This window comes from Microcaecilia unicolor, unplaced genomic scaffold (assembly GCF_901765095.1).
Source record: "Microcaecilia unicolor unplaced genomic scaffold, aMicUni1.1, whole genome shotgun sequence".
NCBI lineage: Eukaryota > Metazoa > Chordata > Amphibia > Gymnophiona > Siphonopidae > Microcaecilia > Microcaecilia unicolor.
This window is the reverse complement of record NW_021963668.1, coordinates 447,719-728,081: the sequence shown is the minus strand read 5'-3', so window position 1 is coordinate 728,081 and position 280,363 is coordinate 447,719. Positions and strand designations below refer to the sequence as shown.

General features: G+C 42.8%; 1 protein-coding gene across 2 annotated transcripts; it reads right to left on the bottom strand.

Moving 5' to 3' along the window:
• Positions 1–50,402: 50,402 nt before the first annotated feature.
• Positions 50,403–278,037, bottom strand: LOC115459553 (coiled-coil domain-containing protein 93-like). Of its 2 annotated transcripts, none has more exons than XM_030189365.1 (23): positions 277,953–278,037; positions 269,568–269,681; positions 267,621–267,715; positions 258,412–258,523; positions 254,545–254,643; positions 249,519–249,575; positions 240,361–240,461; positions 221,316–221,352; positions 216,382–216,471; positions 213,384–213,434; positions 207,617–207,703; positions 162,592–162,708; positions 144,856–144,918; positions 130,625–130,698; positions 125,593–125,674; positions 114,428–114,499; positions 106,196–106,267; positions 102,093–102,201; positions 97,057–97,139; positions 88,348–88,385; positions 85,417–85,501; positions 56,591–56,704; positions 50,403–50,744 (listed from the first exon to the last, which is right to left on the bottom strand). In XM_030189365.1, exons 1-23 carry the CDS (start codon positions 277,962–277,964, stop codon positions 50,697–50,699), a joined length of 1,812 nt encoding a protein of 603 aa, XP_030045225.1. In that variant the 5' UTR covers positions 277,965–278,037; the 3' UTR covers positions 50,403–50,696. The 2 variants fall into 2 exon arrangements, with proteins under 2 accessions (XP_030045225.1, XP_030045226.1); XM_030189366.1 differs by having other exon boundaries at positions 240,370–240,461.
• Positions 278,038–280,363: the final 2,326 nt, after the last annotated feature.

Sequence of the window (280,363 nt, the reverse complement as noted above, 5' to 3'; positions counted from 1 at the left end):
TGTATGCCTTGTTGAAGAGATGTGTTTTCATAGATTTGCGAAAGCTGGTTAAGTTGTTCGTGGTTTTTAGGTCCATGGGTAGTGCGTTCCATATCTGTGTGCTTTTGTACGCAAAGGTAGTAGCGTCTGCCTGTTTGTATTTAATTCCTTTACAGCTGGGGAAGTTCAAATGGAGGAACTTGCAATATATAGATATATAGATAGATATATATCTGTGAGAAGAGAATAAAACTCATATATCTCCCACAATTCTTCAATAATCTAAGTATCGCTTTATGAGCCACAAGTCCACAATGTACGAACTAAACCTTGTACACAAAAAAAATGTGAACGTGTAAAGAAATTACTTAGGGGGTCTTTTACTAAGGCATGCTAGCGTGCCTTAGTAAAAGAACCCCCTCAGTGTGTCACCATCATTTTCGAAAGAGAAGGACGCCTATCTTTCGACAAAAATCGGAAGATGGGCGTCCTTCTCACAGGGTCGTCCAAATCGGTATAATCGAAAGCCGATTTTGGACATCCCCAACTGCTTTCCATCACAGGGATGGCCAATGTTCAAAGGGGCGTATCGGAGGCGTAGCGAAGGCGGGACTTGGGCGTGCCTAATACATGGACGTCCTCGGCCCATAATGGAAAAAAAAAGGGTGTCCCTGACGAGCACTTGAACGACTTTACCTGGTCCTGTTTTATTTACGACCAAGGCACAAAAAGGTGACCGAAATGACCAGATGACCACCGGAGAGAATTGAGGATGACCTCCCCTTATTTCCACAGTGGTCAATAACCCCCTCCCACCCTCAAAAAACATCTTTAAAAATATGTCCTGCCAGCCTCTATGCCAGCCTCAGATGTCACACTCAGGTCTATCACAGCAGTATTCAGGTCCCTGGAGCAGTTTTAGTGGGTGCAGTGCACTTCAGGCAGGCAGAACCAGGCCCATCCCCCTCCCTACCTGTTACGTTTGTGGAGGAAACAGCGAGCCCTCCAAAACCCACCAGAAACCCACTGTACCCATATCTAGCTGCCCCCCTTCACCTGTAAGGGCTATGGTAGTGGTGTACAGTTGTGGGTAGTGGGTTTTAGGGGGGGTTTGGGAGGCTCAGCACACAAGGTAAGGGAGCTATGTTCCTGGGAGCATTTTATGAAGTCCACTGCAGTGCCCCCCTAGGGTGCCCAGTTGGTGTCCTGGCATGTCAGGGGGACCAGTGCACTACCAAGGGCTTGCATTTGGTCATTTCTGAGATGGGCGTCCTTGGTTTCCATTATCACCGAAAATCAGAAACGACCAAGTCTAGGGACAACCATCTCTAAGGACTACCTAAATTTCAAGATTTGGGCGTCCCCGACCGTATTATTGAAACGAAAGATGGACATCCATTTTGTTTTGATAATACAGGTTTCCCCGCCCCTCCATCGGGATGTTTTGCGAGGACGTCCTCAACAAAACTTGGGCATCCCTTTCGATTATGCCCCTCCATATGCGCAAGAAGTGTGTCATGAATGTGGAACAGAGCTGTGAGCTACTTCCCCTAATAATGGTGACAGTGTTCACACATCACCGTGACTTCTTATGTGAACAAATAATAAAGAATAAAATGTGTACATACTATTAATGTGGATATTTGTGTCCATAAAACAATACAACATGTAAAACTATTTGCCCAGTAACAAAATCACTCAAATGTATAGTTAATTTTCAAATTGTTCTATAACGTGTTTTGCCGTTATTTGAATAGACTGCAGCTCTACGAGGTGCCCCGTTTTGTTTTCCTTCATCAGGGGCTGTAAGTGCAGCCAAAAACGTATGCAGTAACATCTCGCCATCAATTTTTCATTGTGAGTCCAGGGTGACTACGCTTACAGTTCCTGGTGAAGGAAAACGAAACGGGGCATCTCGTACAGCTGCAGTCTTTTCAAATAACGACAAAACTAAGTTACAGAACAATTTGGTGGAGGAGTGGCCTAGTGGTTAGGGTGGTGGACTTTGGTCCTGGGGAACTGAGGAACTGAGGTAGATTCCCACTTCAAGCACAGGCAGCTCCTTGTGACTCTGGGCAAGTCACTTAACCCTCCATTGCCCCATGTAAGCCGCATTGAGTCTGCCATGAGTGGGAAAGCGCAGGGTACAAATGTAACAAAAATAAAATAGATACTATTGGAGATTCTAGATGGAATGTTGCTACTATTGGAGATTCTACATGGAATGTTGCTATTCCACTAGCAACATTCCATGTAGAAGCCTGCGCGGCCACATTGGTGATCTGCAAGGGCCGACTTCTACATGGAATGTTGGAATAGCAACATTCCATGTAGAATCTCAAATAGTACCAACAGTGGAGGAGTGGCCTAGTGGTTAGGGTGGTGGACTTTGGTCCTGGGAACTGAGTTCAATTCCCACTTCAGGCACAGGCAGCTCCTTGTGACTCTGGGCAAGTCACTTAACCCTCCATTGCCCCATGTAAGCTGCATTGAGCCTGCCATGAGTGGGAAAAGCGCAGGGTACAAATGTAATAAAATAAAAAAATGTGTGAACACTGTCACCATTATTAGTGGAAGTAGCTCACAGCTCTGTTCCGCATTCATAACACACTTGTTGCGTGTATGGTGAAACACTGAGTAATTTCTTTACACATTTATATTTGTTGTTGTGTACATTGTTTCGTAGGTACATTGTGGACTTGTGACTCATAAAGCAAAACTTAGATTATTGAAGAGTCGTTGGAGATATATGATCTCAAGAAACAGGGGCACATGTCCAATAATATGCATAACTGTGAAGTGACACTCGTAAGTTTTCAAATAATTTTATACCACTTTGGGTGGACTTTTAATTTGGAAGTGTAGTTTCAGTGCCTGAACTAAATGGGATGAACTCCAGGCTCCGCCCCTTCTGCCTCGCATCACCTTATGCCTGGAACAGACTTCCCGAGCCCATACACCATGCGCCCTCCCTGCCCATCTTCAAGTCCTTACTCAAAGCCCATCTCTTCTCCCTTGCCTTTGGCGCCTAACCACCTTCCCCATTCATGTTACCTACACTGACTACATAGTTTGTAACCTTTAGATTGTAAGCTCTCCTGAGCAGGGACTGTCCTTCCCCATGTTAAAACTTGTACAGCGCTGCGTAACCCTGGCAGCGCTATAGAAATGCTAAGTAGTAGTAGTAGTATGAACAGAGCATTCAGGGTCATCTTAACCAGTAGGCAGACTAACTAATTTATTTATTTATTTATTAAGATTTATTCACTGCCTTTTCGAAGAAATTCACCCAAGGTGGTGTGCAAGAGCAATCTGGATGTAGACAATATCAACCAGGGGCGTAGCCACGGGCAGGCCTGGACGGGCCCAGGCCCAGCCACTTTCCCTCCAGGCCCGCCCATCCAACATCCTGCTGCTGTCGCTGCCTTTTCTCCCGTGGCTTCGCCGGGTCCGGGAAGCAACGTTCAGCAGCGTTGCCTGCCTGCTTTTTAAAATAATTTGTCTCCCCAGGCTCCGCTGCATTTAGTTCTTCGCCCGTCGCAAAGCGCTGCCATTCGCACAGGCAGCTCCGCTCCCCTTTATCGTGTCCATCTGGCCCTACGTATCCACTACAGGAAGTGGATCAGAGAGGGCCGGATGGACGCGGCAAAGGGGAGCGGAGCTGCCTGTGCGAACGGCAGCGCTTTGCGACAGGCGAAGAAGTAAATGCAAAGGAGCCTGGGGAGACGACTTATTTTAAAAAGCAGGCAGGCACACAGGCAACGCTGCTGAACGCTGCTTCCCGCCACGCTGGTGACTGGCGCAGGGATGAGACTTCTCAAGCCTTGGGGGCCTCCAGAAGATTCTTCAGCTGGCTGGGCCTGGAGATCCCCACCAGCCCAGGTATTTATCTTTACGGGAGGGGGATGGACAGAGAGGAAATATGTGGGTCATGCCCACCCAGTCCACCCCCAGGCCCACCCAAAAATTGAGGTCTGGCTATGCTACTGATATCAACAGAAAAAATATTCAAACACAGTACATATTATGGCATAGTATGCTACTTATAGTGTCAACACAATATTATTATTATTAGGATTTATATAGCGCTACCAAACGCACCCAGCGCTGAACACCTGATACAAAGAGACAGTCCCTGCTCAAAAGAGCTTACAATCTAAATAATACAGACAGACAAGACAGTTACAGGTGAAGGAAGTAATGGGTGAGAAGGAAGGGACAAGGGGAGGGCAATTGAGTAGTGGCTAGGAGCCAAAAGCAGCAGTGAAAAGGTTTGTTTTCAGCATAGATTTGAAAACAGGTAGAGATGGAGCTAGACGTATAGGTCCAGGAAGTCTATTCCAGGCATAAGGTGCTGCGAGAGAAAAGGAGCAAATCCTGGAGTTAGCAGTGGAGGAGAAGGGGGACGACAAGAGAGATTTGTCCAGTGAGCAGAGTTCACGGGGAGGAATGTAGGGAGAGATGAGAGTGGAGAGGTAATGGGGGGCTGCAGAGTGGATGCATTTAAAGATCAGTACGAGAAGTTTAAACTGAATGTGGAAGCGGACAGGGAGCCAGTGAAGTGACTTGAGGAGTGGGCTAGTCTGGATATAACGATTCTGGCGGAAAATAAGTCGTGCCGCAGAATTTTGGACAGATTGGAGAGGAGAGAGATATACAATAGAAAATCTTAATAGACAGCATAGGGTGGAGATATAGACAGATACATTAGAGTAACAGGAATTAGAGAATAAGGAGAATAACTAAAAGAAAGTTGCATGTGGAGTCAGAAAGGTGCATGAAAATGATATCAGCTAGGGTAGAGTGGATAAGCAAGTCTTGCTACAGTACTGTATTTGGAACAAACTCCCTGAGCCCATACGCCACGCCCCCTCCCTACCCATCTTCAAATCATTGCTCAAAGCCCACCTCTTCAATGTCACTTTCGGCACCTAATCACAACACCTCTACTCAGGTATTTGCAGTCGGTGTTTGTCTTTGTGTAGGTAGGACTAGCAAGTTAGTTGCTTTTTGCATTAAAGGCTTGGGAGCAGAGCCAAGCTTTCACCTACTTCCTGAACTAGAGATAGTCTTGTGTTGAGTGAAGCCTTCCAACAAGTGCATTCCAGAGCATGGGGACTACTTCCAATAAGACTTGTTGGCTGATGTCTCATTGAGTGATGTCCTTTGGAGAGAGTGTGGTTAAGGATACTCCTTGGAAAGACTTTAACGACTTTGGAGCTGTGTAGAAGCACAACCTATTTTTGAAGTATTCTGGCCCATTTCATTGTGGGTCTTGAAGGTTGTCAAGGGTGGCATCATCAGGGGGCAGCAAAGAGTAGGGTTATCATATGGCTCCAGAAAAAGGAGGACAGATTGAGCCAGTCTGGGTTTTACTTCCAGCCAGTGGCGTACCAAGGGGGGGCGGTGGTGGCGGTCCGCCCCGCGTGCACGCCGCTGGGGGGGGGTGCCGTGCGCCTGTCGGCTCTTCGTTTTCATGCTCCTTTTGCCCCGGAACAGGTTACTTCCTGTTCCGGGGCAGAGGGAGCATGAAAACGAAGAGCCAGCAGGCGCGTGGCACCCTCCCCCAGCGGCGTGCACCCTGGGGGGTTCTTTCGCCGGGGGATCGGGGGTTCTTTCGCCGGGGGGGCGTTGCGCTGTTCCGGGGGGGCGCTGCACCTGGGGGGGGGCGGGGCACATCAGCGATCCGCCCCGGGTGTCAGCCCCCCTAGGAACGTCACTGCTTCCAGCCATATGGTAACCCTAGCAAAGAGCAGCTGCAGTCCTAACACCATAGTCAAAAAACCATCAGAATGTACTTTTACTAACAGAAAGGGAGGGCAATTTCTAAATAACTCATTTACTTGGTCAAATAGCTTTTGGAAATTTCTCTCATTAAGTATATACTGTGTACTTGGTCCCTTAGGAAAAGGAGGAGTTAGTGGTTTGGGCAGACTGGGTGGGCCCTTTATCTGCCGTCATATTTCTCTATTTCAGTGTCAAAATATACATTTTTACAAGTTCATTCTAGGAGGGTGGTGTTGGGGTGATCATAATTTTTCAGTTTAATTATCAAATTCTCTTGGGGAGCTAGGTGCTCAAAAGTAAATTGAAGACACAAAGCTGGAAGTTTGTCTAGGGCACCTAATAACCTTGCATCAACCAGTGGCGTAGCCAGAGGTGCCCACCCATTTAGGGCTCAGGCCCACCCAACAGTAGCACACACTTAGTGGTAGCTGGTGGGGATCCCAAGCTCGGCCAGCTGAAGACTTCCCCCTTATGGTAACGAAAACGCTACTCTCCATGATACTGGCACCTGAGCATGCTCGTTTTTCAGCACATGCCTGCTGCAGACTGCCAAGATGGAAAGAAGCGTTTTCCCGCCAGCTGAGATTTTTTTGGTGGTGGTTGGGGGGTGGGGGTGGGGGAAGAAAACTTTGTGCCCACCCACTTCTTGCCTAGGCCCACCCAAAATCTGTTGTCTGGATACGCCCCTGGCATCAACCCTGAAGGAGTCACACCCTTACCTTAAGAGCAGTATTTGGGTTTCTGCAGAACCATGGCTGAAACAGCAAACAAGAGAAAATTAGTGCGGGGCCTGTGAACTGGCAGCAATCCAATTCATTGCACCGGTTTCCTTGGTAACGGAAGGCTCCTGCTGGAGGAAGGAACAGGGCTGTAGCAGGTTCTATCAACTCTGGCCTGCCAGCAGCCCCATGCAGATATTTTCTCTGGGTTTTTTTTTCCTCCTATACTGCTGCTGCTGAGACTACAGCCTGAAAAGCCTCTCCATACTGGTTCATGAGATAGCTTTTGATAGGCAGGCAGTAACAGAAAAGATAGAAAGCAGTTGATAGCCAGCAGGACAGAGAGAAGGTATGTTGCTAGGGAGAGTGAAAGGAAATTGTTTTTAGATAGAGAGAGAGCTGGTGCTAGGTGGGGGTGATTGGAAGAAAGAGGGGAATTGTTTCTGAACAGGTAATCAATAGAAACAAAATAAAACATGGAAAAGAAAATAAGACGATACCTTTTTTATTGGCCATAACTTAATACATTTCTTGATTAGCTTTCGAAGGTTGCCCTTCCGATCTGACGAAGAAGGGCAACCTTTGAAAGCTAATCAAGAAATGTATTAAGTTATGTCCAATAAAAAAGGTATTATCTTATTTTCTTTTCCATGTTTTATTTTGTTTGATTTCTATAGATTCTACATGGAATGTTGCTATTCCACTAGCAACATTCCATATAGAAGTCGGCCCTTGCGGATCACCAACGTGGCCGCGCAGGCTTCTGCTTCTGTGAGTCTGACGTCCTGCACGTGCGTGCAGGACGTCAGACTCACAGAAACAGAAGCCTGCGCAGCCTTCTACATGGAATGTTGCTAGTGGAATAGCAACATTCCATGTAGAATCTCCAATAGTAGCAACATTCCATGTAGAATCTCCAATGGTATCTATTTTACTGTCATAGTAATGCTTGAATGTTTTCACTTATATACACTGTCAGTTAGCACATTTGCTTATTTCCGATCTGAGGAAGAAGGGCAACCTTCGAAAGCTAATCAAGAAATGTATTAAGTTATGTCCAATAAAAAAGGTATCATCTTATTTTCTTTTCCATGTTTTATTTTGTTTTGTTTCTATTGATTACCTTTAAAAGTGGACTAACAGCTACCCCACCTCTCTACTTCGTGAACAATGGGAGAGAGAAGGGGCTGTTTTAAGGGCAGGGGCAGATAAGAGAAAGAAAACTTGGTGGGCATAGGGAGAGAGAAAGGGGAGATGCTGCTGCACAGGAGTATGTTGGACAGACGTAGGAAGGGCTGCTGCAGGATGAGAGTAAAGGAATTCTGTTGGACCAGCACTGTGATGCTTCTGAACACAGGCTGAAAAGAGACAGAAACAGAAAATTACACCAGATAAAGACTTGGGGGGGGGGAGGGGAATTCTATACATGGCGCATAAAATTTGGCCGGAAAACATTTTCGGCTAAGCATATTCTTTAAACCGTGCCTAGATTTAGGCACGGTATTGGGCAGAAATCATAGCACCTAAATCTACACACCTCCATTTACACCAATAAAAACATGGTGTAAATCCCGGCGTGTGGATATAGGCGCAGAGGGCCATACTGTATAACAGTGCACATAAAATTTGGAATGCCCACGAAACGCCCATTTCCCCACCCATAACCACGCCCCTTTTGCCTGTGCACATTAGAAGATTGACGCACTGTGTTACAGAATATGCATAGCGAGTTGTGTGCGTTAATTAACGTGGCACCTGCTGTTTAAAAGGTTTTACCTCCTGCTCGGCCGCCAACACTGAAGTCCAGCAAGTACAGACGCCGCTTCAGACAGGCTGTGGCTTCACTTCTGTTTCTGCGGTTCCTGTGGTCCCGCCCTTCTGCAAACAAGAAATGAGGGCGGGACCAGAGGAACAGCTGAAACAAGCGGTGTCTGTACTTGCTGCACTTCAGTGTTGCCGGACGAGCAGGAGGTAAAACTTTTTAAACAGCAGCTGCCATGTAGGAAGGGCTAGGGCAACCGCACATGTGCTCCTTGCTGTTGGAGGCCACAGAGACAGAGGGAGGGAGGTGCTGGCCGGCGGAAATGGGAGGAGAGGGGGTGTGGACATCGGAGGAGAGGGAGGGCCTGGATAGAGGGGGGTCCTGAGATGAGGGGGGTTCTGAGACGAGGGGGGATCCTGAGATGAGAGAGAGGGGGCAGGGGGGTCCTGAGATGACAGGGGGTTCTGAGATGAGGGGGGAGGGGGAGAGGAGGGGGGTCGGGAAGGGGGGAGGAGGAGGAGGGGGGAGGGAGAAGGGGTGGAGGGGGAGGGGGTGAGGGGGGAGTAGGAGGGGGTGATGAGAGGGGGAGGAGGGGGTGATGAGGAAGGGTGGGGAAAGAGGAGGGGGAGGGGGCCCTGGAACTTTGCTAGCGTCCGTTTCCTTTCTGTTGGAAATGGGCCTCTTTTACTAGTAATATTTATTGAAATACCGACTTTATCCAAGGCAGAATATACAAAAAAAATACATAACACAAACAGAGGCTACTCCTCCATTCAAGAAAATTGAAGTCATGCAGTAATGGAATCAGCAGCAACAGCAGCTGAGAAAGCAACATATCATTGACCCTGCCAGGGCATCAAGTTTGTGCTCTCTCAAACTCCCCCAAGTACCCCCCATCCATACCCATTCCCAGTCTAACTCTTCCTGTATCCTTACTAGCCTCTCTAAAAGCCCTCTTCATCCTTACCTGTTGCTGTTTCTCTCAAACCCATCTTGTCTTCACATTTGTTCTTCAGGCCAGCTTAATCATTAGGTAGACTAGGTGACCACCTAGAGCAACAATGTCTAGGGGTGGCAAAGAGCAGTTGTGGTCAAAACAACACACTAGACTGGGACAGCTGCACAGTCCCAAGGAACTATCAGCATATTCTTTTACCCTCAAGGATGGCGAACAATTTTTAAATTAACCATTTATCTGTGTAAGTGGGTTTTAGAAGTTGCCCTCATCATGTACACACACACACACACACACTGTGGATTTGGAAAACTTAGGGTTCATATCTTTGGTCTGAAAAATAGTAGAAAATGAGGGCCTAATCAATATGAACCGATTGTTTTTGGAAGATTGAGAGGTCCCAGGAAGGAGAATAGGACCTAATGCACCAGATGCATATCTAAAGATAAGCATGGCTATTGAAAGCTGATTTCTCTCCTAAAGTTCCCAAACTCCAAAATAACACATAACATGTTTATGTTATTCAACAAGACATTACTGTTGTTTCAAAAGTTGAGAAAATATGTATTAGACACGTTTTGAAGTCCTGAGAAAACCATCTCTATCCTACCTATCAGAGTCAAATTTCTTTTGTATTCTTGTTGACCTACTGAATTCTTTGATTAGAACTGATCGTTAGCTGACCCTCTGATGTAATTTGTTTTTAGCTTATATAAACTGTATGCTCCCTTTGTCAAACAAGAAGTTCATGGAAGACAACTGACATTTGGTTGCTGGTGGTCTATCTTAAGAACCTTCTTGCTAACAATTCATTTTTCTGAATAAAAGGAAACCAAAAACGACCACCTTGCTGTGAAGTGTTAAATCTATCAGCCAGAATCAACAGTTTGTGACCGAGATGTGATCATTAATTTTCCTAGCTGGGAAAAGGCTTTGCATTGAGATTTTTCCTACACAAGATCTGTTTTTCTTTTTGTTTTTTTTTTCTGCTCGGGAATTGTCTCATTGTAAATGCTGAGTCCCAGTTGTAATTTAGAGGCCCTTTTACTAAGCCGCGTAGGCGCCCTACACACGCCTAACACATGCCAATTTGGAGTGACTGCCCAGCTACTGCGTGGCCCAGGCGGTAATTTCATTTTTGACACGCGGTCGCCACGTGCGCCAGAAAATATATTTGAGATTCCACTCCACATATTATGGGAAATCAGAAAAGTAAGTCTGAGATCTTACTTTCAGGGCCAGCAGATTACATGAGTGTTAATTATGTAAATATTTGGATAAATGGAATAGTTTACTAGAAATAATTCTGCTTTGTGCTTTGCATAAGATGGATCTTTCAGACATGAAATACTGGTACATTTAAGAGATGTTTTGGAACAAAAAAAATTGCCTCAGATCAGTGGACCTTCTAGTATTTTAAATGGTATGCGGAATGTTTAAAATGTGATAAAGCACGTGCTTTATCAGGTTTGAAAAATACAATGGAGAAAAGGTTGATGAAGTTAAAGGTGAAATATAAAGCTGATTATTTTGAAAAAAGATGCACTTCTTTGTAGCCGGTACTTCGTCCCACTGCCCCACCTCCAGATTATCAGGCAGAAGATAACATAGATGAAGATATTGTAGATCTTTTTCTGTCATGCAGAAGGTGGATCAGTGGCAGAAATCCTGATGCATTTCTATCTGATTCAGAGACAACATAGAGAAAAAAAATCATTTGATTTTCCAGCTACAGGGGACAATCCAGACTGTGTGACAAGGGAAAACATGATGGAACATTAAGTGGAGTGGGCTCAGCCTAAATCTATAGAGGCTGGAGCAGAATTAGAAAGGATGCATAATTTTTTTTTTGTTACATTTGTACCTTGCGCTTTCCCACTCATGGCAGGCTCAATGTGGCTTACATGGGGCAATGGAGGGTTAAGTGACTTGCCCAGAGTCACAAGGAGTTGTCTGTGCCTGAAGTGGGAATTGAACTCAGTTCCTCAGGACCAAAGTCCACCACCCTAACCACTAGGCCACTCCTCACTTTGGAGTCCTAATCCCTGTGAGTTCCTGTATCCTGTAAGTCCTGCCGTCTGCCTGCACCTAGGGGCTCAACCCCTAGGGAACGGCGGCCAAGTGCAGGTGAAGGATGCATAATGATTTGCCTCTTAATGAGTTGCAAAAAAATATATAGAATAACCAATGAAACTCATGAAACAGAAGTAAAGAGTTTGCTCAAGATTTGATGACATGGGCTGATCATAAAAGTTTTGACACTGATGAGAAATTAGAAAGAGATGATAAAAAGTTGCCTTAGCCTAAGTTACATGCCTTGCATCAAAGCAAATACAGACTTAGGCACACTAGTGCTGGTAGGCAGGTCTCAGAGTCTGAGACAGAGAGGGTTACAGCTTATCCATTATGATTGTTGCCTGGGAAACAAGATAAGTTGGTGAAACTCCCAGTGCTTTGGAATGTCTCTGAGATCAGAGCCATAGCCAAAGATTTTCCTGATATTGAGGAACATCCAGTAAAGTGTCAGAAAGAACTGTGTAGTGTATTTGATGGTTATAATCCCATTCACACTGGTGTCAGCCATCTCTTGAGAGCTCTTCTGCCTGATACCAAATTGAGTAAACTCCTCAAGGAAGCTAAATGGTATATAAAGGATCCAAATATTGATTACACAGAGGATGACAGCCTAGAGACAAATTTGAGGCCAAATGTAATGATATAGGAACTAAAGTTACAGAAATATATAAAACAAAGGCTGACTAGAGTAGAATTAATGCATGCCAACAGAAACCTGGGGAAGATCCCCTCTAAGTATTGGGACCAATTGGCAAATGAATTTAAGGAATATTCTGGAATTGACAATGCTTTAGAAAATGCTGTGCCAGGTGTCAGCGCAGTATTTGTTAATGGGCTCCTGTCCCCTGTACAGTCATTGCTGAAAACCATTCATGTTGAATGGAGTACAGAAACACCTGAGACACTTGCCTTTGTAAATTACTTGATCAGGAAGCAGAGAAGGGCTCCAAACTAGCAAAAGAACAAGAACAACCATTAAACCTGTAATTGTGATCTTTCCAGAGCTCAAATAATTGAAGAGGAAGAGGCAGAGGACAAGGGCCCAGAAACAACAATGGCGTACCAAGAGGCCCGTATGTGGCCAAATGGGACATTGGAAAACGTTTTGCCCTGAAAAGATTCCATGAGGATCCCCTGATTCTGAAGCTGAACAATCCCTGTATATCCATGATGTCCAACATCGTGACTGACTAAATAAATAGAGGAAACTCCAGCACTGAAAAACCCAAGGAGACTTTTCATGGCGCATTGCCACCTGAGACCCTCTATCTTTTCATACCCCTTGATGCAGATCGTTCATTTGACACCATAGTGAATGGGCCACTAACTCAGTGGCTGATTGATGCTGGAGCCACTCACTCTGCTCTTAAATGTTCTGAATTTCTCAGTTTCTCTGTCAGGGGAAATGGTCCAAGCTGAAGGACTATCAGGTAACCCAGTACCTCATGCTTTATCTGAACCCTAGCTCATACAAGTGGGTTCTTCATATCAAGAAAATACCTTGCTTATGAGCCTTACCCTTCCAAAGACCTTTTGTGTCACCTGGGCTGCACCATTTACTGTACTTCAGATGGCATGTTCCTTCAAGTTCCAGAGCAACACTTACAGGATGTTGAAGAAATACTATTTATGTCTCTCAAGGAACCAGCACATACTGACGGTATTGATCCAGAATTGGAAACTCATCTTCTCGCAGTCCTACAGGCCTTGTGGGCATCTAGCCCAAATGAAGTGGGGCGGTTTCAGACTGAACCTGTAAAAGTCATCCTGGACCCTTCCAATCTGGTGCCCAAGATTCCTCAGTATACCCTGAACCCTGAAGTTGAGGAGGGTATAAAACAAGTGATTCAGGAACTACTGGACCAAGGAGTCATCTGTCCTACAAATTCTCCTTATAACACCCCTAGGGCTGTCATTGTCTCCTCCCAGTTGTTCCTAATCCAGCTACAATTCTTTCATTTTACTCTCATAGATCTCAGTAGTGCCTGTTTTAGTGTGCCTTTGGTCCCTGAGAGCCAGCCACTTTTTAATTTTACATTTAGGGGCCAACAATACACCTGGACTACCTTGAGTCAGGGATATACTGAAAGTCCCTCTTACTTTTCTCAAGCTTTAAAAAAGACCTTAGAACCCTTGAAATTTGAGGGAGGATCCAACTTGGTCCACTATGTTGACGATCTCCTGGTATGCTCATCCACTAAGAAGGCTTGTATAAAAGACTCTGTGCTATTGCTTAATCATCTATTTAGCATAGGCCTAAAATCCAAACAGAAGAAACTCTAGTTCTGCCAACCCAAAGTTATGTATTTGGGATTTTTACTCGGTCAAAGTAGCTGAGAATTGCTACTCACCACCAGTCGTGCTATTTGAACTTTACCATGGCCTACTACTGAAAAACAACTTAGGAAGTTGCTTGGGATAGCAAACTACTGCAGACAATAAGTGGAATGGAATGGGTAGACGTGAATCGCTTGTTTACTCTTTCCAAAAATACTAGGACTAGGGGGCACGCAATGAAGCTACAAAGTAGTACATTTAAAACAAATCAGAGAAAATATTTCTTCACTCGGCATGCAATTAAACTCTGGACTTCGTTGCCAGAGAATGTAGTAAAAGCAGTTAGCGTAGTGGAGTTTAAAAAAGGTTTGGATAGCTTCCTAAAAGAAAAGTCCATAAGCCATTATTAAAAGAGACTTGGGGAAAATCCATTGCTTATTTCAAGGATAAGCAACATAAAATATATTGTACTGTTTTGGGATCTTGCCAGGTACTTGTAACCTGGACTGGCCACTGTTGGAAACAGGATGCTGGGCTTGATGGACCTTTGGTCTGTCCCAGTATGGCAATACTTATGTTCTTATGATCATGGACTATGTCATCATTACCAAACCTCTTCAGGATCTGCTTTCTGGTGAAGTTCTAGAACCCTTGTCCTGGGGACAGGAGCAAGAGCAAGCTTTAACACAATTCAAGCAAGCCTTGTCTACTGCCCCCGCGTTGGGCTTACTAGATTACATAATTCTATTCACCCTGTTTTGCCATGAACAGAATTTCATTGTCTCCAGAGTTCGTACTCCGCCACATGAAGGGAAGCCTAGGCCAATTGCTAACTACAGTGCTGCACTTGATTCTGTTGCCAAAGGATATCTGCCTTGTTTAAAAGCTTTGGTCATAGCTGCTCTTTTATTGTCATTGTCAGAGAATATAGTGCTGCAGTCACCTCTCATTTTCAAGGTTCCACATACTATAAAAGCACTCCTTAATCATGTTAAGACTCAACATTTTTCCATGGCCAGACAGACTCAGAATTTATTTTTTAGTTACATTTGTACCCCGCGCTTTCCCACTCATGTCAGGCTCAATGCGGCAGGCAATGGAGGGTTAAGTGACTTGCCCAGAGTCACAAGGAGCTGCCTGTGCCGGGAATCGAACTCAGTTCCTCAGTTCCCCAGGACCAAAGTCCACCACCCTAACCACTAGGCAACTTCTCCATCCTCAACAACATGTAGTTCAGCAGTGTACCACCCTGCAACCTAACTTCCTCTCCCTGATGAAGGGGAGCCTCATGACTGTCCAACTTGTTGAAATAAATAGCAAACCTTGCCCAAACTTGCAAGAGACTCCTTTGCACAATCCAGACTTTGAGTTCTTTATGGATGGCTCTTGCCTCAGAGACACCCAAGGACAATTAAGGGCTAGATATGCTGTTTGTACCATTTCAGACATAGTAGAAAGTGATCCTTTACCTGATGTTCATAGTGCCCAAATTGCTGAACTTGTTGCCTTAACCTGTGCCTGTGAAATTGCTACTGATAGTTCTGTTACCATACATACTGATAATCACTATGCATATAGGGTTACACAGAACTTTGGGAAAATAGGGGTTTCATAATATCTTCATAGAAAGCCATTCATAATGCCCCTTATGTAAAGCCTTGTTGAAATCTATTATGTATCCAAAAGAAAATTGTTATTGTTAAATGAGAGGGCCATTCTAAAGTCCACACTTAAGTATCTCGAGGGAATTCTTTTGCTGACCATGCTGCTAGAGCAGCTACTTTAGAGGGACATCATACTCTTGTCTTCCATGTACCTAGTGTTGCCGTCTCCTTTCCCTCACTTACATCATCTAAGCCGAAGTGGAGGCGTCACCATTGGAAATTGATTCTTGGAGACAGGCTGGATGCATTTTGCATTCTGATGGGCTTTAGAAGACCCACACTGGCCATATGGTTCTTCCTGATTACCTGCTCCCGCATGTTGCCTCTGTGTACCATGGCCAGGTACATGATGGCAGAGGAGGGATGATTCATACATTTTCCCAAGATTGGTAGAACCCCAAATTTGTCAAAATTGCAGAGGAAGTATGTGCTACTTGCCTGGTCTGTAAGTAGCATAATGTAGGTAAACATGTAAAGACCAGCCAAGGACAAAAGCCTGCCCCATCAGGACCTTTTCTGAATCTGCAGATAGATTTTATCCAGCTTCCCAAATGTCAGGGCTTTGAGTATTGTCTAATAATTGCGTGCTTATTCTCAGGATGGGTTGAAGTGTTTCCTTGTGGCCAAGATGCTAATTCAGCATTTTATTCCTTTCTGGAGAGTTCCTATTTGGCTTTCCATTGGTAACGGTACTACCTTCGTTTCACAGATAGTACAACAGGAAGTGAAAGCCTTGGGTATAAAATATCAGTTCCACACCCCTTATCACCCTCAGAGTTCAGGGAAAATGGAAAGAACAAATGGAATACTGAAAACAAAGATTGCTAAAATACAGTAGGAAACAAGATTAAATTGGGTTCAGATTTTGCCATTAGCTCTTATGAGTATGAAATACACCTAATAAGAAGACAGGATTGGCACCTCATGAGATACTACTACTACTACTTAACATTTCTAGAGCGCTACTAGGGTTACGCAGCGCTGTACAATTTAACAAAGAGAGACAGTCCCTGCTCAAAGAGCTTACAATCTAATAGACAAGTGAACAGTCGGTCCGATAGGGGCAGTCAAATTGGGGCAGTCTGGATTCACTGAACGGTAAGGCTTAGGTGCCGAACGCAGCATTGAAGAGGTGGGCTTTAAGCAAAGACTTGAAGACGGGCAGGGAGGGGGCTTGGCGTAAGGGCTCAGGAAGGTTGTTCCAAGCATAGGGTGAGGCGAGGCAGAATGAGCGGAGCCTGGAGTTGGCGATGGTGGAGAAGGGTACCGAGAGGAGGGATTTATCCTGTGAACGGAGGTTACGGGCGGGAACATAAGGGGAGATGAGGGTAGAAAGATAGTGAGGGGCAGCAGACTGAGTGCATTTGTAGGTAAGAAGGAGAAGCTTGAATTGAATGCGGTATCTGATCGGAAGCCAGTGAAGTGACTTGAGGAGAGGGGTGATATGAGTATATCGGTTCTGGCGGAATATGAGACGTGCAGCAGAGTTCTGAACAGATTGAAGGGGGGATAGATGGCTAAGTGGGAGGCTGGTGAGGAGTAAGTTGCAGTAGTCCAGGCGAGAGGTAATGAGAGCGTGGACGAGAGTTCGGGTGGTGTGTTCAGAGAGGAAAGGGCGAATTTTGCTGATAGTTAATGGAAGACCTATGAAAGCATTTCCCTCTGTATTTGTGCCACCAGATTTGGATTCAATGAAAAGTGAACATATATCTTACTGTAAACATCTATTCCATATGATGAAGTATTATCATTTGCAGGTTGTTGCTGCCCTTCCAGATAAGACCAAGAAACTGTGCCACCAGTTTCAGCCCAGAGATTGGGTCAATGTAAAGGTGTTCCGCAGAAAGAATTGTCTTGAGCCAAGGTGGAGAGGGCTGTATCAAGTGCTTCTGACTACAAGATCGACAGTAAAGTGTGATGGACTTTCTACATGGATTCATGCTTCTTACTGTCAGAAAGCTAGAATTGCAGAAAAGAATCAGTGGGAAGTGACGCCAATAGATGACACCAAGTTAAAGCTTCAGAGAAAGGTGAAATAAGATGATGAAATCCTAAAGTAGGACCAAAAATCTGAAGATAGAAAGAAAGATCACTGAGCCAGTGGCGTTCCTAGAGGGGCTGACACTCGGGGCGGATCGCCGATGCGCCCCGCCCCCCGGGTGCAGCGACCCCCCCCCCCCCGGCGAAAGGACACCCCCCACCCCAGCGAAAGAACCCCCCCGGGTGCACGCCGCTGGGGGGGGGGGTGCCGCGCGCCAGTCAGCGTCGTTCGTTTCCATGCTCCCTCTGCCCCGGAACAGGTTACCTCCTGTTCCGGGGCTGAGGGAGCATGGAAACGAACGACGCTGACCGGCGCACGGCACCCCCTAGCGGTGTGCACCCGGGGCGGACCACCCCCACCGCCCCCCTTTGGTACGCCACTGCACTGAGCCTACTGAGGAAGATTCTAAAGACTGTGAACCAAAACTAGCTAATGAAGAAGAAATGTATGAAGTAGGTAGTATCATTGATACTAAGATTGAAGAAAGGAAAATTTTCTATACAGTGTGATTAATGATTGACTGCCCTCCTTCCCCTGCCCACCCGCATGCACACACAGTCAGTCCAGCTTCTCTCACTCCCCTCCCGGACCGCAGGCATCTCTTTCTTCCCTCCCTGTCCCGTTTTCCTTTTTTTTTTTTCTCAATCTTCACCTTGCATTAGGGGTGGTATTGAAATGCTGCCTCAGAAAAATTTGCAGGAAGACCTTAGGAAATTGGAAGATTGGGCTTCCAAATGGCAAATGAAATTTAATGTAGACAAATGCAAAGTGGTGTACATTGGAAAGAATAATCCAAATCATAAGTACATGATACTAGGGTTCACCTTAGGAATCAGCACCCGAGAAAAAGATCTAGGTATCATTGTAGACAATGTGCTTAAATCTTCTGCCCAGTGTGTGGTGGCAACCAAACAAGCAAATAGGATGTTAGTAATTAATAGGAAAGGGATGGAAAATAAGAACAAGAATATTATAATGTCTCTGTATTGTTCCATGGTGCGACCTCACCTTGAGTATTGTGTTCAAAACTGGTCATCGTATCTCATAAAAGATATAGTGGAATTAGAAAAGGTTCAAAGAAGAGTGACCAAAATGATAAAGGAAATGGAACTCCTCGGAAAGGCTAAATAGGTTAGGGCTCTTCAGCTTGGAGAAGAGATGGCTGAGGGGGGGGATACGATTGAGGTCCACAAAATCCTGAGTGATGCAGGATGGGTAGAAGTGAATCAATTTTTTACTCTTTCAAAAAGTACGAAGCCTAGGGGACACTCAGTGAAATTGCTTTTAAACAAATAGGAGGAAATAGTTTTCACTCAACGAATAGTTAAGCTCTGGAACTCATTGCCAGAAGATGTGGTAACAATGGTTAGCATATCTGGGTTTAAAAAAAGGTTTGGACAAGTTGCTACAGGGAAAGCCCATAGTCTGTTATTGAAATGGACAAGGGGAAAGCCACTGCTTGCCCTGGGATTGGTAGCATGGAATATTGCCAGGTACTTGTAACCTGGATTGGCCACTGTTGGATGCAGGATACTGGGCTGGATGGACCATTGATCTGACCCAGCATAGCTTTCAGAATTAGCCTCACAGCTTGTCAACTCTGTTCACCACAGTTTCTAGAATCCTCTTCACATGAAACACAGCCTATTGTAATGAGAGCACACCATACTCCTTCTAAAATTTGCTGACAACCTCCACCCTCCCCACAGGATCCTATGACTCTTATCACCAGATTTCCCACCTCTGTGAGACCGCTGGGAAATGTAGCTCCCTTTGGATTCCTGTCCTGGGAGACCTTCTATTCTATAGGGCTGATACAACGTATCATAGTAGTCTTATCAGTTTTAATTTCAAAAAGAAATGCTAATCAATACAAGAAAAGTAGAGAAAGAAAGATCTGTCACAATATTTGCAACAGAGTGGCAGCAATATAATGTCATTAAAAAAAGACTAGAAGTCATTCTTCAGAATGAGAATATCAAGCACCCTACTGTTAATGTGTCATCACAGAAATCCACCACTCAACCCATATCACTGTAAACAGAAGTAAAATTATTGCTCATTGAAGCAGGATTGTATTACTTGTTTTGGTCAATCAATTTTTAACATTCCATTTTGTATTTGCTCCTAGATAAAACACATAAAAAAATAACCAGCTTTAGTATCGGTCTTTGTCAGAATCCCATCACAGAAAACAGGTGAGCAATGAACACAGGATACAAAGCTGAAGAATGATGTCATCGGACACTAGGAACTGGTACACAACTTATATTCAAACAAACAGTGTTGTTCACAGTACTAGGTCAAAGTACTTAAGTAAAAGTAAATGTATATTTTAGGGCCTCTTTTATCAAACCATGCTAGCGGTTCCCACACGGCAATGCCAACAAAGCCCATTTATTTTTATTTGTTACATTTGTACCCTGTACTTTCTCACTCATGGCAGGCTCAATGCAGCAGGCAATGGAGGGTTAAGTGACTTGCCCAGTCACAAGGAGCTGCCTGTGCCGGGAATCAAACTCAGCTCCTCAGTACCAAAGTCCACCACCCTAACCACTAGGCCACTCCTCCATTGAAAGTGAATGAGCTTTGTCGGCATTACTGCACAGGGGACCGCTAGCACAGTTTGATAAAAGAGACCCTTAATACTTAAGTAAAAGTATGGTGAAGAACACCTTAAAAAATGTACTTAAGTGAAAGTAAAAAAGTAATTGCCTCATACAACTCTTTTTGAGTAAAAAGTAAAAGTATCGCAACTACAATGAATGCAATTATTGTTAACGATTTTATCCCAACAACTTTATTGCTCTACAATTCAAACCACTTTGCTTTTAGTAAAACTAAATTTTTGAAAATGACTGTAACTGATATGATTGTGAGTCATTAATTCCAGCACAGCTAACATGGTTCAACAATTGCTCTAGCAGAAAGTGGATTATTCAGTCTGAAAAAAGTTCCTTTAAATCACGCCAGGTTGCAATATTACTGATGTCTTCTGACTGGATCTGCTGGTTATGATCAAAGGAATCTCTGAGACGCTTAACTTCTATATAGCAAAGAGTTTTTTTTAATCACCATTATTATCATTATCATCGGCATTAAAAATGGTGCTGTCTAATTCATCACTTGCATCTTCATCTTTATCTTTGTTATCATCATCATACTGTCAAGTTACAGAGAAGGCTTTCAGAAAGTTGGAATCATTGTGTTGTTCTAACAATTTTTCATCTGATGGCAAACTCTGAATATCTTCAAGAACTGATAAAAGAACGTCAAATGTGTGGGAACCTTTCGGTCTTAAGGCCAGAAAGCAAACTTCCTCCTAAAGACTTTTATCAATCCAGGGGACAATCACCCCAATGTAAAATTTCCCATGGGATGACATGCAGTCTTTTGTGGTAGAGATATATGTTTGTTCACCAAGAGTTGCTACTAGCTTAAGCTTCATCTCCAGTTTAAAAGGGCCCAACTGATCATTGGCTGGAGACCAGTAACCAATTTAACAAACAGCAAAATTTAAGATGAGATGATCCATTGTTTGTGTGATGAAGTTTGCAATAATAAAATCCTGTTACCAGTTTTGCTGTTTTATTTGATTTACTGAGGAAATGTCATTTACATCTCCCTTCTGCGTTTACTTTTACTTTTAACTGCAAGCATCAGATGTAACTGAGTAAAAGTAGTAAATATTGGTGAAATTATTACTTCTGCAAAAGGAACAAATGTTATCCTGTTTTTCCTTACAAGTAAAAGTAACAAAACTTTTACTTAAGTACAGTAACTAGCTACATTTACTTAGTTTCTACACAACACTGCAAACAAAAATGTAAAAACATAAGAAACTGTATCAAATGAATGGAAAGTAATGAGTCCAGACACTAACTAAGGAAATAATTTGGGAAGTCTAGAGAAATCCTCTGTTGGAGAGCTTACTTCAGTTTTCTAACTACACAAGCATTGAATAGCTGCAAAGAAACAGTGTGTTTTAAGCCTGTAAAATGTATTGGATATTTTCCTGCCTAAATTAATTCTGAAAAGTATTTCTCTAGTTTGGCCAGCAGGTGGTGTTTCTTTGCTGTAAAGCTGTTACAGAGAACTGAGGGGGTGTTTTACTAAAACCCTCACGTTTTTGGTGCACGCTAAAATTGGCTGTGTGCAAAATGTTAGAGATGCCAATGCATTCCTATGGGCATCTCTAATGTTTATATTTGAAATCTTGTTGACTAGACTCTGATTGGCCTGGAGTTTGAAATTTACCCAGCAGTTGTTTATTTATTTGTTACATTTGTATCCCACATGTTCCCACCTATTCATAGGCTCATTGTGGCTTACATAGTTCCTAGCAGTTGCTTCAGTCTTAGCCTAGGAAGAAAGAGAGACAGATCTCTTTCCTGAGGCTTGGTGAATTATATGTCCTGACTTCCCAGGTACTGGTTAGACGGTATATAGATGTATAGTTAGTGTTATAATTGATACATATTTCAGTTACCTGTTATTATTTGCTGATTGCACATTTTTTGTTCATTATTCCAGTGGGACAATAAACCTGTTTAGTTTTTTGACTCTGCTGTCTAGACTGGTAACATAGTAACATAGTAAATGATGTCAGATAAAGACCTGAATGGTCCATCCAGTCTGACCAACAAGATAAACTCATTTTACATGGTATGTGATATTTTATATGTATACCCGAGTTTGATTTGTCCTTGCCTTTCTCAGGGTACAGACCGTAGAAGTCTGCCCAGCACTGTTCTTGTACTAATTTCTGAAGCTAACGTCGAAGCCCCTTAAAATTTACACTCCAGCCCATCCCTATCAATTCAGTCACGATCAGGACATAGACCATAGAAGTCTGCCCAGCTCTCGTTTTGCTTCCCAATTACCGGTGTTGCCACACAATCTCCGCTAATATTCCACGGAACCATTCTAAACAGGATTCATTTGTTTATCCCACGTTTTTATCTTCACCACCTCCTGCAGAGGGCATTCCACATATCCACCACCCTCTCCATGAAAAAAATACTTCCGGACATTAGTCCTGAGTCTGCCCCCCTTCAACCTCATAAGTACATAAGTAATGCCATACTGGGAAAAGACCAAGGGTCCATCGAGCCCAGCATCCTGTCCATGACAGCGGCCAATCCAGGCCAAGGGCACCTGGCAAGCTTCCCAAACGTACAAACATTCTATACATGTATTCCTGGAATTTTGGAGTTTTCCAGTCCGTTTAGTAGCGGTTTATGGACTTGTCCTTTAGGAAACCGTCCCAACCCCTTTTTAAACTCTGCTAAGCTAACCGCCTTCACCACTTTCTCTGGCAACGAATTCCAGAGTTTAATTACACGTTGGGTGAAGAAACATTTTCTCCGATTTGTTTTAAATTTACTACACTGTAGTTTCATCGCATGCCCCCTAGTCCTAGTATTTTTGGAAAGCGTGAACAGACGCTTCACATCTACCTGTTCCACTCCACTCATTATTTTATATACCTCTATCATGTCTCCCCTCAGCCGTCTCTTCTCCAAGCTGTATAGCCCTAGCCTCCTTAGTCTTTCTTCATAGGGAAGTCGTCCCATCCCCGCTATCATTTTAGTCGCCCTTCGCTGCACCTTTTCCAATTCTACTATATCTTTCTTGAGATGCGGCGACCAGAATTGAACACAATACTCAAGGTGCGGTCGCACCATGGAGCAATACAACGGCATTATAACATCCTCACACCTGTTTTCCATACCTTTCCTGATAATACCCAACATTCTATTCGCTTTCTTAGCCGCAGCAGCACACTGAGCAGAAGGTTTCAGTGTGTTATCGACGACGACACCCAGATCCCTTTCTTGGTCCGTAACTCCTAACGTGGAACCTTGCATGACGTAGCTATAATTCGGGTTCTTTTTTCCCACATGCATCACCTTGCACTTGCTCACATTAAACATCATCTGCCATTTAGCCGCACAGTCTCCCAATCTCGTAAGGTCCTCTTGTAATTTTTCACAATCCTGTCGCGATTTAACGACTTTGAATAACTTTGTGTCATCAGCAAATTTAATTACCTCGCTAGTTACTCCCATCTCTAAATCATTTATAAATATATTAAAAAGCAGCGGTCCTAGCACGGACCCCTGAGGAACCCCACTAACTACCCTTCTCCATTGTGAATACTGCCCATTTAAGTCCACTCTCTGTTTCCTATCCTTCAACCAGTTTTTAATCCACAATAGGACATTTCCTCCTATCCCATGACCCTCCAATTTCCTCTGTAGCCTTTCATGAGGTACCTTGTCAAACGCCTTTTGAAAATCCAGATACACAATATCAACCGACTCCCCTTTGTCCACATGTTTGTTCACTCCTTCAAAGAATTGAAGTAAATTGGTCAGGCAAGATTTCCCCACACAAAGCCATGCTGACTTGGTCTCAGTAATCCATGTCCTCGGATGTGCTCTGTAATTTTGTTTTTGATAACTAGCCTCTACCATTTTCTCCGGCACCGACGTCAGACTCACCCGGTCTATAATTTCCCGGATCTCCCCTGGAGCCTTTTTTAAAATGGGCGTTACATTGGCCACCCTCCAATCTTCCGGTACACGCTCGATTTTAAGGATAAGTTGCATATCACTAGCAGTAGCTCCGCAAGCTCATTTTTCAGTTCTATCAGTACTCTAGGATGAATACCATCCGGTCCAGAAGATTTGCTACTCTTCAGTTTGCCGAACTGCCCCATTACGTCCTCCAGGTTTACTGTGAAGTCAGTAAGTTTCTCCGACTCGTCCGCTTGAAATACCATTTCCGACACCGGTATCCCACCCAAATCTTCCTCGGTGAAGACCGAAGCAAAGAATTCATTCAGTCTCTCCGCTACGTCTTTGTCTTCCTTGATCGCCCCCTTTTACCCCTCGGTCATCCAGCGGCCCAACCGATTCTTTTGCCGGCTTCCTGCTTTTAATATACCGAAAAAGATTTTACTATATTTTTTGCCCCTAATGCTATCTTTTTTTCATACTCCCTCTTGGCCTTCTTAATCTGCGCCTTGCATTTGCTTTGACACGCCTTATGCTGTTTCTTGTTATTTTCAGATGGTTCCTTCTTCCATTTTCTGAAGGCGTTTCTTTTAGCCCTAATAGCTTCCTTCACCTCACTTTTCAACCAGGCCGGGTGTCTTTTGGACTTCCGTCTTTCTTTTCTAATTCGCGGAATATGTATGGCCTGGGCCTCCAGGATGGTATTTTTGAACAGCGTCCACGCCTGTTGTACAGTTTTTACTCTCTCAGTTGCCCCCCTAAGTTCATGTCCTCTAGTTCTACCACCTTCCTGTCTCCAGAAAAGATTCATTTACAGATTAATACCTTTCAAATATTTGAAAGGTATTAATCATGGTGGTTTGTGTGTTGTGTCTGTGAGTGCTTTCTGGGAACTATGGGACCACTGGGAGTGTGGCCTCCAGTAACCTAGAAATCACTGGGGATAATTTGAGAACAGGAGTCTTGTGACCCAGTTGATGGGAGGAGGGTGTTAGTGTAGAGCATGAGCAGGAAGTGCAGGCGGACTTGAGTTGTGCTGGGGATGGACCCTCTAAGTGGCCGCAGGGTAACCCGAGGCAGGTAGCTAGGCATTTCATGACAATAGCTATTGCGCCATTTGACTGAAATTTGAGAACCACAACAGCAGTGTTCTAAGGAGTCTTTAAGGTTCCTAGTACCATATGAGAACAAGCTACAGATCAGAGTATTCCTCAAAAGCTCTTCTTCCGGCAGGGAGAGAAGCACCTTTTTGGCTGGAGGGCTCAAACAAACCAATCTCTCACCCTGCTCCCAAGCTATCTAGTTGTTAATGCTATTAGGAAAAACACTTGTCAGACCTGGCCCTAGTGACCACCACATTCTGTTGTCTATGGGGTCCTTTTACTAAGCTGCATTACGGTCTAATGGTGCCTAATGCAGCAGAAAATGTACCTCCATGGGAAGTAGTAAAGCCATCATGCAGTATTTTTTGAGATTTGCATGCACTAACCGCATGCTAAATAATTTTTTTGTATTTTTTTTTTTAAGGAGGTGTGCTATGAATGGTGAGTGAGTGTTCCTGTGCTAGCTAGTTAGCACATCTACATTGCCATGCATTATCTGGTAGGAAACAGATAATGTGAGAGCCCTTACCACCTACCAAAATAAGTGGCAGTTAAGTACTGTTGCAGTAATTATAAAAAAAGGGCCATGCTCTAATGCACACATTAGAGCACAGCAATAACGGGAAAAAATAGAAAATTGAGGGTTTTTAGGCCACGTTAGAAAATGGCCTTTACATTTGAGAATGATCCCCACAAGGGCCACTTTTACTGCAGCTTTAGAACCCCCATGTTTCCTTACAGGTTCTCTCTTTGTGTTCTGAATGCAGTAGGTTACACTTGTGCAGATCAAACTCTCCAGATTTCTGACCTGACCTCCCACCCCAAATAAAAGCAATTTACCTGTTACCTTCAATAAGGCAAATTCTGTTTGAATTAAATGCGCGTATACCACACTCTGAGAGCTGGAGATTCTGCAGGAAACATTTTTGTCTCTTTCATTCTGCTTTCCCCGACTTAATAATTTAAAACTGTCAACAACATATAATAAAAACCATCAAGTAGTGTGCAATAAGAAGTTTAAGCTATAAAAACATCAAACAATAATTTGAAATAACAAAAAATGGCAGGAACTTCACAGAACACCCACTAATGGTTGGCAGTGGGTTTGAGATCCTAGGGAACCGGGTTGCAATTCCCTCTGCAGTTCCCTGTGACCCTGGGCAAGTTACCTTAGCCCTCCATTGCCCCAGGAACAATATATTCTTAGATTGTGAGCCTGTTAGGGACAGTGCATGTACCTGTACAATTCTATGTAAACCGCCTCGACTCATACTCAAAGAGGCGCTATATATCAAATTAATAAAACAATAAAAACCTAGCATATAGCATTTAAGTTTTATTGCATGTACTATATATGGTACTGGATCATTGGTTTAAACTGAGAAGTATGTTTTCCGTTCACCCTGTATGGGTGAACCCTTTGCAGATAAGCCTGTAGAATTTTATGTGGTCCTGACCTTTTATCTCAGAAGGCATGACCTGTGTTACTTCAGGCATTTTAACAGGCTTCTTTGATTTGCATCCTACTACTCAACACGTCCCTGGATATGGTAAATATAAAATTCATATTCTAGACTTTGCTAATACACCTTAAGAATTCCTCCTCTTTCATGAAAATTTGTAAATATTATTATTTTAAAAGGCTGTTTTTTTAAATTGTATTTCTCATTCCCTTCTTGCATTTCTCTACTGCTCATCAATATCTCCTGGGAAACGGTCCCTCTATTCTGTGTGGGAATGCGTTAATAATCACTAGAGGCAGGCAGGCAGATCTTGTATAGGGTTTAAATTAGCCTTTGTGAATGTCCCCTGCACAAGGAGGTTTGATCACAGGAGACGGAATGAGCCTATGCCTATCTGGCCCATTACATGGGCTGAAGCAGTAGGCGGAGCTTGTCACCCTATCAATGATATTGTTTTGGGTGTACAAAGTGGTGGCAGTGGCTGCGTTGAGGAGAGTTAAAACCTTCTTGGATGGAGACTTGTTCAGCCTTGTGACATCATGCCTTCTCCTGTATCAAATCTCCTTTTGTCCTGCAGACTTGCTTGCCCCTTGCAATTGAAAATATGATACTTAAACATCACCACCCACTGGCAGGAATGTAGATGGAGGACTCCTTCACAGCTTAGCGGGAACGTTGAATTAACTGAGGATTTTTTGTCATTAACATTTACATTTTTGTAGGATGTAAGAGCAAGCAGAAGTGGTAACTGAAGTCACTTAAATGAATGGATTGGCTCATGTATGTAAATGACTTTTTGTTTTGAAGAGGGAACTAATCAGAGATGAAGACACTTGCTAACTGCTTACATGTGTGAGATGATTAGCAGAGCATCCTTGTGAAATGATACAGTATTTAGACAATGGCATGTGGATTTGAATTGTGGACTTAATACTCATCTTTTCCAAATCCAAGCTCAAGGCGAGTTACATATAAGTACCTGAGTTAGTCCCCATGCTGGAAGATCCTAAACCTGATGAAATCATCTTGATGTGATGGAAACCTTCAGGCATCTGAGACTCCATCTGGTACTCTCAGGGCTGCCACAAAACCCATTACAATCTTGGCAAGCAGGGCAGAATTAATTAATAAACAAATTTGTAACCCCCCTCCCCCCAGATTTATGAACACCAGTATGCTAGTCTCTACAATTAATTGCATCCTGTTAAGGTGGGGCTTTAAACAGAGCCCTGGATCCCAGCAAGCATGGGGGCTCTCTCTCCCTCTCAAAAACCTAGAGAGCAGTCTCTTCCCAGCAAGCAATTTCTCACATCCTCCAGACTCTCCACCAAACCCCTTTGTCAGCTTCTACAACTCCCAGCACTTTTGTACAGGGGTGTAGCCAGATGGCCAATTTTGGGTGGGCCTGAGCCCTCCGGTTTGCTCCTCTTCTCCACCCCTCCCTGCCCACAAACTCCAAATATTAAATACTTGAGCTGGCGGGGATCCCCAAACCAGGGCTGTGCCAACATGGTAAGCGCCGCAGGGGGGCGCCTGCCTTCAAGGGCGCCTGCGCCGTCGAGTTGTATTTAAAAAAAAAAATCTTACTCTTCCGCTCCATCCCCGATTCCCCGGCGCCTTCCCTTCGCTCGTTCGTTCCCTCTGTGTCCCCACCCTCAAGGAAATGACATCAGAAGAAGGCGGGACACAGAGGGAACGAATGAGCGAAGGGAAGGCTTGTGGGAGAGACTTCAGACAGGCAGCGCTTTCACTGACGCTGCGCAGATGGTCGGAGGCGGAGAGAAGGTAAATTAAAGTGCTGGGGAATTGGGGATGGAGCGGAGGAGGCTCAGGCTGAATGAGAAGTATGCTAAGAGCCTCCTCTGCAGGCCAAACCCAGCCATTCCTCCATCGCACCCCAGAAAGCAGCTTGGGGGAGCAGCGCTCGGCTCTTTGGCACCAACCAGCTCTTCCAAGCTCCTTGGAGCCAGGCAGGTCCGGGGGGGGGGGGGGGGGGGGGGGGGGGGGGGGGGGGGGGGGGGGGCACGCGCGCCAACTGATAGTCTGCAGGGTGGTGCCAACTGATGGTCTGCAGGGGGGCACCAGAGACCCTAGGCACGGCCCCTGTCCTGCCCCAAACCCTGCCAGCTTAAGATTTCCTCCTCAAGCAGCCAGCACTCTTCCAAACGACAGCTGGTAGCACTTGCCTCAAACTAATGCTGTTGCCGGCAGGCCGTGCATGCTCAGTGCTTTTGCATGTGCAAAAATTGAACATGTGCAGAAGGGCGGTCTCAGCGTCAGCTCAAGGCAAGTGTTGCTGACTGAAATTTGGAAGAGCACTAGCTGCCCAAGGAGAGAAAATCTTCAGCTGGCAAGGTTTGGGGATCCCCACCAGCCATAGCAAGGAGTGTCACAATTTTGGGTGGGCTGAGTCCAAAGTGGGTGGCTCCGTCCTGCCTCCTGTTCCGCTGGAATTGGGTATCCCCACAGCCTGTCTCCTTGGTTCCTCCTCTCTTGTTGCTTCCTATCCTATTAGTTGCTTCCTTTCCATTGCTTCCTCCTGCTGCTCCACTTCTATTGGGCAGCCTATTATTCTTTCCTCCTCCTCTTTGGCCTATGGCTGCTCTCCCTCCCTCTGCTGGCTTCTGCTGATGTCAGACGCCAGCACTATATCAGCTGATCTTTTTCCCTTGTTGCTTTGGCTTTTACTCCGGTAGGTTGCATTTGCGCTATTGTGTGTTCTTTCCTATTTACTCTCGGTCCCGGACCTGCTGCCTTCTGACCCAGCACGGACCTTGACTATTCTCTGTACCTGCTGCTTGCCTTCTGACCCAGCATTCTCCTTGACTACTCTATGTGCCTGCTGCCTGCCTGCCTACTGACCCAGCGTGTACCTTGACTACTCTATGTGCCTGCTGCCTGCCTGCCTACTGACCCAGTGAAGACCTCATCTACTCTCTATGCCCGCGGCCTGCCTTCTGACCCCGCGTGTTCCATGTCTACTTTCTGTGCCTGACGCCTGTCTCTTGCTCTTTGGGCTTTCTCCTGGCTCCTGATCCTAAACCATCTCCTCCTCTTGACTACTGTTTCCATCTGGCCCATGCTCCCATAAGTCCTGCTGGCCGCCAGCACCTAGGGGTAAACCTCTGGGGAACGGCGGTCATTGCAGGTGAAGCCTCAGGATTGCCCGACCGCCGAGCCCATGTCAGTGTTCTACTCGGCACAAGGACTCACGGGTCTGATAATTGTACTAAATCTTGGTGATATAAAACACTTGATCTCTGATTTCACTTTGCTTCTTTTATTATGTTAAAGCTCAATGCCCATTATTCATATTCGTCCGAACGTTAAAGCTCAGTGCCCATTATTCGTATTCGTCCGAATATTTTTATTATCCGTATTCAGCCGAATAGTAAAATATGCTATTCAGTACAGCTCTAGTCTGTAAGACTGACAGATCAAAAAGCAACCCTAAACATTATATAGATTAAATCAGTAGTTTTCAACCCAGTCCTCAGGCACCATCTGGCCAGTCAGCTTTTCAGGAGGTCTACAACAATTGCGCATGATAGAGATCTGCATACTAAGAAGGCAATTCTCTAAGTGTTTGCAAATCTCTCAAGTATATTCATTGTGGATATCCTGAAAACCTGACTGACCAGGTGGTCTCTTTGGATTGGATTAAAAACCACTGGGTTAAACTATTCAAGGGTGATTATGTCAGTGCTTCTCACCAATTCCTCTAGGCACACCCAACCAGTCAGTTTTTTTCTGGATATCCACAACGAACATGCATTGAAATAAATTTGCATTGCACTGCCTCCTTGGTATGCAAATCTATCTCATGCATATCCTGTGGATATCCTGAAAACCTGACTGGCTGGGTGTGCCCCAAGGACTGGGTTGAGATCCACTGATTATTTAATAGATTTATACTCCACACAATTCACAATGTTCGGAGCAGATTACATAAAATATGAAGACTATATTGAAATACACAGATCATTAGCAACATTTTAAAAATCAAGAAAATGCAATGCTATAGGATCAGTGGTTTTCAACCCAGACCCAGGAAATCACCTGGCCAGTTGGATTTCAGGATATCCTCAGCGAATATAAGAAGATGTATTAGCATGCGCTTCCTCCATTGTATGCAAATATCTCTCATTCATATTCATCGTGGGTATCCTGAAAACACAACTGGCTAGATGGTCTACTACTACTACTATTTAGCATTTCTATAGCGCTACAAGGCGTACGCAGCGCTGCACAAACATAGAAGAAAGACAGTCCCTGCTCAAAGAGCTTACAATCTAATAGACAAAAAATAAAGTAAGCAAATCAAATCAATTAATGGTGAACGGGAAGGAAGAGAGGAGGGTAGGTGGAGGCGAGTGGTTACAAGTGGTTACGAGTCAAAAGCAATGTTAAAGAGGTGGGCTTTCAGTCTAGATTTAAGGTGGCCAAGGATGGGGCAAGACGTAGGGGCTCAGGAAGTTTATTCCAGGCGTAGGGTGCAGCGAGACAGAAGGCGCGAAGTCTGGAGTTGGCAGTAGTGGAGAAGGGAACAGATAAGAAGGATTTATCCATGGAGCGGAGTGCACGGGAAGGGGTGTAGGGAAGGACGAGTGTGGAGAGATACTGTGGAGCAGCAGAGTGAGTACATTTATAGGTTAGTAGAAGAAGTTTGAACAGGATGCGAAAACGGAGAGGGGAGCCAGTGAAGGGTCTTGAGGAGAGGGGTAGTATGAGTTAAGCGACCCTGGCGGAAGACGAGATGGGCAGCAGAGTTTTGAAACCGACTGGAGAGGGGAGAGGTGACTAAGTGAGTCCCTGAGAACTGGATTGAAAACCACTGCTACGCCTGTAAAAGCAAAAATATCTTGATTTTCCTTCAAAATGCAACAAAATCTAATATGTAGACCCAGAGCTATCTTTCCTACTAAACTAGCGTTCAGTTGCATGCTATTTTCTTTTAATGTTCTCAACATCTTTCTTGTGTTAAGAAGCGCAGAACTGAGTGCAATAAGCAGCTCGAAGTTAACAAGTCACTATGAATCAATCCCAGCTTTGCAGTCGTTTAGCTGTACAGCTACAACACATGTAGGTGGAACTACAGATACTGCACTGCAGTATTCACACAGGAAAAAAAAATGGAACACTGTTATTAACAGGAAGATAGCAATCAGAAAGACAGGGCTTAGACCATCGCTTTAATAATGGCAAGGGACTGAGTGATTAAAATCCATGTGAATAGGAGCTGATTATTAAAAAAAAAACATATATATATTATGCGAGTTTAGGACTAACAATAATTATAGGGTGACAGTTTCAAACACTGGCAAATGTCCCTGCCCTTAGACTATCTATGCATCAAAAGGACATCTTGGCCAGAAAAGCCAATTTTTAAAAAATAGAATGTCTGGCTTAAAGATTGAGGTTCACAAATAATGCGTCTAAATGGGATAATAATATGTAAAATAAACATTAAATCACAGTTCAGCAAAACAAGTAAGGAAAGCTACATGTATGTTTAAACTCTATTAATCCCAATCAGACAGGCCTCCGAGGAGAACCAGGACAAAGAGTGTCCCAAATTAGGGAGAGGGGAAAGATGGTGACCTGAAGCTCATACACTCAACAGCCCAGCTGTCCTCTGAAGTTCAGTTTTTTGTTCACTTGAAATTTCCTCTCTGCATTGCAGTTGCCTTAACAGAGGAAGGGGAACAATGGGGGGTCAGCCGCCGATGACCAGCGTTTTGTCCCCTGTGCAGCAAGTGTGGGAACCGCTGTGTGATGAGCTGCCCATAGATGACTGGGTTGATGAGTCCTTTGATTAGCACCGACGAAGGAGCGTCGATGCTCTTGGACCTGGAAACAACTTCATCGCTCAAAAATCATTTTAACCACCATGCCCAAAGGAGTGGAGAAGTGAGGTCAGGAGTGTATGCTGAAACGGAAGTCGTTTACAGCTGAACCCGTGTCGGTGGCGCAACTCCTAAACCCTTAAGAGTTATCAGCTTGGAGGTTTTTGGCTCCCGTGGAGGTTGCATGAATGTCCATCTGGAGGGTGCTCCAGGACCGACAGTGGTAGAGAATGACTTTGCTTCAGATATTAGTCTTGTTAATGAGCACATGGATAATCTAATCGAATCCTTTGAGAATATACAGCAAATGAAGTTCTACTGAAGTAGGAAATGGTTAAGATTTGAAAATGATAAAAGACCAGAAAAAAAATTTGAACAAAATGAATACTGTTGCAGATGATTAATATCGAGATTGTTGTTTTCCCAGAGTTCCGGGTATGACTCCTAATGTTTTTTTTTCCTCTGAAATGATTCCTCTTAATATATTAATTCAAAAGGAGTGAAGCCTGTGAAACTGGGATTACTTTAATGAGCGGGAATGGATGGAGATTCAAGGGTTTGTATTGTTAAACAATTTCTGTTTTTAAAGGGAAATCAGGTGTATTACTTCACTAATATTGGACAATAGTATGTTTCCAATGAAATTGATGGAACTATGCAACCGTTATGGTCTTGAAGAAACCAACCAGAATGATCCAATGTGGAATAATGATTTAGATAAATAATAACTGGGGATAATCGGATTAATACCACGTTTTCTTTGTTTGCTGTTGCTTAAATTGATCTCCCTGTGTCTTGTGTTCACTCTCCCTATTTATTTTGTGGTCTAAGAAAGAGAAAGATTGTATAAAATCCAGTTATCTTGTTGAGATTGTTTTTTTCTTCTAATATTGTTTTAATGTACAATCATCTCTGTTTTACTGTTTTGCAAGTGATCCTTGTAAAATGAAAAAATTATAAATAAAATGATTATTAATCACTCGCACTGAATTTCTGCTCCTCCTCTCTTTCTACTACGAACAATTATTGTGCTATTCTGAGCTTTTATGCTTTACTGTCCTAGAGGACAGTAAGTAACAGTACACAAAGGTTTTCTCCTCATTCAAGAGGCACAAAAGGTTTTAAAGATAGAGTGGCTACCTAGGTAGTTCATTTCTTTCCTCTTTTGTGCTCTGGAGATAAAATATGTTGTTGTTGTTGTTGGAAGGTGTTTAGCTCCTGGGCTTTTCTTTATTTCAAAACAAGAACATAAGAGTAGCCACACAGGGTCAGATCAATGGTCCTGTTTCCAAATAGTGGTAAAAAGCCAGGTCACGACTACCTGGCAAAAAACCCAATTAGTAGCAAGATTCCAGAATCCCAAGAGTAGCAACATTCCAGAACCCCGAAGAGTAGCAAGATTCCGGAATCCCAAAGAGTGGCAACATTCCATGCTACCAATCATGAAATAATAGACAGAAGATTAGGGGCTGTGTTCACTAGGTGCTGCTGTTTCTTAACTGTATGTTGCAGTGACCACTATGCTGTATGCCAGGTCAATGAGTGTCACAAGTCAGTTAGATTTTATGATATTTGCACTGAATATACAAAAGATGCATTTGCTTGTACTTCCTCCATCATATGGAAATGTATTTTAAGCATATTCACTGTGGATATCCTGAAAACCTGACCAGCTTGAAGGATTCGAAGACTGAAATTGCCTACCCTTGCTCATGCAGCCTCAGTCTTTTTGCCCTAGTCACCATTTCGTTATTCTCAAATGGTATGGTGCTGATATCTTTAGCAAGGGACTTTCCACCACTCTGCTTTACTGAGTGAGATACTCCTTATCCTATATAATAATTCTCACCTCCAACATTCTGAGGCTACCTGGAACCGTGGATCCCTTGGAGGTGGTCTGGAGTTGGAGTAGATAATAGTGACGTCACACAACCCATACCAGATTGGCCAGTAGAAGGGAGAGGGGCGGAGCCATGATACAGGGAGCAGCGAATCAGCACAACACGGGGAATGCACAGCAGCAGGAACAGAAGCCTCTCTCACACAGTCACTCTCACATACACTCTCTCAAACATACCCACTCAGAGGAAAACCTTGCTAGCGCCCGTTTCCTTTCAAACAGAAACGGGTCTTTTTTACTAGTCATCACACGATAATTTGAGAGGCTCCTGGGCAGATCACTCCAGCATACCATTGCCCGCCACTAAGTTACCTTCCTTTGCCCTCTTTCCCAGATTCTCTCTGTTCCTATCCTTCTCTCTCCTAAGCATTTCACTCCTATCCTGCTTCTACAGCCAGTGTTTTAACATCTCAGTTTCTACCTCATACCCTCGACCCTCACACTAGGCCTTAATTTTCCTTTTTGTTGCCCCATAAAGAAACATAAAGACTTCAGGTAGGAAGAGAAAAAACCCACCTGCGAGTGAAACAGGGGAGCAATAAATTTGGCCCAGAGGTAGGTGAAGAGAACTGCACTTCTGGGAGAGGGCGGACAGGAGGTCTGGTCCTCTGTTCAGTCCAGCAGCTGGGGGGAAAGCCCAGGAGTGTGCTAAGGCAGACTGCAGCCCCAGGTTATCGTGCTAGGCAGGATGGGTCAGATCCAGTGAGCACTGGAGGGAGAACTACAGCCTGTTTTACATTGCGGAGTTATGCCTACAGTGTTTTCCTGACTGTTGACAAGATTTTGTTTATCTGGATTCAGGTATTCTCTGTTAGCCAAGTTCAACATTTTAGTAAAATTCAACATTTTTATTTAAGAAACATCCCGATGTGTGCCTGGGACTGTTGTGGAAGTTGAACAGGTGGTGACAGAATCCCCCGGCCTACCAGGATTTAGCTCGTCACTGGCCTATGCTCAGCTGGTCAGACACAACACCTTTTGTAATCCTGGTCTGGGAAGTTACTCTGAAGAGCTTAGCTGGAATCTTGGACTGTGGGAGCAGGAGCAGGATTACAAACAGTGAAAGCAGCCCCAGGTTATTCTGCTCGGCAGGGACAGGATTAATCCCACTAGGATTGGGAGCAATAACTGCGGATAGGAGGACAGTATTCAACCCATAATCAATTTGGATGTGTTGCTAGACTACAAATTACTAGAACTGTCATAGGAGTTTCCCTGTTAATAAAAGTGAAACTGCTTTTTTTTTTTAAATATAAATCCTGGTGTGCAAGTGAAATTTGTGGAACAGGACTGACAAAGATTGCGGTGGTGGCAAAACCCCTGGCCTACTTGGATTCAGCCTGGCCCCAGTCTATGCCCAGCTCATCAAACATAACACTTTTTGTAGATCCTGGTCCAGGTACCTAACACAAAGAGCTTAGCTGGCATCCAGGACTGTGTGAGCAGGACCAGGCTTACAAACATTTTATGTAAACCTGTCACGTTTACAAAGCTGGAAAATGGGTTTGTGAGCCCTTGGGCCACTGCCGAGGAGCGGCAGTGGCAGCAAAACCACCCCACGCTAGAGACAGGGCAGATCTCTGACAAACAGTTAGGCTTCACCTGCACCTGGCCACTTTCCACCAAGAGTTGAGCTCAAGGCTTCAGGTGGCTGGCAGGACTTACTGGACAGGGCAGGATTGGCTAACAGCAAGGCAGGGAAAGGATAGGCTAAAGGACAGGACTGAAAGCTGCGAGCAGCCAGTGAAACAGGGAACAAACACAGCTAGACAGGAGACTGAACTGAAAGCTGCAAGCAGCCACTTGAAGCAGGGAGCAAAACACAGATAAACCCAGAACTTGACAAAGACATACAAACAAGACACAAGAGTAGTAACACAGCAATACCCTAAACTAACATAGACTAACTAGAACAGGCAAGACTTCAGGCAAGAACTAGTGCAAGGAAACAAACTCAGACTGAAGTGCAAAAGCAACCAACATACCAGGACCTTAGACGCAATGCAAAGGCAAAGCAGCAAGGTTTCAGAATGGCTAATAAGCCCAGCAACACCTGGAGCTCAGCTGCAACAATCACCAGGAAACCACGGGTGCTATGTAGGTTCAATCCAAGCAAGCAAGTCTGGCAGCCCGGAAGATCCGGACCAGACTGGGCTGAAATCTGGAACGGGTGACGGTCCACAGCAGCCACCGGTTCTGGCCACCAGAGGGCGAGGTGAGCACAGATGTAACAATACCCCCTTGTGGATGTCTCTGGGTCTCGGGAATGACCTGTCTGGAGTTCTTCATGGGCATGCTCCCCATTGGTCCCTTGAGCGTTTGGTACCTGGTGCCTCCACTTGAGGAAAAAAAGCATTAACGGGTAGAGTTACCCTCTTCTCTCCCCTCCCCCCAGGAAACCCAAAAATGACCTCTGTGAATAAGGCTGTTAACCAAAAGTTGAACAGTTTTATTGAACTGTGTACAGGTTTTACTATGATTTTTGAATTTTCTCATATTATTGTTTTATTATTAGAGAATGAGATTTAAAAGAGGGAAAATGCCTCTGTATGTCAGCGGTCTGAATATTATTATATTAACAGACCCACTGAACAACCACTCTTCACTGGTAAAAAAAACAACCCTCTATTTTGTATACGTCTTCCTCTTCGTACGTCTTTGAAATCAATAAGGTTAGCATAAATGATAAAGTCTATTCAGTCAGTAAGTAAAGCATACTCCCAATTTTTAAGGTTTAAAAGGATTTGCACTGAGAATGTCGACTTTAAAAAATCAGTGAATAAGTTAGCTATGGATTTACACAAACGGGGATACCCACCATCTATAGTTAAAAAAAAAAAGCATACACCAGAGCAAAATTCAACAGAGAACTTTTATTAGAAGATAAAAGACAATCTGTTAATGCAACAGGGGAAGATGACAAAACGGAGATTTTTGTGCTGCAGATTTCCAGAGGGGGGAAAGAGATGGGTAATATAATCAAGAAGACTTGGGATATTGTAAAAACACACCCTTTATTTCTACTACTACTTATCATTTCTAAAGCGCTACTAGACATACGCAGCGCTGTACACTTTAACATGAAGAGACGGTCCCTGCTCGACAGAGCTTACAATCTAATTAGGACAAACAGGACAAACAAGAGATAAGTGAATATTAAAGTGAGGATGATAAAAATAAAGGTTCTGAACAAGTGAATAAGTTAGGAGTTAAAAGCAGCATCAAAAAGGTGGGCTTTTAGCTGAGATTTGAAGACGGCTAGAGGTGGAGCTTGACATGCCGGCTTAGGAAGTCTATTCCAGGCATATGGTGCAGCAAGATAAAAGGAATGGAGTCTGGAGTTAGCGGTGAAGGAGAAGGGTGCAGATAAGAGAGATTTACCCAATGAAAGGAGTTCCCGGGGAGGAATGTAGGGAGAGATAAGAGTGGAGAGGTACTGAGGAGCTGCAGAGTGAATGCACTTATAGGTCAATAAGAGGAGTTTGAACTGTATGTGGAAATGGACAGGAAGCCAGTGAAGTGACTTGAGGAGAGGGCTAATATGAGCATAACGACACTGGTGGACTATTAGTCGGACTATTTTTGTGCTGCAGTTTTCCAGAGGGGGGGGAAAGAGATGGGTAATATAATCAAGACGACTTGGGATATTGTAAAAACACACCCTTTATTTCATACAGTAATCTCCGTATAGCCCTTTCTAGAGGATAAAACTTAAAGGAAATCTTGAGTCCAGCTCAATTAAAGCAACATTCAGAGACACACCCCCGGTCATGTAAAATGTGGTAAATGTAGCACTTGTGCTATAACTGTGGATGGTAATGAATTCATTCATCCAGTGGGACCAATGGAAATATCATAGTGAATCTAATACAGATTGTAATTCCAGCTTTGGCGTGTATATTTTACAGTGCCCCTGTAATAAAATCTATGTGGGAAAAACTACAAAAAAGCTGCATACAAGACTGCTTGAGCACAAGTCTTGTATAAAAATGTTCTAAAATAGGCTCTCCGTTGGTACCACATTGCAATTTGACTAAGCATGACTTTACCCATTTTCGGACTTTTGCTATTGATCAGGTGAATAGCCATATGAGAGGGAGTGATTGGGCCAGACATCTTCTCCAGCAGGAGCAACGCTGGATCTTTAAGTTACAATCCCTAGAACCTAAGGGTTTAAATACGACAATCCAATGGGCAGTGAATCCTGTGCAGAAGGAATGGATCCGCAGAAGCTTAGCCGAAATTGGGTGGTGGAGCCGGTGGGGGGAAGAGGGGTTGGTGGTTGGGAGGCGAAGATAGTGGTGGGCACACTTATACGGTCTGTGCCAGTCGGTGGTGGGAGGCGGGACTGGTGGTTGGGAGGCGGGGAATAGTGCTGGGCAGACTTATATGGTCTGTGCCAGAGCCGGTGGTGGGAGGTGGGGCTGGTGGTTGGGAGGAGGGGATAGTGCTGGGCAGACTTGTACGGTCTGTGCCAGAGTCGGTGGTGGGAGGCGGGACTGGTGGTTGGGAGGTGGGGAATAGTGCTGGGCAGACTTATACGGTCTGTGCCAGAGCCGGTGGTGGGAGGCGGGGCTGGTGGTTGGGAGGAGGGGATAGTGCTGGGCAGACTTATATGGTCTGTGCCCTGAAAAAGACAGGTACAAATCAAGGTAAGGTATACACATGAGTTCATTTTGTTGGGCAGACTGGATGGACCGTGCAGGTCTTTTTCTGCCATCATCTACTATGTTATGTTTCTTTAAATTTTGAAAGGACAGATGAAATCATTGAATTAATGAGCATTTTCTTTCAATGCGGGCACCATTTTCAATTGTTTGATATTGCTGATTGAGAAAGAAGAAGAAGTTGCATTGTGAGTAAGCATAACTAAAGTGAAATGTTTTTATGGAAAAACTATCAAATGTATTCTGATATTGAACTGGCGTGACAGCACTATGAGGGAAGAGATTTTGTGGAACTGATAGTGATTTTTGTTTTCATAGATGGTCACAAAGAAGTTGAGCATGAGCAGCCCGAAGGATAAGCAAAGTTAAATTGAGCAATAACAAACTGTATGGATTTCCTGAGGAAGCCCAATGAAATTAATGGGCGAAACAGGACCTGTTGGTTGAAACCGTTAAGAGAAGGTCATTTAAAGATAGGTTGATATGTTCAGACACTTATAAAATGGTATGTCTTAGCGCACAGGAAAGACCTGCCTAAGGGCGTGCTAAGGTCTATTTGTTTTTGACTACAGTTTAAAGGGACTCCAAAGTAATTTGTTATTGTACTGTTTTATGATGCTGGATAGGATGTTTGTTAGTTCAGTATGACTCTGTTGTGGAATATAATTATGTCTGTATATGGAATTTCCCATTTATGTAATAATCCTTCCAAAATGTATACACACAATTTCTAAGGATACTCTAAATGTGAATAGTACTTAACCCTAGGGTATTTCGAAGTATGTCACACATGATTAGTATGTATTAATGTATTTATTTGGAAACTATTACTGTTATTTTTACGTTTTTGAAATGGATATTTTTATACTTATATATTTTTGAATGATTTTTGTCTTACATTTGTTATTCCAAAACATGTTTTTGTCGGGTGTCCGTTTTACATAATACAATAAAGCAGACCTTCCCAAGCTGGGTCAAAACCCTAAACAAGGCCGCAAAACCCAAATTGGGGTCACACTCTGGGTTGGTGCTATACAGGATGTCATTGTCCTGAGTCTGCTGGGGTCATGCACTTTCAGTGGCTGTGCAAATTGTGTCATGGCCGCCATTGATTGGTGAGCACTGCAATAAAGGTTTAGGGCTCTGTTAACTAAGCCACACTGTAGGCGCGCACACTTTGTTTCATCTACATGGCCATCTGTTGACTTCCTGCAAACAGGTAGAAAAGGCAATTGCAAAAGCTAGGATGCTTAGGTGCATAGGGAAGAAATAGCCAGCAAGAAAAAGGTGGTGATGTTGCTTCTGGATGAGTTTCTGGTGAGCAGGGCAGAACTGAGGAATACGCAAACTAGGCATGCACCTAAGGCCCAAGTGGATAGGAGTCTAGTTCAGCAGACTAGGGTAATCTCATGAGGGAAAAGGGTTAAATAATAGCTTGTTGATTGTGTCTGAGCTGTGGATCCTGATGCACCTTGCATAACGTTGGCCTTTGTCAGTAAATTGTAATATAAACATTTGAAAAGCTAAGTACAATTTGTTTGACCATTAGAATGTTATATATTTCTATTAAAAGGAGAATTTTTTTGACCAGTGATAAAATAGAACCGATAGACATGGTAAGTACTTGTTTGGTTATGTTCTAAAGCCTTATTAGCCCTCCTATTCGCATTGCCTGTTTGAACTTTTTGGAATAGACAGCTTTTTATACTGGGAGTTCCCTTTGGCTTGTATCTCTTACATGGAGGCTTGATAAGAATAATAATAGCGTTGTAGCACTACTCACTCTTACATGGAAGCATAATAACATGATTATTGTAGCACTACTGGATGTATGCAGTGCTGATATATATATATATATATATATATATATATATATATATATATATATATATATATATATTTGAATACCTATGGTACACTTGGATGCAGGCTTCTCACCCTGACCTGCTCAGAGTGCATTTGTCAGACAAGGCAATGTTGTTTAGGGAGACTTTTTTAAAAAACATTTATTAAATTTTGCAATTTTTACAAGCTTAAATCTTGTATACAGAAACTCAGAAAGTAACAATATAAGGAAACAGAAATTTCCCTCTAAACAAATATGTTCAACTCTTTCATAGACCACCAATTTAAGGTAAGCAAGGGGGGGGGGGTGAACATATATGAGGAGAATAAACATTTTTAAGGTAAATCATAAATGGCAAATGGCCTGGCCTACCACGATTATTGTAATCTGTTAATTTGGTCAGCTTTTTTCTATCACTAAAAGATTTTAATTGCTCAGGTTCAAAAAAAGAGTATTTGTTATCTAGATATCGCACTAAACATTTACATGGGTATGCGAGTAAAAAACTCGCTCCCAAAGCTTTTGTCTCTTCTCTTAAAGCCAAAAAAGCTCTTCTTCGATCTTGTGTAGATTTTACTACATCGGGATGTATCCAAATTTTATTTCCATAGAATAGTTTTAACGAATTTTCGAAATATAATTTCAAAATAGCGTTCAAATCTTGTTCAAAAACCAATGAAATCAATAAAGTCCGTCGATTTGTTACTATACTTGATTGTTCCAAAAAAGCTGTGAGATCTTGAAGCCCTGGATCCTGTGGTTGCATTGGTAATTGAGCTTGTAATCCTTTTTTATACTCTCCCAATTTCTGAGGCATGGTAAATAATATATTTTGTTGATAGGAGAAATAAGATTGGGGGAGTAATGCAAAATTTCCGTCAGATATTTCTTAAGTAAGTCCATTGCACTTATTTCTGGAATCATTGGAAAATTTAATAAACGTAGATTTAAACATCTATTGTAATTTTCAAATTGTTCTATTTTCCGATGAGTCATTACCTTGTCTTTAATCAAAGCATCTGTAGTACATTTCAAAGTCACTATTTCCTGTTGAACTTGCACTTGTTGTTCCAAGGAATCTTGTTTCAGTTTGTCCAGAGCCTCTGTTAAGGTATCTAGTTTAGTTGCAATAGATGAAGTTTCTTGAGCCGCCTGTGCAACGGTATTTGATCATGTTTGAATAGCGTTCCAAATAGTTTCTAGTATTACCACCACGGGAACTTCTTGTTCACAATTGATTTTCTCCGCCGCCATCTTAGGGTGGTCGCCGTCGTCTAATGATCCTGACTTCTCAAGATCAACCTTCCCTTGAACGCAGCGGGACATGGTGGTGGGTTAACCTCCGGGGAGGAGAGAGTTGTTTCCATTCCCTGTGGGGTCAGCGCTCCTCCGTCGACTCCCACTGCGGGAATCCTCACTCCGGTCTCCCGTGGCGTACTTGTGGTGTATCTGTCAATAGTAGGCTGAGAAGGCATAGCAGTTAGAGCCGTCGACGGTAAGCTCTTCACTACGCCTTTTCTTTTCGTATATGGCATTATTTCAATTGTAGAATTTAGTAAAGCAAGAGAAAAGTTCAGTCACTATCACACAGGCATCCAAAAGTTTAGACCGCCATCTTGACACCCCCCCCCCCTCTTAGCTCGTGTTTAGGGAGACTTTTGCTACAGCTTTAATTTAGGGGAGGAAGAGGTCTTTCCTTGCCTATGCCAAGTACCTGGACTGGTGAGCTTGGAAATGGCCCCATAACAAGGAATCCAATTTGAAGACAAACAGGGGAGGAACCCAAAGGGTTCATATTGCTGGTGCTTTAGCCTACCTAATGCCCTTTGATTGGCCTGGGTCTGCACCAGATTCATTCTCTGTGGGGCCAGGGTCAATAGCTGTGGGCTAGCAAAGTAACACTATCAGACCAAGCTGCTTCAAGAAGAGGGTGGGATATAGGGTCCTTTAGAATGCAGCACTCAGATTCCCCTTTCAAGTCATCTAAGTAAAATCACAGCCATTTCTCCTATGCAAACCAGTGTACTTGCTTTTAGTGGATATGACTAATTTGTGATTATTGTGTGGGGGGAAGTGGGATAGTTATCCATTCTATCATGGTAGCCCTCTTTTGGGCTACACATCCTGCTAGTGATGTGGTCTCCCGAACCGGATAAACTGCAGCAGAAGAGATTTCACCAATGACCTATAATCATCACTGAGTATTATTCAGTGCACTCACAGTTTCTCTGAAAGCTGTTAAAAGTAATGATATGTCTGCAAGTTTGTACATGCTTAGATTCAATGTTTATGTTTTTGTAATGAATATTTTACATTCAGTGCTGCTCAGAAAAGATGAGAATGCTGCAAATCAAACAACAAGGTTATCATTAAACTGCAACCAAAAATGCATCATTATAAAAAGAAAAAAAAAAAGCAGCTCAGAAAGGAAGGCCAAGAGGAAAGAGCTGAATATCTGCAGAACAAAGGAGGATTGACTCAGGAAGGAAACCTATGCCAAATGTATGTGTATAGTCACCAGCTAGGAAAAGTCAGTGAACAGCTTTGTCAGGCAGTACAGCTGTGCATTTATTTGAAACATTTCCCATGTCAATTTTAGCCTGAAATGGGGGGGGGGGGGGGAAACCTCAAATTTTAATTTTTTTTCTGTGTTGTGAAGAATATGCACTACTTATGCCATTGCCCCCCCCCCCCCCCCCAATACCTATCTATATATGAAACGTCCAATAAATGACATAGGAAGCTAAGCAAAATGAAATATTTTGGGCTACTATTCAGGTTCTAAAAGCTTAACATGACTTTCTGTTCTAGTATACATTTTGTAAATTTGCTGCAGTCTAAAATTAATTCTTTTGTGCAGCATACTGTAATAACCAGCTAACCTCACTTATACTGTTCATATTTCCTGACATAGATTCAATCAATCTACACGACTCTGCAGCTCTTTCCTTGCTGAAACCTTATCTGCTTATCATGATTCCCTACAAAGCTTCCTTTGGTTGTATACAGTATCACATTCTGTGCTCCCCTGTCCCCATTAGTTTTAACAAAACATTCCTAATTCAGAAATGCATACAGTGAACTATGTTCAAATGGAATGCCAACATCACTCACTGCCTCACAATCAACTATTGTTTTCAGATTACTTAAAGCAAACAGAATAGCCTGGGTTTATTGTGATAGTCAAAAGCCCAAAGTAGAGAAAGTGTTTATACTTACAGGGCTTCTGTCACAAAATGTCTAGCCACCCGCCTGGGGTTAACCCGTGGCCACTTACTATCCCCAGCACAACTCAGGTCTGCCTACACCTGCCGCTTGTGCTGTACATTAGCACCCTCCTCCCACTGACTGGGTCACAACCGCCTCTGGTGTGTCTAAGTTACAGAACACTGTTAGTTCCATGTATTTAATAATTAGCTGCTAATTGGTATTAATGAGCTGTAATTTATTTATTTTATTTTTGTTACATTTGTACCCCACGCTTTCCCACTCATGGCAGGCTCAATGCGGCAGGCAATGGAGGGTTAAGTGACTTGCTCAGAGTCACAAGGAGCCGCCTGTGCCGGGAATCGAACTCAGTTCCTCAGGACCAAAGTCCACCACCCTAACCACTAATTGGCACTAATTTTATTGGGAGTGGTCCTTGTTGCTAGGATTCATGAGGGAGTGCCAACCAGGCTCGAGGAGGCTTTGAGTCCCAAAGACTGGCAGCCTCCACCTCAACCAGGGAGTGTTTCCCTGTTAGCATTGGAAGACTTGGGGGAGAGATTTGAAGCTGGAGCTTCAGGCAGTCAGTGTTTTTCCTCAGTGGTACTGGGATTACTAGAGAATCCTTCCCCTGAACCCGGAAGCGTTTGCAGCCTGGAGGAGGGCAAACAGAGAGTGGAGATATGTTGACAGCAGGAGTAGGGAAGCCAACTGAAGCAGTGTACCATTCTAGTCTGCAGAAACTGGTGAAGCCTTCTGTTATCACCTTGGAGTCCATTTGCAGTGCTTGCAGTGTTGAAGCAAGCAGCAAGTGAAGAGTAAATTACATTGAAGAATCTCTTGGAAGATTGGATCAATGTTTTGGAAGGTACTGTACCTTCCCAGGGAGTTCAAGTAAGAGAACTAGCTATCGGAGAATAAAATCAGAGTACTGAATTTAAGAACATTCAATTTTACACACATGCCATGAATATCACCAAAAGAACATTTAAAGAAATTTCTCAAAGAATTCCTGGGACTGGGGAAGGAAGTTATTTCTCCTTTCCAGAAGGTATACTAACTTTCCTTTAAAAAGAAAGAAAGCTGAACAGAGATTGGAAGGAGACTGAAAATATTTCTCCAGATAGTTTGGATTTGTCTGCTTTTTTGGAAACATCACTGGAGAATATCGACAAGAGAAAGCTACTCCTCTAGTTATGTTTGTCTTTGAGCCTGATAAAGACTCCATCTTAAGACTTTATTTCTGAAAGCAACCGATTCAGTCTATGGGTCACCGGGTATGGTTGTTTCCTGATGTGTCAAAGCAGACACAGCATAAAAGAAGAAATTTCTTGTTTTTTGTCTTTACGTCAAGGATGGTCCTTGGGGTGGGTGGCAGTTTCTTGCAAAATGTATGGTTAAACTGAGTGGAAATAGGTTTGTTTTCTGGGATTCTGAACAGCCAAAGACTTTTATGGAATCTAGAAGATCTAGTGAGGCTCCTGTAGCATCAGTAGCTGACAGATAGGGCTGTTAGGGAGATATTGTCAAGTTATAGCAGAGTCGTGAATTATTATGCATCCTAATAGTGGCCATTTCTTTCTTTTCCAGACTGCCCCAATTTGACCGCCCCTATCGGACTGTCCGTTCACTTGTCTCTTAGATTGTAAGCTCCTTGAGCAGGGACCGTCCCTCTATGTTAATTTGTACAGCGCTGCGTAACCCTAGTAGCGCTTTAGAAATGTTAAGTAGTAGTAGTAGTAGTTTTCTGTTTGCTTTATTATTTAGTTGTTAGTATCTACTCCTATTTTTCCTAATGGCCTCCACCCCTTAAGTTGTGGGCTAAGATTTTGAGATTCAGTTTGATATACTGGCTATATTATTTTTTGTGCTTATTATTATTTTGGCTTTTTAACTTCATAATATTTCTGTTGCAACTACTAGTTGTGAAAGGTTAAAAGCATTAAAAAAACAAGAGTTGGTGCAAAAGCTTATGGGGAAATTCTTTTAAATATACATTTATCATTATAAAATGGGAACACATGTACACGTTTTTTGTGGACTGCCCAAACTCTGCCCCCTTATTCTCTGCACTCCAGGGATCTATACCTGGAAATAGCTACTTCTACATGTAGCTGATCCAGGGGCGTAACTGGACTCGGGCGGTAGGGGGGGGCCAGAGCCAGAGGGAGGGGGCACATTTTAGCCCCCCCCCCCAGTGCCACCGATCCCCCCCCCCCGCCATTTCCGGACCCCCCCCTCACCACCAATGACACCCTCCCCCGCTGCTGTCACTTACCTTTGCTGGCGGGGGACCCCAACCCCCCGCCGGCCGAGGTCCTCTCTTCCATGCAGGCTGCGCCGCTGCAAGCTTCCTGTTCTTCTGAGTCTGACGTCCTGCACGTACAACGCGCAGGACGTCAGACTGAATTCCAAATTCTGAGTCTGACGTTCTGCGCGTTGTACGTGCAGGACGTCAGACTCAGAACAGGAAGCGTTGAAACTTGCATCCTGCACGGAAGAGAGGACTTCGGCTGGCGGGGGCTTGGGGTCCCCCGCCAGCAAAGATCGGCGACGGGTTGGTGGCGGGCGGGCGGGAGGGGGAGGTGGAGAGGGTCTGTGGTAGGGGGGTCCAGGGCGAAATCTGTGGGGGCCCAGGCCCGTGGCCCCACGCAGATACGCCCCTGAGCTGATCTACACATGTAGCACTATTCCCAAATTCAGATGCTTCTAACACGAGCTCCCTTTTGTTCTTGACAACATAGCATATACTAGCTCACTTATAAAACTTCTGAAAATTTAATATTAAACTGGTTATGTTGTTTTACTGTAAATTAGACATTTGATATTCAGCCTGGGGTGGTCATCATTTTCTTTTAAATTATGGCTGCTCGGAAGGGTGGGGATACCGTTGGTTGCTACAGGTATGCTATTGTTTCCTGCCTTTTGTGATGTTTGACCTTTTTTTGGAAATGTTAATAAAGATATTTAAATATAAATGATGGCTGCCACAGATGCTTCTAGACCTGTACCCAGACACCAGCACCGAATAGCCATTTCTTTGGCAACCACTGGAAGTTATTTGGGTACCACTGATATGCAGCAGCAGTACCCAGATAGCTATCTGGATATGTTAGGACAGCTTTTTTTCTCTGGCCTCACGACTCGATAGCTCTCCGGGCACCAGCGCTGAATACTGGTGGTGCCCGTATAGCTTCCAGCTCTGACTCTGCACCACCTGGATAGTACTGAGGTGGTCTGACGAGATATTCAGTGGCATTATATGATTAAGTGTGGTTGAATATCTGGCTAGGTGTGATCAGTGGGTGTTACCCAGGGTCACTCCTAGCTTAACTCCCCTTGAAAACTGACCCTTAAGTATTAAACATAGGTTATTGAGTTAAACATATTTATGTGGCTTGCAAATAAACTTTATGTAAAAGGCTAGCATTTTTGCTCCAGAAATGTGTGTTGCTTAAAGATTGCTATCCTGATTCACATATTATTAAGTTCCTAGCTATTCCTAGGTTTTTTTCCATTTTGTCAACCGCATTGAAATTCATGGAGGTATGTTGCAGGATACAAATGTTAAATGTAATGTAACATTGCCTTTTTTTTTTAAGCTGCAAATTATGCCCCTGCTACAGTGTTGGACTGGGACATCATCTTTATTCAAGCAATATTCCTAGAATACCCACCGGCACTCCACGATCAAGTGTTTGAACAAATTCTGAATAGGATTTTCTTAATTGGAAACATTTCTAATATCCTGCAATTGAAAGCACCTCATGTCCCTTAAAAAGTTGGTGCAAATTATGTTCCCTCTGTATCCAAACAGTGTATGCCCTAGGGATTTTTAAGTAATTATTTCTGTCCATTGGTTACATGACTTTATATTCAATAAGTCACTAGGAGAAGCAACAAACCGGGTGATTCATGTGGTCAGTGCTGTAGTATATTAAAATAAAAGGTACATAAATGCAACCATTCAGTTGGGGTGAGAACTAAAGACATATGTCCATGCAAAATAGCTCTTACTCATTCTAGATCAAAACAAACTTCAAGACTTATCGAGAGCAAACTTTTAATTTCAAACAGGGCAGTTGCAGGATCACCATGATCTAGTCCAGACAGCATTAATTTGATGTTTGTTTGCCAAACAAGTACCTGCAGTATTCTGAAGAGCAGACATTGAAACTTAGTACAAGAGTGGAGGAGTGGCTTAGTGGTTAGGGTGGTGGACTTTGGTCCTGGGGAACTGAGTTCGATTCCCACTTCAGGCACAGGCAGCTCCTTGTGACTCTGGGCAAGTCATTTAACCCTCCGTTGCCCCATGTAAATTGAGCCTGCCATGAGTGGGAAAGCACGGGGTACAAATGTAACAAAAATAAAATAGATACTATTGGAGATTCTAGATGGAATGTTGCTACTATTTGAGATTCCATGTAGAAGGCTGCGCAGGCTTCTGTTTCTGTGAGTCTGACGTCTTGCACGTACGTGCAGGACGTCAGACTCACAGAAGCAGAAGCCTGCGCGGCCACATTGGTGATCTGCAAGGGCCGACTTCTACATGGAATGTTGCTAGTGGAATAGCAACATTCCATGTAAAATCTCAAATAGTAGCAACAGTGGAGGAGTGGCCTAGTGGTTAGGGTGGTGGACTTTGGTCCTGAGGAACTGAGTTCGATTCCCACTTCAGGCACAGGCAGCTCCTTGTGACTCTGGGCAAGTCACTTAACCCTCCATTGCCCCATGTAAGCCGCATTGAGCCTACCATGAGTGGGAAAGCGCGGGGTACAAATGTAACAAAAAAAAAAAGTTGCCAAGATATTCATTAGATGTAATGGGACAAATTTTGGTAGCCCATGCATGTGGATCTTGTAGCCAGCTTGGAAATGGAAAGCTGCACAGGATTCTACTTGCAAAAGGGATCATTTTCAGGAAGGACAATCTAACTAAGGCTCCCTTTCACTAAGCTGCGGCAAAAGGGTGCCTGCGCTGGTGTCGGCACGTGTTTTTGACGCACATCGAGGCCCCCTTTTTGCCGCAGCAGGTAAAGAGTAGGTCTTTCTTTTTTTCAGGAAATGGCCATGCAACAAGTGAAGCACTTGTTGCTTGGCCATTTCAGGGGTGGGGGGAGCCCTTACCGCCACCCAATGAGGTGGTGGTAAGGGCTCCCGCGCTAACCCAGTGGTAACTGGGCAGCATGTGGTACTGCCCGATTACTGCTAGGTACACACCGGTGAAACAAAAATATTTTTGTAGCATCAGATATGACGGTGCGCTGGGGGTGGGAACTACTGCCGGGCTGCAACTGTAGCCTGGCGGTACTTCCTTTGTAGCACGTGGTAAGCCCATGTTGGGCTTACCGCCACTTTGTAAAAGGAGCCCTTGGTAACTTAAATTACTCAGATAAACCCTTAAGCTTAAACCAGGATTGTCCAAACTTGGTCCTTGAGGGCCGAAATCCAGTCGGGTTTTCAGGATTTCCCCAGTGAATATGCACGAGATCTATTTGAAGGCACTGCCTCCATTGTATGCAAATAGAATCTCATGCATATTCATTGGGGAAATCCTGAAAACCTGACCTTGCAAGGGCCGAGGTTGGACACCCCTGGCTTAAACTCAAAAGTGGGATTCAATTATAAAAACTTTCCGTTTGTCTAAATTCCAGAAAAAGTGTTTTATACGCTGTACAATTTGTTTTTAATCTGTTTTCGGAATGCATGGCAATAGAGTGCTAAATGGATGCTCAGCAGTGGTGTTATGTTGGATATTAATGGAGTTAACTGACAATTCATTATCCCCTTCAGCCACCCAGTGTTATGCCTACATTTAGTAATTCTGGTAGTGCTGTACATCGTTTTTCCAAATGTGTTATGGATGTTTGATGAGCTATTACTAATGGAAGCAAGACTGATAGAATATCAGAATGACTAACATAAAACGACAACAGGCAGCGGGTTCTGTCCCACCCCTCTCTCCAATCATTTTGTGTTAGAAAATGATGTATCCTCCCATCAGTGTTGCTTGATAGAAACATGCTGCGAGGACTGTCATTCTACTAAACAGTCTTGACTTGTCACATTTGTTACTAGCTTGTCCTATATGCCATTAACATGATTACAGCAGGCCATCTATCAAGAGAGGTCCTTTCCTAGCCGAGGCAGAAGTTATCTTTTGTGTTCCACTGGAGGCAAAGTCCTGCCTCGGCATCTATCAGTATCTGCTACTGTTACATCATGTACCTGTCAGCACCATATACACATTAGTAGGACTTATGAAATCAGTGGAATATACTACATTCATGGCACTAAAATAAAATGAAATCCAAATGAAATGTCTAGTGAAAATCAAGTCTCTGTATTGTAAACAAGTGATTCATAAAATTTAAGGAGCCCAACAAGTTAGGGTTAACTACGAGGCTTCACTGGATTTCTTATGCTTAATATTCAGTCTAGTCTATACCTTTTCGTTAAGGAAGGAGAAAAGTGCTCATTTTCAATGATCAAATCCATCCAAAGTACGTGAAACTGTATTACACTTTCATTTGATCACCTTTGTTCTGTCCCATAGCTGGAAATTCATAATCATACAGGTCTTTTCTATGACACCAGGAATGAAATAGAAAAAAAATTTAGCAAACTATAAAAATGCAACGGCATTTCTACAGCACATTACAATCACACACATTTTTTTTGTCTTTTGTGCTTAAAATGCCCCAATACAGAATTCTGCAGAATACTGAAGACACAGGAATTAGCAATACAACAGGGTATACAGATCAGCTAAAGTAACTATGGATATTAAACATATTAATGGGATAAAAATTACTGCTATTGCATGGCAGGTAATTGATTTTAGCAGAATTAAGTTAATGAGCCTCATGGCGTGAAGAAATCCTTCAGGAGGTTTTCAGCTTCGATAACAGCATTTCATTCTTACGGCACTCCTGAAGATAAAAACAAAATACACACTTCTTAAAAGACTGCTATTGCTGCGAACACCAGTGAACCTGACCTCCAAATCTCAGTTTCACGGGCTGTGAACACTCTGAAGTTTAATGTTGGCAGAAGGGTGACGAGGCAGAGCAGGGTTTCTCAACCCAGTCCTCAGGGAACCCCTCCAGCCAGTCTGGTTTTCCAGATACCCACAACGAATATATATGAAATGTATTTGATTACACTGCCTCCATTATATGCTAATATTTCTCATGCATATTAATTGTACATATCTCGAAAACAAGACTAGCTTGAGGTTCCCAGAGGACCGGGCTGAGAACCCCTGAAGTAAAATATTGTAATAGTACTCAAGATAATTTCTTGTTAAGGTGGTAAGACTCATTTCTGCCAACGACCTTCTAAGGTCCTTGGTCTTCACTTCCAATCCTCAAGGGCCACCAACTGGAGTGTCATTTATTTATTTATTTGTTACATTTATGTCCCACATTTTCCCACCTATTTGTAGGCTCAATGTGGCTTACATAGTACCGGAGAGGCGTTACAGACTCCGGTGTGAACAAATACAAAGTGATGTTGTGGTAAGATAAAGTTCATGTGGCACAGCCACACTAGGGAATCGTACAACGGAAGAGTTGTACACGATTTGCATGCCTGCTACCTCCATTGTAGGCAAATCTTATGCAGGTACATTCATTCATTAGGGGTACTTGAAAACCTGACCTGTTCGTGACCCTTGAGGACTGGGAGTGAAGGTTCTAGATGAACCATTTAATAAGTTTCCAATGTTTTTCCTCTATTTGATCATTGGCGCCTCATCTTTTTTTTTGTATGCTAAGACCCTGGCTGTGTTAGTTCATGTTACCATACATACTGTACGTATAAGTATGTACACCCACTTCTGGAATGAAGTTCAGGTGGTAGAAAAAGAAATGCCTTGGCTTAAGGTATTTATACAGTGCGTGCCCTTGTAACTGTTCCCCAATGAAAACCTCAGCACAAGGTTAAAACATTGGATTACAGAACAAAGATGGCTCCTTTATATCCCAGTATGCTGATTCTATGACTTGTGGTTTATTTGGCTTTTCAGCACCTGCAATTCATATAGTTTTCTCTGCTGCTACTTTTGAGCGCTGGCTTGCTTTCCTTTAAGTCAAATTCATTTTCATGTGCTCCAAGTATTCAATTAAAAACATGGCATTTTCTTAATCTTGTTTACCCAGCCAACAAATTTAATTACTGTTATGTATTAATCGTCGGGAAAAATATAAATCTCTCAAATGGGGTATAACTAGAAATTACTTTTCTTTATTTCAAATGATATCATACCATAACAACACATGCAGATTTCTAAACATAAAAGCACACAAATTAAATAAGGCTCATTACATAGTAACATAGATGACGGCAGAAAAAGACCTGCATGGTCCATCCAGTCTGCCCAACAAAATAAACTCATATGTGCTACTTTTTGTGTATACCTTACCTTGATTTGTACCTGTCCTTTTCAGGGCACAGACCGTGTAAGTCTGCCCAGCACTATCCCCGCCTCCCACCACCGGCTCTGGCACAGACCGTATAAGTCTGCCCAGCACTATCCCCGCCTCCCAACCACCAGCCCCGCCTCCCAACCACCGGCTCTGGCACAGACCGTATAAGTCTGCCCAGCACTATCCCTGCCTCCTAACCTCCAGTCCCGTCTCCCACCACCGGCTCTGGCACAGACCGTATAAGTCTGCCCAGCACTATCCCCGCCTCCCAACCACCAGCCCCGCCTCCCAACCATCGGCTCTGGCACAGACCGTATAAGTCTGCCCAGCACTATCCCCGCCTCCCAACCACCAGCCCCGCCTCCCAACCACCGGCTCTGGCACAGACCGTATAAGTCTGCCCAGCACTATCCCTGCCTCCTAACCTCCAGTCCCGTCTCCCACCACCGGCTCTGGCACAGACCGTATAAGTCTGCCCAGCACTATCCCCGCCTCCCGCCACCAGCTCTGTCACCCAATCTCGGCTAAGCTCCTTAGAATTATATATGTCAGTCCATATGTTATATTTTACATTCAGACAAAATCTGATGTTTGCCAATGAAATAAAAGCAGACAATTTGGACCTATTATATAAAGTGTTAAGCTATCGATGCACAAGTGATTTGTTACAGAATCTGATCTCTAATCAGGGACAAACCCTAATGGGCCCCTCCAGGAGCATGCCTCTCCTCATACTGCTCAAAGGATAACTATTCACTGATGTCTACTTTGACTGTGCAGATCCAGTGGCTTTAGCTGTGAGTCTCCAGTCTCTGCTCCTAAGGGTCATGTGCTCGACCCCTAGTGAGTTTAACAGCCAGATAGAGAGCATCTTGGAAAGCAAAAAGGAAGAAGCAGAGGTTGATCTATTACTAATATTAATAACAAATTTTAACAATTTTTGGACCCCATATTCAGGATTACGAGTCCTGTTTCCGTTTGAAACCTGAATGACTTGGTTATCTTAGATGTTGAAACTATCAAGCCTTAGGGGTCCTCTAACCAAGCTGTGGTAAAAAGGGCCCTGTGGTAGCAGGAGTGGCTGTTTTTGCAGTGTGTCAGGGCCTTTTTGTTTTCACTGTAGTGAGTAAAAAAGGTTGAAACTCAACATAGTAACATAGTAGATGACGGCAGAAAAAGACCTGCACGGTCCATCCAGTCTGCCCAACAAGATAACTCATATTTGCTGCTTTTTGTGTATACCCTACTTTGATTTGTACCTGTGCTCTTCAGGGCACAGACCGTATAAGTCTGTCCAGCACTATCCCCGCCTCCCAACCACCAGCCCCTCCTCCCAACCACTAGCTCTGGCACAGACCATATAAGTCTGCCCAGCACTATCCCCGCCTCCCAACCACCAGCCCCGCCTCCCAACCACCGGCTCTGGCACAGACCGTATAAGTCTGCCCAGCACTATCCCCGCCTCCCAACCACCAGCCCCTCCTCCCAACCACCAGCTCTGGCACAGACCATATAAGTCTGCCCAGCACTATCCCCGCCTCCCAACCACCAGCCCCTCCTCCCAACCACATTCTCTGGCACAGACCGTATATGTCTGCCCAGCACTATCCTCACCTCCCAATCACCAGCCCTGCCTCCCAACCACCGGCTCTGGCACAGACCGTACAAGTCTGCCCAGCACTATCCCCGCCTCCCAACCACCAGCCCCGTCTCCCGATCTTGACTAAGCTCCTGAGGATCCATTCCTTCGGCACAGGATTCCTTTATGCTTATCCCACGCATGTTTGAATTCCGTTACCGTTTTCATTTCCACCACCTCCCGCGGGAGGGCATTCCAAGCATCCACTACTCTCTCCGTGAAAAAATACTTCCTGACATTTTTCTTGAGTCTGCCCCCCTTCAATCTCATTTCATGTCCTTCAACAAACATGACCACTGAGGTGGTGGTAAGGGCTCCCGCAGTAACCCAAGCAGCATGCGGTGCTGCCCGATTACCGCCAAGTTAGCACCGTGATAATTTAGGAAAAAATTTCCGTACCACAGGAAATGGCGAGCAATCGAGGCAGAACTACCGCTGGCAGCCGCGTTGGGCCCGTGGCAACCCTTTAGCAAAAAAAATCCCCTTCATTTCTTTGCTTTTTATTTAGTTAATTTACATTCTTCATTACCCTTCCATTTTGGAGTATATACATTCATAGCCGATTTGTTCCTGCAAGTACAAACTTACCATACAGGGAATTACATATAGGTCGGGTAGGACCTAGAAAATGGGGCTGCTAGAAATGATATCCAAAATGAATACGGAGGAGATTAATTTGCATGCACTGCCTCCACTGTACACAAATCTATATCATGCATATTCATTGTGATTATCCTGAAAACCTGACTGGCTGGGTGTGTCCCGAGGAACGAGGTGAGAAACCCTGGTATAGAGCCTAATACATAGCCTCAAGAATTTTGTTTTGATGTAAATGCTCTCTCTCTTTCTTTCTTTTATAGATAAAGGATCTGAAGAATCAAGCTTAATATCTGAGGCTGCATCATGCTGACTGGAGGTGGTACAGACACAAATGGAGCAGATAAGAACATAAGTGTTGCCATACTGGGACAGATGACAGGTGCATCAAGCCTAGCATTCTGTTTCCAATAGTGGACAATCCAGGTTACAAGTACCTGGCAAGATCCCAAACAGTACAATGCTGCTTATCCTAGAAATAAGCAGTGGATTTTCCCCAAGAGAATGGAGGCGCGGGACGGCGTCCGTTTAAAAACAGAGCGCCATCTTGTTAGAAGCAGTCCTCGTAGATATTCTGACAGGGCATGGCACAAGGTATGACAGAAAGAAAAAAAAACAGAGACTAAAGCTATTCCATTGACTTTCAATTCTCACCTTTGTAGTAGTTAAAATTATTTTGTTGTACTCGCAGAAAACAAGGGGTAACGCTCCTAAGGAAGCACTGGCGGAACAGGGGCTCCACTGTAGAGCGTTCCCAACAGTCTACGCTAGCAAAAAGATAAGTACCTTGCGTTCTGTATTAGAGTCTGAAGTCTTTTCCTCTGCAATTATAACGCAACATATTTGCACTTTGGAGAGTTTAGCTTGCTTCAATAGTATTTTGAATTGTAATATTTGTATGCAATACTTAGAGGTACTAACCTGCCAGGTCCTCATGTCTGTAAATTTTACCACGTGTCTATCAGTTGCTACACTGACTAACGTTGGAATACTGATAGCAGCAGATCATTCTCAACCAGACAACAAGGGGTTAAACTCACTCTCTGGTTCCCGATAGGAGGATGTACATGAGGGCAGCTTGTGTTAGACAACACAACACTTCTTTGTATTCTTTTTCTCCCTGCTAAGCCAAGTCCCTGATAACATCAGGACAACTTCTCTCTATATAGGTCCTGTGCATGTAACATTTATTATTTTCTATCCCAGCTTCTCCAAGAAAAGTATACTTGTGTACGACTAGTAAAAGAATCTGACTCTGTTACTGCTTCACAGTAAGGCCTCTGTAGTAGTTAAAATTATTTTGTCGTATTTTTATAGGGGTCTTGCAGAAAACAAAGGGGTAACGCTCCTAAGGAAGCACTGGCGAAACAGGGGCTCGCTGTAGAGCAGAGTGGAGGAGTGGCCTAGTGGTTAGCATGGTGGACTTTGGTCCTGGGAAACTGGGTTCGATTCCCACTGCAGGCACAGGCAGCTCCTTGTGACTCTGGGCAAGTCACTTAACCCTCCATTGCCCCATGTAAGCTGCATTGAGCCTGCCATGAGTGGGAAAGCGCAGGTTACAAATGTAACAAAAATAAAATAGATACTATTGGAGATTCTACATGGAATGTTGCTACTGTTGGAGATTCTACATGGAATGTTGCTATTCCACTAGCAACATTCCATGTAGAAGGCCGCGCAGGCTTCTGTTTCTGTGAGTCTGACGTCAGACTCACAGAAGCAGAAGCCTGCGCGGCCACATTGGTGATCTGCAAGGGCCGACTTCTACATGGAATGTTGGAATAGCAACATTCCATATAGAATCTCAAATAGTAGCAACAGTGGAGGAGTGGCCTAGTGGTTAGGGTGGTAGACTTTGGTCCTGAGGAACTGAGTTCGATTCCCACTTCAGGCACAGGCAGCTCCTTGTGACTCTGGGCAAGTCACTTAACCCTCCATTGCCCCAGGTACAAATAAGTACCTGTATATAATATGTAAGCCGCATTGAACCTGCTATGAGTGGGAAAGTGCGGGGCACAAATGTAATAAAAAAAAATGGATATATACACGGCTGCAGCATGCTGCACCTACAGCTGTATTCCTCCACCTCTGATTAATCAAAAAAACTTCTTACCTCTTTAAACTCCTTCACTGTTTTGAAGTAGAGCCGCTGTTTCTCTAGCAATTCCAAATACTCATCATTCAGCTGGTCTCGTCTCATTTTGTTTTCCTGTTTCTTTTTCTCCATCTGTTAAGAACATCCAAAATCTTTCAATGTGACATACAAAAATTCCTTCAGACTAATCCTATGTTCAGGTCAGTCTATGCATTTTTACTAATGATTCTGCAAGGAAAGGTAGGTCTCTCTAAACGTAGAGTAAGATTCACTTCAAGCAATCATAGTGAGCCGTGTACGTGGTCTATATGGATTTTAATAAAGGACACAAGCAAAAGTCTTACAGACCTTTCAACACGTCCTTTAGTAAGCATAATTCCATTTCAGTTATTTATCACCTGCCTATCTTAAAAGCGCTAGGCAAGGATCAACAGAAACAAGACTGCAAGACAAAAAGATACTAAAATCAAAGGAAAGTTCAATCTTTCCAGTGCATGTTGGTGCCTAATTCACATACTTTTGGAAGATCTTGTGCCATTTCAAAACTTTGCAATTTCCAGTGCACATAGGGCTTAAAAAAAAAAAAAAAAGCGAATCCTGTGTGGCAACTGAGTGGAAGCACATAGGAACTGAAAAGGCTTCCTAGGAACTGAATAGGCTTCCTATCATTTACTACACAGCAGGTGTGTATCTGCGTGGGGCCACAGGGGCCTGGGCCCCCGCAGATTTCGCCCTGGACCCCCCTACCGCCGTTAAGCCTCCCCCGCCTACCGCCAACCCTTTCCCCGCCTACCGCCGTCACCTACCCCGAGGTCCGCTCCTGCCGCTTTTTTAAACTATTACTTCAGCTGGCGGGGGGACCCCAACCCCCGCCAGCCCAGCCGAGGTCTTCTTTAACTTCATCTTCATGCTGTTAAAGCTGCATGATGCATCCTTCCAGTTGGACGGAGTTTGACGTCGCAGCACGTTGTACGGACGTCAACGTGCTGCGACGTCAAACTCCGTCCAACTGGAAGGATGCATCATGCAGCTTTAACAGCACGAGGATGAAGATGAAGTTAAAGAAGACCTCGGCTGGGCTTCAGCTGAAGTAATAGTTTAAAAAACCGGCAGGAGCGGACCTCGGGGTAGGTGACGGCTTTAGGCGGGGAAAGGGTTGGCAGTAGGGGGGGGAGGGTTGACGACGATGACGACGGCGGCGGGGGGGGGGGGGGCGGCGGTAGGGGGATTATAATGTGCCCCCTCACTCTAGCCCCTGCCCCCCCTACCGCCGAATCTCAGATACGCCCCTGCTACAAAGGAATCGTGAGGGCAGCTTTGTGAAAGATGTCCACTACGATTTAAGGAGAATCTATATTATGTGCAATGCTAAATGAAAACTGGGTGTTTGTGGCATCATTTTGTTTTCAGTTGAAACCATTTGAGGAAAGAGTCAAACCTACTCCTCACTGGTCTCCCACTTAGCCACCTATCCCCCCTTCAATCCGTTCAGAACTCTGCTGCACGTCTTATCTTCCGCCTGAACCGATACACTCATGTCACCCCGCTCCTCAGGTCGCTTCACTGGCTTCCGATCAGATACCGCATTCAATTCAAGCTTCTGCTACTCACCTACAAATGCACTCGATCTGCAGCCCCTCCTTACCTCTCAACCCTCATCTCCCCTACCCGTAACCTCCGCTCTCAAGACAAATCCCTCCTTTCAGTACCCTTCTCCACCACCGCCAACTCCAATCTCCGCCCTTTCTGCCTCGCCTCACCCCACGCGTGGAACAAACTCCCCGTGCACATACGCCAAGCCCCCTCCCTGCCCATCTTCAAATCTCTGCTTAAAGCCCACCTCTTCAATGTCGCCTTCGGCACCTAACCTCTACACCTCTACCCAGGAAATCTAGACTGCCCCAACTTGACATTTCGTTCTTTAGATTGTAAGCTCCTTCGAGCAGGGACCGTCCTTCTTCGTTATTATGTACAGCGCTGCGTAACACTAGTAGCGCTCTATAAATGTCAAGTAGTAATAGTAGTAGTAATATTTTGCAGGACATTTTCCACTCTGAGAGATGAAGCATTCTGCTAGCTCCGGAAAAAGAAAAAAAGAAAGATTTTTTCATGTTTTACATATGTTTTCACAATGAAAATATCTCAGAAGGGAAAAAATGTCTAAATGTAGCAATTTAGAAAACTCCTTTTCAGAAATCACACTAACCCCTGCCTACTAAGCCGCACTAGCAGCTGCCGTGCGGTAATACTGACGCAGCCTATTCACATTAAATGGGTCGTGTCAGCATTGCTGTGCAGCTTAATAAAGAAGGGGGTGGGGGTAAGATTCAGATTTCAGCGATTTTCAAATTGTGGGATTTGTTAAACAGGGGGTATTTACCCTTCACATAAATATTAAACTGTCTCTGGAATGATAAATTTCAGACTTAAAGAAGTTAATTTCAGAATAGGGTGCTTAAAATTTTTTTTTCATAAAAGCACTCGTGCTACAAAGAAATAATAGATACCTACCTGTATGCCTTCTAAAAATAAGCTCTTACAACGACCCTCAGTAGCAGACAAATTTATACCTGTCCAAAGGTGTAAATGTGTGCCTATACTCTCTGCGTGTGCATCTATAAGCAGATCTTGTGAAAGCAACTGCTATCTTTTGGCTTGCCTACTTTTTACTTAAGTATATCCCTGTGCAATTTTAAAGGAGCTGCTTTCCAAGTGTGAAACATGCTTTACATGCAGAACAAGCTTTATAACATTATCCAAGAGGAGGAAATGTATGTTTTGGCAGATTTGCAATATTTATTTTCATTCATTTATTTTCATTAAATGCCTGAACCCTGCAACACAACGAAACCAAAGCACGTAATGGACATAACATAACTCTTCCGCTCTATGATTCCCTAATGTGTCTGTTCCACATGAACCTTATTCTACCACATCATCACTTTGTATTTGTTCATACCGGAGTTGGCGAACGCCTCTCCGGTACTATGTGAGCCACATTGAGCCTGCAAATAGGTGGGAAAATGTGGGATACAAATGTAACAAATAAATTCCAATATGACTGGTATATCAATGATATGCTTTGATGTCCCCATGCATACCTGGTACCCACCCCCATCCTCCTACCCTGTCAGACTGTCATAGTAATGCTTGAATGTTTTCACTTATATACACTGTCAGCTAGCACATTTGCTTATTTCCGATCTGACGAAGAAGGGCAACCTTCGAAAGCTAATCAAGAAATGTATTAAGTTATGTCCAATAAAAAAGGTATCATCTTATTTTCTTTTCCATGTTTTATTTTGTTTGATTTCTATTGATAACCTTAAGAGTGGACTAACACGGCTACCACACTCCTCTACAATATGACTGGTGAAACATTCCTGTAACTGTAAATTTACAAGTAACAGCTGCTTCAGGTGGTGATAGGTTGGGGCAGCACTGAATATAGAAGTGAGAATGAAACCTAATAATAAGAAGAATAAAAAGCATTCAGTTTAATAAACGTTATTTTCCCGATTCCAAGTAGACACTATAACATGTCAGCAATAAATCACCCAATACGCATTTTGAAGCCCTGCAGACTGAACTGAAATAAAGGAATTGTTATATTTTTGGTTCAAATTACTATGCAGGAGAGAAGGGGATGGAGAGAGAGACAGCTGCACCAGCTTCAAATCTGACCCACAGGGAATACAACTGCTGTACACAGAAAAATGTCCAGACATTTCCTTGGTTCTTTAATCTGAATCTTGGTCTCTTTGGTGCTTGTTTTCCAGTTACATCTCCTGCATAATCAACACAAGAGCGGATGAATGCTGAAAGAAAACCTGGAGGCACAGTTAAACGAATCCCCATGAGAGCCGTCAATGCTTTACATGGGGCTGTGAAAGAATTACAATAATACACACACGATGCCAGAAGTACATCCTTGAAATTGTACAGTACTTTGCTTGGGGATTACGAATTAAGGATAACAAAGTAGGGAAGATGAGATAAGATTTGTATAGGAGTTGTCATGTTGTCATGTTTCACGTATGAAGAGAGGCTTGCTGACCTGAACATGTACACCCTGGAGGAAAGGAGGAACAGGGGTGATATGATACAGACGTTCAAATATTTGAAAGGTATTAATCCGCAAACGAATCTTTTCCGGAGATGGGAAGACGGTAGAACGAGAGGACATGAAATGAGATTGAAGGGGGGCAAGACTCAGGAAAGATGTCAGGAAGTATTTCTTCACGGAGAGGGTGGTGGACGCTTGGAATGCCCTCCCGCGGGAGGTGGTGGAGATGAAAACGGTAACGGAGTTCAAACATGCGTGGGATATGCATAGAGGAATCCTGTGCAGAAGGAATGGATCCTCAGAAGCTTAGCTGAAATTGGGTGGCGGAGCAGTTGAGGGGAAGAGAGGGTGGTGGTTGGGAGGCGAGGATAGGGGAGGGCAGACTTATACGGTCTGTACCAGAGCCGCTGATGGGAGGCGGGACTGGTGGTTGGGAGGCGGGAAATACTGCTGGACAGACTTATATGGTCTGTGCCCTGAAAAGGACAGGTACAAATTCAAGGTAAGGTATACACAAATGAGTTTGTCTTGGGCAGACTAGATGGACCATGCAGGTCTTTTTCTGCCGTCATCTACTATGTTACTATGTTACAGCACAGCCCCACAACTAGCTTGTTGAATACCCTGTAACCAGGGGCGGCCCTATAATGAGGCAGAGGCCTCAGAAGGCACTTTAGAGAAAGTGGCATCACAAATCCCTCCCCCCCCCCCAACAGGCAGTCCGACATCTTTTCTCCTCTCTACTCCCCCCCCCCCCCCCCAGTTTATTCATATTTGCTGCCTGCCTCTTCTCTCTACCACATCCTGCCCTGTATCTCTCAAATCTCTTTCTTCCTCCAGTTTACCTACACTTGCTCTGCGGAAGTCACCAGGCTGCAGCAGCAATTCACATTCGCTGCCCGCTGCCAGCCTCCGAGTCTTCTCTCTAGCGTGTCCTGCCCCTGAGGAAACATGAAGCTACATCTGACAGGCAGGGTTTCCAGTTCCGTGATTTTATCGCTGAATTGGATGAAGGTTTTGCAAGACGCTATATGAAAAAAATGCAGACGCAGGTCATGATTTTTTGGGCTTCTCCACCATTATTGGGTGACTCGTGGCCCTGCCCCCCAATAGCACGACTGGTTCATTAGAAGAGGCAGCCTGAGCCTGCACTGAGTGATGTCACTGGCCAAGTCGCCTCACTATTGGAGGGCTCAGCTCACCATTCTGGCTCAATATGGTGAGCCCTCTGGTAGCGAGGCGACTTGGCCAGTGTCATCACTCAGTGCAGGCAGACATAGAATGATTCGAGGGCCAGCCAGCTGAGCAGTAGCACAGTGAGCACACGTGGAGAACTAAGGACTCGGCATGGATGGAAGGACGGATAGATAGGCAGGTGGCCCCCCTGCTCCTCACCTAACCTCAGGTTGCTATTTTTTTTTTTTCATTTAATCATCAAAGATAACATAAAATATTATTTAGAGAAAAAGAAGAAAAAGACAAATAATAATATCAATTATACATAGGTAAATTTACATCTTGTAGACCACAACTTAAGGACAAGATACAAGGTAAAAAAAATTTCTGAGTAAACTCATAGGAAAAAAAAAAGGGCAAACCAAAGGGCAGAGGCATGAGGAACACCCATAGCCGGAGACCTCAGCACTTTCACTCTCTATTGGGCGTCCTGGGTTAATCTATCACTACTTTCTTTGGCTAATAACAATTCTCTCAACTTCTTGGGTTCCATAAATATATAATTAACAGAATCCAGGGATATTATACAACGACATGGAAATATTAACTTAAACGAGCCCCCTTTTGCGAGGGTTTTAGCTTTTAAATTCAAAAACTCCCGCCGACGGGCTTGAGTCTCCCTGGTTAGGTCAGGAAATATACGCACAGTTTCCCCAAGAAATTTATCATTCAAATGACGAAAATATAATTTAAAGGTATTCATCTTATCCATTTCAAGTGCAAAGGAAACTATAAGAGCAGTTCTCTCTGTTACCAGTTCTATAAAGTTTTCCAAAAACTCTGTTAAGTTCATCTCAGGTTGTTGTGGTGAAGGATTCAAAGGATTAGGCTTTCTTCCAGTTATGTATTGAAGCCGAACAATAGGAGGGAATCCCTCAGATGGAAATCCAAGTATTTCTGTATAATATTTACGTAGCATCTTCATAGCTGGAATTAGGGGCGATTTAGGAAAATTAATGAACCGCAAATTATTCTTCCTCCCTTGATTTTCGAGAGATTCTAGTTTCCTCACTAGAACCTCTCTATCTTTAACCACTGTCCCTGCAAAATTCTGAAGAGCGGAAAGTTCAATCTTTAAAGATTCCATTTGACCTTCTTGGATTTGCATTTTCTCTGTAAACTGTTTCTGCACTTGTTTCACATTATCAAATTCTTGAGTAAAAGAATTAGTTACCTGGGAGAGTAGAGAATTCATACCCTGGATAACATCCCATATAGAGTCTAACGTTACCACTTCAGGTCTTTTCACCTCCCGAAATACCGGTGCAACTCCCGTTGGAATGGGGGTAGACGTGGACAAAAAACCCCCAATCGGGGAAAGACCACCAACTAGGCCTCCTGGAGACGGTGGAATCTTCTCCACTCTGGGCGTTCCATCCGTCTTCTCCGTCGGGGTCATAATGCTTCCGGGTCGTGGAGGAATGGTATTCCCTGGCGGACTCAAAGAGATCGCCTCCGCGCTGTTTTCCGCCGATGTCATCACGGAAAGCTCCGAAGCGGGCGCCCGTATAGCCAGCGGTTGAATCCCGAACTGCTCTAAGAATGCTTGGCGAGGAGGGGGTACATTCCCAGGTACGGAGGCCAAGCCCTTGGGTTTTCCCTTCCGTTTCCCCATGACCAGCACAGGGTACGGATCTAACTTCTCGTTACGCAGTCTAGCGAGTCGGGAGCTCAAACACGCACGTCTGCTCTACTCGGCCATCTTGTCAAAAATCACAGAAACAGAAGCCTGCGCGGCCGCGTTGCTGATCTGCAAGAGCAAGCTTCTACATTGAATGCTGCTAGTGGAGGAGTAGCCTAGTGGTTAGTGCAGTGGAACATGGAATGTTGCTAGTGGAGGAGTCGCCTAGTGGTTAGGATGGTGGACTCTGGTCCTGGGGAACTTAGAGACTGAGTTCGATTCCCACTGCAAGCACAGGCAGCTCCTTGTGACTCTGGGCAAGTCACTTAACCCTCCATTGCCCCAGGTACAAATAAGTACCTGTACATAATATGTAAGCCGCATTGAGCCTGCCATGAGTGGGAAAGCGCGGGGTACAAATGTAACAAAAAAAAAACAACTTGCCTTGAGTTTAGCCACCCATCTGTTTACCCCAATTGACTTTGTACTACCCCCATCTTGTCTCCATTTATATAGCTGCACTTCGCCCCTCGCCACATAGTAAGATGTTTCATTGTATTAGAGGAACAGCATTAGCATCACATCTGTGTTATTTGAATGTTCTAATGTGCGCTTATTAAGTGTTCCGTTGTTAGTACGCTGACTTCGTATTATATCTGTTATTTGAATGATCTTCCATGCAGTCTGTTATGGTATTGTTTGTATTGTACTGATATTTACCATATTTCTGTTATATGGTTGTTCTACAGGGCTGTTAAATGTCTACATTTCTGATACAGTTTCATCTTAGTCCTATTACTAGGTCATTTTACTATTGTTATGCTGTTAGCAAAATTGTAAGTTTTATGTTAAACTGTACCTGCTGTACACTGCCTTGGGTGAATCCCTTCATAAAGGTGGTTAATAAATCCCAATAAATGACTCATTGCATTATTTTCTGAAATCTATATAACAAATTCATAAAAGTGTTCTTACATATGTGAACAAAGTTTGTTTTCATTTTATTCTTTTCTCCTATGTTAAAAAGATATGTGCTTGTATTAGAGTTTAAAAAAGAAAAGAAAAAAAAGCTGTTTGCAGTCCAGAATGCTGCAGTGAAATTGATTTTGGGTGGAAGAAGGTTTGAACGTGTGACACCATATTTGATTCAAATGTACTGGTTACCTCTACAAGCCAGAATTGAATTCAAGATTTTAATCTTTGTTTTTAAAATTCTGTATGGTTTTAGACAAAGTTATTTGCAAGATTTTGTAATGCTTTACACTCCAAGTCTTCGCTCAGTAAATAAAATTATGCTGGTAAAATGTACCAAGGCCCGCTTGTAGGCTGCGATCCACAGAGCAGTGCAAAACTATGGAATCTCCTTCCAACTACTAGGAGGAATACCAAGAACTATATGTTATTCTGTTGTAACTTGAAAACCTGACTATTTAGGAAACATTTGCCTGGCAACGTTTGACTTTGTTGTTTTCTGTTTTTCTTGTTTAAAATTTTATATTTATGCTACTCTGGGGCCCTTTTACTAAGCTGCGTAGATGGAGTTACTGCCCGGTTACCATGTGGCCCTTGCAGCAACTTCAATTCTGGAACATGTCCGCTACGCGTGTCTGAAAAATATATATATATTTTTTGACGCGCGTAGACCATTACCCCCCGATTACTGTGTGAGATCTTACCGCTATGTCAATGGCTTGTGGTAAGGTCTCAGACCCAAAATGGACATGCGGCAATTTTCATTTTGCCGCACGTCCATTTTCGGCAAAAATTTTAAAAAAGGAATTTTTTGTAGGTGCGATAAAAAAATTCTGCGTGCGCCCAATACATGCGTCTACACTACCGCAGGCCATTTTTCAGCACACCTTAGTAAAAAGAACCCCTCTATGTTTTACTTATTTTATAATCTGCTCTGAAGTAGAGAGGTGTGGTAGCCGTGTTTCACAGTAAGAATACTGAAAGGTAATTTTAAAACAATACAGGAACGTAAGACCTTTGAAATAAGAATGATTGAATATTTTGACACCCAACAAACAGGACTTAATAAGGATCTGGGTTTTCTAACTCATTATAAAACATAAAGCTGTATTTCTCTGTTTATTTCTCTGTTTATTACCCTCCTCTCACCTACCAACACCCATCCTGTCAGAATATCAATGAAATGCTTTGATGTCCCCATGCATACCCCCACCCTCCCACTCTGTCAGACTGTCAAAGTAATGCTTTGATGTTTCTCTTATATATACTATTTGCTACCACATTTGCTTATTTCCGATCTGACGAAGAAGGGCAACCTTCGAAAGCTAATCAAGAAATGTATGAAGTTATGTCCAATAAAAAAGGTATCATCTTATTTTCTTTTCCATGTTTTATTTTGTTTGATTTCTATTGATAATCTGCTCTGAACTGAAGGGATGAGCAGAAAATAAATGCACTCAATGAAATGAAATGAAATTATTGGAGGGTGTTCACAAGCTAGTAGGAGCACACTTGTAAACTAGCATATTCCACAGAATTATCAGCTGAAGGTCTGGAATAGCTGGCACTTTTAAAAACAAATCTCTACCTAAAAGCAGAATGGACGGTTTGATGGCTCAGTTGTGGTTCTGCATACTGCTATGTGGAGGGATTTGGACTTGATCTGTGACTCGGGTCTTCTCCCCCCTTTCCTAGGTTAGCTGAGGCTAAGGAAGATGTGAAGCTACAGCCTATTGGGGGGGGGGGGGGGGGGTAGGAAACAGTCATAAGAATAGCCATACTGGGTCAGACCCATCTAGCCCAGTATCCTGCTTCCAACCGTGGCCAATCCAGGTCACACGTACCTGGCAGAAACCCCAAATAGAAGCCACATTCCATGCTACCAAACCCGGGGGCAAGCAATGGCTTCCCTCGTGTCTACCTCAATAGCAGACTATGAACTTTTATTCCAGGAACTTGTCCAAACCTTCCAAGGGAAGAAGGAGGAAGCGGCAGATTCCGGACCTGTGGGAGGGGAACATAAGGAGCGATGCTGGATTGTGGGCAGCGTGCCATACACTGTCAATTAAAATGTTCTACTACTTATTGTGTTGACATTGTAAATAGTATACTATGCTATACACCGACTTGAGTGAATTCCTTTAAAAAGGCGGTAAATAAATCCTAATAAATAAATAGAAATAAAAAACAAATTACTGTAGGATTTCGAAAAGGAGACTTAGCGGATGCCCTCAGTTGAGGAATGTCACTGCAAGAGACAGACTACCATAAATTGGAAGGGTGGAGAGAAAGCTCTAAGTAGTTGTGAATGAAGATTCGGGGCACAGAGTTCTCAGCACGGGTCCCAACTTAACCTAAAGGAGCAGGAGAAAATTGCTGGATCAAAAAAGGACCTGAAATATCTTATATGAAATAGCAGTGACTCTATAAGTGGTCTGAATGTTTCCTTAATGTGGCTAGTTTATTAGTTGAAGCTTTTTAATCAAAGGTTACATGAGAAGGCTTACAAAGAATCAATTTGTGCAGCTCAGCCTCCTGGTAATAAAATTAACACTTTAAAAATGAGTTATTCACATTGTCTATGTATGCCTTCTCTGCACAAGAAAGGTCACACATGGTCAATCCAATTGACACTGTTTTGAAAATCACATCTAATTACATTCTGGTAAATGTTTTAGGAAGCTTAGAACGATTCCGCAGGGGAAATATTGCTACATGAGGCCCATTCCATTGTCTGATGAGCTCCGCTTCTGAAATAAACCACTCTGCTCACAGCATTCCACTGTAGAAAGCATCGCCTACAGGTGGTGACTAAACATTCAGCAGGTAAGTTAAAGCTGACAGTACTACTATTCTATAACACTGCTACACATAGGCAGCAATATAGATGGTCATATGAGAAAGTCCTTTCTCCGTAGAGCTTACAATTTAGTCAAGACACACATGCACGGCAAATAGGTTTTGGGAAATAAAATGATGGTTTTAGGATGCATTTGAAGATAGACAGGAAGAGAACACAACACATCAAGTAAGGAAGTCTGTTCTCGATATATAATAGAGCAAGGCGGAAAACAAAGATAAGAGAGATTTGTCAGATGAATGGGAGAGAGGAGAGGTTAAAGAGGAGCTGCAGAGTAAAGGCATTTGTATGTGACTAGGAAATGATTGAACGGTATGCAGAAGTGGATGGGAAGTCGATGTAACGACTTGAGAAGGAGTACATGGTTAGAATGACACTGGAGAAATGTAAATCACATAGCTGAATTCTGAATAGAATGTAGTGGAGGTGAGTTTAGTATGAAACATGAGGAGCAGGTTAGAGTACTTTAAGTAGGAGGCAATGAGGGAATTTGTAAGGGCTTCTGGTAATCTGATAAGAAAAAAAAGGGATAGATTTTGGTAATAATATACAGAAAGTCAAGTTTTGGACATCTATTGAGAAGCAGAAATAGGAATTTAAGACTCCATGGTTACAGTTTAAAGACCATGTGGTAGCCTTACATTTTTCTTCCATAGGGAGTAAGTGAATATAAGCAATTAAGGCAGCCAAAGCCATCACCTAATGTACTTGTGCTGAATCATAAAAAGGTCTACTATTGCATAGTAATGCGAAATACTGTTTGCAAGCCATTTTGATAGGGTGTGATTCATAACCATATTTCTTAGACCAGAGCATCCTAAACTGTGGGTCAGGACTCCATATGAGGTCACAACCTGGGCGGACTTTCCATAGGTGCATTATTATTCTGCACCTCCGTCCACAAAAAGATTGTCAAGCACTACTCTAGATTAATCAGATTGTCACTCATTATGAGCGAGACCACTGATGGTAGCAAGCCAGGGGGTTCTCAACCCAGTCCTTGGGACACACCTAGCCAGTGGCGTTCCTAGGGGGCTGACACCCGGGGCGGATCGCCGATGCGCCCCGCCCCCTGGGTGCAACGTGACTCCCCGGCGAAAGAACCCCCCCCCCGGGTGCATGCTGCGGGGGGGGGGGGGGGGTGCTGCGCGCCTGTCCGCTTCGTTCGTTTCCATGCGCCCTCTGCCCCAGAACAGGAAGTAACCTGTTACGGGGCAGAGGGAGCACAGAACAAACGCAGTGGACAAGCGCGCGACACCCCCCCCCCCCCTTGGTACGCCACTGCACCTAGCCAGTCAGGTTTTCAGGATATCCACAGTGAATATCCATGTGAGAAATGTGCATGCACTACTTCCATTCTATGCAAATCTATCTCATGGATATTCATTCTGGATATCCTGAAAACCTGACTGGCTAGTTGTGTCCTGAGGAATCAATTGAGAATCTCTGTAGTAAGCTAAAGACTGAGGTCAAATTTTAAAAAATTTTAGTTACTGGGATTTAACAACTGCCATTATGAAGAGATTTATCCAAGGTGATGTACAGCAGGTACAGCTTGAATTAAAACCTACAATTTTGATTAACAGTATAAACAACAGTAAAAAAAAAACTAGAATATACACAAACTAGACAGTATTCGATTCAGCTCCAAATACATTACTCATATTTGGCCGAATAGTGATTTAAATTCAAATACAAATAATTCGGAGCTCTATTGTGCTAAATCTTACTGAAATGAACACTTGATTTCTGATTTCACACTGCTTTTATTATTTGTTATGTTAAAGCTCAATGCCCATTATTTGTATTGGGTATTTGGCTGAATAATATTTTTCATTATTTGTATTCGGCCAAATAGTAAAATGTGCTATTTGGTACAGCTCTAATACAAACCTCTTCTTTGTTAGTATATGGCTTACTTAAGAAGGTAGGCAAGACTATGGGTTGGTTCATGAGCAAGGCTGAAATTTTGAGTGCGTTCTCAAAACCATTCTACTCTTTAACAATTAGAGGTATGGAGCATATGAAACAAGTGCCTGTAGCACAACCAGAAACAACAGGACCCTTCAAGCAAGGAATGTCAGCAGTATTGTCTCAAGTAGTTGAAAGCAAGGTTTCATCAACGAAACAATGGCCATGTTCAGATCCCAGAGAACTGGAGGATTCCCAACTAAGGGTTTTGCATGCTCAATATTTTGTGTGAACTTGGTGATCTGTGGCTAAAAGGAAACAGGCAGTTCTTTGCTTGAGAATGATGCAGAATTGAGGAAGTACTCTATTGAAGAGGTGTTCAATTCTGAAGAGGAAATGTATATCAAATAAATATAAATATGTAATTAATATAATACTCTATGAAGCTTGCAGAAGGATTCAGGCCTTCCTTGGCACATTGCAGATAAAAGTTTTTCCATTTCAGACAATACAACCATCTACAAGATGGTTTTCTAGGCACAATGAGGATATCCTCTATCTCCTAGGAAAGCCAAAGAGGTGGTACTATAAAGCATTCACCATCCATGTTGTTAGTGCGAGGGCAAGGATGTTTGGGTGAAGAATGGACCCTTGTTCTTGGGAAATCAGATTGGCAGCATTTCCCAGTTCCCACAACTGTTCTTCTGAAAGACTGAAGAAACAAGAAAACCACATCTGTTAAGGTCAGAAAGACACTATGAGGAGTACTCTGGCTTTGCTTTGTTTCACCTTCTGTATAATCATCAAGTTGAGAGGCATAGGTGGAAAACCATAAAGACCACCAGTCTACCAGAGAGAACACATTTGCCATCAACTGACACCCCCTGGGTCTCCTGGAACAGATGAGAGGTAGGTTTCAGTTTACCTCTGTTGGAAAAAGGAACCATCTCTGGGTACCCCATCAATGGGCACTCTAATTCACCAGTGGCTTGCTCAGGGCCCACTCAAATAGTTCTAGGATTCTGCTAAATCAGTTTGTCTGTGACCCCATTTGGACACCTTGAAGGAAAGCTGCTGCCAGTTTCCATGAGAGGACCAAATCCCAAACTCTCAGTGCTTTCTTACAGAGGATGTAGGAGCACAAACCTTCTTGCTTAAATACAATATGGTTATCTGGATGAGGATTCTCCAGCCTGGGAAATTGTAGAAAAGGCCTTTTCAGTCCTGAAAATCACTCTCAGTTCCAGAAGATTTATTTGGTAGGTTGATTCCAGTCTGAACTAGTTGCTCTGTGTTCAAAAGTAAAAATGTGACTCCCCACACCCCATGACAGGCATTTGTAGTAGGCAACAGATGATATCAAGGTTGACAGAAAAGAAGATGATCTCACATGAGGATCACAGGGTCCCCCACCATCAGAAAGCTCCCGTCATAAGAATAGGGTTGAGTTAAATAATCTCATTGAAATTTGAGCACTCACTGAATGCAGTGAATTTGGATTAATGCAAATGGGTGTACCTAATATTGTTGCCATCATTTGACTTAAGAGGACCTGAATAGCATGGTGAGGAAATTTTCCTTGAGAGGAGAATCCTTTCCAATGAGAAAGAAATTTCCTAGACGGGTGCACATATAGGCACAAACAAACAGTATAGTCTGAGATAGGGGTTAGTGATGAATTCAAAGCTGATGATGAATCCCAGAGATTGGAGGGGGGAGGGGGGGGAAAGACTACTGACCTTAGGCTAATTCCATCTCTGAGGAAGTGGACATTTTATCAGTCATTAGAGTTTAGTAAAACAAATAGCTTTCTCACCTCCTGAAAAGAGCTGTGTCACTACTAGGTGCTTGTCGAATATTCTCAAGGTTGCCAAGATTCAAAATGCAGAATTTTGTTCTGGTAGAAGATCATTAACTGCGAATACTAGGAATTTTATGCAGGTAGAATAAAAGAGCATGAAGACATATGCATTCTTTAGAACCAGTGAGCTTGCCAAATGTCCCTGGTTTATCACAGATATGATAGTTTGAAGATTGATTGCAAATCTCTTCATTTCTTCAGAATCAATAATTATCTGGAGTAGAAACCTGTTTGGTCTTCCTTCTGAAGGGGCTCTATCATTCCGCTTCAAAGGAGGAAGCCCACCTCTGCTGAAGAGAGACCTTTGTAGGATCTCCCATTTGCCAGTGTGCAAGAGGGCAAAATCCCTTGGAAGCTGATAGAAGTGGAGGCTTTAGTTCTCAACCATGATACAGAATACCCAACTAATCTGTGGTTATGTTCTTCCAGGCATCCTTGAAAAGAAACAACTTGTCTCTGGCATCAGTGTTGTTCTAAAAAGAGGTGCCAGTTATGCTTTGTGGCCACAACCAGGAGTGGACTTGGGCTGTCCCAGTGCCTGTATTTTTTGCCAACAACTTTTCATGTTGCCTGGGCTAGTGTTCTTATTTCCATTATGGCTGGAGAGTACTCTCCCCTTTAGTACAGTAGATCCTGAACGTTCTTAAGTGATATGGAAACAATAGCAGATACATGTAGGACTGCTTTTATGTAGAAGTGTGTTCTCCCATAATGGCTGAGAGACTTTCTAGCATTGAATGGTGAGGCATAGTTCCTGGATCATTTGATTTGCTTTAGAGAAGGTTCCACCACCAGTGATTCACTTTAGAGTTGGAGGTGGTAGAACTAGAGGACATGAAATGAGATTGAAGGGGGGCAGACTCAAGAAAAATGTCAGGAAGTATTTTTTCACGGCGAGAGTGGTAGATACTTGGAATGCCCTCCCGCGGCAGGTGGTGGAGATGAAAACGGTAACGGAATTCAAACATGCGTGGGATAAACATAAAGGAATCCTGTTCGGAAGGAATGGATCCTCAGAAGCTTAGCCGAGATTGGGTGGCAGAGCCGATGGTGGGAGGCGGGGCTAGTGCTGGGCAGACTTCTATGGTCTGTGCCCTGAAAATGGCAGATAGAAATCAAGGTAAGGTATACACAAAAAGTAGCACATATGAGTTTATCTTGTTGGGCAGACTGGATGGACCATGCAGGTCTTTTTCTGCCGTAATCTACTATGTTACTATGTAAATCATTTTTTTTAAGGGAGAGAGAAAAGTGGCAAAAGAAACAGGAGAGGGGGGGAGAGAGAGAGATGCATAAGAGACTAGGTAAATATAAGAATGGGTTGAACTGTATTCTTTATAGCAGGGTAATAAATAAATTACTTATTCTGTGGTATAAATATCAGTGTCTGAAGTGCCCATATTTCTTATTCTTATATAAACATAAGCCCCAGCCCATCAGATGCCTGCTAACGTCCCATAGCGCCCTTATATTTACTCTCTGTAACAGAATCAATTTCTGTGTATAATTACCCTGCATCATAGACACTAAACATGCTTAAAAAGTATCAGTACATTCTAATGTCATTCTAACAATTCAGCAATCAGTTATTTAATGACACTCAGATTGCAGAAACCATACAGTACATTAATTCGAAATCTCATGCTTTCACTTTCATCTGATTTTGGCAGACCGAGAGATCAATAGAAGAAAATGTTCCAAATGATTTATGACTGGTTTTACTATTTTTTTCATATGACTGCAAAAATATATTGTGTAGATAATTTGGATGAACAAATAACCCCTCTAAAATGTTTTTATATTCGCTAGGAGAAACTGGTCTTGGCAAGCAACAATCACAACAGCCCTGCAAATACATCCAAGGTTTGTGACAGATTGCAGGCTTTGATAAATGATGCTACACAGACCAGACCTATAATTACTAGTCGTGTATTTTGTCAAGGAAATTATCATAATCAGGCCTAGTCTTCCCTCAGGTGTGTTACTGACAAGATGGCTGTAGATATTCCAAGCTACATCATTTTGAGGGGAAAAAAATTGTGTGGTTACTGCTTTTATTCCATAAAAAATGCAGAGTAAAAAAAGTCACAAAAACAAAAGCAAAGTATAATCTGCAAAGTACTTATTGTAATACTATATTCCTGTGGAGTGCAAACAATTTATAAGAAAGGGAAAAAGCCTCTGCACCCAATAAACGTTAGCAGGGTAAAGAGGATATAAACTGGGTCAAACTCTCATCATCGGCATAAAAAAAACTCTCTCTCATTAAATCTTGCTAAAACTCCACAGGAAGTTTAATTTTTCATGGATCCATCCGAAAATGTGGTAAAAAAGACACTTGGTACTTTTGAATAAAAATAATGCATATGGAATTTCAAATAAAAATTTGGAGTTACTTTTCTGTAAGGCATACGCAGTGGGGAAGAAATGTATACTCAGGCACTGGACACAGGCGGAGCCACCCTCAGTGTGGCTCTGGAGGAACAGATTCCATGAGCTAATGCTCTGGGAGGCCAGATCGGCCTTTAACAGCCCAAAGAGAAGGAAGCATTTTATAACTATATGGAATCCATACTTACAAAATATCTCTCATAAAGCAAGAAGTGCAGTACTCAATATTTTAGGTAAACCCTAATTTGAGAGGAACTCAGTCGACATATACTCCTTGTGTAATTAGGTATAGATTGACGTTGGATTTTGAAAGATGATACCATGAAGTAAGGAGCTCAGAGTAGAGGCTATGGGGGGGGGGGGGGGGGGGGGGGGGGAGGGAGATGGTTGAAGGGGAGTTACTGTTATATAAAAAATTGATGATCACTGATGAAACAATTAAGATGTATATAAATGCATACGCTGTATTGTTATGACTTTAATCTGTTCGCTTTCTATAATTTTGTTTAAAATGTCTGATCATCAATAAAAAACGTTTAAATATAAATTAGTTGAAGACACAAACACGCATAGAGAGTCAGTTACACCAACTGTGGCCAAAATTTCGCTACCTTGGGCTGTTTCAAGGCGTGCGTGACCAACCGTGGACAGGATGCTGGGCTCGATGGACCCTTGGTCTTTTCCCAGTGTGGCATTACTTATGTACTTATGTCCTCTACTTGGCTCACCTTTATTACTTAGAGCAGTGATTTAACCTATTGTGATGTCATAGTGGCTCATTCCACCAATAAGAGCCAACCTCATTAGTGATGTCACAATGGCTTGATTGTATAGAATGTTTGTACATTTGGGAAGCTTGCCAGGTGCCCTTGGCCTGGATTGGCCGCTGTCGTGGACAGGATGCTGGGCTCGATGGACCCTTGGTCTTTTCCCAGTATGGCATTACTTATGTACTTAACCAGTAAAAGAGAGCACACAACTCATCTTCAAATCACCCAGTTTTACTGTTTACACCTTGAAACAGCCCACAGTAGTGAAACTTTGGCCACAGTGACTGACTATGCACATTTGTGTCTTCAACTAATTTAAAAGCTAAGTGTTTATTTTTACCACATTTATTTGTTTATTGCATTTGTATCCCACATTTTCCCACCGTATGGCAGGTTCAATGTGGCTTACATATTGCTAAAAAGGCGGTTACAAAATTTAGATTTGTAGAAGTCTAGTACATAATACAGAAGTACAATAAACGCTTAGGTTGATATCCTACTATATAAATGAAGAGTGACCGACATCACTCCCGACGTTGTTACAGGCAGGAACAGCGGCAGGCAATGCAATGAGCGCTCCAAAGCCTAACCACTCCCACCTCCTACGTCCGCCCTCAAATCCCTCCCCGAAGCGCCGGGCAAAACGATCCTACACCTGCGGTTCCCGGGATTCTACACAACCAATACAAAACACCGACCCTTCCATTGCCCCGTTCTGTTGGCTTTCCTATTCTAGGGAGCCATGCTCGGCAGGGATGTTCTTCGTACAGATGTACCCTTCTGGATGATCGATACGGATTGCAAGCACTGTCCCTTCCTTCTCAATTTCCTGCCACAGCTCTGACTTTCTTCAGCCCTGCCTGCGCCGACACAACCCTGGCTCCGCCCCATCAGCCCTCAGGCCCCGCCCTATCAGCCCTCTGATCGACGACGGTTCAAAGACCCAGGGCTCCGCGGTCTCGAGGCTCCGAAGGGGGTGGGAGCATATTGTGAAAGAGGTTAATCCGTGGAAAATTAAACTTCCTATGGAGTTTCAGCAAGAGTTAATGAGAAAGGGTTTTTTTTTTTTTTTTTTTTTTTTAATGCCGATGGAGAGTTTGACCCAGTTTATATCCTCTTTACCCTGCTAACGTTTATTGGGTGCAGAGGCTTTTTCCCCTTTCTTACATATTGTTTGCACTCCACAGGAATATAGTATTACAATAAGCACTTTGCAGATTATACAAGAGAGGTTTTGCTTTTGTTTTTGTGATTTACATACTCTCTTATCCTCTTATTTGTTGAGTAAAAAAGTCAATCAGAATTTAGATAAATTACAATTTACTTTTGAAGTAAGTGCACTGGAAATCCCAAACGTCTGTTTAAAAATGTTTAAGATTGCTTAATAGACCATTATTGTTAACTGGCTTTTATTGAAGGAATTTATATGCAACAGAAATCAATCTAGGGGAATACTCTCCCTGAAGTGTGATTTTATTTGTAGCTACATTAAACACCCATTATTATTCTTATGATATGCTTTTTTTTTCTAACACTAAAGCAATATTTTTTTTCAAGAGACCACCTGTAACATGTGTTATCTAAATACAGCAGACCACCAGTTGCACATGTGTGCCGACTCGCTGTTGCACAGTGAAACTCTGACACTTCCAGTGCTTTCTAGTTTCTGAAAAGCACCTGAGAACACCTCTTTTTTGGGCAAGATTGAGAGAGATTATAAAATTGTGCCCCAGGGACAGGCTGAATGCATGCTCTAACCCTCAAAAAGACCCTGATGGATAGATTTACCAAATCTACTGTTGCACCAGTAGCTCACGTTCAGGCAGCAATGGATATTGGTGTGCTTTCGAGAAACTTTCTTAGCGATTAACCTGAAATTAGCCACCAACACAGTCCTAGTTCTGACATGTCCCTTTAAGGTCAAACCAACTGGTGCATAAGTGAATGATATGAAATTAACTATCTTTTGAAACTGGAACCTCCAGCTTCTTGGAGATCAAATCACTGGGTGAACTTTCAAAGATGTTTCTTCCATTCCAGATAGAAAACAAAGGTACTTTTACAATCTAGAATGTGCAAGGCTTAAGAACATAAGAACAAAGCATTGCCACACTGGGACAGACCAAAGGACAATCAAGCCCAGCATCCTGTTTCCGCCGCTCTCAAGACAAATCTCTCCTCTCAGTACCCTTCTCCACCACCGCCAACTCCAGGCTCTGCCCTTTCTGCCTCACCTCACCCCATGCTTGGAATAAACTCCCTGAGCCCATACGCCAGGCCCCCTCCCTGCCCATCTTCAAATCCTTGCTCAAAGCTCACCTCTTCAATGTTGCCTTCGGCACCTAACCACTATACCTCTCTTCAGGAAATCTAGACTGCCCCAACTTGACATTTCGTCCTTTAGATTGTAAGCTCCTTCGAGCAGGGACTGTCCTTCTTTGTTAAACTGTACAGTGCTGCGTAACCCTAGTAGCACTCTAGAAATGTTAAGTAGTAGTAGTACTGATTCCAACAGTGGCTAATCCAAGTAACAAGTACCTGGCAAGATACCGGAACAGTAAAAACAGATTTGATGCTGCTTATCCTAGAATATGCAGTGGGTTTTCCCAAGTCCATTTTAATAATGGCTTATGGACATTTAGGAAATTATTCAGGCCTTTTTTAAATCCTGCTAAGCTAACTGCTATTACCACATTCTCTGGCAATGAATTCCAGAGTTTAATTACACATTGAGTGAAGAAATATTTTCACCAATCCATTTTGAATTTACTACTTAGTAGTTTCTTTGTGTGCCCCCTAGTCCTAGTATTTTTGGAAAAAGTAAACAAGCAATTCACATCTACCTGTTCATCTCCACTCAGTATTTTATATACCTCTATCTTATTTCCCCTCAGCCACCTCTTCTTCAAGGTGAAGATCCCTAGCTGCTTTAACCTTTCCTTATAGGGAATTTGTCCCATCCCCTTTATCATGTTCGTTGCCCTTCTCTATACTTTTTCTAATTCCACTATATTCGAGGTGCAGTCACTCCATGGAGCAATACAAAGGAATTATAGCATTCTCAGTTTTGTTTTCCATTCCTTTCCTAATAATTCCTAACATTCTATTTGCTTTCTTAGCTGTCACTGTACATTGAGTAGTAGGTTTGGGTTCATCAACTACCATTTGAATGCCTAGTCTCGTAAGGTCCTCTTGCAATTTTTCACAATCCTCTTGCAAATAATTCTGTGTCATCAGCAAATTTAATTCACTAGCTATTCCCATCTCTAGATCAATTATAAATATGTTAAAAAGCAGTGGTCCTAGCACAGACCCCTGCAGAAAGGGAAATGGGACTTGATATACCGCCTTTCTGAGTTTTTTTGCAACTACATTGAAAGCGGTTTACATATATTCAGGTACTTATTTTTTGTACCAGGGGCAATGGAGGGTTAAGTGACTTACCCAGAGTCACAAGAAGCTGCAGTGGGAATTGAACTCAGTTCCCCAGGATCAAAGTCCACTGCACTAACCACTAGGCTACTCCTCCACTAGCAACATTCTATGTAGAAGCCTGTCCTTGCAGATCAGCAATGCAGCCGCGCAGGCTTCTGTTTCTGTGAGTCTGACGTCCTGCTAGTGGAATAGCAACATTCCATGTAGAATCTCAAATAGTAGCAACAGAATCTCAATAGTAGCAACATTCCATGTAGAATCTCAAATAGTAGCAACAGAATCTCAATAGTAACAACATTCCATGTAGAATCTCATATAGGGAAAGGGAAATGGAACTTGATACACTGCCTTTCTGAGGTTTTTGCAACTACATTCAAAGCAGTTTACATATATGCAGGTACTTATTTTGTACCAGAAGCAATGGAGGGTTACGTGACTTGCCCAGAGTCACAAGGAGCTGCAGTGGGAATTGAACTCAGTTCCCCAGGATCAAAGTCCACTGCACTAACCACTAGGCTATTCCTCCACTCAGAACCCCACTAGCTAGCCTTCTCCATTGAGGATACTGACCATTTATCCCTACTCTGTTTTCTATCTATGTTTAGCTTTATTGCCATCTGTAAGCCACAGTCGAACTTAGGCTCCGTGAGTAATGCCGCAAATATGACTCACTTAAAGAGCTCTATACATCATTAAAACTCCTTCATTGTTTCCCTCCCTTTTCTTTATTTGTTTTAATATATCAAAAAAAATTTCAAAACCTAGCAGATCCACAAGGGATCTAACACGCTAAATATCATAAAGTCCGTTAGCTAAAAAGTGTCTTTTTTCTTTCAAAAAACAGTAATCACTACTGAACAGATAGATCCAGCGCCACCATTTTCTGGGAAAGTCCACTGCTTATTTCTAGGAAAAGCAGCATAAAATCTGTTTTGCTGTTCTGGGTCTTTCCAGGTATTTGTGACCTGGATTGGCCACTGCTGGACACAGGATACTGGGCTTGATGGACCATATGTTTTTATGGTTTGGGGAAAAATGCTGAAGGACAACTGATTGAATTGAAAAGTACTCTCAACAATCAAACCATGAGGATGAAGGGTTGGTTTTGCATTTTCAGGGCTGGAAAAATGCCCAATCTGATTGTTTTTAATCCCAAGGAACTGTGGCGGAACGGGAAGGGAAGAGGGGGGATGGGAAGAAGTGGAAGGGGGGTCCTGGAACTCGGATGGGAAGAAGTGGGAGAGGGTTCTGGAACTCGGACAGGGGGGGAAGGAGGGGGAAGAAGAGGGTGGGGGGGTTCTGCAAACTCTCGGTCTCATACACTCTCGGTCTCACAGAGTCTGTGTATCGCACACATACTCTCACACTCGCTCTCTCTTACACACACACTGTATCTGTGTGAAACACACTCTCTCTCTCTCACACACACTGTATCTGTGTGAAACACACTCTCTCTCTCTCACACACGCACTCGCACACACTGTCATTCTCACACACGCACTCGCACCCAGTCTCACTCTCTCTCTGTCTCACACACACACTCGCACAGTCACTCTCTCTCTCACACAGTCACTCTCACACACACTCTCTCTAAAACATACACACTCCGAGGAAAACCTTGCTAGCGCCCGTTTCATTTGTGTCAGAAACGGACCTTTTTTACTACTTTCTACATAAATGCTAGCTTCCTTCAAATCCAAAGATCAAAATAGTTCTTAGGACACCTCCACCAAGTCTGGTTTTCAGGATACCCAAAATGAATATACATGAGATAAATCTGCATAGACTACCACCACTGTATGCAAATTTATCTCAGGAATATTCATTGTAAACTTGACATCTGTCATGAGATGTGTTTAAAGCCCTTAGGTTTGAATTGTTTTACCTTAATCTATTCCTAAATACATTAGGAGTAGATGAAGGTAACACAATTCAGACCTAAGAGTTTTGAAGACAGCTCAAGGCACCTTAATGTTCCTCTATACCAGGAGTTCTCAACCCAATGGGCAAACCCAGCTAGTCAAGTTCAGGATATCTTGGCTCAAATTCCTTTATACGATAGTGTTCACATACAAAGATATTTTAATTTTTGGTAAATGTTGATCTACTAGATATACAATATTTATTTATTCACTCATAGTCAGTCAAGGTTCTCAAGGAGCTTAAAATTAAAAACACAACATATACAAACATCATATCAAAAATATACACACAAACCCTACCCAGACCCTTCCCCAAGCATTACTCCTACCTCTTTCTCCTCCACCTCCACAATAATACAACCCAACTTAGTACATTTGTCCAGGACAAATATCTTACTGCCATATAGATAAGGGGACCCTCATGGCTACTTAATCGCTATTAATGAAAACTTAGATGATTTCTGATCTGGCACCATTCTTTTTGCACTGACCACCAACTCCAGGGACACTGAAGCCACACATTGCCATGGAACTGGAAAAGCATCCATCTCTGAGCTCATTTGCTGCTGATCAGCTGCAAAGTTTAGGACATTAAATCAGGCATGGATGTTATTCAAAAATACCATATTGGAAGCCCAGGCCAGGTGCATTCCACATATTTACAAAGGTGGAAAGAAGAGAAAACAACAGCCAATATGGTTAAAAGATCCTCTCATGGAGCTATCTGTCCCCTCATCAAAATAAATTGTACGATGGGATACCCGCCAGCGAGCCTTCTCAGGAGTAGCCCCCAAGCTTTGAAATTTATTCCAAGAGGGGCTGTGTATAACTTGAGACTACCTCTACTTCAGGAAGCAGGTAAAAGTCCGGCTCTTCTCCCAAGCCTTTAATACATAGGGTGACTGACTATACACCCATTCTGCACCTGGACTAGCTTGCTGAACCCACTGTAACTTAGACCAGTTTCTTGTATCTTGATTAACTGTACAAAGAACTTGCCTTTAGCTTAGCCACCCACTTATTTATCCCAACTGATTCAGTACCACGCATGTATATGTCTGCACTTGGCCCCTCAGCTATATGGTAAGCTGTATTGTAACAAAGCATTAGTATCACAGCAATGTTATCTGAATGTTCTAATTGTGTGCTTATTAGATATTCCATCACTAATACGCTTGCATCATATTATATCTCTGTTATTTGAATTTCAATGCTGTTAAATGTGTATATTTTTGATCCAGTTTCATGGTAGTCCTATTATTAGGTCTCAATTTGCAGCTTTCAACTTTTCCTCTTTCATTCTACATCTCTACTTGTTCATTTTACTATTATTATACTCTTCAAAGAATGGAAAAATAGAAAGAGGCTATTACAGCCAAACTAACGTTCTTCAAAGAATGGAAAAAGGATCCAAATAAGAAACAACATAAGCACTGGCAAGTCAGATGCAAAGCACTGATAAAGAAGGCTAAAAGAGAATATGAAGAGAAACTTGCTGCAGAAGCTAAAACTCACAGTAACTACTTTTTCAGGTACATCAGAAGCAGAAAGCCTGCGAGGAAATCCATGGGACCATTAGATCATGAAGAAGCAAAAGGTACACTCAGGGAGGACAAAGCTATAGCAAAGAAGCTGAATGAATTCTTTGCTTTGGTCTTTACAGAAGAAGATGTACCGGAAATGGTTTTCAAGGGTGATGATGCAGAGGAACTGAAAGAAATCTCGGTGAACCTGGAAGATGAACTGAGCCAAATCAAACAACTAAAGAGTAGTAAATCACCTGGACCGGATGGAATACATCCAAGGGTACTCAAAGAGTGGAGTGGAGGAGTGGCCTAGTGGTTAGGGTGGTGGACTTTGGTCCTGGGGAACTGAGGAACTGAGTTCGATTCCCGGCACAGGCAGCTCCTTGTGACTCTGGGCAAGTCACTTAACCCTCCATTGCCCGCCGCATTGAGCCTGCCATGAGTGGGAAAGCGCAGGGTACAAAAATGTAACAACAACAAAAAAAAAAGAACTCAAGCATGAAATTGCTGATCTGCTGTTAGTAATATGTAACCTGTCATTAAAATTGTCTGTAGCACCTGAAGATTTGAAGGTGGACAATGTAATGCTGATTTTTAAAAAGGGTCCAGGGGTGATCTGGGAAAACACAGACCGGTAAGCCTGACGTCAATGTCTGATAAAATAGTGGAAATTAATATAAAGAATAAAATTACGGAACACAAAAATAAACATGGTTTAATGGGACAGAGTCAGCATAGGTTTAGCCAAGGGAAGTCTTGCCTCATCAAGTTGATTCATTTCTTTGAAGGCGTGAATAAACATGTGGATGAAGGTGAGCTGGTTGATGCAGTGTATCTAGATTTTCAGAAAGCTTTTGACAAAGTTGCTCATGAGAGGCTCCTGAGAAAATTAAAGAGTCATGGGATAGGAGGCAATGTTCTGGTGTGGATTAGGAATAGGTTATTGGACAGAAAACAGAGGGTAGGGTTAAATGGCCATTTCTGTCAATGGAGGTGTGTGAATAGTGGAGTGCCGCAGGAATCAGTACCGGAACTGGTGTTATTTAACATATTTATAAATGATCTGGAAATCAGAACGATGAGTGAGGTGATTACATTTGCAGATAACACAAACCTATTCAAGGTTATTAAAACACATGCGGACTGTGAAAAATTGCAGGAAGATCTTAGGAAATTGGAAGACTGGACATCCAAATGGTAGATTAAATTTAATGTAGACAAATGCAAGGTGATGCACATTGGGAAAAATAATCCAAATCAGTTACCTGATGCTAGGGTCCACCTTGGGGGTCATCATCCAAAAAAAGATCTAGGTGTCGTTATAAATAAAATGCTGAAATCTTCTGTCCAGTGTGTGGTGGTGGCCAAAAAAGCAAACATGATGCTAGGAATTATTAGGAAAGGGATGGTAAATAAGACTGAAAATACTATAATGCCTCTGTATCACTCCATGGTGCAACCTCACTTTGAGCGACCAAAATGATAATAGGGTTGCAACTAGTCTCATATGAGGAAAGGCTAAAGAGGTTAGGGCTCTTTTGCTTGGAAAAGAGACGGATGAGGGGAAATATAATTGAGGTCTACAAAATCCTGAGTGGTGTAGAACAAGTAGAAATGAATCGATTTTTTACTTTTTCCAAAAGTAGAACGACTAGGGGACACTCAAGGAAGTTACATGAAAATACTTTTAAAACAAATAGGAGAAAATATTTTTTTACTCAACTAATAGTTACGCTGTGGAACTCTTTGCCGGAGGATGTAGTAACTACAGTTAGCATATCTGGTTTTAAAAAAAGGTTTGGACAAGTTCCTGGAGGAAATGTCCATAGTCTGCTATTGAGACAGATATGGGGAAGCTACTGCTTGCCCTAGGATTGGTAGCATGGAATGTTGCCACTATTTGAGTTTTTGCCAGGTACTTGTAACCTGGCTTGGCCACTGTTGGAAACAGGATACTGAGCTTAATGGACCATTGGTCTGACCCAATATGGCTATTCTTATGTTTTGGTGCCAATATCTATGCCTAAATTATCGGTGTCCAAAGGTAGCACTCCAAATAGGGAGGAGTTAGTCAATGCATGCCATTACATGCTGAGCAACTGTTTCTGCTATTCCCTTCTATAGATTCAAAAAGCTGATGGGTCTTACAAGACTGGTTCGCTTTCTTCAGAGTATTTAGTATTGCTGAGAGCCTGAAGCAGGATCTCTGAGACCACTGTAGTGAAGATGCACTATGGACATCAACTTGTAGCCTCCAGAACACTCCCAAGTACCATATTCTCTTGATTGCATGCTCAAGAGCTGAAAGACAGTACCTGATGCAAGCTATGTGAGTGACACTGATCTCTGCTTTGGGGCCTATCCTTCGGCTTTAGAACTATATGGTTGGCTACATCCCTTCAGCAATTTTGTACAACCAGTACATAATACAGCACAATCTCTTTTTGCTTTAACTTTGCCCTGGTTCACTGAATCCAATTCTTGAAGAGAAGACTAGAGTCGAGCACACTGGCTGGTTGAATAAAAGGCATAGTATCTAATGGATTGGCACAGAGATCCTGCACCATTAGTCTCTAGTTCAATATTGGTTGCTAGTCATTAACAGGGCTGTGTAAACAATTTCGGAATAGGCTTGCAAATTAGGGGTCCGTGTATTAAAGCTGTTTATGGAAAAACTAATTAAAGCATAGAATGGTGGCTCCATTTTGGAAACTCTGTGGCTTTGTCAAATTGATTTGTGAACCTTTTCTGAAGGAAAAAAGGTGGTGGGGTTAGCAGGCTCAGAAGTGAATCCACAGAAATTCACTGCCAGATTTACCTACAACTTGCTGTACATTGGATTTCAGCAGATTTCTCTGTTTTATGGCTAAAAATTCACAGGTCAATGTTCAGCCAGTAGCAGTGTTTTTTTTAAAAAAAAAAAACGCTAATCTCTGCTGGCTAGTTTAGACCGAGATATTCAGTACCGGGTCATATCCGGGCAGTGGCACTAAAGGGGAAAGTTCTCAACATGAATTATCGTTAAAAAAACATTATTTTTCTGTTAACCCTACTTATTAGTAACTAGGTCTTATTGCATAAAATGGAATCTGTGCTAAAATAGCATGTCTTAATGGTAGCCCACATTGTTAACTACGCCAGAAATTATATGGTATTTAGTGTCGCACCTGTATTGCTAACCAGTGAAAGATAGGAATACTATTTTGGTGGTTCTACTTGCTCAGTTAGCTATACAGACTCTGCCACTAAATATTGCATAACTCATGGCTTCGCCCGATTGTCCATGTTGGTCAGAGAGGATTATCCAACGGCACTGCCCAGTTAAGAGGATAATCCAACGGTACTGCCCGAATATCAGTGGTGTAGCCACAGGTGGGCCTAGGTGGGCCATGGCCCACCCACTTAGGGCTCAGGCCCACCCAACAGTAGCACATGTTTAGCGGTAGCTGGTGGGGATCCCACACTCTGCCAGCTGAAGATTTCCCCCGATGGTAACGAAAAAGCTACTCTCCACGATACCGGCACCTACACATGCTCAGTTTTCAGTGCATGCTTGCTGCAGACTGCCAAGGTGGAAAGAAGCAGTTTCCCACCAGCTGAGATATTTTTTTGGTGGTTGTGGGTCGGGGGGGGGGGGGGGGGGGGGGAGAACACTTGGTGCCCACCCACTTTTTGCCTAGGCCCACCCAAAATCTGTTGCCTGGCTACGCCCCTGGCGAATATATTGAGCTGCTCAGCACAATTTAACAGGGCAGAAGCCTCTCCTCTCTGATTAAGTAGTTTACAATATCGGGCCCTCAATTTTTTTTTTTTTTTAACCCTTCTAATTTGAAGAACTGTCTGAATTTTTCAAAACTTCAACTTGGCTGAAATCCACTCAATTTTAGTCTGAACTAAACTATTTTGCATATTTCTGCTAGAAAGCCTATGGGAGACAGATTAGCAATTTCAGTGAACAGATGTCCACATCACCATGAAAAATTGCAATCACAAATTGGCACAATATTCTCTTCTTAAGTCCATCACGCTTTTCTTCCTTCTCATTATTCTTGATACCACTATAACTAATGTACAGAATCCTGGCAAATGGCACTATCTAAATACAAAATCTATACAAGAAACCGATACCTACAAATTAATTTGCTGTTTTAGACAGTTTTTGAACAAAATCTCAACATAGTAATTAGTGAATTTTACTTTAACACGCCGCTATCAACAAATCTTTGAAATGATTCCAAGTTCCTGTAGAGGATAAACAAAAAACACATTTTACCTTCATTCGATTCTGTTTAATCCCTTCTACAATCTGTTCCATCTGTCTTAAGAATTGCTCTCTTGATCCTGAAGATGCCATAGCTCTATAAAACAAATAAAAAATAAAAAAAAATAAAGTAGGAATGGATCCACACATCTGAACCCATTTTCAGTAATGTTCCTAACTGCAAAGTTGAACACACATTTTGAAATACACAGCCTGATTTGCAAACATCAGCTAAGCATATGAACTGACTGGATAGGGAAGGATATCCTGTAAGTGGTCATCCCACGCCTTTTTGAATTCCTTCATCATTTGTGTCTCTACCACCTCCTTAATGAAAGACTTTCCATATTTGTGCTGTTAAAGCAAGGAAGAAGAGGAGGAGGAGGAGGAGGCAGCACTCAAAGAACTTGATACTCGGTAGATGAGAGGCTGGTGCAGGTGTACAGTTTCCGCAATCCAGTGGATAATAAAATGTACAAACTTAGACATTTTACTACTTGCAAGACGGAGCAGGTGTACTTTACACTTCCACGGGAACCCCACAGAACTGCTTCCGTCCCCGTGGGAACCCCACAGGAACTGCCTCCATCCCCGTGGGAAGCCCGCAGAACTGCTTCCGTCCCCGTGGGAACCCCGCAGAACTGTTTCCGCCCCCACGGGATTCCCGCGAACCCCGTTCCCGTGCAGCTCTCTACTCTGGATGAGGTTAAAAACCTATGTTAACCACTTAAAATATCAACTTGTGTCTATACTGCGTTTGGATACTGGGTTATGTGCCAAAATATATATATAACTTTACTCATTCCAAAATGAGGCATCAAATTATGCACACGAACAGCATGCTTCTTTTAACACATGGCAATTGAAATGATAAGCTATGTCACAAATCCATTGTGAAAGAATACCTATTTTTAAGCAGACAAATTAATGCACATGGCAAGGTAAATTTTAAAAAAGGGCATCTGTGTAAAAAGTCCAAAAAAGAGCATATTTATAAAGTGGCCACTCCAAACTAATGCCAATGGTATACAAATTACTTTTGCAAAAATAGTATTTATTTATTTACTGCATTTGTATCCCACATTTTCCCACCTCTTTGCAGGCTCAATGTGGCTTACATTATGCCGAAATGGTGGTATCCATTTCCGGAATGAGAAATACATATTATTATTAATTAATAACAAGTACAAAAAAGTATGAAGTGCATTAGAAGTAAATGGATATATAACACATTTCATGAATTTGAAATCGAGGATAATGTATAACATTCAGTAAAGAAAAAAGACATTAAAGTAGTTAAATAGAAGAATTCACTGTTAACTTGTTCTAATTGAGTTTAGATGTCAGATCATTTATGAAGGATCCTTTTGATAAGTCTTTTTGAACAGTTTAGTCTTTAGTAGTTTCCGGAAGGGTATCAAGTCATGCGTTGCCTTCATGGCATTCGGCAGTGCATTCCAAAGTTGTGCACAGATGAAAGAGAAGCTAGATGCATATACCCAATTGTATTTAAGTCCCTTACAGCTGGGGTAATGGAGGATATCTGTTCTAATGGTAAAATTTTATAAAATATACATATACACGGCAATTCTGCCCTGCTCCACTCAAATTATATCTGTGGAAAGGTCTCTATGTGGCACATATGTGAGTACACACCATCTTGCTGGCACAAGTACTTAAATGCATTTAGCTTTAAAACATGCGTTACGTGCTTGAGGCAGTTGAAAACTCACTTAGGTGTTTATAGGCAGTGCAAGCATTTAATTCATTTCATGGACTTAATTTCTAACTAAACTTTTGAAAATTTACAGCATTTAACTTGAAACAGGATATTTAAGATCCATCCCAAAAATAAGACGTTTAAAGGGAGACCTCCTAAGTCAGCCAGGTCTCTATCACAGTAACGGTGAGTGTTTTGCTGTCACCAGTATTATTCCTGGATATTTAAAGCCAGGCTTCAGCACTAAATATCCGGTTTAAGCAGTTTGTATGTGGTGGGGGGGAGGGGGGGTGTTGGGATCCACTAGACCACCAGGGACATTAGTTTGGGTGTCAGAGGGATGATGGAAAATTGAAATGGGACTTGATATACCGCCTTTCTGAGGTTTTTGCAACTACATTCAAAGCGGTTTACATATATTCAGGTACTTATTTTGTACCAGGGGCAATGGAGGGTTAAGTGACTTGCCCAGAGTCACAAGGAGCTGCAGTGGGAATTGAACTCAGTTCCCCAGGATTAAAGTCCACTGTACTAACCACTAGGCTACTCCTCCACTAGCAACATTCTGTGTAGAAGCCTGCCCTTGCAGATCAGCAACGCAGCTGAGCAGGCTTCTGTTTCTGTGAGTCTGACGTCCTGCACAGAAACAGAAGCCTGCGCGGCCGCGTTGCTGATCTCCAAGGGCAGGCTTCTACATGGAATGTTGCTAGTGGAATAGCAACATTAACATTCCCTGTAGAATCTCAAATAGTAGCAACAGAATCTCAATAGTAGCAACATTCCATGTAGAATCTCAAATAGGGAAAGGGAAATGGGACTTGATATACCGCCTTTCTGAGGTTTTTGCAACTACATTCAAAGCGGTTTACATATATTCAGGTACTTATTTTGTACCAGGGGCAATGGAGGGTTAAGTGACTTGCCCAGAGTCACAAGGAGCTGCAGTGGGAATTGAACTCAGTTCCCCAGGATCAAAGTCCACTGCACTAACCATTAGGCTACTCCTCCACTCCACAATATGATGGGAGATGGGGAAGGTCCATGGCCTTAGCATGCGGGGAAAACCCACTCAAGGGTGTGCTACGACCACTTTCTGCCACAGCTTAGTAAAAGGCGTACTTCATTCAGAATTGTAGAATATAAGTCAAATTATTTTAATTATATATATATATTTTTTTTTTTTTACATTTTTAATATTCTTTAATTCAGAAGCAGTTACTTACTGTTGAAAATTGTCATGAATTGAATTCAGCAAGTTAACCTAGTGAAGATGAAACAATATCAAAATAACAAAGATAAATATTATAGCACATAAAAGGTCTTCCTGACCTGTTTAGAATATACATTTTTCATTAATTTAAGATTAACTCAATAAACAGACCCTCACAGAGTAAAATCAATAAGATTGCAATCTCTTGAAACTCCCAGAATGTTATGAGCTTCTCAATCTCAGCTCAATAAGGCTGTAATAGTCCAGTCTCCTTTAACCAAACCATCACTGAGTCAATCCACTATCACTTGTGCTGTGTGTGCAAATTCGGGTATTAAAATGCAGTCATTGAAAATTCTCTTGAAACTACTAAAAGGCTTTACAAAAATACAGTCATTCCAAATATTTAGCTTATGTCGTAGCTCCTCTGAAGCAGAGCAAATAATCTGGTCTCTGCTGTAATTACTGAAGTCCAGACGTCACCGTGCCCAACTCAAGACTTCAAGTTTCTCTGAATCTTCAAGTTCCTCAGAGTCTGAACCGAATCACAATGCTCTACACGTCCACACAGTCTTATAACAACGAAAGCAACTATGGGAAAATGGAAACATGCTGATATCACAACACAAATCTTAAATCGCCATGTTTTCACTGACCAATTTATATGTTCATAAAAATTTTGTACAATTCACAAATTGTTGATCCACTCTGTTCCTTCATTTAGATTCCGTGGGCATAAAGTTTGCAACTCAAAAATCCGTCGATGTTCCAACCGTGCCAATGTTATAGTCCTGTCATTACCCCTATTGCCTGGCACATGATCAAATATTCTCCTCATTAAATCAGCCCACTGGTATCTACAATCCGTGCAATGCTGAGCAATAGGGGCTTATTAAATTTCTGTAGCCAATCTGGATATATGCTCATTAAGCCGCAACTTCAAAGTATAGATAGTTCTTCCCACATACAGCTTAAGACAAGGACACTGTACCACTCGTCATACATACAGAATGGTACCGGGCCTTGTATTTTTTTCAATTCTTTTTATTGTTTTTTAAAAATGTATAAGTATAGAGACAAAAACATATTGCAAATAAACCTAAAATTTGCTTGAGGTAATGTATGTTATAAACATGTTTTCAGACCTTGTATTTTTTATGAACGACAGGATACTGTCACTCTACAAAACTAGTTGTCTATGAACAAAAACTGAATGCTCCATATACCTAATGGCTCCCAGTGCTCTGTGGGGTCCTTTTACTAAGGTGCGCTGAAAAATGGCCCGCGGTAGTGTAGGCGCGGGGTTTGGCCATGCAAAGAATCATTTTTCAGCGCACCTGTAAAAAAAAAAAAAGGCCTTTTTAAAATTTTTGCCGAAAATGGACATGCGGCAACATGAAAATTGCCGCACGTCCATTTTGGGTCTGAGACCTTACCGCCAGCCATTGACCTAGCGGTAAGGTCTCACGCGGTAATGACCTACGCGGGCCAGATGCCACTTGGCTTGCGTCCGATATGCGTGGCAGAAAAAAAATATTATTTTTCAGCCGCGCGTATCGGACGCACGCAGACCCTTACGCGGCTTAGTAAAAGGGCCCCTCTGTGTTAGATGTTCCTGATGGTCTAAATCTCAATGAACCAATTTGTCTTTCAGAATGTGTTATCCGAGTGAAGGCAATACAGGGGACTAATTGAAAAAAAAAAATTCATACAAAGCTAACACATGCCCAATGCCGAAAAATACTCTTGGCCAATAGAGTTGCATTATCTAAATACCGTAAGACACATACCTTTGTCACTATTTTCTTTTTGGGAGGGAAATAACCTGATTAGCATATCTTGCTTCCAGATATGCCTGCTTTATAACCACCCATGGATAGCCCTGATCTAACAGTTGTGGTCAGGAAGCTAGCCTGACATTTAAACTGATGCTCAGAACAATGAATATACTACAATTTTTATTTATTTTTGTTACATTTGTACCCCGTGCTTTCCCACTCATGGCAGGCTCAATGCGGCTTACATGGGGTAATGGAGGGTTAAGTGACTTGCCCAGAGTCCCACTAGCAACATTCCATGTAGAAGTCGGCCCTTGCAGATCACCAATGTGGCCGCGCAGGCTTCTGCTTCTGTGAGTCTGACGTCCTGCACATACGTGCAGGACGTCAGACTCACAGAAACAGAAGCCTGTGCAGCCTTCTACATGGAATGTTGCTAGTGGAATAGCAACATTCCATGTAGAATGTCCAATAGTAGCAACATTCCATGTAGAATCTCCAATAGTAGCAACATTCCATGTAGAATCTCCAATAGTAGCAACATTCCATGTAGAATCTCCAATAGTAGCAACATTCCATGTAGAATCTCCAATAGTAGCAACATTCCATGTAGAATCTCCAATAGTATCTATTTTATTTTTGTTACATTTGTACCCTGTGCTTTCCCACTCATGGCAGGCTCAATGCGGCTTACATGGGGCAATGGAAAGTTAAGTGACTTGCCCAGAGTCACACAATCATAGAAACTGTCCTATGGGTAAAGTCTTCTTCAATTCTAATGGATAACAACTCTAGCACAATAATAAACTATTCTTCTCAGCCCGATTCCTCCAGTAGTTCTAGCGAGATTACTTGTTATTTCCCTCCTGAAGATAGTGACAAATGTGTGTCTTAAAGTATTCAGATAAGGCAACTCTTTATCAGCCAATAATAATTTTTGGCAGTGGGTATGTGTTTGCTTTGCATCAACTTTTTCAATGAGGCTCCTGTATTGCCTACACTCAGGGACCCAATCTGAAAAACAAATTAGTCAATTTAAATTTAGACCATCAGGAACATCTAACACAGAGCGCTGGGAGCCATCAGTCATGTGAAGAGTGCAATTTTGGTTCACAGGCACCTACATTTGTAGAGTGGCAACATCCTGTCACTCATTTAAAAACCAATGCCTGGTACTATTCTATGTGTAAGACATCATATGTGATTTATTTCTTACAATATATGTGTCTTAAACTAGTCACAACGTGAAACTGCAGCTTAGTGAACATAAATCCAGATTGGCTACAGCAACGTTATTAGACCCTATTACTCAGCATTGCATAGAGTGTGGACACCAGTGGGTTGATTTAATTATGGGAATACTTGATCACATGCTGGGCAATAGGAGTAATGACAGAACTACAACACTGGCGCAGCTGGAACAACGATGGATTTTTGTTTTACAAACTATGTCCACAGGGTCTAAATAAAGGAAGAGAGTGAATCAGCATTTTATGAACTGTACAAAGTTTTTTTTATGAACATATAAGTAGTTAGTGACGACATGCAATTTAAGGTTTGTGTTGTGACAGGGTGGCTGCAAAATATCTATTACTTTTTCTATTTTCCATAATGGGAAAGCACAAAGATGGACAGAAAACAGGGCTTTTTTCAGGCCTCTGCTACTGCTGCCCATGTTGTGGGACTGATAGCTTTGTGAGCCGTGCAGTAGAGTTTAGAACTGACTCAGGGTGTGGTCCCGCTGGAATCTGCCTCTATGGACGGAGGGCAGGAGTGATTCTTAGGGTTTGAAATGGTGCTGAACCCGGACACTTAAACCCTGCCCCTGCAGCCGAGAGCGACAGGTTCACCTGCCCAAGCTGTGCAGCATCCACTGAATGAAGTGTGGGCTGCTGGGGTCTTCTTTAAGCAGCTGAGTTAGATGATACTACCACGGGTCAACTACTCGGGGTGAAGGGAGACTTGCAGGACCAAGATGGAGGCAACTTGAAGAAGATCGCTGCAAGTGCTGGAGTTGTGTTGGAGATAAGGGCCTTGAAAACCTTTATTTTTCTTTTACTCAGGAATTGCCTGGCTCCCTTTTTGAATAAACCTACAGAAAGGACTTTGGATTCTATATGGCTGTCTATATCCGACTTGGCTAAAACAGTTTTTTCTCCATTGATAATTTTTGGTTTCTCATATTAATGAGATGCAAAACAAAGTAAAGTCTTTGGAGCTGGAACTCCTCTCATTTAAATTCTACTGTGGGACAAATACAATCCACTCAGACTCTTACTCAGATGTAATCTTTATAATCTGTTTGTGTCTCATATTTATGATCACTATGCTTTAAGGTTGAGAATGTGAAAATACTTTTAGAAGTGTGAACGTTTCTCCAGCTCAGAACGTTTCAGCTAAAGAATTAAAGACATTTATTGAAGACTCTTCAGCTATCTTCAGATCTGATGCTGCTGGTTATATGAGCTTATTACTTGTCCACCCATGGGGGTGGGGGTGGGGGGGCCCGAAAATAATGGAGATCTTTTTTGGAAGCTACAGAAGTTGACTGACCATCAGGTCAGGAGTTCCTGGGCAACAATGGTAACACTAGCTACAAATGCTGATAGGGATCTTTTGCTTCAATATCATTCCAGATCTAAAGAGAGAATGTGTATGGTTGCTAAAGTTCTGATGTTTCCAGATGTATCTTAAGAGACTTGGAAGACGTTTTCTTGCTGCTTTATCTGGGAATTATCCAGTTAAGAGCTTTTGTTTAGCTTAAATTTCAATGTAAATATACTGTATACTATCAGTCTAGTAAGTTTATATTTTGGGAGTCTGCACATTTGACTTAATTTCTGATTATTACTCCTTCGGGAGGTGGTTTCTGGAGGGGTTTTCTCTAAAAACAACTCATCATAAAGCTATTTTGGAAACTTATAAATTAAAAAAAAAGGAAAAAAAAAGATTAGTGTTGTGAAGTCAGTATGTTTCTGTCATAAGATGACTATCAAGCTTATTTTCGAACGAGAAGGGTGCCCATCTTTCGACACAAATCGGGAAATGGGCATCCTTCTCACAGGGTCGCCCAAATCGGCATAATCGAAAGCCAATTTTGGGCGTCAACTGCTTTCCGTTGTGGGGATGACCAAAGTTCACGGGGGCGTGTAGGAAGCATAGCGAAGGCGAGACTGGGGCATGCCTAACACATGGGCGTCCTCGACCGATAATGGAAAAAAGAAGGGTGTCCCTGACGAGCACTTGGGAGACTTTACTTAGTCCATTTTTTCTTACGACCAAGCCTTGAAAAAGGTGCCGAACTGACCAGATGACCACCGAAGGGAATCGGGGATGACCTCCCCTTACTCCCCCAGTGGTCACTAACTCCCTCCCACCCTAAAAAAAAACAACTTTTAAAATATTTTTTGCCAGCCTCTATGCCAGCCTCAGATGTCATACCCAGCTCCCTGACAGCAGTATGCAGGTCCCTAGAACAGCTTTAGTGGGTGCAGTGCACTTCAGTCAGGCAGGCCCAGGCCCATCCCTCCCCTACCTGTTACACTTGTGGTGGTAAATGTGAGCCCTTCAAAACCCACCTGAAACCCACTGTACCCACATGTAGGTGCCCCCCTCCACCCCTTAGGGCTATGGTAGTGTTGTACAGTTGTGGGTAGTGGGTTTTTTTTTTTTTTTTGGGGGGGGGGGGGGTGGCTCAGCACCCTAGGTAAGGGAGCTATGCATCTGGGAGCAATTTATGAAGTCCACTGCAGTGCCCCCTAGGGTGCCCGGTTGGTGTCCTGGCATGTCAGGGGGACCAGTGCACTACAAATGCTGGCTCCTCCCACGACCAAATGGCTTGGATTTGGTCATTTCTGAGATCGGCGTCCTTGGTTTCCATTATTGCCGAAAATCGGGGATGACCATCTCTAAGGTTGACCTAAATTTCGCGATTTGGGCATCCTCGACCGTATTATCGAAACGAAAGATGGATGCCCATCTTGTTTCGATAATATGGGTTTCCCCGCCCCTTCGCCAGGACGTCCTGCGAGGACGTCCTCAGGAAAACTTGGGCGCCCCTTTCGATTATGCCCCTATACATGAATCTGTAGAGCACAGTGATTTGGTGGAAGGTGAAGATTCAATGAAACTGGACGTCTTCAATTGGACTTCTGTAATTACAGTGAAGATCAGATTACTGGCGCTGAATTAGAGGAGCTATGATACTATAAGTTTTGAAGTGACTATTTTTGTAAAGGCTTTTAGTAGTTTTCAAGTGAAGTTTCAATGACTGAACTGTAATAAGTGAATATGCACACATAGCACAAGTCACGGTGGATTGACTCAATAATGATTTGGGTAAAGGAGCATGGACTATTAACAGCCTTATTGAGCTGAGATTGCGTAGCTCCAAACATTCTGAGAGTCAGCCACTTCACTTAATAAGTTTTACATTTAGTGAAACAGGATCCAGCAATTTACTGGGAATAGTGTTAGAGTTTCAACAGATTACAAGTTCATTAGTTTAAGAGCATGTGCATAGAAAGTCAAATTGGCGTTGAGAATTTGTGAAGTATTCTAACTTTATGATGTCTAGATTTTTATTTTGTCTTTATATAGTTAAGAAAGTATTAATACAAAAATATAACCACTTTCATAGTGCAATAATATTTAGGAAGGAGTTAAATGTGAGCTACTATTAAGACATGTTATTTTACTGTTAACCCAGGTAATTAGTAACTAGGCTCAATGCATAAAACGGTACTAAAATAGTACGAATTAGTGGTAAAATAATACATATTAATGGTAGTCTATGTTGATAACTTCACCCCTTGGACATTTATCTTCCAAGGATATCATAATAGTGCATGATCAAGTACCACAGTTGCTGTGGTGGCAACAGGTCAACCCCTCCCCACTACTACAGTATTCTCAGAAGATTAAATGTCATGTTGATAACTATGTTCCTAAATATTATTGCACTATGAGGGAATGTTAGTCTGAAATCTCAAGAACCATATGATAGTCAATGTGGCTGTGGGAGGGTCTCGTTAATGATGGCCATCTTACCTCAGAGTAGGAAAAAGAAACAAAACCAAAATCCAACTTTTGCTTACAAATGCACATTTAAAGCAGTACTCAGGAAAAGCAGGAGCACATGTAAGAGTTTTGCAGTAAGACTGTATATGGGGTGGGAGAGGAAGGGAGGGGAGCCATTACATATATATGGAAAGACTATCTCTCTATATAAAAAGCAACACCAACGTTCTATGAAGCCTCCAGCCGGAAGTGTGAAGGGGGCGAGATATCCGGTTTCCCTATGAGTGTCTGCCCCGCCCTCTCTCTAACACAGTCAGTGAAGGAAAACAGCAGAGCACGAAATCAAATCGCTGGCTCTGTAACAGTGAAGGACTCAGAGGGGGGAGGGGAGAGAGGGCAGAGGGCAGGGACACACACACTCCCACATGCATACAGAAGAAAACATTGCTAGCCCCCGTTTCATTTGCATCAGAAACGGGGCTTTTTTACTAGTTTTCTAATAAAATGTTGGATTTTTAAATGATCATAGTTCCATTAAAAATAAGTCAATTAATTTCTTTCACTAGTTTTAATACTGATTGATATACCAAGTCTTCCCATTTTCAGAAATATGTAAAATCTCTGCTGTTGAGATAGACATGGGGGAAGCCACTGCTTACCCTGGGATCAGTAGCATGGAATCTTGCTACTGTTTCGGATTCTGCCAGGTACTTCTGTCCTGGATTGGCCACTGTTGGAAGACGGATACTGGACTAGATGGACTATTCATCTGACCCAGTATGGCTATTCTTACGTTCGCCACTATATTTGAAATTTTACATGTTAGAACTTTTTTTATTAAGTGTAAAAAGTTTAAATAGAACAATGGAAAATGAACAATTAGTAAGGCATATTTACCCCCAATCCCTACTTTCCCAAGCAATATCAGAACCATTCATAACCAAAAGGATGCCTCCTAGATAACATAGGAGCTCCACCAGTAGAGAAGGGCCCGGACTTTTGTGACTCCTCCCCACCACCAATAAAGCCAGTTGTCAAGTTAAACATAAGAACAGTACCCATACCCCCCTTACACAATCTTAACTCATCCTCCAATTCCCCGAGCCAATCAGAAAAAAAAAGCAAATACACAAACGCCAATACAGTGATGTCACAGTTATAAGTTTAGTTCATTAAGCACAAGGATACGTACTCTAGGAAGCAAAGATGGGATGTATGCACCCCAAGTCGCCCAGAAATATTTCTTAAGTTTATGGGTAAAACAAGCATCCTGTGTTTCCATCACCAGTAGGTTGTGAAACATGTTCCTCCAGTGCCAGAATTTACATGGTATAATTTTAATAAATGCCCTCCCGCGGGAGGTGGTGGAGATGAAAACGGTAACGGAATTCAAACATGCGTGGGATAAACATAAAGGAATCCTGTGCAGAAGGAAGGGATCCTCAGGAGCTTAGCCTAGAATGGGTGGCAGAGCTGGTGGTTGGGAGGCGGGGCTAGTGCTGGGCAGACATATACGGTCTGTGCTGGGGCTGGTGGTTGGGAGGCGGGACTAGTGCTGGGCAGACTTATACAGTCTGTGCCGGGGCTGGTGGTTGGGCGGCGGGGATAGTGCTGGGCAGACTTATACGGTCTGTGCCAGAGCCGGTGGTGGGAGGCAGGGATAGTGCTGGGCAGACTTATAGGGTCTGTGCCACAGCTGGTGGTTGGGAGGCGGGGTTGGTGGTTGGGAGGCGGGGATAGGGCTGGCCAGCTTATACGGTCTGTGCACTGAACAGGACAGTACAAATAAAAAAGTAGCACATATGAATTTATCTTCTTGGGCAGACTGGATGGACCGTGCAGGTCCTTTTCTGCCGTCATCTACTATGTTACTATGTTACACACATTTTTCTCCTTCATCCTCACATTCTCAAGAGTTTGCTTACCTCTTTTTCTAAAAAGACCTTCTTGTCATCCAGCGTGTTATAGAGGGTAAAGAATTGCTTTGTTTCTTTGTGAGTTGCTGATACTGCAAAGAACAAAATCAATATATTAAATGCAAACACAGACCACTAAGTATAATACTTCAAACACATGCTCCCACGGGGAAGATGCCCCAGGGCAGTATTCAGTTTTGCAGACTGTTCATTTATCCAGCAGCCCCATACGACGATAGATTGCCTTTTAAGAAATCTAGCCCTAAAAATTTCTAGACTTTAAACCGGATGACTTTAGGAGAATGGGGAAGCATCTGAAAGAGGAGCTGGCAGAGTGGGAAGAGATAAGAGAAGTGGAAGAACAGTGGATTAAACTCCAAGGAGCCTATAAAAATGATAATAGATGTTTATGTAAAGGAAGGAAATAAAAGCAAGAGGAAAAGCATACCAATATGGTTCTCTCAGGAAGAGGCTGAAATATAAAAACAAAAAGGGTGGCATTCACAGAGTGCAGAGAATCACAAAAGAGAGCAGAGAAAAGAATACTGGGGTGAAGCTGAAAGGGCTGAAAAAAAAAAACTCAGGATGGCAAAAAATATGGCTGACAGAAAAGACAGCTGAAGAAGTAAAGTCAAGTGACAACTCTTTTTCGGATATGTCAGGGAGAGGAGGAAAGATAGATTTGGAATTGTAAGACTAAAAATCTAAAAACAAAAGGATGGAAAGTAATGAGGAAAAGACACAGATACCAAACAAACACTTCAGTTCTCCGAGAAGAAAACCCTAAAGGAAGACCACAAATAGCCAGAAAGTATATACACCAGATAACTCACTATGCATGCAACAAAGTCTGAACAACTTGCACAACTGAAAGTAAACAAAACATGGGGCCAGTTTAGATGCATTCCAGGATACACAGCGAGCTCAGAGAGGTTCTGGTCAATCCACTGAAGGATGTGTTCAATAGACCATGAATACTTTATTGTAATCTACATAGATATTTCGATATGGAGACTATAAATATTTTAAATAAAATAACTAAATAAAGGTGACAGTGGTCGCTGTTCCCCAAAGTGGTAACAGAGAAGAGGATGGAAATTACCAGCTAGAAAACCTTAGCTCTATGGTGGGAAAAGATGCTACTGAAGTGAAGAATAGTGAATTATCTATAGTTCAATGGATTGTAAGTCCTGAAGTAACATTGGGGCAGATTGCACCAAGTGATTCTGATTGATTTCTTGAACTCAGTGACTACACAATTACTGTGAGGACATATGCTGGATGTTGTCTATTTGGGTTTCAGCAAAGCCTTTCATACTGTTCTCCTCAAGGGGATTTATAAATAAATTGGGCAGGTGGAGATTGGTCCCAAGGTGGTGAACTTGATTAGAAATTAGTTGACAGAGATGACACTGATAAAAGGAATTCACTTGGAGGAAAGAAAGTTGAGCAGTAGAGTAACTTTAAATTTTCGTCCACTGGCTAGCATATCATGGCTAGCCAAGCTGTTAGAATCCTTAGTTGCTTCTCAAATAATGCAGTTTTTGGATTCAAAGTTTGCATAATTCTCAGCATGGGTTTAGACCCATGCATAGTACCGAATCTTTACTCAGTACATAAAAATATAAGAACAGCCATACTGGGTCAGACCAATGGTCCATCTAGCCCAGTATCCTGTTTCCAGCAATGGCCAATCAAGGTCACAAGTACCTTGCAGAAACCTAATTAGTAGTACTATTCCATGCAACCAAATCCCAGGGCAAGCAGTGGGAACCCCATGTCCATCTCAGTAACAGACTATGGAATTTTCCGCCAGGATCTTGTCCAAACCTTTTTAAAACCAGATAAGAACATAAGCTTTGTCATACTGGGACAGACCAAAGGTCCATCAAACCCAGCATCCTGTTTCCAACAGTGGCCAATCCAGGTCACACGTACCTGGAAAGATCCCAAAACAGTACAATACATTTTATGATGGTTATCCTAAAAATAAGCAGAGGATTTTCCCCAAGTCCATCTTAATAATGGCTTATGGACTTTTCTTTCAGGGATTTATCCAAACTGTTTTTAAACCCTGCTAAGCTAACTGCTTTAACCACATTCTCTAGCAACGAATTCCAGAGTTTAATTACACGTTGAGTAAAGAAATTTTCTCCAATTTGTTTTCAATTTACTACTTTGTAGCTTCAATGTATATCCCCTTGTCCTAGTATTTTTGGAATGAGTAAACAAGCGATTCATATCTACCTGTTCCACTCCATTCATTATTTTATAGACCTCTATCATATCTCAGTCATCTTTTCTCCAAGCTAAAGAGCCCTAGCCGCTTTAGCCTTTCCTCATAGGGAAATCATCCTATCTCCTATATCATTTTTGTCACCCTTCTCTGAAAGTTTATCCACATGTTTGTTCACCTCTTCAAAGAAATGGTGTAGATTGGTGAGGCAAGATTTCCCTTCACTAAATCTATGTTGGCTTTGTCTCAATCCATGTTTTTGAATATGCTCTGTAATTTTGTTCTTTATAATAGTCTCTACCATTTTGCCTGGCACTGACGTCAGGCTCACCCGTCTATAATTTCTCTGATCACCTCTGGAACGTTTTTTTAGAAATCGGCGTTACATTGACAACCCTCCAATCTTCTGTACCATGCTTGATTTTAAAGATAAATTACATATTACTAACAATAGTTCTGCAAGTTCATTTTTCAATTGTACCAGTAATCTGGGATGAATACCATCCAGTTCAGGCGATTTGCTATTCTTCAATTACATCTTCCAGGTTTATAGAGATTTGATTCAGTTTCTCTGACTCGTCAGCTTTGAATACCATTTTTGGAACTGATGTCTCTCCCAAATCATTTAATTTCTCTGCTATGGCTTTGTTTTCCCTAAGTGCCCCTTTCACCCTTCAGTCATCTAGTGGTCCAATTGATTCTTTTGCTGGCTTCTTGCTTCTTATATTACTAAAAATAATTTTTACTATATGTTTTTGCCTCCAACGCAATCTTTTTTTGAAAGTCTCTTTTTGCCTTCCTTATCAGCGCTTTGCATTTGACTTGCCGTTCCTTATGCTGTTTATTATTTTCAGTCGGATCCTTCTTCCATTTTCTGAAGGATTTTCTTTTAGCTCTAATAGCTTCCTTCACCTCACTTTTTAACCATGCTGGCTGTCATTTGGTCTCAATTCCTCCTTTTTTAATACACGGAATATAACTGGCCTGTGCGTCCAGGATGGTATTTTTGAACAACATCCACGCCTAAATTTTTTTTCACCGTTCTTCTCATTTTTACATAGTCTCCTTTTTGAAAGTGAAATGCTAACATATTGGATTCCTGTGTGTACTTACTTCAGAGCCGATATAAAATGCCCCCCCCCTCCCCTTAAACACACTTACACAAAGATCGTGTAAAAGTACACAGGCTCTGTCACTGCACCTGCTTTTACATGTGCAACCCATGGGGTAATATTATGAGACCTTTCCCCTCAAATTCTATAAACGTCGACTAAAGTAGTGAGTGCAAATCAGCATGCGTAGCTGATTTGTGCAAGCAACCTAATTGTTTAACAAGCTAATTGGCGCTGATAATCGGCCAACCAGCAATTATCGGCACTAATTAAAATTTACACCGTAGCTTTCTCTAAGCGTATTCTGTAAAGTGGTCCATTCTAATGCGCGGATCACAAAAGGGGTTGTAACAATAGGAGAGGCTTGGGCAGGTTGCAGGTGGGCATTCCTGAAAATTACGCGCACTATTACCGAATATGCCCGATCCGTGCCTAAATAAGACATGAGCATTTACACCAGGTTTTAGTTGGCATAAATGGCTGCGCTAAATTTTAGTTGCGGGATGGCCACTGAGCATCTAATTATATAAATGAGAGGTGACCGACTCACCCACAAATGCGCAGTAGAGAGCAGCTGTTCTGCGCATGCACGGCACGTCACAGGTCTCTCCTGACGTCAGCTGATCATAACCGCAACACCTACTACTACTTATCATTTCTAAAGCGCTATACTAAACGTACGCAGTGCTGTACAGCGAACCTCCTCTCTCCCCTGCCCCCTTCCAGCCACCCATGTCCAGCAACCTTCCTCTCTCCCCTGCCCCCCCTCCAGCCACCCATGTCCAGCGACCCTCCTCTCCTCCTGCCCCCCCTCAGCAGAAGTCTCGTGAGGCCACCGCTGGAAGTCTCGGCAGCCCTTTTGAAGAGCGATCCGGCAGCGGGGGAGAGTCAGCGCCAGCAGTGGGCAGGCAGGCAAGACTGGGGATCTTTCCTGCCTGCCCTGAAGAATTCACTGGACAACCTGGGTGGCTGGAGGGGGGGGGGGGCAGGGGGAAGAGAGGAAAGTCGCTGGACATGGGTGGCTGAAGGGGGGACAGGGGAGAGAGGAGAGTCGTTGGACATGGGTGGCTGGATGGGGGGCAGGGGAGAGAGGAGAGTCGCTGGACATGGGTGGCTGGAGGGGGAGCAGGGGAGAGTCGTAGTATATAAAAGTGTACTGTAGACATCCACTCTCAGTTCTTGCTTTGGCTATTTCATTACATTTTTCACAACAAAAATGTCGCCCAATTTAACGGGCTTTACGGCTTGTATTCTATAAATCATGCCTAACTTTAAGTGAGATTTATAGAATAGCGCTAAGCACTGTTTTTTTTTCAGTGCCGATATTTTGGGGACCATATATACAATCTAGCCCTTTATGTGCAAAAAAAAAGGTTTACACATGAAAATGCCTTTATAAAATTACCCCCTGTATGTACACGTGTTATTTAATAACACATGTATGTACATTGTAATTCCTTCCCAACTACACCCTTGGGAACTACAAATCACAGGCTGCATAAAAGTACACAGAATCTTTCAGCACGCATACTTTCCACGCACACATTCACCCAAGCAATTTGATTAAGGTCCTTTTTTGTGTGTAAAATACGCTTTACATACAGCAAAAGCTTCATAAAATTGTCCCAATTATGTGATAAAGGTCCCTTTAGTTTGCCTTATCCTTTAGCAGTACATTCCTCTCTGAAAATGGATACCTTGACCATAGAGTTCAATAAATCTTTTCTGATACTGTGTTAATTCAGCTCGGCTGGGTACTTCATCAATCTTGCGCTGTAAAATAGCAGTTTCTCTATTCCTTCGAGCCTACGAGTGATAGGAAAAAAATGACTTTTTTTAGTCTGCATTAAATGGCTATCAATAATATTTATAAATAGCCTAGTATGTTATTACACACAAATCAAAACCTAAAAGTGCCCTTTTCATGTTTTCTTTTATAATTCATAGTAACTGTAAAGTGTTTTAAATACAAAACAAGTATTTTGTCCATAGAATTAATAAAGTTTCATAATGGGAACACACTCCTAGCTTTTTTTTTTTTTTGTTACTCTTGATGTACAATCTCTCTATACCTGTAGACTTCAACAGAAGGCTTTGGATGCTCTTCTTGATGCTTTGGAGTTGCGCCCCCGTCCGTATCGGGTGCTTTCTGAGTTTCTGTGTGATTTGACTTCTACTGCTCTTAAATTTAATCATTTTATTTTTGAGGACCCTGTTTCTACAAAAATCTGGCATTGTTATGGGAGCCTCTTTTGCCCCCACGGTTGCTAATATCTTCATGGGACATTTTTTTTTTGTTTCGTTACATTTGTACCCCGCGCTTTCCCACTCATGGCAGGCTCAATGTGGCTTACATGGGGCAATGGAGGGTTAAGTGACTTGCCCAGAGTCCCACTGGAAACATTCCATGTAGAGGTCGGCCCTTGCAGATCACCAATGTGGCCGCGCAGGCTTCTGCTTCTGTGAGTCTGACGTCCTGCACGTACGTGCAGGACGTCAGACTCACAGAAACAGAAGCCTGCGCAGCCTTTTACATGGAATGTTGCTAGTGGAATAGCAACATTCCATGTAGAATCTCCAATAGTAGCAACATTCCATGCAGAATCTCCAATAGTATCTATTTTATTTTTGTTACATTTGTACCCTGCGCTTTCCCACTCATGGCTGGCTCAATGCGGCTTACATGGGGCAATGGAAAGTTAAGTGACTTGCCCAGAGTCACAAGGAGCTGCCTGTGCCTGAAGTGGGAATCGAACTCAGTTCCTCAGTTCCCCAAGACCAAAGTCCACCACCCTAACCACTAGGCCACTCCTCCACTCCCATAATGAACATAAATGGGTTCATTCTGCAGATGGGTTTCAGCAGGTGAAATGCTGGCGCTGCTATATTGAGGATATTATCTTATTTTGATCAGGATCCATGGAAGAGTTGAAATTGTTTGTGGACATTTTGAATGCCTGTCACCCTACGGATTCATTCTGATTTTGTTGCCCGCGAGGAGCAGATTGCTTTTTTGGATGTGCTGGTTTAGGCGTACATCACAGGGTCCATCTACTAAATGTGTTCAGGAAGCAAACTGATAGCAACACCATACTGCAATATTCTAGTATGCAGCACCCTGTACAATTAAAGAATAGTTTGCCTTTTTCAAAGTTCCTCCATTTTTCGGAGGATCTGTTCTTCTACTGATGATTATGTTTTGGCATCTAGATAATGTTTAGCACAAAAACTGGTGGACAGGGGTATCCCTTGTGGGTGGTGAAGGCAGCTCAAAATTAATTACAGATCTTCTACTGCAAGATAGGGTGAGCCCAGCGGTGGATGTATCAACCTGTGTTTTTAAGTTTACTGGTATGTCTCATAAGATTGTTAAAACCATTAAAAAGCACTGAGCGGTTCTTCAGGTGCATGATTGTTTTTCTTCTTCACGTTGCCGCATGGCATATTGCCACAATAAAAACTTACGGGATTATTTATACCATTTGGGTGTGTGGACTGCATCCCCAACAAAATGCAGTGGCCATGGACCCTGTGGGCAATGCTCAGTTTGCACTATGATGATGACTACTTCTGTTTTTGTGCACCCTATTTTGGATCAGCAGTATTGTTTTTGCTTAAGTACCAAGTGTGCATCCTCTTGCATTGTTTAAAATGTAGAAACATGATGGCAGATAAGGGCCATATATAGCCCATCCAGTCTACCCATCCTCATTAACCACTAACTCCTCCTTTTCCAATGCCCATGTCCCAAATAATACGTGGGGAAGACTTCCAGACATTTAAAAACAAAACTCAGAGTGCAGATCACCCATTGCTACAGGGAACTTGGAGGCACTTCAAACATATTCAAACACACTTTGGAGGATTTTCCCAGTTCTGTTATTGACAGAATTGTTCTCAGTCTGAGACGTGGTAATTTGAAAAGGAAACCCAGATAGCGATAGCAGTTTTGGATTTACACGCTTCAGACTCTGGAACCTATGTGGTTAAATTCTCAGATTGAATGGAATGCCTTCTTTTGATGATGTCACTATGCTGGAGGACTTTCTACTTTTCCTGCTCAGTGTCTTGCAGTTTTCAGTATATAAACAGCTGGAGTTTTGCACTATGGTTTGTCTAAAAACTTCTTCACCTCTTGATGCAGCTTTGGCGAAATGAGGGGCGTCTTGTTGGTTTTTGGTTTTTTAACCTGGTGTCAGACTACATGAATGCATTCAAGATTTTCAGCTAAGTTATATTTGTTTGCTTTATATTATATTTTCACTTGTGTTTCAGACCATTCCTTCCCGTACCATTGTTTTTTCTTTTGCATTCACACTAGCTTTTAGTGACTCAAGTTTTTTTTTTATGCCATTTGGATTTTTTTCTCCACTTGTATTATATTTTTTGTAAGCGACAGGGAGTGTGCCTATGATAGTACCTGCTACAGTCCTTGTTGTTGAGACTATTAGCTTTGAGGTTATTTATTTATTTATTTGTTGCATTTGTATCCCACATTTTCCCACCTATTTGCAGGCTCAATGTGGCTTACAATTTTCCGTCATGACTTATGTCATTTCAGAATACATATACAATTGGTAATGTATATAGAACATGAATTCTAAATGAACAGTCAGGTAAAAAAGGGAAAATATACAATTAGTATCACATATTGAACATGGATTGCATATTAAAATTAAACAATATGATTTAGGGCGAACAAAATCCAACTGTTAAGTAAATGATGGTGAATTACAGTTCCAATTATAAGTCATTATGGTATATCTTATTAAAGAGATGTGTTTTCAATGCCTTATAGAAGTTAATTAGGTTACAAATTATTTTCAAGTCCAATGGTAGAGCATTCCACATTTGTGAACTCAAGTATGAAAAGCTGGATGCATGTATTAATCTATATTTTAGAAGTTTACAGCTGGGGAAGTGAAGATTTAGGAATGTGCGTGCCGATCTTTTAGCATTCCTGGGTGGTAGGTCAATAAGATCTAACATGTAGGTCGGAGCATCACCGTGAATTATTTTATGCACCAGAGTACATATTTTGAAAGTTATACGTTCTTATACTCTCTGACTTTTTCTTTTTTGTATGTATTTTTTGAGAGCTGGTTTTTACACTGTTTGTGCAGTGGTCACATGTTTGTCAGCAAGTTGAGCAGGGAATTTTGAATTATTTCGTAGTTTACCCTGTTCCCTCTGTGGATTATTGCATTTTTGAAACATTAGAACTGCCATACTGGGTCAGCTCAGTTACCTGTATCCAACAACGGTCAATCCAGGTCACAAAAACCTGGCAGGATCCCAAAGGTAACAAGATTCCATGCAGCTTACCCCTTACGGTAAGCAACATGGCACTCTGTTAGGACCGCTACTCTGAGGAAGGCTCCAAAACATTGGCCATGCTGTTGGCAGCGAGTCCGTCTGGAAAGTTAAGTGCTGCTTTATTTGATTACTTTGTTCATGAATGTAAGAAGATTATTAAGGTTTATCAATAAGAAGAATGGAACTGTTATATTTCATTTGAAAAATACTTGAAAATATTTGAAAACTGATAACGATTCAAAGCAACCTCCTGCTAAGCTGACAGCAGTTGAAAAGGAAAGTGTATATTTTTTTTTTTTTTGGGGGGGGGGGGGGGGGGTGTTCACTGATAAGTTCTGAGAATTGTGCTTGAAGAATAGTTTATTTGCTGGGTTTGCAGTCTTTTTACCCTCAGGGTTAGGCAGTGGCTTTTCCTAAATATTGGATATTTTGTTTTGTAGCTCTGATTCAGTACATCTAAATGTTATAATTATTGGATACTCACCAGCAAGAGTCGGATTTTTTGAAGTTTTTCTCTCTCTATCTTATACTGTTGGTTTATAATCTCGGTGTGTTCCTATAATTTGGAAAATAGAAAATTGTTCAACAATAATATTCATTTCTGTTACAGATTGGGCTAGATCCTGTCTCTCCCTTCCTTTTGTAAGTCAAAAAGGGTCAATCTAATGGCATTCATAGTAAAACTGTTAATCTATTTTCCAATAGAAAATAACCACTGGAAGTGTTAAGAAAATCTATATGCTACTCATTTACTTGTAGTAAGTCTAAATTCATCAACCTTATTGAATTAAATCATCACTGGTATACATTTAACAAAAAACACACAATTAACAAAAGATATGATGGTTCTCAATTTAACTACAGTTCATTCCCACCACCTCAATTCTTCACCACCACACTTCTTCCATCAATAGCTTAATACATATCCAATCTTCCTTTTTCTTTTTCTTTGTGACCTCAGTTGTGCACACCGCCAAGAATCAATAATGGCGATAGAACCTGCACATAATTCTTCACTGGTTCACATTTTTCACCTTACTACTACTATTTAGCATTTCTATAGCGCTACAAGGCATACACAGCGCTGCACAAACATAGAAGAAAGACAGTGCCTGCTCAAAGAGCTTACAATCCTTATTTCTATACATTTACTCCTTTATTTATTTTATATCTTATTTACGTAAATTATCAAATTCTCAATTTAAATCAGTAGTTGGAACAGCAATGTGGTGCAGCTATGTCTAAAACTAAGAGAACGACAAATAATCCCACATATATATGTATATATTAAATAGTTCTCAAATAGAAAATTTTTTGTAGACCATCAGATGATGGCATGCAAAGCACAGATTCTGACCAACACACCTGAAACTCCACATCAGTCCATTTTTCAAATGTTCACATTTCAAGTCATTCAGTCACACAAAATGTATCACAAAGGTTTTTTCTTAATTGACAGGATGAAGTTAGAATCCAAAGTGATGAACAGGATTAGGAATTGGTAGAGTGACAGATGCCAGAGGGTGGTGGTTAATGGTATTCACTCGGAGGAAGGAAAGGTGAGTAGTGGAGTGCCTCAAGGATCGGTGCTCGGGCAGATTCTATTCAATATATATGTAAGCAACATTGCCGCTTGCCTTTTTGCGGATGACACCAAGATTTGTAACAGAGTGGACACCCAGGGTGAAGTGGAAAACATGAAAAAGGATCTGCAAAAGTTAGAAGAATGGTCTACTGTTTGGCAATCAAAATTCAATGCAAAGAAATGCAAAGTGATACAGTTAGGGAGTAAAAATCCATGGGAGACGTATGTGTTAGGCGGCGACAGGCTGATATGCACAGACATGGAGATGTATCTTGGGGTGATATTAGAACATAAGAGTAGTCGTACTGGGTCAGACCAATGGTCCATCTAGCCCAGTATCCTGTTTTCTAAACAGTGGCCAACTCAGGTCAGAAGTACCTGGCAGAACCCTAATTGAGGCAAATCCCATTGCAAGCAGTTGCTTCCCATGTCTGTCTCAATAGCAGACTATGGACTTTACCTCCAGGAATTTCTCCAAACCTTTTTTTTAATCCCAGATACACTAACCGCTGTTAGCGCATCCTCCAGCAGAGAGTTCCACAGCTTAACTATTCGTTGAGTGAAAAAATATTTACTCCTATTTGTTTTAAATGTATTTCCATGTAACTTCCTTGAGAGTTCCCTAGTCTTTATACTTTTGGAACGAGTAAAAAATGTATTTACTTCTACTCATTCTACACCACTCAGGATTTTGTAGACCTCAATCATATCTCCTCTCATCCGTCTCTTTTCCAAGCCGAAGAGCCCTAACTTCTTTAGCCTTTCCTTATACAAGAGGAGTTCCATCTCCTTTATCATTTTGGTCGCTCTTCTTTGAACCTTTTCTAATTCCACTGTATCTTTTTTGAGATACAGCAACCAGAACTGAACGCAATACTCAAGGTACGGTCGCATCATGGAGCAATACAAAGGCATTATAGTTTTAGTCACCATCCCTTTCCTAATAATTCCTAGCATCCTGTTTGCTTTTTTGGCTGCCGCCGCACACTGAGCAGAAGATCTCAACATATTGTCTACAATGACACCCAGATCTTTTTCTTGAGTGCTGACCACTAGGGTGGACTCTAGCATCAGGTAGCTACGAGTCAGATTTTTCTCTCCAATGTACATCACCTTGCATTTGTCCACATTAATTTTCATCTGCCATTTGGATGACCAGTCTTCCAATTTCCTAAGGTCTTCCTGCAATATTTCACAGTCTGTACATGTTTTAACAACCTTGAATAGTTTTTTGTATCATCTGCAAATTTAATCACCTCACTCGTTGTTCCGATTTGTATATCATTTATAAATACATTAAATAGCACCGGTCCCAGTACAGATCCCTGCGGCACTCCACTGTTCACCCTCCTCCATTGAGAGAAATGACCATTTAACCCTATCCTCTGTTTTCTGTCCAATAACCAATTCCTAATCCACACCAGAACCTTGCCTGCTAACCCATGACTCTTTTTCTCAGGAGTCTCTCATAAGGAACTTTATCAAAAGCTTTCAGAAAATCTAGATACATTATGAGGGGCATTTTTGAAAGAAACGTCTAAGTCGGAATTTGGACGTTTTACAAAAATGTCCAAATTCGGAGAAGGGGAGAAGGTCATTTTCAAAAAAAGATGGACGTAACATCTTTCATTTTGAAAATACCAAGGACGTCCTGTGATTTGGATGTCTTTGTGATTTGGACGTCCTTTTTTGGCAGACAAAAAAAAACAACACTGGGCCTTCGAGACAGAGACAACAGGAGTATTTTATTAATAAAGGATCCGACAAGGCTAAATACAGGAGTTTCTACCTATATTGCGTCTGTCATTTCTGTGAGACACGCTCAGCTTTAGGATTGTTTCTGTCCAAATTCGGAGGTATTGGATACATATACATTTTATTCTATTTACATTCAAACCCTGACCCCTGAGGCAGGCGTTGCTTAACGCCGAAACACGGCCTGTGTCGGGTCCATTATTAATAAAACACTCCTGTTGTCTCAGTCTTGAAGGCCCAGTGTTGCTTTTTTTGTCTGTGTAATTTCAATGTATGCTGGTTACCCTCTCTGTTTGGCTTGGACGTCCTTTTTTGGGCCATTTTCAAACAAAACATGTCCAAAACAGAGGAGGAGTGGCTTAATGGTTAGTGCAGCGGGCTTTGATCCTGGAAACATGAGTTCAATTCCCACTGCTGCTCCTTGTTACTTTGGGCAAGTCAAATACAGAAAGGGCATTTTTTGATATGACATCTAAGTCTGAATTTGGACGTTTTTTTTTGTAAAGCGTCCAAAATCAGAACAGGAAAGGCCATTTTCTTAAAAAAAAAAAGTCTATCTTTTTCTTCTGAAAGTGCTGTTTGGAAAAATGTTTTGTGATTTGGGGGAGTAAGGGGAGGTGATCCCCGAGTCCCTCCAGTGGTCATCTGGTCATTTGGGGCACCTCGTGTGGAGTAGAGGAACAACCTAGTGGTTAGTGCAGCAGACTTTGATTCCCACTGCAGCTATTTGTTATAAAAACAGATGTAGCTCAAAACATCTACGTTTTAGTCTTGGACGTCTTTGTTTTGTTCCATTATTGCTGAAAGACGTCCATGTCTTAGGAACACCCAAGTCCCGCCTTGAGCATGCCCCCTTGAGATTTGGACGTCCTTCTGATGGACTTCAGAAAATGACGTCCAAAAAGAAGTTTTGATAATACTGATTTGGACGTTTCTGTGAGCTAAACATCCAAATGCTAACTTATGTCACTTTTTGGACATCTATCTCTTTTGAAAATGAGCCTGTATATCAGCTCACCTTCGTCCACATGTTTATTCACACTTTCAAAGAAATGAAGTAAATTGGTGAGGCAAGACTTTCCTCAGTTGAACCCATACTATGTTCCATTAAACCATGTTTGTCTACGTGTTCTTTAATTTTATTCTTTATAATAGTTTCCACTATTTTGCCTGACACCGACGATAGGCTTACTGGTCTATAATTCTCGATCACCTCTAAAACCCTTTTTAAAAATTGCCGTCACATTGGTCACCCTCCAATCTTCAGGCACTATGGACGATTTTAATGACAGGTTACATATTACTAACAGCAGGTCAACAATTTCATGCTTGAGTTCTTTGAGTACCCTTGGATGTATGCCATCTGGTCCAGGTGATTTACTACTCTTTAGTTTGTCAATTTGGCTCAGTACATCTTCCAGGTTCACTGAGATTTTTTTCAGTTACTGCGCATCATCACCCTAGAAAACTATTTCTGCTACAGGCAGATCTCTTACATCTTCTTCCGTAAAGACAGAAGCAAAGAATTCATTCAGTTTCTCCGCTATGGCATTGTCCTCCCTGAGCATCCCTTTTGCTCCTTCGTGATCTAATGGTCCCACGGATTCCCTCACAGACTCTCTGCTTCTAATGTACCTGAAAAAGTTGTTACTCTGAGTATTAGCCTCTGCAGCAAGTTTCTCTTCATATTCTCTTTTAGTCTTCTTTATTAATGCTTTGCATCTGACTTGCCAGTGCTTATGTTACTTCTTATTTTCTTCACTTTGGTTCTTTTTCCATTCTTTGAAGGACAATCTTTTACTTCATCTTTTAACCATGCTGGCTAATGTTTTTCTTTCTTTTTTCCATCTTTGCAAACTTTGCAAATATGTGGAATGCATCTGGACTGGGCTTCCAAGTTATTTTTGAATAACGTCCACATCTGATTTAGTGTCCTAACCTTAGCAACTGATCCTTTTAGTTTCTTTTTAACCATTTTCCTCATTTTATTCTAGCTGCCCTTTTGAAAATGAAATGCAGCTACAGTAGATTTCCTTTATGACAAAACAGTGGCCATAGCCAGAAGGATGCTAGGTTATAGAGAGAGAGGTGTAACCAGCAGAAGAATGGAGGTATACAAGTCATTGGTGAGGCCACACCCGGAGTACTGTGTTTAGTTTTGGAGGCCATATCTTGCTAAAGATGTAAGATGACTTGAAGCGGTCCAGAGGAAGTGACAACAATGATATGGGGCCTGAACTAACAGACATATGAGAAGAGACTGGAAGACCTGAATATGTATAACCTAGAGGAGAGGAGGGATGGGGAGATATGATACAGACATTTAAATACATAAAGATATTAATACAAAAACAAATATTTTCCAGAGAAGGGAAAATGGTAGAACTAGGCCATAGCCTGAAGACTGCTAGGCTGTATAGAGAGAGGTGTGACCAGCAGAAGAAAGGAGGTGTTGATGCCCCTGTACAAGTTGTTGGTGAGGCCCCACCTGGAGTATTGTGTTTAGTTTTGGAGGCCTTAACTTGCTAAGGATGTAAAAAGAATTGAAGCGGTGCAAAGAAAAGCTACACAAATGGTATGGGATTTGCGTTACAAGATGTATGAGGAAAGACTTGATGACCTGAACATGTATACCCTGGAGGAAAGGAGAAACAGGGGTGATATGATACAGACTTTCAAATATTTGAAAGGTATTAATCTGCAAACGAACCTTTCCAGAGATGGGAAAGGCGGTAGAACGAGAGGACATGAAATGAGATTGAAGGGGGGCAGACTCAAGCAAAATGTCAGGAAGTATTTTTTCACGGAGAGAGTGGTGGATACTTGGAGTGCCCTACCGTGGGAGGTGGTGGAGATGAAAACGGTAACGGAATTCAAAAATGCGTGGGATAAACATAAAGGAATCCTGTTCAGAAGGAATGGATCCTCAGAAGCTTAGTGGAGATTGAGTGGCAGCACCGGTGGAGGGAGGCAGGGCCATTGGTTGGGAGGCGGGGCTAGTGCTGGGCAGACTTCTACGGTCTGTGCCCTGAAAATGGCAGATACAAATCAAGGTCAGGTATACACATAAAGTAGCACATATTAGTTTATCTTGTTGGGCAGGCTGGATGGACCATACGGGTCTTTCTCTGCCGTCATCTACTATGTTACTATGTAGAGGACATGAATTGAGGTTGTGGGGTTGCAGATTTAGGAGTAATGTCAGAAATGTATTTTTCATGGAGAGGGTGGTCGATACCTGGAATGCCCTCCCGAGGGAGGAGGTGGAAAAAACTGTGGCAGAATTGAAAAAGGCGTGAAATGAACACAGAGGATCTCTAATTAGAAAATAAATGGTATAAAAACAAAACTTAAAGGGTTGCATATGTGTTTGCATGTCAAGTGGTGCTGAGATGGCAACACTGGCTGTATCAACTAAGGCTTGTGCTGGGCTGGCTTGTACAGTCTGAGTCCCGCATATAGCGATCTGGTTTAGGATGGGCTGAAGACAGCTTAGACGGAAACTCTAGTAATTTGGAGCGCGAGGACCATGCTGGGCAGACTTTTATGGTTTGTGTCCTGCAAATGATGAGATTGAGCCAGGTGGACTCCCACGGTCTATGTCCCAGAAACACCAAAGAAAGACAATGATAATATCACATTCATTGTTGATTTAATCTTGAATTGATAATGAATGTGACTGTTGGGCAGACTGGATGGACCATTCAGATCTTTATCTGCAGTCACTTACTACATTACTATATCCCCAAATATTTTATATCCAATGAAATTCAATAATTGTGGAGAGAAAGCGGTCTATGAAATGACTGGACAATTAATGAATTTCTGTGGATATAAGTACTATTTATTTTGGGATATGTACTACAAATTGAGAAGACAACTTTGTGATAAATTTGATGTGATTGAATGACTTCTGAAAATTTGAAAATTCACTGATGAGGAGTTTCTTATAAATTAAACATTTTGTAATATGCTTTGTAGTCATCATATGGACTTTGGTCCTGGGGAACTGGGTTCGATTCCCACTGAAGGCACAGGCAGCTCCTTGTGACTCTGGGCAAGTCACTTAACCCTCCATTGCCCCAGGTACAAATAAGTACATGTATATAATATGTAAGCCGCATTGAACCTGCTATGAGTGGGAAAGCGTGAGGTACAAATGTAAGAAAAATAAAAAAATAAAATATAATTATATAGCTGGAATTAAACTACTGAAAAATGTTTTAAATTCTGTGTGTATGTGTGTGTGTGTGTGTGTGTGGGGGGGGGGGGGGTTCTCAATTTAAAACATTTTTCATTAATAAATGAAATTCACTTGGAAGAAAGGAAGGTCAAGTAGTGGGCTTCAGCATTCAGTTCTGGGACTGATTCTGCAATATTTTTTGTAAGCAATATTGCCATAGGGTTACAAGAATCTTTTCAAGTGATATGAACATCTGCAACATGATGAACACCCCTAAGAGTAGGCAAAAGAAGAAGTGAAATTAGAAAAACTGGAAGACTGGCCTAATGCTTGGCAGATAAACTTTAATGTGAGGAACTGTAGAATAATGCGTTTTGGTCCAGAAATCCAAGGAAGCTGTATGTGATAGTAGGAGAGAGTGATGTGCATGGACCAGGAGAGAGACCTTGGCGTGATGGTGTCCAAGAATCTCATGGTAGTGAGCCACTGTTATAAGGGATAAGGCATTGGTCAAAATCAGTTAAAAAAAATCAGCAGAGGTCTTTCAAGACGCTCCTCCTTTGATTATGGATGAAACTGAGTGCCAGATCGTTTGATGTTATATAGATTCCTTCTTGCACATACTCAGGCACAGTTTTGAAAGCTATTCAGAAAATTCTCCAGCTTATATGATACAGGCCATGTGGCCAACATGTTTGTTTCCTATTAAGTTTTCTATACAGAGAACACAAAGCTCCAGAAACCTTTATGTTTTAATAAATCTAAATCAAGTAAAATGAAATAATCCTCTTCTGTTGCAAAGGTGCTTCCTTTCCACTGATTTGAAAATGGAACATTTCCAATTTTATCATTTTAATATTAGACAGGACTGTACAATTATTCTCAAAGGCAAGGAACTTAAACTAATTTCATACTTCTTTCTATTCTACACATGTTTCAAACGTCCATGCTATTTCTTAAAATATATTTTATTCCTGGCTATGTGCCTATTTTAATTTAGAAAACATCAATCAACTGCACTATCAAACCAAAGATCTCCCTCCTAGAGGCAGCATGGGTTGCTGGAGGCTTTCAAAGTCAAATGCAGAATTCTGTTACTCTAATGTCACACCAATTCTACTTTAAAACAGAGCTGATTTATAATCATTTGGATTGTACAGCATGTATGCAATACAGAACATTTTGTCTTTCACCTTTTTTTCTCCTTGCTCATCAGCGTCAGTCTTCAAACTTTCAATATTTTGCTGGAGGCGTGCCATTTCTTCCTACAATAGTAATATAAATCACCATGAAAACTAATTCACTTTTTTTTATATCTGAAATTATTTATTTACACAGGTATTTCCCTTATTTATATCAATAAAACAGCAGCCAAGTTTCAGTCTTAATAGATTATCAATAGAAATCAAACAAAATAAAACATGGAAAAGAAAATAAGATGATACCTTTTTTATTGGACATAACTTCATACATTTCTTGATTAGCTTTCGAAGGTTGCCCTTCTTCGTCAGATCGGAAATAAGCAAATGTGCTAGCTGATAGTGTATATAAGTGAAAACATTCAAGCATTACTATGACAGTCTGACAGGGTGGGAGGATGGGGGTGAGTGGGAGGTATGCATGGGGACATCAAAGCATATCATTGATATTCTAACAGGATGGGTGTGGATAGGTGAGGGGTGGGGTGATCAACAGAGACATACAGCTTTATGGTTTATAATGGGCTAAGAACCCCAGATCCTGGGGTTTTCCACCTGTTTTATATCATCCACTGATCTATTTCTATGATAATAAACCCATCAGTTTATTAGTTCTGATGTCTTGGACTGACTAAAATTCCTGGTGGTTTGTGGTTTGGGTCTGTGAGTACTTGGGAGTGTGGTCCCAGTGTCCTAGAAATCACCGTGGAACAACTTGAGAGTGGGATACTCAATCAGAGGAAAGTGGGTGCTAGTGTAGAGCATGTGTACAGGTGCAGGCAGGCCTGAGCAGTGCTGGGGACAGACCCTCCAGGTGACCACAGGGATAACCCCAGGCGGGTGGTAGGCATTTTGTGACAGTAAGGGGCAAGCCACCTGTCTTTTTTGGAACTAGAAAGATATCTTAAGCAGAAACCTTGACTTCTCTCCTGTGGCAGAACATGTGCAATGGCTTTGGCCTGAAATAGAAGGTGGACTACCTCCTGCAATAGTTATGATGATCTGCCAAGCTGAGCCATCTACAACCAGGGCAGAAATGAATGCTAAAACTGGGGATGTAAAAAATGCTTAGGGAATACTTTAGAAAGAACACAATAAAGGGAATACAAACATGAGAACCAGGAAGATCAGTGAAGTTTCCACAGAAACTTTGGGTAAGAAATGAGTTTAAAATCAAGAACCAGTAAGTTCAGTATTGGAGGATATAATCAAATACCATCAAGCAGAAGATGATTTTGATAGAAATATACAGCTGGGAAAGAAAACCTGTTGATGATGGAAACTCTGGAGACACAAAGATGAGAAAAATGTTCGTTCCAACTGATGGATAACCTATTCTCTTGTCATACAATCAAGTTCTTTTTCACTTTTTTTTTTTTTAAACACCGACTACAAGTGAAAAGTATGGTTGAAGACATGGTGCCCTAGGCGAATACTCCATAAACAGATGTTTGCATGAAAAATGCACAGATATAAATGAATGAATAATGAGGAAGTGAATTGTGCAATATTCAAAGGTGAAGTAGTATGCAATACATCTTTTTTTTTTCCTTTACATATTTTATTTCTCCCATTTTTGTTGTGATATTCAATCGGGAGTGTGATTGTAAACACAACAATCCACTGGGAACGAAACAAAGATAAGACGAGAGAAGCAGCCGAGCATAGCTGCAAGATTTATTCAGTTCACACAATTGGTTTGCCCAATAGACATTAATATTTCAATAGACAAAACAGAATCTAAAGTGACCAAACAGTATAACGGAACTTAGCAGCAGCCATGAAAGGACAGAAGGTGCAATTTGAACTAAAAGTACTTATAAACTAGCAAGAAAAGTTCTTATATCAAGTTAAGAACATATCAACTATGGATAGCAGTAAGGAACAGTACAATCAAATAACCATTAAGAAATTAACAGCCTGAAATGAATAGGTGTAATATACAAAATTATGAACCAGGACGCCAAAAGAAAAAAAGAAAACAAGTTGCCCTACAGCTCTTCAAATAGTCATAAGAATAAGAGAACATACAGGGACAGACCGAAGGTCAACCAAGCCCAGAATCCTGTTTCCAATAGTGGACAATCCAGGTTACAAGTACCTGGCAAGATCTCAAAACAGTACAATACATTTTATGCTGCTTATCCTAGAAATATACACAACAATAGCTGGACAAAACTATAATATTGCAATTTGTATCCAATAAGGCTATAAAGGCTGTAGAGGTAATCTCATATCATTGAAAATCATTGCATGCCAACCTACAAAATGGCTCGTAGGTCAATGCACATTTGTAATCATCGAACACCTCCAGCCAACCGGTAGTGTCTTGTATTGTTAATATATCTCTATTTCTCAGCTACGTATAGCTTTAAGCATCCTACCGTTCAAAAAATCAACATTATTGCAAAGTGTAAGCAAATAATGCACAAAGAATATAACTTAACTTAAAAGCTCCAGAATTGATGTATTATCTTCCATAGCTGGAGCTCATCTGGTTTCATCAAAACTATAGTGAAACCTCATTGGCAACTCCGGTACTGTGATTAGCCCGACAGGACCCTGTTTCGCGGTCACACCCGCGTCAATATGCACTGCCCGTGCGGGCTGGTCACCGCCTTCGTGGAGTACGCGGAGGGCCGGAGTGGCAGGGCCCGCTTCCACAGCGTGCCCGCCTTCGCTTTCGCTACAGGTAAAGGACTCTGCCCTGTACTCGACACCCACGGGACACTTTAGCACTAAGTTAAGTTATATTCTTTGTGCATTATTTGCTTACACTTTGCAATAATGTTGATTTTTTGAACGGTAGGATGCTTAAAGCTATACGTAGCTGAGAAATAGAGATATATTAACAATACAAGACACTACCGGTTGGCTGGAGGTGTTCGATGATTACAAATGTGCATTGACCTACGAGCCATTTTATAGGTTGGCATGCAATGATTTTCAATGATATGAGATTACCTCTACAGCCTTTATAGCCTTATTGGATACAAATTGCAATATTATAGTTTTGTCCAGCTATTGTTGTGTATGTTTACAAAGTGGTAGGACAAAACCGAGCCATTAATTTAACATTTGTATATCCTAGAAATAAGCAGTGAGTTTTCCCCAAGTCCATCTTAATAATGGCTTATGGACTTTTCTTTTAGGAAGTTATCCAAACCTTTTTTTTTAAACCCCGTTAAGCTAACTGCTTTTACCATATTCTCTGGTAACAAATTCCAGAGTTTAATTACACATTGAGTGAAGAAATATCTCTGATTTGTTTTAAATTTACTACTTTGTAGTTGCATTGCGTGCCCCCTAGTCCTAGTATTTTTGAAAGAGTAATCGGCGTACCTCAGGGTTCTGTTCTTGGTCCCCTCCTCTTTTCTATCTACACTTCTTCCCTTGGTTCATTAATCTCATCCCATGGCTTTTCCTACCATCTCTATGCCGATGACTCCCAAATCTACCTTTCTACCCCTGATATCTCACCTTGCATCCAAACCAAAGTTTCAGCGTGCTTGTCTGACATTGCTGCCTGGATGTCTCAACGCCACCTGAAATTAAATATGACCAAAACCGAGCTTCTCATTTTCCCCCCCAAACCCACCTCCCCGCTCCTCCCGTTTTCTATTTCTGTTGATGGCTCTCTCATTCTCCCTGTCTCCTCAGCTCGAAACCTTGGGGTCATCTTTGACTCTTCTCTCTCCTTCTCTACTCATATCCAGCAGACCGCCAAGACCTGTCGTTTCTTTCTTTACAACATCCGTAAAATCCGCCCCTTTCTTTCCGAGCACTCTACCAAAACCCTCATCCACACCCTTGTCACCTCTCGTTTAGACTACTGCAATCTGCTTCTTGCTGGCCTCCCACTTAGTCACCTCTCCCCTCTCCAGTCAGTTCAAAACTCTGCTGCCCGTCTCATCTTCCGCCAGGGTCGCTTTACTCATACTACCCCTCTCCTCAAGACCCTTCACTGGCTCCCTATCCGTTTTCGCATCCTGTTCAAACTTCTTCTACTAACCTATAAATGTATTCACTCTGCTGCTCCCCAGTATCTCTCCACACTCGTCCTTCCCTACACCCCTTCCCGTGCACTCCGCTCCATGGATAAATCCTTCTTATCTGTTCCCTTCTCCACTACTGCCAACTCCAGACTTCGCGCCTTCTGTCTCGCTGCACCCTATGCCTGGAATACACTTCCTGAGCCCCTACGTCTTGCCCCATCCTTGGCCACCTTTAAATCTAGACTGAAAGCCCACCTCTTTAACATTGCTTTTGATTCGTAACCACTTGTAACCACTCGCCTCCACCTACCCTCCTCTCTTCCTTCCCGTTCACATTAATTGATTTGATTTGCTTACTTTATTTATTTTTTGTCTATTAGATTGTAAGCTCATTGAGCAGGGACTGTCTTTCTTCTATGTTTGTGCAGCGCTGCGTATGCCTTGTAGCGCTATAGAAATGCTAAATAGTAGTAGTAGTAGTAGAGTCATGGCTGAGAGGAGATATGATAGAAGTCTATAAAATAATGAGTGGAATGGAATGGGTAGGCATGAATCTCTTGTTTACTCTTTCCAAAAATTCTAGGACTAGGGAACACGCAATGAAGCTACAAAGTAGTAAATTTAAAATGAATCGGAGAAAATATTTCTTCACTCAACGTGTAATTAAACTTTGGAATTCACTGCCAGAGAATGTAGTAAACACAAGTACCTTAGCGGGGTTTTTTTAAAAAAAGGCTTGGATAGCTTCCTAAAAGACTTGGGGAAAATCCACTACTTATTTCTAGGATATTGCAAAACTGCTAACAGAGTGTGTTCAACGAGTTAGCTGTATATAATTTTCTGTGAGGTAGAGTCTGATATAACTGACACGGCTGTTTTCATTTCACTCTAAGGTGAATCACTTGCTCGTGTTCTTTTATTAATCATAGACTCATCCCCCACCTCCTAATAAGTTCGATATTTAAATAATGCATAAATCTGCTTCTAACATCTTGAAATCTTAACCATAGCCATTCTTATAACTATAACATTGTACATTGGTGTACTCTTGCACCCCTATTTCTAGGATAAGCAGCTTAAAATGTATGGTGCTGTTTTGGGATCTGGACAGGTAATTGTGACCTGGAATGGCCACGGTGACTCCTAATGTGGAACCTTGCATCACATTGGCCTTTTCTCATTAATCCATACTTATGAATATAATCTGTAATTTTGTTCTTCATAATAGTCTCTATCATTTTGCCTGGCAATGACGTCAGGCTCACCGGGCATTGCCTTCTCTGAGTGCCCCTTTTACCCCTCGGTCATTTAGCGATTCAACCTGATTCTTTTGCTGGCATCTTGCTTCTAATATACCTAATAAAGTTTTTACTGTGTGTTTTTGGCTCCAATGAAACTTTTTTCAGTCTCTCTTAGTCTTCCTTATCAGCACTTTGTATTTGACTTGCCATTCCTTATTCTGTTTCTTATTATTTTCAGTCGGATTCTTCTTCCATTTTCTGAAGGATTTTCTTTTAGCTCTAATAGCTTCCTTCACCTCGCTTTTTAACCATGCCGGCTGTTGTTTGACCTTCCTTCCTCCTTTTTTTAATACATGGAATATAACTGGCCTGGGCTTCTAGGAAAATATTTTTAAACAGCATTCACTCCTGATGTAAATTTTTGACTTTTGAAGCTGCTGCTCTAAGTTTTTGTTTTTGTTTACCGTTCTCATTATAGACTCCTTTTTGAAAGTTAAATACTAACCTATTAGATTTCCTGTGTGTACTTACTCCAGAGCAGATATCAAATCTGATCAAATTATGATCACAGTTATCATGCGGCCTCAGCACCATAACCTCCTGGCTTCACATCATGCGTTCCACTAAGGACTAGGTCTAGAATTTTTCCTTCTTTAGTTGGCTCATGTACCAGCTGCTCTATAAAACAATCCTTGATTTCGTATGCCCTGATGCTATGTTTCTGCAGTCACTATCGGGGTAATTGAAATCACCCATTATTATTGTTTTCCCTAGTTTCTTAGCCTCCCTAATTTCTGATAACGTTTCTACATTTGTCTGTTCATCCTGGCCAGGTGGACGGTAGTACATTCCCATCACTATCCTTTTCCCCTTTACACATGGAATTTCAATCCATAGGGATTATAAGATATGTTTTCTGTGCCGCAGAATTTTTAGTCTATTTGATTCAAGGCCCTCTTTATATAGTGCTACCCCTCCACCAATTTGATATATCCTATCACTACGATATAATTTGTACCCTGGTATGACAGTCCTCATTCATTTCACAATTGGAAAGGAGGCTCTACTTTTGAGGAATCCTTCTCACAGCGATCCAGTATGTTTTGCAAAAAGACCTAAGCGAGCAGCATCTAAATATAACAATTCTGTTGTTGAAAATGTTGATGCTGTACAAAAAAAAGGAATGAATGATTTTATCTAACTGCTTTGCAGCAGAAGACTGCAGAGACTCGGTATGGGGCTGGACCTCTGTGAAGTGGGCCACTGATGCACAATCCTGGACTGATGCTGATGAGATGGAAGGCTCTGGTGACCATGTGCAAGGTCACTGTGCTAAGAGTGTGAAGAAGCTGATTGAGAAGAGGGAGCCATATGCCTAGACCATAGTTTTTCCAACCCAGTCCTCAGGACACACCTAGCCAGGTATTCACGATATCCACAATGAATAGATATGAGATAAATTTGCATGTATTACCTCCAGTCTATGCAAATTTTTCTCATGCATATTTATTGTGGTTATCCTGAAAACCTAACTGGCAAGGAGGCATATTTTCAAAGCAGTTTGGGAGGCTAAGTTCCATAGGTTTCTATGGAACTTTGGGAGGCTAAGTGCTTTGAAAATGAGCCTCTATGTGTCCTGAAGGCTGGGTTAAGAACTCCTGGTCTAGGCTCAATGCAAGTTTGAGCAGTGAAACTTTGAATGAGCCGAGAACATCCAAATTAGAGCAAGATGACGACTCCATGAATTGCTCCTCTACCTCTGAACCTAATGGGCCTCTGGCACAGATGGGAGGTATTCAGCTGAGGAGGCATTTCGAGATTACTGACAAATTGAGACAATCTCCCCATGGCTCAAGTTGTCTGGTACATCAAAACCATAGCCAGAAAGCCAGTATAGATGATTTCGATGACAGCAGATATGCTCAAGCCTGTTATTTCGATGGGTTATCAACAAGACCATACGAACATGCAGTTTTCCAAGTCATGATTAGGTTCCAGACAGCCAAAACAAAACAAGTGTAGGTCCTCTAAGTGGAAGTTTCCCTCACAGAGCACAACCAAAAAGTCAACATTTCAGTGAAAAAAAAAAATCTTGCAGTACCCAAAGGAATGATAAATATATATAAAATGTTAAAAAATTCAAAAAAATCTGCTTAGAGCAATAATAATAGAAACTAAACAAAACAGCTCTAAGTAGCTCTATAGAGTGACCACATTAATCTAATATAATAAAACGCACCGTGAACATTCTGAGGACAAAGTTTCTGAAGTCACAGCACACGATAAAGGGTTCATGGTTTCATGGTGGTGAAGCCATCCGACATAACACGCACCTATCAGAAGGGACCTATCAGAAGGGGCTTGCCCACTAACAAAGCAGAACTGTTACCAGGCAACGGAATGCGACATAGAACTCACCTATCAGAAGAAAAAAACAGAAGAAGGGAGGAGCATTCAGCTGTAGAATGCCTCAATGTCTGAGCAGCACAGAGAGCAGACAAACGCCGCTGGAAACAGAGAATATCCCAGCACTGGGTATGTACACAAATATTGTTGTTGGACCAGGGGAAACAGGAGTACAGCGTGCCCCTCGCCATCTGCAACGTGCGCCGTCACCTGCAAAAATTAAACCCGACCTAGCCTGCATCACAGACTGACCCAGGCGGGGGGAGGAGTAGGGAAACACGCGGAGCATGTTTCCCTACTCCTCCCCAGCCTAGGATTTGGTAGAGACTGGCTGGCAAACTGCTTGAATATACAAAACCACTAACTCCTTCAATATACAAAACCGGAGGCAACAAAGAAAAAAAAAAGAAGTGTGCCCCTCGCCATCTGCGACGTGTGCCGCCACCTGCAAAAATTAAACCCGACCTAGCCTGCATCACAGACTGACCCAGGCGGGGGGAGGAGTAGGGAAACTTCCCTACTCCTCCCCAGCCTAGGATTCGGTAGAGACTGGCTGGCAAACTGCTTGAATATACAAAACCGCTAATTCCTTCAATATACAAAACCGGAGGCAACAAAGAAAAAAAAAAAAAACATCACGCACGTGCACATAACTGGAACACCTCCCCCCCCCCCCCCTTCACCTTCTCACGAACCAAGCAACCCAGGACGTGCAAACCCATCCCCGCCTCAAAAAACCCGTCACCCACCTCGAGGATGCACACACCGCGCTGCTTCCCGCTGCGCATTCGTCCTGCATTCCTCCTGCATCGTTCCTACGCTGCTGCCCTATAACGAACTGAAAGAGTGGCGTACTCTCCCTTCCGCAAACCACACCACCCAAAACAAGACGCCGCTGCTTGCCACAAGGACCAAAAATACCGTTAAAACCGACGGCCCCAGACAGTGCTGCTCTCCCGCCAACCAACAAAAAACATCCCCGGCATAAGGCAACCCCTAACCCACCTCAAGGATTCCCCGACCTCAATCACCCCGGGAAAAGACAGCGCCGCTTCATACAGTGCTTTTCTCTTCAAAGGAAAAACTACAGGAGAAAAAAAAAACCTACATGCTAGCGCCCGTTTCATTTGTTTCGGAAACGGGCCTTTCTTTACTAGTGTCCATATAATACTTAAATTTAAATAAAGAGGCCTCAATAGCCCAGGGTACCAGCTTTAAATCACACAGAGAACGAGAAAAGCTATGTGATTTAAAGACGGATAAGATTGTCTTCTTCGTATATGGAGGCGCCTCCCGATATTTTTTCTTGGGATTTGAAGCTAAGTACTCCAACTGTTATCGAAGTGACTCTTTGTTACTGGCTCTTCTCGTCTTGTTTTTTGTTTTCTCCCCTCCGTTTTACAGTTGTCATTTTCATGTCTCTATATTGTTGACTATATTATCAATTTGGTCCAATATATGAATATATAAACATTTTTTGAATACAATTTCTCTGTTTTTTACTACAGACTGTCTTATGTATTTCACTCTGTAGGTTTTTTCAGAGAATTGTTGGCCCGTGATAAAAGCCATTTCGGGTGTGTCCACTGTGTTGGTACCCTGGGCTATTGAGGCCTCTTTATTTAAATGTAATTATTATATGGACATTAATGTGGTCACTCTATAGAGCTACTTAGAGCTGTTTTGTATAGTTTCTAAATATATATAAATAACATGAATAAAAAAAACAAAAGGATTTTATTGGAAGAGCTTTGTCACACGTCTTGTTTTGTACAGTAGAAGAAACAAAACGGAAGAGCTGAGGGGACTGTAGTCTGCGGGGAAGGGACATGCATTACTCAGAACTTTCCATTAAGTTCTGAGCACTGGGAGAGCAGTTCCACCCTGGTGTCATCTATGATTTCATCCACTTGTATGCCTGACTCAATCCTGCTTGTCAATAGAAAATGTCTTGTTCCTTAACATGGTCCCTCCAAAACAAGTCTGAAAGAGAGTCTGCCTCAACATGCCCTATTCTGAACCCCACTGCAAGGATAAATGGGAGAATTTCATTCTCTAATGCATTCTGGCATCATAACGAACACTACAACCAGAGGAAAAAAAAAAACACATACATTTTTTAAACAGCTTATTCAAGCTACAAATGTTTCACTATGACTAAGCATGATTAAACCATATTTTGCTGTATGCATATAAAAATATACATTTGCTATTATATGCTATATATTCAGGTTTATTATAGAGTACTAGTAAAAAAGGCCCGTTTCGGAAAGAAATGAAACGGGCACTAGCCAGGTTTTCCTCGTAGTGTGTAGAAGCGCTGCCGGGCCGCCTCCTCTTCCACATTCCGCCCTCTCTCCCGCCTCCTCTTCGTCGTTCCGCCCTCTCTCCTGCTTTCGGCTGCTGATTGGCTCCTTGAATGTGCTCCGCCCTCAACGTCATTACGTTTGACGCGAGGGCAGGGCCCACAGACTGTGCTACAGAGCTTCGAACAAACGAACTGGCTTCATTGACGTCAGTGGTCAATGGAACGTTGAGAGTGCTTTTTATGTCCAGATGGGGCGTGGCCTAGGGCGCAGATGGGCGTGGCTGAGTGCGGGAGTCTGAATAGCCTAGGTCAGGAGCCACAGTTGGAGTGAGGTGAGCTTCAGAACGTCTGAGGGGGATTCAGAATGTCTGAGGGGGATTTTATTTATATAGATACTATTACAGAAATATATCAGCTGAATTCACTGGCAACTAGCCGCCACCACTCATTCTAAAACCGAGGGAATGATAAGAATGGCAATACAGCATATCACTCATACACTCCTTGAAATGCTTTGCATCAGTAATAGCTAAGCAGCAGCGGAGTTTTGTATCTCATTGATATTCTGTACTTTTCAGTAAAAGTGCCAAATAATCTGATTCTAGAGAGCAGGATTATTAAAGGAAAAAGGCTAATAGTTTTAGTTTCATTTCTGACTCATATCAACAACCATGTATGTATGCAACGTAATGAAATGCTGGTTGTACTCTTCTTTTGTATTATTTTGCAATTCTCTTTACCATGTACGTATACATAGTAACATAGTAAATGACGGCAGAAAAAGACCTGCACGGTCCATCCAGTCTGCCCAACAAGATAAACTCATATGTGCTACTTTTTGTGTATACCCTACTTTGATTTGTACCTCTCCTCTTCAGGGCACAGACCGTGTAAGTCTGCCCAGCACTAGCCCCGCCTTCCAACCACCAGCCCCGCCTCCCACCACCGGCTCTGGCACAGACCGTATAAGTCTGCACAGCACTACCCCCGCCTCCCACCACCGGCTCTGCCACCCAATCTCGGCTAAGCTCCTTAGGATCCATTCCTTCTGAACAGGATTCCTTTATGTTTATGTAATGCCTTTTGTACTCAGTTACTCGGAAATGGCAATCGCCATTACGGCAAATGTAAGCCACATTGAGCCTGCAAATCTGTGGGAAAATGTGGGATACAAATGCTACAAATAAATAAATATCAATCATTACTCACCCTACAATGTGCTCTGAATTCTTGCTCCTGGGATTTTAGATTTTCATTCATGGTAACCAGGGATCTCAGGTTCTGCAGGGTGCTAAATTGGGTGATAAAGTGAGAAACACTTATCCTTTTGAACTTACCAAAAGGACAACCATCCCCACCCTTGAAGAAGGCAATGAGTAAAGAACAAGTACTAAGGGTCAACGGAGACATTAAAATAATGCTGTATTAACACACTGTAATGCAATGCTGCCACTATATTGGCAAATGCTGAGTACTTATCTTAAGAGGACAGTTTCCGCTTCTAATTTATGGCTAACAAGAGGTGCTCAATGGAACAGGAAAACTTAATACTGGCATAAGCTGGGCTGCTGGACAGTGATTGAAAAAGTGCCATGGTTGACAACACCAGGAAATGGGGAAGCTTTTTAAAATTAAAATTATTACTAATTATTGCCAAATTGCCAACCAGTGTTTAAGCATGAACAACTACAATCTGCATAAAGTGGCAGGTGCAGCTTCACCTTTGTTGGAAAGACCGAATGGACAGTACAGGTCCTTGTCTGCCGTCATTTACTGTGTTACTGTGCGTTTGAGTTTATTTCTTTGAAGTTTCTTAATTCCAGTGCTGGAATCTCTGTGCCCTGCTAACACATCTCCAAATGAACACACACACACACAGATCATAGCTGGTGGTGCCACTTACTTAATGATCTACTTATTTTTGTTTTCTCTTGGATTTAGTCAACACTTTTTATACATTCAGATACAGCAAGCTTTTTTCTAAGGGCCAGGTTTACTAGAATGTGCTACTGTGTTAGCATTTTGAAGAAAAATATACATAATATTCATAGGTCTGGGTTTCAAAAATTAGAATCTGGCAACTTTTTTAGATGACTTGTTGACTTTGGCTTTGCAATTCACAATGACATTTGACAAGCATGTCATTGAATTTCTGGATGTTAGAATATATAAATGTGGAAATATGATGCATACTACATTATTTTGCAAACCTGTGGCCCGCGACACCTTTGCTCGTTACACCAGTGCCCATCCTCAGAGTTTAAAAAGAGGTTTGCCCATGTCGGTTTTCTCCAACGAGGGAGTCTCCAGTAAAGGACTTGGAGTAAACATCTTCATGCATCCCATAAGTTCGCAGCCATGCTAGGCTTCTGGCTGCAATTGCAGAAGTGGAAACTCTGGCTGAGTTTCAAAGGCATGATAAGCTGTTCTAATACAGTAAGTACCGCTCATTAGACTCTGCAAGGTAAGTAGCTAGCTGGGTTTGAGCTTGCACAGAAAGAGCAGATAAAAGACCTGCACTTTCCAAAAAATGGTTTGCATGTACTTAACCATGTAGAGCTAATGGACAGCAACAAAGCAGAGCACAGGTCTCTGGGTCTAACATATGGGAATCCTTTCCTGGAAAAGTGCTAGAAAAATCCCTGCATTTCTTTGATTTCCTTATGGCAGTGCAACAAATGGACATTATTAATTCCTAGAGATGGTTAGAAGTTATATTTCTACGTCAAATCTCTTGTAAATGGTTGAACAGTAAGAGGATTCTGCCACATACAGATCTGCTGGTCCTTGAATGGCCATAAACAGGTACAGTAATAGTCACCAAAATAAATTAAGATATTTAAATAAATTTTAAAAAGCTCTACATATTTTAGAAGGCCAAAAATGACAGATCTTGGTCCTGTTTCCTGCAGAAGTGGAGAGGGAATTTCTTTAGCCATCTTATTGACAAATTTTGCATATGATATGGCATTTCTCAATGGTGGTCATAAAGGGTCATAATAACATAACATAAGAACAGCCATACTGGATCAGACCAATAGTCCATTTAGCCCAGTATCCTGCTTCTAACAGTGGCCAAATCAAGTTACAAGCGCATGGCAGAATCCCAAACAGTAGCAAGATTCATGCTACTGATCCCAGGGACAAGCAGTGGCTTTCCCCATGTCTATCTCAACAGTAGACTATGGACTTTTCCTCCGGGAACTTGTCCAAACCTTTTTTAAAGCCAGATATACTAACTGTGGATACCACATCTCGCAACGAGTTCCAGAGATTAACTATTCATTGAGTTAAAAAAATATTTCCTCTTGTTCGTTTTAAAAGTAGTACTATATAACTTCCTTGCGTGTCCCCTAGTCTTTGTACTTTTTGAAAGAGTAAAAAAAAATCGATTTATGTTTACCTGTTCTACACCACTCAGTATTTTGTAGACCTCAACCATATCTCCCTTCTTTTCCAAGTTGAAGAGCCCTAACCTATTAAGCCTTTCCTCATACGAGAGGAATTCCAGCCCCTTGATCATTTTGGTCACCCTTCTTTGAACCTTTTCTAATTCTGCTACATCTTTAAAATACAGCACCAGAATTGCATACAATATTCAAGGTGTGGTTGCACCGTGGAGCGACAGAGGCATTATAATATTCTTTTGTCTTGTTACCTCAATGTCTCATACTCACCTCACGACATAATACAAGTACATTCACCACCATAACCATATCAAATGTTTCCCTTCCTGTCTCAAATACACTGAAAATTCTCGGAGTCACCATTGATCGAAATCTCACACTTGAAAACCACGTGAAGAATACAACTAAGAAAATGTTTCACTCCATGTGGAAACTAAAAAGAGTAAAACCTTTCTTCCCAAGATCCATCTTTCGCAACCTGGTACAATCAATGGTACTAAGCCACCTGGACTATTGAAACGCACTCTACGCTGGCTGCAAAGAACAAACTATCAAGAAACTTCAAACAGCCCAAAAAACCGCAGCCAGACTCATATTTGGAAAAACAAAATATGAAAGTGCAAAACCCCTAAGAAAGAAACTTCACTGGCTCCCACTCAAAGAACGAATCACGTTCAAGATATGCACGATAGTTCATAAAATCATTTACGGAGACGCCCTGACCTACATGCTAGACCTCGTCGACCTACCTCCTAGAAATGCTAAAAGATCAGCCCGCACATTTCTTAATCTACACTTCCCTAGCTGCAAAGGATTAAAATACAAACTAACACACGCGACCAGCTTCACCTACCTGAGCACACAGCTGTGGAATGCACTACCAACAAAACTGAAAACAACCAACGAAATAACTAACTTTCGCAAATCTCTGAAAACCTCTCTCTTCAACAAGGCCTACCACGAGAACCCGTAACTTAACTATAACACTTCACCACTCCACCCTGACTCTGAATGACGTCTTTCTATAACTGTTTGCTTAGTTCCTATCTGTCTTCCTTGATCTCTTTTTTTACACCAATTGTATCTTTTACCTTGTAATGGTGATGCCATAACAGATCTTTGTAAGCCACATTAAGCCTGCAAATAGGTGGGAAAATGTGGGATACAAGTGCAATAAATAATAATAATAATAATACCTATCCCTTTCCTAATAATTCCTAGCATTCTGTTTGCTCTTTTAGCCGATGTCACACACCGGAAGAAGATTTCAGCGTACTGTCGACGAAGACAGATCTTTTTCTTGGGTGCAGACTCCTAGGGTGGAACCTAGTATCAGATAACTATGATTTGGATTATTCTTCCCAGTGTGGATCACTTTGCACTTATCCACATTAAAACTCATCTAGACTTCCTATAGAACTGTTTTCTTCATTATCTGGAGAGGGTGGTTGGATATCAAAGGGATCTAGAAAGCCCTTTACATAAGGCGGGAGTGAGTCCAGCGAGGAGGGAGGAATCAAATGCGCAGTCTTATGTTCAGAGTCTGAAATGGATATCAGAGATTCAATGGGATCTGAACAAGTGTCTGGACTGGCTAAGACCAGACATATGAGAGGGTCAGACAGGTTTTTGAAATGACCCATTACAAAATCAGTAAACACCTTTTGAAAAAAAAACAAAACAAAAACAAAACCAAACCTCAGAATAGAAATGCTCTGGAAACTAGAGAAGTCAACAATGAAGGTTTACTGGCATAAGTGGTGTGGGCTGTTGCACCAAGGACTGTGCAAGGATAGGCCACTCTGCACTGAACATTTCTCTCAGTGTTAGGAAGGATCCACACAAGAGTTGCTAACACTGTTACTGGTATTGCACAGTTGAAAAAGAGTTTATGCACTTCCTCTTAGCAGTAGGAGTATCCTTGCTGGTATGTATATATACTTCGTCAGTACTTTGGCCAGAGTTAATAAAAGCAATTTTTCCTCAAGCTTTTGAAGCACTCCGTAAGCAGATGTGCTGTAAGCCTGAAACATCAGGAGATACTTGGTCCACTCTTATTGCCTAGTGGTCCCCTTTTGGTGACTGGACTGAAAGTTACTGCGCACAGAGTTTGATAGCTTTTCTATGGAAGATTCTTGACTGGTATGCACTATACATCTGTAGCCCGTCTCTTGCGAAGAGTTCGTCTTCTGCAATTTTCTAAGAAGTACCTTTTTCTTGGCCTTTAAGTGTTCTCAAAGGTGATTCCAATGGCCTCTCTGTGCTCATGTTGGCGCTCTTGATCTTGTTTAGAACCATGCATAAGAGAGATATGAAATGGGTATCAAAATTCTAGATCTTTCTATTGCATTTCAGGTAGGAACTAAATCCTGACCTCAGGGACAGTTTTCTTTTTAATTTAAATAAACAAAAAACAGTGTAGAAGCAAACTACTGAGAAAATTTTTTACTTGAAAGCTTTGTTTCATGTCTGATCAACGCAGAAAAAAAAAAAAACAAAAAAAAAAACTGAGGAGCCAAAAAGATCACTGTACATAAGGACTGCACATGGTCATAACTTTACACTAGATTTGGAACTGTGGGAGAGCACCAGATGACATCACTCACTTGTGTGTCTGAATCAATCCTGCTTGTCGACTTAAAATAAGAGCTATACGAGGTCAACGAAGAATAAGTGTACATGATATTTGATGCTATTCAGCAACATCTAACAAGCCTGAATTGCACAGAATTCTCAGCAGACAGAGGCTCAGTACATATAAAATACTGGTAGTTGTACACCCACACTCTCGAAACAGTGAATTAATGGAATCACATAAAAGAGAACTAGCATACTTGGCATCAGCTTGAGACTCCACGGTTTCTAAGGATGCAAGTTCCTTGTCCAACTTTTCACTGTAATCCATAATCTGAAAATAAAACAAACTTTTCTCAGAAAGGGGGAAAAAAATCAATGCATTGTTATTTGTGGCAATGAACACAAAGCCAGACACACACACACACACACTTGGTCTTACACTATATAATGAAGGAAATATTCAAACTGTCAAAAAATAGGGCATGCTTCTTACTCATGGGCTTTGCATCAACATTCAAAGCATGTACTTCATCTTTGACAAATGCCATAGGTACAGTGTTTAAAATCACTGGAACCTATATTATGAGTGAGCACAATTTTGCTTGAAAACTATGCAACCCACGTAGTATTTCCTCTCCTGATATATATATATATATATATATATATATCTTCTATAATAAAACTCACCCTCAACGTTCTGAGGACACTGACGTCAGTGAAGCCAAGCTCTGACTTCCTTAAAAAAGGTTCGAAGGTTCGTGGTGGTGAAGCCACCAAAATCGCTCCGGGCCCTGCCCTCGAGGGCGGAGCAATGGCAGAACAACGAAGGGGTTGGCAGGGAGGGAGGCAGGGAGGCGGGGGGGGGGGGGGGGGAATCGCTCCGGGCCCCGTCCTCGCGTCAAACATCATGATGTTGGGGGCAGAGCAATGCCAGAACAAAGAAGGGGTTGGCCAGGGAGGGAGGAAGGGAGGGGGCGGGTGTTGGCAACGAAAACCTTGCTAGCGCCCGTTTCATTTGCTCTGAAACGGGCTTCTTTTACTAGTATATATATATAGAACAACCTGTAGACTTTTAGCTGCACTGAGTGAGAAATATTCATTTAGATAATTTGTGAAGGTAGACACTTTTTTTTTTTTTACCTGAGGAAATTGCACCTATGTGAAATTTCAAAATAGCACCTATTTTATAATGGTAACAAAGGTGCCAATGTGTCTTCATAAAATAGGCTCCTATAAGGACCCCAGTGCAAAATTTCTCTTGCTCAAATCTATACTCTTTCTGAAGGTATAACCATATGCACGTACACACATTTTTCATAAAATATGTATGGACAGCCTAATGGTTAGAGCAGTGGGCTGGGAACCAGTGAATCCAGGTTTCAGATCCCACTGATGCACTTTGTAGCACTGGGTAAGTCACTTAATTCTACTGCCCCTGATATGACCTTAATGGGAAAATGGATGGGACTTTATATACCGCCCTTCTGTACTTACAATCAAAGCAGTTTACATATTATATATAGGTGTTTATTTTGTACCTGGGGCAAATGGAGGATTAAGTGACTTGCCCAGAGTCACAAGCAGCTGCAGTGGGAAGCGAACCCGGTTTCTCTGGTTCTCAGGCCACTGGACTAACCATTAGATTACTCAACTCCACTTAAGATTGTAAGCCCTCTGGGAACATCACTTGCCTTGAACTACACTTGGAAAAGCATGACTCATATTCGGAAAATCAAAATACGAAACTGTAAAACCCCTACGAGAGAAGCTACACTGGCTCCCACTCAAAGAACGCATCATGTTCAAAATATGTACCCTAGTTCACAAAATCATCCATGGCGATGCCCCAGCTTACATGTCAGACCTGATAGACCTACCACCCAGGAATGCTAAAAAAATCATCTCGCACATTCCTCAATCTTCATTTCCCCAACTGTAAAGGCCTAAAATACAAATTAATGCACGCATCAACCTTTTCCTACATGAGCACGCAATTCTGGAACGCGCTGCCTAAAAGCGATCTATGAACTGACCAACTTCCGCAAACTACTGAAGACCGATCTCTTTGACAAGATATACCACAAAGATCAACACATGTGAAACTCCCCACATATATCCAGAAATGTTTAATAATGCCTTCTGTTATATTACTATCATGTATTCCATTACCATGCAACCTAAAATCATTCTGTAATACCAAATGTATATTCTCTTCTTATTTCCACTATCCATGATGTATTGTAAGCCACATTGAGCCTGCAAAGAGGTGGGAAAATGTGGGATACAAATGCAATAAATAAAAAATAAATAAATGAGATAAAAACAAACACAACACAACTCTACCCCAGCTCCAAACTATGGCTATCTACTGCCTACATACACATAGAAGGAGATATATTTATCATTACTTTTTTAGGCACCTTTTATCATTATTTTATATTTGGAAAACAACTTTCTTTACATGTGGAAAATTACCACATGTGGGTAATTTTCAAAGGTATTTCCATGAATAAAATATACTTTATCTTCAGAAATCACTATACAAAACTGCCCACCTGATGTGTATACAGCCTGTTGCATGCTTAAGCTTTCCTACTGGCTCCCCTCTTGTCGGTTCGTGGACCAGTTGCTCCAGGAAACAATCATTTATTACATCTAGAAATTTTATCTCCCTGGCACTCCCAGATGTAACATTTATCCAGTCAATATTGGGGTAACTGAAATAACCCATTATTACAGTGTTGTCCAATTGCCAGCTTTCTGAATTTCTGTAAATATTTCTTCATCTGTCTGTTCATTCTGTCCTGGTGGACTGTAATAAAGCCCTACAAGAATACTCCTTCCCTTCACACACGGAATTTCTATCCATAATGATTCCATGGTGCTCTTTCATGTGGAATGTTTATTTTATTTGACTCAGTTCCATCTTTAACATATAGCGCAACCCCTCCTCCCATTTGATCCTTTCTATCAATGCAATACAATTTGTAACCTGTTAACATAGTGCCCCATTGATTGTCCTCTTTCCACCAAGTCTCTGAGATGCCTATTATATCTACATCTTCATTTAGTGCTATATACTCTAACCTTCCCATCTTATTTTTTAGGCTTCTAGCATTTGTATACAAGCACTTCAGATTGTGTTTTTTCCTTGGATCTGCAAGTTGCTTAGAATTTGATGGGGATAATGTGCATCCTTTATTCTGCTATGTCATTAAGCACACCTGGCTTACTTTCAGCAATGTTGAAACCCCTCTATTGGGATTCCCTAAAATGTCCTGTTTCAATAGTATCCTTTAAGGATACTCCACACTGAACCATGCACTCCTTGGTGACTATATCACTATTCCCCCATTCTAGTTTAAAATCTGCTCTACCTTCTTTTTAAAAGTTAGCACCAGCAACCTGGTTCCATCCCGGTTAAGTTGGAGCCCATCCTTTCAGAACAGTCTCTCCCCCAGCCTTTCACAGAATTTTGCCCAGTTCCTAACAAATCTAAATCTCTCATCCCTGCACCATTGTCTCAACCATGGATTGATACTTTGGAACTCTGCCTGCCCTTTGGGTCCTGCAGGTGTAACGGGAAGTATTTCTGAAAATGCTACTCTGGAGAATCTGGACTTCAGCTTTCTACCTAAGAGTCTAAATTTGACTTCCAGAACCTCTCTCCCACATTTTCCAATGTCACTGGTACCCACATTTACCAAGACAGCCGGCTCCTCTCCAGCACTAAGATCCTGTCTAGGTGACACGCGAGGTCCTTCACCTTCGCACCACGCAGGCAAGTGGCCAGGTAATCCTCACGTCCACCAGCCACCCAGCTATCTACATGCCTAATGATAGAATCACCAACTATAACAGCTGTCCTAACCCTTTGCGCCTGGGCAGAAATTCATGGAGAAATTCTCAATGCGAGAGGATAATGCATCCCCTGGTGGGCAGGTCATGGCTACAGGAGTACTTCCTATTTCACCAGGGTGCTGCTCTCCTTCTAGGAGACCTCCCTCCTCTCAAGGCTGCACAGGGACTGCCAAACTGGAAGTGGGACTTCTCTACAATGTCCCTGTAGGTCTCCTCCAGGAGTGGAGGAGTAGCCTAGTGGTTAGTGCAGCGGACCGTGATCCTGGGGAAATGGGTTCAATTCCCAGTGCAGCTTCTTGTGACTCTGGGCAAGTCACTTAACCCTCCATTGTCCCAGGTACAAAATCCCAGGCGTTACATTGGCCACCCTCCAATCTTCCAGCATTATGCTTGATGTTAAAGATAAATTACATATTTCTAACAATACTTCTGCAAGTTCATTTGTCAGTTCTATCAGTACTCTGGGATGAATGCCATCCAGTCAAAGCGATTTGCTACTCTTCAATTCGTCAAATTGCCCCACTACATCTTCCAGGTTAACAGAGATTTCATTCAGTTTCTCTGACACTTCAGCTTTGAATACCATTTCTGGCACTGGTATCGGTCACAAACCTTCCTCAGTCAAGACCAAAGCAAAGAATTCATTTAATCTCTCTGCTATGGCTTTGTCTTCCCTGTGCCCCTTTTACCCCTGAGTCATCTAGCAGTTCAACCAATTCTTTTACCAGCTTGTTGTTTTAATATACCTAAATGCCTGCATTTGTGGAAAAATGTGGGGTAGAAATGAACCATAAATAAATAAATAAATAAAATAGTTTTTACTATGTATTTTTATCTCCAACACAATCTTTTTTTCAAAGTCTCTCTTTGCCTTCCTTATCAGCTCCTTGCATTTGACTTGCCATTCCTTATGCCGTTTCTTATTATTTTAAGTCAGATCCGTCTTCCATTTTCTGAAGGATTTTCTTTTAGCTCCAATAGCTTCCATCACCTCACTTTTTAACCATGCCAGCTGTTGTTTGGTCTTCCTTCCTCCTTTTTTAATACATGGAATATATTTGGCCTGGGCTTCCAGGATGGTATTTTGAACTGCATCCATGCCTGATGCAAATTTTTGACCTTTGCAGCTGCTTCTAAGTTTTTTTTCACTGTTCTTTTCATTTTATCATAGTCTCCTGTTTGAAAGTTAAATGCTAATGTATTGAATTTCCTTTGTGTACTTACTCCAAAGCTGATACCAAAATCTGATCATATTATGATCACACTTATCAAGTGGCCGCAGCACAATTACCTCCTGCACCAGATCATGCGCTCCACTAAGGACTAGGTCTAGAATTTTTCCTCCTCTTTCTGGCTCCTGTACCAGCTGCTCTATAAAGCAGTCCTTGATTTTTTTCAATGAATTCTACCTCCCTAGCATGCCCTGACGTTACATTTACCCAGTCAGTATCGAGGTAATTGAAACCACCCATTATTATTGTGTTCCCCAGTTTGTTAGCCTCCCTAATTTCTGATAACATTTCTGCATCCTGGCCAGGTGGATGGTAGTACACTCCTATCACTATCCTTTTCCCCTTTACACATGGAATCTCAATCCATAGGGATTCCAAGATGTGTTCTGTTTCCTGCAGAATTTTCAATCTATTTGATTCAAAGCCCTTCTTAACATACAATTCTACCCCTCCACCAATTTAATCCACCCTATCACTACGATATAATTTGTACCGTGGTATGACACTGTCTCATTGGTTATCCTCTTTCAGTTAGGTCTCAGAGATGCCTATTATATCTAATTTTTCATTTAGTGCAATATATTTTAACATCTAATTTCTTAGGCTTCTGGCATTCGCATATAGACATTTCGAACTATGTTTGTTTTTCCTGTTTATATCTTGCTCGGCAGTTGACAGTGTTAATTTGCAATCTTTTGTCTTTCCTCCCACATCAATCAACCATGGAAGAAAACACTGGTTAAAATAAGACAGCTTCATCTAGTTCATCCTTTTTCTGACTAGAAAGCATTCACATTACTGGTCCAAATGCTCATATTGTCACATCTTGATTACTGCAACATCCTATTTTTTTGCATTAAGTCCCCATACCTAAAGAAACTGCAGATGATATAGAATATTGTAGCAAGATTGATTTTCAAATTAAATAGATACAACAGTGTAACATTATATCTGGTTAATCTACATTGGCTCCCCATAGCTGAAATAATCAAGTTTAAAGCCGCTTGTACGTTTTTCACGTTCTTTATGGCATCACATCCAGTCTGCTGATTAACATATCATCAATATGTCTGGCCTGATCCAACAAACTAACAGAACAATTGTTCCTAATCTTTCTGTCATACAAGGGAACTAAATTTCATAAGATTTTTTATTCACTTTTCCCAGTATCAGGGATTTCTCTTTGGAGTGGAGGAGTGGCCTAGTGGTTAGAGTGGTGGACTTTGGTCCTGGGGAACTGGGTTTGATTCCCACTGCGGGCACAGGCAGCTCCTTGTGACTCTGGGCAAGTCACTTAACCCTCCATTGCCCCAGGTACAAATAAGTACCTAAGCCGCAATGAGCCTGCCATGAGTGGGAAAGCGCGGGTACAAATTAAAAAAAAAAAAACAACTCTCCCCACTGATATTAGGACTGGAAGCAACTACCTCAGCTTTAGGAAGAAGTTAAAAACCTTTTTATTCCCAAAGACTATCATGTGTTTAACCATTACTGTACGATTCACAGGACTGTTGTCTCCTATTTCTCTATTTCCTCTTATTGTTAATAGGCTTGATATATCTTGCATTGTTCTAAGTCATGTAATTTAATTGATGTAAACTGCACTGAACCCTGGAGAGGGGATTTTAGCAATATACAAGACCTAATTTGAATTGAATAGACACAGTGGCAGAAGAATGTGCTCCATATATAAGATGACGATTTGGGCTTATTTTTAAGAGATCCACTTATAAATTACATGTTATTTTTAAGGTAGTCTGAAAGGAAGGGAAGTAATCTATGTTTTACATAGTAATTCTCATTGGTTTGAGCAATTTACTGGAATAAGTTTTTATGCTATAGGCACAAAAACAGCTTGAGCATAACTACCGGTCACATCTATTTACATGGGAAAGCAACATAGATATTTATCTTATGATATGGTGGGACTACTTGAGTATACACCATAAAGATAACACATGATCTGACAACCTTCCAGAAGTTACTGAAGACAAACCTATTCAAAGAGACTTATAACAAGAATCCTTCGTAGAAGAGTTGACATCCAAAATGCATCAGAACAAACCAACATTGATTCCTTCAATCTGGTTACTTTAATTCACATTAATATTATTGAACGTTTTACCTTGTCCTATTCTTATTCTCCAGACAGCCCAAAACACTGCTGCTAGACTCATATTCGGAAAAGCGAAATATGAAAGCGCCAAACCCCTCAGAGAAAAATTACACTGGCTACCACTAAAAGATCGAATTACATTCAAGCTCTGCACCCTAGTTCATAAAGTCATATATGGAGAGGCCCCGTCATATAGGTCAGACCTCACAGACCTTCCAGCAAGAAACACAAAAAGCTCATCACGAACTTTCTTAAACCTCCATTATCCCAATTGCAGAGGACTTAAATACAAATCAATATATGCATCTAGCTTTTCCTACATCTGCACGCAACTATGGAACGCACTACCGAACACCATAAAGATAACACATGATCTGACAACCTATTGATTCATTCAATCTGGTTACTTTAATTCACATTAATATTATTGAACGTTTTATCTTGTCCTATTCTTATACACCTGTTCTGAATTATTTATTTCTTCTAATCCACTTGTTATCTTATTTTTACATCTAATTTACGTGATATTTTCAGATACCTTGACTGTAACACCTCTTTGTATTTATCATTCCGTTAATGGTGATCACCATTGCGGCATAATGTAAGCCACATTGAGCCTGCAAATAGGTGGGAAAATGAGGGATACAAATGCAGCAAATAAATAAATATTTAGAATAAAGCGGCTCATTGTTTTACGTCAATGCATAAGCTGTTTTACTATGGGCCCTGTTTACTAAGGTGCACTAGCGTTTTTAGCGCGTCCTAAAACTTAGTACTTGCTAAACATTAGAGACACCCTTATATTCCTATGGGTGTCTCTAGCATTTAGTGAACACTAAAAATGCTAGCGCGCCTCTAGCGCAGCTTAGTAAACAGGGCCCTGTATGTTTTAACAAGATTTTTCTTAATCATTTTTAGTTTGTTATTTAGTACATTTTGTGCATCTAAATTCTTCATATTCACTATTAGATTGTATTTAGTTAAATCCAATGTCCATGTACACACACATTCATTACATTTATTTACTGTAAGACATGTTTATATATTATGCAATGCTACTGTGCCCATTAGATGATTTTAACATTTGGGTACAAAGATGCTTTTCAATATCTTAGTTGTGTGAAACGAGGGGGGGGAGGGGGTCCTGAAACGACAGAAGCGGGGAGGGGGTCCTGCGGAGCGGGAGGTAAAACTTTTTTGGGCGGAGAAAATCGGAGGATTAACATCTCCTGAAGTCAGGATGGGGGGTGGAGGGGTGAGCGGCGGCAACCTTGGGGGGGGGGGGGGGGGGTGGAGGAGGGGTGAGCGGCAGCAACCTCGGTGGGGGGGGGGGGGGGGATGTGTCAGGGGCGGGAGATGTTGGTGCGTGTGAAGGAAGGGCTGAATCTGCTCCTGCAACGTTCCAATGTCTCTCACTGCGTTCGTAACGTCAGGAGATGATTACGATCCCAGTGAGACACATTCGAACGTTGAAGGAGCAAATTATTATATTAGATATGTAAAAATAGTTACATGCAATTACATATTTGATATTAATCTTTATGTTCTGTCTGACGACAATGTTTTCATTACATTAGACCTCTGATCAGTCAGTTTTGACGAAATGTGGCAACATTAGGTGTTTTTGGAGCTCATTTTCAAAGAACTTAGACTTACAAAGTTCCATAGGTTACTATGGAACATTATAAGTCTAAGTGCTTTGAAAATATGCCTCTTTGTGTTCAATAAAATCTATGGATCTCCACTGGAATTGTATATATTTCTTCATGCTATTTTCTTACCACCTTCTACCTTGATAATTCTATTTTATTTATTTATTGCATTTGTACCCCACATTATCCCACTTGGGTAGGTTAAATGTGGCTTACAGGTTGGTTTAAGTACAACAGGTTACATAATAGGATTCAAGATTGAATAACAGGTTATTTAGAGTAGAACAGGTTGCCTAGTAAGGTTCCAGTGGGTAACAGGATATTGGGTAAGTTGGGTTACATACAGGCTCATTTTCAAAGCACATAGACTTACAAAGTTATATGGATTACAATGTAACTTTGTAAGTCTATGTGCTTTGAAAATGAGCACCATAGTGCGGTTGAGGAGTGGATAAGTAGGTTGCCTGGGGAACATTTTTAATTTATTTATTTATTGCATTTGTATCCCACCTTTTCCCATCTATTTGTAGGCTCAAAGTGGCTTACAGAGTGTGGTTATGACATAATCATTTTGTGTTAACAGGTACATTTCTTATAGTTTGAATGTTGGTAAGAGAAGATAAGCATAGTCGTTTCATGATGACAGGTACAATTCTTGCTGTATAAAGATTGGGTAGGGGAGGATAGACGGGAAGTGTTAGGTAAGTTAGAGGTGAGCTGTTCTATGATTGAAAGGATAGTGTATTGTCACGTGATATGTGGGCGGTTAGTGGTGTAGGATCGTTGTGTAGCGGTGCGGCATGTTTGTTTAGAAGGAGCCTGTAATTATAAAGTGCTGTTGGAAAAGTTGCGTGGGCTAGGAGGGTTCATCGGGGAAGGCTGTTCTGTAAAAGTGTTTTCTGAATTGTATGTAGTTGTTCATGGATTTTAGGACTTTAGGTAAGGTGTTCCAAATTTTGGTGCAGATGTAGGAGATCAAGTTGTGTATGTGGTTTTGTATTTCAGTCCTTGGCATTTGGGGAAGTGGAGGGTAAGATAAGATCTCACGCTGGAGGTGGTATTGCAAAGTGGAAGGTTTATTAGGTCAGTCATGAATGACGACGAAAGGCCGAATATTATTTTGTAAGTCAGTGTGCAGATCTTGAATGATATTCATGCTTTGATGAGTAGCCAATGTAGTTTTTGAAGTAGTAGGTTCACACTTTCAAACCAGTTTTTGTTGTAAATGAGTTCTGCCACTGTGTTTTGTGCTGTCTGTAATTTTTTTTTGAGGGTTTGTTCCTTGCAGCCTGCATAGAGTGTGTTGCAACAGTCTGCACGGGCAAGGACCTTGGACTGTACTAGAGTACAGAAGATGTCCCATGCAAAATAGCTTTTTATTCATTTGAGTTTCCACATGGTGTGGAATATCTTTTTTGTGGCATTTGCTACCTGTTTGTTGAGGGATAGCTCACGGTCTATTATTATTCCTAGGATCTTTAGTTCATCTGCTATGGGGAGGTTCATTCCCATAGTGTTTATGGTAGTGAAGTGTTTGTTGTTGTAAGGTGATGAGAGTATTAGGCAGTGGGTTTTTTCTCTGTTGAGTTTCAGTTTGAAGGCTGCTGCCCAGGATTCCATGAGTTGTATGCTCTCTGTGATTTTGATGGAGATTTCGGATGGGTCTTTCATAAAGGGAAAATATATTGTGATACCATCGGCGTATATGTGGGGGTTGAATCCTTGATATGCAAGTGGCCAGGCCAGTAGGGGCATCATGAGGTTGAAGAGTATTGGGAAGAGTGGAGATCCTTGGAGGACTCCACACTCCCCATTTCATGTGGGAGGAGGAGATTGTTGTGTTTGTTTTTACTTGTTAGGTTCTTCTGGAGGGTCAGGAATCCTCTGAACCATTCTACCACTTTCCCCCGATGCCTATTTTGTCCAGTAATCTTTGTAGTATAATGTGGTCAACCACGTCAAAGGCACTAGACATGTCAAACTGTAGTAAGAGGATATTCTTGCCGATCGAGATCTGTTGTTTGACTTTACCTGGAAGTGTGGTCAATACTGTTTCCGTGCTGTCCCAGTGATGAGAAATGACAAGTGATGTGAGGGGTGGATAGGGTATATGCTGTGGCACCGACCCTATTCTTGTTGTTGCCGTCTGGTCGCTTGTGTCTGTTGGCTTCTTCACTCCGTGCTGCAGTCCTAGTCTCCGCCGGCCTTGTTGTTGTGCTGACCCTGTCCTAGCTGTTCGGCAGGTCACAGTTTTCTGAATGTGTAAGCGTCGGGGTCTGCTTTGGGTTGTGGGTTCCGGCTGGGTGAGTGGACATGTGCTGCACGGGTTCCCTTGCCTTTGTCGCTGTGGACTGGGAGATCTGTCCACTCGCAGCGCCAAGGCGCTCCTGCAAGAGCCTGTGACTCTGCCAGAGGTCAGTTGGTTTCACGATGCCTGGCCCCCTTCCTCTCTGCAGGGGTCCCGTGGTATCGGTTTCTGTGTAACCAGAGTTTTCCACCCAGCCCGCCCATTCTGAGACTCGTACTTTCCTGGCTTTCAGACTAGAAAGTTTCAGGTTTGGAGTTCCTTTCTGCAGCAGGTAGGGTATTCCTATGTGGGTTCTCTGACCTTTTCATGAGGTTCCTTTTTCTCCTCTCTTACCAATGTCCAGGCGCCATGCAGCATCGATCTCAGGTCTGGCTCGTTGTGGCTCGGGTACCCCCAGTGTTGGTCTCATGGCCACAGAACTGTAGGGGTTTTTCCCCCCTTTTCAATTGGGGAGTGTCCTGGGGTCCCCGCTTATGCGCTATCCACGATTTAGCTTTGATTTGCTGGGGTGGCCCTGGAGCTCACTATCACAGCTCCTGCTCGGTGGCGCAATTGGCTTTAGAGTTTCAGATCATTTTGTTCTTGGACTGTGAGGTAAGAATGTTTCCACATGTTCGCCATGAAACATAGAATGGGATGAAATTGCTCTTGGTTTTGAGACCTAGATTTTTGCAGTTGGGTGCTCCCTTTATTTTACATTTTCTCTGTAATTTAGCGCTATTTTTCAAGGATCTAGATATTTTTTCTATGAACCTTTGCAGCTGTAGATGCAAACTGTGATATCTTCTACAAAAGCTCCCTGGGTGTAGATTTTCTTGTACCCTAACATTATAAGATGTTTAAGGCTGCATCTGGCCTTTGGTTTGATCCAGTTAGACAAGAAAAAAGTTCTCCATTTATGTTGCTCCCCCCCACTACATACTTTCTGTGGATTGACTAAAATAGACCTATTTGGATTTTCTCTAAGGACAAGCAGGCCAGTTGTATGGACACACATTGATGACATCATAAAACAGACCCCGGTGCGGACACTGCCTTGCACGCATTACTTAAATTTCTAGCAATGCCCCACCACGAATGCGTGGGGGTCTTCCCATCCGATGGGCAAGCGTGCGTCCATCAGTAAAATGATATAGCTGAAGATGACAGCTCCTAAGGGAGGTGGGAGTGTGTGTAAGAATACTTGGCCTGCTGTCCTTGAAGAACATCTGCTACAACAGGTGAATAACTTTGCTTTGTCCGAGGACATGCAGGCCAGTTGTATTCTCACATATGGGAATCCCTAACCACCAAGTGAGTAGAATTGGGAGAGATACTCAAGAGGCCAGTTGGTTTAATTAAAAGTTGGAGTTACTCAAAACTGTGAGATGTAATTGAATAAGGGGTTGAGGCAGTCCAAATTGTTAGGTAAGGTACTCACAGGAATCAGCTAAGTAACACCTTCATTTAGTTAGATTTACAATGGACTTGTTTTAGACAGTTCAGTTGACAAAAATAAAATTACTGCACTGCTGCATTACAGGGGACAGCCTGTTCTATGGTCCTGATCACAATCCCATGCAGATGTCACTGATACAATTAACCATTAACAGACTGAACAAGCAAAAACACATGGAGGGTATAGCCATAACTAAGGGGTCCTTTTACCAAGCCATGCTAAACAGTGGACGATGCTGGTGTCAGCGTGTGAGTTTTCCACACTTTGTGGCCACTTTTAGCATGGCGATAAAATGGCTGCCTTGACATTTTTTGTAATGGCCACATTACAACGTGGCCATTACCGCAGGCGCCCTTAACGCCACTTATTTAGCAGGTGGTTCTGGCTCCTGTGCTTCTCCTACGCTAATCAGGTAGTGTACACTAATGTGCCTGTGCTACCTGATTAGTGCAGGTACACTTACTCTATAAATTAAAAAATATTGTCTAGCGGAAAAGTACTGCAGGACGCCTCAGCATATCCCATGGTAGTGCCCTTTTAATGCACGGTAGGTCCATGTTAGGCCTACCACGCCTTAGTAAAAGGATCCCTAAGGCATACGACTTTGCACAAACAATAATTTTAAAAAATACCATACAAAATTATATTTAATATTTAATCAGAATAATAAAGAAAGGAGGCAAACACCAAAAGAACAAGTGAGACCAGCAGTGACGTTCTGGAACAGGTTCCTGGAAAGCTCCTGATGAATAGCTTTATGAAAAGAATGAATCATTAAACGCAGCACAGCTGGCACAAGCAATTTAAATCATAATTTGCAGCACATCAGTGGCGTCAAGCAATAGGCAGGCAGATATTTTTAGGAATTCCGAGCACATGTGGCAGAACCAGGGTCTGTGAGATTAAGAGACTTAATATAAACAGTAAGAATCCAATATTGCCAATTCTTGCAATTCATAAGGATAAAAGGGCAAGTGAACTGTTTTCCATATGCTGCTTGGCCAATTCTTAACAGTGGGAATAGTTATTAGAAATCTGGTGATTTTAATTCTATGCTTAAATAACCATTGCATATTGTGATGAATCTTGAAAGATATCACATACTATGTTATTTTTATTGATATACTAGTAAAAAAGCCCCGTTTCTGATGCAAATGAAACGGGGGCTAGCAATGTTTTCTTCTGTGTGCATGTGGGAGTGTGTGTGTCCCTGCCCTCTCTCCCCTCCCCCCTCTGAGTCCTTCAGTAAAAAAGCCCCGTTTCTGATGCAAATGAAACGGGGGGGGGGGGGGGCTAGCAAGGTTTTCTTCTGTGTGCATGTGGGAGTGTGTGTGTCCCTGCCCTCTGGCCTCTCTCCCCTCCCCCCTCTGAGTCCTTCAGTGTTACAGAGCCAGCGATTTGATTTCGTGCTCTGCTGTTTTCCTTCACTGACTGTTTGTGTTACAGAGAGGGCGGGGCAGACACTCATGGGGAAACCGGATATCTCTCCCCCTTCACACTTCCGTCTGGAGGCTTCATAGAACGTTGGTGTTGCCTTTTATATAGAGAGAAGATTATATTTTCCATCACAAGAAAAGAGAAAGAAATTTAAAAAAGGAAAAATAATCGTTACATTGAATTAACTATCCAATTAATATACCATGGGGCACAAGGGAAATTTCATTGTCCAAGTGAGCTACAGCAAAATAAAATAAAAACAGTCTCTAGAGAATTACACCCTCTTTATAATAAAGAACAAACACAAAAAGCAAATTACAACACTCCACTTTTCAGCACTTATCAAGCAAAAAAAGGCTTCTAGTAGGCAGGCTCAGAATATACATACTTAATATCCTGGTAGGACATCACAATTTATTTATTTTTTTTTATAAATTTCGTTACCTCAGCCAGTTTTTTCTTTGCTTCATTGCACTCTGCATGGAGATCGGTTGATTTAGACTGTAGCTGTCACAGAAGAGAAACAATGCCAGTTATACCATTCATCCTAACAAATGGAAACTGGCAGCAAAAATCTTACTTCTTTCACAAAGCAAACTAAGCAACAACACTGCTATAAATGAACCAACAGATAGCTGTGACCAACCAACTGTATAGCAGCCTTTTACTCTGACTGTACTGGTTGCTTAAGAAACGCAAAAAGCTTACAAGCATTTTCTACTACAACAGAAATGCAATGAAAACCATTCATAAGCCCATCTACAAACAAAACATCACTTCACATTGGTGATTTAACAATGTCCCTTCCCAAACCAACAAATAAAACAGTGATAATGATATACCGTATCTGTGGTTGGGGGCAGGGCCGGTCCTAGGGTCTCTGGCGCCCCCCTGCAGACTATGAGGTGGCGCCCGCCCCCCAGCATCTCCTTTCTCTCTTCTCCCACCCTGCCCCTGCCCAGCGATTCTCCTTCACCCCATCCCCCGCCATACCGCGCCGCCCTTGGTGCTTTAAATCTTTAATTTACCTGAGTTCCAGCAGCCGCGTCATTTGAAAGCCCTGCCCCGTCTCTAGCCTTCCCTCCCTTCGTGAGTTCGTTCCGCAGTCCCGCCCACCGAGGAAATGACGTCAGAAGGCGGGACTGCGGAACAAACTCACGAAGGGAGGGAAGGCTAGAGACGGGGCAGGGCTTTCAAATGACGCGGCTGCTGGAACTCAGGTAAATTAAAGATTTAAAGCACCAAGGGCGGCGCGGTATGGCGCCGCAGTGGTGCCCTTGAAGGCAGGCGCCCCCCTGCGGTGCTCGCCCTGGTTGGGGGCAATTTTCAAAGTGGGGGACAAAGACTGAATGCCCTTTACAACCATAGGCTTTACATTGACTGTCAAAGCAGAAGTATGTGCATGGATTGGAATATCCTGTCTGTGGAACTGCAAGACGTCGAGATGCCCTAACAAACAGTGATGGAGCCTAGAACAGGAGGAGTAATGCTAGACCTGGTACTCACAAATGCAGACAGCACGTCTAGGGGCCTACATCACCGCCAGCGATCCTTGGACAGTATGGTTTATATACCTACTGTAGTTGAATGTAACTCACCTTGATCTACTACTGAAAAGTTGTGAGCAAATTTAAATAAAATATAAAAGCTAAGGCGGAGTCCAGTCACAAGGTCAAAGGACTAGATTTCAAAAATGCTGGCTTTGGCAAAAATGGACACGTATCTCAAAGAAAAGCTGGCGGGATGGGAAGAAATTGGGCAAGCGATGACTGTCAAATGCTCATATGGGAATAGAGGACGTACCATACTTTTTACAGAATAAAAAAGTGAGCAAATGCAGCCAGTTGAGACACATCTCAGGATACTAAGAGCTCTGGGAGATCTTGATGAGCCTGCTGAAAGAGGTTTTAAACGGATTTTTGTACACTGGAGTGGTTCCACAAGATAAAACGTAGCCCATCTCAATAAAAGCAGCAACAGAAGTGGCTGGAAACTAAGCCTTAAGCTGGTACTACTACTACTATTTAACATTTCTAAAGCGCTACTAGGGTTACGCAGTGCTGTACAATTTAGCATAGAAGGACAGTCCCTGCTCAAAGAGCTTACAATCTAATGGACAAATGTAGTGGAATGGTAGTGGAAAACGTAATAATTATCCTTTCATTCAATAGCTTCTCCATCTATAATCCGGAGGGATGCAAGATCCGATGCAGAATGGTTTTACACAGGCAGGTCAGGTCAATAAATCTGATTGACTTCTTCAATTGGCAGCATTGTATAAAGGTACTAGATGCCCTAGATGACTCCTGAGCCTTCCGACCTCCCCCCTTCCATGCCAATTAACTTCAAGGCCCCTAAACCATCCCAATGTCATGTCTCTCAGAACGATCCTGTAAAAACGTATAATTGGGCATCATTTAAATAGGAAGATTTGGATGGGATACCGGTGTCGGAAATGGTATTTCAAACGGACGAGTCGGAGAAACTTACTGACTTCACGGTAAACCTGGAGGACGTAATGGGGCAGTTCGGCAAACTGAAGAGTAGCAAATAGTACTGATAGAACTGACAAATGAGCTTGCGGAGCTACTGCTAGTGATATGCAACTTATCCTTAAAATCGAGCGTGGTACCGGAAGATTGGAGGGTGGCCAATGTAACGCCCATTTTTAAAAAAAGGCTCCAGGGGAGATCCGGGAAATTATAGACCGGTGAGTCTGACATCGGTGCCGGGGAAAATGGTAGAGGCTATTATTAAAAACAAAATTACAGAGCACATCCGAGGACATGGATTACTGAGACCGAGTCAGCACGGCTTTTGTGTGGGGAAATCTTGCCTGACCAATTTACTTCAATTCTTTGAAGGAGTAAACAAACATGTGGACAAAGGGGAGCCGGTTGATATTGTGTATCTGGATTTTCAAAAGGCGTTTGACAAGGTACCTCATGAAAGGCTACAGAGGAAATTGGAGGGAATTGGGATAGGAGGAAATGTCCTATTGTGGATTAAAAACTGGTTGAAGGATAGGAAACAGAGAGTGGGGTTAAATGGGCAGTATTCACAATGGAGAAGGGTAGTTAGTGGGGTTCCTCAGGGGTCTATGCTAGGACCGCTGCTTTTTAATATATTTATAAATGATTTAGAGATGGGAGTAACTAGCGAGAGTAATTAAATTTGCTGATGACACAAAGTTATTCAAAGTCGTTAACTCGCGACAGGATTGTGAAAAATTACAAGAGGACCTTACGAGACTGTGAGACTGGGCGGCTAAATGGCAGATGACGTTTAATGTGAGCAAGTGCAAGGTGATGCAAGTGGGGAAAAAGAACCCGAATTATAGCTACGTCATGCAAGGTTCCACGTTAGGAGTTACGGACCAAGAAAGGGATCTGGGTGTCGTCGTCGATAAAACACTGAAACCTTCTGCTCAGTGTGCTGCTGCGGCTAGGAAAGTGAATAGAATGTTGGGTATTATTAGGAAAGGTATGGAAAACGGGTGTGAGGATGTTATAATGCCATTGTATCGCTCCATGGTGCGACCGCACCTTGAGTATTGTGTTCAATTCTGGTCGCCGCATCTCAAGAAAGATATAGTAGAATTGGAAAAGGTGCAGCGAAGGGCGACTAAAATGATAGCGGGGATGGGACGACTTCCCTATGAAGAAAGACTAAGGAGGCTAGGGCTATTCAGCTTGGAGAAGAGACGGCTGAGGGGAGACATGATAGAGGTATATAAAATAATGAGTGGAGTGGAACAGGTGGATGTGAAGCGTCTGTTCACGCTTTCCAAAAATACTAGGACTAGGGGGCATGCGATTAAACTACAGTGTAGTAAATTTAAAACAAATCGGAGAAAAAGTTTCTTCACCCAACGTGTAATTAAACTCTGGAATTCATTGCCGGAAAATGTGGTGAAGGCAGTTAGCTTAGCAGAGTTTAAAATGGGGTTGGACGGTTTCCTAAAGGACAAGTCCATAAACCGCTACTAAACGGACTTGGAAAAATCCAAAATCCCAGGAATAACATGTATAGAATGTTTGTATGTTTGGGAAGCTTGCCAGGTGCCCTTGGCCTGGATTGGCCGCTGTTGTGGACAAGATGCTGGGCTCGATGGACCCTTGGTCTTTTCCCAGTATGGCATTACTTATGTACTTATGTACTATTTAGTATATAAAATGAGGGAATTCCAAAAACCATTTTAACTTGTTCTTTTTAATTGACGTGGCTGTTAGAACTATTGTTTTACTTTGACTGCAACTGCTCTTTGCTGCACTCTTTGAAGCCGCTACCCTAGGCATTCACCTTGTCTTGCCTAATGGTTGTTGAATAGATGACCGGAGAATTAGATTGAGGGCATATGCTAGATGTGGTTTACTTAAATTTTAGCAAAACCTTTAATTCTGTCTTGTATTAACAGCCTCATGAATAAATTGAGCAGCCAGTGGGTGGGGGTAGAGAGGGTGGGTTGGTCCCAACATGGACTGCATTAAAAACTGACTGACCAAAGACAAAAGTTAGTAGTAAATGCAATTCCTTTGGAGAAAAGTAAGGAATGGAATGCCCAGGAATTGGTCCTGAAACCAGCTCAGCTCAATATTTTTGTAAGCAATATTGTCGTAAAGATAGAAATATAAAGGTTTTTCTCTCCCTCCCCGCTTCCCCTCATAAGTTAGATTTCTCTATTTTTTTTTTTTACCTGCTTCATATATCAAAGTTAACAGTGTGGTGGTATTGACTAAGAAATATACTTAAAACCTAGGGGTAATGCTGGATGTAGGTATTACTTTCACAACTCAAGAGTCTTTGAATCACCAGAAATGTTCTTTTCTTCTTGTATATCAGGATATTGAAATCTTTTTTTGATCAAGTGTAGCTTGGTCTGTTTAACTAAGTGGCTGTCATTTCACATTTGGATGACTGCAATACTTTATCAGCCAGGGTTTTGCATCGTTTTATAGGTTTTTTTTTCCAACTGCAGCATCTCAGTGATTGGCCAGACTGTCACATAGTGATCATATTATTCCAATTGCATTTGCACTGCATTTGCTTCCAATTGATAAAGCCAAATTTAAAATTTTATGTTCAGCCTTTAAGGCTAGTTATTGCCTTGGCCCTGCATATCTTTGGGATTAACTGCAAAGCGATGTGATTTCTAGTACTTAAGGTCCCGAGAGTCTGTTTATTAACTATTCCTCATGTGAAACAACCTCATTTAGTGTGCACATGAAATACCTTATAAATGGAAGTAGTCACACCAGAAAGTGGAAAAAAAAAGGCTTGGCGTTTTCAACAAGTTCATGAAGGCTATGAAGCAGATTTCAGATTTGATTACGATGTATATAGGATTTTATGATTTTAAAATGGTTTGTTTTATATCACTCCTTACCTAGAACACTTATGAATATTTGATATTAGTAAAGTTTAAGTATAAGAAGTTGTGCATGAAGTTTGATAGAAAGAGGGAGTTTTTAAGACCGATAAAAGAGAAACATTCTGGTACAATTAAAAATGCGGGCATGACCTTTGCAATAGGTATCGGAGGTCTTGTTTCTCCTACAAAAAAATGATATGAGCCAATTGTGTTTGAGCCTTTGTAAGAGGGTCAATTGTCAGCACTGGTAAAGTTTTGTTATATTTGTAGGTAATACAATTTCCCATAATAAACAGAAGGAAAAGTTTACCTTTTTGTTGGATGAAAAGAAGAGTTGCACCAGAGTGGACACAACTGAGGGTGTAGACAAAATAAGAAATGATCTGAATTAACTAGGAGACTGCTTTAAAGCTTGCTCACCAAGTATTGAACTCAGAAGTAGAGTCAGGCATTTCAGGTGCAGAAATCCAAAGGCGTTTTATGTGAGATAGAGGAGGAAAGGCTGAGAGATACGGACCAGGAGAGAGACCTTGGGGTGATAGTGTCTTGAAGATCTGATGGCACCAAACAGTGCGATAGGGCAGCGGCCAAAACCGGAAGTAAGCTGTGCTGTTCAGAGGCAAAACTAAGAGAGGAGAAGGTGGATGTTGTTATTGTACAGGTTTGATGGTGAGACTTTGGTGTGTTTGATTTTGGAGGTCAAATCTCAATAATGATATAAACAGCCTAGAGGCAGTCCAGAGAAAAAGCAACTAAAATTGTGTGGGATCTATGCTGAAATGCATATATGACAAGATTTGAGGACCTAAATATGTATACCTACAGGAGATGAGGGACAGAGGAGGTATGATTCCTTTTAAGTATTTAAACATTTTTGTTAGGATAGCTCTTTTTTCATTCAAAGAACAGAAACAAAGACAGCAGCCTGAAATCATTAAAAACGGGCCACAAATCGAAAGAGTTGGGCTCTACCCATTAAAAAGGCCACGGAGGATGGACTGTCCAAACTTACTATCACAACGGGAGAACGTTTCCACATAGTAAAATAATGTGAATGTGTGCAGTGAACGCCATATTATTCTAAGATGGAGAGTATTGATATGATTCTCCGACATCAACTGTACTTGGGATTAATAGATGTCTGCTACTCATATGGAAATGGTATTCTTTGTCACCATAAAGGAAGATCTATTGGGGTCCATCAAAAAGTAGAAAGCCCTTTGAGGGCCTGAGGCCTCTCTAGATGGATGGTAATACCTATTCTACAATCCAAAGTATGGTGTGCTGTTCAAGGGTTCAAAGAGTATTTTTCACAACTGGGTTAGAATCACACTAATCTGGGAGGTTTCAGCTGAAGCAAATCCCACATGAACCTAACAACTTAAGACTATCATAAATGGAGCATTGCATATGTGGTGGCAAGTGTCAACTGTACTGAGGCGAAAACTAACAGAACTAGTTTTGAGGCCAGATTCTGTAACACTCTAAGTTACTGAAGCAGTGTTTTTGAGGGACAGAACTGATCTAGTGCTCTGACCTTACACCAGAAGGGAAGGAAAATGCTTAGCGGTTACAGTAAAAGACTGAAGGTTCAAATCCTGCTCCTCCCATTGATATTACTTCTAACTCTGAGCAAGTCACTATCTCCCATTTCCCCACATAACCACATAAACTAAGCTCTTTCGGGAAAGAACCTGTATTTTAAATTATGTAAACTATTTTAAGCTACAGTTACAAAGGTGGTCTAGAAAAAAATACTATAGACCTCCTCTATTTGGAATAACAGGACTACCTAGTGGATTCTTTTTCTAAAGTCAGAAAGTGAATGATACATACCTGTAGCAGGTGTTCTCCGAGGACAGCAGGCTGATTGTTCTCACGACTGGGTGACGTCCGCGGCAGCCCCCACCAACCGGAAAGAAGCTTCGCGGGACGGTCGGCACGCAGGGCACGCCCACCGCGCATGCGCGGCCGTCTTCCCGCCCGTGCGCGACCGCTCCCGCCAGTTGAATGACTAGCAAAAGATGAAACACACAACTCCAAAGGGGAGGAGGGAGGGTAGGTGAGAACAATCAGCCTGCTGTCCTCGGAGAACACCTGCTACAGGTATGTATCATTCACTTTCTCCGAGGACAAGCAGGCTGCTTGTTCTCACGACTGGGGTATCCCTAGCTCTCAGGCTCACTCAAAACAATAACCCAGGTCAATTGAACCTCGCAACGGCGAGGGTACAACAGAAATTGACCTACGAAGAACAACTAACTGAGAGTGCAGCCTGACCAGAATAAATTCGGGTCCTGGAGGGTGGAGTTGGATTTACACCCCAAACAGATTCTGCAGCACCGACTGCCCGAACCGACTGTCGCGTCGGGTATCCTGCTGGAGGCAGTAATGAGATGTGAATGTGTGGACAGATGACCACGTCGCAGCCTTGCAGATCTCTTCAATAGTGGCTGACTTCAAGTGGGCCACCGATGCTGCCATGGCTCTGACACTATGAGCCGTGACATGACCCTCAAGAGTCAGCCCAGCCTGGGCGTAAGTGAAGGAAATGCAATCTGCTAGCCAATTGGAGATGGTGCGTTTCCCGACAGCGACCCCTAGCCTGTTAGGGTCGAAAGAAATAAACAATTGGGCGGACTGTCTGTTGGGCTGTGTCCGCTCCAAGTAGAAGGCCAATGCTCTCTTGCAGTCCAATGTGTGCAACTGACGTTCAGCAGGGCGGGTATGCGGCCTGGGAAAGAATGTTGGCAAGACAATTGACTGGTTAAGATGGAACTCCGACACCACCTTCGGCAGGAACTTTGGGTGGGTGCGGAGCACTACTCTGTTGTGATGAAATTTGGTATATGGAGCATGAGCTACTAGGGCTTGAAGCTCACTGACCCTACGAGCTGAAGTAACTGCCACCAAGAAAATGACCTTCCAGGTCAAGTACTTCAGATGGCAGGTATTCAGTGGCTCAAAAGGAGGTTTCATCAGCTGGGTGAGGACGACGTTGAGATCCCATGACACAGTAGGAGGCTTGATAGGGGGCTTTGACAAAAGCAAGCCTCTCATGAATCGAACGACTAAAGGCTCTCCAGAGATGGCTTTACCTTCCACACGATAATGGTAAGCACTAATCGCACTAAGGTGATTCCTTACTGAGTTGGTCTTGAGGCCAGACTCTGATAAGTGCAGAAGGTATTCAAGCAGGTTCTGTGCAGGGCAAGAACGAGGTTCTAGGGCCTTGCTCTCACACCACACGACAAACCTCCTCCACTTGAAAAAGTAACTCTTTTTAGTGGAATCCTTCCTAGAGGCAAGCAAGACCCGGGAGACACCCTCAGACAGACCCAACGCAGTGAAGTCTACGCCCTCAACATCCAGGCCGTGAGAGCCAGGGACTGAAGGTTGGGGTGCAGCAACGCTCCGTCGTTCTGCGAGATGAGAGTCGGAAAACACTCCAATCTCCACGGTTCCTCGGAGGACAACTCCAGAAGAAGAGGGAACCAGATCTGACGGGGCCAAAAGGGCGCTATCAGAATCATGGTGCCGCGGTCTTGCTTGAGCTTCAGTAAGGTCTTCCCTACCAAAGGTATGGGAGGATAAGCATACAGGAGGCCGGTCCCCCAATGGAGGAGAAAGGCATCCGACGCTAGCCTGCCGTGGGCCTGAAGTCTGGAACAGAACTGAGGCAGCTTGTGGTTGGTCTGAGAGGCGAAAAGGTCCACCGAGGGGGTGCCCCACTCTCGGAAGATCTTGCGTACCACTCTGGCATGGAGCGACCACTCGTGCGGTTGCATGACTCTGCTCAGTCTGTCGGCCAGACTGTTGTTTATGCCTGCCAGGTACGTGGCTTGGAGGAGCATGCCGAACCGACACGCCCAACGCCACATCCCGACGGCCTCCTGACACAGGGGGCGAGATCCGGTGCCCCCCTGCTTGTTGACGTAATACATTGCAACCTGATTGTCTGTCCGAATTTGGATAATTTGGCAGGACAGCCGATCTCTGAAAGCCTTCAGTGCGTTCCAGATCGCTCGGAGCTCCAGGAGGTTGATCTGCAGATCCTTTTCCTGGAGGGACCACAGACCCTGGGTGTGAAGCCCATCGACATGAGCTCCCCACCCCAGGCGAGAGGCATCCGTCGTCAGCACTTTCGTGGGCTGCGGAATTTGAAATGGACGTCCCAGTGTCAAATTGGTCCGGATGGTCCACCAGAGCAGTGAAGTGCGGCAACTGGTGGAAAGGCGGATGACATCTTCTAGATTCCCGGTGGCTTGGAACCACTGGGAAGCTAGGGTCCATTGAGCAGATCTCATGTGAAGACGAGCCATGGGAGTCACATGAACTGTGGAGGCCATATGACCCAGAAGTCTCAACATCTGCCGAGCTGTGATCTGCTGAGACGCTCTGGTCTGCGAAGCCAGGGCCAGGAGATTGGTGGCCCTCGCTTCGGGAAGATAGGCCTGAGCCGTCTGGGTATTCAGCAGAGCTCCTATGAATTCCAGAGACTGGGCTGGCTGGAGATGGGACTTTGGGTAATTTATCACAAACCCCAGCAGCTCCAGAAGCTGAATAGTGCACTGCATGGACCGGAGGGCTCCTGCCTCCGAGGTGTTCTTGACCAGCCAATCGTCGAGATATGGGAACACGTGCACTCCCAGCTTGCGTAGGTAGGCCGCTACCACCACGAGGCACTTGGTAAACACTCGTGGGGCAGAGGCGAGCCCAAAGGGCAGCACACAATACTGAAAGTGCCGTGCGCCCAGGCGGAATCTGAGATACTGTCTGTGAGCTGGCAGTATCGGTATGTGAGTATATGCGTCCTTTAAATCCAGGGAACATAGCCAATCATTTTTCTGAATCATTGGCAGAAGGGTGCCCAAGGAAAGCATCCTGAACTTTTCTTTGACCAGGAATTTGTTCAGGCCTCTCAGGTCTAGGATGGGACGCATCCCCCCTGTTTTCTTTTCCACAAGGAAGTACCTGGAATAGAATCCCTGCCCTTCCTGCCCGGGTGGTACGGGCTCGACCGCATTGGCGCTGAGAAGGGCGGAGAGTTCCTCTGCAAGTACCTGCTTGTGATGGGAGCTGAAGGACTGAGCTCCCGGAGGACAATTTGGAGGCAGGGAGGCCAAATTCAGGGCGTATCCGCACCGCACTATTTGGAGAACCCACTGGTCGGAGGTTATGAGAGGCCACCTTTGGTGAAAAAATTTTAACCTCCCTCCGACCGGCAGATCGTCCGGTACGGACACTTGTAGGGCGGCTATGTTCCCGTGGATCCAGTCAAAAGCCCGTCCCCGGCTTTTGCTGTGGAGGCGCAGGGGGCTGCTTAGGCGCACGCTGTTGACGAGAACGAGCGCGCTGGGGCTGTCCCTGTGCCTGACGAGGCCTTCGGGCCGGCTGGTTGTACCTACGCTTCGCAAAAGAGTAGGGTGCAGCCTGCCGGGCCCGGGAAAAACGTCCACCTGTGGAGGTGGATGCTGAAGGCGCCCGGTGGGAGAGCTTGTCGAGAGCGGTATCCCGCTGATGCAGTTGGTCCACCATCTGCTCGACCTTCTCACCAAAAATGTTATCCCCCCGGCAAGGGACGTCAGCCAGTCTCTGCTGGGTGCGGTTGTCCAGGTCAGAGGCACGCAGCCATGAGAGCCTGCGCATCACTATACCTTGGGCCGCAGCATGAGATGCCACGTCACAGGTGTCATAGATACCCCTGGACAGGAACTTTCTGCACGCCTTCAGCTGCCTGACCACCTCCTGATAAGGCCTGGACTGCTCCGGCGGGAGCTTCTCGACCAGGTCCGCCAGTTGTTGCACATAGGTCCGCATGTGAATGCTCATATAGAGCAGGTATGACTGGATGCGGGTCACGAGCATGGAGGATTGGTAGGCCTTCCTCCCAAATGAGTCCAGAGTGCGAGACTCCCGCCCCGGGGGCGCCGAGGCGGTATCCCTCGAACTCCGTGCCCTCTTGAGAGCAGAATCCACGACCGCTGAGTCATGGGGCAATTGGGGCCGCATTAGCTCTGGGTCGGAGTGGATCCTGTACTGGGACTCTGCTTTCTTGGGAATGGTGGGGTTAGTTAATGGTCGCACCCAGTTCCGAAGCAGCGTCTCCTTAAGGACATTATGCAGCGGCACCGTGGAGGACTCTCTAGGTGGTGATGGATAGTCGAGGACCTCGAGCATCTCGGCCCTCGGCTCTTCCACAGAGACCACGGGGAAGGGAATGCTGATAGACATATCCCGCACAAAGGAGGCAAAGGAGAGACTCTCGGGAGGCGAGAGTTTCCTCTCCGGTGAAGGCGTGGGGTCCGAGGGAAGGCCCGTAGACTCCTCTGAGGAGAAATATCTAGGGTCCTCCTCTTCCCCCCACGAGTCCTCATCCTCGGTGTCGGACATAAGCTCATGTAGCTGAGTCCTGAACCGGGCCCGGCTCGACGTCGAGGCACCAGGGTCTCGGTGTCGTCGAGCGGTGGACTCCCGCGCCGGCGGGGACGGAGCTCCCTCCATCGACGTCGACTCCACCTGCGTGGCGGTCGAGACCGGCACCGCAAGCGGTGGCGGCGTCGACGGCCCCGGCGCCGGGCTAGAGCTCGCCGGCGCCACAGTCATCGGCGCCGAGGGCGCAAGCACCCCCGGCGCCGGCACAGCCTGGCGCATCAGCCCTTCCAGGATCCCCGGAAGGATGGCTCTGAGGCACTCGTCCAGGCCCGCTGCCGGGAAAGGCGGTGGGGCCGGTAGGGGTGTCGGCGCCAGAAGCTGCTGGGGGCCAGGAGACGGCACCGAGGTGCCGGAACCCCGATGCGTCGGTACCTCCACAACCGACGGAGACCTCTCCTCCCGATGATGACGCTTCGGCGTCGCCTCCTCTCCGACATCCGGATGCACCGAGGGCGACCGGTGACGACGCTTCTTATCTTTTTTGCGATGCCCGTCACCGGCGCCGGAGGGCATGGAGGAGGAGGAGGTCGATCCCCCTCGGTCTCGAGGTACCGGGTCAGACAGGGTTCGGTCCCGTGGCCCACGAGCTGAGGGAGTGACCGGGGCCGACTGCCCACGCGGCCTCTCACCCCCACTCTCACCGGCGGGCCGACGGGACCTGTTCTCCTGGGGTCGCTGCCATCGGTGCCGATGTCTCGGGCATCGATACCGGTACCGAAGGGCCGGTCGTCGATACCGATGCCTTCGAGGTCGACGTCGAGGGGCCGGCGCAAGTTCCAAAAAGACGGTCCCGCAGAACTTGCCTCGCAACCTGAGTCCGTTTCCGGAGACCGAGACACAGAGAACACGACTTGATATTGTGCTCCGGCCCGAGGCACTGGAGGCACCAAGCGTGGGTGTCGGTCTGCGAGATCGGCCGGCCGCAGCGACCACACTTTTTAAATCCACTCGGGACCTTCGAGGACATCGACGGAAAAATCGCGTCGGCGAAGTCAGTCGTCAATGGTGGCTGAAATCACACCACGAAAAGGAGAAACGACCGAGCGGCCACTAGGCCGCAATGCGGCGTCCCCGCTGGAAGCGAGGGAAAAAGGGAGCGCGTGCTCCACACGCGCAGGGTTTTCTTTTTTTTTTTTTTTTTTTTTGAAAAAACAAAGGAACCGGGCGGTAACTAGACCGGAAAACAAAGAGAAAAAGCGCGATCGCGTAAACGCGATCGAAAATCCGGCGGCTGAACAAGAGAGAGCGGCGAAGCACGACTCTCTCCAGACGCGGAAAAAAAGGAACTGGCGGGAGCGGTCGCGCACGGGCGGGAAGACGGCCGCGCATGCGCGGTGGGCGTGCCCTGCGTGCCGACCGTCCCGCGAAGCTTCTTTCCGGTTGGTGGGGGCTGCCGCGGACGTCACTCAGTCGTGAGAACAAGCAGCCTGCTTGTCCTCGGAGAAGAATTTGATACACCACTTATGAAAAATAAACTGCGCTGCTGGACTTATTCATAAGGAAGAATATCTAACTTAGGACTGAACTTGAGGTTGCTGGTCTGCTTCTCTGACATCATGAAAATTGAGGAAAAATTATTTTATAGCAAGATACTTGTAAGAAAAAAACAGATCACAGGTCTAAGTGAAACCCCAATTTGTCAGAAGGTCAAAAAGAAGAAAAAGAAAAAAAATAAGAAGAAGCTGAAATTTTTGACTAAGGAACTGAGAGGAGAAAATGCACAAGGATCTTACCATGATTAGAGAAGGAAATACTTTTTATAAACAGAATGATTCATTAAAAAAAGAAGAAAAGCAAGCTACTTCCTCAACAGAAATCTTTGGAAACAAACTGCTAATGCAAATATGGCATTATCGTCTGACATCTGAATCAATCTATGTAAATCAGGACTGAAAAAATAATCCAACCAGGTCAAAGATGATTTGGATTATCTGAGTACATCTGAGTCATAGCTGTCAAAGTTCATCTGTCCATTTATACTGTATTATCTGGCTGTGCTCACAAACAGTAGACAATTTTAGCTGCTCTGTATTCTGTCCTCTTATGCATGCCAGTTTGATTTGTTACCCTTTTATCATTTCTTTGTATTTCTACACCATTTTTTCTTTTAATCTTTAATTGCAGCAGTTTAACCTTAAGCAACACTGTGCTCTCCACAGTGCTCAAAGAAAAGCAGACTCAGTTTATGTGACCAACACAACCCTAGCAGGAATTTAATTACCCAAACTAGAAGACAGTTGAGACTCTAGTGCAATTCTATGTACTTAAGAGACTGCAACTGAAGACAAAGTCATTGCTTCTTTTTAACTGAAACACATACCCACAAAAAACGTCTGCATAGCATACTGTACATTTTGTCAGCCAAGAATCGAGTAGTCTGAATCAAAGCATTCTGTTGGTCGAAACACAATTCTTTAATTTTGAGCAGGATACATGAAGAAGAATGCAAACAGAACTGCATTTAACATTTAAATGTCAGAGTAATAAATCTATGGCTTAAGAGCAGACAGAAAACACACAATCTTCGAGGATTTGCTTCCGCAGTCCTTTTGCAGTTATAAAATAGAACATTTCTTCCAACCCTTAAATGGTTGTAAAATATCAAGAGTAAAATAAGTTTTTTTTCCTATGAGAACATTTCTGTAACAGCAGGCACGAAGCTTAAGAATTTTAACTACCCCAAATTATTTAGTGAATTTCAAATGATGCTAAACTTCATTACGTATTTTAAATGTCATGTGTGTTGAAATATGTTCATTTTCTTTGGCCATGCTTCTCCATCTGGATATAAGGCTAACCGATTCAGCAATCCAAAAAAAAAAAATCTGTTTCTGCTTTCAACATAAACCTCTGATGTAGATCAAGAGTTGTGAACAAAAATACCTACAAGGAGATGAATATTGGGAAAGCAAAGTTCCTTATTTGTAACAGGTGTTCGGAAGACAATAGGATATTAGTCCTCGCCAATGCTTTTTTTTGTAGGAAAAAAGGTACCGGTACTCAGTAGGGGCGGGGTCACCATATATGGCTCCACCCCTATGGTAGTAGCCACACCCCTTATACCAGCCGTGGCAAATATAAGCAGTATCATTGAAAATACTATACCAGTATAGGAGAAAAAAATAACTTGTGATTTCGTTTTCATTATAAATAAATTTGTATAAGCTGTTACAGCTCTAGTATACCCAGTGCAAAATAAGACAGCAGATATAAATTCTAAAATTGGACATCTTCCAAACACTGAAATGAAAATAAAATGATTTTTTTTCTACCTTTGTTGTTTGGTGACTTTGTTTTTCTGATCATGTTGGTCCCAGTCTCTGATTCTGCTGCTCTCTATCTGTTCCCTTAACTCCGTTTCCAGGGCTTCCTTTCCATTTATTTCTTTACTTTCCTCCTTTCTTCTTCATTTCTTGCCCTACATCCATAGGTAAAAGCTGGGTCCTCTGTGGACCTGACTGGAGGAGGTTTAGAGTGGATCCAGCTTTTGCCTATTTTATTCATCCATGTGCAGTTTTTCTCCTCTTTTCCCTATCCCTCATCTTGTCAGTATGCATCTCCTTCCTCTTTCCATCCACGTCCAGCATTTTTCCTCTCCCTCTCCATCCATGTCCAGTATTTCTCCTCTCTCCTCCCCTCCATCCATCCATGTTCATCTCACTTCCTCTCTCTTCCCTCCCTTGCATCCATGTCCAGCATTTCAACTCTCTCCCCTCCCCTACATCCATGTCCAGAATTTCTCCTCTTCCCCCTAAATCCATGTGCATCTCCTCCTCTGTCTTCCCTCTCCTCCATCCATATCCAGCATTTCTCCTCTCTCCCCCCACTCCATCCATGTGCACCTACGTCCTCTGTCTTCCCTCCCCTCCATCCATGTCCAGTATTTCTCCTCTCCCTTCCCCTCCAAACGTGTGCATCTCCTTCCTCTTCCTTTCCTTCCCTCCAACATTTCTCCTCTCTCTCCCCACTCCATCCATGTGCATCTACGTCCTCTGTCTTCCCTCCCCTCCATCCATGTCCAGTATTTCTCCTCTCTCCCTTCCCTTCCAAACGTGTGCATCTCCTTCCTCTTCCTCTTCCTTTCCTTCCCTCCAACATTTCTCCTCTCTCTCCCCACTCCATCCATGTGCATCTACGTCCTCTGTCTTCCCTCCCCTCCATCCATGTCCAGTATTTCTCCTCTCTCCCTTCCCTTCCAAACGTGTGCATCTCCTTCCTCTTCCTTTCCTTCCCTCCAACATTTCTCCTCTCTCCCCTCCATCCATGTGCATCTCCTTCCTGTCTTCCCTCTCCTCCATCCATGTCCAGCATTTCTCCTTTCATTCCCTCCATCCATGTCCAGCAACTCTGCTCTCTCCCTTCCCATCTATGTCCAGATTCTCCTCTGTCCTCCCTTCCTATCTGTGTCCAGCGATTCTCCTTTGCTCCTATCCTCACCTCCCAACCAGGTCCAGCGATTTCTCCTCTCCCCTGCCATCCATGTCCAGCAATTCTCGTCACTCCTCTGCCCTCCCATCTATGTCCAGCGATTTCTCCTCTCTCCCCTGCCCTCCCCTCCCATCCCATCCATGTCCAGCGATTTTCCTCTGCCCTTCCCTCTATGTCCAGCGATTCTCCTTTGCCCCCTATCCTCCCCTCCATGTCCAGTAACTCTACCCAGCCTTCACCTGTCCCCCCTTTTAAGCCCCCGTTGAGTTCCAGCACCCAAGCCCCCCCTACCCCTAGCTCCCTGACAGCCCTGCATTCTGTTCCGCCCACCCCGCGATTAAATCTTTTCTTTTTTTTTTTTTTTACCTGAAGTCGCAGCGCCGGTGTTAGTGAAAGGACCAGGCTCGCCTCCTCCTGCCTTCTCTATTCGTTGTTCCCTCTCAGTGTCCCGCCCTCGCGGAAACAGGAAACTACATCAGAGGAAGGCGGGACACTGAGAGAGAACGACGAACAGGGAAGGCAGGAGAAGGCGAGCCTGGTCCTTTCACTAACGCCGGCGCTGCGACTTCAGGTAAAAAATATATATATATATACTTAAATGCATTGTGGGCGGCAGGAACGGAAAGCAGGGCTGGGGAGCTAAGGGCGGGCAGGTGAGCTGGCCCTAGGAAAAAAAAAGTGCCGGTATGCCGTACCAGTGCGTACCAGCACAAAAAAAGCACTGGTCCTCACAAGTGAGTGATGTTATCTGAGACTGAAGTGGAGAAAATGTAAACAAAGCCCCAAGATCTTTCTAAAGTGTTGCACTGTGTATATGCGGGATTTTTCATATCAGCATTGCTGTATCAGGATACCTAGGGCCAGATTTAAGACTTTGATGCCAGTATGAAAGCCCAGACTTCAGATACCAGACAGAAAGTGAAAGAAGGGGTTCAGAGATCTAAAAAAAAACAAAAAACTGAACAGTGGTGCCCCTTTTAAGCAGCACATGCATATGGCCTTAAAGAAGTGGAAGCAGGCTCCTCTTTGTCCTGGGTACTTGGCACCTTCAAAATCTGCAACTCCATGCAGTTACCTTTGCCTAAATCTGAGTCTAAAGCCACTTCAATTCCATATGCACTGGTTACTAGGAGAAGCCAAATCCTAAGTGTATATAGGGACAGGTAAACAGCTTTATTTTCTCCAAAGACAAAAAAGAGGTACAGATCTCAGCTACAAGACGCTTTTAACAAAATAAGGGGTCTTTTTACTAAGGTGTGCTAACAGATTTAGCGTGCTAATGATTAGCACGCGCTAAATGATAGGACGCCCATTATATTCCTATGGACATCTCATCATTTAGTGCGTGCGCCTTAGTAAAAGGACCCCTAAGAGTGTGGGCGAGGGGTAGAATGGAAAAAACAGAATGCTAATGGGAAACAAACATGGTTTTGTTGGCAACAGGTGTTTTCTGCATATTTTTCAACCTGGAAATAATAATGGGTTTAACTGGAGATTATGTTCTATTCTATAGAGCAGACTAACCAAACCTGCTACCATACTGCGAATCTCTCTGCAAACAATAGCAGGATGCAAATGTGTGGAGAGAAGTTCATGATGCTGCCTTGCAGATCTCCTCCATGGAGGTTGACCTCAGATGAACCACCAAGGCAGAGATGGCTCTGGCATTGACATGTAAAATGCCTTTCCAGGGTCAAGACTGCCTATGCACAAGCTGAAAGAGATATAGTCTGCTGTCCATTAAACAATATGAATTGGTTATGACAGTCCCAGGCCTTTTAGGATCAAAAGAAAAAAAAAGCGGGGTGAACTTTCTAGGGGTTTTAATCAATTCCTAGTGGAAGATTAGGCTCTTTAGCAGTGCAATGTATGCAAGGCACATTCACTTCCATGTAAAGTGGCATGAGAAAAAGTGTTGGAAGGATGACTGACTGGTTATACAATACCTCTTCTACAAATTTGGCTTTCTGCAGGATCTGCCTGTTGAGAGATGCCACTTTCCTGCGATGTTGTTGAGCAGCCCCTAGTTTTTCTGGCCGTTCCTCAGCAGAGAGATCTGATTTCTGTTATAAAGCAGAAAGCTACAATGTAAAATGCACAAATTATAGTCCTTTTTTTTCAAAATTTTTATCAGTTCATGCAGTGGTTTAAATCCAAAATTTACATATTCATGGTCGTTTACATAAAAGGTCATTAAAATAAATATTGCAGAGTAAGCTAAGAACATAAGCACATAAGCATTGCCATTCTGGGACAGACTGAAGGTCCATCAGGCCCACTATTCTGTTTCCTACAGTTTGCCAATCCAGGTCACAAACAACTGGCTTACGGACTTTTCTTTTAAGAAGGGATGCAAACCTTTTTTAAACCTTGCTAACAGCTTTTACCACATTCTCTGGCAATGAATTCCAGAGTTTAATTACAGGTAGCTGTATACACTTTCACAGAGAAATTGGGTCTTACACCAAAATTAGGGCCAATTTTTGAAAAGAGAGAGAAACAATGATGAAAGAGTAATATTTTGCAGTTTGCAACACTTTCTCACATATGATAAATTCCTATCTACTATGAAGCCTGGGGGGGCAACGATGGATCCCTTCCACCTTAAGCACAGCTGACACTCTTCCCCTACATCTTCTCTGATGGCTTCTTGTCAATGCCACTCTGGAACAGCGATTTTAAGGGACCTTTTACTAATCTGCAGTAAAAAATGGACTTAGTGTGTGCTTATGCATGTCATTCCTGCATGCTAAGGTCATTTTTACCGTGTGGGTAAAATGGCCAAGTTTTTCTTTTATTATTATTTCCAGCATTAATGGCCACGCACTAAGGGCCAGATGCACTAAACCTAACGAGCCATTAACGAGCAAGTAGTAAACCCTGGCATGCACTAAAAGCCATTTTATGACGACGGCAGCAGCTAACGAAAACGGAATGCAGATGAGCAAATTGTGTAGAAACCGTATTGTAATGAGATGCACTAAGCTTTTCCGATTGCCTTAACACTGGAAACTCTAACGAGAGGTCTGTACCTCTCGCTGGGGCTGCGCGGGATTGAAAACTAATGAAAAACCGCTATAAAAGTCATCCCCCCCCCCGCCGCAATAATAAAAACAAAAGTGCAGTTGAGGCCGGCCATCGAAAACAGCCGTCTGTTTTCGCCGTCATTCACCTCCGCAATAATAAAAACGTCTTTTTTAGCCGTGCTTCACTCAGCTGAGAGACCAGGAAGTCTCTGAGCCAATCACAGCACGTCTAGCTCGGCTAAATGACATTTTAATATTGCAAGGGGGGAATGACAGCCAAAATGGACTTTTTTTGGATGGGCATCCATTCTGGCCATCATCCCCCCCTTGCAATAATAAAAACATCTTTTTTAGCCGTGCTTCACTCAGCTGAGAGACCCGGAAGTCTCCCAGGTCTCTCAGCTGAGAGCCTGCAGCATCGGAGCCAGGGTTACTTCGCAGGAGGGGGAAAAGATGGACATTTGACCGTGGTAGCAGCAATGAATGGACGGGTTTGCTGTGCTTCTCACCATGGGGGTCTCTCAGCTGAGAGCCTGCAGCATCGGAGCCTGTGATTTATTTTTATAATACAGAACGTCCATAAAGGGCGCTCCTGACGAGCACTTGGCACTTGAGGCGTATTTGGCATGCGCAGAGCAGCCAGCATAACGCTTTGTTGCTCTGCGCATGCTTGACCGGCTGATTGGCCGACTGTTTTACGATGGAATAGAGAATGCAAGTGAGCTACAACGAGTAGCTCATTTGCATTCCCTTTCCTTGATGCATAGCCGTTCCCTACCGATTCGCTATGGAATTCGGTACGGAACGGCTCTGACGACTTTAGTGCATCCCCCCCTACGTTTCCCATTACTGCATGGCCATTAGCATATGAGCATTTACTGACACCTATTTTGTAGACAGTAAAGTCTCTCTCACTAACCATGTGCTAATTGGTTAGCATATGGCAACATAGCTGTGCTAACTGATTAGCAAAGAGCATATCTACTCTCCACCCTGTCCTGCCCCCAGAACTAAAAAAAAAAATTATTTTTAGCATTTGGGTAGTGTGTGCTAAGATAGGAGTTGAAGGCTGGGAAAGTCTACCAAATCATCTCCCAAGCTCTCCATCAAGCGAGTGGCAGAAACCTGAGTGCCTAAAGCCAAAAGCAAATGGCTGAGGCATCTGCACATTCCTTCATGTGGCTGCTAACTTCAATGTTGACAGTCTGTCCGCTCCCTCCAAATGTGCTTCTAACTGCTCCATGGTCCCTAGGTGGCTTGGCACTCCACAGCAGCAGGAACTTTATTGCTCCGAATGGCCACCGCAGTTAAGTGGCACTTAGAACTATACAATACAACAGGGCCTCCATTTCTCCTCACCACTGATGTGCTGACCTCCCACTCACAGCTCTTTGAAAGATGGCTGAAGCTGTTGCGAGAACCAGCAGACAGGAAACACTAGGCTAAACAGTAGAAAATCCTTCCTGCTGTCCCTAGTGACCTGTCAAACACATGCCTCCTGATAGGAAGTCAACATCTGCACGAAGCCACTGAAAACTCCCCAGGCTCTGTTATTCTGCCCCTCCCCCTTTTCTTTATTACTTAACAGGAGGGAAGGTGGAGGAAGGAGATGACCAGCCTACAGGTCTACTGGTTAACGAAGGCGGGAATGGATCCAAGTTCATCTATGTATTCCCAATTACAGTGCTCAACAGCCAGAACCTGGAGCCCCCAGCCAGTCCCAAGACAGCAGTTCATAGGCAGCTGCATTGTATACCCATCCATCACTATCTGCTGGAGACAGAAATATTGAAGAGCAGGTGTTGCATGGGGCCCTGTATAGGGTAGGGTTCGCAAGTCTGCTCTCTGTCTCTATCCGGTTAACAGGCATAACCCCTTGGGATCTGGCATGGTCTACTGGACGATAAGCAAATCTCTATCATTCAACATAACTGACAAGGAGCCTGGTGTACTATACATCTTTCCTACAAAGGGAACGTCCTATATTGCATCAGGGCCATGGATTCTTCACTGTCAAACTGACATGGAACCCTGTGTAGTTAGTCCATCATAAAAATAGTCGGTACAACTTGGAAAGCTTTTCCCTTTCTTATCCCAGCCCTACAAATGGTAATTGATGAAGCTCATCAACAAAGCTACTTATATCCTATTTTTCATGCATTATCTTAAGGACTCAAAAAAAAAAAATCTAATGACCTACTTTAGGAAGCTAGCATAATATACAGTATGCAAGGAGGGGGCCAAAGAGTAAGCGACAAAGCACAAATCAGCACAACCACATTATCGATGCAGCTGAATGCTCTGTCGAGCCCTGAGGCTGTAAAATGGTGGCTGTTCTCCTCACATGATCAGACAAGAGGCCTATTCCTGAACTCTCCTGCATCCAACTGCACACCAAATCTGAAGTTATGCTGTCACCAACCGCTTCCTCTGCATTTCACTGGATTCCTGGCTTGCATGTATTGCAACTCCCCGATGCCAGCCGCTGGGTCCCACAATGGGAACACCGCTTCATTGCCTCTGCAGGAGTCACCATTCACTTCAGCTATTAAAAGTGCAACACAACGTGTCCCAAGTGGTGAGTCAGGATCTCTCCCCTGCATCGAGTAAAACGTTCAGCCCTCTAAGCAGTTCCGAGTCAAACTTTAGTTGGACTTACCACTGCCGGCTGCTCCACCCCCAAGCTCACTGTCTCTATAAGTCTTACCACAGATGAGAAAAGGCTCAGGACTGATATTCTACCCCATGCTCTCAAGCATACCTCTTTCTTTCTCCTTTCTCTTTTTTTTTTTTTTTTACTTATTTATATATACAGTGGTGGAAATAAGTATTTGATCCCTTGCTGATTTTGTAAGTTTGCCCACTGACAAAGACATGAGCAGCCCATAATTGAAGGGTAGGTTATTGGTAACAGTGAGAGATAGCACATCACAAATTAAATCCGGAAAATCACATTGTGGAAAGTATATGAATTTATTTGCATTCTGCAGAGGGAAATAAGTATTTAATCCCTCTGGCAAACAAGACCTAATACTTGGTGGCAAAACCCTTGTTGGCAAGCACAGCGGTCAGACGTCTTCTGTAGTTGATGATGAGGTTTGCACACATGTCAGGAGGAATTTTGGTCCACTCCTCTTTGCAGATCATCTCTAAATCATTAAGAGTTCTGGGCTGTCGCTTGGCAACTCGCAGCTTCAGCTCCCTCCATAAGTTTTCAATGGGATTAAGGTCTGGTGACTGGCTAGGCCACTCCATGACCCTAATGTGCTTCTTCCTGAGCCACTCCTTTGTTGCCTTGGCTGTATGTTTTGGGTCATTGTCGTGCTGGAAGACCCAGCCACGACCCATTTTTAAGGCCCTGGCGGAGGGAAGGAGGTTGTCACTCAGAATTGTACGGTACATGGCCCCATCCATTCTCCCATTGATGCGGTGAAGTAGTCCTGTGCCCTTAGCAGAGAAACACCCCCAAAACATAACATTTCCACCTCCATGCTTGACAGTGGGGACGGTGTTCTTTGGGTCATAGGCAGCATTTCTCTTCCTCCAAACACGGCGAGTTGAGTTCATGCCAAAGAGCTCAATTTTTGTCTCATCTGACCACAGCACCTTCTCCCAATCACTCTCGGCATCATCCAGGTGTTCACTGGCAAACTTCAGACGGGCCGTCACATGTGCCTTCCGGAGCAGGGGGACCTTGCGGGCACTGCAGGATTGCAATCCGTTATGTCGTAATGTGTTACCAATGGTTTTCGTGGTGACAGTGGTCCCAGCTGCCTTGAGATCATTGACAAGTTCCCCCCTTGTAGTTGTAGGCTGATTTCTAACCTTCCTCATGATCAAGGATACCCCACGAGGTGAGATTTTGCGTGGAGCCCCAGATCTTTGTCGATTGACAGTCATTTTGTACTTCTTCCATTTTCTTACTATGGCACCAACAGTTGTCTCCTTCTCGCCCAGCGTCTTACTGATGGTTTTGTAGCCCATTCCAGCCTTGTGCAGGTGTATGATCTTGTCCCTGACATCCTTAGACAGCTCCTTGCTCTTGGCCATTTTGTAGAGGTTAGAGTCTGACTGATTCACTGAGTCTGTGGACAGGTGTCTTTCATACAGGTGACCATTGCCGACAGCTGTCTGTCATGCAGGTAACGAGTTGATTTGGAGCATCTACCTGGTCTGTAGGGGCCAGATCTCTTACTGGTTGGTGGGGGATCAAATACTTATTTCCCTCTGCAGAATGCAAATAAATTCATATACTTTCCACAATGTGATTTTCCGGATTTAATTTGTGATGTGCTATCTCTCACTGTTACCAATAACCTACCCTTCAATTATGGGCTGCTCATGTCTTTGTCAGTGGGCAAACTTACAAAATCAGCAAGGGATCAAATACTTATTTCCACCACTGTATATATTTTTTTTAAGATTGTTGTGCTGGAAAAGGAGAGCTTCACAGTTAACAGGAGAGAGAAGAAGTAAATCCATGGGGTACCACAGACAGAGATCCAAAGACCTCCAGATATGACTCTACAGACTCAAGCCACTTGCAAAGCTCAACTGGGGACCAGATGACCAACTGGACAAGGAGCAAATCACTTAAAACCAGAGGCTGAAAAATGTGTCCATCCAACTGATGGAGACAGAAAACATTGAGGAGTTGGACTAGATGCCATGAAAGATGTCTCAACTCAGTTTTCAGTTCTCTACCTCCACCTGCTGGTTGATGGGAACAAATATCCTACAGGTTCTGGAATGGTGGGATGCTATGCAACTGAAAGCCACTTTTACTGCAACTTTGTAAAAGGGCCCCACAATACCACAAAAAAAATTCAAAAATAAATAAATAAATAAATAAATGCAACTATTCTCATACTGTCTTGCGGTTTTATTTTTATCTTGTTCTTTTTTACATAACACTTCATTATGCAGTGTTTTTACATTCTCAAGGATGCCTGGTAAGTGCCTATTCTATTATACAGCCTTTCCTTTATTAAATACTAGCCTAAACGAGCATATACGTGCTTAAAAACTAGGTGTGAGCACTTATGCCAGCCACAGAGCTTTAACGTGTGAGCCACCAAATGCCACATATATATATTTAACTTATAGTATTCTACAGGCTACACATGTGCGAGTCCCATCTTAGCTTTGCTCATGTGTTACAATTTCCCCTATCTTGCAAATAAGCACTCTGCAAATTTTGCATGTATTTATACAATAATGCTTAGCCAGAATTTTGAAAATTATTCATATATGTGCATACAGACACGCACATAAATGTATTATTCTAAACATTTACCTGGATAAACAGCATGTGAATATTAGTTCCTATGTTACAGAATTACCCCCATAGGGAGTATTTCTATAAAGGTCACCTGAAGAGAGACATTAAATGCCGAGTGCTGAACACAAATTCTATATTGGCAATTATGCATGTAATCGCTGTAACAGAACACTAGCCTAAGTCTCCATTTTAGCACCTAACTTTAGTCGCCTATGACCTTTCAATGTCCACACCACCTTGCATTTATACTCTATGACCCCTCACTACCTCTCCCTCTCTCATTTCTCCCTACACTCCTCCCCGTCAGCTCCGCTCTCTGAACAAATCTCTCGTCGTCCCCCTTCTCCTCCACCGCTAACTCCAGACTTTGTTCCTTTTATCTTGCGTCACCTTATGCCTGGAACCGTCTTCCTGAACCCATACGTCTAGCTCCATCTCTACCTGTTTTTAAATCTATGCTGAAAACTCACCTTTTCACTACTGCCTTTGGCCCCTAACTGTTACTCATTTGCCCTCCTCCTTCCCTGTTCTTCTTTACCCTGTAATTCCCTTGCCCGTAATGTCTTGTCTGTCTGTTTTACTTAGATTGTAAGCTCTTTGAGAAGGGACTGTCTCTCTATGTCAAGCGTTCAGCGCTGCGTGCGGCTGGTAGCGCTATATAAATGTTATTAGTAGTAGTAGTATAGAATTTGAATGCTAAGGTTATACAATACCAACCAAGTACATTTAAATGCATAATTGCAAATTAGTGCCAATTAGCAGCTTATTTGTCAATTTACATCTTAAACCCCAGATTCTATATAGCGCAACTAGAGATCCATGCTGAAATCCAAGCAGATTTTATAACAGCACTTAACAAGCAATAATGAGCACTAATTAGAATTTACATGCACAACTTGCTAAGTGTATTCTGTAATGAAATGCACCGAACTTCTAATGTGTACAGGCAAAAAGGGGCATGGTTATGGGCATTTTGTGGGCGCTCTGAAATTTATGTGCATAGTTGTAGAATATGGCCCTCTGTATCTAAATCTATGTACCAGGATTTACGCCACGTTTTCATTGGTGTAAATGGATGTGTGTTGTTTTAGGCACTGAGATATCAACTAAGCGTATTCTATATATTGCAAAGGCGCTGCTAAAAGAACACGCTTAGTCGGCACAGATTTCCATGCTTATATTTTAGGCATCATATATAGAATCTCCCCCTAGGTGACACTTTTATGCAATATTAGGGGAATTCTATATATGGTGCCAAATGTTAAGTGCCACTACACCAAATTTTTGGTGTGGAAAAGTATCCTAACAGATGGCAAGGCACCAAAACGGGGCCGAAACAGCAGATCTATGCAAAACCATATTTACTTGCCCATTCATAGGATAGCTCCTAATGTTTCCACACCAATCTGCAAATGGGACCTAATGATGGGAGGAACATGGGCAGGTCAGAAATGTTCCCTTAAGATGCATGCAGTGAAATAGAATAGTGCAGATTTGCATCAGACTCGTGCATCAGGATTTGCGTCAGGCTCATGCATCAGGATTTACACCTGGTTTCAGCTGGTGTAAATCCTTGTGCCCAAAGTTGAGCACAGATCCCAATGCTACACGCTATTGTAGAAAGGGCACCCATCCCAGAACGCCCCTTATAGAATACTGTTCAGCGCCAATTTTATTTTGGCACCAAATTTTGAGCACCATTTACTGAATCCAGCCCTCTATGAGCAGCTGTTTCCAAGGGCAAAGAATGAGCATGTACATATAGAAATTTTTACCATCATATATACACAAAGTTACTTCTAGCTCAGAGCAGATAGAAAATTTTATACAGGTGTATATTTTGCCTTTATAAATAAAAAAGGCACAATATGTGCCCATGTGCATTCCGTGCCATGGCACCCTCTTAAAGCAAAAGAAATGCGGAGGTTTTTTTATTTTGCTTTGACTTTTTAAATCTCACAAATACTGTATATCAAAAACGTGGATGCAACAATCAGAGCATAATACCTGAAAACTATGACAAAGTATAATTAGATTGTCATTTTCTTGCAACCTACTCTTAAATATTTTATGCACATTACTTGTTTCTTTTCCTTCAAGAAATATTCCAGCATCTTGCAGAAATTTCATTTTATGTTAATAAATCTCTCTTTTTTGCCAAGAGATGAAAATGTATTTTTAAAATTAGAATTATAAATATAATACATCAAGTAACAACTTGAAAATGGAAGCACATCCACCACCATAGGAAAAAATACAAAATATCAATACTAAGTCCATAATATACAACATAGTTAGTGGACAGCATATACCTCACAGCTGATCTTAATGCTGCAAAGCAGTGAACATCAACCTTGTCTCCCTGCCCCCTGAAGTAAATAGAGAACAAACAAAGGCAAGACATTTTTGGCAATTAATACCTCAGGACAGAAGAAGAAGTAATTGAAATAAGCTAAAGAAATATGGTTATGTCTACTGTTGCAAGCAATAGCATTTGATCATTTCCCAAGACAGAGATCCAAAGGCCTTGCTCCAGTAACTTAGTAGCCACTGTTGTATTACACAGTAAGAATCAATTTTCAATTAAGCTTTTACATTCTTATAGCGTTCTAATCACTGTCTGTGCTTTGAAGTTACTGGGAATTTTTTTTTACTACTTAACATTTCTAGAGCGCTACTAGGGTTACGCAGCGCTGTACAATTTAGCAAAGAAGGCCAGTCCCTGCTCAAAGGAGCTTACAATCTAAAGGACGAAATGTCAAGTTGGGGCAGTCTAGATTTCCTGAATAGAGGTAGATGGTTAGGTGCTGAAGGCGACACTGAAGAGGTGGGCTTTGAGCAAGGATTTGAAGATAGGCAGGGAGGGGGCCTGGTGAATGGGCTCAGGGAGTTTATTCCAAGCATGGGGTGAGGTGAGGCAGAAAGGGCAGAGCCTGGAGTTGGCGGTAGTGAAGGGTTCTGAAAGGAGGGATTTGTCTTGAGAGCAGAGGTTACGGGTAGGAACGCAGGGGGAGATGAGGGTAGAGAGGTAGGGAGGGGCAGCAGATCAAGTGCATTTGTAGATTAGTAGGAGAAGCTTGAACTGTATGTGCTACCTAATCGGAAGCCAGTGAAGTGACTTGAGGAGAGGGGTGATATGAGTATATCGGTCCAGGTGGGAGACAAGACATGCAGCAGAGTTCTGAATGGACTGAAGGGGGGATAGATGGCTAAGTGGGAGGCCAGTGAGGAGCAGGTTGCAGTAGTCAAGGCGAGAGGTAATGAGAGAGTGGATGAGAGTTCGGGTGGTGTGCTCAGAGAGGAAAGGGCAAATTTTGCTAATGTTATAGAGGAAGAAGCGACAGGTCTTGGCTATCTGCTGGATATGCACAGAGAAGGAGAGGGAGGAGTCGAAGATGACTCCGAGGTTGCGGGCAGATGAGACGGGGAGGATGAGGGTGTTATCAACAGAGATAGAGAGTTGAGGGAGAGGAGAAGTGGGTTTGGGTGGGAATTTTTTTTTTCCTGATCTTACAAAGCTTTCCATAGCTAATAAGGTAAAATTATGTATAATCATACCTGATAATTTTCTTTCCATTAATCATAGCTGATCAATCCATAGACTGGTGGGTTGTGTCCATCTACCAGCAGGTGGAGATAGAGAGCAAACTTTTGCCTCCCTATATGTGGTCATGTGCTGCCGGAAACTCCTCAGTATGTCGATATCAAAGCTCCATCCGCAGGACTCAGCACTTAGAGAATTACACCCACGAAGGGACACTCTGCCCAGCTCACCACCGCCGAAACGGGGGAGGGGAATTAACCCAGCTCATCCCCACACAAGTGGGGGAGGGGAATCCGTCCAGCTCATCCCCGCGGAGCGGGGGAGGGACACCACACCCGCCGATGCGGGGGGATCTGGCTTATCCTGCAACCGCAACCGCGGGAGGAGCTGACTGACCCTAACACCGCCGAAGCGGGAGGGGTACAAAGCTGCCCTACAGCCGCACGAAGCGGGAGGGAGTGCCGGCAGAATTTTAAGTCTCAATCCAGCCCCGTAAAACGGAGGGGAGAGGAATGCAGCAGCTCACTGTAACACAAACTCGTCTTAACTCTTGAAGAATCCAAGTGAAAAAACTTGAACACGAAGTCTTTCTGAAGTAACTGAAGACTAAACTTGAACCTGAAATGCAACCAGAATAAAACAGTACAGATATCTGGGAGGGGCTATGGATTGATCAGCTATGATTAATGGAAAGAAAATTATCAGGTATGATTATACATAATTTTACCTTCCATATCATCAAGCTGATCAATCCATAGACTGGTGGGATGTACCGAAGCAGTACTCACCCAGGGCGGGACAATGAAATCCCTGACCTCAACACCGAAGCTCCAAACCGGGCCTCCGCCCGTGCAGCCACAGTCAAACGGTAATGCTTGGAGAATGTATGAGCCGAAGCCCAAGTTGCCGCCTTGCATATCTCTTCCAAGGAGACGGATCCGGCCTCTGCCATCGAGGCCGCCTGAGCTCTCGTGGAGTGAGCCTTCAGCTGGATAGGCGGCACCTTCCCCGCGGCCACATAAGCCGCTGCAATGGCTTCCTTGACCCATCTTGCCACTGTAGGCTTAGCAGCCTGCAGACCCTTACGAGGACCTGCAAACAGGACAAACAGATGATCCGATTTCCGGAAATCATTGGTCACTTCCAAGTATCTGATGATGACTCGTCTCACATCCAGATATTTAAGAGCAGAGTACTCCTCTGGGTAGTCCTCCCTACGAAAGGAAGGGAGACAGAGCTGCTGATTCACATGGAAGCGAGAAACAATCTTGGGCAGGAAGGAAGGCACTGTGCGAATAGTCACTCCTGCCTCAGTGAACTGCAGAAAAGGCTCTCGACATGAGAGCGCCTGGAGCTCGGAAACTCTTCTGGCTGAAGTGATAGCCACCAAAAAGACTGCTTTCAACGTCAGGTCTTTCAGAGATGCCCTCGACAAGGGTTCAAAAGGCGGCTTCTGCAATGCTCTTAGTACCAGGTTGAGATTCCACGCAGGCACCACTGAGTGCAGAGGAGGGCGCAGGTGATTAACTCCCTTGAGAAAGCGCACCACATCTGGCTGCGAAGCCAGGGAAGCACCCTTCAGGCGGCCCCTGAAGCAAGCCAGAGCCGCTACCTGGACTTTAAGGGAACTGAGCGACAGGCCTTTCTCCAGACCTTCTTGCAGGAACGCCAACACTGAAGAAATTGGAGCAGTGAAGGGAGAAAGTGAGCCTGCTTCACACCACGCTGCAAAGATACGCCAAACCCTGGCGTAAGCAGTAGAAGTAGAGCGCTTCCTCGCTCTCAGCATAGTGGCGATGACCTTGTCTGAGAAGCCCTTCTTCCTCAGACGCTGCCGCTCAATAGCCAGGCCGTAAGACCAAAGGGGGAGGGATCCTCCATCACCACGGGACCCTGATGTAACAGGCCCTGCTCCACTGGCAGCCGCATAGGATCGTCGACTGAGAGCCTGATCAAGTCCGCATACCAGGGACGCCTGGGCCAATCCGGACCCACCAGGATTACCCTGCCGGGATGCTTTGCCACCCGGTCTAGCACCCTGCCCAACATGGGCCAGGGCGGGAACACATAGAGAAGCTCTTGTGTCGGCCACTGTTGGAGAAGAGCATCTACTCCCAGGGATCGAGGGTCCCGTCCTCTGCTGAAAAAGCGCGGCACTTGGCAATTGGCCGATGACGCCATCAGATCTAGGCTCGGCTGGCCCCAGCGCTTCGTGATGTCCAAGAACGCCTGAGCAGATAGCTGCCACTCTCCGGGCTCCAAGGTATGGCGACTGAGAAAGTCTGCCTTGACATTCATGACTCCGGCAATGTGGGCCGCTGAAAGCTGCTCCAGGTTCGCTTCCGCCCACTGGCAAATATTCATAGCCTCCTTGGCTAGAGGGGCGCTCTTGGTACCTCCCTGGCGGTTGACATAGGCCACAGCCGTGGCATTGTCCGACAGGACCCGTACAGGCTTCAACACCAGTACCGGGATGAACTCCAAAAGCGCCAACCGAATGGCTCTGAGTTCCAGGAGGTTGATAGACCACTTTGCCTCTGCAGGAGACCATAGCCCCTGCGCTGTCCTTCCCAAGCAGTGGGCTCCCCAGCCCGACAACGAGGCGTCCGTCGTGACGACAATCCACTCTGGGGTCACCAGAGGTATTCCCGCAGACAACTTGTCTGTCTGCATCCACCAGCTCAGCGCCTTGCGCACTGCTGGGTCCAAGGGAAGGCGCACAGCATAATTCTCCGACATCGGAGTCCAGCGCTGCAGCAAAGAGTGTTGAAGTGGTCTCATATGAGCCCTGGCCCAGGGCACAACTTCCATCGTGGCCGTCATAGAGCCCAACAGCTGCACATAGTCCCAAGCCCGAAGGGGAGAGGCTACTAGGAACTGGTCCACCTGAGCCTGAAGTTTGACAATCCGATTGTCTGGCAGGAACACTCTGCCCACTTGGGTGTCGAATCGAACTCCCAGGTACTCCAGGGACTGAGTCGGGCGCAGCTGGCTCTTCTCCCAGTTGATGATCCATCCCAGGGAGCTCAAAAGAGCAACTACCCGGTCCACAGCTTTGCCGCACTCTGCATAAGAGGGGGCTCGGATCAACCAGTCGTCCAGATAAGGATAGACTTGTACCCCTTCCTTTCGTAGGAAGGCCGCGATGACCACCATTACTTTGGAAAAGGTCCGCGGAGCAGTAGCCAACCCGAAAGGGAGGGCTCTGAACTGGAAGTGTCGTCCCAGGACTGCAAAACGCAGAAAGCGTTGATGAGGAGGCCAGATGGGAATATGTAGGTACGCTTCCTTGATGTCCAAGGATGCCAGGAACTCTCCTGCCTTCACTGCCGCTATAACAGAGCGGAGAGTCTCTATGCGAAAGTGCCGCACTTTCAAGGCCCGATTGACCCCTTTGAGGTCGAGGATAGGCCGGACAGAACCTCCTTTCTTTGGTACCACAAAGTAAATGGAGTAACGTCCCTTGCCAAGCTGACTTTCTGGCACCGGAACGACCGCGCCCAGGCGGATCAGATTGTCCAAGGTCTGCTGCACTGCCACAGCTTTGACCGGAGACTTGCAGGGAGAGAGTACAAACCCGTCTTTTAAGGGTCGGCAGAACTCTAGTTTGTAGCCGTCTCTGATGACTTCCAGCACCCACGCGTCTGAAGTTATTGTGGTCCACTCGCCCAGAAACGAGGACAGCCGTCCTCCAATCTGCACTGGGGCGTGGACCAAGACCCCGTCATTGGGTACAAGACCCTGGGGGAGGACCGGAGGGAGCACCTCCGGGACGGCGGTCTCTGCGAAAGGAATGCTGCTTGGGGGAGAAATTCCTCTTAAAGGAAGAGGGGGCAGAAAAACCCGACCTGCCCGGGCGGTACCGACGGGCTTCCTGAAACCGTCCTCTGGAGGTACCGGGACGAGCATTAGCCCGAGCCCTGACCTCTGGTAACTTCTTGCCCTTAGACGTGCCGAGATCGGTCACGATTTTGTCCAGCTCGACCCCAAAGAGCAGCTTGCCTTTAAAAGGCAATCTAGCCAGGCGGGATTTAGAGGCGTGGTCAGCAGACCAATGTTTCAGCCAAAGCCACCGGCGCGCAGAGACTGTCTGAGCCATGCCTTTAGCTGAGGCTCTCAAGACATCATACAGCAAGTCTGCCAAATAGGCTAAGCCCGATTCCAGGGCCGGCCAATCAGCCCTCAAGGAATGATCCGAGGGGGAAGCCCGCTGTACCATAGTCAGGCACGCCCTGGCCACATAGGAGCCGCAAACTGAGGCCTGCAAATTTAAAGCAGCCGCCTCAAAGGACGACCTTAAGGCCGCCTCCAATCTTCTGTCTTGGGCGTCCTTTAGGGCTGTGCCACCTTCCACCGGCAACGCCGTTTTCTTAGTCACCGCAGTGATCAAAGAATCCACGGTAGGCCACAGATAGGCCTCACGTTCACTCACAGCCAAAGGATAGAGGCGGGACATAGCCCTAGCCACTTTAAGGCTCGCTTCTGGGACATCCCATTGAGCCGAAATTAAGGTGTGCATGGCATCATGCACGTGGAAGGTTCTAGGCGGGCGCTTCGTCCCCAGCATAATGGCAGAGCCAACAGGGGCTGAGGGAGAGACGTCCTCCGGAGAGGAAATCTTCAAAGTGTCCATGGCCTGTAACAACAGGTTGGGCAAATCCTCTGGGCTAAAAAGCCGCGCTGCAGAGGGGTCATCCGCTCCATCCGAGCGGGGATCCGTCTCCTCCAAGGAATCCGCAAAGGACCGTTGGGAGACCTCAGACACGCTGCCCTCATCTACATCGGAGGAGACAAATTCCTCCAAGGCCTGGGAATCAACCCGAGGGCGTTTACCTCTGGGAACCTCAACCTCTTTACCAGACGAGGGAGCAGGGGCAGCGTTGTGCATGAGGAAGGCCTGATGCAGCAGCAAAACAAACTCGGGGGAGAAACCCCCCAGACTGTGCACTTCCGCAGCCTGGGCAACAGCCCTAGACGCACCCTCAACCGGCGCTCTCAATAGCGGGGGAGAGACATGCTGCGCATCCAAAATGGCGTCCGACGCGAAACTCCGCGAAGGAGCCGCGCGGGAAGAACGGCTCTTAACTTTAGCCGCTTCTGTGCCGTCGCCCAAATTAAGGGCGTTCATGGCATTAATGTCTCCAACCTCAAGGGCGGCCCAAGAAGAAGCCGTCCGAGCCGCGTGGCCGGCCAAGATGGCGGAGGCGAGGAGCGGGGGATGGGCGTTTATGGCGGGAAAAACCGCCACGCCGGAGGAAGGACCGGGACATTCATCGGTCACGAAACTGTCACCCAACAAGGGCGAATCAGGCTTTAAGACCCCCGCATCCCCTCTAGAAGCGCTCAAGCGACCCGGGGAGCGACCCTTTGCGCCCTCGCCCTCCGACGCCATATGCCACGAGGAGAAGAATCGGGGAACCCCCTGCCCGCTATAAAAAGGTAAAAATTACCTGCTGTCCGCTCAGAGTTGTAACGACCTGGTGTCCCAGTGAGTAGCTGCAATAGACGCTTAAATAAACGTCGAGATAAACGCCTTTAAAGACGTTCAAAATTTTTTTTTTTTTTTTTTTTTTAACGGAGCCAGCGGGAGGGGGGAGAAAAGGAGGGACCTGGCACCACCAGGTTTGCACTTGCTCAAAAGAGCCCTCAACCCCAGGCACTCAACAAAACCTAAAAATTAGGCTTGGAGGCCTAGCCAGAGCTGCTGCTGTGTGTGACCACCACCTGCTGAGATAGAGAACATACTGGGGAGTTTCCGGCAGCACATGACCACATATAGGGAGGCAAAAGTTTGCTCTCTATCTCCACCTGCTGGTAGATGGACACAACCCACCAGTCTATGGATTGATCAGCTTGATGATATGGAAAACAGTAATATTATACAGTTGCTTAAAATGTGTACATATAATTAATTGATCTGATTACATGAACAACAAACACATTTCAAAGATATACATGCACACACATACACAGATAAAGACAAACACCCTTTTTTTTAGTTCAAAAGATTTTATTCATTATATTAATATTCAAACAAAAGAATAACAATTCACCAACATCTGACTACAAAATCAAAAGACAAGCTGATGATCAACAAAAACATCAATGAGACCATATATCATAAAACGTATACAAGAGTCCAACTTTCTCAGCAATCACTCTTATAAATTTGACAAATATAACTCCACCACAAATGCACAGATAACTGGAAAATATTGCTGTGTTAACATTTTCAGAGCTAAAAGTAATATTAAACAATCTAGATGGATTCATATGACGCATACAGGGAATTTTAATAGATCTACAAATCACAATGTCAAATGTTAACAGGAAATCAAACTTGAAAATATTCAGCATATGCTGCTATATACCCTCTCAATATGATGTCAACATACTGCAATAAAATAGTATATGGGATAATGTTCCTTTCTCACAATTACAGGCCCAACAATTGGGACTAAGCATATTATTCGCTCAAAACTCCCTGACTGGCATTGAAAAAAAAAAAACCCAACAGATTAAGCGACTGAAGCTGAATGAACAGCTCAAGTCACAGAAAGTGAAGTTACTTACCTGTAGCAGGTATTCTCTAAGGACAGCAGGGCTTACATTCTCACAAGTGGGTAATGTGGCGCTGAGACACACTCCACTTCGCATGCGCGGGTGCCTTCCCGTGCACAGCGATCGCAGTTAAATACTACAGCAAGAAAAAATAAAAGTAGGATACAACTCCTAGGGGAGATGGGAGGGTATATGAGAATATAAGCCCTGCTATCCTCAGAGAATACCTGCAACAGATAAGTAACTTCGCATTCTCCGAGGATAAGCAGGGCATTAATTCTCACAAGTGGGGTATCCCTAGAATCCAGGCTCACAGAAAACAACAAGCATTGGTCAATTGGACCTCACAATGGCAAGGACATAATTCAGATCAACCTGAAACTATATACAAACTGAGTGAGAGTGCAGCTTGGAACAGAATAAAATGGGCCTAGGGGGATGGAGTTGGATTCTAGACCCCAAACAGATTCTTCAACACCGTCTGCCTGAACCAACTATCGCAATGGGTATTCTACTCAAGGCATTAATGAGATGTGAATGTGTGGACTGAAGACCACGTAGCAGACCTGCAAATTTCTTCCATGGAGATTGACCGCAAGTGGGCTACCGACGCAGCCATGGTTCTGACATTATGAGCCTTGACATGACCCTCCAGGGTCAGCCCAGCCTGGGAATAAGTGAAAGAAATACAATTTTGCAGCTAATTTAAGAGGATGTATGTTCCCGATGGCGGCCCCCATCCTGTTAGGATCAAAAGAAACAAAAAAAGTTGGGTGGACTGTCTGTGGGGCCTTGTCCGCTCCACGTAGTAGGCCAATGCTCACTTGAAGTCCAAGGTGTGCAAGGTGCTCTCGTCTGGATGGGCATGAGGTCGGGGGAAGAATGTTGGCAAGACAATCGACTGGTTCAGATGGAACTCAGACACAACCTTTAGCATGAACTTAGGGTGCATGCGGACTACTCTGTTGTGATGAAACTTAATATAAGGTGCATCCACCATTAAGGCCTGAAGCTTACTGACTACGAGCTGAAGTAACAACCACCAAGAAAATGATCTTCTAGGTCAAGTACTTCAGATGGCAGGAATTCAGTGGCTCAAAAGAAGATCTCATCAACTGGGTGAGAATGACATTGAGGTCAAATCACACAGGCGGAGGTTTGACAGGGCACTTTGACAAAAGCAAACCTCTCAAGAACACTAGAGGCTGTCCATAGATGGGCTTAACCTCTACATGATGACGATAAGCACTAATTGCACTGAGGTGAACCCTTATAGAGTTGGCCTCGAGACCAGACTCAAAGATGCAGAAGGTATTCAAGCAGGGACTGTGTAGGACAGTAAACAGGATCTAGAGGGCCTTACCTCATACCAGACGGCAAACCTCCTCCATTTAAAAGGATAACAACTCTTAGTGGAATCTTTCCTGGAAGCCAGTAAGTCTCTGGAGACACCCTCTGACAGACTGAGAGAAGCAAGTTCTAGGCTCTCAACATCCAGGCCTTGAGGGCCAGAGACTGAAGGTTGAATGTAGAAGAGATCCCTAGTTCTGCACGATGAGGGTCGGAAAACATTCCAATCTCCATGGTTCTTCAGAGGATAACACCAGGAAGAGGGAGCCAGATTTGCCAAAGCTAGTAAGGCGCAATTAAGATCATGGTCTCGTGGTCTTGCTTGAGTTTCAGCAGAGTCTTCCCCACAAGAGAAATGGGTGGATACACGTACAGCAGACCTGTCCCCCAAAGCAGGAGGAAGGCATCTGACGCTAGTCTGTCATAGGCCTGAAGCAGAACTGAAGGACTTTATGATCTGATTGAGTGGCAAAGAGATCCACTGAGGGGGCAATATTGAAAGACCACTCATGCAGTTGCATAACCTTGCTCAGTCTGTCGGCCAATAGAGGTTTCTTTGTCTGTTTCTGCCTGCCAGATAAGTGGCTCGGAGGAACATGCCGTGTTGGCAAGCCCAGTGCCACATTCGGATGGCCTCCTGACACAGAGCATGTGATCTGGTGCCCACCCGCTTGTTGGTGTAATACATTGCAACCTGGTTGTCTGTTGGAATGAGCACAATTTGGTTGGACAGCAAATCTCCGAAAGCCTTTAGAGCATTCCAGGCCACCCTAAACTCCAGAAGATTAATCTGAAGACCAGTTTCCTGGAGGGAACACTATCTCTGAGTGTGTGAAGCCCATCTACATGAGCTCCCCAACTGAGAAGAGATACATCCGTCGTCAGCACTTTTTGTGGCTGAGGAATTTGTCTGTCTCTCCAACGTAACAACCTTCTTCACATTTTTTGAATTGAATGATACATTTGAAGAATAGCACGTGGAGGATATCCTTATGCTGAATGCCTTTAACATGTGTGACCGTAGGGTCCTGTGATGTGCGGGCACAGTTTGCAGCTTGTTATTTATTTATTACATTTGTATCCCACATTTTCCCACCTATTTGCAGGCTCAATGTGGCTTACATAGTATCATAAAGGCGATTGCCAATTCCGATATGAACAATTACAAAGTGATGTAATGGTAGAATAAGGTTCATGTGTAAAAGACACAATAGAGAATCGTAGAGAGGAGGAGTTGTGTTATGTCCATTACGCTCTTTGGTTTCGATTGTGTTGCAGGGTTCAGGCATTTAGGTTGGGTCGGTAGGGTATGCCTTTTTGAACAGGTTATTTTTTAGTAATTTCCGGAAGTGTAGGTGGTCATACGTTGTTTTATTTATTTATTTGTTTTATTGGAAGAATGTGTGCCATTCTCTTCCTTGTCAGATTCTATTGGGAGTTTGCTTTCATTAATTTTTGCATCAGATTAGGTGGTTGTTGACAGCCAGCATTGATGGAGCTGGGAATATCTTTCAGTAATTTAGGCTCCTGGAGTGGTGGCTGTAGATCTTTGATGCTTCTTCCCAGTTTTTCCAGCTCTGGATTGTATGTTACTACAAGGGGGAACTATGTGCTTGTCTTTTCTTTGTACAGCAATAGTTTTCACCTGGGTGTTTTAAGGGAAGAAGAAATCTTCTTGGAGATTATTTTGGGGTTGTAGCCTTTTTCAGTCAGGATTTTGAGGTATGTATCTCTGTCTACTGGGTCAGAGCAGATACAATGGTATTGTGTGGCTTGCTTGTGTATAATGGACTTTTTTCCATCTGAAGGAAGCTGGAGTTGGGGAGGTAGCTGCGTTTGTCAGTTGGGTTCCTGTATATAGATGTTTGTATCTAGCCATTGTTGATAAAACTGTGGTTGTCTAGAAAGTTGACTTTCTGTGGAACAGTCAATTTTGAATTTGATTGAAGGATGGTATGCACTGAAAGAACTGTAAACTTGTTTGCAACTCTCTTCTCAGTTCAAATCATAAAAATATCATCAATATACTATTAGTATTTCAGGTAAGAGACAGACGGTGGTTCTAGAAGGTTCTGCAGTTTGTTTACAGAAAATGAGAAATAGTGCATTCTCTATGGGAGCCACTCACATTCTGCAATTCGTGGCCTACCAGTGTGAGAAACTGTTCAAATAATTTGCTGGTTCTTTTTAATGATGCATATTCTTTACATTTTATGTCTGAGGTAGTAGGGCGTGTTTGTTTGTTTGTTTTTTTAATCGATAGGAAGGCTATAAATGAATGAATACATAAATCCTTGCTGCTAAATTTTATATACATTGTTTTAAAATAAAGTAGGTGAGAATTTAAGTAGTTGCATGTGTATAATATGTATTTTGTAAATTGCCTCAGGTCTTTTGATTGAGGGGGATTAATAATTGCACTAAATAATTAATATTGTCTCACATTTTCTATGGTATGGAACTGTCACAAAACGCATAGCCACCAGCCTGGTGCTACCCTGTAGCCACTTAGAGGGTCTATCCACAGCACAGCTCAGGTCCGCCTGCATCTTACGCCTTGTGCTCTACATTAGCACCCTCCTCCCACTGACTGGATCACAACCACCTCTGGGTGAGTCTCCTGCTCTCAAATTATCCCTAGTGATTTCTAGGTTACTGGAGCCAAACTCCCAGTGGTCCCACAGTTCCTAGAAAGCACTCACAGACCCAACACACAAACCACCAGGATTCTTTGTCAGTCCAGAGGCAATAAACTAAAAATGTTTATGGCCATGAAGATGAAAAGCCGCATTGAGCCTGCCATGAGTGGGAAAGCGCGGGGTACAAATGTAACTAAAAAAAAAAAGTTGAACAATGAACAGAAAAGGTGCAATTAGCAAAACAATAACAGGTAACTGAAATATGGATCAATTATAATATTATCTAAACATCTGTATACTATCTAAACAGTACCTGGGGAGATCAGGACATATAGTTGCTCAAAGGTTATCAAATATAACTGTTCACAGGGCCTCAGCAAAGAAATCTTTCTCTCTCTTTTCCTTGGCTAAGACTGGGGCAAAAGTCAGTACATCCTAGATGAATTTGAGGTCCTAGGCCAACCAGAGCCCAGAACAACAAATTTTCAAACGTATACTGCATCTTACCTCCTATCTGTGCCAGACTAAAGAAAAAAGTGTCCTCTGTAACAGCTTTAAAGTAAGGAAACACCAACTGCTGGCCAATAGGAGAAATACACTTCAAGAATTAAGGCAGTTTTACAGGCTTAAAACCCACTGTTTTGTCACAGATCCTAAATAGAAAATGCAGCTTTCTTGCACCCTAAAGAAGCTTCCTATTACATGCCATCTTCCTTTTACATGTTACGTTCCTTAAGCTTTTCTGTGCAGGGCTTGTGTTGCACATCCTGTAGAAATTTGGAAGTCTTCTGAAGGACTGCTGGTTATTTCAGTAGCCTTAAAACTATGTAGCCTCCAAAAAAAAAACCCCAAGTGCTAACCAAGGATAGTATTACCTCCTTTTTCCTACTGATGACACCTGTCTTCATGCATGTAACTAAACTGATACATTTTGCAGACACTATCTTACTCTTACTTGTATCAGGGAGGCGGGGATAGTGCTGGGAAGACTTATACGGTCTGTGCCAGAGCCGGTGGTGGGAAGCGGGACTGGTGGTTGGGGGGCGGGGATAGTGCTGGGCAGACTTGTACGGTCTGTGCCAGAGCCGGTGGTTGGGAGACAAGGATAGAGTTGGGCAGACTTATACGGTCTGTGCCAGAGCCAGTAGTTGGGAGGCGGGGCTGGTGGTTGGGAGGCGGGGATAGTGCTGGGCAGACTTATACGGTCTGTGCCCCGAAGAGCACAGGTACAAATCAAAGTAGGGTATACACAAAAAGTAACACATATGAGTTATCTTGTTGGGCAGACTGGATGGACCGTGCAGGTCTTTTTCTGCCGTCATCTACTATGTTACTATGTTACTGTGGGGCTCATTTTCAAAGCACTTAGACTTACAAAGTTCCATAGGTTACTATGGAAATTTGGAAGTCTAAGTGCTTTGAAAATACACCTCTATGTATCCTTACTAAAGCAGACCAGATAATTTAACTTTCCATTATATTCTTTGCTGGGTGATTGTCTACTATCTCTGATTAAAGGATGCACTGAGCAGATATTACCCTGTGTTTTTTCAAGACATTATTTTCTTGTCTGAATTTTTAAGCTTCTGCTTTAAGTGTTTGCTTATTTTTTTCACAAGCTCACAGAAACCAAAGGTTAGAGTAAAGCTGCCGCAATCACTTATTAGTCAAAAAGGAAATTTTTGATAAACTGACGAATACAAAGCATACTTAGACTAAAGGAAATAAAGCCGTAAATCAAAGAACTTCTGCAATCTAAAATGTTTTGTTGTTGCTTCGAGGGGCATAAATTTACATTTCCAAGCATATATTTTCCAATACTATTGATTTTAACTTTATGATTTTTCAAAATGTTTTTTCTGTACTCATGATGAATGAAGAACTGGATAACTATTACCGTAAAGGCTACCATATCTGCAAGGGAAAAAATGGTACGATTTAACAGAACGAACTGAGAAGCAATCATTCCCCTAAAAGAAAGCTGCTTACATCTAACAAGTATTTCCAAGAACAGTAGGATGTCGTCCAACAAAAAGCTCTTGAGATTTAGAACACTTTTTAGCATGTTTGACCAAGTATGTGCAGGGAATCTTGCCTCAATGGTGCTGTGGGGAGCCACTACGCTAAAGAAGTTGGAATGCTGGTGATGTCCTCATAGACCATCTGTTACAATTAAGCATCTACATTGTCTCCAGGGACAAGCAGGAAATGAGTTCCTCACTCATGGGAATCTCCAAGTACACACTGCATTTAACTAAAGACAGGAAAACTGCAAGAGTGCACCAGGATTTGATTTTTTCTTTTTTTGTGTGTGTGTGTGTGAGAAAAGCAACCTGAAAGGTAAAAGGGAAAGGGGGGGGGGGGGGGGGGGGGGGGGAGAGAAAATTGGATTTTCTGACTCGAGGAGATTCTGCAGGACACACTTTTAAATCTACTGTTGCACTGGGAATCCTTTTTGAAACATTGATATAGTGTTTTGGCAGATGCTCACGTCACAGCTTTGCAGACCTCTAACATAGAGGCCAATTTCTGGCAGGCCACTAATGCTAACATGTCTCATAAAATTATGAGTCTTCACATGCCCTTTCAGGGACAAGCCTACCTCAGCATAAGTAAAAGAAAATGCAAACCTGGTAGTCAACTAGGCAGTGTCCGGCTGATATTTAGCGTACTTAACCGGCCAGGAATGGTTCCTGGCCAGTTAAACAGCACTAATATTTAGCATGAGATAGCCAGTTATCTCTGCTGAATATTAGCGCTTAGCTCACAGCAGCTATATTGCGTGATATAATTGGCTAGCCGCGAATACTCAGTGCTTGGCCGGCTAAGTTCGGCGGCCATATCGGGCCACTTAAATAGCAGGCCTATCTTTGACAGCTATAAACTTAACTGGACAGCACTGAATATTGACTTGGCCAGTTAAGCTTAAACTGGCCCAAAACCCCCAGATATTCAATGACGGTCACCAGAAACGGCCCGACATTGAATACCCAGGCTCAGCGCGATTACAAGACTTAGATGGCTTGCCTCCCGCAGGCTGAACATTGGCCAGTGTGTGTTTAACCATAGTAGTCTCAGGTTTTTAGAGTCAAAACAAAAAGCTGAGTGGACTATTTAAGATCTACTCCAGATAGGTGGCTAAGGCTCATGCAAAGCACATTCATCATCATGGGAATGTGGCCTAGAGGAAAAATATTGATGGAAAGCAGATACTACTTTAGCTGGAAACTCAGGATAGGTGTGCATAACTGTCTTATTGTTCAAACACTTTATATAGGGCAATCAGTCACTGAGGCCAGAGTCTCACTGTCTACTGATGTCACCACTGACAAAAATAAGATTTTCAGGTTCATTAGTTGGGGCAATACCACCTTGACGTCCCAAGATACAGCAGGAATCATAATGGGCGCAGTCAACTGAAGCAAATCCTGCATAAAACAAACTAAGGGCTGTAAAGAAGTGGGATTACAATCTACAGGTAGGCCTTGACAAATTTTCTTTGAATCAGAGGCCAAGTGTCATGCACTTACCTGCCAGAAGGCTGGTCCTATATAGGGAGTGAGTATCAAGAGCAGAAAGAGGCTGGGGCTATCACTAGTTTGGCACACCCCTACCAGTCACTATTACTACTACTACTTAACATTTCTAGAGCGCTACTATTAATGCCTCTGCTGTATGCATCTCTGCTGACTGGCCTCCTGAGACTGCATAAATCCCCAAACCCCTACTAACCCTCCAAAACACTACCCTAGGTTGATGGAGTTAAGGGGGTAGAGGATGCCTGCTCATGATTTCCCAGAAGCTGCATGTTCGGATCTGGGCAAGTACATGCATTCTGGTAAAACAAATTCATTTAAAACATCCCTTCCAGAAATCCCAAAGGAAGATTACGGCAAGCTCTTCTTCACATTGTGTAAGGCTTTTAAATATCTCGACAATCTTGGCTTAAAAACAAGAGAAGCCCAGTGTAACAGTGTCCAGTATACAATAAATGTAGGCGTTGTCTCTATCACCTGTAGTGAGACCAGATAGTAACCAGCACTGCAAGTCTGTCCACTGATTGACTCCCACTGCAGTCGGAAGCACTTTGACAGACAGACCTTGCTTAGTAATGTTAAAATTAAAACTCAGAAGTACAAACATTTTCCCCAGCTACACTAAAAAAAAAAAAAAAGGGGGGGGGGGACAGGGGAGAAGTTATCAATGTGTGCTTTCTCATTATACAAAATGGAACCCAACTTAAACCCCATATAGATAACTCCACCCCCCCCCCCCTCTTAATGAGAGAAATCCCTTAATAATTCTGGCCCTTATTATGATATAGAACTAGCAGTGAATATATAACTTTATGAACTGTTCCCCAAGGAAACAATGTGATTTGCTTGTGGTAGCACAAAAGCTGGACTGGAATCCAAGTAAAAGGTTGTCCTTTCCTTTTATTAACTGGCATGCGAAACATATAATCAACTTAAATGTCATCTATCTGTCATGAAATGCCTAGCACCCACCTGGTGCTAACCCTGCGGCCACCTAAAGGCTCTGTCCCAGCACTGCTCAAGCCCGTCTGCATGTGCTCTACACTGGCATACCCTCCACCCCACTGCACTGGGTTTCTCTTGCCTCTGGGCTAGTCTCCCATCCGCAAGTTAATTCCCCAGTAGTTTCTAAGGACACTGGGGCCACAATCCCAGGGGTCCCACAGTTTCTAGAAAACACCCATAGACTATGAACACAAACCACCAGGATTCTTAGTCAGTCTAGGAAAACAGAGCTAATAAACTAATAGGTTTATTATCAGAAAAGTGGAACAGTGAATGGTAAAAAAAAAGGTGTAAAACAGAAAACAGGTAAATCAACAGGTATCAACATTAAACTAACTAGACACTTTCTTACTACCTGAGTAGTACCTGGGAAGTTCAGGAAAATAACTGCTCAGAGGTTTTCAATAGGGTCTCAGTGCAGAGATCTTTACTCTCTATACTCCCTCTATGAGACTCAGGGAATCTAGCACATTCTGGCTAGATTTGTACTTCAGGGCCAATCAGAGCCCAGAGCATTAGCACTGAGGGGTATTTGGCCAATAGCAGTGCAGGTTAGTTTCCTTCAGGGCTTAAGCTGAAAGGAAGACAGTCACCTCTGCAACAGCTGGCCAAACAAGAGAAATACATGTCTTAAAAATGGTAATACAAATCACAGGCATGAAAAATCATCTGTTTCACCACATCATCCATATGTCTTTTCTAACCAAATGATGGAAACCACAGCCCTGATTGGTTCAGCTCCTTCAGCCACTATTAATGCACAGTTATCAGTCACAAGTATTGTTTTTCAATATCAAAATGTAAGATCCTTAGGAGTTTAATCGCAAGCATGTTTCTCACAATGTGCTGCTTCTTTACATGATTCAACACGAGAGGATTTATGTCTCTATAAACTTGCAAAGGTAGTCAAAATTACACAGCATCTTTGTACACTGAACTTTCTGGCATTTATAACAACAAGTTTCTTCCGGGTGTCGACAGCTAACATGAAATATGACTAATGCACCAAAACATTCAACACAACTTAACAAGCTTCCTGCAGAGTTAAACCAAGCAAGACAAATGGGAGGTAACATTTACTGTATCTGGGAATTCCTCATCGCAGCTTTTGGCTTAGTAAGCAGAAGGAACTCATGCTGCTACACTGACTGCACACGCACACGTGGACAATGAACTCTCTAGATTCTAGAAGATTCGATGAAGACCTACTGGCGCATGCATGTGGTAGTGGCAACTAGCAACAGTGCCAGTGAATCAGTGACTGACTGACAGAAATGACTGGTACTCTTGCTAACCAAAGTCACCACATGGATGCACCAGGGCTCTCTGATGCTGGGCTGGCTCGTGCCTCAAGCACCATGGCATGGATCTGCTCTGTGTCAGCTGACTCAACCCAGGCCAGGAGCAGAGGGTTATGGGAGACTGCTGACTGCATGCGTTGTGCGCTCAAGCAAGGAGGGGGAGGTGGCACTAGACTGACTCAAGGTGAGAGCAAGGCTGGCAAGGTGCCTTCCATCCCCATGGGAGTCCCGCAAACCCAGAAGGGATTCCCATGGCACTCCCACAGCCATGGAAGGGATTACCGTGGACTCTGCGGGATTGCCACAAACCCCATTCCCATGCAGGTTTCTAGTGCACAAAGTGTGAAAATGTCTTTATAAACTACCTCCTAAGTCTGTGCCAGAGGTAATGGAGGACAAAATGACTTGCCTAAGGTCACAAGGCTTGCATAGTTCTTAATTTGCTGCTCTGTTAGGCTCCTCCTCTGCTCCAATTGTTCATCCCTCGTCATTTATGTTGCAAAATCATTTTATATATACTACCACCCTAGAAGAAAGTGGTTTTTGAAATAGGAGAGGTCTTTGAGACTTAAATATTTCCTTTCTTCCTACACTATATAGATCAATTTAACACATTTATGCAGATCACAGAGTAATCCTAAACATACAAATGAAATCTGTTCTAACCATCAATCAAGGTATTAATTCACAACATTTACTGTGCAAAGTCAGGTCCATCAATCTACACTTAAAATCACAAACTGAAGCTACTTTTAACACAACATAATTTCTATCAAATAAAAACCAGTATGTCTAACATCAATCTACAAGACAGCTGGTGCTCACACAAGAAAATTAACACAGCTCTCTGACTGAATAAGTGTAGAGCCAAGGCAGCAATTACAAATGGGTCTCAGTAACTGACCTATATCTACTGTATACAAAAAAGCTGAGAATATAATAGTAGACAAGGGCCACGAGGTCTGATTTGCTTCAAGTTTACAACGCTAAAGGCCACAGCTGATGTTTTACCTTCCCTTCACTTTTTCACATTTGCTTTGATGAAGGCCAGTCAGGATTTAGATTAGATTTCAGTATTGAAACCAGCCTAACAGCACCACTGGATGACCTTAGATTAATCTTGGACCAAGGATCAATGGGCCTTTTGGTCCTATTTAACTTCTTTGCAGCTTTTAATACTGTGATGAAGGAAAAACCGATGCAAACATTAAAAATGCCTAGTGACGGGTGGACAGGCTTTGAACTTGATTACCTCTTTTATAAAAACAGATTCTATAAAGGCAGTGCCTGATGAAGATTCTTTCACTTTCGAATCTCTGTATTTCTCCTGTTTGAGTGAGAGAGTCATTGTGCAGGTAGCCGGGGGTTCAGCTAGCATATAACAAGTTCGTTTTGTTTTTTAACATTTTTTAGAAGAGAGGAGACCCAAGAGAGTTTTGTCTTATTATTCCCCCTGGGAGCACACATTCCAAGTCATATTCTCCGAAGTTACAAAGACCCCTGAGGCAGGCCTTTGGGCCGAAACACGGCCGTGTCGGGTCATTTTTAATGCAAATTACGTTATCTTTTATTTTTTACGTGAATAAATAAATCATTTGGTATCCTTATTCACTCTCCTCACTTTTTGTTTTATATAACACTCCATACTACAAATCCCAGGGTAAGCAGTTGCTTCCCATGTCTGTCTCAATAGCAGACTATGGACTTTTCCTCCAAGAATTTGTCCAAACCATTTTTAAACCCAGATACACTAACCGCTATTACCATCTCCTCTTGCAAAGAGTTCCAGAGCTTAACTATTCATTGAGTGAAAAAAATATTTCCTCTTATTTGTTTTAAAAGTATTTCCATGTAACTTCTTCAAGTGTCCCCTAGTCTTTGTACTTTTGGAACAAGTTAAAAAAATTTTTTGATTTACTTCTACTCGTTCTACACCACTCAGGATTTTGTAGACCTCATCCATCTCTTTTCCAAGCTGAAAAGCCCTAACCTCTTTAGCCTTTCCTCATACAAAAGGAGTTCCATCCCCTTTATCATTTTAGTCGCTCTTTGAAACTTTTCTAATTCTGCTATATCTTTTTTAAGATACGGTGACCAGAACTGAACGCAATACTAAAGGTGTGGACGCACCATGGAGCGATACAAAGGAATTATAGTATTTTCGGTCTTATTCACCATTCTTTTCCTAATAATTCCTAGCAGCATCCTTTTCGCTTTTTTGGCCACCGCAGCACATTGAGCAGAAAATTTCAGTGTATTATTTACGACATCCAGATCTTTTTCTTGAGCGCTGACCCCCAAGGTGGACCCTAGCATCAGGTAACTGTGATTCAGATTATTCTTTTCAATGTGCATCACCTTGCATTTGTCCACATTAAATTTCATCTGCCATTTGGATGCCCAATCTTCCAATTTCCTAAGGTCTTCCTGCAATATTTCACAGTGCGCACATGTTTTAACAAACTTGAATAGTTTTGTATCATCTGCAAATTTGATCACCTCACTCGTCGTTCCAACTTCCATATCATTTATAAATATGCTAAATAGTACCGGTCCCAGTACAGATCCCTGCTGAACTCCACTGTTCACTCTCCTCCATTGAGAGAAATGACCATTTAACCCTACCTTCTGTTTTCTGCCCAATAATCAATTCATAATACACAGCAGAGCCTTGCCTCCTATCCCATGACTCTATTATTCTCAGGAGTCTCTCATGAGGAACTTTATTAAAAGCTTTCTGAAAATCTAGATATGCTACATAATCCGGCTCATCTTTATCCACATATCTATTCACACCTTCAAAGAAATGAAGCAAGTTGGTGAGGCAAGACTTCCCTCGGCCTAACCATGCTAACTCTGAACCATTAAACCACGTTTGTCTACGTGTTCTATAATTTTATTCTTTATAATAGTTTACATTATTTTGCCCGGCACTGACGTCAGGCTTACCGGTCCAATTAAAGCATTGAGACTGACAGTTTACACATATATGAGGATAATGTCCAAATCCCTGGTTCCCTGTCAAGAGGGCTGGCCTAAGAATACGGAATATTTTCAATATGTCTGTGCATACTGCAGGATTAGTCGTGGTCATTTGACTTAAAAGCAGGAAAAGATGAAAATCCTGTGGGTGGTCAGTAATTCTTCATTTTCAATAGATTGAAGTTCAGTTTAAATTGTTTTCAGAGATGAAGAGCCTAGGACCCTGAATTGACACCAGACCCAGGAAATGGTGAAAAGCATTAGGTAAGCTTAGAAAGCAGAAGACATCTTCATCTTATATTAACCTATAGAGATTTTTAAACAGTAGTGCAATCTATAGTTCTTTTATAAGTAGACTACTGTAATGTCTTCATTTTTGAGCAAAACTATGTAAATAGATTAATAAATTGCAAATTGTTCATAATACTGCAACAAGGCTTACTCATAATACTAGTGAAAGGGGTAACCCCCATTTTAAATATTTCTTCAATGGTTACCCATTGCGATGAGAGAACAGCCCAAGATCATAAGCCGCATTGAGCCTGCCATGAGTGGGAAAGCGCGGGGTACAAATGTAACAAAATAAAACATGGGAGTAAAACTTAACGCAGAAAAAACACAATGTCTTATACTTACATCACAACATAACACAAGTAAATTCACCACCATAACCACACCAAACGTCTCCCTCCCCATCTCTAACAACTTGAAAATTCTTGGAGTTACCATTGATCGAAATCTCACACTCAAAACTCACGTGAAGAATACAACTAAGAAGATGTTCCAATCCATGTGGCAACTCAAAAGAGTAAAACCCTTCTTCCCGAGATCCATTTTTCATAGCCTGGTAAAATCAATGGTGCTGTCACCTAGACTACTGTAATGCACTCTACGCTGGCTGCAAAGAACAGACTAGCAAGAAACTCCAAACAGCCCAGAATACCGCAGCCAGACTTATATTCGGAAAAACAAAATATGAAAGTGCAAAATCCCTAAGAGAGAAGCTTCACTGGCTCCACTTAAAGAACGCACCGCGTTCAAGATCTGCACGATTGTACATAAAATCATTCACGGAGATGCCCCGACCTACATGCTAGGCCTCGTGGACCTGCCTCCCAGAAATGCTAAACGATCAGCCCGCAAATTTCTCAATCTACACTTCCCCAGCTGTAAAGGAGTAAAATACAAACTAACACATGCGACCAGCTTCTCCTACATTAGCACGCAGATGTGGAATGCATTACCAACCAATGTGAAAACAATCAACGACATAACCAATTTCCGCAATTCTCTGAAAACCTCTCTATTCAACAAGGCTTATCACGAGAACCCATAGATTAATTATACACTTCACCACTCCACCCTTACTCTGAAAATCAAAATTCTTTAACAGTTTGCTAGATCTTTCATGCCATCCTCGATCTCTTTGTAACAACAATTGTATCTTCTACCCTGGAATGGCGATACCATAACAGGTCTTTGTAAGCCACATTGAGCCTGCAAATAGGCGGGAAAATGTGGGATACAAGTGCAATAAATAAATAAATAAATTTATAAAAAGCTTTTTCCATGTGTAAAACCTATTTTACAATAGAAAAGGACATTTATAGACCTGCATGACTAGATACACATAGAAAGAATGGGACCTGTACATAGGCATTCCAAGGGGCACAGTTTAGACAGAGCAGAGGCAGAGTTATGATGTATGCACATATTTTATAAAATACACATGTATACGTTTACATCTTTTTCAGAGCAGAAGTAAATTTGTATATGTTGGTGGTTGGCCTTGAGAACCTATTTAATAAAGGCATATAGGTGACTAGGGGGCTCATTTTTGAAATAGAAAAATGACCAAAAAGTGTCATAATGCATAAATCTGTCCCCTTTCACCTTCATCCTCTGCTCCCTCATTCTACAGCTTCCTTTCAATTGAAAGAGACCTGCCTCTTGTGTATTTATGCCACAGAGGTATTGAAACGCTTCTGTCTTAATCTGCTCTCTCCCAAAGTACAGGTATACATATTGAGTTCTTTAAGTCTATCTCCAGAGGCTTCATGTAGCACAGACAGCAAAGGTGATCCAGGGAATGAGGAACAGATGAGAATTCACCAAAACAGATTTTTATTGAGGAAGAACCCAACTTGTTGTGTATGTTCATCAGTATTGATGAACAGACCCAATCAGACGGTGACGGCATGACACACTGCTGAAGATGTGTCTTTTACTGAACTTTTCAGCACTTGATTTCTGATGAAGGTAAAGCTGAAACTTGGCCAAATTGGGTCCCTACTCAATAAAAATCTGTTTTGGTGAACTCTTTGCTGTCTGTGCTGCCTGTATGCTTCTGCAGAGGTTCTCCTCTAGTTTTTCCCACTCCCCCTCCATACACTTCATGACAAACACAACTGACTAGCTGCCCTCTGGACAGACTCTATCCTATCTTTTTGAAGGTGTAGTCTCCAGAACTGTACACAGTACTCTTAAGGGGTCTTTGTACTAAGCTGTAGTAGAAAGTGGCCTTCGCATGCACTTATGCAGGTTTTTCCTGTATGCTAAGACCATTTTTACCACAGCAGTAAAATGGCCAATTTTCTATTTTTTCTGTTAATGGCCATGCGCCATTGTCACCATCAGAGCACAGCCATTAAAAATAAATTACTACTACTACTACTTAGCATTTCTATAGCGCTGCCAGGGTTACGCAGCGCTGTACAAGTTTAAACATGGGGAAGGACAGTCCCTGCTCAAGAGAGCTTACAAAGTACCATGCAAACCCTTACTGCCATCCATTTTGTAGGCAGTGTAAGGGCTCACACGGAAATCCTGCTCTAGTCATGGTAATGTAGATGCATTAACTGATTACGGAAGCATGTCCACTCCCCAAACCCCAGACACACCCCATCAATTTGGAACTGACCAGAGGATACCCAAACATGTTCCATGGTAAGTCATTTTAAGATGCGGTAGGCATGCACTAGCACTTAACCCAACTTAGTAAAAGGACCCCTAAATGAGATCCCACCAGAGACTTCCTTTCTTTTTCCTACTAGCTATTCCTTTCCCCATGTATTCAAGTATCCTGCTGGCTTTTGTCAATGCCTTTTCTACCTGTTTGGCCACATTGAAGTCACCACATACAATCACACCCAAGTCCTGCTCCTTTTTCGTGCATGAAAGTTCCTCACCCTCTAAGCTGTACCTCTCCTTCAGGTTTTAATAGCCCAATTGCAAGGCACTGTATTTTTTTTTTTAGCATAAAATCTTCAAGCTTCTATAGGTCCCTCCTCATGTTATCTACCTTATCACAGTTGTCTCTTCTATTGCAAATTTTGGTATCATCCGCAAAGAGGAAAACCTTACCACCAGCCTTTCCTCAATTGGATCCAAATAGTGACAGCATGATCATTTTAATGGAAGTGTGGATTCAGGAGGATTTATGATTCATTACTTTTTGACTCTTATGTTTGCTTTATCTGTTTTTATTGTAATTATATATTGTGATCCAGTGAATGTAAGTTAAGTTAAGTTAAGGGTCATTTGTACTTAATTCCGTGCCTTCTTTGAATTGTTAATGTTTTTGCCTCCACTGGAATGCTATTCCATACACTCACCACCCTTTTCAAGAATAAATATTTTCTAATTTTACTTATAGGTCTACACCTTTTAAACTCTTGCTTTATAAATTTCTTTCTACTAAAACATACTTGCATTTTGAGCATTACTTATAAAATTTGACAGCTTCTTATCACATCCTGTTTTTCTGTTCTCTTGAGTATACATATTTTGTGCATTCAGGGGTGTAGTTATCAACATGGGCTACTGTTAAGATGTGCTATTTTACCACAGGTCCCATTTTATGAAATGAAACCTAGCTACTTATAACGGTAAAAAAACATCATAATGGTAGCCTGTGATGATAATTTCCCTCTTTAGTCTCATTTTGTAGGGCTTCTGGTTCATATTTTGACCATTACATTTGCCCATTTTTGGACTGCATTTTATTTTTTTTATTTTATTTTAGTTACATTTGTACCCCACGCTTTCCCACTCATGGCAGGCTCAATGCATACTTATTTGTACCTGGGGCAATGGAGGGTTAAGTGACTTGCCCAGAGTCACAAGGAGCTGCCTGTGCCTGAAGTAGGAATCGAACTCTGTTCCTCAGGACCAAAGTCCACCACCCTAACCACTAGGCCACTCCTCCACTACTCCATCTATAGTCTTATACAGATATAAAATATAGGCTTGGATACAAAACCCACAATGTCTAAAGGCATAATCATCTCCATCTTCCTATTGGTTATGCTTCTCCCTAGGCACCCTAGTACTCCTATGGCTCTGGTCACCACCTTCTTGGATTATTTTGCAATTCTGAGATCAGAGTTAAATCAAACTGAAGATTTGAGGTGCGTCAGTATCTCAGTCCAGTAACATACTGCTCCCTTGGATCTCAAATGAATGACACTGCATTTTGCATTGAAATTTAGATGCCAAGCATTTATTTATTCTGCATGTTGTCTACTCCATCAAAGATGTGTAATCTACAAAAAGAGAGACCTTTCCTACCAACTCTTCTGCAATAACATTCATAAAGATATTGACCAAAAAATGCCTCCAGGACCAAAACCTATGAAACTCTTCCAACAGTCCTTCTTATCTTGGAATGGATTCCACTTCTCAGTCAATTTCTAGCCCATTTCAACCACCTTATAATTCAATCTCAGACTGTTCAGTTTATTTATGACCCTTCAGTCTGGGACAACATTAAAAATTTGTTGATATTCAAGTACATTATATCCATAAACTAATTCCCTGATCACCTAATCAAAGAAAGATCACGTCTTACATTTCAATTTTATTTACTACACCACAAATAAAAAACATAGTACCTAAGTGGTTTGCAATGGCAAGATAAGGTTGATAAGGAAGAAGAATTAAGACACAAAGGCCTACTTGACATCAGATAATTAAATACAGGGGAGACAGCTTTTACTGTAGGAAACACTAGGCAGAACTCTGCTGATCTGAATCCTACAAACTGAACATCTAGAGGGCAGGAATTCTCAACCTAGTCCTCAAGGAATCTTGGTCAATCTGGTTGTCATGATATTCATAATGAATATGCATGATGTATATTTACATACAAGGTGCATAGAGGTATGTGTCATTCATATTTCTTACAGATATTCTGAAACCAGACCGACCCATCTGTGAACTACTGTCCTAGCCTTCTTGTTCCACTTTCAGTAGACTATCCGGATTCATAAATGAAGACCAACATATATATATATATATATATATATATATATATATATATATATATATATATATATATATATATATATATATATATATATATAGGGACAATAAGAGATGAAAAGGGCTAGGTAGCTGGAATTAGAGAACTCTGAAAAATTACATACTATTGGATACTGCAAAATTAGAAGAACTCCTGCAATTTAAATGACTGCCAAAAGTTTTAACTCAACCCATTAAGATGTTCTAGTAAAAAGATATGGATCCATGAGCAGATCCATGCTCCAAAAAAACCTCTGTTCACCTGTTCATTCACCATTACTAGGCAAACCCATTAAAAACTGAATATGCACCGAGGGTACAATCCTTAAACTAATTTAATTACCTTAGTTTTTTTTAAATGATATTCATTTTAATTTTTCTCTCTGCTTCCTCAGCTATATTAAAAATGTACTCCTAACCACAGTTAAGATTGCTGAAATACACCAAGTAGGGAAATACCTACTGTACTTCAACATAACTCGTCTTGAGCTACAACTGAAAAAAAAGGAATGAGCTAAATACTAATAAACACTAAAATTTTAAAAGTCAACTAGGGGGACACTTTAGTTCATTCAATTTTAGGGACCATATCACACTGATAATGAAGGTGCTTCATTGGTCTTCATTATCTGAACAATTACTTGAAATGTTATGTCCCAATGAGAGTATTAAAATTCGTATATGAAGGCTGTCTTTCTATGCCTCAATTTAATGGTATCAGAAACTAGTCACATTCATGATTACAATGTCACTAGCACAGGGCCAACAGATGTGGAAATTGCTTTCTAGAAGATCTTTATAAAAACAGAATTCTTTATATTTTAGACATCTTGAACAACTCTTATTGAAGGTGGCTTTATTTAATTTTTATTGGTTCTGGCCAGCATATTAACTTGCTTTTAGAAACCTGGATAAAATGTATTCATGGCTGATGTTGTTCATTTGTTTTTAAAGTTGTACCTAGTTATTATGCCAAGGCAGTTTATCTAACTGATTTTGAAAAGAACTTTTTAGAAAAGAGTAAAATTCTGTAGAAAGGCAAAAATTACTTATTTTATTGCTTGAAAAATCCTTAGTTCATTGTGAATGAGGTCAAGTCTTTCATAAGGCAAAATTAGGGCAGTTTCTGCTGATGAGGACTCGGATCTCTGATGACTCATCTTAGGTCGAGGGTTGACTACTTCCCTGTAAGGAGAAAGGCTGAGAGCAAGTTTCTGGGCTTGCCCTACCAACCTACCCTTCATGCACCCACTCCAATTCTTGTTTTCTTATACAGATGTTAAAGGACTGACTTTTTTATTTTTTTACCCATTTAGATAAATGATCTAGTTAGCCACCTTCCAAGTCTTAACCCTGGTTCTCCTCATAATGATTAATGCTTTGCCTAAATCAGAATGCTCTTCACCCATTCTCTCTGCCTACGTCACCAATTCAGTTGGAATTTCTGCATACAAGAACTTTAAGGGCCCTGTTTACTAAGCCACACTATAGGCGCACTAACGATAGAGACATGCATAGGAATATATGGGTGTCTCTAGCATTAGCGGCGATAAAAATGCTAGCGCACCTTAGTAAACAGGGCCCTTAATTTGTAAACGTCCTTATTACTGCTCTAACTTTAGCTTTCAGAAAATAAAAGTAGACATGATAAAATTGTTGGCCCTATCCAGAATCCCATCCATCTTTTCCTTAGAACAACTATGCATAAGCTCCAATTTGATTTAATGCAGCCTTACCCTAAGTGGTTCTTCTTCAATTACAATTATCTTTTAATCCCTTCTTTAAATCTTAATCCTGGCGCCCCTGTCTTGTTTATCTTGATTAGTCTATAAAAACCCTAGGGCCGTCTCTTATGTACCATGCTGCATACACCTTGTAGGGCTAATAAACATTTAATAACAATAGTAGCTTTAGCTATTTGTTTCATTCTGGTTTTAATTATTTACAATGTTGGTGCTGTTTTATTTTGTTGTAATGGATTAGCAGCTGATTGTTTCATTATTTGGTAATTTAATACTGTTTGAATTTTATGATGGTTATCTGTATGTTTATGCTTGTTGATGGTATTAATGTTGTTCCTCAATGTGGGCATTTTCATATGGAAAGATTGATACATAACAATGAATAAAGAGACCTCTAGCACGTATCAGTGACATTTATAAATTTTAAATGAGCAAGAGGAGAAGCCAAAACCTGGTGCAGCAGGAGAGAGCAATAGATAAAAATGTCCATCTTTTTCTATTATTTTTATTAACTTCCAGCACTTATTTAGGAAAACTACAATCCTCAACACTTTTTTCATATATATTTCATTTTAAATAGAGACAAAAGACATGCAGAGGATCTTAAAGCTTTCCAACTCAGCGTGGCAAAAAGATATACCTCCAGAAGTCTGCAATAAAAGTGGAAATCTCTGGATGCTGGTATGTGAACCTATGATACAACTTGATATATGCATTTGGAAAGGGTTTAGAGCTGAGAGAGGTTCTGAAGAAATAAACTGGATTAAGGCACACAGCTTCCATTTGGTCAGAGGAAGGACCATATGTGTGTGCTGCCCAGTTGGTTTAATATATACCAACAAATGAGCAAATTCCTAGGATGTGAGGAGTGGCCTAGTGGTTAGGGTGGTGGACTTGGGCCCTGGGGAACTGAGGAACTGAGTTCGATTCCCACTTCAGGCACAGGCAGCTCCTTGTGACTCTGGGCAAGTCGCTTAACCCTCCATTGCCCCATGTAAGCCGCATTGAGTCTGCCATGAGCAGGAAAGCACAGGGTACAAATTTAACAAAAATAAAATAGATACTATTGGAGATTCTACATGGAATGTTGCTACTATTGGAGATTCTACATGGAATGTTGCTATTCCACTAGCAACATTCCATGTACAAGGCTGCGCAGGCTTCTGTTTCTGTGAGTCTGACGTCCTGCACAGAAGCAGAAGCCTGTGCGGCCACATTGGTGATCTGCAAGGGCCGACTTCTACATGGAATGTTGGAATAGCAACATTCCATGTAGAATCTCAAATAGTAGCAACAGTGGAGGAGTGGCCTAGTGGTTAGGGTGGTGGACTTTGGTCCTGGGGAACTGAGGAACTGAGTTTGATTCCCACTTCAGGCACAGACAGCATCTTGTGACTCTGGGCAAGTCACTTAACCCTCCATTGCCCCATGTAAGCCTGCCATGAGTGGGAAAGTGCGGGCTACAAATGTAACAACAACAAAAAAAAAAAAGACTACTTTCTGCCACTAACTGTGTGACCCTGGGCACGATATTTTATTTTCCTACACTCAACTGAAATTCAAGTGCTCATCTCAATCTGACTTCCTGATTATATTTCAAGTAAATGACTATAACAGGTCTGATATTATTACACCAGGATTTATATTCCACCTACACCTTTTCAGTTCAAGGTCGGATTACAACAAGAGATACTAGATCAGAAATCTAGGAATTACAAATCAATAAACAAATAATACTAACAAGCCTATTCATTTCAATTACAACCAGAGGATAAAGAACCAATAACACAAAATAAAAAAAAAGATTTTAGTTTCTTCCTAAATAATAATTAATGTTGACAAGTTCTCAAAGATAATGGTATAGAATTCCATAATGTAGCCATCTGATATTGTAAAGAAGACAAATGCTTAATTGATTTTATCCCACTAGCATTCCGAAAACCCAATAAGAAATGATTACGAGTATTATATCTAGACCTTTCATTTTGCAAAAATGTTATCATGTTTATCATATAAGAAGGTACCTCACCAAACAAAATCTTAAAAACATTTAACATTCAGTTTAAAATAATTGGCAACCAGTGTAATTTTAAGTAGAAGATTTGAACTGAGTCATCTCTCTATATAAAAAGCAACACCAACGTTCTATGAAGCCTCCAGCCGGAAGTGTGAAGGGGGCGAGATATCCGGTTTCCCTATGAGTGTCTGCCCCGCCCTCTCTGTAACACAGTCAGTGAAGGAAAACAGCAGAGCACGAAATCAAATCGCTGGCTCTGTAACAGTGAAGAACTCAGAGGGGGGAGGGGAGAGAGGCCAGAGGACAGGAACACACACACTCCCACATGCACACAGAAGAAAACATTGCTAGCCCCCGTTTCATTTGCATCAGAAACGAGGCTTTTTTACTAGTATCTTGATAAACCGTACATCAATCTCATAGCTGTATTCTGTAACAACGGTAAACGATTGATCAATACAGTAGAACAAACCAGCACAATATTACAGTAATCAAATTGGGAAAATAACAAAGACTGAACTAGGATCCTAAATACAATTCTATGAAAGAATTTTTTAATGGATATTAATTTCCTAAGGTCATGTAAAGATTGTTTCACTATAGAGGGCACTTGGTGTTGTAGAAATAACAAACTGTCTAGTTCTACTCCTAAGATACACGTAAGGACTGCAATATTTTTTTGCTATCGGATATCTGTTTAGTCACAACGTGTATAAGAAAAAGCCAAATTACCACCATTAATAATGAAATAAGAAATGTTTGCAGCTCTGGAGAATAAAATACATATGATTGAGTTTTCTCCTTTTATTCTCAAAAGCACTAGGATTTAATGCTCTTAATAATACATCTCCAGTAAAGTTAAATCATGCAGCTCACTTACAGTCTCTAGTGCTTTACTGATAACACTGGCAGAGACCAATGGTACAATATATTTTTTTGTTACATTTGTACACCGCGCTTTCCCACTCATGTCAGGCTCAATGCGGCTTACATATTGTATACAGGTACTTATTTGTACCTGGGGCAATGGAGGGTTAAGTGAGTTGCCCAGAGTCACAAAGAGCTGCCTGTGCCTGAAGTGGGAATCGAACTCAGTCCATCAGTTCCCCAGGACCAAAGTCCACCACCTTAACCACTAGGCCACTCCTCCACTGTTGCTACTATTTGAGATTCTACATGGAATGTTGCTATTTCACTAGCAACATTCCATGTAGAAGTCGGCCCTTGCAGATCACCAATGTGGCCGCGCAGGCTTCTGCTTCTGTGAGTCTGACGTCCTGCACGTACGTGCAGGACGTCAGACTCACAGAAACAGAAGCCTGCGCAGCCTTCTACATGGAATGTTGCTAGTGGAATAGCAACATTCCATGTAGAATCTCCAATAGGAGCAACATTCCATGTAGAATCTCCAATAGTATCTATTTTATTATTGTTACATTTGTACCCTGCGCTTTCCCACTCATGGCAGGCTCAATGCGGCTTACATGGGGACAATGGAGGGTTAAGCGACTTGCCCAGTGTCACAAGGAGCTGCCTTTGCCTGAAGTGGGAATCGAACTCAGTTCCTCAGTTCCCCAGGACCAAAGTTCACCACCCTAATCACTAGGCCACTCCTCCACTATCTTCCCAATAAGCTTGCAATAAAGTCATCAAAAGCTTCTTCAATGATATGGAGACTAGGTCAATCAACAATCTCTCTCCCCACTCTATAACTAGGAAAATTGGTTTCAATAGTGGTAGCTTGTTTTGCAAGAGGAACACAAACATTAATCAAAACTAGGTTTCCTACCCCAGCTGTATCTCCAGTGTGTTCCAATTTGATTTATATTTGCTGCCTAGAATTCAGCAAGAATCGCAGTGGAGACAATGTTCTAACCTGCCAAACACTGACTGACATTTTGACGGGTCTTTGTTATTTAAAATTGCTATAATTTCAGAGTACTCGCATTTAGTGCAAACAAGTGGAAAATGCTTTTGTTTAAAAAACCAAAGTCAACTTAGCTGCTTTCATAATTATCATAGTGAAAGCTAATACTAAACATATCATTAAATTATTTCCCCCTTACTTAGCACACATTTCATAACTATCTCATGCTTATTAGACAAATAGTGAACATTATACAGCAATGCTGATATACCTTAATGGATTCAAAAGAGTCAGAATGAAAAACAAACAAAACAAAACTCCTATACAGTTAAAAAAGTAGAAGGAGAGAGATCAATGGACTTAGATAATATTACAGCCATTTTGGAACAAACCTTAGAAGAGGCTACGGAAAGAGCGACGTTGCTTGTTTCTTTCGTCTTCCAGCAAGATTTGAATTCAGTGATGAGACTTTACTTTAAATCCACAAATCGTACATTTGGAGGACAAAAAATCTGGATTTATCCAGATGTGACTAAGACCACTCAACAAAAAAGAAAATTGTTTCTTTCTATGAGGTCTAAAATAATAGAATTAGGAGGATCCTTCCTTCTCGTATACCCATGTAAATGTCTTGTAAGGTTAAATCAAACAAAATATGTGTTTTTTAACCCAGATCAGTTTAAATCTTTCCTAGACTCTAAACAACAATAGAGAATTTGTAGGAACACACGAGAATGATGGGGCCATCAATTCTTTAATAATTTAGAAATTATATAGTATAAACTTCACAAATTCCTACCTCCCTCTTTTATTGTGGTCTAATGAAGCTAAATGTTATGATTTTGAGGAAAGTAATTCCTGTTTCGTTTATTTTTTTTGTTTCTAAAGCTGTATTTCACTTAGCAGTTCTTATGTCTGTATAAGTTGTAAAAATTCAATAAACAAATAATAAAAAAAAACAAAACTCCTTCAGGTTACTTCTGTATAGCTGTTTCTAAGATTCCAGTTTCTAGATGCTTCATGTATCAACTACAACGATTTCTTCATGTATCAACTACAACTTAGTCATACTTGAAGTGTCCTGTGAGATCTCAGGCCTGGATAAATTTTGATGTTGGCTCAAGAAGGTTACTTTCTCTATGATCCACTATGACTACTGGAAATCTGCACTTCCACAATCAGGGGGCTAACACATGAAGGGGGTAATTTTTTTCTTTTTATTTATTTATTATTATTTAAACAATATACAAGTTGTAATAACAATATACTTGTGAAAACACAGAGATCATATTGCAGGAAAATAAACATCTAGACCATCAGGTCTCAACAAATGATATTTTAACAATCATATCTCTTTCTCAGACCTCAATCTTAGAAGGGGGAAAAGGTGGTGAAAATCATATAGGAGAGATTAAGAAGAAGAAACCTTATCTATTTGTTAGTGGCATTACTTCTGATGTTTTCTCGCAATTTCTTATATTTGTTCTCAATTCAAGCTTTTCCTATCTACAAAACTCTGTAATTGTTCAGGATCATAAAAAATATACTTGTTATTCAAATATTTGACAATACATTTACAGGGGTAGGCGAGTAGAAATGAAGCTCCCGTCTCTCTCACTCTCTCCCTCTGTAACAGAAATTTTCTACGTCTTTCCTGAGTTACTCTAGTAACATCAGGATAGATCCATATTCTTTGACCATAAAATGGTTTCTGAAGATTCCTAAAGTATAATCTCATCAGTGAACTTAAATCTTGCTCAAATATTAAAGAAATAATTAAAGTACCGCGAGTCGCCACTTCAGTTATGGATTCCTCCAATATAGCCGTTAGATTCTGAAGATCTATTTCATTACCCTCCTGTCCAGGTTCATTCTTCTTTACAGGCATTTTTAGATAGTAAATTTTATTGCAAGGAGGGATCGCTTGAGATGGTAAGTTCAGATTCTCAATTAGATATGTTTTAAATAAATCATTTGGAGATATCCCAGGTATTATGGGGAAGTTTATTGCCCTGAGAGTCAATCTTCGGTTGAAATTTTCTAGCTGTTCCATTTTTCTATGAAGCATCAATTTATCTTTAACCAATGAATCAGCTGTGGACTTTATACTCTTTATTTCCTCATAATTCTGAGATATTTTTTCCATTGTCTCTGAACGTACCTTATCCAAGGATTCCGTTAACTGAGTCATTTTTGTCCCAATTGAAGTGGTTTCTCGAAAGGACTTACGAGACAACTTGTTTTAGATCTTGAAGCGCTTTCCAAATTAAAGTCAGCGTTATTTCTGCAGGATCTGCTTCTTCCAAGCTTTCTTCCATTGCAAACTCAGGAGAGGCACTGCCGAGCTGAGTGTTACCGTCAACGACTTCCGTTGCTTCAAACACTCCTTGCTCTCTCCTTTGTGTTGCCGGGCATGGAGGTGGAATAATCCCCGGGGGTGAGAGAGAGATGTCCAAACCCTGGGGCGCCGGCACTCCTACAACGGCGTCCATAGCGGGTCTCATCTCACCGGCTTCGCGAGATTGATTCACCACGAAGCGCTCCAACGTTTGCTGCCGCGGGGACGAAGTCCTGACCGCCGGCAGTTGGCCCCTTTCTTTTAGTGTGGGGCATCGTAAGTAACCGCAGTTTTTTAGGAAATATTATTCAAGGCAGCAGGAGCGTTTCGTGTGTGCGTTAGATCGCCATCTTACCACCACAATTTTTTTCATGAAGGGGGTAATTTTATAACAGGTCACCAATGTCAAATCTAAAATGGACCCTATTTTAAAACTATTTTATAAAGGTAACATCTGTGTTTTATAAAACAGGCTCCCAGATTCAGCCCTAATAGTGCACAACTGTTCACCTGCTCTGAAGGTGTAAATTTGGGTATGTACATGTGCATTATTTAAAATATGCACATACATTACTCTGTCCCAGAAACACCTACATGCAGGTTGCATAAACATAGGCACACACATTCCAAGCATGTAACTTTTAGACGCATATGTGGCTGAACAATTCTACAAATCGTTTTCTGTCTATAAAATAGGCTTTACAGGCAGAAAAAGATTTATAAAACTTACCTCTCCAACAGTACAACAAACAATCAGTGTCTGCATCCTCATGCAAATTTTGCAGATAATTTTAATCCAAGCAGTTTACAGCAATAATGAAAAAAAAAATCTGGGTAGTTTCGCTTGCTCTAATCCTAAATGAAAGACTACCACAAAAGATCTGCATCTCCTTTCTCAGTAGAAAATCCTTCCACTGGAGATGCACATAGTTTTCATTATATAAAATAAACACTTTCTTGCTTAGCCCGCTTTTTCTCCATTCTTGGGAACATCACTGAGCAACGTGGGCAACATTAACTGCCCCACAGAACATCGATTACTGCATACTCTCAACTAGGGCCTTGGATAACTCTGCCCTATTTCCACAGGTAAAAAACATTTCATCCAGAAATATTCTTTGGTTATTTTCTTAGAAAAAAATGCTTCAGATAGTAAATAATTTAAGCAATAAGTTACCACCAGTAAGCAACAGCTATTAACTCTAACTACATTAGCTGAACAAAAAGCTTCATACTAATTTCTTCCTGTACAGTAACTGAGATGATTTTCAAAAGATTTACCCAGTAAAAATTAGCTTTAGTGGGTTGAACCTTACCTGTTTAAAATCCCCTCTTTACAAGACAATTTTTGTACAAACTGAAACTGGGGAGGAAGTGGGTGGGTCCCAATGTTCCTCCGACAGGCTTTTCAAATTTAAGACGACCATGTAATATTTACCTAACCTAAAGACAGGTGGTAAATATTACAATACAAATTAGGTATTTACTACTACTACTATTTAACATTTCTAAAGCGCTACTAGGGTTATGCAGCGCTGTACAATTTAACATAAAGGACAGTCCCTGCTTAAAGAGCTTACAATCTAAAGACAGTCAGTCCGATAGGGGTAGTCAAATTGGGTATGGTCAGATTAAGAACATAAGATTTAGTCAGATGATCAGCCACACTTTTACCTGATACAGCGAGTTGAATATTTGGCCAAAGATAACTAATGTGCCTTCAAATGTGCCAGAAAGGGATTTTAATCAGTAAACTAATCAGGTATGAAACCAAGACAAGTCAAAGGTCTCATTTTGCCCGGTGACTTTTGTCACCAGAGGCACATTGTTAATGCCTGAATAAGCCTGTAAATAACAGAGAGATTGCTTTCAGGTGCATGTGTATGACTAAGGACTATGCTCGTTAACGGTGGGACATTTCGGTCTCACTTGATCTATTCTTATTTTGTAGATGATCAATCATCCATCTACTGCAACACTCAAGGTCCTTCTGCCTTTTTGTGGAGCAGAAGAAATGAAACATTGAAATATTACCCATGGGCTTTCTGTTCCTCCATTACCTTTATCATAAAGCAAGACAAGGAATTTGCCACAGCTTCAGTTAAGTTATAGTGTCTCTCATAAGCAGGAAAGTGCCACAGCTCAAAGGTGTCAGCAAAAAGAAAACCAGTTAAGGAAAGGTCATCAGACAAGCGTCAATGATCTAGAACTCAAGAGCCAGAAATGAAGCACTCATACTCTGTTCAAAAGAGATCGTGTGGTTCACACATCTATAAAGACAAACAACCAATAAGTGTTGCATAACGTTAATTGGTTAGGTCATGCGGTAGTGAATAAAACTACAGTAAATTGCCTCAAAGAATGAGAAAAGCTGATTTAGTTTGAGCAAATATAGTTAATGAATTAGTACTCTATAGAGGGAATAGTAATGCAGATCATACAATAGCAAATAAAATAGTTTTTACTCCGTTCAGTATGTACCTTCTCCATGTACTCTGAAACGATCTGCTTGATCTCATCAGACTGAAGTCCAACAATGTGGCCAATCGTGCTTGCAGTCAACCGACCCTATAGATTATACCAAGAAGCTCATGTTAAATGTCTAACGAATCTGGCAACTCTGTTCAGAAGAAAATGCACATTTGTAGGTGTTCATATTTTCTTAATAAAATTTATTTAGTTATTATACATACTGCAGCTATGGAAACTGCACCCTGCAGTGTACAATGTATTATTACAGCATATTCTAAAAGCATATCACTACTATTAAACAATTACCTGAATAGAAATAGCACCTCTGTAGTACAAAAAGACTTCCAAATTTGGGGAAAGAGACTTCAATACTATATCATTTTCAGAAGTTCTACCTATCTTATATAATAATTCTCACCTCCAACATTCTGAGGCTGCCTGGAACCGAGGATCATGTTGGAGTAGATAATAGTGATGTCACACAACCCACACCAGATTGGCCAGTAGAAGGGAGAGGGGTGGAGCCATGATACAGGGAGCAGCGAATCAGCACAACATGGGGAATGCACAGCAGCAGGAACAGAAGCCTCTCTCACACAGTCAATCTCTCAAACATACACACTCAGAGGAAAACCTTGCTAGCGCCCGTTTCCTTTCAAACAGAAATGGGCCTTTTTTACTAGTTTATAATAAGGAAGAAGAGAAGTTGCATTGCACAACCAGCTTTAACACATGCTTCAAACCTAGAGTAAACAAGGCAGCTTTAAGATAAATAGGCAGCTGGCACAATGGATGTAACAAAGAGAATATACAATGGACTACAACTTTCTCGAGGAGGAAGAAGGTTCTTAAATGAAAAATTCAATCAATATGTGGACAGGTGTTTAAACTAGAAGAAGATGGTGGCATATGGAATAAAATAATTTCAGGAAGTCACACCCCCAGCACACATATTACAGTAGTGGAAAAAATGATCTTAAAACACACTCATCAGCAACAAGGGAAAGAGGAGATTGGAATAAAAACTATACAAAATACAAGTAAACCACTCAAAAATCGGTGGAAGGCTATGAGCCCAACTGCTCACAATTTAAGCAATAAAATTCGTGATCTGGAAGGCCTAATAATTGAAATGAACTTGGATATTGTGGCCATTACAGAGTCATGGTTTAACGAGTCTCAGGAATGGGATAGGTTATAACCTATTTAGAAGGGATATTGATGGCAACAGAGAGTGTGAGTATGTGTGTGTAAGAGGGGGTAGCTCTCTATGTCGAAAATATTAAAATGGCTGAAATGCAGGGGGTATGGGGAAAAGAAGAAATCCTGTGGCTCGTCTTGGAAAGAGGAGATGCACTTTCATTCATACTGATGTAGTCTACTGGCCTCCAAGTCAAACAGAAGAACTGGACGCTTTCCTCCTTCGTTATTGATATGTGAAAATTTTTTATGGATTTTTTTTTAATTGAAATCCGCCTAGTGTTTAGGCAGAATATAAATTTATGAAATAAAATAAATAGGCCTGTGATTGCGGTGGCAAAGCAAACTGGTTTTAACTGGATAGCCAATTGCATGTCTTCTCGTTATACTCCTGCAGGCTCAATCTTATAAGAGCATCTCAACACCGATTGATAAGGCCATGGCTGCAATAAAGACTTCAGCCTACACAATCTTATCCTATTACTGTCTAACCATGACCTTCCAGTGGGATGATAGCTTTAGAGTGTCCAATCTCCACATTCTCCTTGAGGGGTAGAGCACTCAGATCCACTGCAGACTGTAAGCAACAACTCTACTGCAATTCAGAGAAAGAATGGCACTTTCAATTTTATGATGCAAAAGTCTAGAGAGAATGCACAAAAGTGGAGAACTCAATAGATCCCACGAGGCTTAAAGACAAAAACAAAAAAGGTGGGAATATAAAAGCCTGGCTATCCAAAGATCGGAACCAAACTAAATTAAAATAACCAGCGTTTCTTAATTTCCAAACAAATAATAACTTGTCAATTTTTATGTGTAATTGTTTTATCATCATTTGTTTGGAAATTAATAAACGCTGGTTATTTTAATTTTAGTTTGGTTCCAATCTTTGGATAGCCTGGCTTTTATATTCCCACCTTTTTTGTTTTTGACTTTCAATTTTATGAACATGAGCCCTAGGAAAAACAGCAGGCATAGTGAGTAAATAAGGTGTAAGTTCAACATTACCTTTAAGCAATACTTCAGATTAGGTACTTGAGCTCAAGAGTCAACTGACTCAAAGAGAGCTTTCATCACCAAAAAGGAGCTCCAAGAGTGTTTCCTTGTTTCCACTGTGCTTCGGGCACTGCCAACCATGTTACTGGTGTTTGTAACATAAGAAAGCTGCTTCTACAGCTAGTATTCAAAAGGACCCCCGGGGATAGTCCTTCCTGCCAGTCAGCCCTGGCAAAGGAATATATCCCTTGGAAATGAACTTGTCTACTCTCCAATAAGGTACTTTCATTTATTACAGGGGCATTACAAAATTATATCTATGTTGTTCATGTTATTTGGGGTAAGGGTTACAGGACCTGTATCAACCCCAGACTCCTAGGATATGCAATCTCAGAAGCTGAGTTTTTATATTACCTAGATCATCAGAACTGAGACTGTGTTCTTCGATTGGCAGTACTCAACTACTGACATATATTAAATGTTCTCAAATATGAAATTGATAGAGGCAGCTTTCTTTAATTTACGATCTGACTCTCGATATTTGCATCAATACTCTTCCTTGCATATGTTACTAAATCTCAAGTCTTTCCCTTATTAACCCTGGATATCATGTCCTAGGGAGGGATGAAAGGAATGAGTGTCTAGTTTCTGGAACAGTGTGTTTTATGTTAACATTCACTCAGATTTATGGATTGGTTTTGCATGATTTTTTTTTTTAAACAGAGGTCTTAGGGGAAGATTCTGGAGGTTTTGCAAAAATTGCTGGAGGTGTCAGGCAATTTGGCTAAATATCATTTGCAGTTCTTGGTTGTAGGAGACATATGTTTTCTGCATGAAAATTAAGTGCCTCAATTTCCTAGAAATGAAGAAAAATTAGCGCATCAAGCGTACTAAATATAACATACTTTGACCTGAGTAAATGGCTACTTAATGGTGGCATTGCAAAACAAAAACATATCAGTGTTGTAGAGCACAATTTTCTCTTTCAGATGATACTGTTCACAAGCTGATTCAGGCAGACTCTTTTTTAATAATTGGCTTTGAACTTTGTTACATTTTACCATTTGCGTTGACAGTGCCAACTTTGAAGAGATCCTGCAGGGTGGTTATAGATGCTGGTTAGTTGCAAATCTGGCAGTATTATGTCCAGCACAAGCATAATGCTTGTTCAAAATTTCAAGTCCATATCTTTGTTTGCATGGAAGTTGTTGCGGTCTGAATATAGGTCCAAATATGTTCTGACGAGTCGCAACCAATTTTGATGCACATTTTGAGTCAACTTGTTTGACTGGATTTTGCACCCATAATGTTAAAATGTATTTCATCGGAATTAGCATCAAAAACTGTACAGGATTTGAATTTTGTAGCCATTCTTATAAATGTGTTTGGATTTTATTAGACCCCAAAAATGGCATTTTGGTAAATGTCACACGCTCATGGACTGACCACCTTTCAGAAAAGAGGGTCTAGATCTGCAACTATTGCAGTTAGAGACCTCAAATTTTGGGAAACTTCGTTTAACACCTGACTCGCACAACAGATAAAATTTGAACAAAATTGGACACATTATGGTGGGAAGGTTTAGACCACTTGGCATAGAATGACCCATGGGTTAGTGGTTAAATAACATATCTTAATGGTAGCCCACATTGATAACATCACTAAACTTTCTTTAACTGGTAGCCAGAAAGTACATTCAATTACAACACTTTTTTTTTTTTTTTTACCGGATGAGTCTTTCAGTTTCATACTTCTATTCTTGATATAAAAAATGAATACACCAATGTTGAGACTACTGTAACAAAAAAGTCAATACAAAGAATTGTCTTTTACAAATGCTGCTGCTTGTTCAGTCTGAGAAATTTTTGATGGCTTCCCATCTTTTACAGTAGTTGCTTTGAAGTGATTAACTTAAAGGATGGACAGCCTCATTATATTTATAATCAAAATCTAACACTCTCCAGTTCAAACATTCCACTGTGCCTTCACTGAAAGTCACTCATTAGCCTAATACCAGAACTGAAAGAGTTTTCATGTGCCATACTTGATACCTCTGGAATTCTTTCCCACAGATGTGGATTGGAATGTCCCATCGGCAGAATTGGAAAGAAGCAGAGAGATTGTGGATGCCTGTCAAAGTGATTTGCTCAGACAAATGGTGATGAAACCCATGAGGGAAAGGCTGACACTGGATCCAGTGCTCATAAATGGAGGAAGTGTTTCCAACGTCAGGTGGGTGCCCACCTAGGCAATAGTGATCATCACATGATATAAGAGCAAAAGCAGAGTGGAGACGCACAAAACTCAAAGTACTGGATTTCAGTAAAATGGGGGAATTCCTGAAGAAGGAGCTGGTGGCATGGATAGGCATAGGAGAAGTGGAAGACCAGTGGTCCAAGTTGAAAGCTGCTATAAATATGGCAAACAAATCTTTATAGAAGGAAAGTAAACAAAAAAAAAGAGAAACAGGAAGCCTATATGGTTGCTGCATTCAAGAAATAAAGAAAAATGCAACAAAAAGATCATGAAAAAGATATAATAAAAGAAATATATAATAATATATAATATATATAATATATAATAATAATAAAAACATAAAGGTATCCATCAGCAAAACCTTTGATACTGTTCCTCACAGAAGACTCATGAATAAGATGAGAGGGCTGAATTTAGGACCAAAAGTGGTGAACTGAATCAAAAATTGGTTGACCAACAGAGTGATGGTGGTAAATGTAATCCACTCGGAGGAAAGGAAGGTGAGTTGTGGAGTGTCTCGGGGGTCGGTACTGGGGCCAATTCTGTTTAATATATTTGTTAGACACTGCTGAAGAGTCAGAAGGAAAAGTTTGCTTTTTTGCGGATCACACAAAGACAGCTAATAGTGGATACCCTGGAGGGAATAGAACCCATGAGAAGAGATCTCCAAACTGTCACCAATCTGGCAGTTAAAAATTGAATAAATAAAAGGTTATTTAGTTAAAATAGTTAAAATGTAATGACAAGAAATGCAGAGTGACGCACTTGGAGTGCAGAAATCCAAAGGAGATGTACCAGATAGGAGAGAGATTGATTAGAACTGCTCAGGAGAGGGACCCTGGGGTAATTGTGTCTGAGGATCTCAAGGTGACAAAACAAAGCGAAAAGGCGGCGGTGGTCATAGCCAGAAGGATGCTAGGCTGCACAGAGAGAGTTATAACCTGCAGAAGAAATCAGCATAGATAAAATGAACAGAGGAGGCCCAGCAAGGTGGCAAGTGTACTGCCAAAATTCCTGTAAAAGTTTTCCATAACTCCCTGAGAAACCATCCACATAGGCACTATCAGATGATCTCATCTATTTATATAATTGATATGTCTTGCATGTCCTCAGAGAAAGGGCGATAGCTAAAATTCTCAAAATAAAAAAACTATATCCATTTTACTTTAGTCACTCAAAATCAGTTTAGTCCTATTTTCAAACAGGAACCCCTTTTGAAAATAAGGATCTGGACAGCATCAACTGCAGAGGAATAACTGAATACACAAAAAAGGTCAATGATTATATAAATAAATTTAAAATCACTTTTTTTTTCAATTCTTACCTCTTCTATTTCCATTGCAGCCATTCCTGTCATTAATGCTTTAATACGGAGCTGAGAGAGAGAGAAAGAAAAGAGTAGAACATTATAACAACAACAAACTTGGGTCATATCTATCCATAGAAACACCATGTGCCATAGGAATGATCCTGTAACCTTTTCAAACCCAAAGCACGCCTACATTTTCAAAACTGGTGTGTGGTACACCATTTTCCACAGAGCAGGTAGTGTAGGCTGGAGGATTAATGAGGCCAAAAGAAAAGCCTCACCTGAAACTGGAAAAATTCCCATCTCATCTTCCGCCAGGGTCGCTTTACTCATACTACCCCTCTCCTCAAGACCCTTCACTGGCTCCCTATCCGTTTTCGCATCCTGTTCAAACTTCTTCTACTAACCTATAAATGTACTCACTCTGCTGCTCCCCAGTATCCCTCCACACTCGTCCTTCCCTACACCCCTTCCCGTGCACTCCGCTCCATGGATAAATCCTTCTTATCTGTTCCCTTCTCCACTACTGCCAACTCCAGACTTCGCGCCTTCTGTCTCGCTGCACCCTACGCCTGGAATAAACTTCCTGAGCCCCTACGTCTTGCCCCATCCTTGGCCACCTTTAAATCTAGACTGAAAGCCCACCTCTTTAACATTGCTTTTGACTCGTAACCACTTGTAACCACTCGCCTCCACCTACCCTCCTCTCCTCCTTCCAGTACACATTAATTGATTTGACTTGCTTACTTTATTTATTTTTTGTCTATTAGATTGTAAGCTCTTTGAGCAGGGACTGTCTTTCTTCTATGTTTGTGCAGCGCTGCGTACGCCTTGTAGCGCTATAGAAATGCTAAATAGTAGTAGTAGTAGTCTCTTGTAACCAGAGCTAATAGTGTGATGTGATAATGCCTCAGTCCACCAATAAGAGCCAACCTCATCAGTGATGTCACAATGGCTTGATTGTCCTATACTTGGCTCACTTTTATTACATAGCTCTTTGAGCAGGGACTGTCTTTCTTCTATGTTTGTGCAGCGCTGCGTATGCCTTGTAGTGCTATAGAAGTGATAAATAGTAGTAGTAGTAGTCTCTTGTAACCAGAGCTAATATTGTGATGTCATAATGCCTCAGGCCACCAATAAGAGCCAACCTCATCAGTGATGTCACAATGGCTTGATTGTCCTATACTTGGCTCACTTTTATTACATAGCTCTTTGAGCAGGGACTGTCTTTCTTCTATGTTTGTGCAGCGCTGCGTATGCCTTGTAGTGCTATAGAAGTGATAAATAGTAGTAGTAGATCAGGGAGGAGGTGCTGCGTGCAGTGTATAAGCTGCAGGGTCCAAGTTAACCATGCCCTACATGCTGCCTGTTAATTCTCACAATTCAAGGCTCATTCTGTATTTAGGAAAAAGTGAGAGGCGCGTGTGACTAAGCATGTGCTCAGACACAAGCTCCTTACATATTTAAGAACCACTGATTGGGTCTCTTGTTGTTGTGAGGTGCTGAGAACACAGTCCGTGTGCTGGAGCTTCAAGGCTACCTCACGGTGCACTAATGGCACCTGGTTGGGAAACACTGAACAAAGGCTACAGCCGGCTTAGTAAACATAGTCCTTAATCACCTCACTTGTCGTTCCGATTTCCAGATCATTTATAAATGTTAAATAGCACCGGTTCTAGTACAGATCCCTGTGGCACTCCACTATTTACCCTTCTCTCCATTGAGAAAAACAGCCATTTAACCCTACCCTCTGTTTTCTGTCCAATAACCAATTCCTAATCCACAACAGAACATTGCCTCCTACCCCATGACTTTTTAATTCTCAGGAGTCTCTCATGAGGAACTTTGTCAAAAGCTTTTTGAAAATCTAGATATACTCCTAATCTAATCTCCTGTCACGTTGAATAATCATTGCCATCCTGAACCCTAAACCTTTGATTATTCAAAAAGGAGGAGAACCATCTAACAACCTTTCCCCCTATCCCTTAAACTTTCAAATTATCTATCAACACCTCATGATTAACAGTATCAGTAATGCTTTTCCTTGATCAAACCCCGTCCTAATAACATCACAAAGTGAAATCAAACCTGGTATAATTTTGTACAGATATAAACAGAATGATTTTATTTGTATATATTGTCAACAACTCATGTTCTGTTCAATGCTTTCTTTCAGGAAGCCTTGTATTTAATAACACAGTAAAATGGTAACCAAACCCAGTGCCGTAGCGAGGGTTCCTGACACCCGGGGCGGGTCGGCGCTGCGCACCCCCCCCCCCGGGTGCAGGGCATGGCGCCCCCCCTCTGGAGCGCACCACCCCCGAAACGCAGCCTACCTTGCAGCAGGGGGGCAGGCGGGAGGGCCGATCCGCTCCCAGTGCACGTCACTGGGAGCTGCGTCGGCTCTGCTGCTTCCCTGCTTTCTCTGCCCCGGAACAGGAAGTAACCTGTTCCGGGGCAGAAAGAGCAGAGAACCAGCGAGCCGACACCCCCCCCCCCCCCCCCCCCCCCAGTGCGTGCACCCAGGGCGGACCGCCCCACCCCCCTTCCTATGCCACTGACCAAACCATACTGTAACTAAATGGGAATACAAAAGGGAGTTTTTTCAGCAGGAATGCTCAGCTCCAGTTTTATTTCAACACGACAGTACTAGTCTGATCAACACAATCACGAAAAGCAGTAGCTTCTAATTTCAAGCTTAATGAGTGATAAATCAGCATAAAGAAGGTTACGCTTGAAAGAATCTACAAAAAAAAAAAAAGACACAATGAAGTCCTTTGAATAGGACAATCAAACTATTTCACCTCCATATTTCACCACAGTCATTAAGACAGTATTTCATTTAATATTTTATTTAAGAAGTGCTGTGTAACCATATGAAATGTTGGTATTTAAACTAACAACATTTAAATTACTTTCAGAAATGTATGCTCAACATTTTAAGGTTAAGCTATTTCAACTAAACGTACAATAAATGTAAATCACCCCTCTCCTGTACAAAATTTAAGCTCACCTCTTCGGCATCCTGAAGGTCTTCTTCCTCATTCATTTCGGCCCTTCCTGGTGCAAGCCCTGGAGTCAGCACCTTTTTCTTGTCTTCAGTCTGCAAAAGCCAAACGGTATGTCATAATACAAAAAACAAAAGGCTAAATTTAACCTAACCATGGATCAGGTTGAAGTCACACATGAAAAATCCATGGTAGGTTTTGCAGGTAAACTAGGGATGCTGGGCGGTAATACTCTAAAAAGAACATGATTTAATAAAAATACAAAGAACTGGAATGAAAGATGAGTAATATTTTCTAAACCTGGAGGATGATCATTTATAGCATTAGATATAAACCAGACCTCAACAGATCTAAAAGTCAACCAAAAAAAATAACCTAAGAGCCAGATTTCGAACTACTGAAATTTACTTATGCACATTTATCAATCAGCCATGTGTTCAGGGTGATATACAGCAAGCTACATATTATGTTTTGAATAGATTTAATAAACAGTGGTAATGGATGGAGCAGACTGTGTGGAGCAGAATTTATTTTTTATTTTTGTTACATTTGTACCCCGCGCTTTCCCACTCATGGCAGGCTCAATGCGGCTTACATGGGGCAATGGAGAGTTAAGTGACTTGCCCAGAGTCACAAGGAGCTGCCTGTGCCTGAAGTGGGAATCAAACTCAGTTCCCCAGGACCAAAGTCCACCACTCTAACCACTAGGCCACTCCTCCACTGTTGCTACTATTTGAGATTCTACATGGAATGTTGCTATTCCAACATTCCATGTAGAAGTCGGCCCTTGCAGATCACCAATGTGGCCGCGCAGGCTTCTGCTTCTGTGAGTGTACGTGCAGGACGTCAGACTCACAGAAACAGAAGCCTGCGCAGCCTTCTACATGGAATGTTGCTAGTGGAATAGCAACATTCCATGTAGAATCTCCAATAGTAGCAACATTCCATGTAGAATCTCCAATAGTATCATTTGTACCCTGCGCTTTCCCACTCATGGCAGGCTCAATGCGGCTTACATGGGGCAATGGAGAGTTAAGTGACTTGCCCAGAGTCACAAGGAGCTGCCTGTGCCTGAAGTGGGAATCAAACTCAGTTCCTCAGTTCCCCAGGACCAAAAATCCACCACCCTAACCACTAGGCCACTCCTCCACTGTTGCTACTATTTGAGATTCTACATGGAATGTTGCTATTCCAACATTCCATGTAGAAGTCGGCCCTTGCAGATCACCAATGTGGCCGCGCAGGCTTCTGCTTCTGTGAGTCTGATGTCCTGCACGTACGTGCAGGACGTCAGACTCACAGAAACAGGAGCCTGCGCAGCCTTCTATGCTAGTGGAATAGCAACATTCCATGTAGAATCTCCAATAGTAGCAACATTCCATGTAGAATCTCCAATAGTATCTATTTTATTTTTGTTACATTTGTACCCTGCGCTTTCCCACTCATGGCAGGCTCAAATGCGGCTTACATGGGGCAATGGCGGGTTAAGTGACTTGCCCAGAGTCACAAGGAGCTGCCTGTGCCGGGAATCGAACTCAGTTGCTCAGTTCCCCAGGACCAAAGTCCACCACCCTAACCACTAGGCCGCCACTCCACTAATGACGTAATCTAACTGGAAAATCAGGGAAGACGGGGAAAGTTTTGGTGATGTCTTCAGAAAAGGCGGACAGATTTTGGTGCCATCCAACCTGCCCCCAGGAGCTGCAGCCTCTCTGGTAACGAAGAGATGCTTTAGGCTGCAGTTGCTTGGGGTGGGAGTGCGATTGGGTGAAGCTAATGCTGTTGATGCTGTAGGCAGGTGGGCAGCGGAGAGAGGTTGAAGCAGCACTTGTGGTTGATAGGGACTGGTGTGGGGTATACCCCCTCCCCCCATCTACCCCCAGTACCAATAACCACAGCCTCAGCTACTCCCTATCACCTACCTACCTATGCCCAGCAGTCTCAAATGTAGCCTTAATAGCAACAAAGCGAGGCTTTAGGTTGTGATTGCTGGTGAAATGGGAGGAGAAGCTAGAGCTGTAGCTGCACTCACCTACCTGCCCCTAGCAGCTGCGGTTCAGCATCTCTCCATCGCTCACCCACCCCTAACAGCCACAGTTTTAGCCCTCACACCCATTCCCAGCAGCAGCAACCTCTCTGAATCTCTCCACTACCCCCAAGCAGGGGCGTATCTGCGTGGGGCCACAGGGGCCTGGGCCCCCGCAGATTTCGCCCTGGCCCCCCTCCCCCGCTGCCGTTTCTTACTTTTGCACCAAGGTCCGCTTCCTCCTGCGCCTTTAAAAATATTTCTTCAGCTGGCGGGGGACCCCAACCAAGGTGACGTCTTTCAAGTTCTTCGTCCGCCGTGGCCGACGTGCTGGAGTCGGACTCCGACTGCGACGTCGGACTCCGAACTGGATTCAGCCGTTCAACTCCAGCACGTCGGCCACGGCAGACGAAGAACTTGAAACTTTCAAGTTGAAAGACGTCACCTCGGGTTGGCTGGCCGGGGTTGGGGTCCCCCGCCAGCTGAAGAAATATTTTTAAAGGCCCAGGAGGAAGCGGACCTCGGCACAAAAGTAAGAAACGGCAGCGGGGGAGGGCTGGCGGCGGGAGGGGGGGTGGAGAGAGTCGTTGGTGGCGGCGGAGGGGGGGGTTCAGTAATGGTGGCGGGGGGGGGGGTTGGTGGTGGTGGCGGCGGGGGGGGGGGCTAAAATGTGCCCCCTCCCTCTGGCTCTGGCCCCCCTACCGCCGGAGGCCAGATACGCCTCTGCCCCCAAGAGGTAGCCTCTCCCAATCCCTCTCTTCGCTTCCCCTTCCTAAAGAAACAAACAAAAAGAAAACATAGGTTTTTGAAATGTGTAAATTGATCCTACCAACGAGACTGCTGGAGAATCTCCTGATTAATAATGTGTGGGCTGCTTCTGCTGTTGCTACTGCTCCTAATCGCTCCCTAATTAATAAGATTCCATGTGTGCAGCTGCTGGTACACTGAACGGCCTCCTAATTAAGAAGGCTCTGCAAGGGCTGCTTTCACCTTGTGTGCTGCTACTGGCGCTCCAACTATGTTTCCCAAGGCATACTGATGTCACAGTTTGCAGGCCTATTAAACCCCCTTCTCCTGTCAACACTGATCGATGACCTTGTCAGTGCTGGTACTGCCAGGTGAATTCTCACAGAAGAAAAAAAAATGCTGTATAAAAAATTAGAAATTTCTGGGCACAGATTTCTTCACTTCTACAAAACGTTTTACTTTTCTTGTTTAGAAGAATTCTCCCAGTATAAAAGGCTGACCCTAGTCCTGAACCTCCCCCACCCAAGCTCTCGTTGACCGCAGGCTTGAGCCCTTCCAGCAGTCTCACTCCCCAACTAGCTACAACACCTCCCTAAGAATGATATACTTCCACTTTGCTCCCCCCCCCACCCCGTTTTCTCTGCCCCTCTCCATGGTAAACAGCCCTAGCTTTCTTCCTCTCTCCTTCCTCATTACCAGTTCTCTCTGCTTTGCTTTCTTAAACTCCTATTCCAGAAATACACATCATAGCTCTCTCAAACCTCCCGCTCTCCCCACCCCCACTCCAAACATATCTGCTAACTCTGTTGCTCCCCAGAAAACACAATCCCATAGCTTTCTCTGTGGACTCTGTCCCTCACCCCCCCCCCAACACCCACATCACAGCAATCTCAAACCTTCCCCTCCTGCAGTCACCCCCAATATACCTCTGTAGCTCACTCTCTCTCTCTCCCCCCTTCCACCAGCCCATGCACACTCACACCTTTGTTCCCCCCACCCCCCAACCTGCAATATCCATCTGTTGAAAAGCAGAGGGAGGGAGAGAGAAGATGAAGGAAAGTAAGAAGGGGTGTGGATACAGTGAACGGGGGGGGGGGGGGGGGGCTGCATGCTTTCCACAGCCCTGATGCTGTTGTGTACATGCTCTGCCTGGCACTAATAATCCTAGGCACCAGGTCAGATTTTTTTTTTATTGCCATATTGCCATGGCGCTCCGATGCCTGTGGTTTGTTGAGCCTTGGTGTAAACGATATACACAGCACCAGATGGACAGATTTATTAGAACAAAATAACATTTTAGCTATTTTAAAAGCAGCAGCACACTTATGATTTTTTTTTTTTTAATCATATCAAATTGTTGAGTTAGCCATTACGTAAACTGGTATTAAGGTCTGATTCAACGGCTCTCTGGTCTTTCTTCTTTTTATTTTTTTGGACAGATCTGTTCTTGAACAAGATTTGTAAGGTATCTCTATATATAAAAGGCACCTCCAATGTTCTAAATTTGTAGTTGCAAGATCTCATGAGTGTCTGCCCCGCCCCCGCGTCACAACGTGATGACGTTGAGGGCGGAGCAATGACACTCAACAAATCGGATTGTCATTGGGTAATCTCTGTTTCCACTCCCCAATGCAGCCGTCATTCCCATACACTCAAAACCAACCAACATCGGCGCTGGACCCCGTCCCCCCGCCCACAGTCCCCCTCACCCACCCTCCCGCAGACGCTCGCTCACCATTCCACCGCCCTCCCTCTCCTCTCCGACTCCGGCCATGGTGCACGACGATTACTACACACGAGCAAGGAAGCCCATTGGTTAATCTCTGTTTCCACTCCCCAACAGCCGTCATTCCCATACACTCAAAACCAAGCACACAGACGTTTTTTTTTCCCTTCCGAGGAGCACACACACATTCACTCTCTCTCTCTCTCACACACAGTCACTCTCACATACACTCTCTCAAACATACACACTCCAAGGAAAACCTTGCTAGCGCCCGTTTCATTTGTGTCAGAAATGGGCCTTTTTTACTAGTATGAAAATAAAAGATGACACTTGTTCAAACCCAGAGAACACAAAGTAGCTAATTAAAAAAAAATCATCCATCAATATACTGAATCCCTTCCATTTCTTCTGTACAGTATTAAAGCTTAGACTTTACTTACCTTATCTATTTTGCCTTGTTTACTAACACCATACCTCCTACAAACACAAACATATAAGAATTTCAGAAAAAAAATAGTTAATTACAGTAGTTTGCAACTGTTTTTGCATTAAAAAAAAAAACTTTGACACTAAAGTAATGCTGGGCTTATAGATCGTAATTCTTTCCACAGATACAGAATGGGAAGAAACTTGTTTATACAACATACCTATTACAGGGTCCTGCTGTTTTGGAAATAAGCCTTTACAAGATGGCACTTGAAGAAACACGAGATTAACCACATTTCTGAATGGTGATACTAGCTCGAAATTTCTCTTTTTCCTCCCCATTACGTAGTAACAGCAGCAGTAAAACCAAATAAACTCTACTACTTACAGTGACGAATCTACTCCAAGACATGGTTCATTATAGCTATGAATGTTTAAAGTAGTTTTTGCTGCTTTGAGTACTGATATGGAAATGAGGTTTATATGTATGAAATAAAACAATAAAAACCTTCCAAAATGCTGGCAAACTAATATTAAAAGAAAAATATATTCAGAGAAACATGCCACGAAGATTCATTCATTACTAAATATGCTTAGCAATATGAAGCTTCTACAACAAAACTGAAGAACGTCAAATAAGGGAACAGTAGTGTCATACAGTGACATGCTCTTAGGGAATCTCGTCACTAAGATGAGTTTGGCAACACAGAGAGCTGTACTGTGGATATCTACATTTGTTTGTGTGGAGTAAAGATCTTCAGGAGAAATTTACTTCATACGTGGACAGGTATTTAAACTAGAAGCAACTGGGATGATAGACGGAAGCTGATTGATTAATGAATATTTATGGTCAGCTAGAAGACCCCACCGGAATGGTGGGAGACCAAGTTTGAAGGGTCTGGTCTATTGGAAACTAGGTTGACATAAAGTTAAATTGGCTCAGCCAGCCAAAGAAAAGCAGGGCCTAGCCTAAAGGCCAGACTAAGGCTTGAAGCAGAAAAGATAGGTCAGGGAAATATGAAACAAAATGGAAATTCAGAAAACAAAATGGAAACTCTAAAGTGTCAGTTATAAAGTGGATTTTACCCAATCTGAGTTAGGAAATAAAAAAAGAGAGTTTTGTCTAAAAAAAAAAAAAAAAATCATGCCAGCTGCAAGAGTGGGGAAATTTTCTGTTGAAATAGGAGGTTGCGGTTAAGCGAGTTTGGAATAAACAACTCTTACATTGGAATCAATGTAAATGCATTAGTTTTCTATGTACTCAGAATTGTATAAAAGACATGGCAAATTTGTGTGGAGCTGGAGACGATCCAAATTCCATCCAGACATGCTGCTGGTCAGACCTGAGGTCAGATTGATGTTCCTGATCGCTCTGTATTGCTTTGGTAAGAATCAATAAATCTATATATCTTTGCAACTTGTCTTTTCCCTTTCTTGAATAATATCTAGAGGGATGCCTAATCTTTTGGGTCTAAATTCTTAATGGATAGGACGCACACTCACTTACAGACACTCACGGATACCAGGAGTCAGATAAAAGAGGTTATGGCCAGAGAGAATTTTGAAAGCCTTTTGGGAGACTCCCCTCTGCCCTCTGGACGGCTGTCCAGCATGGAAGAGGGGCAGTTATTCCCGAATTAGGAAAAACATTACATTAGAGTGAACATCTCCCACCCCGAAACAAATAAAACAAGTGGAGAAAGGCCAATAGCCAGGATTACAGAAACCTACATTTACCAACAGGGTACATGAGGGGAGCAGATTATACCGACTGCATGCATGCTAAGTGAAGGAAAGAAATACCCAGAGGGCAATGGGCATAAATAATCATAGTCTAGGTAACACTTTCTAAATCTGCAAGGCCGGAAGTAGAGGCAGATATAATTGTTATGAACAAGACACGGCTCAATGAGTTGCATGAATGATGCATAGCCATACTATGCAGGACCTGTTCAAGAGGGATGGAAAAGGGAGAAAAAGCTCTCTCTCTACAGATATAGATATATCAAAGCTCACAGAGGGATGATGCCACTTCCATCTATACCAAGTTCTACAGACCTCCAACACAGGTGTAAGAATTGGACAGAGACCTTGCCAAATGCATCCAAAAGCAGTTACATAGTAGGTAAGTAAATGTAACTAGTTACTGTGCTTAAGGGAAAGGGAAATGGGACTTGATATACCGCCTTTCTGAGGTTTTTTTGCAACTACATTCAAAGTGGTTTACATATATTCAGGTACTTATTTTGTACCAGGGGCAATGGAGGGTTAAGTGACTTGCCCAGAATCAAAGGGAACTGCAGTGGGAATCAAACCGGTTCTCAGACTGTTGCAGTAACCATTAGGCTACTCTATTATGTACATCACATAAGTACATAAGTATTGCCATACTGAGACAGACCGAAGGTCCATCAAGCCCAGCATCCTGTCTCCAACAGTGGCCAATCCAGGTCACAAATACCTGACAAGATCCCAAAAAAGTACAAAATATTTTATGCTGCTTATCCCAGAAATACATTAGAGTCCTACTACAATTTGTTTCTTAAAAAATCATGGATAACCTCTCCGTGTTTGTCTTCCTTGCCCCACTCTTTTCCTCCTTCTGCTTTGAATTTCCAGTCTAATTGTAACCCCCCCTCCCCAAGAAAAAGGGAAAGGGAAGGGAAATGGGACTTGATATACCACCTTTCTGAGGTTTTTGCAACTACATTCAAAGCGGTTTACATATATTCAGGTACTTATTTTTGTACCAGGGGCAATGGAGGGTTAAGTGACTTGCCCAGAGTCACAAGGAGCTGCAGTGTGAATTGAACTCAGTTCTCTAGGATCAAAGTCCACTGCACTAACCACTAGGCTACTCCTCCAATCATTCCACCAATAAGAGCCAACCTCATCAGTGATGTCACAATGGCTTGATTGCCCAATACTTGGCTCACTTCTGATATTGTGATGTCATAAGGGAATGGGAACTGGGACTTGATATACTGCCTTTCTGAGGTTTTTGCAACTACATTCAAAGCGGTTTACATATATTCAGGTACTTATTTTGTACCAGGGGCAATGGAGGGTTAAGTGACTTGCCCAGAGTCACAAGGAGCTGCAGTGGGAATTGAACTCAGTACCCCAGGATTAAAGCCCACTGTACTAACCACTAGGCTACTCCTCCACTTTTTTTGTAAAGAAGTACAGGAAACATTTGCTACTTCTACTTTTACTAAAGTAATAATTTTACAATTTTTGCTGCTTTTACGCAGTTACATCGGATGCTTGCTGTTAAAAGTAGAAGGGAGATGTAAATGATGATTCCTCAGTAAACCAAATGAAACAGCAAAGCTACGAACAGGATTTTGCTATTGCAAACCTCATCATGCAAACAGTGGATCATCTCATCTTAAATTTTGCTGTTCAGTGAATATAGTCTATAAGAACAGTGGAGTTTGCCTGTGTTTGATGAACTGGTTACTGGTCTCCAGCCAAACACGACAGTGATGAGTTGGGCTACTTTAAAGTGGAAATGAAGCTAAAGCTTTCAGCAATTCTTGGTGAACAGACATATGCCGCTATCACAACAGACTGCTGGTCGTCCCATGGAAATTTTTACAGTGGGGTGACTGCCAATTGGATTGATAGAGGTTTCAGAGAGGAAGTCTGCCTGTCTGGCCTTAAGACGGAAGGATTCCCACAACATTTCACAACTTACAAAGTCTGGTTTATCGAGTCTTCCGTTTTAGTTTTTTCTATGCATCTTTGTTTCTAAATTTGTAGTTTCATATTCTTATATGGGTGTTCTAAAATATTTGCAGTACTGAGTATTCATAGGTAGGTGGTACAGTTTCCATTGGTGGACTTGGTGCTGGTATGGTAAGCTTCTGAGTTATGTCACACAGTATCCGGCAGTGGAAACGTTTGTGTTGTAGTTACTAAAATAACATGGGATTTTTTTTTGTATGTTGAATTATAAGGTGAAACATTCTGCTTTTGTCCTGAATACCCTATTGGAGGAGTTGTATTGATTGGTTTGGGAATGTTCCATGCGAATAAATAATTACAGCCTATATGATTTATATTTTTAAAAATATTATCTAAGAATGACTAATGGTAAAATGAGAACTAGGAGACAGAGTTGGGGATGGAACTTGCCCCCTCGACAACAAAAAAAGCATTTCACTGTTCCTGTTTGTGATTACTAAATACCTCTATTTTCTATACATTTCTGGTTTAGTCAATTGTTTTTCTTTGTTTTCTCATCTGATATTTGGAAAGATTTTTGTCTTACTGTACAAATTAGTGCATCCTGATAACTTCTCACTTATTCCTTCTACACATCTGAACACCTGTCCAAGTTTAGGAACACAGATTGCCCATCACTTTCATACTACAGCACTTTTTGAATATTGGGTCTGTTGATGCTGCTAAGTATGTCTTGAGGCCTATGATACTAGTCAGATGTGCTAAATCCTACCACCTTCAGATCTTGGGATTTAGAATCTCAACAAACACAAAATCTGCTCCATCTGTCAGTGCAATTCAGTTCAACTTTCCAAGTTCAGGGGAAGAAAAACATGCTATTTCATGCAAAAGTTAACACACTATGCATTTCACACTCTGCAGTGCTCCGAAAAGTGTACAAGGCAAATAGTAAAGCTCTTACTGTGTAACAGCTAAACCTTCACTTTTTAACCAGGCATTTCAAAGTTGAAACGATTCCTAAGCATGTGAAGCACATGAAATCCAGAAAGACAAGTCTAAAAACACCACATTGTTGCACAAGTCTAGTAGAACTATAGAAATAAGTAGTACTACTACTATGAAGACCACCAGGGCATCAACACGTATAATACTGGTTTCTTACATCTCTGACGATAAGGATGCTTCCAAAGATTGTTAAGGAGCCAATTAAAACAGAAAGCTTTCATTTTATACCATGCCGACAAAGCTGGTGCTCAGGATTCATTTTTAGTGATAAATTTTGAGGGATATTTTCAAAGCACTTAGCCTTCCAAAGTTCCATGGGTTTCTATGGAACTTTGGAAGGCTAAGTGCTTTGAAAATATGCCTCAAAGCCACCTTTACTTTAAAAGGTGAATGATTTCCAGAAGTCCCAATTCAACTGTAGGGCAATATTGTGTTGTTTGTTTTGTTCCAATAATTTGAGATATAGAAATAGAAATTATATATATACTAGTATAAAAGGCCCGTTTCGGTAGGCAATGAAACAGGCGCTAGCAAGGTAATCCCCCCCCCCCCCCCCCGCAGCGACCCTCCTGCCCTCCCCTGCAGCCACCCATCTGGTCTCAGGACCCCCTCCCCACCTCCCTCTTCCCTGCCCCCCCCTGCAGCCACTCATGTCCAGCGACCCGCCCCTACCCCCCCCCCCCCAGGCACATCAACCCCCTCGCCACCCGCAGCCGCCAATACTAACGCTGTCTGGCCGCTGCTGCGTCTCCTGTTGAGCAGCAGCCGGTACAAAAAGAAAAAAGCCAAAAAAAAGATTTTAAACCTGAAACACGGCTCTGTAGACAGCCATCTAGCATTGGCTGTCGTCTCTGCAGCCGCTCCTCCTCTCCCCTCTGACGTCACTGTGCTCCTCCGGGGTCTTCCTGCAGGGGCAGTGACGTAAAGGGGAGAGGAGGAGCGGCTGCAGAGACGACAGCCAATGCCAGATGGCTGTCTACGGAGCCACGTTTCAGGTTTAAATTTTTTTTTTTTTTTGGCTTTTTTCTTTTTGTACCGGCCGCTGCTGCTCCACAGGAGAAGCAGCAGCAGCCGGACAGCGTTAGTATTGGCGGCTGCGGGTGGCGAGGGGGTTGATGTGCCCGGGGGGGGGGGGTGGTAGGGGCGGGTCGCTGGACATGAGTGGCTGCAGGGGGGGCAGGGAAGAGGGAGGGGGGGAGGGGGTTGATGTGCCCGCTAGGGGGGGGGGAGGGCTTTGGTAAAGCGCTGGGGGGAGGGTCTTGGGTGATGCGTCGAGGGGGGTAGGGGTTTTGGTGTTGCGCCGGTGCTTGGTTATTGCGCCGAGAGGGGGGGCACTGAAAGCTGATTCGTAGGCAGGGGGAGGAGTAGGGAAACCTACTCCTCCCCCTGCCTGGCTCGCAGTTTTGCAGGGCAGGGACTTGGTTGTTGCGCCGAGGGGGGGCACTGACAGCTGTTTCCCAGGCAGGGGGAGGAGTACTCCTCCCCTTGCCTTGGAATCAGCTGTCAGTCACATCACTGACGTCAGTGCATTCTAAACTGCCTAGCAGACCACCTGTGAGGGAGGCACGGTCCCAGGCACATTAGAATGTTGAAGGGGAGAATTATTATATAAGATATATATATATATACAAACAGATATATTTTATTATTTATTTATTACCACTAACACGTACTCTGCAATACATGTCTTTTTTAAACAAATGTTTTTCTATATAGGAATTTTTTAACACCTTCAATTTTTACAGCATGTAGTTCATATGACTTGTAAGTTCCATACTGAGTTGCTGCTTCTCATTTCCTTTGGTGGAAAGCTGATTATCAAGAAATAAAACAGATTTTTGCCACATCTTCAAAGCTTCTTTTTTTATTTTTAAATCATGCTCTGAAGTTCAGTGTGTTCCATTCTCTGCTTGGTTCTCTGCCTTTTGCCGTGTGCTTCACTTTTCCTCTCAAGTCCTAGTTACAGACACTTCCCTGGAGCTTCTCTCTCTCTTTTTTTTCCGATAAGAGGATTCTTTTTGTTCTCATGTCACTGACAGTTTCCATTTTTTTTTAACAAACTCCAAGTCTCTCACAAAATAAAAACATTAACTTATTTTGTCTGATCTATACTAACTCTGAGATTTCCAGTTTGCAGCATTGTTATTAAAATTAGTTCCAACATACAAACACTGCTCTACCAATCCCACATAAAATAAAAGTGTGTGGTCTCTGCCCCCCCTCCCCATTTTTCCTTTGTTTTATTTGTGGGTTTCATCATTTTGTTTACCTATTTTGAAAATTCTTTATAGGGGGAATATGCTGTAAAACCTACCTGTCAGTCTTCCCTCCCTCCTGCCAGCCAATAAATAAGGGACTAAGTGTTGGATGTCAGCAGCCTGTTCCTGCATACTGTTCTTTTCCATAATTATGACTTTTCCACAATGGGCAAGAGAAAGGAAGAAAAAGCTTATCCCCCTGAGTCTCTCTGTCATCCTGCCGCTGGAGGATTTGTTGCCAGATGTTTGGAGTAGATCCCTGGTGAGATGCTGAACTTTCAAGCAGGTTTGAAGCTTTACTACAGCATCCTGCACATTCCAACATAATTTTGACAGGTTCCGCAAATGCCTTGATGCCCCCAGAAGATGGGCAGCTGTACTGTTCAGAGGACAGAATCCATCGAGTTTTGAGTCAATCATACAGGCTGGGTCACAACAAGATGCTGTGCATAAAAAATGGGCCTAAGCATCTTCACCACCGAGTGCTACCGGAAGCCAGGGAACATACGTATTGCCACACTGGGACAGACCAAAGGTCCATCAAACCCAGCACCCTGTTTCCAACAGTGGCCAATCCAGGTCACAAATACCTGGCAAGATCTCCAAAAAGTGCAATACATTTTATGCTGCTTATCGCAGAAATAAGCAGTGGATTTCCTCCAAGTCATTCCCCAAGTCTATGGACTTTTCCTTTCGGAAGCCGTCCAAACCTTTTTTAAACCCCACTAAGCTAACCGCCTTTACCACATTCTCTGGCAGCAAATTCTAGAGTTTAATTATACGTTGAGTGAAGAAAAACGTTCTCGGATTCGTTTTAAATGTACTACTTTGTAGCTTCATCGCATGCCCCCTAGTCCAAGTATTTTTGGAAAGAGTAAACAAATGATTCACGTCTACCCATTCCACTTCACTCATTATTTTATAGACCTCTATCATATCTCCCCTCAGCCATCTTTTCTCCAAGCTGAAGTGTCCTAACCGCTTCAGCCTTTCCTCATAGGGAAGTCGTCCCATCCCCTTTATCATTTTCGTTGCCCTTTTCTGTACCTTTTCTAATTCCACTATATCTTTTTTGAGATGCAGTGACCACAATTGAACACAATATTTGAGGTGCAGTCGCAATACAAAGGCACTATAACGTCCTCATTTTTGCTTTCCATTCCTTTCCTAATAATACCTAACATTCTATTTGTTTTCTTAGCTGCCCCAGCACACAGAGCAGAGGGTTATCATCGACGACGAACAGCAATACATGATTTCTTGTTGGCCCATGAAGGTCTCTCAAGAGGTCCCCTCGGGCGGAAGCCCTAAGTTTATGACCCTGTATAAGCTTGCAGACCATCAGGGAACGTGTGGCATTTTTCTACAGAGACCTAAGGAAATTACATTAGAGGATACGTGAACTACCATAACTCTGGAGAAGTATGCACAGAATAGTAAAATCTACTACTACTTAGCATTTCTATAGCAGCTGATTTCTCTGGGGCTCTTCAACAGAGGATACAGAGGAGGCAAAACACCCTCTGGAACAGACCAGCAAATTAATTTCCTATAGGATGTTAATGCACTCAGTAGCAGAGGGGTCAAGATTATCCAGGCTATAATCAGGCCAGGTGGCTGAATCTAAAATTTCTTTACTTCCTAAATCTGCTTCAATATTACCTAGAAAGAATGATGATATCTCCAGAGTCAGTAGCAACCACTACAAAGGTTTATTCTTACAGAGGGATAATCTCATGCAAAGATAAGAAAATGCTATTAGAACTGTAACCAATATTTTTGTGTGTATATTGCTTTGTGACAATGCTTTTAGTTTGATGTAGTGGACACAAGTCCACTATCTACCATCATGTCCCATATAAAGATCAGAGGGCTGGAGATGGAAAATGAAACCAACGGGCAAAGAATAGTGGTACGGCACCTAACCACTACACCTCTATTCAAGAAATCTTGACTGCCCCAACTTGACATTTCGTCCTTTAGATTGTAAGCTCCTTCGAGCAGGGACTGTCCTTCTTTGTTAAACTGTACAGCGCTGCGTAACCCTAGTAGCGCTCTAGAAATGTTAAGTAGTAGTAGTAGTAGATTCCAGAAAGGATGGGGTAACTTACACAAAGTTCCCACGTTTATAATACTAAAAATGAGCATTATTTGGGCAGGTACGGAAGCTCTAGTGGATTGGAGGACATGGGGGAGATGGCAATGATTTTGTGTATTAGGAATCTGTGAGTTCAGAGGGGTAAAAGACAAGTGAGAAAGACAACAGGTCAAACTGAATGGGCCAAATGGTTATCATCTGCTATCATTTTAATAATTCACCATACATTATCTAACTAGGCAGAAGAGCAGTGGTGTGGAAGCAACAACATGAGGTGGGATAACTTGAAACTCACCAAGTATCTGAAACAACCTCTAAAAGAAGACATTTGCAGAGCTACACTGCTGGTATCCTATGGTTTTGGAACTTGACCATAACTGGGCATCTTAGGTAGATTACAATTCAGGATCCCCTATTTAAATTCAGGCCCCCACATATTTCCCTTCCCATTTCATTTTTAACATTATTTAACCTAGATTTGTTGTGTCGTCTGTGAATTTTTGCTCTGTTCGTGTGCCCCAATACAAACAGACTATGCTACTATGGGCATAAACTGTTAAGTAGGAGTTTCAGTTTCTAGTTCACTAAGAGGCCCTTTTACAATTTGCTGAAAAATGGCCTGCAGTAGTGTAGACGTGTGCTTTGGGCACATGCAGAATCATTTTGCAGCGCACCTGTAAAAAAATGCCTTTTTTAAAATTTTTTGCCGAAAATGGACTTGCAGCAAAATGAAAATTGCTGCACGTCCATTTTGGGTCTGAGACTTTATCGCCAGCCATTGACCTAGCAAGTAAAGTCTCACGCGGTAACCGGGTGGTAATGTCCTACGCATGTCAAATGCCACTTAGCGCGCTCAATATGCGTGTCCGAAAATACTAATTATTTTTTGGACGCACGTATCGGACGTGCGCCAAAAATTAAATTACCGCAAGACCCATGCGGTGGCCGGGCAGTAACTCCATTTTGGCACGAGTAGACCCTTACACGGCTTAGTAAAAGGGCACCTAAGTGGCTTTCAGAGTACAATTACATAATTGGCAAATATTTATTAATTTAGATTTTGCTCACACCTTTTTCAGTAGTAGCTCAAGGTGAGTTACATTCAGGTACTCTGGATATTTCTCTGTCCCAGGAGGGCTCACAATCTAAGTTTGTACCAATGCAGCTGCGCAGGCTTCTATTTCTGTGAGTCTGACGTCCTGGTTTTGTAGCCCATTCCAGCCTTGTGCAGGTGTATGATCTTGTCCCTGACATCCTTAGACAGCTCCTTGCTCTTGGCCATTTTGTAGAGGTTAGAGTCTGACTGATTCACTGAGTCTGTGGACAGGTGTCTTTCATACAGGTGACCATTGCCGACAGCTGTCTGTCATGCAGGTAACGAGTTGATTTGGAGCATCTACCTGGTCTGTAGGGGCCAGATCTCTTACTGGTTGGTGGGGGATCAAATACTTATTTCCCTCTGCAGAATGCAAATAAATTCATATACTTTCCACAATGTGATTTTCCGGATTTAATTTGTGATGTGCTATCTCTACTTCACCGCATCAATGGGAGAATGGATGGGGCCATGTACCGTACAATTCTGAGTGACAACCTCCTTCCTTCCGCCAGGGCCTTAAAAATGGGTCATGGCTGGGTCTTCCAGCACGACAATGACCCAAAACATACAGCCAAGGCAACAAAGGAGTGGCTCAGGAAGAAGCACATTAGGGTCATGGAGTGGCCTAGCCAGTCACCAGACCTTAATCCCATTGAAAACTTATGGAGGGAGCTGAAGCTGCGAGTTGCCAAGCGACAGCCCAGAACTCTTAATGATTTAGAGATGATCTGCAAAGAGGAGTGGACCAAAATTCCTCCTGACATGTGTGCAAACCTCATCATCAACTACAGAAGACGTCTGACCGCTGTGCTTGCCAACAAGGGTTTTGCCACCAAGTATTAGGTCTTGTTTGCCAGAGGGATTAAATACTTATTTCCCTCTGCAGAATGCAAATAAATTCATATACTTTCCACAATGTGATTTTCCGGATTTAATTTGTGATGTGCTATCTCTCACTGTTACCAATAACCTACCCTTCAATTATGGGCTGCTCATGTCTGTCAGTGGGCAAACTTACAAAATCAGCAAGGGATCAAATACTTATTTCCACCACTGTAGATAATGCAAAGGTACCACGACAGGCTGATGAGTAAAATTTATACATATCGAAAACGTACTGATGATGTAGTGCAATAAAAAGTAATATCTCCTAGAACTTCCATGCAGTTCCCCCTTTCTATTTATAAACAGCCACACAGCATGTTACATTTTGAAATACACCATATTTGTAATTGTGTTATATAAGAAACACCAAACAGCTTTTGTCTCTTGTACTATGTCAAGTTGAAAGATGTTAATTACGTCAAACGAAACAGCTTATATGAGAGATCAAGTATTACTTAGCAACCAGCAGCCAGGCTTTTTTTTTTTTTTTTTTTAGTTTTGCTGTCAAAGACACAAAATCAAGCCAAAAATGAAAAAAGCTAAACACCAGAAAATACTCACATCAAAGAGTCAGAATATCTAAAAGGACAAATAACATGAGATAAAATAGTGAAAAGTGCTTTGGCAAAAGTGTAGTAGACCATGTTGTAAAAAAAAAAAAAAAAAAAAAAAATCAGCTATCAAACATATAATTGGCAAGTGACCGACTCACCTGCAAATGCGCAGTAGAGACTTACCTCTCTGTCCCGCCCCCGCGTCGACGTGATGACGGAACAGAGAGGGAAACTGCGCTGAGAAGTGCACCACACGGAAGGGGAGGGAGGGAACCTCTGAGGTCGCTACCGTTCCCCCCCCCAGGTCGCCGCCTGCCCCCCTCCACCCAGGCCGGGCCCTCTCTTCTCCATTGAACTTACAGCGCCGAAACCGCAGCAGGCAGATCAGCTCCCGTTGGCCTTCCTTCCCTGCCTGTGTCCCGCCCTTGCCGACGTTACGTCACACGAGGGCGGCACACAGGCAGGGAAGGAAGGCCGACAGGAGGCGATCTTCTTGCTGCGGTTTCAGAGGTGAGGCGCTGTACTTTTAATGGAGAGGAGAGGGCCCGGCCCGGAAGGAGGGGGGGCGGCAACCTCGGAGGGGGGAGGGAGGGGAGGGCAGGAGAAATGCTGGACATGGGAGGTCTCAGAAGGAGGGGGGCCTTGGAACTGGGAGGGATGGATGGAGGGGGAGCCTTGGAGCTGGCTGGGAGGGAGGGATGGGAGGGCCTTGGAGCTGGGAGGGAGGGTGGGGGGGCCTTGGAGCTGGGAGGGAGGGACAGAGGGCCTTGGACATGGCAGGGAAGGAAGAAGGATGCTGGACATGGGAGGTCAGAAGGAGGGGGGCCTTGGAGCTGGCTGGGAGGGACGGAGGGGGCCCTAGGAGCTGGGAGGGGGGAGGAGGGAGGAGGGGGGAGGGACTGGGGCCTTGGAGCTGAGAGGGAGGGACGGAGGAGAGCCTTGGAGCTGGGAGGGAGGGAGTTAGACATCAAAATAGAACATACCAATACTCGCCCGTTTTAACAGGCTTAACGGCTAGTAAAAAATAAAGAGGGAAGTATAAAACTAAGCAGTGGAACATATACATAAATAGCAGAATTAAGTGGGGAAATTTGAAAACACAGCAGCATCTCATAGGCTTTGTAAATGTATAAATGTAACAGAAATAAATCAAAACACAGAAAAGAAAATAAGATGATACCTTTTTTTATTGGACTAACTAAATACATCTTCAGAGGTAACCCTTCTTCTTCAGATCGGAAATAAGCAAATATTATTACCTTTAAAAGTGGACTAACACAGTTACCACACCACTTTACTGAAGGTATAAATGAAATTCCATGTTTTTCTTTATAAAAAACAAAGTTACTTACTTGTAGCAAGTGTTCTCCATGGAGGGCAGAATACAAGTCCTGAAAACATGGGGACATCAATACAGCCCAGAATGAGAACGCTTCTCCAGCAGGATTCACTGAGAAGCTTATGAAAAGGTTCATTTTATATGTGCCTCTTATCACATGGGACCACCTGAGTTTTTATTACAGCCTGGTTAAGAATATAACCCACTGGGGAGGTAGGTGGCTATGTGAGGACTTATATCCTGCTGTCAATGGAGAACACCCGCTTTAGGTAAGTAACTACACCTGCTATCCTGCTTGTCCTCACAAAAAGACCTTATAACGTGGGACTCCCTAGCTACAGGCTATGCTGGCTGACGCTAGACTTATGTCTTCACAACATTATTCACAACATTTTTTTTTAAACTCAACGCTGATGACACAGATGTAGCTTCTGTCTGTGCTTTATGGCTATGGCATCACTAAGATTCTCTGTGCTGAGAGGATGAAGCTTTTCAACCACTTTGGAGCCATGTGGCTTAGGAGCTGCCTTTTGCTCAGATCTGCCAGACTGTATCAACCATGTACACTCTTTAGGTTGCGAAATCTCAGCTGAGACTAGTGCAGAATCAGAATTTAGAGTGCTGCACTTTCATGACAGGACTTATGAAGCTACTGCGTGAGGGACACAGGCAATATCAACAGAAGAGGACCTAAGAATTACAGAGTCAGCAGATCTCTCACAGAAGATTTCTAGGGTTCTTTATCTGTGCTATTAAAGGTCCTTTCTCCACTTTAAAGTGGTTTGGGGAGGGAGACAGAGGGTTTCTTTGGGCTTGCAAGGACAAAATTCAAAATCCTTGTGGTTGTCCGGGTCATGTTTGAGCCCAAACAGATGAGGAACAGTCTGTAGGTGTCACAGTTTGTGATTTTTCTTATGCAGATTGGGCAGGGTTGGAAACCTAGCTTTGTCTACCCCATGGTCCTGCACAATCACTGAGAAAATTCACTTTTTTTTGTTTTGTTATTAAACCCCTCCCCCCCTCCAAAAAAAAGGAAAATGATAAAAAAAACACAACGGTTAAACACTTGCAGAGTAGAACTTTTCAAAAAGTTGAGTCAGTTTTTTTCACATTCATTATTTCTGAAACTACCAAAGATGAGTGGGAAGGTATGTTACAGGTAGTGGAGGTGGGAAGCCAGGAACTGATATGATGCAAATTCTGATTTCGTAGGTCTAAAATACATAAGAACATAATAACCATACTGGGTCAGACCAATGGTCCATCTAGCCCAATATCCTGCTTCCAACAGTGGCCAATTCAGATCACAAGTACCTGACAGAATTCCAAATAGTATCAAAATTCATACTACTGATCTCAGGGTCAAGAAATGGCTTTCCCCAGGTCTGTCTCAATAGAAGACAATGGACTTTTCCTCCAGGAACTTGACCAAACAGTTTAAAGCCCAGATACACTAACCACTGATACCAGAACCTTTGGCAACGAGTTCCAGAGCTTAAATATTCATTCAGTGAAAAATATTTCCTCTTGTTCCTTTTATAAGTGGTACCATGAAACTTACTCCTCAAGACCCTTCACTGGCTCCCTATCCGTTTTCGCATCCTGTTCAAACTTCTTCTACTAACCTATAAATGTATTCACTCTGCTGCTCCCCAGTATCTCTCCACAATCGTCCTTCCCTACACCCCTTCCAGTGCACTCCGCTCCATGGATAAATCCTTCTTATCTGTTCCCTTCTCCACTACTGCCAACTCCAGACTTCGCGCCTTCTGTCTCACTGCACCCTACGCCTGGAATAAACTTCCTGAGCCCCTACGTCTTGCCCCATCCTTGGCCACCTTTAAATCTAGACTGAAAGCCCACCTCTTTAACATTGCTTTTGACTCGTAACCACTTGTAACCACTCGCCTCCATCTACCCTCCTCTCTTCCTTCCCGTTCACATTAATTGATTTGATTTGCTTAATTTATTTTTTGTCTATTAGATTGTAAGCTCTTTGAGCAGGGACTGTCTTTCTTCTATGTTTGTGCAGCGCTGCGTATGCCTTGTAGCGCTATAGAAATGCTAAATAGTAGTAGTTACTTGAATTGAGTGTTTCTTAGTCTTTGTACTTTTGTAAAGAGTAAAAAACTGATTTATGCTTACCCGTTCTAAACCACTCACTGCTTTGTAGACCTCTTATCATATCATCCCCCCCCCCCCCCCCCCCCCCCCACTGTCCCTTTTTCTTCAAGCTGAAATGTTCAAACTTCTTTAGCCTTTCCTCATATGAGAGGAGTTTTATCCTCTTAATCATTTTGGTCACCCTTATTTGAACATGTTCTAATTCTGCTATATATTTTTGTAAGATATAGTGACAGAATTGCACACAATACTCAAGGTGTGGTCTCACCATGGAGCTATACAGAGGCATTATAATATTCTATCCTTTTACTAATAATTCCTAGCATTCTGCTTGCTTGTTTGGGCGCTGCCACACACTGGGCAGAAGATTTCAGCGTATTGTCCTCAATGAAACCTAGATCTTTTTCTTGGGTGCCGACTCCTAGGGTGGAACCTAGCATTAAATAACTATAATTTGGATTATTCCTCCTAATGTGCATCACTCTGCACTGGTTCATATTAAACTATCTACCATTGGAAGCCTAATTTTTCACAATCCGCATGTCTTTTAACAACTTTGAATAATTTGGTGCTGCCTGCAATTTTAATCACCTCACTCATGGTTCCCATTTCCAAATCATTAACAAATATGCTAAATACCATCCGTCTCCGTACAGATCCCTGAGGCATTTCATTATTCACCCTTCTCCACTGAAAAACAGTCACTTAACCCTAACCTCACTTTTCTTTCCATCAATCAATTCCTGATCCACAACAGAACATTGCCTCCTATCCCATGACTTTTAAATTTTGTCAGGAGTCTCTCATGAGGGACTTTGTCAAATGCTTTCTGAAAATCTAGATACACTACATCAACCAGCTCACCTCTATCCGCGTTTATTCATGCAAACAAACTGGTGAGGCAAAACTTCCCTTGGCTGAATCCATTTTGACTCTGTCCCATTAAACCATATTTTTCTGTGTTCAGTGATTTTATTCTGTATAACAGTTTCCACTATTTTGCCCAGCACAGGCTTACCCGTCTAATTTTCCAGGTCACCCCTAGAGCCCTTAAAAAAAATAGGTATTATAGTGGGCCACCCTCCAATCTTCAGGTATTACTGACAATTTTAACAACAGGTTACAGATCACCAACAGTGGATCTCCAATTTCATATTTGACTTCTTCAGTACCCTGGGGTGCATACCATCCAGTCCAGGTGATTTACTACTCTTTAATTTGTCAATCTGGCTCAGTACATCTTCCAGGTTCACCGAGATTTCTTTTCAGTTCCTCTGCATCAACACCTTTGAAAACCATCTCTGGTACAGGTAGATCTCCTACATCTTCTTCAATAAAGACAGAGGTAAATAAATCATTCAGCCTGTCCACTATGGCCCTGTCCTCCCTGAATGTCATTTTTACTCTTTGATCTAATGGGTCCATGGATCCCTCACAGACTTTCTGCTTCTAATATACCTGAAAAAAGTTATTACTATGCATTTTTGCCTCTGAGGCAAGTTTCTCTTCATATTCTCTTTTGGCCTTCTTTATCAATGCTTTACATCTAACTTGCCAGTGCTTATTTTGTTTTTTTGTTTTCTTTATGCAGATCTTTTTTTCCATATTCTGAAAGATGTACTTTTGGCACTATTAGCCTCTTCCACTTCTCTGTTTAACTATGCTGGCTGTAGTTTGCTCTTCTTTCCACCTTTATTTATACGTAGAATACTTCTGGTCTGGGCTTCTAAATTGGTATTTTTAAACAACGTCCATGTCTGATTTAAAGTCCTAACCTTTGCCGCTGAGCCTTTTGGCGCTTTTTTTTTTTTTTTTTTAACTATTTTCCTCATCTTATCATAGTTACCCTTTCAAAAATTACATGCTGCTACTGCAGATTTCCTTAGTGAATGCACTCCAGTTATTACATTGTAAACTGAGGATTCCTGTGACTATCAGCTCTGCTGTACACATCCCAAGCTTTTCTTCCCACAAACAGTGATTACTGGGTAAGGAATGTAACAAAGTAAGATTACCCAGCTCTGTGCTTTTCAATCCAATGTATAATACAGAGGGCAAATAAGTAATATGACATCTGTAATTCATAAATGCAACAAAGTACAGTAAAACTGAATATAGCAACCCTAGAAATAATCTACTACCCTATAGCCACATAAGAGTAGACATGAATTGCTTGTTTACTCTTTTCAAAAATACTAGGACTAGGGGGCTCGCAATGAAGCTACAAAGTGGTAAATTTAAAACTAATTAGAGAAAATATTTCTTCACTCGATGTATAATTAGACTCTGGAAATCATTGCTTGAGAATATAATAAAAGCAGTTAGCTTAGTGGGGTTTAAAAAAGGTTTGGATACCTTCCTAAAAGAAAAGTCCATAAACCATTATTACGATGGACTTGGGGAAAATTCACTGCTTATTTCTAGGATAAGCAGCATAACATTTATTGCACTGTTTTGGGATCTTGCCAGGTACTTGCAACCTGGATTAGCCATTGTTGGAAACAGGATGCTAGGCTTCATGAACCTTCGGCAACGCTAAAAAAAAAAAAAAAAAAGAGTAAATCAAATTTCTTTTACATATTTCCTCCTCTGTTCTCCGTGCTCACAACCACAAGAAGGAAATTTTAAGAGGCATTTTTGCAGGTGAAAGTATTTAAGCTTTTCTGTGTATAAAACCTGTCTGCCCACTATCTCTCAGATTCTGTACAGGTCACCCAAATTTGGACACGATCCTCACTTAAACTAATTAGTCAATTAGGTGCACTTAATTGCCAGTAATTAGGAATTCTGTGCGGACCTGCCCTATTCTACAACATGCGCACCTGAATTTCATAGCATGCAATTCCAAAGAGTGTGTGGTCATGTGAGGGGTACGAGCAGCAGGGATGTCCCCAGAATTTAGGCACAATATTATAGGATACCTGCATTTGAACACCTGCCATCAGTTGGGTGCGAGCATTTACACCAGCTTTCGGCAGGCAGAAATACTTGTGCCCAAAGTTTAGCACGAAATACGCTCTAAACTAGCATTCTATAAAGAACGCTCAGCGCAGAGCACCCTTTACAGAATACTTAACACAAATCATCCCAGCACCTAAGGCACCATTTATCAATCTAGTCCTATGTACCTAAAACTATGCACAAACAGGCTTTAGGTGCGCAAGCTTCACAACACCGAGCAGAAATGTTTTCATGGATAGGATTAGGACAAGCTGGTAAATAGGTGAACGCTGTGTAGTATGTGCGCACCTAACAACCACTCTAAAATATCAAATATATAAACGGGAAGTGACCGTACTCACTTGCAAATGCGCAGTAGAGACTTCCCTCTCTGCCCCGCCCCCGCGTCAATACGTGATGACGGGGGCGGGACAGAGAGGGAAGTCTCTACTGGCATGCTGCAGACGTCGGAACCGCTCCCCCTCCCCCGGAGTCGCCGCCGCCGCCCCTCCATCTGGCCCCAGCACTGTGAACTTACATCACCACGCAGCAGCAGGCACATCAGCAAAGCTGCCATCGGGCTTCCTTCTCTGCCTTTGTCCCGCCCTCGCCGACGTTACGTCACACGAGGGCGGGACACAGGCATAGAAGGAAGCCCGACCTGACGGCAGCTTTGCTGATGTGCCTGTTGCTGCGTGGTGATGTAAGTTTACAGTGCTGCTGGGGTCGGGTGGAGGGGCGGCGGCGACTCCGGGGGAGGCAGGGCGGCGCCGACCTCGGGGAGGGGGGCTCGGAACCCCCCCATTCCAAAAGTAGCCCGTTTTAAAGGGCTCAACAGCTAGTATCCACATACATTTTCTGGAGTAATTTTCGAAGCCTTATTACATAGATGTATTCCTTTTGAAAATCTGCTAGTACTCCTACAAAAGAAAGCATGCAGACACTATCTATGCATGCACAAGTGACACAATTATCCTCTTAACAAGTAACTAGCTGGCCAGCAGTAAACAGGATATGGGAATTTCAACACTAAAAAGACAAGTCAACTTCGAGGACATGCATTTTACCAGCCATACTCCAGAAGCGTAGAATGAACCCTCGACTCCTCATCTGTCAGCTCTTCAGCACCATCCTGTCTTTTGTATTTTCTTCGAGGTTTGTAAACCTCCTGTAGGATAAAGAAAGAGTAAATCAACTAGAAATTCCCATTTTCTCTTTAAAAATAAGCTTTTGTTCTTTAGACAGCCATCATATTTCCATTCGCGTTCTTGGCAAATTACACAACCTATGGTGCTTAAACTATTTTTTAAAGCATTTTATATTGTATTTTTAGCCTATAATAGAGATGAGCGCTTAAGTTTTGTGCTCAATATCCATACAGGCCCCCTGACAAAGGCTAGCGTGCTGAAACATGGCCCGTGTTGGGTTTTGCCTGTATCCATTATTGGTGAATAAAGATTTTGAAATACTTTAACTCCATCCCCTTGAAACTTGTGGTCTTTGCGACTTCCATCTCTTTTGTTTGCTGCTCCCCTGTGGAAGATTTTGGATTCTTTTTCTGCTCGTTTGATATTGCATGTTTTGACATCCAACTGATAAGAAAAAGAGGTACTAGTGGTGTCATTAGTGATAGCTTTTCAAACTTGTGAAGCAGTACCAGTTTACTATGCCTTTTCCCTCACTCTGATCTTACCACCATACATGTAGGTCATGTTTTTACAGCTAAAAAGCCTATAAAATTATGGTGTAAACCAATGGTATAACCACAGGGTGCCACCCAGCTGCAGCACACATTGTTGGCATTGCTGCTGGAATCCCCAAGCCCCACCAGCTGAAGAAGTCCTCTCTGTGAAGCCCCTCGGGCTGTCTGGGCAGCGGAGAAGTCGTGGAACGTTTCCAGCTACTAACACAGCTACCCTCCCTGTGGATGCTCAGCTCATGTACATGAACTTATAAAGTACAGGGGGTGCCAGCATTGGTGACTGGAAGCGCACTGTTGAATTCCTGCTGCACATACAACCCAGGGGCTCCACAGAAGATCGCTGCCAGGGCTTGGGAATCTCCACCATACAAGGTACTTCTAATGTGGGAGGGGGTGGACAGGACATCATGGGTGCTGCTCCCAGACCACCCTTAGCACCTCCCACCCCTCAAGTCCACCCTTAAAGTATTACTTTTCTTCACTTTAAGCAGAACTGACAGCTTCATGGACTGGATCCGTCAGTTTAATCTTTCAGTCACTGGCAGCTGAAAGTAACACGAGGCCCCCTGCACACAGCTCAGTCAACAGGATAAGAACCACAAATAACACAATATCTATAATACTAGTAAAAAAAGGCCCGTTTCTGACACAAATGAAACGGGCGCTAGCAAGGTTTTCCTCGGAGTGTGTATGTTTGAGAGAGTGTGTGTGAGAGTGACTGTGTGTGAGAGAGAGAGAGTGAATGTGCGAGTGTGTGTGACAGAGAGAGAGTGAGACTGGGTGCGAGTGTGTCTGTGAGAGAGAGAGTGTGTGTGTGAGAATGAGAGTGTGTGCCAGGGCCCCACCCTCCCTCTTGCCCTCTGAGTTCCAGGGTCGTCCCCTCTCCCTCCGAGTTCCAGGGTTGTTGTCCCCCTCCCTCCCTGCGAGTTCCAGAGTCGTCGTCCCCTCCCTCCCTCCCTGCCTCCGAGTTCCAGGGTCGTCCCCTCCCTGCCTCCCTCCGAGTTTCAGGGTCCCCTCCCTCCCCTGCATTATGCTGTCTCCCCTGCATTCATCCATATGCAGGCAACGTCCTCTGTGCCCTGCCTCCTCAATCCATCCATGTGCAGTATCTCTCCCCTGCCCCCTCCACCTCCCTCCGAGTTCCAGGCCCCCCTCCCTCACCCTCCGAGTTCCAGTGTCCCCCTCCCTCCCTCCCTCCCATTTCCAGGGTCCCCCCTCCCTCTGTCCCTCCCTCCCAGTTCCAGGGTCCCATGGAACTGGGAGGGAGGGGGGACGGAGAACGTTGGAGGAGTGACGTCAGCAGGTGGTTACAATCCCAGTGACACACATTGGAACATTGGAGGAGAACGTTGGAGGAGTGATGTCAGCAGGTGGTTACGATCCCAGTGAGACACAATGGAATGTTGGAGGAGCAAATTATTAGATACCTTTTCACCACTATGCTGAAGATTTGAGCAAACCAAAACAATAGCAACACACTCAGCAATGGCACACAGCAATAAACAGTAAACAGTAAACATCTACTTTAGTTAAAATACAGAAACGTTAATCAAAGAAAACAAACATCAGCTCACCACAAGTCTTAAAAATGGATTTTACTAGGTGTTTATTTGCATTACATAACAGAAGCTTTAACTGAGGGGTAGGAAACAACAATCCTTGAGTGCCAAAAGCCTATCAGATTTCAAGAAGTTCTTACTTTAAATACTGTATATGAAATGAGTGCATGCACCACTTTTACTGTATGCAAATGCATCTCATTCATATTCATTGTGAAACTGACTGGCTTGCAGTATTTGAGGACCAGAGCTATCCACCCCTCATCTAGTTATTCTGTTACAGCTAAACTGAAGTATCAGAGCCTAATATGATTCCAACATGGGTAAACTGCATCTCCCCGGCAGTTTATTCTCCACAGAATGTTAAATTAATATGGCATTACATGTATACATAATGGGCAATACTCAATAAATAGCACACAAAGTTAAAATCTGTGCAAAGCGACAATTCTATAAAGGGTCACTTCGTGCTGATTCCCACGCCCATCTTTGGGCACAAGGACTTACGCATACTAAAGGTTGGTGTAAATCCTAGTGTCCAACTGATGGTAGTTGGACACAGAAATCCAAGAGGGGCATAATCGAAAGGGGCGCCCAAGTTTTCCTGAGGACGTCCTCACAGTACATCCCAGCGAAGGGGCGGGGAAACCTGTATTATCGAAACAAGATGGGCGTACATCTTTCGTTTCGATAATACGGTCGGGGACGCCCAAATCGCGAAATTTAGGTCGACCTTAGAGATGGTCGTCCCCGATTTTCGGCGATAATGGAAACCGAGGACGCCCATCTCAGAAACGACCAAATGCAAGCCCTTTGGTCATGGGAGGAGCCAGCATTCGTAGTGCACTGGTCCCCCTCACATGCCAGGATACCAACCGGGCACCCTAGGGGGCACTGCAGTGGACTTCACAAATTGCTCCCAGGTGTACAGCTCCCTTACCTTGGGTGCTGAGCCCCCCAAAACCCACTACCCACAACTGTACACCACTACCATAGCCCTTATGGGTGAAAGGGGGCAACTACATGTGTGTACAGTGGATTTGTGGTGGGTTTTGAAGGGCTCACATTTACTACCACAGGTGTAACAGGTAGGGGGGGGGATGGGCCTGGGTCCGCCTGCCTGAAGTGCACTGCACCCACTAAAACTGCTCCAGGGACCTGCATATTGCTATCATGGAGCTGGGTATGATATTTGAGGCTGGCATAGAGGCGGGAAAAAATATTAAAAAAAATTTTTTTTGAGGGTGGGAGGGGGTTAGTGACCACTGGGGGAGAAGGGGAGGTGATCCCCGATTCTCTCCGGTGGTCATCTGATCATTTAGGGCACATTTTTGTGGCTTGCTTGTAAGAAAAAAAGGACCAGGTAAAGTCGTCCAAGTGTTCGTCAGGGACGACCTTCTTTTTTCCATTATAGGTCGAGGATACCCGTGTGTTAGGCACGCCTAAGTCCTGCCTTCGCTACGCCTCTGACACGCCCCCGTGAACTTTGGTCATCCCCACGATGGAAAGCAGTTGAGGCTGCTCAAAATCGGCTTTCGATTATGCCGATTTGGGTGACCCTGTGAGAAGGACGCCAATCTTCCAATTTGGGTCGAAAGATGGGCGGCCCTTCTCTTTCGAAAATAAGCCTGCAAGTATTCTATAACATTGCCCCTAATTTCATGGTCACACTCCCTTTTGAATAGCACGCAATGGAATTTAGTCGCAAAGTAATATAGAATAGAGCAAGGGCAAACCCAAATATAAGTACCAATTAACTCCAATATTAGGTGGCACTTAGTTTCCACACGCATCTAGGATCCACGCCCAAATCATGGCAACCCATATAGAATCCAGGGGAAGTTACACACACTATCTTGTGGTCTTTTCCCCTCTCCATGCTTCTCAACTATGTGATTGGTGATTCCTATAGATAGGCATCAATGTACTCAGAGACAGTTCATTTTTTGCCCTTTAATTAAACACGAGGCATTGACGGCAAAAGCTGCATTTATAAACAAAATTGTTTTTAGGATTTTTTTTTTTTAACAAGATTTATTTTTTCATCATTTAGATTTTTGGTCAATTAGACTGCTTAATATAAAAGCCGCAGACTTTTTGATCAGAAGTCTGTATTTCACAAATGAGGCCTAATTTATTGATCAGGTTATTACAGCATCAAGAAAACTGAAAACTGTTAAAGCATGCCTAATACTTCTTTGTAAAACAAATAAAACTGTAATTAAACAGCTAATTCAGCAACTGGAAAATAAAGACAATTACTAGGTTTTCTATTGTCTGAGCTAATGTATTCTCAAGAGTAATTGCTCTTCAATTAATTGCTGTCTCTTGGAAAAAATAAAGAAAATTGATTTTATTTCACATTAAAATGAAACATTTGAGCAAAGAAAATCAATGTGAACTAAATGTAACATTTGAGCAAAAAATAATAATCAATGTGAACCAATTTTTTTAGCCAATCTATAAAAGAAATGTAAACAAATCTATTATGACTGCAAATCTGATTGAAGCCTTATAATTGCCAAGGGAGGTAATCATTTCTTAGGATTCAGAAACAAAGCACCACATCCAGGTCAACCTGAAGAGGCCAATCCAGCCCCAATTTTGCCCCATGGCATGCACAGAGTTGTAATTCTAATTACCTGAAGAAACGAAGGAAGGTGACAGAGATAAAGTTCATGGCGTAAGCAATCTTGGTATGGTATGTGAGTTTGGGGGAGTGGAATAATTAAGTATACTGGATGCTGAACAGGGAGAGTGAAGGGGGCGGTAATTAATTGAAATAGTTGCATTAGGAAAGGTACAAAACGTAAGACGTTGGGAAAGATGACTTTTGAAATATGGAGAAGTTAAAACTATTGAATGTTAGGTATTGGCTGTAAATAAGGATATGGTATGTGAGGTAATGAAGGTTTATGGATATGTATATTGTATATGTACATCTCTTTAGGTCTAGAAACCTAAGAAAACAAGGGTTACCCTAATGGGTCAGTCAAAGCGGCCATCTAGCCTAGTATCCTGTTTATAACAGTGGCCAGTCCAGGTCACAAGTACCTGGTAGAATCCCAAAAAAGTAGCAAGATTCCATTCTACTTAATCCCAAAGATAATAAGTGGCTTTTCCCCAGGTCTACCTTAATAATCATTTATGGACTTTTCCTCCAGGAATTTACCCAACCCTTTTTTAAGTCCAGCTACATTAACTGCTTTTCCCACTTACTCCCACCATGAGTTCTAGACCTCAACTATAAATTGAGCACAAAAAAATATTTTATATTTGTTTTAAATGTGCTACTATCAGGCTCAATTTCGAAAGAGAAGGACGACCATCTTTCGACACAAATCGGAAGATGGGCGTCCTTCTCACAGGGTCGCCCAAATCGGCATAATCGGAAGCCGATTTTGGACGTCCCCAACTGCTTTCCGTCACGGGGACGACCAAAGTTCACGGGGGCGTCGGAGGAATAGCAAAGGCGGGACTTGGGCATGCCTAACACATGGGCGTCCTCGACCCATAATGGGAAAAAAAAGGGTGTCCCTGACGAACACTTGGACGACTTTACCTGGTCCTTTTTTCCTTACGACCAAGTCAAAAAATGTGCCCTAAATGACCAGATGACCACCAGAGAGAATCGGGGATGACCTCCCCTTACTCCCCTAGTGGTCACTAACCCCCTCCCACCCTAAAAAAAAAACACCTTTAAAAATATTTTGTGCCAGCCTCAAATGTCATACTCAGGTCTACCACAGCAATATGCAGGTCCCTGGAGCAGTTTTAGTGGGTGCAGTGCACTTCAGACAGGCGGACCCAGGCCCATTCCCCCCCCCCCCCCCCCCCACCTGTTACACTTGTGGTGGTAAATGTGAGCCCTTCAAAATCCACCTCAAACCCACTGTACCCACATCTAGATGCCCGCCTTCACCCATAAGGGCTATGGTAGTGGTGTACAGTTGTGGGTAGTGGGTTTTGGGGGGCTCAGCACATAAGGTAAGAGAGCTATGTACCTGGGAGCAATTTGTGAAGTCCACTGCAGTGCCCCCTAGGGTGCCCAGTTGGTATCCTGGCATGTCAGGGGGACCAGTACACAACAAATGCTGGCTCCATTTGGTCGTTTCTGAGCTGGGCGTCCTTGTTTAAGAATACGCCACTTATGAGAGGATTCTTTTGGATCCACTGTTTGTGTGTTGTCATAAACCAGGTCCTACAGAAGATAGAATATTTATCTAACGACTACATTGAAAGCTATACGCCAGAATACATGATACATATTTGGAAGCGGGGATGGTTTTCAGCAATGGAAATAGAAAGCTGGAAAGGTCGGAAGGATAGACGAGATTAAAGCGGGTAGCATTAGGGATATCAGATTGTATTCAAAAAGGAAAATGTGTTTTCAAGTTGCTATAATTTGTGTCTGTGTTATGAAGCTGTCAATAGAAGTTAAAAAAAAAAGACATACAAGGAGCAATGGCATTACCCTGCTACAGCATACCCATATTTGAAGGCAGTCAACTACAGCAGGAAAATGGAGCGAGCCCATACAGCCTTGAGAAGGTAGGAAATAAAGAGATGAGCTAGCAAAAGGGAGAAAGGAGAAAATGGGGAAGAGGGCATGAGAAAAGGGAGAGTCTGGGGAAAGGCAGTACAATGAGAGAGGAGCTGGTCTCGTAGTAATACAAGAAATGTTCTCCGATACATACACAAGCGTACACACAAACACACATGCTCCCAGTACTTTATGCTTTCATATTTTTTAACTGAAATAGTTACAATATGAAACAAAGCAGTTTAAAACTGATGAGTCATGCTAAAAATCAACACCGACAATTCTGGCCTCATTTCGCTAATGGTATCCGAGTGGTTGGCACTTTTCTTTCCAAAAAGCAACTCTACCTTATAAGAAAGCACACTTACTCAGAGCAAAAAACAAAAACAAAACATCACTACCAACACAAAACACTGCATCAATATCAAAAGCAAGTCTTAAATTTCCTTACAGTGCTGGTAATGAGTGGCATTGTCTATGCCGCACTTACAATGAACTCCTTGCTCTGACTGGGTGACCGAGCTTTGCAGCCCGCAAAGGGGAAGTTGAATATTTGTCAGAGCAAGACAAGCGTTTCCCCTTGAACCTTTGCTTTCATATGGTCAGGGTCCTTTTCCCAGAGGTCTGGATTATAAAATTTTGTTGTACCTGTTCACATATCTGTTCTAGAAGTGAACATCAGGCTTTCAGGCTGAACTTGTGGCTTATCACGTAAGGCAACAGGCATTTAATTAAAGAGCGCACTGAGCAACGGAAGACAGACAGGACCTCTAATTCAAAATAAATTTGAGCCAAGTGTAACCATTAACTCACTCTTTAGCCTAATACCAGAGTGATTCCATATGTGAGGTAACAGCATGAAGGGAAGGAGAGAAAGAGGAAGGAAGTTACAGTTCAAACTACTGTTTCTTTAATAGTTTGAAGTCTTAAAATTATTCATGAAGAAAATCCCACAATGCAGTGGGCTCAGAGTATACTACAAAAGGAAGAACTTAGGAAACCAGGTTTGAACTGTATCTTGGTCACCTCCGACCTTCAGCAGATCTGAACCAGCGTTGCCAGATGGGCGGTTTTCTGCAACCCGCTGCGGGAAACTTTTGCCCGCGGCGGGTTGCGGTTTTTTGGGCTGGTTTTGGGTTTTTTGTGCGGGTTTTGGGGCGGTTTTTTCGGCTGGCGGGGGTGGGGCTAATGGCGACAGAGGCGGGGTTTGTGATGTTTTGGGCGGGGTTTGCTGACATTTTGGGCGGGGCGATGACAGTGGGGGCGGGGCTGATGGAAGGGGCAGGGTTGATGACGGCGGGGGTGGGGTGTGTGCGGTTTTTGGGCTGTTTTGTGTTGGAATTTTTTTTTTTATATGGCAACCCTGATCTGAACACAGAAAGGATGAGCACAGAAATGGATCGAAATGAAAGTTCCTAGCTCCTCACTTCTGAGCTCCCTGTATCTATTCCCATGGCTGAAATTTATACTCCTACACCCAATTTTTCCAAGTTTAGAGTTCAGATAGATACCAAGCTCTAAAATAGACTATTAATCCTACAGCACATGTTTTGACACTAAGTGCAATAAATAAATACAAGATATGAAGGCAAATCCTGAAAGAATCATCCAAAGACAAAAAAGCACATCTTAACTATGCAACAACTGAGCATAACAGATATAAGGTGGTAATTATCCGTGCACTGCCTCACGTCTCGGTTTCAGCTCCGTGAAGCTTCATTAACTAGTGCTGCAAGGACTAGTAAGAAAGACTCGATTCTTATACAAATGATATCAAGCTCAAAGATTGGAAACTCCAGATGGGCACAGATGTGCAAGGCAGGATGGCAGATAAAGATCAACTGGCCCATCAAGGCTATCCAGTTGTCTTCCTAACTTCACCCTATGCTTGGAACAACCTTCCTGAGCCCTTACGCCAAGCCCCCCTCCCTGCCCATCTTCAAGTCTTTGCTTAAAGCCCACCTCTTCAATACTGCGTTCGGCACCTAACTCTTACCGTTCAGTAAATCCAGACTGCCCCAATGTAACTGCCCCTTTCGGACTGACTGTTCACTTGTCTTTTAGATTGTAAGCTCATTGAGCAGGGACTGTCCCTCTATGTTAAATTGTACAGCGCTGCGTAACCCTAGTAGCGCTTTAGAAATGTTAAGTAGTAGTAGTAGTAGTGTTTTCTAATGCTCTTGGTAGATGTGCATACGGGTTCCTAATACACAAATCAACATCGGCTCCCAATCTCACTAACACAAATTGTGCTTAATGTTAGTGTCATAACACAGCTACTCAGGCTGGGCACCCAATGCACACACTCTGCAAGCCACAAGTATTTTCCCTCGTCGGCTCGCTAAACACCATATAGAATATGATGACAGTTTTAGTGGATATGAGTTAACTAAAGACTTCATCATAAAACAGCATACTCACAAAAATATCAGTGACGGTTTTAATGGCCTTTTCTCGTCTTTGTACGAAATCGTCATCCTTTAAGGAAATGAAGAATAAATAAAATCAAGGAATGAAAGATTAAACATCAACCGAGTTAATGAGCTTAACAGCAGATAGGTCATTCTGTTTCCAATTAAACAGTGTTTGCTTAGTCAGAGAGGAAAAATGTTCCTAGTTTTCCATATTATCACACATATCACCGTGCTTTCATTACTGAGAGAAAACAGAATATGATGGCAAGTAAATACCAAAAGGTTTGACCCCGTCTTTATAATAATTCTCACTTCCCTACTTTTGCATTCAACTGATTTTTTTTCCCTGAATTTCATTTCCACCTCTGCCCTCCCTGCCTGAGAGGAATAATCTGTACTACACCTACTACAGTTCATTTTCAGGAGAACTATCTAGAAATTAGCACCAATATGTACACATCTTTTAAGATTCCAGAATCTGTAAGGACTGAATGCAAATTTAACTAGCTAAACTTTTCATAGGTGCTCCAGATTAAGAGGTATTGTACTCCTGGTTGCAGGGCACATTAGATAAGGGGAAAGGAAAAGCGGATGGGATTTCAGATATTGCCTGTGATTACAGTCAAGGCAGTTCACATATTATATATAGGTACTTATTTTGTACCTTGAGCAATGGAGGATTAAGTGACTTGACCAGAGCCACAAGGAGCTGCAGTGGGAATCTAACTTGGTTTCCCTGGTTCTCAGGACACTGCGCTAACCATTAGGTACTAGTTGTGACATCTTATTAAACAAAGTGTCTTCTACATTTCCGCAGCAACTTCCACAGCCTCGTAAATCCTGTCTTCAGATGATCTTGCAGCATCTGCTTAGGACCAAAATGGCAACAAGTATTTTAATCAATAAAATGGAAAATGCCCACAAGTGCAAAAGTGAAAATCACTGAATAGTGACTGTCACCTGTGACAGTCCACATCTCTCTCTGCATTACAATCATCTCCATTTTTCATCTCTCATTATCACACCTTACTTAATTGCTTTAAGAGACTTATGAAGGTTACCTTAAATTCCTTCCTAGTTAACTGCAACATTAGCACCTGAAAAAATATATAAGGTCCTTAAAGTTAAGGCTACAAAAACATAAAGGTGAAAAAAAGATAGGAATTGTAAGGCAGCTTAATCAGCCCAATTTTATTTTTCAGACTTAGATCTCACATTACTACCTTTTTAAAAGGTCATACACCATGGATGACCTCTGGCTTTCCCTTCATCTCTTGCCGACCGAATTCTGTTGCTGTTTTAATTAATTCTTTCCAACCCAACAGAAATTGGAAAGAATTATACAGGAAGGAGTCAAGAAGCATCTGTCTACCTACCCGCCCACCTGAGAGAAACATAACTTTCTGAAAATTAAATGGAATGGACTGAAATTTGGCAAGGGGGGAGGGGTGAAATAAGACAGTGTGCATACAAGTTCTCCAGCGATAAACATTGATTATCGGATACGTGCGGTGTGGTTCCCTGAAGAAGACAACGAAACGGGACCGTTGGAATCAACACGCAAGCTGGAGTTTATCACAAATAGACAAGTTAAGTTATGAGGTCTAGTTGAGTGTTTGACTCAGAACCTTTTGAACATACGATACATATGTAATAATTTAGTAGCACAAAATGAACATAAAATAAAACAAATTAGAAGAAAAAAAGAAAAAAAATTTATCAATTCAGGGGTTTTTTTAGTCGATGACGACTTTTTTTGCGTGCCATCCCGAGAACGAAACAGGAGGCAGCAATATTTGAGACTTTTCCCCTGTTTAAACGCAGACACTGCAAAACTGCTCTGATTTTTTTTTCAGTACACCAACATTTTACAAACAGCATTTTTGATCTGTGTGAGGTTTTGCAAATGAATAAATGAACATAAAGGATGGGCCAAGCCATGTATATTGCTAGTGCATTTTTGCTAGGTGATCTGAAGACAGAGGGACCAAAAAATAGAGAAGCAGATCTGTGTTTCTGCTACAGGCAAACAAGTTAAAATTGAGAAGACTCAAAAAAAAAAATATCCTTTATTGTTGAGTCTAGACATCACTCACTGAGGTGCTGACCTTGTCTGTTATATAGTTGTGTAAGTAGCTTGAAAATGTAAGAGACTTGAACTCATAAAATACCAGATTTATACTGCTTCCTAGCACAGCCAGAGAGAACTTCCCCCTCTCTGCTCGCTACAGAAGCTGGGCAGCACTAACTGATTCTGAAGGAGATGGGTAAAAAGTTGAACGATTGCTCTACTATAGATGACAGATGGGGAGCATTCTTTGAGAATTCGGCCAGACTCCCTGCACGAGGCAGCTTTACAGACTTCGGTAAGACTGGCCAAAATAAACGCTGGATTCTATTTGGATGGCCCTCTGTAGTATGTTCTTTTGTATCCGTTTCTTTGAATAATGCGACACAAGTGCAAGGTTTGAAGAAGCAAGCTGAAACTCTCTCTCAAGACTATGCACCTGGAATCGGTAATGACTCAAATTCCACAAAATCAATTTCAAGTCGCAGGAGATAGATTGCTGATACAACGTAAAGTAGAGAACTGTACTAGAAGCCTGAATTTAAGAATAATTTTCCAGTGCAAATACTTCTATTTGTCAGTTAGTCAGAAGACTTTTAAATCTCATTAACAGTCCTTGCTAGAAGTGTCATCTGATAGTTTGGATATATCATGTTAGTGGAACAGACAGAAGACATTAAAACGAGATCTATACTTTTGGAATCCTTTGTATTTCTACAAGATAAGGAGACCTTGTTCAGACAAATTTTCAAGCCTCTCAGTTTTGTTTTCTGAGTGATCAAATTTAGATTTTCCCATGTGTCTCTCGGAAGACACAGGAAAGAAGGAAAAGCTTTTGGAAATGCAACGTTAAGTGTTATCGCTGGGAGCTCGCTTCCAACTGTGTTTCCCCTGTAAATGTACATAAGTACATAACGGTTGCCATACTGGGAGAGACCGAAGGTCCATTAAGCCCAGTATTCTGTTTCCAACAGTGGCCAATCCAGATCACTACTACCTGTCAAGATTCCAAAACAGTACAAAACATTTTATACTGCTGATCCTAAAAATAAGCAGTGGATTTTCCCCACCCATTTTAATAATGGCCTGTGGCCTTTTTTTTTAGGAAGCGATCCAAACCTTTTTTAAACCCCGCTAATCTAACTGCTTTTACCACATTCTCTGCCAACAAATTCCAGAGTTTAATTACATGATCAGTGAAGAAATATTTTCTCCGATGTTTTAAATTTTCTAGTATTTTTGGAAAGAGTAAACAGAAGCTTCACACCAACCTGTTCCACTCCTCTCATTATTTTATAGATCTCTAACATATCTCCCCTCAGCCATCTTTTCTCCAAACTGAAGAGCCCTAGCCGCTTCAGCCTTTCCTCGTAGGGAAGTCATTCCATCCCCTTTATCATTTTCATCGCCCTTCTCTGTACCTTTTCTAATTCCACTTTATCTCTTTTCAGATGTGGTGGACTAGAATTGCACAAAGTACTCAAGGTGCGGTCACACCATGGAGAGATACAAAGGCATTATAACATCCTCATTTTTATTTTCTATTCCTTTCCTAATAATACCCAACATTCTATTTGCTTTCTCTGCCTCTTCATGAGTAATATTGTCGGATGCTGGAAAGAGAGGGAAGTTGCAATAAATGATGCTGGGAGGACTGTGGGGAAGCAGCAGGAGATTAGAAATATAATCAGGAGCATTGGGTAGGAGACCTTTATAGACCATGGAGAGAATTTTCACGTGGATATTGGCTGAAATGGGTACCCAATATTCTTGCTGAAGTAGTGGTCTAACGTGTATTATCTTCTTTAAAGAAAAAAAGTATATCATTTCTTTGAACTTTTGCAGCTGCGGCATTTCTTAAATATGCAGGACTCCTTGGGACCTATCCAAATTTGATTTGTAAGATAAAGTTTAATTTAAGGAAACCCCTTTACTTTCCTTTTCTCGTTACCTGTGTTTCCACTTCCCATGGATTTCTTTTTCCTTATCTTGGTTCCTCTCAGCTGTGGACCTTTAGTCCAGGAATGGTAACTTTTACTTAATGCACATTATTCACCTTGAATATATTCCTACTATTTACTGGATGTTTTGCCTGACAAGACTTTAAGTCTTTCTATCATTATCAAATTCTATTTTAAAAAAAGTGAAGTGCAAAAATAAACAATGCGATTTTCAGACAAATCATAGTAACATAGAGGCATATTTTCAAAGCACTTAGCCTTCCAAAGTTCCATAGGTTTCTATGGAACTTTGGAAGGCTAAGTGCTTTGAAAATATGCCTCATAGTAACATAGTAGATGACGGCAGAAAAAGACCTGCACGGTCCATCCAGTCTGCCCAAGATAAACTCATGTGTATACCTTACCTTGATTTGTACCTGTCTTTCTCAGGGCACAGACCGTATAAGTCTGCCCAGCAGTTTTTCCTGCCTCCCAACCACCTGTTCCGCCTTCCATCACCGGCTCTGGCACAGACCGTATAAAAGTCTGCCCTCCCCTATCCTCGCCTCCCAACCACCAACCCCTCTTCCCCCCACCTGCTCTGCCACCCAATTGTAGCTAAGCTTCTGAGGATCCAAATCATCTTTAATAATTACAGAATTTGAACTCTCTCAGTTGACTGCACAGATAGTTACCAACTGTGTCCCTGCAGATCTCCAGCTCTGACAAAATAATTCAAAAACTTTCCTCGGATTCAATTAATACCCAATAACAATTAAGGCAGCCAATAAAGCAGCAAGAGTTTTCAGAGATGAAACTTCATAGCTAGAAATCTTTTCTGGGCACCCTGAGCTAATTACACTATTGCCTGTGGGCAAAACAGACATTTATTTACCATTCAATTGACATTATCAAAATGCTGAGGATATTAGCAACCATAGAAAAATGGAATGCGAATGTTCCACTTTGAATATGGAGTTCAGGACTGTGGTGGGAGATGGAGGACGAATGCTCCTTTCTCTTACCTCAGGCAGGCTGTGAGTTTTCTGAAACTGGGACACAGAATAGCTGCGGATATAGTCTCCTATCTCTTCTCGTGTTTCAATGGCACGTTTTACAAGCCACTACAAAGAAAATGAGAAGAAATTAGAACAAAACACAATTCTTTTCGCAGATCTTCATAGAAATAACCACACTATGAAAAACTAACTCCAAGTCACACGGGCCACGGTGGCTCTGTCCCTATTTCTCTCAGGCTAGCTGATCTTCAGGTGGAGACTTGGACTGAGTTTAAATTGTGTTATGTTAATATTTAAAATTCTGCACAGTAAAGCACCATGATGCATGCCAAAATTGGTTCCTTCTACCCCTAAAATCTATTGATTGATTGTCCTAAAGGTATTGGATCCAGAAGGTTGTTTACATTATCCTTTTCTCATCAAGATGCCAAGATCTGGAATACTCTACCTTCAGAGATCAGACAGCACATTTAGGAAGGTGGTCTAAACCTGTCTCTTTCACAAATACCTGCAATCTAAGTTATAGTTGTTTTACAATGTTACATCCCAGGCAAACCGGACTTCTATAACCTGTAATTTACATAGAACTTTGCGGTAGATGAGGAATATGGGTACTGTGATGTGATGTAATGTCTTCCAGGAACAAGCCACCAGAAAGGTGCTGCTATAGTAGGTTATCTATGCAGACCTCCCTGCTGACATCTTCAGCAGAATGGAGTGGCCTAGTGGTTAGGGTGGTGGACTCTGGTCCTGGGGAACTGAGTTCGATTCCCACTTCAGGCACAGGCAGCTCCTTGTGACTCTGGGCAAGTCACTTAACCCTCCATTGCCCCAGGTGCAAATAAATACCTGTATATAATATGTAAGCCACATTGAGCCTGCCATGAGTGGGAAAGCACGGGATACAAATGTAACAAAAATAAAAAAAATCAGATTTAGCTTTTAGTGCAGAAGAGATGACTTTTCCCCTTTTGACTTTTCTATGACTTGATTCAGTACCATTCAAAAAAGAAATAAGCCTTGCCCAGCAATCCCACAGAAAAACTTATGATCAGTGCCTCGGACCATTGAATGGTACTGCTGGGCGATTCAGGGGTGCAAGGGAGCTTTGTTTCACCCCCTAGCTCGATTCTGCTCTTACTCTCAGCGTAATGAAGACATTTTGGAGGGAATACAACCTTTGAAAGGTCAATTTGCCTCTCCTGGCTGTCTGGAGAGAAAAGGGTTCAACAGGGTAGAACAGAAGGTGGAGTAAACAAATTAGAATTATTTTTAATAATACAAATTGCTAAAAATCCCCAAATGCTTACAATTCTGTTTGCGTGGCTCAAGTTTCCCAGTGGCTCGATGGTGACAGCAATGTGTGTGTAAGTATGTAACACCAGCTAATGTTCCAGCGTTTCAGAAGCGCCACCAATACACTCTTAATAAGATTTGCGTGTTTTCATATAATGGCCCACACACCAGATGTATTTTGTCAAGTCAGGAAAAATGATGGAGAAGGTTGCAATACAGTACAACAGTGGTGTGCTTATGTACAAACTCATTCCTTCTCTCAGTACATAAGGCCTCAACTTTCCCCATCTTCAATTCCTGCCTGAAAATGCATCATTGATCTTAAAGTTCCTGTCCCTCTCCCCCTTCCCCCCCAGGCGATCTACCATTATAACGAAGGCTGCTCTGAAGTAGACTGTGAAAACTGTAAGGCTGTTTATAGCTATCCCGCTTACTGTTTTAGATCATGTGCCAGTTTGTATTTCTTATCTTTTCATTATTTTTTTTAAATTTCTTTAGGGCTGCATTGGAGGGTTAAGTGACTTGCCCAGAGTCACAAGCAGCTGCAGTGGGAACAGAAACAAACAACATGCATTTAAACGCAATTAAAATTGTAATCAAAATGCATCCCTATTTTATACTATTCCCACAGCTGCTGCATTGGTTATGTCTCTTGTCTCTCTCATTCCTTCCCAGACTGAAAGCTTTTTAACATGAACTAGGAAACTCCCTTAGCTATAGCTACAACTTGCTTTCACTGCCCCCCCCCCCCAAAAAAAAACCGGTATTGCATAAATTGAGGGCAGGTGCAAGACGCAGACAGCACATCCCTTCTTTTCTGCCCCTGCCTTAGCCTTCACTGTCCCTCTCCTGCTTCTTCCTTCATGACCTCCAGCCTACTTGTCACACATATTCTTACTACTACTACTACTTAGCATTTCTATAGCGCTGCCAGGGTTACGCAGCACTGTACAAGTTTAAACATGGGGAAGGACAGTCCCTGCTCAAGAGAGCTTACAATCTAAAAGGTAAAAACTATGTAGTCAGTGTAGGTATCAGGAATGGGAAGGTGGTTAGGCACCAAAAGCAAGGGAGAAGAGATGGGCCTTGAGTAAGGACTTGAAAATGGGCAGGGAGGGCGCATGGCGTATGGGCTCAGGAAGTCTGTTCCAGGCATAAGGTGATGCGAGGCAGAAGGGGCGGAGTCTGGAGTTAGCGGTGGTGGAGAAGGGTACAGAAAGAAGTGATTTGTCCTGAGAGCGGAGGTTACGGGTGGGAACATATGGGGAGAGGAGGGTAACAACCTGCAATTTAAAATAGCTTGATCAAGTGGGTGAACTGAACCAGATGATGCTTGGAAACAATTTCTACTTACGTTAGTTACCCTTATCTAACTCGTATTACTCTTACCTGTCTATGGAGTATGTTTACTAAGGTGCGTTAGTGTTTCTAACGCGTCCTTAATTTTAAGGCACGTTAAACGCTAATGCACCTATACATTTCTATGGGTGCATTAGCGTTTTAACACGCATAAACCATTTACGCGCGTTAAAAACCGCTAACGCACCCATAGCGCACCTTAGTAAACATAGGTTTATATGAGGCATATTTTCAAAGAACTTAGCCTTTCTAAAGTTCCATAGGTTTCGTTGGAACTTTGGAAGGCTAAGTGCTTTGAAAATATGCCTCTATGTCTTTTAAATTTAAAAGTTTTACATTTTGGTTACCCAATATATCTCTCTCAACTTTTGTTTCATTACAATCTTCCTAGGACACTTCATTCCTCACAAGGCCTTTCTGTGCTTCTGTTCACCTTTCCCCTATTCAAAATAAAATATTTAGTGTGCAAGGTCCTATTCTATGGAACTCTATTCCACTGGATTTACACCTAACACAATCCATATCAGACTTTAAGGTTATGCTTAAAACCTGTTTTGACAAGCGTTTGGGTCTGGCTGGGATATGGGTACCTGACGTAGTGCAGTACTGACTTTCTAGATTTATTCCTTTATTTTCTGGTGTCTTATCTGTTCTTTCCTATCTTATCGTAGTTCTGTTTTCTTTCCTTTCTTTTTAGTTTACAATTGTAAACCGCTTTGATAATATACTGCTTATAAGTCTTAAAAAAACCTTACACTTGAAACTTATTGCACCTCTGCTTACACCCTATGCAGTCTATTAAGATGTTTTAATGTGCATTGTGTTGACTGTCAGGAGCACACTATGCCATAATGTGCATTGTTACTTCAATGTGTTTACAGCTGTAATTGTTTATTGTCTACGTTCAGCTTATTCTTACTATACACCTGAATTTCTTTAAAAAGTAAATAAATCTTACTAAATAAATTAGTGAATTAGAACAAGGCATTCCCACTCTTGTCCTCACAGACAGCTCTACCCAGAGTGGTAGAAAGGTTTTAGGTGGTCATTGGTCTGTCTCCTGAAGAAAGACAGTGGCAAAAACTGGCTTTACTAGCTACTACTGGCTAAGGGATTTCTGCTATGCTGCAGACAGAAAGTGACAAAACAAAAATGGCAACGGACATTACACAAGGAAACAGGGTCAGAAGGGCTATGATGATTTGTCCTTAATTATACCTGAACAACAGGAAATATGTGAATAAAATCCAGTCCCTGAATCTGATGTGGCTCCAGGCGATGAGGACACTTCATTCTTGGTAGGACCGAGACAATTTTCTCAGTTAAGGCACTGGAAAATGAATGTTTTAAGAGTTAAATTTGGGTACAACTCAATTTAAGAAAAAAACAATCCAAAATAATCCAGTATCTTCAATTTCCAACCAATTGCAATCTTAAGGCACCCTCTAGTGGTCACTGTTGAATATTACAAGTTGATGAAAACATGCAGTGCAATTTTTACAATTCTGCTCTGTTCTTACTATTGATAACATAGTACAACAAAATACAACAGAAAATTATTTCAAATTCCTAATAGATGTAAATATTACAGATGACTCCAGCAGGGTATAAAATATCCTACCACCAGCTCCCAAATAACTACTAGAATGTGAAAGTTGGCAAGTGGATCACTGGTGTAGCACCAGTGAGCAAAGGGACAGGATGTACTGCTGTTCCACTGGACTACTGGTCAACTGAATGCATAGGCAGGTGCAACTGTACTTGACAGAAGCCTTTCCTTCCCTATCCTGGCCTACTGGCACCTTTAGGGAGGAGTAGCACTAGGGACAGGGAAGGAGAGGGTAAGTGGTGGCCTAGTGGTTAGAGTGGTGGACTTTGGTCCTGGGGAACCGGGTTCAATTCCCACTGCAGGCACAGGCAGCTCCTTGTGACTCTGGGCAAGTCACTTAACCTTCCATTGCCCCGGTACAAAATAAGTATCTGTATATATGCAAACCGCTTTGAACGTAGTTGCAAAAAACCTCAGAAAGGCAGTATATCAAGTCCCATTTCCCTTTCCCTATTTGAAATTCTACATGGAATGTTGCTACTATTGGAGATTCTACATGGAATGTTGCTACTATTGGAGATTCTACATGGAATGTTGCTAATGTTACTACTATTAAGATTCTGTTGCTACTATTTGAGATTCTACATGGAATGTTGCTAATGTTACTACTATTGAGATTCTGTTGCTACTATTTGAGATTCTACATGGAATGTTGCTATTTCACTAGCAACATTCCATGTAGAAGCCTGCCCTTGCAGATCATCAACGTGGACGCGCAGGCTTCTGTTTCTGTGAGTCTGACGTCCTGCACATACGTGCAGGACGTCAGACTCACATAAACAGAAGCCTGCGCGGCTGATCTGCAAGGGCAGGCTTCTACATGGAATGTGGCTAGTGGAGGAGTAGCCTAGTGGTTAGTGCAGCAGACTCTAATCCTGGGGAACTGGGTTCAATTCCCACTGCAGCTCCTTGTGACTCTGGGCAAGTCACTTAACCCTCCACTGCCCCAGGTACAAATAAGTACCTGTATACAATATGTAAGCCGCATCGAGCCTGCCATGAGTGGGAAAGCGTGTGGTACAAATGTAAGAAAAAAAAAGTACGAAAGAACAAAGAGGCAATGGGTAAATGGCAAAATGGAAGAAAGAACTAAAAAGGGGGCAGGATAAGGTACGAGTATCCTGCACTGATACAGACAGAATAGTTATGACTCAGCACATAAGAGAGAATGGAAGATAATATAAGGAGTGGGCAGGAGAAAGAAGCATCAAGAAAAGGAGAGGAAAAGCCTGGAAGAGAAAGTAAGCATCACACAGCATTATCTAGGATGTATGATCATGTCACAAACCACATCACATGCAGGCACGGGACATCACCAAGGGAGTCTTTCTGTCTCTTTCATCTCAGTTTTGTAGTACTACCATATCTCTATATATAAAAGGCACCACCAACGTTCTAAATGAAGCCTCCAGCCGGAAGTGTGAAGGGAGAGAGATATCCGGTTTCCCCATGAGTGTATGCCCCGCCCTCGCTCTCTCTGTAACACAAACAGTGAAGGAAAACATAGCAAAAGCACAAAATCAAATCGCTCTCTCTGTAACAGTGAAGGACTCAGAGGGGGGAGGGGAGAGAGGGCAGAAGCCCTCACTATCTCTATAACACAAACACAGCACAGCAGGAAACACTGAAGGACTCGACTCCGAGGGGGGAGGGGACAGAGAGCAGGGACACACACACTCCCACATGCACACAGAAGAAAACCTTGCTAGCCCCCATTTCATTTGCATCAGAAACTGGGCTTTTTTACTAGTATACCAATAAGGTGTTGCTGGACTTTCCGCTCCTCTACTGCTAATGGTATTTTCAGAAACACCTTGATTTCAATCATTGAGTAGTAATCGGTGTTGCAGTAGTTTACATTCCTTTGACCAAGGAATATAAACAAAAGTGGAGGAAAAAGGCTTCTGGACAACTGGCAGTGGATGGCTGGAATAAGCTGCCTTATGAATTGAAAAACTTACTTTCTATTGAGGAATTTAGGAAGGCTTTGAAAATACATTTTATTTGTAGAGGGTAATGTTTGAGTTTGTGTGATTATTATTTTATTTTGGGTGTTTTTAGAATGTACGTTACTTCTGTAAACCATCTTGAATGACCTTGGCCAAAAAAAAAAAAAAAAAAAGAGAGGGATCCATAAAGATAGGGGAAGGACATCTTCCACTGGATCCAAACATCCTTGATCCAACCACCCTGGCCACCCAAGGCATCTGGGAGAGACACACTGTTTTTTCAGTTTTGGATCTTAGTAATGCATTTTGGTGTATTCCAATAGCTAAAAAGGCCCAGCAGTTTGCTTTTACATATGAGAGACAACAATATACCTAGACACAGTTACCTCAGAGGTACTACCAACATGTTGATGACCTTTTGATCTCAGCTCCTTATTACTCACAATGTAGGAAGGCTACTGCTGACATACTCCTGGCTTTGGGACAAGCAGGTTATAAAGGTTAACAAAGAAGCTCAGTTATGTCAGTCGGAGGTCCTTTTTTTTTTAGGTATAACCATTACTGCTAGTTCCCAGCTGGTGAATGCCATTCGGGTATCAGATCTCAAAGCAGTACAAGATCCCAAAACGGTATCCGATGTCAGAGATTTGATGGGCTTGTTAAACTTTTGTAGGGAATGGGTCCCACAATATGCTACTGTGACAGAGCCTATTTGGCAGTTCCTTAAGGGTACTCATCCAGGGAATGGAGCAAAAAGGGTTGAGCGGGGCACGGATCAGTTCCTGGCTCTGAACAATGTTTCAGAGATTTTAGAGCACGCACAACCATTGTTTACACCAGTAGCAGAGGAGCCATTACAGGTCTACACATATGCTGATGACATTTCCATGCATGCCGTTGTTACTCAGAAACAGGGAAGATCACAAAAGCTGATTTTGTTTTGGTCCAGCCTCTTAGGGACCTTGGAGTTAGGATATTCAGCCTGCCTGAAACAGTTTCAGTTTTGAGCAGCGGCCGTGGCAGTTCAGCACCTAAATGTGTTATATTTCCAGGTACATTTGGAAGCGCATGCTCCTCACTGTGTCAAAGCAGCACTGAAACAATGCACAGGATTTTTGTCCAACACCAGACAGGTCACTGCATTGTTTCTACCAACACACCCCCCAGTTACTGTACAGCGTGACCAATGAAGACAACCCGTCCTCTATACTATCACATTTAGGCCTCGGGGAAGTTTCAATGCACACCTGTGCCCTAGATAATAACTGCTTAGCCTTAGGAGAACCAGTTCCAGACAGTATTGCTGTATTCATTGATGGTTCAGCATCTGGTCCACAGGACAATCCCATTAACGTGGGGTTTGCAGTAATACGATCCTATCGAGATTCTATGCAAGCAGAGTGGGATCTAGTACAATCAGGCTCTTTCGATCCTAAGAAATTTACAGCCCAAGCAGCAGCTGAACTTTATGCCTGTTGAGTGGCTCAGAGTACATATACCCAGTCTCCTCTTACCACTTACACTGATTCTCAATATGTACACCAGGCACTGACTTGAAATCTTGATGAGTGGTTAAAAGGAGGAATGTTAACAGCACAAGATACCCCTGTGTAATATTCAAGTATTATTACAGTCATTATTTGGCTTCTCCATCAGCAAGGAGTCCCTGTGTCTGTCCTGAAATGTCAAGCACGTGCTAAAAATGATGATTGGGTATCTTTTATGAATAACATGGAGTTAAGTCTGCTCTTCTAGAAATTGATCACCCAACCCAACAACTGCAGAAGACAAACAACTTTGTTGGTCATCACCACACTGTCAGAATAGGTCAGCACACAAATGAGCCAGTCATCGAAATACAGGTGAACTCCGATTCCCTGGTATCAAAGGAAGGATGCCACAACCACCACCATAACCTTGGTAAACATTCTCGGTTAAGTAACAGTGAACACGGCAAAGGAAAGCATGCAGTCAGACCACCCAAAGCAAGGCAGAAAACACTCAAACATGGCAAAGAAGGATTACATTATACCAGGGACAGGCAACCACAGTCTGAGGGCCACAACCCAATCAGGGTTTCAAGATTTTCACAATGAATATGCATGAGATTAATTTGTATGTACTACTTCCACTGTATGCAAATAGATCTCAATGTTTTACTGATACTAGAAATTTGGTATATTTTATATATCAAACATATAAACGGCAAGTGACTGACTCACCTGCAAATGCGCAGTAGAGTCGGAACGCTGAGAGTGTAGAAGTCCAAGCCCCGCCTCCGCCAGCAGTACAGCCCAATAGGGAGGAGGGCTTGGACATGGGCGTGGAAATTGGAGGAGGAGGGAGCAGGGAGGGAAGGAGGAGGTGGAACTGAGGGAAACAGACGCTGGGGGGAGGGCAGGGGAGAGAGCAGGGTTGGTGGACGGGGGGAGGCCATAGGAAAACAAAAAACTAGCCCGTTGTTATGGGTTTAACGGCTAGTATAGATATATATATATACACAACAAATCAGAACACCTTCTCAGTTCTATATCTGTTACCTTTGTGAGCCACATTGAACAAATTTCACTTGCGATAATGTGGGATAAAAATGTCATAATTAATAAATCAATCTCATTAATACTCATTGTAGAAATCTTGAAAACCCAAACTGGTTTGTGGCCCAACGAGGCAGGGAAAACAAAGAACAAGTAGAAAATGCAACAATAACCTTTGTCAAACCCTCATGCATTTCTTTCCAAAGATGCAATCTTTGCCCCCTCCTATGCCCCTTGAATTATTCACAAATTTTGAGAAGTAGGAAGGTCTGATGTCCCCTCCAAAACCTATCTCCACATTAGGCATTTTTGCTGAGGGAATTTTATTAAAAAAAAAAAAAACACAAAAAAAAAAAAACATACAATTAAAAAATGCTGAATTTTACAGAATTTAAAAACAAAACAAAACTGCGAACAAACTTTTTTTTTTTTTTTTTGGACAGAATTCCCCCAGAAGTAAGCACCTGAAGCATCAGTTTGGGAACTACACTAAACTACACAATCTAGGAGACAAGGAAAGGGGGGGGGGGGGTTTAAGATGGCTACCTGACAGACTCGGAGAGCTGTTCGGCTGCAGTGCTTCTGTGTCTATGGGGAGCTCACCTAGTTTAGACAAGTATAACTCATTATGCAGTTCCTCCTTCTCCCAGCGTGGCTGACTTGCAAATGGTGCAAAATCAGAGGCTGAGTCGGAGCGTCTATTCCTAGCAGAGGGCACACCACACTGAACCCTGAACTGAGTTCTCCTCCTCCAATGCCGGGTAGTGCCGTGGAGCAAATCCCGCGGCTGCAGACCCAGAAGCAGAGCGAATTCAGGTGGCTGTGTCGGGAGGCGAAGGCCCAGGAAAGCAGCAAATGCCTACTCCGGTGGTTCCCTCTTCTCTTGTGCATGAGCTCCAGAATAAGTTCTACAGAAGAGGAACCCATCTGCTTAAGGGAACTTGAGGTTGTAAGAGGCATACAACAAGTCGTGGGCAAGTCCCCGCTGGGGGATTTTGCTGTTTAAGTGAAATGTTATAGCAACCAAAAGGAGGGACACAAAGCTTCCACAGTAAATCAAAAGAAAACAAAAAAGGGTGGTAGAGTAGCGTTCCAAGGTAATCAGACAAAAAAAAAAAAAGAAGTAGTCCAAGCTTCTAAGAACTCTATTATTCAACAGTTCACCAAATAGATACACAATCTTGACCCGTCAAAAGGCATAAACTAGTGGTTCCCAAACATGATCCTGGAGGCATCCCAGCCAGTCAGGTTTTCAGGATATCCACAATGAATATTCATGACATAGATTTCCATGAGGTGGAGGCAGTCCATGCAAATCTCTGATGAACAGTCATTGTGGATATCCTGAAAACCTGACTGACTAGGGTGACTCCAGGACCAGGTTTCAGAACCGCTGGCGTAAACAATCCTGACCCTACATGAGTCGTATTTCGGCTTGGCATCCTGCCTAGGAAACACTTTCCCCCTTGCTTACAGAGCCATGCTAGCGGCTGCCAGTGCACTAATGGCGTACTTTGACATTTAATTTTAAAAGCCTGACATTTTGCAACGTCATGTCTTGTCTGTAATAGGCTTTATGCTGAAACACGGCCTGTGTAGGGTCAGGATTGTTTACGCCTTTGGTGGATCAAAATTGTAGTCACACCACTCCTCAAAAAACCATCACTAGACCCTACCTGTCCTTCCAACTACCGCCCCATCTCCCTCCTACCCTTCCTCTCCAAGATACTTGAACGTGCTGTTCACAGCCGCTACTTTGATTTTCTCTCCTCTCATGCCATCCTCGATCCGCTTCAATCTGGTTTTCGCCCTCTACACTCGACAGAAATGGCACTCACTAAAGTCTGTAATGACCTGTTCCTTGCTAAATCCAAAGGTCACTACTCCATCCTCATCCTCCTTGACCTGTCCGCCGCTTTTGACACTGTCAATCATAATTTACTCCTTGCCACACTGTCCTCTTTTGGGTTCCAGGGCTCTGTTCTCTCCTGGTTCTCCTCTTATCTCTCCCACCGTACCTTCAGAGTACATTCGCATGGATCTTCCTCCACCCCCATCCCGCTCTCTGTTGGAGTTCCTCAGGGATCGGTCCTTGGACCCCTTCTTTTTTTCAATCTACACCTCTTCCGTGGGCTCGTTGATCTCATCTCATGGTTTCCAATATCATCTTTATGCTGACGACACCCAGCTCTATCTCTCCACACCAGACATCACTGCAGAAACCCAGACCAAAGTATCGGCCTGCTTGTCCGACATTGCTGCCTGGATGTCCAACCTGAAACCTGAACTTGGCCAAAACCGAGCTTATTGTCTTTCCACCCAAACCCACTTCTCCTCTCCCTCCACTCTCTATTTCAGTCGATAACACCCTCATCCTCCCCGTCTCATCTGCCCGCAACCTCGGAGTCATCTTCGACTCCTCCCTCTCCTTCTCTGCGCATATCCAACAGACAGCCAAGACCTGTCGTTTCTTTCTTTATAACATCAGCAAAATTCGCCCATTCCTCTCTGAGCACACCACCCGAACTCTCATCCACTCTCTCATTACCTCTCGCCTTGACTACTGCAACCTACTCCTCACTGGCCTCCCACTTAACCATCTATCCCCCTTCAATCCATTCAGAACTCTGCTGCGCGTCTTATCTTCCGCCTGGACCGATATGCTCATATCACCCCTCTCCTCAAGTCACTTCACTGGCTTCCGATCAGGTACCGCATACAGTTCAAGCTTCTCCTACTAACCTACAAATGCACTCGATCTGCAGCCCCTCATTACCTCTCTACCCTCATCTCCCCTTACACCCCTACCCGAAACTTCCACTCACAGGACAAATCCCTCTTCTCAGTAACCTTCTCCACCACCGCCAACTCCAGGCTCCGCCCTTTCTGCCTCACCTCACCCTATGCTTGGAATAAACTTCCTGAGCCCATACGCCAAGCCCCCTCCCTGCCCATCTTCAAATCCTTACTCAAAGCCCACCTCTTCAATGTCGCTTTCGGCACCTAACCATTATACCCTATTCAAGAAATCTAGACTGCCCCAAATTGATTGACTGCACGTTTTTGTCCTTTAGATTGTAAGCTCCTTTGAGCCGGGACGGTCCTTCTTTGTGAAATTGTACAGCGCTGCGTAACCCTAGTAGCGCTTTAGAAATGTTAATTAGTAGTAGTAGTAATGTTATACCAGTATTAATTACACTGGATACAATCTTGACAGCCTTCATTAAGATGGAAGCTTCTTTAGCTTCCCGTTTGGATATGGCTTTACAAGTCTTTCCAGTTCACTAGGCAAGTGGACTCAGTGGAACAGAGGACTGTGGAGAAAAAATGAATAGATTTAGAGCAACAAGTAGTGGAACTTAAGAATACTAATACTGTCTTAACTAAGGATGTTACTGCTTTATGTAGGAATCAAGAGACTTGAGAACTTTACTAAAAGGTTGAATCTGAGGTTTTTAAATTTTCCTAGAGAGATTTGGTTCCACCTTTGGAAATGCTGAGAAGGTATTATAGGGAGATCCTTCAAGTTAGCCCAGAAGCAATTCTGTCAGACACTAAAGTCTTTCATATACCAACTGGCTCGCCAGGAAAGAATCAAGTCAGTAAAAGTTTGGAGGATGTTTCTGCAGATAGTTTAAAATGTCATAGCTTTACTGACAGACTCTCAACTAGGGTCCTTACCTCGAGGAACACCGTTGGTCACTTATGCTTTGGAGCTGGCTAAGATTTGGACACAAATTTTTCTTCACAAATAGAACTCCTAGCTTTCTGGATTCCATGATTTCAATTTTACCTGATATTTCACGTCTCTCAGAAAGACGTAAAACCTGTCTAGACACCTGGTTTATTCAAGCGTCACAACCTTTTTGTTGTGTGATTAAATGACATGATAAAAAATATATGTATTTTCACCCAACTCAGTTGCAGAAGTTCTTGGATAACAAGCAATCCCAGACTCTGCTTAGATATATGTAAAGGGGCATAATGATGTTATGTTATATCACAGAAGCAACCAAACTACGATAGTAAAGAATGCTTTCAAAAATTAATCAGCATTTCTGTTAGGCACTGAGTTAACACAAGAATTTTGTATGAAATATCTTGATTCTTGGTTCCCCTTCCATACTGATGTCTGAAAAAGTTTGTCTCTTTACAAATATGTTTTCATTTTGGTCCATAAATGATTTCTTGTTTAATTACGAAGACTTTGATAATATGGATGTGGATGTATTTCACTGTTTGGTTATATTTTGTACATTCCACAATTTTTACTGTATTATTTTTTTAAAGCTAGTTGTGGGTATACTGCTGTTTGTCTCATTAAAAACGTACATTTTCTGACCAATTGTTGAGTTTTCCTGAAAGAGTAAGTCCACATCTATATCAAAGTTGCATGTAGTTATACACCACGTCATGCCACCGACTACCTACAATAAAGAACAGAACAAGAGAGAGTTAATTCTTCTTGTGGCCTTCAACATAAGCATATATACGTTCTGCACAGTGTCTCCAGTTAAAGCATGGTTACAAGTCAAGGGCAGTGTTTCCTCCCTCCCCAGCCTTGCTTTTGAAAAGAAAGTGAAAGTATATTAGAGGGCAACCAACACCAGGGCTTTCGGTTACTCTCTAGACCTACTTATTTGGGCAAGCAGCAAGCTTACCCTAAGGATCCAGTCCTGCATCCGTGATTCCTGGACTACAAATCCTATAAAGATTTTGTGAACTCAATTACTTTATCTTACCCCTGTAACTTTAAGCCATCCATATCACTTTCACTTTATTGTACTTTACTGTTTGTTTCCTAAATGTTGTAAGCCACATTGAGCCTGCCAGTGGTGGGAAAATGTGGGGTATAAATTATATAAAATAAATTTTGCAAGTATTTTCAGAACAGCAGCAGAGATCTCACTAAACTTTTAAAGTAACGACAGAGGTATAAGGTAAACGGACCATTCTTGTAATAATTTATATTCATTTAGTCATCACATTGAATTTTGTTGGCAGTGAATTATATGGTGCATTTGTTAATTTTCTGTGTGCAGCTTGCTAGGGATAGTACAGATATCCATGTGTCCCCTCTGTGTAGAAAGGTTGCCCACATCTGCTCCATTTGGTCGACCTTCTCTGTACCCTTCCTAGTTCAGCTTTATTTGAGATCAGGCAGCAGAACTGTACATGATACTGAAGGTGTGGTCACAGAATGGAAAGGAATGAAGAATAAAGCAAAAAAATAATTTCTAAAATTATATTTACTTTTCTAGCTGCCACAATGCACTAAACGGACACTTTCTACCTAATGACCGTTTAGCTGTACTCAGTTCCCTATCTTTCAACCAGTTCCCGGTCCTCAACAGGGTAGTCTCCTATCTTGGGACTTTGTGATTTCTTCAGGAATTTGTCAAACGCCTTCTGAAAAATCTAGATATAAACCACTTGCCCTTGTCAGTGGCAGAAGTAGGGTATGCACTCTGGTTCCCCTGAAACTCGGCCTACTGTCCTAACTGCCAAGTTGCTCCTCTCCTAATACCAAAATTGCACCTCTAAGTGAACACAAGTGGTTTCACTATGTCCCTCCCAAGACCAGGCATCAGGGGAGTAGCCAGACAACAGATTTTGGGTGGGCCTAGGCAAGAAGTGGGTGGGCACCATGTGTTCTCTCCCACCCCCAAAAATATATCTCAGCTGTCAGGAAAATGCTTCTTTCCACCTTGGCAGTCTGCAGCAGGCATGCGCTGAAAACTGTGCATGCACAGGTGCCAGTATCATGGAAAATAGCATTTTCGTTACCATCGGGGGGGGGGGGGGGGGAAGTCTTCAGCTGGCAGAGCTTGAGATCCCCACCAGCTACCGCTAAATGTGTGCTACTGTTGGGTGGGCCTGAGCTCTAAGTGGGTGGGCCCCGGCCCACCTAGGCCCACCTGTGGCTACGCCACTGCCAGGCATTGCTTTGCATCTTTAATTAACACCAGAGTTTGGCCGCATTTTTCCATGAGTACAAATATCAAAAGGATTGGAATCTGTGCCTGGCTTGAATTAAAAAGTTTTAGTACCAATAAAACAACAAGAGCAATAAAGCCCCTACATTTTAATTCACAGATCTATACCTGGATAGTGTTCTTTAAAAATATGTGCAGAAACCCAGGAAAATAAAACCTCATTCACTACCTCTGGACCACTGTTCTTAGCCAACAGTCAGCATGAATGAAAATTCCTTTTGGGGTGATAGACAAATGGTGCCCTTTCATACGTTTCTCAAATTCTATACGAGTGAGTTCTCACCTTATCAAAGGGCGACAACCCTTTAATTCGTGCCCGAAAATATCCCGCTGCAACCAGCAGCTCCAAAATTTCGGCCAGCTTAATGTTTTGCTCTTCATCTTCTCGAATATCAACCTACAGACATAAAACAAGTCAAATATTACCCTGGATTTATTGAACAGTCAGTTTCTTAATATAAGAATAGCCATACTGGGTCAGACCATCAGTGGCGTTCCTAGGGCGGCTGACACCCGGGGCAGATCGCCGATGCGCCCCCCCCCCCCCCCTGGGCGAAACGACACCTCTCCCCCCGGGTGCATTTTTACCTGCTGGGGGGGGGGGGGGTGCCGTGCGCCTGTTGACTTCGCTCGTTCCATGCTCCCTCTGCTCCGGAACAGGAAGTAACCTGTCCCGGGGCAGAGGGAGCACGGAACGAGCAGCGCCGACAGGCGTGTGGCACCCCCCCAGCGGCATGCACCCGGAGCGGACCACACCCACCGCCCCCCCCCCCCTAGGAACGCCACTGCAGACCATTGATCCATCTAGCCCAATATCCTGCATCCAACAGAGGCCAATCCAGGTCACAAGTACCTGGCAGAAACCCACATAGTAACAACATTCCCTGTTACCAAACCCAGGGCGGGCAGTGGCTTCCACATGTCTGTCTCAATAGCAGACTATGGACTTTTCCTCTAAGAACTTGTCCAAACTTTTTTTAAACCCAGATACGCTAACCGCTGTTACCATATCCTCCAGTAATGAGTTCCAGAGCTTAACTATTCTTTGAGTGAAAAATATTTCCTCCTGTTTGTTTTAAAATTATGTCCATGTAATTTCATTGAGTGTCCCCTGGTCTTTGTACTTTTTGAAAGAGTGAAAAATCGATTCACTTTTACCTGCTCTTCGCCACTCAAGATTTTGTAGTCCTCAATCACATGCATAGACTTTAGCAAAGCGACCATGGTCATTCATCACTTTCTCCACATATTCTATTTCACTGTTCTTCACTGTACGGCTCAGGAACTGGTGGAGGCTCTTATCAAGTGCGACTTCCTGACTCTCAACTAGAGAATGACACGGGGACCCACAGTAACCGCGAGGATGGGGACAGAGCTCACAAGGACGGGGACAAACTTTGTCCCTATGTCATTTTCTAGTTTGAAGCCTGCTAATGAACTGGACTGTTATTTATGTTTGAGTGATGCAGACAACGATCTTTTGATGTTTTGGAAAAACAAGCAAACATGCAGGCCACAACTAGCAAAATTTGCACGGGAGATGCTGTACATTCAGCTACCAGCACATCTTCTAAGAAGACATCTTCTATTAAAGGAAGTATTGTGGAAGACAGGAGAGCTAGACAGTGCTTCATAGGGCGTATTTCTCCCCTCTAGGGCATACAAAACAGGTTTTATTTTGTACCCCTGGACATGTTAACAGGATGAATTAGGATTCCTTGGGGTAGTAGAAATCAGCTATTACTGGGGATGAGGAACGGTAGAGGGTGGTGTTGAGAAGGGTTATTATCGCTGCTCACTGTTATTATTGTTTTCTATTTGAAATTTATACACAATAGTTGCACAGCATATTGTTCCTTTTTATACTTTAATAAAAAGATTTAAATATAAAATCATAATTGTTTGAGGCTTCTGCAGATGAGGACAGAGTCTACGGGGATGGTGCGGGGAGAGAGACAGAACTGACGGGGACAGAGACAGAACCTGCAGGGACAAACTATGTCCCTGTGTCAATCTCTACTCTAAAACATGTTTTCCAGAGGATTGCTGCCAGCTCCACTACAGAATGGGGGCGGGGGAAGGGGGAGTTCTGCTTTCTGCCCGTACACCACATGGCTCTCAGAAAATATGAGACATGTTATGCCCAAACTCCTGCTTTACTGAAGCAAGAATGTGAAAACAGCATAGAAATTCAAGCACCATGGGCTCCAAATTCAACTGGTGAAGCTCAGCATTTTGCTGACTGCTGCCGGTGTTATCCCTAAAAATTCAATACCAGGCTATGGGCGGGCTCTGGCATTGAATTTCTGGATTTACAAAGTTGGTGAAATAGCCAGTTAGGTAGGATATTCAGCACTTAACCAGCTATGGTGAATCACATGAAGATAAGACTGACTTTTATGCAGTCCTGTTTATGCGGTTATCTTGGCTGGTTAAGTACGTGAACACTACCCTATTCTTTACACAGTATTTGCTAAATTCCAAAAAGATTTAGCAAAGAACTGATAGCTCTGACAATTTACAAAAACTCAAGCCAATCAACATCTGGAGAAAGGATCTGGTAGCATGGAATATTGTTACTATTTGGGTTTCTGCCAGGTACCTGTGACCTGGATTGGCTGCTGTTGGAAACAGCATACTGGGCTGGAAGGAGGGGCGTAGCCAGACGTGGGTGGGAGGGGGGGTCCAGAGCCTGAGGGGAGGGGGCACATTTTAGCCCCCCCCCCCCCGTCGCCACTTTTCACAACCTCCCGCCCTCAGTATGTGCAGGACGTCAGCATGCAACAGAACAAAGACTTTTTTGACTGCAGGACGAAGAAGACGTCGGCTGGCGGGGATTGGGGTCCCCCGCCAGCAAAACCGAAGGTAGGCGACGGCAGGGGAGGGTTCGCGGGGGGGCCCAGGCCCCACGTAGCTAAGCCACTGCTATAGTATGGCTATTCTTATGATGACCGACTATCTCATTTCGCCCTCTGAAGTTCCCCCACTGAATATTCCCAGTTAGCGCCTAGGAGACAACTGGCTATATCACATATAGCCGGTTATCACCAAATATTCAACTCATATCCAGCTGTTGTTAAGTGGCCATATTTGGCAGCTGAAATAGCTGGTATTGCTTTTGACCGGTTTAATGTGAACTTTGCTGGTTAACTTTAAACTGGCCAAAAATAAACCGGATATCCAATGCTGATCACCAGAAATGGCCCGGCATTGAATATCCGGGCTGACCGCAGGAGTTATCCGGGCTCCCCTCCCACGGTCTGAATATGGGCCCCAATGTTTTTTTAATTGAAGAAGAGTGGAGGTTCGATTCCCACTGCAGTTCCTTGTGACTCTGGGCAATTCCCATAACCCTCTATTGCCCCAGGTACAAACTAAGATTGTGAAGCCCACTAGGGACAGAGAAAGTACCTGCAAGTAAAAAAAAAATGTCAACCACTTTAGCTGTACCACAGAAAAGGCGATATATCAAATCCATGACCCTTCACTAGTCTATCTGGGTTTATGCAATACTAGTCTGATCTACTTAAATCAGCTAATTTAGTAGAAGCTCGAAAAACAGGCAAATTACATAGTACCCCCCCTACCCACCAAGTTACACTCTGGTACTGGAAAAGTGAACTCACTGTCTTTCAGAGAAAGTTTTGGAAAGCTACCTAACCAGAGCCAGTGGAAGGGTAGTGAGCACCCTAGGCAAACCTTCAGCCTTAAAACCTTCCCCTCCCCACCAATTGACTAGCTTGCAGCCACACCCCCTCCCCCACAAGAGTTTGAAAACTTAACTAACCGTAATCATCACACACAAAAAAAGAAAACCTCAAATAATGGAGGTTACAGTCAGTGGCGTTCCGACGCTGGCTGACACCCGGGGCGGATCGCTGATGCGCCCCCCCCCCCCACCCGACGAAATGACACCTCTCCTCCCCCCCCTGGCAAAATGACACCCCCCCGGGTGTACGCCACTGGGGGGGGTTGCCGCGGCGCGCGCCTGTTGCCCTGTCTCCGAGTTCGCAATTCGCATGTGTTCACTGCTCCCTCTGAGTCTGCCCCAGAACAGGAAGTAACCTGTTCCAGGGCAGACTCAGAGGGAACAGTGAACACATGCGAATTGCGAACTCAGAGACAGGGCAACAGGCACGCGCCGTTGCACCCCCCCAGCGGCGTGCACCCGGGGCGAACCGCCCCCACCTTGGTACGCCACTGGTTACAGTAGGTGCTGATGGGTGACTGTCTGGACCTATTACTTTGCTTTGACTGCAGCTGTTCTTAGCTGCTCCCAGAAGCTGCTGTCCTAGGCAACTGCCTTGCCTAAAGGTTGGGATGATCCTGTATCTAAACACAAAATTTTCAGTCCTTCTAGTGTGGCTAAATTTGTTAGAATTCCTCATTTGGACAGTCCCAAAATGAAGACACCATCACATTTCTATGCCATGGCACAGATAACCTCATCAGCATTGAATAATGAGAAAGTTTTACCTTATTACGCAATGAAGAACATACTTACAGCAGCCGATATAAGGACAAATATACTGACTATAGCACAGACCAATGGGCCTTAAATATTTTACCTCACTTTTGGCCTGATGTACTAAACCAGATACACTAAGGGGCTCATTTTCAAAGCACTCGGACTTACAAACTTCCCCAGGTTACTACGCAATTTTGTAAGTCTAAGTGCTTTGAAAATACGCCTCTAAAGCAACTTTTACCCAGAATGGTCAGGATCAAGTTCTTTCTGAGTAGAGATATTTCCAGATAGCTCTACTTTATTTAACATACTGCCCTTCACATGGAACTTCCTGTTTTGCCGTCTCTTCCCCCCTTCCCAGGGCAGGCATTGCTATTGCGTGATCTGTTTCTGCTGCTACTGAAGCCTCTCTTTCTCCAGTGGTTCATAGTCACTTGAACTTCACTCTGTATTTCATCTGCAGAGCATCTAATAGCTGATCTGAAACTGAATTATAGGGAATCAATAGCTAGAAAGCAAAATACAAAAGATCTGACTGAGCCACCAAATTTTTATTGATATTGGGAAACACTTGTGAGAAGGACCCAGTAGTATTACTGTGTACTGTGATAAAAGGAGATCTGGGTTCCATTTCAAGCTCCAATTTCTCACTCGGAGGTTGGCTGGGGCTGGCTATGCTGAGGAGACAGAATGTGCAGCCTCTGGGGAGGAAGAGCATCTTAGGCTCCGGACAACAGTGACATTACTTGTTGGAATTACAGTCCGTAACAGTACCCCAAAACGAAATTCCAAGAGAGCAGGAGGAAATCTACCAGGTCAAAAAAAGTGGTACTTAAAACTGCCAGGGCAAGAAACTGGAAGTTAGGGTGAAGTAGCATTCCTTAGTTCTGTAATATCCAACTCAACTGATTTCCTGATGGATACATGCTAAAGGATCAGAAAGCAAAAATTTTCTCAACCAAGTGAATTACAGTGTCTGAGTCTCTAAGAGGCCCTTTTACTAAGCAGTGTTAAGACGTTAATACGCACTTAACGCATCTTAAAATGGAGTAGAATAGGGTGCGCTCAGGCGTCCTGCAGTAACTCTGAATCTACAAACTCTAACCACACTGTAAAAAAAAAAATAATAATTTTTTTTGGGAGGGAGGGAGTCTAGGAGTGGAGAATGGGTGCTATCATCTTCAAAATAGAAGTGGCCCCATCTGGTGCATCCTGGGATACACCGGGCAAGGCCTATCAACAATATAAGTTGCACAGCCATTTTGAAGATGAAAGCACCCAAAAGCAGGAGCAAGTAGGCATTGTTCCTACCTCCTTCTGGGTACAGGGGTTGGTAGCTGGGTAGGGGTTCCAGTAGACCACCAGGGAGTTTTCTTGGGGCTGGGGGGGGGGGGGGGGGGGCCACGGGTCCACTAAATCACCTGGCTTTTTTTTTTCTTTTTTTAACCATTGGAGGAAGGGGTCAGGAGTGCACTACACCACCAGAACTTTTTTTTTTTTAATACCTTTTATTTTAAAGAGCTGAACTAAAGGACAGTAAAACTTACACCAGTCCCAGAACTAGTACAACCTAGCTAAGAGTAGGGATGAATGAGGACATCAAGTGACCCGCGCTGGAAGCGTGATTCAGCTGCTCACATCGGCAAGTACAATATCTTTCTTTTATCAGCTCTAATCATTTCAAAACTTCAAGTTAGATACTTTAGATCATTATCTTGAGATATACAGTTTTCTCAGATAACGGCCAATAAATCATCCGAAAACGATCTTTCCTATACAATTCAATAAACCTCCAAATGCTCCAAAATGGAGCCTTCCACACCTGACAAAACAGCACTGCCTCCAGACAAGTCATTCCCTGAAGAGACGATGGCTGAGGATATAAAATCCTTACGAGATTTAATGCATTAGAACTTAATTAGAATTGCTGAAATTTAAAAACAAAATCAGAAATTTCCTCTCTGTTGCTGAAATCTAATGCTAGAAGACCGCATGGCAGCACATGATAAACAGGCCCAAGTCACCCAACAACAGCTGGTAAAATTAAGAGTATCTTCAAACTACCGTGTTTCCCCGAAAATAAGACACTGTCTTATATTAATTTTTGCCCCCCCAAAATTGCACTAGGTCTTATTTTCAGGGACTGTCTTATTTTTCGGGGAAACATCGGGGTTGGCCCGCCCGCCTTCCGTCGCTCCCGGAACTAACCTTAAACGCCTCCTTTCACCTTCGCAGCAAGCAGCAGCAGGGCAGGCACCTTCTTCCTTCCATGTCCCGCCCTCGCCTGACGTAATGTCCGCGAGGGTGGGGCACGGAAGGAAGGAGAGGTCTGCCCTGCTGCTGCTTGCTGTGAAGGTGAAAGGAGGCGTTTAAGGTTAGTTCCGGGAGCGACGGAGGGTGGGTGGAGGGGGGGCCCGGCGACCTCGGGTGAGGGAGGCGGCCTTGTCCGGCTCTCTGTGGCCCTGCTTTCAAACAAAAATTTGCTAGGTCTTACTTTCGGGGGAGGCCTTATATCTACCAATTCAGGAAAACCTCTACTAGGTCTTATTTTCGGGGGATGTCTTACTTTCGGGGAAACAGGGTAGGACATTAGAGATTTATGCAAGCATGCTCAACATACTCCCTCTTCTCATCCCACCAACAGTAGTAATACTTGCCAATGCTTCTTTACCCTGGAAAACATTTTCTGAGCTGAAAACAAGCTTTGACATTCCCCACTCTTTTTTTTTTTTTAATCAATGATTCCAACTCTTACACACTAATAAAATATCAGGAGTCCAATGCAGTCATTCTTTTGTGTCTCCCTCTCTACTAACCCACTGCAAAAGTTGAGTTGCAAAGCTCATGGGAAGAAGATTTAAACTTTACTTGTCAAGAAAAAGATTGGGAGACATACTGGTCCACGTTCTTTCTAGCTCATAGATCCTATTGGACACCTGTTTGATGACACCATATTGATTTGAATTATTTCTTCAAACTGCTGGTCTTGTGGTAAAGAAAAGGGTACCTTGCAACATATATTATTCAATTGTTCTTATTCTCAAACTTATTGGAATTCTGCTTGGTCCACTATATGTTAAGTCTTTCCTATTCAGGATCCTCTTCAGTATTAGGCATATTATATTGAGATCATTATGTTTTCACAATTTTGAATTCACAAGTTCTTTTATTATAGATACCTTACTTGCTATTGCAATTAAGACTGTCCTTTGTTACTGGAAAGATTTGACACAACTTACTATTCTTACTGGTGGAATTCGGTTTGTCTTCCCTACAGATATGAAGCATATATTGCCAGAAAATCTAATCTGTTGCATAAATTTCAGTCCAAATGGAGACCTCGCTCAACATTAGCACACAACTGTGGAACGCATTACCAAAAGCCTTGAAAAACACATACGATCACTAAAACTTCTGGAAAACACTAAAAACATACCCTGCCGATCCAACATAAATGCCTGATATCTGCAACACAACAAAGCTAAAGTACGTTAATGGACATAACACAACTCTTCCGTTAAACGCTGCCCTAGTGTGGCTGTGCCTCATGAACATTATTATCTTAACCACATCATCACCTTGTATTTGTTCACACCAAAGTCTGCAAACGCCTCTCCGGTACTATGTAAGCCACATTGAGCATACAAATAGGTGGGGAAATGTGGGATACAAATGTAACAAATAAAATAAATAAATATGTACAATGTGCGACTTGATTTCCTTGCTGTCACTTTGTTGTTTGTTTTTACTAGCATTCCCGTTTTGTACTTTGTTTTTGTATAAAATCAATAAAGACATTTAAACCAGAGTAGGGATGAACTGTTTGCTGCTTTAAGGTGTCTGGGATTTTTGGGTTTTTTTTGGTGCCTTTTCATCTGACAATTAGCAGACAGAGAGATTCAGAACAAATTCTGACCTGTTAAGAAACACTAAAATAAACTGCTGGGGTCTGGGAAACCAACCATGGGCACCACTGTACTCCTCAAGCTGACAGCTGCAATAACAGAAATACCAATCAAGCCTCACTCATTTGCCTACCCTCCCACTCTTACACAACAAGCACGCCTCTTCACACGGGATCGGTTCCCACTCCCACCCCCACCCCCACCCCCACCATCTCTACCGCTCTCCCCAGCGTATATGTCCCCGCCCGAGATCCCATAACTCTTCCTTAAACTCAAATTCCTTCTCCGATCTTACCTTTAAACTCATGCCCGCCACCAGCACCACCGATTTCCTTCTCCAGCACACACACACCGCCCCCCTCTAACCACCTAACTTCCAGTTCTCTCAAGGAAGGAGGAGGTTCTCCCTCAGCCACGCCCACGCTCCGCCCTGCTGGAAATAGGAAATTGCGTCACAAGGAGGAAGGAGGTCTTAATCCAGGTGGCTCCGCTCCTTGGTTTTCCAGCCAAATTGGGCTAGTTTTGAAGGCTGGCGGGCAGCAAATTTTTGGCGGTATTCACAGTTCACGAGTGCTACCCCCGAGGACGTTTTTCAATCGAATCTCCTTGATTCCATGCCTCTCCAATAGCTTCTCTGAAGTTCAAGCCTCGTTCTGGCGTTTACGAGGAGACTGAAGAAAAGCAGGATCCGGGATGATGACGTTAAAACGTTGAAGCCAATTTGGTTGACCACTGTTTCCCATTCCTCGCGCGCAGTCGTCATCTAGTACACTCAAAACAAAGCAAGCAAAGAACCTATGCATTTTTTTTTAGTTAATCTCACTTATATTTTCAAACATGCCGGCTTGTGCAGCATATGGATGTACACAGCGGAAGTATAATAACGGAATAACTTTTACACAGGTAGAATAGTAATTTGTTGTAAATCGTAATCAGTGTGTCATTTGGAGGGCTGTTATAGGGGACTCCCTCCCTCGCACGTGTTGCATTCGTTCAGACACTCCTGGTAAAGGGTCACTAAAACAGACATGTTATGAGAATCGAGTGCTCAACATGTAGAGGTTTTTTTATGTATGTATTTATTTATTTATTTACTTACTTACTTACGTACGTACTTATTAGTGACATTTATCTCACATTAAACATGAATTAGGTTGAAACCTGGGAGCATTTACAATATTTTTTCCTGTACTACCTACATCAAAAGAGAAAGACGGTTTGTGGCAATTTGCTTCTTTTGTTTTGTGGAATGCAGTGGTATATTATACAAATGCACTTAATATTGTTTATTACTACTATTTATAAGAGAGATATCAAATAATGTATATAGATGTGTCCTGAGAATAATGATTTGCTGATGCTCTATGACTTGCTGAATGGTAAACCTGAGTCTCAAATTAAATTCCTGTGTGATCTTTAAAGTAAGGCAAGATCATCTGGAGGTAGTTTTTTGGGAAAACAATCGGTGTCATGGGGGCAATAACAACAACCTATCAGCTAGGCAGTTCATTGCTGCTTATAGAAAAATGCTTGTGCATAATGATCAGTGAAATTAGTGAGACCGTAAATTAATTGTGTGGGGACTCAAATACACAATAATTCAAATAATATCCCAAACACTCCTCAGTAGAACACTCATTGATGAAAAAATATCTTTATCCACATTCAGTGTTAATCATATTTCAGACCTGCATTCCACATGGTGGGTTTCTGAAAAAGAGTCTTATGTAGCCGATTGTCGACCCTGTATACCCAGACATCCAGGAATTCTATTCCTTGAGAATGAACTCGCGACGTGAATTTCAAGTTGGCCTGAAAAGTATTCAATTTTGTCATAAATTGTGACAAGGTTTGAGCAGATCCTTTCCAAATAAAGAAGATGTCATCCAAGTAGCGCTTCCAGAGTGAAATATGTCAGAAATCCTCTGAATTATACACCTACATTTCTTCAAATTTTGCCAGGTAAAGTGTCGCAATCGAGGGAGCTAGAGACGCCCCCATCGCCACCCCTTCTTTCTGCTCATAAAAGTCCTTTTGAAAAAAAGAAATAGTTCTTTTCAATAACCAGATGTGCAAAGTGCATCAAAAGTTGTTTAGGGATATGTTGAGATGGACGACATCTATCTAGCACCTCAGCAACTATCTGGAGATCCTCCTTTTCCGGGATGATAGTATATAATGAAGTAACATCGACAGTGACAAGAATAGACTCTTCTGACAAAGTTACAGCTTGAAGGCTCCACAAAAAATCTGTAGTATCTTGCAAGTATGAGGGGACTAGCCTGGCAGCTGGCTTCAAGAAAACATCTAAAAATGTAGACAGTGGTTTTAGAATCATATTACAGAGATACACAATAGGACGACCAGGAGGGTTATGAATATCCTTATGGACCTTAGACAGGAAGTAGATTCTGAGTGTACTAGGATGTTCCAACAATAAGAAACGTACTTCCCTAGAAGTTAATATCAGGTCATCCAAAGCCTCCAATACCAGATCTTTGATCACCCCTTGTAGCTCCAAAGTAGGGTCCAATGCTAATTTTTTATAAGTTGTTTCATCTTGGAGTTGCCTGTGATCTTCCACCAGATATTTTTGTTTGTCCCATAAGGTCACCGCTCCCTCTTTATCTGCACGAACTATCAAGACTTCCATCTGATTCTGTAAAGATACTAATGCTTCACGCTGTCAATTAGATAGATTTTGTG

What these genes read in the sequence shown, in the direction of transcription:
- LOC115459553 (XM_030189365.1), bottom strand. An exon ending in AAACTCACAGCCTGCCTGAG is followed by an intron (nt 249,576 to 254,544) that starts GTAAGAGAAAGG and finishes ATTTCCTTAAAG; the next exon opens with GATGACGATTTCGTACAAAG. An exon ending in CAGTGAAGGAGTTTAAAGAG is followed by an intron (nt 50,745 to 56,590) that starts GTAAGAAGTTTT and finishes TTTTATCTTCAG; the next exon opens with GAGTGCCGTAAGAATGAAAT.